The sequence below is a fragment of the Bacillus rossius genome (assembly GCF_032445375.1).
Source record: "Bacillus rossius redtenbacheri isolate Brsri chromosome 4 unlocalized genomic scaffold, Brsri_v3 Brsri_v3_scf4_2, whole genome shotgun sequence".
Taxonomy (NCBI): Eukaryota; Metazoa; Arthropoda; class Insecta; order Phasmatodea; family Bacillidae; genus Bacillus; species Bacillus rossius.
Genome location: NW_026962011.1, coordinates 9,980,288 through 10,245,636, shown reverse-complemented (window position 1 = coordinate 10,245,636; position 265,349 = coordinate 9,980,288). Strand labels below are relative to the sequence as shown.

The following is a 265,349-nucleotide window of genomic DNA, read 5'->3' as shown; positions in this document are numbered from 1 at the left end:
TGCAGCATTATCGAAAGGAAATCGCTGTATATACTGCAGTAAAGAGTTAACCTTGAGAAAAAATGCTAAATGTCATGAGAGAAGCGAGTGTATTTTGGGTCATTGCAGCCAGTGTCAGAAATGTCGAAGATATTTCTTGAATAAACATCGCAAGACCTGTACAACTAAGCTGATCAAAGATAACGAGGACGGATCTACGACACAAAGGAAGTGGAATGAAGGCAAAATATTAGTCGAATATAATGATCAAGAAAAATGTAAAAATAATAATGCTAAAACTATTATTCTAGATCTTGCTAATGATTTAAAATTTAAAACTAACGAAGAAAGTAGCATCTTCATGGAAAATATGATATTTACATCAAAGTCTTGTCGCCTTTATGAAATTGTGAACATAGACAACGACCTGAAGCTCACAAGATCGAAGACAGCCATGAAGCGCTGAGACCAAAATGTTGGAAACGACGCCTTAAAATAAATCATTCTGATCAAGCTTGTGAATATTACTGGGGCAATGAAGATAGTAACCTTGAGGCTGGTGTTAACACCGAAAATGTTCGCTTGGGCCAGACCTGTGAAATCGAAAAATGCGATCGATGTAACCAAGACCATGACAGATATTTTGCGTGATGGGCGCGTACCATCGCACCTGCAAACGAATCTAGAAAATAATTCTATAATGCAATCTCCAAGACTTTGATGAAGCAGTTTGGCATCAAACACTACTCTACATTTATGAATGTCAAAGCCTCTGTTGCTGAAAGGTTTAACAGAATGTTGCGCATCAAGATTTCGCGACAGTTCACGGCTAATGGTAATAACAAGTGGCTGGCTATCTTACCGAAACTAATAAGCGAATACAATTCCACGGTTCATTCTACCACGAAAATGAAACCTAAAGACGTAAAGGGCGATCCCCTCCTTCGAACAGTGTTTCCCAACACGAAGTAGAAAGATCCACGAAAGCGTAAAGGTAACGTCGGTGACATCGTGCTGATCTCCAAGCAGAAATGAATCTTCGAGAAATGTTTCATTGCGAATTGGAATCCCGAACTTTTCCGTGTGACACATGTTCGTGAGTCGGAGCCTAGGACCTACTACCTCGAAGATTTGGACCACAAGCTTATTCGTGGTGGCTTCTATGCCGAAGAGATTCAGCCTACGATGTATCCCGATACGTACTTGGCGGAGAAGATTCTCAAACGAAGAAATGGACGATTCTATGTCAAGTGGCGGGGCTTCCCACTTCGCTTTATTCGTGGATAGCAGATGCAGAAATCGAGAAACACTAGTAATTATTTTTGTTTTTGTCCTTGTAATAATATTTTTATTTGAAAAATTGTTTTTATTTCTTGAATGCCGTTTCAATTACATTAACTTGTTTGTATCCATCAAGACTCGAACCGAGTACAGGAAACGATCGAACCAACCATGGTTGTAATGAGTGATTTTTTTATTATGAATTTTGGAATTTTTCCTGAATTTCTAGCTAAATAATCACAGAGTTTCAAGATGGCTGTCAAGACGACCGACAAGATGGCGGATACAAGGTAATACATAATTACTGCACTCAAAGGGTAAAAATTAAACTAATATGGTGGCAGCGCACTCTTGCAGATGGCATGTGTATTACATGATTCTAGTCCTCCTTGAATTGATTACTGAAAAAAATATGGCGGCAGTGCTCTCTAGCAGGCGACGTGAGTTAACTATAGCTCCTGGTAACAAATATTGAGAATAAAAATGTCTTCTAGCAAAGAATGCTATTAGGTATTTCATAAATAATTAATATAAGTCCGAATATGTGTTATTTTTTTATATACCTTATTTAATTCTCGGTCTGGTATATGTTTTGATGGACGTGCGTATGTTTTCCAACCCAGAGCTCGAGCCGTCATGGTTCCAATAACCTCGATTCCAAAGTATTTTGTATAAAAAATTAAGTTTAATATGCCGATAAGGACTACAATAACATTGGCAGGTAATAGAACTTAGACCTTACGTGCATGAGACAGAGCGATGCTGGCGCTCTATAGTAACAAACAGCAGAAACAACGATTTCGGTATACAAAATGGTGGCCTCCAGTAGAACATAAAAAAAACTAGATGGCAGTCGTGATGTCATCCAAGATGGTGGCCTATAGCAGACGACGACAACAATATGGTGGAATTGCCGTCAGAATCGTAAAAAAAAGTGACTGTGATGTCAGATGCATGATGGTGAAAATGATATTAGAATTCGAGATGGCAGCCATAATAAAAAAATAAGTGGGTCGTTCGTTTTATGTTTCAAAATCGTGGAATTCAAGATGGCGGAATACAAGATGGCCTACGAGGTCAAGGTTATCCAAGATGGCTGTCGTGATGTCACAATCCAAGATGGTCGACCCAATCCTCAATCATCGCACCAGCACCAGTCCCAGCTCCTGCTATTATATACTACTACTGTCGCTTCTCCAGCAGCAAATTCTAGAGGCGGGTGCGGAAACTACGCGTTATCGCGTCCAGAAATTTAGTTTAAAACACAATTTGCCTATATGTATCACGCTCGGCATTATTTTAAAGAATTCTACATTAAATTTCGTATCATAGTTTCACATTATAAGTGTATTTGCAACACGATAACACGCGAATTTGCTTGTTACCACGATTACATGTTTACACATCACTGGCGAGTACTGATTTTTTTTAAATCTTGGGTTTGATAAGTTGTGAATTAGGTAATTGGGAGAAAAGGTCAGATGAAATTATTTTCTCCCGGGCCTCTGATTTATATCGACGGCCCTGGATATGACGTGGGCCCACTTGGGAGACCTTCGCAAGCTTTTAGCACGTGAAATAGGGTGCAGACTATACTCAAATTATTGTTTGAGATACTGATTTTTTTTAAAAGTCAAATGCACGATTTTATCAACTTGTTGAAAAGAAGTTACATCTAATTCCGTTAAAGTTATCGCCGTCACCTTGAAGGTGACGCCGTAGTTTTAATACAGGCTATGGTTATCTCATTAAGTAACGTCGCATAAAAAAAGTAAATTACACCTGATGAGAATCAAAACCCCATATTAATTTAGGTTTTAGTAAAGCAGTGAATAAGCAGAGTCTCACTGCTCATTAAAAACGACACGGCCATACAAAGATAAGATATAGCATGTTTCTTTTCCAGCAGAACAATAGAATTTTACAAGGTCCTCTACAATGGTATTTCCGACGATTACACAAAGCTGAAAATTTACGTTGTAAAAGTGTAATCACTGATATGAAAAAAAAAAAAAAATGTTGAGTTTAGACTTATTTCTGCCTCTTTTCAAAAGTATTTTTCAACAAAACTACCCTCCTCAATAAATTTATTATCGCAAGGCACAAACAAGAAGCCATCATATAATTGCAACATCTTAATTTAAAAATATTCCTGTAACATTATATCGCAGAATGCTACTAATGATTGACTAATATGCAATATTTAATCACTCAATATTGTTACGAACGCGAGAGAACAGACTAAGGTGCCAGGTTCGGAGCTGTCTGGCAGCACTGCACGGCCACTGGCGTCACGCGCCATGTCACGTGCCGTCCACTGACTTAAGGCATGTCACGCACGCCTGGCTGGATTACAAGGGTCGTCGCTACCCCCTTCCCCCTCAGCACCACACACATCATCATTCCTCGGCGCCGTAATATATCGCTGAGCGGCCTTGGAAATTCCACTGGCCGTTGCGTGAAGTAGCGTGAACAAGCGACGCTATTCTTGATGTTTCGGGCGTCGGGTCCACCCGGGATAACGCGACTCGTTTCAGCCGCTCTCGGCTGTTCTAGAAAGACGACCCACCAGTACTTAATCAGTGACGCCGGCCTCTACAGGTGTCCCGCAACGGGTTCAGCGACGGGTCCCGCGACGAATTTGGCGAGAGTTTCAAATGAGTTCCGAGAATTCGTAAAGTTCCGCGAGTGAAGGCAAGTGCGACGTCGGTGAAGAGGGTGAGAGAAACCCACCCCATCCCCTCCGAGAGTGGCGCGACCGGAGTTCTACTGGATCGTGAGAGTGCGGCGACTGAGTGGCGCGAGCCTGTGTGTGGACAGACGCGTGGTAAGGGGCGAACCACTGTTGAGCCTAGCTCCAGTGAGGAGTGCGAACTGCGGAACTTGACAGACATTGAGTGACTTGAGAATACACATTTTTAAGTGCTAGTGATTTGCAATTGGACATTTTTAAGTACAATTAGGCCTATTTATTATTAATATACATATAGGTAATTAATAAAATTGTAAAAAAAAAACCTAATTGGGCTATCCCTTTCGTACCAAGTCAAAAGTGAGTTTTTTTCCCAATCAACATGCTTCTGAAATGATATGACTATTATGTTTTTATAAATGTTTTATTAATAAATAATTATGCCTTGGTCAATAGCTGAATTTACAAACAGTGTTTCAAATATCATGCTCAACATAACTGTCAAAACAAAGGACGTAAAATTATACGTGATTGCTGGGTGCACATATGTATGTAATTGACTGTTAGGCATGAAGACATATCAGGTATGAAGGTACATAGTTTAATAGTTTATTCATATTTATTGGTTCGGAAATGTCAGACATTTTATGCCTGAAAATTGGTTGTTCGAAAGTTACAGAGTTTGGTGTTTAGTATGTTTTAGTGTGGTTGTCGATCCATTCATAAGATCAGTGCTTTGGGAATAAGATTTTCTTCGTGTCGTTTAGTGGGCTCTTATAAGTAAATGACGTCATTGCATGAAATATAGGGACGTTTGCAAGAATGGTAAAAGGAATAAGGTGAATTACATGCAAGCATTGTGTGTGGTAATTTATTGGGTTTTGTCTACTGGTCGTATTAGGGATGAGAGGGTGCGGTATAATTTCTTCTTTGTTCTCTCACCATGATTTTTTTATGCTCTAGTTAAGTTATTAACATTAGCAAGTAGCTCAATCAAATTATTTAAATAATAATGATACGAGTGGGGAAAAACAGGTCCGGAAGGATTGCCTGATTAATTAAATACATATTTTTTTATTAGCTAATATTTACACTAATAATTAAATTACAACATTTTGAATGTCTGTCCACAAATTAATCACATTTTCATTGTCCACAATTTACTCTCCCCACTAGAGCTCGACTCGACAGTGACTCTCTCTACTGCTCGTCTCTTACAGCTCACCTCTGTCCCAACACACTGCCTCGCACTACACACACGTCCGCCGCGCACACAACACCGACCCGGGTGCTTCGGTCCCGATCTGCGCACGCGAAGCCCACCTCTCATCTTCCGCGGTCGCTCACCAAGGGGACACTCACCCTCATCACCTCACTCTCTCATCGTTCCAAGCAAGCGCCAGTATCCACCAGCCACTCGCATACTTTCCGGTGTCGCCACCAGCCCCTGTAACTCTCAAACTACTCGCCGCAGGTCTTAAAGTACCGACCTGGAAAAGTCTCGTAGACTTGCGTCAGAAGGCGCGTCATAAGAATCCCCAACTCAAATCTCGAAGCTTCGAGAACAATGGCGTCCCAGTTACGCACTTCACGGAAGGTGGGACTCAGGGAACTTGTCGAACCCTCAAGAGGTGGGGAGAGAAGCGCCGCTCCTAATGGGACTACTGGGCGCTACCTGTCCGGGAGGTGGGGCCTGTAGTATCATCGTATGAATAATGTCCGAAATAGTAGGTAGTACATGATTCGTACATAAAAATTTTTCTTGCTACAGCTTGATTTTATTATGGTACGTAAAGATAAGAATCACACAAGCACCGCTCGTGAGATTCAGTAAAACAAATGAGGTTTTGTGATCTGAATTGAATAATCAATTCATTAGCAGATTTATTTTTACAAAAAGATACTTCCATGGCGTGGACTCTTACACGCAGAATACAGCACAAAAACCTGTGAGACATTTTTTAGATCTTATTTAATAGTATTATTAGCTATGCCTGTGAGTCAAGACACGTGTAGCTTAGCAGGTGTCCGACATTCCTTGTCAATCGTGCAGTTAGTGGCACTTGAATTATTTTCTTACTTGTTTTCTAAGGCCACGTCTCCACCACGTGACAAACGAGTATGGTTACGAAGTCAAGAAAAAAACTGAGAAAGGCGCAGTTCACGCCCGCGCAGCAGATTTTTTGTGAAAACGTCGGCATAAAATAATAATCAAGTGTTTCGTGTTAATATGTACTTCATAACTTTATACAAAGCTAATTTGTAACTATCGCGCGCATGCTCCTACACTGGTACGATGACGTCACAGGAAAAATAAACTGCGCGACAAACACGTACAGACATGATCTATCCGTTGTGGGCTCAACCATTTTTGACGCGTTGTTAGTCTCGTAGTTATTAGCGATTCAAATCTGGCGGTATTTTGTCACACAAAGTAGTATAGAAAAGGGGCCACAGCACCAGGCGCTCGCAGGAGGTGCCAGAGGTGCCGACCGCCATCTTGGATTGTGACGTCACGGCGGCCATCTTGGATGGATGTGACCTTGACCTTTGACCTTGACCTTGAATTTGATCCTCAAAACTTGTCAAAATCAGTCAAAATTGGGCAAAATATACCCAAAATTCCTCAAAATTCGCCAAAATTTAATTTTTTTTTGGAAAAAAAATTCCGTCATAAAAAATTTTTTTTTGATAAATTAAAAATTTCTCTTTTCGAGGGAAATATTCCCTTTTCGAGGGAAAATTTCCCGTTTTTAGTCCTTAAAAATCCCAGCGGCTAGAAATGTCCATATAGAGGCTTAAGCATCCATGTCTACAGCCTCCGATAAGCCTCTGACGTCATCATGGAATATGTCATCTTGGATTATGACGTCACCGTTGCAATTATCGTTACACCTTCCATCTTTAAAATCTTTATTTATTATCCGATTTTAATAGAAAAAAATTAAAACTTATAAAAAAAATTAAATAATAAAATTTTAATAAAAAATAATCAAAAAGCAAACATTTACGACACGGAGCTTGGAGACCTCGGTTCGAACCCGGCGAGGGCAAAAAAAATGGCGACCAATCCTTCCCTCACTGTGGCGCCTGGCGGACTGACCCCCGCCACTTATGTCAAAGTATATATCTTCACCTAGTATGACATCATGTCCGCCATCTTGAAAATCCGTAATTTTAGTGTTAGAAATGCGGGAAAAATTTCAAATTTCATTAAATAAATTGGCAATAAATATACCGATTGATTCGATCGATTCCCGTCCTTGGTTCGAACCCTAGACGATGCCAAACATTTAAATTTACGTAAAAAATAATAATTTTAATAAAACATGTTCATAATCCTAAAAGAAGCATAGTTTCCAAATCAACCATCATCCTATAAGCCAGTACGACCGTCATATTGGATATTTGTATTTATATCCGATTTTAATGAAGAAAAAAAATTTAAAATTCATTAAATAAATCACTCATTAATTAACATATTGATTCTATCGATTCCTGTCCTTGGTTCAATCTCTGAACGAAGCTAAAAATAATTTAATTTTAATATCAGAAAAGTGTCAGGTTCGAGAAATAAAACACCGCAAGTTCTTTTACAAACATAATATTTATTACATAATTTCTATTTTACTACACGAACACTTGCGAAAGCCAGCAATCTTATAATCATTTAGTTCCGCATCGGTATGAAAAGACTAATTCGTAGCTCCAATCGGTTTATACTAGACAGAGACCAACCAGAACCTTTACTGACATAGTCCTCCTCTTTTTGACAGAGTTTCTGGATACCGTGTTTAACAGTTTGCTTCACATCGTCAGAACTGTAAATTACTGCAGCCGAAGTCTTGAATGCACACTTCTTCTCTTTGTCATCTAACGGATATGGCTTTCCATGTATACAATCCAACCACAAGTTATATTTCAAAGGTCCGTTTGTTGCTACGTCATCAGTAAGATGATTGATTATGTTCTGTCTGATATCATCAAGAAAATTACAAATGTCTTTCGACTCACCTAACGTATTTAGATAATAGTAGTCTTTCAATGTTCCACGAAATGCAGACTGCGCCAAGTAGAAGCCATTATCATTCACCTGTAGAGCACCGATCACAGTCTTAGGTTTAGTTCCATGTCCAGATACCATAGCAATCGGTTGCTGCGCATCTGTTTTCTTGCTTGTACGCTTACGAGTCTCCAATCTAAAGCGAGGAGTCGAAATTTCTGCAGGTAGTTCAGCAGTAGGCGCACGGACTTCACCTTTACAGTTTTTCGCATGTCGACGCAAATTATCAATTCGAGTAAACCATTCATAACACTCATCACAGCGAAACTTCATGCGAGATGGATTCTTCTTGCATTTACTCCGTTCATGTCTTCGTGCATCATGAGCAAATGCAAACGTCATATCGCAGTAGCTGCAAGGATACAGCGGTGATGAAGACAAGCCTTTCAGAATCGATCCAGATACTGACGTTGCCGCCGTCGTACCATTTCCAGGCATACTCTTATGCACTTCAATCATTCGCTGTTGTATAGACACCTTTACTTTCTGCCGCGTAACAGGTCCTTTGCATGTCTCCAAGTGTTGCTGCAAATTAGCATTTCTTGTAAATTGCTTACGACATTTCTCACAGCCAAACATTTTTCGATAAAGGTTCTTAACACATTCTCTCTTCTCGTGTCGTCGAGCATTACTGTTGTTTGAGAAGATCTTGTCGCAGTAACGGCACCGATGTTCGTTGTTTGTTGTCGAATCACCATCCATTGAAGTCACCATCGAGGGCGAAACAGAGTTCGTCGAGGTTTCCTTTACAGCCAGCACTACCGGCATTAAAGTCTCTTCTGCTGGCGGTATCACGTCTGTTGAAGTCTCCTCCAGTGTTGACGTCGTCGTTGCCAACGGGATCTGCTTCTTCTCCGTCGTATCAGTCGTCAAGGTTCCCGTAGACGATGATACAACCTCCATCGAGTTCGTCGTTAAAGTCCGTAAAGATGCCAGCGAGTTCGCAAGAACAAGTAATTGCGTGACTAACGTACCAGAAGAAACAAACTAGGTGATCCGTACACCGTCGATGACAGTAACAACTGAGCGACCTGCTGTCTAGGACTCGCTTATATACATGCACCGGATGGAATAATACGCTAGTCAAATCAAGAACAATTTATTATAGTACTAGATTCAAAACAACATTAAAAATAGAAGCACCATCAACAAAAAGGAAGCACATTCTGGAAGCACAATAAAAAGGCAGCACATTTGGAAGCACCGTCAACGAAAAGGAAGCACATTTGGAAGCGCCGTCAACGAAAAGGCAGCACATTTGGAAGCACCGACAACGAAAAGGCAGCACCATCATCGAAAAGGCAGCACATTTGGAAGCGCCGACAACGAAAAGGCAGCACATTTGGAAGCACCGACAACGAAAAGGCACATTTGGAGCCAATGAATATTGGAGCCAATGACAAATGTGCTGCCTTTTCGATGCTGGTGCTGTCTTTTCGTTGTCGGTGCTTCCAAATGTGCTGCCTTTTCGTTGACGGTGCTTCCAAAAAATGTGCTTCCTTTTCGTTGACGGTGCTTCCAAATGTGCTGCCTTTTTATTGTGCTTCCAGAATGTGCTTCCTTTTTGTTGATGGTGCTTCTATTTTTAATGTTGTTTTGAATCTAGTACTATAATAAATTGTTCTTGATTTGACTAGCGTATTATTCCATCCGGTGCATGTATATAAGCGAGTCCTAGACAGCAGGTCGCTCAGTTGTTACTGTCATCGACGGTGTACGGATCACCTAGTTTGTTTCTTCTGGTACGTTAGTCACGCAATTACTTGTTCTTGCGAACTCGCTGGCATCTTTACGGACTTTAACGACGAACTCGATGGAGGTTGTATCATCGTCTACGGGAACCTTGACGACTGATACGACGGAGAAGAAGCAGATCCCGTTGGCAACGACGACGTCAACACTGGAGGAGACTTCAACAGACGTGATACCGCCAGCAGAAGAGACTTTAATGCCGGTAGTGCTGGCTGTAAAGGAAACCTCGACGAACTCTGTTTCGCCCTCGATGGTGACTTCAATGGATGGTGATTCGACAACAAACAACGAACATCGGTGCCGTTACTGCGACAAGATCTTCTCAAACAACAGTAATGCTCGACGACACGAGAAGAGAGAATGTGTTAAGAACCTTTATCGAAAAATGTTTGGCTGTGAGAAATGTCGTAAGCAATTTACAAGAAATGCTAATTTGCAGCAACACTTGGAGACATGCAAAGGACCTGTTACGCGGCAGAAAGTAAAGGTGTCTATACAACAGCGAATGATTGAAGTGCATAAGAGTATGCCTGGAAATGGTACGACGGCGGCAACGTCAGTATCTGGATCGATTCTGAAAGGCTTGTCTTCATCACCGCTGTATCCTTGCAGCTACTGCGATATGACGTTTGCATTTGCTCATGATGCACGAAGACATGAACGGAGTAAATGCAAGAAGAATCCATCTCGCATGAAGTTTCGCTGTGATGAGTGTTATGAATGGTTTACTCGAATTGATAATTTGCGTCGACATGCGAAAAACTGTAAAGGTGAAGTCCGTGCGCCTACTGCTGAACTACCTGCAGAAATTTCGACTCCTCGCTTTAGATTGGAGACTCGTAAGCGTACAAGCAAGAAAACAGATGCGCAGCAACCGATTGCTATGGTATCTGGACATGGAACTAAACCTAAGACTGTGATCGGTGCTCTACAGGTGAATGATAATGGCTTCTACTTGGCGCAGTCTGCATTTCGTGGAACATTGAAAGACTACTATTATCTAAATACGTTAGGTGAGTCGAAAGACATTTGTAATTTTCTTGATGATATCAGACAGAACATAATCAATCATCTTACTGATGACGTAGCAACAAACGGACCTTTGAAATATAACTTGTGGTTGGATTGTATACATGGAAAGCCATATCCGTTAGATGACAAAGAGAAGAAGTGTGCATTCAAGACTTCGGCTGCAGTAATTTACAGTTCTGACGATGTGAAGCAAACTGTTAAACACGGTATCCAGAAACTCTGTCAAAAAGAGGAGGACTATGTCAGTAAAGGTTCTGGTTGGTCTCTGTCTAGTATAAACCGATTGGAGCTACGAATTAGTCTTTTCATACCGATGCGGAACTAAATGATTATAAGATTGCTGGCTTTCGCAAGTGTTCGTGTAGTAAAATAGAAATTATGTAATAAATATTATGTTTGTAAAAGAACTTGCGGTGTTTTATTTCTCGAACCTGACACTTTTCTGATATTAAAATTAAATTATTTTTAGCTTCGTTCAGAGATTGAACCAAGGACAGGAATCGATAGAATCAATATGTTAATTAATGAGTGATTTATTTAATGAATTTTAAATTTTTTTTCTTCATTAAAATCGGATATAAATACAAATATCCAATATGACGGTCGTACTGGCTTATAGGATGATGGTTGATTTGGAAACTATGCTTCTTTTAGGATTATGAACATGTTTTATTAAAATTATTATTTTTTACGTAAATTTAAATGTTTGGCATCGTCTAGGGTTCGAACCAAGGACGGGAATCGATCGAATCAATCGGTATATTTATTGCCAATTTATTTAATGAAATTTGAAATTTTTCCCGCATTTCTAACACTAAAATTACGGATTTTCAAGATGGCGGACATGATGTCATACTAGGTGAAGATATATACTTTGACATAAGTGGCGGGGGTCAGTCCGCCAGGCGCCACAGTGAGGGAAGGATTGGTCGCCATTTTTTTTGCCCTCGCCGGGTTCGAACCGAGGTCTCCAAGCTCCGTGTCGTAAATGTTTGCTTTTTGATTATTTTTTATTAAAATTTTATTATTTAATTTTTTTTATAAGTTTTAATTTTTTTCTATTAAAATCGGATAATAAATAAAGATTTTAAAGATGGAAGGTGTAACGATAATTGCAACGGTGACGTCATAATCCAAGATGACATATTCCATGATGACGTCAGAGGCTTATCGGAGGCTGTAGACATGGATGCTTAAGCCTCTATATGGACATTTCTAGCCGCTGGGATTTTTAAGGACTAAAAACGGGAAATTTTCCCTCGAAAAGGGAATATTTCCCTCGAAAAGAGAAATTTTTAATTTATCAAAAAAAAATTTTTTATGACGGAATTTTTTTTCCAAAAAAAAATTAAATTTTGGCGAATTTTGAGGAATTTTGGGTATATTTTGCCCAATTTTGACTGATTTTGACAAGTTTTGAGGATCAAATTCAAGGTCAAGGTCAAAGGTCAAGGTCACATCCATCCAAGATGGCCGCCGTGACGTCACAATCCAAGATGGCGGTCGGCACCTCTGGCACCTCCTGCGAGCGCCTGGCGCAGAGGCCCCTTTTCTATAGTACTCACACAAGAAAGTCCTACCAACTATCACTTTAACGAACGAATAGACGTTTTCAAGTCAAAAAACTTTACAGCTCGGATGTGTCAGAAACAGAATGAGATCTTCTATTCCTATATATTTTGGATTTACGTCTCGTCGAAAACGAGGCCACTAGAGACGGACAAACGTTACACAAGTCAGGAAAATTGGTAAGGCATCGGCAATGGCCTATTGTATGGGTCAGCAGACCGCGGCTCTTTCCTTAGGACTGCAGTTGATAGATGTAAAAAGCAAGGAACTATTGAGCAGCAAGTTCACAGATCTCATCAGCTGCTTGGAAGAGTACGAAAGAGTTAAATCAGATTTGATATCTCACCCATAGGCGTGCGCAGGATTTCAGTAGTGGTGGTGCCAGATTACACAACAGCCCTGTCATTCACGGACCACGAAGCGGGGGGTCCGGGGGTCCTCCCCCGGAAAAATTTGGATTTGAAAGCGCAAAATGGTGCTATATAGGCCCGTTCCACAATGACACGGAAACGGAGACGGAACACGGAAACGAAGACGGATTTCACGGAACAGAGCCTCTACAATAGCACGCAAACGGAGACGGACCCGCACGGACCTGCTCAGCAGTGCTGAAGTCTTCCGTTTACGTTACTCCGTTAGACCAATAGGAGCACGTTATTTATTCACTGCAGTTGTCAAGCTACAGTTGCGCGTTCATGTTAATTAAGATATTAGTTTTGACTAATGTTGGTTCCCGTATTTTCGACTACTTTTTTATGCGTGAACAACAAAACAAGTTTTGTTTTGAAATTTGAATTGTGCACGTGGGTTTCATCATGACGAATTTTGATGAACATTTAATTTTCATGGTTAAAGATATACCTGATATATATGAGAATACGGAGAAGGACTACTTTACCACCGCCACAACGCAAAAAAAAATCGACTTACATTACCAAGTTAACAACCATACATTTCGATTTAACAGGTAGCTCACTTGATACTCGTAGTTTTCAGTTACGACACGCTCGCTCTTTCTTATTGGCCAAGATTTCTTACGGGTCCGTGTATTGTAGAACGAGAAAAATACGGACGGAACGGAACAATACTCCGTTTTCGTCTCCGTTTCCGTCTGTTCCGTTTCCGTGTCATTGTGGAACAGGCCTTAAGGTGTTTCCGAACAAAAACATTAAATACACAGATGTAAAAATTTTAACATTATTTACGACAAATTATGGCTTTGAACATTATAATCACCAGGAAAACTACTAAACTATTTACAGTTTTAAGCTTTGTTGAGTCATAAAGTAAATTGCACAATTTGTTTGCACGGAATTCATGCTGGTGGCTTTGAAAAACCGTACTTCCATGTTTTCTGAAGATCAGTGGCGTAGCGTGCCATCTCGGCGCCTGGGGCGGGAGACCCATTTTGCCGCCCCCATTCTATAGGTGCTTAGTTAAAATTAAATTTCATATGCAATGAGGTACCTTTTATTGAAGTTAAAATAGGATGAGCGGTTTTACAAGCGGATTCTACGGGCCTTATGAGCAGCGAAGTCAGAAATAACTTTGTCAAAATCAATATTGACAGCCAATTCTTGTTCAATCGACAATATAGCCAAGTTTGATAGTCTAGCGGAGCTCATAGTAGATCTGAGGTAATTTTTTATTAGCTTCAACTTTGAAAAACTTCTCTTACAACTTGCAACACTAATCGCCAAAGTCAAATATATACGAATCAAGATGACTATATTTGGAACCAAAATTCCGAGATTCAGTTATTAAATGAACTGGAGGAGCTCCAGTGGTCCTTTACCACTTATATCTTCCTCTGATTCAGAACAGGCAACAACAACAAACTGCTGAAGACGCTTCCGCTCCATCTGAAACTCGTCCTTGTCGATGTCTTCTAATACATGGGAAAGATCACACTCGAACTTGCTGTCCAAAAGTTTCGCTGGCATCAAAAATCCGAACTTGTCCGATATTTCTTGAATTTGCTGGAATCGAGTCGTCATTTCTTGAATGATCTTGTCGAATGATGCGATAATCTCTCGACGGATTTCCTGTTCGTGAGACAAAGCTGCATCTTCAGAAGATTCATCGCCATGCATGCGTTTTTTCTTGCGAATTCTTCTCGTTTTGAGTTCGATTCCGAGTTTTTCGCAGAGAGTCTTAGCAAAGTCAATTGCTTCTTGCACGAAACGGTCTCTACTTTCCACTAAGAGGGTTTTCAAAGCGCAGAGTTTCTGAGCACACTTATCCACACTTTAGTCCTCGTTGCTGCAGGTAAATCTGTGCGTCATCTACTTCAGGTAGCACTGCAGCCCAAAAGCCAAGAAAAGTTAGGAAGTTAAATGACTGCATGGCTGTCAGGAGAAGACTGGCTCCCGGTCTTGTTTCGGAAGTTTGAGATGAATCTGTTAATTGTTCTAGTACCTCAAGAACTACCTCAAACTTATTTTTAAGCATCTTGACAGCTACATGTTGGTTTTCGCTGCGCTAGACGGCGTGCGAGCAGAACAGCTGATTGTGTGACGTCAGGTGAGACGGGCGAGCGGAGTCGCCTGGTAGGCCCAGGCGGGCGCGCACGTGAAGTAAAACGCGGGTTGGCCATGGTGATGGTTCCACATCGAAGTAACTGTATACGAGTGTTCCTTTTTGAATATGAACGGGGTTCATATATATATAATTTAGAACGCTTTGGTACGATGAACGCGATTGGTTGGTGAGGCGTGTGTGAATATCGCGAGGATTTTCCAAGGATGAATTATGTGCGCCGAAATAAACTCCAAGACGGTATGGCGAAGGATTCGTCATATCCGTACAATTACCTCCAGCTACGGTAACGTATAATGGCAAGGGTTTGCCATTAAAAACACTCGTGAGCAAACGAGTGTATTTGGTGACCAGACATCACGACGTAAAAAGCCAGTAAGTGCCAGCCGTGCCACTGCCCCGTTGACCCCTTTGACCCCTGGTGCGAAACTAAAATTTGTGGATTTTTGGGATTTAAATTAACGGACTAATAAAACTGAAACTGGGATTTTACGTTCAGCGTGTTTCACCCAATCCCTGCCAGACCTAGAAGAAAAAAGGCGTCGACCGTTAGAATATGACTTAACTGAGAAGGGCTTGTAAACCCATAATTTGTAATTTGCTAAATTTTTGGTATATTTATTTGCATGTTAAGTTGTGTCAATTTTTTGCTAGATTTCGCCTATGTTAATTGGTATTTACAGCGGTGATACGCCCGGTGCGTATCTATTTTTGTATTTGTATTTGTATTAATATGTTCTTATATATTTTTAATGCCTTTTTGGAAATTATATTTAATTTTCGGAGCTCCGAAGTATATGATCAAATTATAATTTTTTGGGGGAATGGTTAAAGTATTTTTTTAGTATTATTATATAGCTGTTTTTTTATAAGTAGTAATAGGTTATGTATTTTATGATGGATGCACCGATTTGTGATGAAACGATTTTATGATAGATATATTTATTAAATGTTGTCATATAAATTTTGCGTCTTTTTAACTTGCTGCCTCCTCTCACTGTTCGCGACCTTATTAGTATTTTTAAGCCTGATATTAGTTTGGGTTTTAAAATTTTTTTGGATTTACCTGCGCTCGCGGTACGGGGCAATATAGGAGTTTTACTGTGTCCCGGTTTGCGGAAGTTGTTTGGTTTGCCCTGGGTTAAGGTAAAACTTTATAGTACAATGCGTAGTACTAAATTCAAAGAGAGGCATCGACACGGGCCGACGCGTGAAACAAAAGATTTTGTATGAGTAATGAACATAATAAGGAGTGCCGCTCAACTCGGCTCGCGCGCGCCGGGCGGCGCGGCGTGATGCGATGTTGCCGTTCGTATGTAAACAAACAAACGTTATAAAGAGCTCTGTCAGTGATTTCGCAGTTTTTCTTTTAAATAAATATTAAAAAATAGTTGGTGCGCAAAATTGTAGATAAAAATGGAACATTATAGTGTGTCTGACACATGTAATGAATGAATCATAGATCAGATCTCAACCCGCTTCACCGGCGACCCGCCCCCGCGGGCTGCCGCCCGGGGCGGGCCGCCCCCTCCGCCCCCTCCGCCCCCTCCGCCCCAACCAAGCTACGCCACTGCTGAAGATGCCAAATAAATGCTATAAAAAAACATTCTCAAATGTTAAGTTTTAAAATCAACAAATCAAGGGAGTTTTTGTAACATAAGTACGTTAAATATGTAAAATATTAAAATAATAAAAATACACAAATAAGAGTGGGCAAAAGTTTTAACTTTTGGAATACAACAACAATGTTTTGTCGGCGACTGCATATAAGTCATCGAGTAAGCCTATCCTTTTAACTAACTAAACTCTTTTTTTTTTTTAAATAAACCCTGGCGAACGGCGGCTATTATTCCGTGCGAATGCCGAGTGGAGTGAACAGTGGACACCGAGCGCGCATTCTATGTAATTCAAGGAGAACTATGACAAGTATTTACATTTCAGAAGTTTCGTAGCCGCGGCCCGCGTGTACAACACAAGTAATTGCAACTGGCTTGTTTCCGTTCGATTGATAATTGATATACTGATAGTGTTATGAGCACATATCTGTAACTCGACACGATTGGAAAACATATTTTTTTGGAAATAATACGGATTTTTGTAAGTATGTATTATTTCTGCTTGTAAAAAACAAAATAACGTTAACCCAAATGGTGGTGCCAAGGCACCTGTGGCACCTACCGTGCGCACGTCTATGTTCTCACCGTAAGTGGAAGGCTGCAAAACAAATGCTTGAAATAGAGCAAATCATATTTGATACGTGGAATTGTGTTCCTAAACCTATGGCACAACAAAAATAACTAGAATATGCTATTCTAACAATCTTTGGGTCTAACTACTCATGTCACCAAACATTCTCGTCAATAAATCAAATTAAAAAATGATTAAGAAGTAAATTAACCGACGACAATTTAAATCATACCTAAAATTGAAAATAAGTAGTTACTTGCTAGACATAACTAAGTTTTCTAAAGCGATGCTAGGTCACCGATTCAACTACATACCTAATATATTTTATTTTACAACGCCCAGACACTTTTTTATTTTAATGTTTAATAAATTTAAACAATTTAGGTTTTCTTGTTTTATCATTAGAACTCTACTAATAACTCTCACATATTTTACATTTAAGTGGTTTTTTTTCATAAGTAGCCGTTATTGTTAAGAATATATGTTGAATTTGTGAATAAAATATTTTGATTTTATCTCTTTTTTATCGTCTTAAAATTTCAAGTGCATACAGAGAAAATACATGTTGCGGCTCTCTAAAAAAATAGGATAATCTGTTTACCTCACTCGAAAGTCTGCCGACCCGTGGCCTATTGCAAGGAACCATCCAAGCATTCGCATGGAGTAATTTCGGTAAATGATAAATAGTCAGAATGAGGCTGGCTAGAACGAGGTTAGAACCCGCGTGCTCTTGGATTATTATCTACCGCTTTATCATTGCGCTACCTCGTTTGATTTTTCCAGACTTTAAGGGGGATTAGGTTTCTCCATCTTGCTATTTCAAATATTATGATACCGCTTGCAATAAAAAAACTGCCGAGCTATTTTTTCTTTGTTTGACATGGCATAGGAGCGTTGGCTAATTTTTGAACTGGTGTGATTATCAGTACTGCTGTAGTCACCCGCGTGAAAGAATAAGTTATTTTCTCGCGGCGCTTACAGACTAGACTGACTAGAGCCTGTTCGCCAATATGTGCTTACAGCAAGGTATAGAAGGTCTGGGAGATATGATTTATCCTTTGACTGACCAACATTATTAATAAATAGTTCAAAATTATAATTATAGCAAAAAGACGGAAACATCCCAAATCTAAGATGTTGAGCCTCCCTTTAACTTAGCAGAACTTGCCCTCAGTGAGGTAAAAACCCATCTGTTGGGTTTATCTAACTTTACTGCAGCTCCTAAACACGCCAAAGAGAATGTGTTTGCTATTGTTACACTGTTTCCACGGTTTCCCCATTCTCTCCTAGAAAAGGCAAACACCCTCCCCCCTTTTTTTTTCACGCACGCTACCACTTCTCACTTCACAATACGCATTGTAGGAACGAAATCTACAACGAATGCACTTCTCTTGTAGCTGTACTTTTTTTCTCCTGCGAACTTGTGTTTAATAAAAACGTAAGGATTTGAGGTGGTCACACGCAGTTTTGCCAGATTTAATTACAACTATATCTTGCGATTTCTTTTGAAAAAAATTGTAAAAGTGATTTAAATTTTTTTGTATATTTAACTTACGAAACGAGAATTACCTTTTTTTTTATACGTCCTAACATCTTTGCGTTTTTCATACTTTGGTTTAGATTAAATATATTCATATACTAGAAGTTTTAAGAACGAGTCTACAAGATTCAAGGGGTTTCTTACCAAATATTATCTTAACAGGTTTTTTTTAGGCTAATACGAAACACTTTTTGGGCTATCAGTTGATATTATCCTCATATATAATACCGTAGGTCATGATGGAGTGGAAATACGCAAAATATACGAAACCTTTATTGTTATCTCTTCATTAATTAAAAGTCGGTGTCTTGAAAGCATTGTGTAGATTAAAGTTTTCTTAGAAACTTTAAGGGTTCGGTGCTTTTCCTTGAAGAACATTGTTCTCACGGTGTTTTTTTGCACTTATATTTGTGCAATGAGATCATATGCTAACGTGATTTAAAATTCTTCTTTCCGACAACAGTACACATTTAATATTTGGTCCTACTACCTCTCCATTTCTCATATAAATACGAGATTTAACTCAAGGATGTTTCACATCCCGCAGTTAGTTATTTAATAAAATATAATTAAACAATGCTATGCTTTAAGACTTTAAGAGAGAAGTTATTTCAATGAAACTAAAAGAAATTTCGTACAAATACAATTTTTAACGTTTTGGCTGGATTACAAGATTGAAATATTCTAGTGTAAAATTCATGGTAGCCCTGCAGGCTGCCACAAGACGTAATTGTTGCTTATTTTAGATAAAGTTATCAAACTTTATTTATGTGTCAAACCCTCAAATATTTTAAGAACTTTGGCACCAAATTAAAACTACACAAATGCATTTCTCCTTATTGATGTAGTCATCTGCCAGAACGTTGAACATGGGTCTTTGACAATTAATTATGCGAAGGATTTGCGATAAATATGTGTATGTATATATATATATTTATTTATTTATGTGTGTGTTTAATGTCGAGAAATTTACGTTATTTAAAAAGTTTATAAGTAGAGCAATATTTGGAGGGGGGGGGGGGGGGAAATGTTTGAGTGGTTTTGCACAGGAGAGATTATTTACACTTTAAGAGCTGAACTTATTTATTACTATTCACGCAATCCGAATTAGTAAATAATGCTGACTGGCATAGTTAGTAAAAAAAGCTTTCTCACATAGAAAATCATTCTAAAACAAATTATCTATGCCGGTGTGAACAAAGCATACAATATAAATTTTAAGGGCATCTGCTAATGTTTTCGAGATGGTTAGTAGGTGCCAATTTAAGTACGTCCAATAGTTACAGGAAAAAACCAAATGGGCTTCCTGCATTCGCACCCATTCAAAGAGAGCTTTTATCACAACCACACTCGATTTCCTGGTATTTGTGTTTTTCAAACACGTCTGAGGGCCGTTAGGCATGTACAACCCTTACGCTAAAGACCAAACACAAAGCACAGATGATTCTGGCTCCTGGCGTGCCACATTTTACTATCAGGCATGTTTTCTTTCAGGGGTCAAACGTTGCATTTATAATATATACTACAGCGATATTTAAAATCAGTCGGGAATTTTCAATGCAATATCGCAATCCAATTTATTTACCTAAAAGCGTTTTGGACATAATGAAAAGATAAAAATAAAAATTGAGCACTTGTCGTCTGCAAATAGGCATTATACCTACTGTTTTCAACTCAGATTCATAGAATGACTTTGCACCAGAAGAAAAGGAATATTCTTCTTTTGATCGTTATTTGGCTGAAATTGCCAACCGTTTAGGATTTTCCATGTTTGGTAAATTGTTGCATTTTCGTTAAGTATAGGGAGGTCTCCTTGAAGAAACGCGGAGAATTAAGATGGAATTAACATTTCTAAATAAGCTTAGGCAGGGCCGTATTAGAAAAAAATTGGGACCCGGGGCAAAAAAAAATCAATACTTTCCTTGACGTCGTACCGACCATGGCCTTTAAGCCCGTGCTATGCACCGCCAGTACCGTATCCCGTTTTCGGAGCGCACCCCTAGCCCAGCCGGAATGAGTCAAGTGAGCGCCCTGGGCGTGACCTTGACGTCGTCCGGCCGACGACCACCCCAGAGCCCGACCTGCACCCGCCAGTATACGTTCCCGCTAACGGAACACACCCCTGGCCATGACCCACCCGAGTCAGGCGAGCCGAACAGCGATTAAAGGCAAACCCGCGAAAACCTGAGTAGACAAGAGAAGAACCGTACCCATTCCTCCTGGAACATTAAATTAGGATTTTAGCGACAATAAAGTCTCTTCCAGACACACCCATTTAGAGTCTAGCGTAATGAGGTCAAACCTGGCGCAAGAGAGGCCGAGCCTCCCTCGGACGCCATGCCAGTTCGGCAGTTCAGCACAGCTCACGGACCGGGGCGGACCTACGTCCCACGGAGGGGCAACAGCCTTTGTCTTCATCGAAAGTAACGTCCGGTAAATATAGTCACTAATTAACAGAACCCCTTTTTTTACGTAACCTCTCCGTGAGTACCCGGTCCCCCTTTTTCGGTCCAGGACCTAATCCGACCGCATCAGTTTAAAGACACCCCGCACCACACTTGGTCAGCGGGGTTGATCTTCAGTATACGGCACGGGCCGCCTCCCGCAACTCACAGAACTTTACTTAAGGTCATGCGCACGGCGCTGACCACAAACCCGCAAGGGAGCTTGGACAAACTTAATTGCGGTGCGTGTTTCACCACAGTGGGCACAACACCCGCGCAGAGACATTCGTATACGGGATTGGCCGTCTCCAACCGTCCGCCCCCTTAATTCAGTGTATTTTTGTGTCCCGTATTTTGTATTACTAACTTACGTTACCCGAGTAACGAGTGCCACGTAACTTGTGCGCGCCCCCTTAATTCAGTGTGCTTTTGTGTCCCGTATTTTGTATTACTAACTTACGTTACCCGACTAACGAGTGCCACGTAACTTGTGCGCACCCCCTTAATTCTGTGTACTTTTGTGTCCCGCCTTTGTGTTACGAAATTACGTTACCCGCGTAACCAGTGAGACGTATGAGACGTAACAGCGTCCGAGGCCCACGTAACGCGGAACACGAACAATACGGCGCCACGGAATAACGAGTAAACCCCCCCCGGGGACCTCTGTAGAGTGTTGTATTGTGTACGACTCGCTCCTATGAATAAAAGGTACGACACCGCCACCTCAACTCCACGTCTCTTATTTAAACATCATCTCACGCAACACCGCCGCCGGCCCTAGTGGGCCACGCAGGGGCACATACATCCACGACCCCAAATTCACGACTAGAGCCGAGCTAGTCTGGCGCCCACCCGGACAATACGTATCAAGAGCCGCCTTTTCCCACTAGGAGCCACACCGGGACTCGAGCCCGAGACCCCGGACGACGGCAACCTCAATTAACTGAATTAAACATCAGGACACGAAACCCCAGGGGCTCGACTACGGTAAACAATTCCCAAACAAGGCATTAAGACAAAATTAATTTATCACAGGCAGTGAGCAAGTGCGTCGTAGAGACTCCGTGTGTTCGCGGCACGCACGGAACAGAAAACAAACCTCGTTACTAGCCACAGTGGCTACTGGCCTTGATTAATTGGCCTGTGATAGTGGTCTAGCCAAACTAAGGGAATTTAAACCCAAACAGTGCACATTGAGACAATTTATAGTAAATTTACAGTCGCCAACTTGGTGCCATTTTTTAAATTATTAAATCATTGAAAACAACTGTTAAGCTTAAGGCAACTATTTACCAGGTGAAAAGTTTTAATCAAGCACCTGGAACATGTTTTTTACTCATAATATAACAAATTAGGTTATTATAAGTTTTTGGCGGCGACTCACAAAGGAGGTGAAAGTTGCCTCCCTTGCGATGCGACCATCTTTCGGCAGTCTCCAACCACTCCGCGCCGGGAACAGACGTGTGTCTGTGGGCAGCATTCAAGTTAGTTTCACTGATTATTTTTATTCTGCACTATACCTTTATAACTAAAATCCTTTTATTAATTCACCGCTGCCCACGTCGACTCGGCGCGTATTTTGCGGAACCGACCGTCTTCATTGTGATACCGCGCTGCGTATCGGATCACGGAACTTACAGTACTGGCCGACTCCAGCGAGAGTATTTTAATTAAGGACACCGTGCACATGCCTGCCGGCTGCACTCACGTAAGTGTTTCTCCGAACTTAGGAGCCCGCTCATCGAGCCCCCCCCCCCCCCATGCATCTGTTAACTTTCGGCGCTGGCCGTCTCCAGCGAGCATCGACCCACGTCCCGCGAGACTGCAGCGGTAATCATTTCAGTGTCGCGTAGTGTTGTGTTTTTTTGTTTTGTTTTTTGATCGTTTTTTAAGTGTAATTGTGTAACCGCTAGACGTTGCCAAGTGTTGGTGAGAGTTTTTGTTGCGGGACTGAAACGCGGAGCGAACGTGTAGAGCGTACCGTGTACCCACGCGGACCCCCGGTGAAGCTCTTAAATTAAACGTAATTCTCACCAACTTGTGTTACAAATCATGTCCGTAGTCTTCCGTCCTCCACACGGCCGAGCGGCCTTCACAGCCAAGGGAAAACCATTCAGGTTAGATTTCAAGCCGTGTACCTGGTGGGGCACGCGGGGGCAGAGTACCCACGACCCGACATCAACGGCCTAGCAGCCCACCAGCCTGGCTCCCCTCCGGACAACAACAGCATCGCGACGCCCTTAGCGCCCGTCAGGTACCCCCCCCCCCCCACCCGGGCCTTTCACTTAGGTCGGGTGACAGCACCCTGCTGCTGTCTAACAATTTAAATTTTATAACATTATTTATAGATAATCAATTTATATGTTCTTACGAGAACGTGACTATTTCGTTTATCGAAAAGTGGATATCATAAACACAAGCATTTTAAAAACTTTAGTTCTGTCGAAAATCTAAGACTTATTTACTACTCGTATTATTTATTTAATTGAGGTATACTCAATTGTTTAGTAAATATTCAAACAATTTAATTCATTTATATAAACTATCAAATAATGTTTTGAGAAATATATCCTTCTAAAGGCGGCTATCTAGATTAAATTAATAGACTGAGTCAGAATTTAACCGAAATTCTTTGGTTGTAAGGCAATCATAAAATTTAATAAGTTGAAAACATACATAAGACATTATGGTCTTAAGTGTTTCCCAAGGCTGTTATAGGCCTATGCCTTTGAAGTTAGAGCAGAACCATCTCTTTCAATGAAAATAACTGAGATATTATTTAAGATAAACACTAATGGCAGTATTCCAAGACATCCGGATAAGGTAGCGAATAAACACTACCTTGGGATACAACTGTAATCTAACTCGCAGACATTATTTCAGAACATGTTCAAACCCAATCCCTGTTAGATAACGTAAAAGCAACCGTTTTAATAAACTGTGCCCTGCATAAGGCTAGAAACTAATTTCAATGCATTCTAGCGGATGGTTGGCTACTGTCGATATTTTTGCTACACCAAAAATCCTACAGATAGCAGCACTATCAATGGTGTAATTTTAATTTTCTAAACTTTTAAAGTTTGCTATTACTTTTTCGAATTGAATTTGAAGTGATCATTATGCTTGCAATTGGGCTTTCACCCAGTGGAGGGATTCTTCCCATTTCACTCACTGCCCCCCTCCCCCTTTTTAGTTTTCTCCTGAGATCCCATGCATCTCTCACCCCTAGCATCTCTTCATCCAGCCCATTCCACTTCCATTATGTCCTCCCAAGTAAAGTGTTCCTACCCCTTTCCATTCACCTCCGTTCCCTCTGAAGCTTCCACCCGTGATATCATCGCCCTTTATACCCACATCTGTGTACTGTATGTAGTCCCCAGCTCCCCCAGACCCCCTCTTCTTTCATAACCTTATACATGCTGACTAATCTTTCCACCCTTCTACCCTTGTAATTATTCCCACCCAAACTCCATATCATCTCAGTCGAACTATGTATTTCCCCCTCTTACCCCCCCCCCCCCCCGCCCCCTTCTCTTCCACATATCCATCACTCACCTCGCTTATAAACGCTGCACCTTCTCCAGTTCCCTTTTCTCATCCACTAGGTTGGGATCTCAGATCACATCCGCATAGGTACTCCATCACTGGCCTGACCAATGTAGAGTATGCCTTCTCCCTTGCCGTCACCCAGCCTCTGTAAAAGGCCCGGGAAGTACCTACGGGCGCTACGGGTGTCGCGGTTTTGCTGTTGTCCGGGGGGGGGGGGGGGGCTAGTGGAACACTAGGCTGTTGGTGATGGGTCGTGGGTACTCTGCCCCCACGTGCCCCGCCAGGAACACGGCTTTAAGTCTAACCTGAAATCCCCTTAGGCCGCTCGGCCATGTGGAGGATGGGGTGGCGCGAAATAATCGTAAGCGACACCGGTTATGTTGATTTACGTTAAATTAACGGACTTCTCCGGTGGTACGCATGGGTACTCTGTACTCCCTATGCGTACTCTATGCGGTGGCAGAACCGCTACAAACACTATGCGAATGTGCTATGCGGCATCTGAGCCATTGTACAGTTACATGAACATACGCTGATTACAGAACAAAACATGACACTAATATAACACAATGAATTCTCCGCGGCAGTCTCGCAGGGCACGGTTACAAGTGTTCTGGAGATGGCCAGTACCAAAAGTTAACTGTCTTAGGGTGGCTCAGTGAGCGTGACCTTAAATTACACCTTACACTTACTTGTGGTTGCAGCCGGCAGGCGTATGCGCGGCAGTCTATTTAAAGCATGTTGGCTGGAGTCAGCCAGTGCTGTAAGTGGCGTGGTCCGCGACGCGATGCGGAACCACTAACGAAGGTGGTCGGGATAAGCCCAGGCCCACGAAATACACGCCAAGTCGACGTGAGCAGCTATGAAGTAAAAGAAAAGGTTGAGATATAAAAATGACTACAGAATGAACGATCGGTGAAACAAAGTGGAAGGCTGCTCACGGACACACGTCTTGACCCGGCGCGGAGTGGTTGGAGACTGTCGAATATGGCCGCCTCGCAAGGGAGGGAAAGTTTCGCCTCCTTTGTGAGTCGGCGCCAAAAACTTACATTAACTTAATTTGCTCTATTATAAGCTAAAAACACGTTCCAGGTGCCCAATTAAAAGGTAGCACCTGGTAATTGGGTGCTTAAGGCTTAACAATTGTTTTAGAGTATTTAATTATTTGAATTGTGGCATCAAGTTGGTGAGGCCAGTGGCCACGGTGAATGTTAATGAGGTTCGTTGTCTGATCCGTGTGTGTGGTGCTCGCACGGAGTGGCTACGACGCACTTGTTTAATGTCTGGGAATTAATAATTATGTCCTAATGTCTTTTCCCTTAATTGTTTTAGGGGTTCGAGCCCCTGGGGTTCTGTGCCCTTAAGTTTATTTACTTCTATTGGGGTCACGCCCGAGGCGCTCGCCTGACTCATTCCCGCTGGGTTGGGGGTGCGCTCCGAAAATGGGATTGGGTACTAGCGGTGCGGAGCACGGGCTTAGAGGCCATGGTCGGGACGACGTCACACTTACACTTATCCCTGCCCCTGCAGGGTCCTTCCAAGCAGCCCCAGTACCCTCCTACCCTTACTCACTTCCCGCCGAACCTGCTTTGCCCATCCCAGGTTATTTTACATGGTCACTAGGTACTTATACTCTTCGGCCTACTTTATCTCCTGCCCCTTCCGTGACAATTAAAGTCTGTAAAATGTAATCCAGGATAGTTTCGCTATCATAACATTTCATTTGGCGCACCAATGCGCTAGGTACACCCGATGATCACAATAATCACTATATATGTGTTAATAGTGCCAGATGCGGTTCAGCCATTTGGACGAAATAAATGAAAAAGTGAGCTCTGCGCATGCGCAGAATTTTGGCAACAGAATGGCAACGGATAGGACACCAAAATCCATTGTCTTAAAATAACGGACTGGCTGTGTGCTATTGTGCACTTGTAATATAGTTAGGGTACACAGGTGTAGCATATTCAACATCTAACTAAACCCTTACTTTTGAGTATTGGAATACCGGTTTGTATCTTGGGAGCGGTCTTGATTGTTCGGGAGAATGTGCTTACCATTTGAGGTGTCGAAGCTGTTGCCAGTACTAGTATCTGAGGCTGAATCCAACCGGATCACAGAAAGGGTGCATTAATGCGAATATATAGTCTCTCCGCACCAAGGTAACTCACTACCTCCTTGTGGTAAAGGTGTTTACCAAAGTGAGCTCTGTTAGGGAGTCGTAATGCCTCGACATTCTCAGATGTTGGAAAGAGGTATCCGAGTGATGGAAATATCTTCCATGCTGGCAATGGCAGTAGAAACGGAAACCTTTTGGGGAGTCAGCACTTCCAGGCCCTTATGCAGTGGGTCCCAAAGGCATTGGATTACTGTGAAGATCCTAATGGTGTAATGGCAAAGGCCGGTCTAGCTTCTACCTTGGAAAAGAGCACGACTGGGCTATTAAAACTATAAGTTCCGGGGAGCTGGAGCTGGTGGCATATCTGAGGGGCTGGTCCTGTGGGTCTCCAGTTTCCGAGGTGACAGTGTGGTCCAGATGAGTTTAAAGGTTGGACACACCCCTAGTGCCATTAAAAGTTTGGGCCATAGTGTGGGATGTCCAATCGATACCAGGGTTCCCACACTGAGTTTTTCTTATGGTGCCTAGTCATCTGTTGAGGATTCGCATTGACATCTGGTCACTCTGTGCTTATAGCAAGCCCACAGGAGTTCCTCACTCTAGAATGGGAGAATGGGTGAGCAGTGTTACTGCTCCGACACTAGTCTGGATGGTTAGTAGAGGTTGAATGTCATCAGTCGGATCAGGAACTTTCTGGGTGTTCTGAGGAGTTTCAGAGATGATAGGTTTTGCTAGGCACCCACCGTGCTTTCTGAAGGGGCTTGCCAGTGAGATACAGTTGGTTGCTGAATGGGTTAAACTGGTAGAGATGGTGTCGATGCTAGGATTGATTTCTTCAGCCTCTTGTCATAGCGTGTCCCCAAACCACGCTGAAGTGGCATATCCACTTCCTTCATCATATGGGACAATGCCAAACCAGTTATACCCATCTCAGGAAGTATATATTGGTCCCTCAAGGGACAACTGGCATGTAATAATCTAAGCACATGATAGACTGATGTGATTATTCTGGTGCACTATGTATTTCGCCAGATGTGAATGCTGCATGAGGCTCGATGCTGGATGCTGACATGGATGTTGGACTAGGTGAAGCACCAGTAAGGCCTAATTTTATATGTTAAAGCTGCCCTATAGCTAAATATTTGTCAGTATCTTGAATGGATGATATGATGGAATCAGACTGCTGGTTGTGAGATCAAACTAAGTCCAGCTAAATGCACGAAATTGAAGTCTGGCTATATGCACCTGCTGTGCTGGTGGAAATGATAGGTGGTGGTCTTGCTTGGGTGCACCAAAGAGAGTTAACTGAAGGGTGAAAGGTAGGAGAGTAGATAGGGGGTAGCTGTAGTGAATTATAAGGGGGAATGGGGTAAGGTGAGAGAGGGGAGAGACAATTGCGAGAGTAAAATAAAAATACTTTAGGTTTAGGGAGGGGAGAGGCATGTCCATATAACAGGGAAAGGGAGAAATGATACTCACAGCAAAAAAAAAAATATCAAGGGATAAATGAAATGGGGATAAGAAAGGGGGGGAAACAGTTGCAAGAATAAAATATTTTGTTTTTGGGATAGTTGGGGGGAGGCACATATGATATTTTTAGGAACAAATAATAAAGGAAAGAGGTGTTGAGAGTATTTTTTTGGGGGGGGGGGGGGGGCAGAATTATATTTGCAGGAAATCATTTTACTGAGTTGGACATGTGGGGGTGGCATGGGATAGTAGTGGATAGAGGGAGGCTGTAAAAGTTCATATATGAATGGGTGGCAGTGGTGGGGGGTCAGTCTGCCAGCAACCACCATGAAAGAACGACCTGTCACCATCAAATGGCTTCACCAGGTTCGAACTGATGACTCAAAGTTTTATAATGTAAGATTTTTTATATTTAAATATTACAATTTTTATTATCTTTTATTAAAAATTTACATCGCTGGGTTTGACCCAGAGATCACAATATATTTACGAATTAAATATTGGAGAAAAAAATATTTTTTATAAATTGTTTTTATTTTTTCTTAAAATTATATAACTTTGAAAGTTGATGGTCAAGGTGCTATATTATTTACCTACAAATAAATGTGCGAACACTCTTCTCTTTTGGTGTTTGGTGTCTTGCATGTATGATTATGTTTATGTACGAGTATGTTTATGTACTTTAAATTACATCTGCAATACACAGACCATTTACGTCGCAATAGCACTACGAGTAGTATTTTCCATCCTTATCAGTCTGTCTTCCTTATCTCCTTGACCTGTCCACATGTGTGCGAGACACATCAAAGGGAAATGTCTTAGAGGCCCAACCATTTGAATCAACTAGTTACAACTGTCAGCTTCTTTCTACCATAGTCTCTCCCGATGCTGTTTCATTTTCAGTGGTCACAGGGGCCGAAATTTCCACACTCAGCCTTCCTATGGAGGCTGGTACCAGGCAAGCAAAACATTGACGACCACTGAGAAATGTCCGCCACGTTTCCCGCACTACTGGGAAGTGGACCCGCAATAACCAGGTGAAGCTGTTTCATGGCCTGTACCATGTTGGTTAGATGCACAAAACATTTACTGAAGTGTATTTTTTTCATTGTGGAAAAAGTTTTAAATGACTGTAAAATATGTAAATTGCAAGTTTTAACAAGGGAGATTGTAATTTACTTACTAACCACTGATGTTGTACCTACCTACTGAGAGGCCTGGAAGCCCGGCTCCTAACATCAAAAATGCTGCTCCTCAGATGAAACACACCTACTCACTGTCCGGTCCAGTCAAATTGTGTCACAGTGTGTTGTTTAAGTGTTTTTGGCCATGTTCATACATATACATAATTTGTCATAAATTTTGCTAACGTGACGCCGTCCCCACTGCCTGTTTTAAATTGATTAATTTAAATTGTGAAAACTAAGATTTTGACTCGAGGGCGGGGTTCTTTGACTCGTGGCTGCAGGCAGGGACGCGTAGACAAGGACTCCCCGGGCTGTTTAGGCCACCCAGGATGCCGTAACGATTAAAAGCACACGTAAATGTAACTGGATTTATTAACACGTCACACGATACATTACTTCACCTGGTAGAGTACATCGTCATGTAACTGGCCGTATCATCGTCTACCTTCACAACTCCGCACATATGGCCCTTGAATGGCGGTATTGATTCACGGCTTGCGGAATTCCTGAGGACTACCCCACCGAGGGTCGCAGGCTACTCTGAGATTGATAGAGATGGCGATGAAGGCGCGTGGCGTATCTAGCTGTTACAGAGAGTGATAGTCTGGACGGTGAGACAAAAGAATAATTAACTGATCACTTATTAAATGGCCTAGACAAAACACTGAAATTATACACTACACATGGCTGATGGTGGAAACTAATTCTAGCATTTATACCTGGAAATAGAGTCTAACACGAAATGTCCCGTAGATCGGGACGAGTCTGATACGGAAACACCGCTCAGATGAATTAATATAATTACCGAGAGTCCATCCTCGTGGTGGCGTAGGGCCACGTAATGCTGGGTGCGGGCGCGGTGGTACCGGGACACGGAAACTCACTCGCGACCACGGGACGTCCCAGGAACTGATGTGTTAGAAAGTCAATGTTCGCGTTTGGCACACGCCGCCCCGTGTGGGCGAAAAGCAAGTCTCCTGACGGAGGAATTATGGTGTGAAGCGCGGGCACATCAGCGTGCTGCCCAAAACGATAGAAATTACATAATACGCTAAATGACCCATGGTTGAGTCACACACATTTAATAAAAAACCGCACGATTCGTTGTACGGTCGATTTAGGGCTGGCTGTGGAGCGGATGAAAACGGATTTAGATTTTTACCTATTGAAGCTACATGTTGATTTTGGCGCGAAGGTTGAAGGCTCCACGTGCGCGGAAATGCCGGTCCTGGTGAGTGCTAGATGGCGACTGACGACTGTCCCTGGCAACCCGGCCAGGGAGGGCTCGATTTCCCGCGGAAAGTGACGGAGCGCAGGAAGATGGTGACAGCCAGTTTTACTATACAAAAGCATTTAAATTAACATTAAATAATTATTTAAGACTATTCAATACATAAAAGGTTTTAGTTACTTCTTTTAATAATAATTGCATGTGCACATATGTCTTGGTGGCGCATTGCCACACCCTGCCGGGCGCTTCGTACAACACAGCCAGCCGTGACTAGCGTCACGCCATTCAATGCACTGCTCTTCCTACTCTACTCGGCACGCGCGAGGCATGTTCGTTATACATGCCCTAATTCAGGTGTTGAGGATACATAACGGCCTGTGCTCTCAGAGGGAGCACCGACAGGCGGCGTCAAACGTTTGCGGACATACAGCAGCAACTACACCACTAACTCTACACCATCGCACTGTAAAGTCTTAACTTACTGTACTGGCCGCCTCTACGCAAAGATCTTTACGATTGATCAACTGTGCACACATATGCTGGGAATACTTAATATAATTAATGTTATTTACATAGTCATGGATCTGGACATCCGAGCCCAGCCCTCTAGATATATTTTATCTTACAGTACCTACTGCCCGACTCTAGCGAATAATGAGTTTGCCGCTACCCTTGCGTGTTTTTAGTGTAATTTGCACCCTTCATATTAAGCATCTTACCTGTTTTGTGTACAGCTGCTGTACGAGTTTAGTTATGTAAATATAAGTAATGTGTTTTTTTTTCTCGTGCAAGAGCCACATAGGAATCAGTATACTATGCTGACTAGGGACAGTGCATCAATTTGTCAGCTTTGGAAAAAGAATAGTCTTCAGCCTACAAGTCTAGTGTACATTGCTGGAGCCGTCGACCCACGACAAATTTGGTTGGACATTTTAACTTGTCTAGCGCCCCCAGGACATTATCTATGATCCAATCTAGTAGAGCACTAGACCCACTCCGAGCATAGTGTTTTTCTGTTGTTGCCCGGCAATGGACAAACAATGGGTTCATTTTTGCTATAAAAAATAACACGTGTTACATTTAGTCATCCAATATTGTAGGATTTTTTTTTATCGCTCAGTACCAGAATTAGGAAATATGGCCATACACGTTAAAGCAGAACACGTCAGAAATATTCATCAGCAATACCAGGATATAACAGTTTAAAAAGGAAAGCTCTCTAGTACTCAGTATTTATATACAATGTAAATATTTTTATGGTTAGTGTTTACGTTTTTCATCAACGGATGTATTTGTTGCCAAACTTAGTTTTCAGTTATGCACATTAATTTATATGATAGATGAGTCCTAATTTAAAATATTGTGAGTATTAACAGTATTCTTAATGTTTGAATATATGTTCAATTTAATAGTTTTATTCACTTCTATAGTGCTATGGAGATGTATTTGCCGGCACGTTTAAATTGAATACATACCTTTTTGTTTATTGACGATGCAGTCCACTATTGATCCACAGTTTTTGATTTCCTGACAGTATTGAACAATAAAAAAGAAATGCTAATGTAGCTATGATTTTACTGGAAGACCTTTGTTAAAGTAAATTTATACAAAATTTAGTAACTTGGCCAGAATAAGTACACTGGTTATTATATTTAAAAAGTAACAGCTGTAAAACAAATTCATGTTACTAATTTTCATGGTTTTGCATACTTACTGTTCATATTTCAAAATCTCAAATTTAGCAAATAAACCTAACATAAAAAAAAAAAGAATAGGACTACAAAGGCCAGTCAGTACATTTCTAGAGTACTGGCTTTTACATAAATAAAATAATAAAATACTGAAACAATTTTTTGAACACTAAATACGTTCCTCTACGTAACCCTAAAACAGCATTTGAAAATTCCTACTGGATTCTCAGAAAAACACATTTATAAGTGAAGAGGTGTATCCTGGGCATTTGACAAGCCTGCCGCTATGTTGTACTTTAATAGCGTAGCCAAGACTGGATTGTTTTCAATGAGAAATTGGCCTGATTGTTGTTCCCGCCTTACTGTTTTCTTAATACTAGCTGCAACTTTATCCTGTGGTTCACCAGAGATCTTTAGGAATACATTGTAGAGGAAACTATTTTCTAAAATATTGGGATGTTTAATATCATTACGCTACGGCCGGGGCTTAATTTGAGTGGAAAACTGTCTTGGCCCCAGCTGTCATGTACTGACATTATAAACATCCCAGTCTTTAAGAAAACAGTCTCAGCTACGCTGTATTCCTAAGTATCTCTGGAGAATCACAGGATCAGGTTGCAGCTAGTATCAAGGGCCCACACTCTGTGGCAAGCATTGACATGGTGAATTTCACAATTCTACATTAATAACTGTTATTACAAATGTAAGTTGAAGCAAAATGTGTCATTCAACTTTGGTTGCGGATTGAAAAAATTCCACCAAACAGAAGGAAACTTTGAAGGGCTTTAAATTCCAAACTATAGACAATATTCCAAAAATGAAAAATACTGGTTCTTATATTTGTCTGGAGAGACCATGTACCAAATTTCATCCAAATCTGAGATGATAGGGTGGACAATGTGTATCTTGGCTGGAATGATCTGGCATGGAATTGGCCCTCCCCTGTATCATTCACCATGATGGTGAATAGGAGTGGGCCAAGCAAACACACTGCCCTGCGGCACCCCTGACGTAACACTTCCTTCTTCAGACATCTTATCCTCAACATGTACCCTCTGTCTCATGTTTATAAGGAAATCAGCAATCCACTCTACCATCTTCTTATCCCTTATGACCCCCTCCACCTTTATCAATTTTGGGCTATTTACCATGTCGAATACTTTCGAAGTTGTTAAAACGAACATCTGTCTGTTCTCCCATATTGACTTTCTGCACCAAATCATTCAGCAGGCTCGCCAGCGGCATTTCGTATGAGTAGCTTCTCCCAAACCTATTATCAGTACCACATACATACTTGTGCACTATAAACCTATTTCCCCTACCACATACGTATACCTGTGCACTGCACATTTTGTTAATTGCTGATATGAGACTAACTGGCCTATAACTTCGTGGGTCCATTTTATTCCTTTTCTTTTTTACTGGTACTACCACCTCCTTCCATTCCTGTGAGATTTTACTATCCTTGTGCAGTCTGCTGAACAGTGGCGTCTCGTCAGGGCAAGCAAGGCAAGCAGTGCTTGCCCAGGCAGTTTCCAGACATTGTATTTTTTAAATAAATATTTTATTCAGAATAGTATTTTACTTTGGCTCGTGCAGTTAGGTGTATGTATTTTTTACACTATCTTCTTGGGACCCAATACTGTGCGCTGTGCGCTATAAAAAAAGAACTCGTTGACACAAAAACATGCTGTTTTAGAAGCGTTGCTAGGTTTAGAAGCGCTGGCAGGACCGCTTTCAGCAGGAAGGCTGCCGCAGTAGTTTCCTTTCGGGAGGGGGGGGTGGCATGGTACAAAGGTTCAGGGAGGGGATTGGCTGGAAAAATACGCGGTAGAAGCTACGAAGGTAACGCTTTCTTGCCGAACTGGAGCGAACATGGCCGAAGCAGACTGTGGAATTTTTCCGCCGACTGCTTCGGCTATGTCCGCCACAGTTCGGCAGGGCAGGTGGCGATGTCGCGTTTCAGTCGGCGGTCGTCTCTCGGGGCGCGCGCATCTCTCCCGCGGGCTGTTGGCTGGCAGTGCGTGGGGGATTTGTGGGCGTACGATGATACTCCACTCCCACTTAGTATATAAGTAACGTAGAGTAGGTATTTTACTATCAGAATAATGTAAGTCAATCATTATTTTTCAAAAATAATGTATTTAAAAAAAATGTCAATTTTTCTACCTGTGGAATAGTCAATGTTCAGTTAAGAAAACTACTTAAATAGCACCATTTTGTACCTTGAAATCCATATTTTCCCGGCGGAGGGCCCACAAACCCCCCCCCCCCCCCCCCCACCTCATCATGTTTTGGTGTGAACGGAGTTATTGCTTCCCCTCATGTAAACCTCACGCCTCGCCACTGCTGCTGAATAACACCCTCAATTACTTTTCCAAAGCTTCATCCCCAAGTTTTAACATTTAATCCTTGCCATTTGCTTTCTTACTGCCTATTCCTTTCAATATTTTCTTGATTTTGCCCTTCTTTTCCTTCAACTGTTCCCCGTATTGCCCTGTGCCTTGCTTGTCATCTATCGATTCCCACCGTTTTCCCTTCTCAAACACTAACGGGTACTGCTGTTTTGCCAACATGTCCACCTTGCCGCCACTGCAACTTCCCCAGCCTTATTCCTCAGTAAAGGTACGCCTGCACCAGTGTATAGGAGGTACCTAATGTTAAAGTTTAGGTTAAGTTCGCTACATTTTACACCTGGCCAACCGTTTAAAAGTTTTTACAGTAGTCTAATTATCCACAGTATATTAAAATGTAGGTAACCCAACCCAACCGATCATTCACAGTACCTATTCGTAATGCAGCGACTCTAACCTAATCAATTGCGCACACTGTTTTAAAGTAGTTATTTTTAATGTAGCTAATCTAATTTTTAAGAGTTTTCACTGTGTCCTGTATAACGTAAAAAACCGTCCACACTACTAATTTTAAACATCCCAACCGACCATTTTCATGATTAAACAGTATTTCCTTTGAAATATAAACTTAACTATTCATTGAAACGGTAAGCTACTGGTTAACTACTTGAAGGATCACAACGCCTTCTTACTGAATGACCCGAAAACATGCTACGGTTAAAAAATAAATTGAAATTTATCTTTAGGAAGATATTGCTCGTTAGAACATAACCTACAAGTGAAAAGTGCGGAAATTTAGTTATCAGAGGGGAAAAAAATTACACTTTGATGTGCAAGTGTGAAAACCTGACGGCTAAAAATGTGTAATGGATAGAATGCTCTTCCATTATTCCGTGAGATGTGTAATGTATTTCTAGTATTTAACATGCATAATACACTTGATTTTTTAAAAGTAAACCTTAAAGAACGAAACAATTTTTTGCCTGTTTACTTTTTGTAGTAAGGGAGTTTCCCCTACCCGTTGTCCGCTTTTTACACTGCAGAATTGCAGTGCATGGAATGACTGTGATTCCCCCATGTCAGTTATATTTAAGCTGGTCGACTCCTGTGAGGTTAGAGCACTGAACAGTGTGGTTGTAGTGTGTGGTGTGGTAGCAAGGTATATAGCTAGAACTCAAGATTTAAGTTTGACTTGTCCATTCTTGGCATACATTGGGGTTTTACAGGTAAGATGCTAATCAATATTTTTCGTGTGTACAACGTAACTTTAGTTAATTTTTTTTTCATCTAGTGCTGCCTTTTTAATTTGTACTAGCTGAATCATGAATGCGTAGTGACTTCAAATTACCCGATAAACATGTGTAGCATTTGAGACATTAGGCCCGTTTTACAATGGCACGGAAATGGTGACGGATCGCGTAAACGCAGACCGATCTGACGGAACATTTCACAATCTCATCTGCTTCTTCCTCAATGCACGGAAACGTAATAAATGACAACCAATGAGATTCCATTTCAAGGTTACGAAATGATATAATTTTAAAAACTGTTTTGCATCGAAAACATAGCACGGACAGAAATTTATTTAAGTAATAAAAATAAACCACAAAGTATTAATAGAATACTAGATATTATTGTACTTGAAACAATTTTTAACGAATGTTGTACGTAAACTCGCATGGCTGCCACTGTGAACAAATATTCTGATTCTATTGGTCGCACGGATATATGGCACGGAGCAACGAAACGGAAGAGCCCAGCATTGCCGTAGTGATGGGCAGAACGGTTCTTTTGGATCAGTTCCGTGAAATGATTCGTTCAGAACGATTCGGTCATCTCGGTCAATTCGTTCTTTTCTGTGTATGGGATCTGGCTCTTTTATCAGGTGTCGTAACTCGTTCATCCTTTAGAGTATTATGTACGTGTTTTTGTATTTGAATTTGAACATTGCTTTCCGTAGCCAGTGAATCACAGTTGCGTATATGAAACAAGATTATTTATATTTTATTACTTTTTAAGTTACAAATATTAATATACAAGCTATTTACACTTTAGTGACAGTAAAGTGTTTACATGTAGACCAACAAATTTACAGAAAAAAAGACAAAAATTTAATACTACTACTGCGATTCAGTATGAAGAGAAACAAATGAAGTACATTAATTAACCCAAAAATGGTAAGTGTGAACATTTGTAGTTACTTTCCCTGTTATTTTTAATTCATATGTTTTTTTTTTTTAGTTTTTTTTATTCCTAATTTGTGTATGTGAATGTGAAAAAGCAATTTTAAACCACTACTTAACAGTTGACATTTTCAGGTATAGATACTTTTCATGTTACCCTATTTTATTTGATCAGTTATCGTTTGCTCATGTGAACATGCGCACGCTGTGATTACTAATTCTTCAGACTCCTGACGTCATGAATCATTTCACGAACGAATCAGACCGGTCGCGTGGCCGGTTCTCTCATCTCGTTCTCTCGTTCTCTCGTTCTCTCCGCGTTTTCGTTCTTCCGAATCTTTCAAGGTACCGGCTCTCGGATCTTTACATCGCGAACGAATCGCAAGATTTCGTTCTCTCAAAGATTCGTTCTTTTTGAACGAATCGTTAACGAACGACCCATCACTACATTGCTGAGCTAATCCGTACGAGTCCGTCTCTGCATGCTATTATAGAAACCCTGTTCCTTGATATCCGTCTCTGTGTCATTGTAGAACGGGCTTTAGGTGCCTACACTTTGTTCACTTAACATATTTTCAAGTTAATTTTACGATAACGGATTCCTATTGGTTGGAAAAGAAGTAGGGAAAATGTATGACGTCATGGAGTTGCAATGCCCTTCGATCATAATAATCAGAGGTAGCTCATTGGCTATAGCTGGCGTGTTATTTGTTGATACTGGGATTTAAATCAGCCGATGGATGGTTACTAGGTTGGGAATTGCCGTAAGAATCAATGTGGTGGCTGGCTATGTTTACGGCCGCAGCGAGGATTTTGTGAAAAGGGGATCCAGTACAACCATTATTAATTTTTCTCTATAACTGAATTTTAAAAGAAAATTTAAGGAAATAGCAAACTTTTAGAACTCTAACCTATAATGTACAATTTTAAGAAATTATTTTGCTTGAAGAAACTTAACATTTCATAGTTTGGTTTTTATTTGTTTTGAATAATTTGTTCTAATCAATTATTTGATGATTTATTTCAAACTAGTGATAAATATACACAAACTTATGTTGTTAAAGACATTAAACATGCATGTCAAGTTTGCATGAAAGCAGTGGCGAGGCGTGAGGTTTACATGAGGGGAAGCAATAACTCCGTTCACACCAAAACATGATGAGGTTGGGGGGGGGGGGGGGTCTGGGGGCCCTCCGCCGGGAAAATATGGATTTCAAGGTACAAAATGGTGCTATTTAAGTAGTTTTCTTAACTGAACATTGACTATTCCACAGGTAGAAAAATTGACATTTTTTTTAAATACATTATTTTTGAAAAATAATGATTGACTTACATTATTCTGATAGTAAAATACCTACTCTACATTACTTATATACTAAGTGGGAGTGGAGTATCATCGTACGCCCACAAATCCCCCACGCACTGCCAGCCAACAGCCCGCGGGAGAGATGCGCGCGCCCCGAGAGACGACCGCCGACTGAAACGCGACATCGCCACCTGCCCTGCCGAACTGTGGCGGACATAGCCGAAGCAGTCGGCGGAAAAATTCCACAGTCTGCTTCGGCCATGTTCGCTCCAGTTCGGCAAGAAAGCGTTACCTTCGTAGCTTCTACCGCGTATTTTTCCATATCACTGGCCATGAAAAATACTATGAATCAAAATCAAATTTAAAATTTGTAAAAAATGTACAGCACTAACCATAAATTTGTGGTAAAACTTGTACAGCAATAGCCATACAAGTGCATGGTAGAAAGAGAAAGCACTAGCTATTTAATTTTTTGTAGTAAAAAGTGTACAGCACTTTACATAAAAATGGTAGAAAGCATACAGCACTAGCCGTTAATTTGCAATTATGTAAAAATAAAAATGCTGTATACGTATATAGCTGATATGCCACTCTGTAGTGCAAAGTGTCTTCTACACACATAAATTTAAATATTCATGGTACGCACCATACAGCACTGGCTAAAGTCTCAGAACCATCAGCAAACACATGATTTTGAACTAGTGACATATACAATTTTTTTTAAAGGTATAGGCTAATTAAGCTGTGTACGTACATAGCTGATATTCCCTAGTGTTGTGCAATGTCACTGCTAAACACTGAAATTTTAATATTCGTGGTACGTGCTGTACAGCACTGGCTAAAGACTCCGAACTATCAGAAAATGTAAATTGTGTAAATGTGTAAATTATGTGTAAATTGTAAAATGAGCGGCTTCTTGTAAAAACATGGGAAAATAAACTCAATTCCTTTGGCAGTTAGTATTACAGTGTGAAAAAAATAAAATAGATCACTAATATAAGAAATGAATTTGATATATCTATTTACTCTTTCAAATACTAACTATCTTGAATGAACACTAAATAAAATATTTAGGCATACTGATAATTTTTATAAACTACAGTAATATATATCTATGTGTATTGATACTGTTGTTATGGTAATGGTAATTGTTATGGTGATAGTGATAGTGATGGTGATGATTATTACTGATGGGTGTGCCAGGAAGTTTGCAGCACAGCCTGTCCAATTTCCACTTTTCTGTTTGGATGGCTAGAGAAAGCATAGCCAGGCCTCTGTTCCCTCACACTGTCTAACCATGGCCTATACCTGCAGAGGGACAAGTTTGTACTGAAATTAGATGTTATAATATCAGCACTTAAAAAAAAAAAAAACTTTTCTTTAACAACATATTAATTCGTAATATACACACAATTTGTTGATGTGAGGGAAGCAGATCATAGGTCTGGATCCCCAGTGCAGCCGCACATTGGCTTTGGGCATGAGCGGAATACTTGACTATAGTTAATCCCAGAACTTTAGTGTGAGTTGCGGACACTTAACAGCAGAGTGAAGAATGATTTTTCTTGTAAATGCATTGTGTTTATAAATTAGCAATGAAACTGAAATAATGTACTTGGAAAAGAAATTCAGACTTCTAATTAAAAAAGCATTATATCCCTCCTGAAAGAAGGGGAACTGACAGTTCCAGTGGTTCAATGGAATGTTAGTCACTGTGTTTATTTGTTATCAATGCTGTAATTCAGGTTTAGTTTTTGATTTCTTTATGCAATTTTAAACAATTTACTGTAATTGAGGTTTGAGTTTTAACTTATTATATGAGTTTATAAAATCAGGCTTAGCCCGGGGGGGGGGGGGGGGGATCAGCATCAGCAGTTGGCCCTTCCACTCATTTGTTTTGTTTGGAAGGCAAAGTATGTATTTTGCTGAGACATGCAGACAATTATATTCAGGCTGTTGCTTGCAACTGTTCAATATACAAATCTAAATATCCAAGTTTTCTGGGTGTGACTGCTTGGTTTATTCACTATGGTAAAGATGAAATTGGTTATTCTGACATCTGTAATTGTTATGAATTATGCAATGAGAGAAAAGTTTGGTGTGTGCAGAAGATGGCAACGTACAACGTTGCCGCCCAGGAGAACGGGCTGGACTCTGAGGATGACTCCTTCTTGGCGAGGGACTATCAGGAGCAGCTCCTGGAAACGGCACGGAACCAGAACACAATCCTTTATTTGCCGACGGGATCTGGCAAGACCTACATAGCTGTCATGCTGATCAAAGCGAAATTGGATGAGCTGAAAGGGTAAGTGCTTTACTTTGTTGTAGTGGTAGCCATACTTTTTGATAAGTATACACACTATAAAGTTTATTCGTATAACATAAGTTAAATTGATTTGACCAATTGTTTGTTAAATGTGCTGTATGCCATGTATTAATATGTAAAAATGTAAAAGATTAAGGATGTCTATGGCCAAAAAATTAAGCATAACATTGTGCCCGTCCTATTTTATGTACATGTAGTCAAATTATGTAGTGGTGATACCTACACATTGGTCACCAAATTATGTACACCTTCTTTATGTGTATGTAGTACGTGTAGTGACAATATAACCTCTATTTTATCACCATTTATATATATATAATTACTAGTATGTGATATATGCTCCCCTTAGTAATGTATGTACACCTTTATCGGGTTTCTTAGAGGTTTCCTTGTAAATAATAAAGTAGTGCATCATCATATAAACAAATGAATTCATTTTGTTTAGCCTTTTGAAAAATACATGTAACATTTACCATATACCGTACTAGTATGTCTCTTGATAATAAATGGAAGTTAAGACGGGTATTGATCATTAAAAAATGTCTTTAGGAAAAAATTAAACACAAATTCATCAGTTGCACTCTGTTTACAACATACATTGTATTTACAGTGAAACCTTCAAAATATCACAAAATATATTCTTAAATTTGTTTGGGTTCATTTACGGCCGGCTAGTTAGTTCAGTCAAAGAACACAATCTCAGTTACTTAGGATCTTTTAGGTCATGAGTATTCTGACTTTCTGTATATTACATATAACTGTTAAGGAAATATTTCACTTCTGAAGTAATATTGCTGTACGATGCTGAAGTAATATTGCTGCACGATTACACCTGTAAACAGCTTTGCTTCACAACAATACTTGGAACGCCAATTCAGTTACGTTTACATAAATTTTTAAAGTGTTGGTGTCAGTTAACTTCACAACTATAAGCATACAACATGGTTGTAGTTTAAGACTTACTTCTTATTTTTATTGTCTGTATTTGAAAGGTCTTTGGCTAATTAATTAGAACTAGGCAATATATAGTTGCAGAACTCCACACTTAAGGGTGTGAAAAAGGAGTAAATATGGTTTTAAGATAATTAAATATATCTACAAAACTAATCAAGATAAAAAAAAAATATTTATTCGGTAGGCCTACCAGTAATTAACATACGAAAAAACCCAACCTAAATTTTACATTTTGCAAAAATCAATTCCTAATGGGTGAAAAAGGGGTAAGAATGTTTTAAGATGAATGATAATATCACCAAAATTAATTAAGTATAATTAATGATATTGGTTACCAATCAATAATAAACATACAAATACAATAAACACATTTTTTATTTTTTGTGAAATTTAATTCCTAAGGGGTGTCAAGGGGTAAGTTTGTTTTTAATAATAATAATAATAATAATAATATCTTAGAATTTAATTAAACATAATAAATGATATTGGGTACCAATAATAAACATATGTACATAAACTACTAAACACAATTTTTATATTTTGCGAAATTCAACCCCTTTGGATTGAAAAACGGGTAAGTATGTTTTTAAGATTAATAATTATTTTTCAGAATTTAATCATGGGTATTAAATAATTTTGGGTACCAATAATAACAATACAAAAACTACCTACCACAATTTTTTCATTTTGTGAAATTTAACCTCTAAGGTGTGAAAAAGGGGTAGTGTATTGTTTTTTAAGGTGTATAGTTATATCTGTATTTAATTAAGGGTTGTAAGTGATTTTTGGCACCAATAATAATAATACAAATATTACAACCATAATTTTTCTTTCTTTCAAATTTTAACCTGTTTAAGAGGTGAAAAATGGGTAAGTATGTTTTTAAAAATAATAATTATATCTCAGAATTTAATTAAGCCTAATAAATAATTTTAGATACCAATCTATAAACATACAAAAACTAAAAACCAAAATTTTTATATTTTGCGAAATTTAACCCCTAAGGGGGAAAAAAGGGTTAAGTATGGGTGCTGATGATGTGAACAGATGCCAGGTCCTGTTTTTTGTCATAGAAAACTATTGTGTGCGTCGGTGTTGCCCATAATATTTGTTTACCTTCATCATTGTGTTTGTTATATTTGCTGTGTTGTCCAGGTTTTGTTGTTTGCCTGCATTTACTGTTATTGTTGAAACTGTATCATCGTTGCTATCCCACTGTGTTCGTCTGTGCTGTTATTATTTTTGTGACTAAATTTCTTTTGTGGAATTCTTGTGGTGTCTGATATTTAAGTTTAAAAGTTTTGATCTGTGACGTCGTCATTATGTTGTCCATAATACCGGTTTAGTACATCCTGTGTTTATCAGTTTGACATAGCTGTATAAGCTTGTACTCTATATGTTTTTTATTTCTTAATTTGCATTCTTGAATTTTTTCCATGACAAGCAGTGCACAACTGCAGTGGAGTTTGTCCAAGAAATTGTATTAAATCAAATAAATCTGTGTTCTTATATTCCAAACCATATTTTTTTATAAAGTTTGAAGTGTGCTGGGTTTGATAACCAGAAACCTCCGTATCTGCTGACGAAGAGAGTATACCGGGTGTATGGGGGGGGGGGGGGGGTGTGTTGCTCTAAGCTTAATTAGAGATGTCTCATTTCAGTGTGTTGATGAAGTATGCCATCATAGTTTTCCTCAATGAGTACAACCATTTCAACATTTATAATTGACGCCAATATAATTACAGATACAAATATAAATACAGCTACAATCTGTATAACAGGTACAATAATTAAGAGAATTACCTTAATCATGAGAATTTATAATATTATAATATTTATAATACGCAGGCTAACAGTGCACATGAACTAACAACCGTTACACAAGAAGTATAAGCTCTACACAAAACATATTACAAATAAGTAAGCCTCACGCGACCTGAACAAGGTAAACGGGCGGTTGAATGTCTAGCTGCGAAATTTGATACGCGTGACTTGAAAGAAAGCGATTACCGCCACGAAGACATGTCCAACCATAAGGACATTAGGTAGCATCGGCCTGACAATCAATTACAAAATTATAATACAAGTTACATATAAAGTATAAAATAAATAAAAACCATCAAACACAAACACGAGCGGTGGGACCGGACAAAGCACAAGGCAAAAAATAACACGTCAAGACTTGAAATGCCACAAAACTACAAATGAAACGACTACATCGAAAGAGAATTTATATGGTGGTGGCCGAAACAAAAATTTGATAAACTGGGAAATTATATCTAAGTTAACTTACATAATGCTGAGCCACCTTCAGCACCAAGCAACAGCTGCTACAAATCAAATAACAGGGTGTCTACCAGTCACGGAATTCACAAAAAAGTCACGGAACTGAACACATGGTCACGGATGTCACGGATAAGTCACGAAAGTGGCCATATGGGTCACGCTTTTTTTCGTAATAGAAATAATAATTTCCAGTCTACAACTACAGGTGCTTGTTTTGTATTTTTTTCTTTTATCATACATTAAAGCTTAATTTCAAATTAAATTGTTCATTTTTTAAACTTTTCAGCGAAAACTAACCTACTTTATGCAAACAATACCGTAATCAAAGAATGTAAACATCAATTATGTTTCGTCATGCAAGTGTCTCACTTTACGCGGCACGATGGGTAGTGTATCGTTTTGTTGACAATATGGCGCCGCGAGCGTGTATTATACGTGATGGCTATGCAGTTAATCGGTAACTTTTATATGCTTGCAGTAAAAGGATATACGATGTAATGTATTGGTTAATTGAATTTTTCTGAGTAAAAGATTACCGTTAAAAAGTATCAAGTGTTTCTGTAAGATTTAGAAATATTTTCTGGACGTGTGTTTACAAAAACTGTGTTTTCAATGTTTTTATATTGTGTTTTTATTAGCATTGGGTGTTTGCATGTGAAGTTTTAATAGTTCAAAAAGCTTATATGTGGATGTTTCTCACTCTGGAGTTAACGCAATTAAATGCCATGAAAAAGGAAGGGAAAAAAAACGTGAGTTTCTTAATGTTCACAAGTCTGGCAGGCAGAAAATGCTCTCTTTTTGTACAATGGTATCTGCAACCCTGGTTAGGCCCACCACTAGTTAATCAGAGGCCGGGCCCAGCATGCCAAGTTATGATTCATCTCAGCCAGCACCTAGCACCAGTTCACAGCTTACATCTTGCAGTACTATCCCAGGAGAGAGATATCAAAAACAAAAGCTCTCCACTTTTCTTGTAAGTGATAGTTCAACAAAAGCAGAGATAGTGTGGGCTGTTCATTGCATCTGCACGCATGCTTCAATCTGCTCAGGAGCAGTTGCAGTGGAACTTTTTCCTTTTATGTTTCCCGATAGTACTATAGCTTCAAAAATGAAATTACAAATGGACAAAGTAGCACATAGTGTCACGTATGGCCTGGGGCCTTATTTTGCTTCATTATTGTCTGATAGTGTACAGAAAAGTCCTTTTTTTGCACTATCTATTGATGAAAGTCTGAATGATATTTGCCAAAAACAGAAAATGGACATTGTTGTTAAATATTGGGATTCAGAAAACAGTATATCATGTACTCGATACCTAACATCTGCTTTTCTTGAGCGCTGTACGGCTGTAGATTTGCTTGAAAAAGTGCTAGTGGGTTTTCAAGCAAAGTGTGATGGATAAAATTTCAAACACTTCTCAGTTGAAGAATATCAATATCAAGAATGAGAATATCTTACGAAATAATGATTCCATAGAGATAGGTTTTGGTGCCACCTTCAGTCTCAAAAAGGCAAACGAGCTTGACTCCCTGAAATTTAAGGCTGACTGCAAGAAATTTCTGTTCTCATTGTATGCCAAACTTGATGAAAAGAGTCCTCTGAGAAAGATGATTGTATTGGGCTCAACTTTCTTGTCTCCTTCAGTAATGGTTAGAGACTCGGTTAGAGCTCTTAGAGCTAAGGTTGCCATTCAGGAACTCATCTCACTCAATCAGTTGGCACCTGCTGATGGAGAGATTATTCTCAGAGAGTTCACAAGGTTTTGTGAACATCCTGAGGTTTTGAAAGCTGCAAAATGTTTCAACTGGAAAAAGGAAAGCCTTGACAAGTTCATTTTTAATTTGATCTATTCATTTATGCTAGATGCACATGTTCAATTAATCCTATTTTTCCAACGCTTCTTGATTGTTTCCATGGAAATGCAGCGGTAGAGAGAAGTTTCTCTTTTAACAAAGATTTTTTGGTTGAAAATCTTCAAGAGAAATCTCTTGTAGCGCAAAGACTGGTTCATGATCATATCTTTTCACTTACAGGTGAGTATTTTAACTTTGGACTAATTTGTTTTGGGCTAGGGTGGGAGTAGGCTACTTACAATTCAGATTGTGTTAATTGCAGTACAATTACCTTATATGTTTTACTTAACTATTTTGATTATTGATTCATTTGGTATTTCAGAGGGCATTTCTCCTCTTGCGCATCAGATTACAAAAAAAAAAAAATGATTTTGGAATTTCGCAATGCCTCAGCAAGACGGAAGGAAGACCTAAGAAGGAAACATAACAAACAGAATGAGGTGTTAAATGCAAGAAAAAGAGATGCACATGAAATCAAATTAATGGAAATGAAAAAGGACAAATTGCTTGAAGAGAAAAAAGGAGAATTATTAGAAATAGAGAATAAATTGAAAAAACTCAAGAAAAGTGTATAAACTATTTTTAGTGTCGGTAAATAGCCTAATATAGAATATTTAGGTTAAATGATAGTGCATAACATTGAAAAAAATTTGTGTACTCTATTTCAAAAGAGTCTAATGCATAATATATTGTTACGATTTACCTGCGGGGGTTCGTAAAGGATAGCCCAATTAATAGATTTTATTTCACACACAGTTTTATTTACTACTACTACTTGACACTTACAAATAATCTTCTAAATTAGCAAATAATTAATTACACTTAAAGAAATGTCAATTCCCCAGTCACTCGTTTCACACACCTCGCTGGGCCGCACTTCCGGCGCAACTCTCGTCGCAGCACCCCTCGTGGGTCACCGCCGCGGGACTCCGTCGCCGCACTCCGCCGCCGCCGTCACACCCTTCGCCGAGATCCCACTCGACGACTCGCTCGCCACTTCACTCGGGACTCCGCCGCGCCCGCGACTCTATCGCCCGGAAACTCCCGACTTCACTGAACTCACTCACTCCCTGCCCTGGAACCTTCGTCCAAGGACTTCGCCACTCTGCCGCACCTGCGGCACTATCGCCCGGAAACTCCGCCGCGGGAGAACTCCCCACTCAGTCACCGACTGACTGACTGACTCGAAGGTCGGCCCAACCTCCTTAAATAGCCCTTGGGTTCCCATCCAGAACAATCGGGCATGTCTCCGAGATATCTCGCGACCTTCGCCGTCGAAATGCCCAGAAACGCGTCGTGAGTCCTCGAAGGACGCGGTGGCTGCTCTAAGAACGCCGATAAAGGCGTCTGAGTCCTTTTATTCCGCAGTGCGGCCTCTTTTAAGTAACCCGATCTGAGGCAGGTGCGCGCTGCGACGGTCAGGATGTAGCGAGATAGTATGACACGAGATACCAGGGAGAGGATGCGGGTGGAAGGGGGCGCAGACAGGCCGAACGAGTGCGGCGACGCCAAGCACTGCAGCCAAGCGCGCTCGTAACATTGCCCCCTCCTTAAACCTGTTCGTCCCGAACAGGTAATGCATCTCCTCCTGGAGGTCCCCATGCTACTCGAAGTTTAGGTCTCCTGCCTTTCCTCCATCGCGGGCTGTACAGTCTCACCAGGTAACCCTCTCTCTCATTAGATGTAGCTTCTCTTGTCGCCCGGCGACACTTCTGGGTCGCAGATTCCCCATGTCGTTCAGTCAGCTGCCCGAGACGGACCGACCATTGCCTTGGAAGGACTCGATACTCTTGAGAGCATTGCTCGTTGCCTCCCAATGGTTCGCTTGTTTCTTCCCTTTTTCTCTCTGTTTGTTCTCTCGTAGCTACTTGTTCACAAAGCATTTCTTCCCAGCTCTTCTTCGTCTCTTCTTGGTTCCTCATTCCCTCTTTGTTCTTATGAATATCGTCTGGACTGCTTTCAGTTACTCCTTGCACCATCTTCTTCACTCTTTGTGTTCTCATTTTCTCTTCTCGGTCTTTATTCCCCTGTTCTTGGTTCTTCTTCACCTCTTCTTGGTCTTCCTGTGTTTCTTCTTGGTCTTCCTTCGTTTCTTCTTTGCACTTCTCTATCTCTTCTTGACTCATGTACATCTCTTCTCGGCTTTTCTTCAGCTCTTCTTTCATCTTCATGTCCTGACTGTTCTCCTCTCCTTGGCTAATGTCCTCTTCGCAGTGTTCTTCGCTGTTCTCTTCGCTGTTCTCTTCGCTGTTCTCTTCACTGTTCTCTTGACTGGTCTCCTCTCGGCAGGTCTCCTCTTCGCTGGTCTTCTCTTCGCTAATCTTCTCTTCGCTAGTCTTCTCTTCGCTAATCTTCTCTTCGCTAGTCTTCTCTTTGTAGTTCTTCTCTTCACTGTTATTCTCTTCACTGTTCTCTTCTTGGCTGGTCTCTTCTTGGCTGGTCTCCTCTTGGCTGGTCTCTTCTTGGCTGGTCTCCTCTTGGCTGGTATCCTTTTGGCTGGTCTTCATTTCTCTGTTCTTCTCTTCGCTGTGCTTCTCCTGACCGGTCTTCTGTTCGCCGTTCTTCTCTTCGCTGTTTTTCTCTTGGCTGTTCTTCCCTTCTATGCTTATCTTCACTTCGGTCTTCATTTCATTCCTCATTTCTTCTTGGCCATGCTTCAGTTCTTCCTGACCCTTCTTCATTTCCTCTAGGCTATAATTTGACCCGCTCTTCTTTTCTTCATGGTGGTTCTTACTCTCCTTCCTTCCACTCTTCATTTCTTCCGTAAATTTCTTTATACTAGTTACCATTTCTTCCTTAAAGTTCTTTGTACTAGATACCATTTCTTCCTTAAAGTTCTTCATACTAGCTAACATTTCTTCCTGACCCTTATTTATACTGGCTAACATTTCTTCCTGACCCTTCTTCATACTGGCTAACATTTCTTCCTGACCCTTCTTCATCTCGTCCAGCCTATTCTCCATTTTCTCCTGGCTACTCTTCATCTCCTCCAGCCTATTCTCCATTTTCTCCTGGCCATTCTTTATTTCTTCCCTGTTACTCTTCATTTCATTCTTCATTTCTTCCCTGTTACTCTTCATTACATTCTTCATTTCTTCCTGGCCACTCTTCAGTTCGGCCAAGAATGCCAGGACATTCTTAAGCTCATCGGCAGCCATCTTTCTTGTCCACATATACTACAAGCCTAAATAAATTTTTTTCTAATACTGTTCTTAATTTTAAATGACCTAGCCGAACCTTCTAATTTAACTAACAATAACTCTATTACATTCAAAACTAACACTGACTACAGTATACTCAAACTAACTCTAGAAAATTTAAAATTCACTAAAGTTCTAAACACTAACTATATTCTCGTAAACTAAATTCCTTAACTTTTATTCTAATACTCTAACTGAATCCTAAATCTATTAATTGGGGCTATCCCACTTCTGACACCAAAATGTTACGATTTACCTGCGGGGGTTCGTAAAGGATAGCCCAATTAATAGATTTTATTTCACACACAGTTTTATTTACTACCACTACTTGACACTTACAAATAATCTTCTAAATTAGCAAATAATTAATTACACTTAAAGAAATGTCAATTCCCCAGTCACTCGTTTCACACACCTCGCTGGGCCGCACTTCCGGCGCAACTCTCGTCGCAGCACCCCTCGTGGGTCACCGCCGCGGGACTCCGTCGCCGCACTCCGCCGCCGCCGTCACACCCTTCGCCGAGATCCCACTCGACGACTCGCTCGCCACTTCACTCGGGACTCCGCCGCGCCCGCGACTCTATCGCCCGGAAACTCCCGACTTCACTGAACTCACTCACTCCCTGCCCTGGAACCTTCGTCCAAGGACTTCGCCACTCTGCCGCACCTGCGGCACTATCGCCCGGAAACTCCGCCGCGGGAGAACTCCCCACTCAGTCACCGACTGACTGACTGACTCGAAGGTCGGCCCAACCTCCTTAAATAGCCCTTGGGTTCCCATCCAGAACAATCGGGCATGTCTCCGAGATATCTCGCGACCTTCGCCGTCGAAATGCCCAGAAACGCGTCGTGAGTCCTCGAAGGACGCGGTGGCTGCTCTAAGAACGCCGATAAAGGCGTCTGAGTCCTTTTATTCCGCAGTGCGGCCTCTTTTAAGTAACCCGATCTGAGGCAGGTGCGCGCTGCGACGGTCAGGATGTAGCGAGATAGTATGACACGAGATACCAGGGAGAGGATGCGGGTGGAAGGGGGCGCAGACAGGCCGAACGAGTGCGGCGACGCCAAGCACTGCAGCCAAGCGCGCTCGTAACAATATATTAAAATTTTCGGTCATAAAATTTTTTAAAAGGTACCAAAAATTCCCCAAAAAGTCACTGATTTTTGCTTTTGGGACTATGTAGACACCCTGAAGAAACATTTTCCTTACACATTCGCTCGTCGTCCGTAATTCGCGCAAAGAATAACTAAACTGTACCAAAAACTAACTAAATTTTGGCATAATGAAGGAAGAGACAAGGATTGCCAGAGCTTAAAAACTAGTCGCGGGGGTGTGCCGCGCATGCGCCGAAACGCAGGAAGGGGACTAGAGCAAGTGAAGGGAAGGGATGAATGCACAATATAATTTCAAAAATATGTTATTAATGTTTTAAATCTGGTTTAAGATTTTTTCAATATAAAAAAATGTTAATGTAATGACAAATTACACTTTTTTTACAAGTTTTATTTTTACATCTTCTTAAACAAAAGCCCAACTTTCATACTTTTTGATAAGAAAAGTGGCTGGAAGACCAGTGATAATGGCATTGGGATGGTGATATTAGGCATTTGAAACTGTAATATTTTTATGACATTGACATTGTTTCTACATAAATATTGTTAATCACAATACCTTCCTTTTATTATGATAAATAGCAGTTTCATGCATATTGTCATGAATTACCTGATTTTGTATTTTGTTTTCATAGGGATCTTTGGAATGGAGGCAAATGTACTGTATTCATGGTGAACACTGTTCCTTTGGTGGTGCAGCAAGGGAAATACATTGCTCGTTTTGTGCCCGTCAATGTGGGCATGTACAGCGGGGATATGAATGTAGACGTGTGGAATAAATCCAAGTGGAATGAAGAACTGAGGAAGAACAAGGTCTGTGTAATAATTCTTGATGCTAATCCCATCGTGCTTTGATCCATAACATACCGGATAAAAAGAGCTTTTACTGTAATATTACATTGTTCTGTGTTTTTGTAAATTTTTAGTTTAGTAGGAGCTGTATTTTTAAAGCCGGATCCACACCTATAAAAACTCAGCAGAACAGGTTTGGCTCAAATATTTTTGCTGAATAATAAAATTATTTTCAGATAAATTATTATTTCATGTGGTGCATGTGTTAGTGCTCAAGTTATATAACCACAAATTTGAAGGCTATGCTACTAAAACAACAGGTAGTTTTGGGTCAGTTTTCAGTTGTTTATTAAGCTTTGATATTTGTGCTTAGAAATAAGGATGGAATAAAACAAAGAATCTGTTACTTTTCTTGTACAAAAATATGAAGTATATTGTTAACTCACTGGTAACTTGATAGGTCTAAGGGTATTTGTGTGGCAAAAAAACCAACAAAATGAAGCTTCCACATAGAAAACTCTATGGAATGCCAATCCTTTTATGTTAATCAGAAATCGACTTAGACTGTAGCGTGTGTGTTGAATATGGAATAAATTGTTGTTATAGCCACATTTACGAAAATTATGCAGTGTATTATATTCTGCGCATATTTTTATATGTGTACATCCGGCTTAATAATTTACAACTAAATTTGACTCACATTAAAAAAATTTAAGAACACTCTTTGTTATACTATTACCCAATTAAAACATATTCTGTATGTTAAGCTACACAAATGCAAACTTGTCTTTACGTCTTAAGTTTAAGTAAAGAAAATAGAATTGAAGAGTCACATTGTTTTCTCAAGTTCGTGGTGTTTTGGTTGTGTGCAGGTGTTGGTAATGACATGCCAAATATTCTTGGACATGCTGCTTCATGGATACATCACTCTGGCTGATGTCAATCTATTGATATTTGATGAGTGTCACCATGCAGTGGAAGATCAACCTATGAGACAGGTGGGATAACTTGCGTGCAGTTTATTTATGTACTTTTAGAACAAATTTGCATGAGCAACTGTCATTTGTTAGGTGCTGTAACATGTTTGTGTAAAGTATTAGAATAAATATGGTAATTTGGATATTTGTTACTGCATCGTGCCAAAATAGCTGAAACAACTTAAATAATATTTCATACAAAGATATATCTGTTACTGTAGTAAAGTACGGTTTTCCTGTTATTTTTTTTAGTTTAAGCTTTAAGTGCCGGCTAACAACTTGATGTCAATGACTGGTTAGCACTGTGAAGGGTTGGGAATAGGAAAGGTATCGTAATGTGACCCAGGTACACCTCCTTGTGATTTTTATTATTATTATTATTATTATTATTGCTTTTGTTATTGTTGCTGTCATTATTACTACTATTATTTATTGAAAGCTTGGGATATTTTTTTATGGAAAATTGATATGTTGTAGACATTATTTTATTTGTTTGTAATTTTTTTGTAAACATGCCTTTTTTTTTATCTGTACAAGGGCTTGTAAATTTTAAATTAAGTACTGTTGAAGCATGGTAGTTTGACACCCTGTTGCTTTTTAAAAGCCAACCCATTGTATGCTCAATAGTGTTAAGACTATGTGAATGATTTTTGTCACAGTATTGTGAAAATTAGCCTTATTTTTATTTTACTTGGTTCTAACCAAAGAACTGCTTGTTTTCATTTATAAGTCTTGAAGAGAACAAGCGGTTGAGGCAACATGGGTGGCGGTGCAATCAATTACAGTATATGGCGAGGATTTACCTGGAGGGGGGGTGGGAAATTACTTTGGAAAATTTAAATAGCCCTAGTTCGTGGGAAATAATGAGGTGTACTGGGTCCCATCACATAGCAAGTCCCCATCTGACTTGATGTAGGCTTTTGGACATACGCCATTGCTTAGCACATGTATGTCTGCAGAAGAAAACTACAAAAAAACACAAATGACAAAAAACACAAATTAAGCAAAAATTGCTGTTGTCAGGATTTAACGCCACACAATATTCCACAACAGGAATATTGTCAACAAACAAGGAAAAAACAAAGAAAAATGGACTAACAGAACAAAAAAAAACCCCACAAATGATGACAGCACAAAAATTCCGAACCCAAAAAAATTCAACACAACAGTTGAAACGAGACAAAAAACACAGCAAAACGAAAAGACGAAACAAACACAATAGTTTTCCAAAAAAAAACAAAAAACAAAAAGAGAAACGAAAAAACCCCCACAAATGTGTAATGTTGCAGAACCCTGCCCTCCTAATTAAATAATTTTTCTTTTAAACTATTTTCATGAATGTAAATATTTCTTAAAAAAGTATGTCTAATGATATTTTACCGTTTGTTATATATTTTAGGGTTGATATTTTTTGCTTGCTATGTGTTTTAAGAAAGTATTTTGTATTTTATTAGACATTTTTAATCACTACTATTTTTTATGTAATTATTCACAAAGAAGCCGCTGTTCTAGATTTTTGCCTGTTTAGGCCTAATTTTTCAGGTTATTTCGAAATGATTTTAATTTGGTAAAGTAATTTGTATTATAATTGCTGATTATAATGTGCATTAACATGTTGGATGATTCTAGAACACGGTACTGTGTCTGGGCTGGTGTTAATGGTTAGAAAGAGAGGCATGAGAGGCCTGTAAGTGTAAGTGATAAAGGAACAGTGCTTCCCTGCCAACCGAGATAAAGACGGTAATTTCCCCCCTGCGTGGGAACTGAGTGAAACTGCTGTCTCACGGTGTGGGAGAGAGATAGAGAATGGGAGTCCCCGATTTTGATGTAAAATTGAAAAGAGACTGATCAGGGGAAGCCCAGAGTTCTGTATGTACAAGGTTTTTTCATGTATTGTAACTTGTTCTGTGATTGGTTTGTATCTGTAAGTGTGAAAGAAGCGTGCGTGTGATTGGTAGGTGAGGTCATGTGACGTCTACTCCCTGCGTGGAGGAGACGAGTTCATGAGTTCACCAGTCGTCTGTCGAACGCTGGACGAGTAGGTCGCGTTCGGTGGCTTCTCGCTTAATTATGCAGTAATTTGCTAATGGATAATTTAACGTTGGTGGTCAGAGCCAGGCCGAGTATTAAGTCAACCTAATTTGTTTTATTTTCTTTCGGACAATAATTAGAAATTGCGGCCATCTTCGTCAGCATTTGGCTCGGGGCGAAATTCGGTTTCGCTGGGTGCGGCCATGTTTGAGGCCGCACTGACTTCATGTGTTTGCAGCAAAACATTACTGAAGGACTTAATCTACGCTATTACTTTTCGTTAATTCACATCACGCGAATTACGAGCATCTGTTCGACGGGCATATGTATGTGGAATGAGTGAGCAGCCTCTTTTTTTTGGAAGTGTTTGGAATTGTCGGTGCATTCTATTTGAAAAAATAAAAAACAACAAAAATTACAATCGACGTTTATTTTGTATATAACGAACCGTTATAAGTGGTGTGGAGTCTTCCCAGAGAATTTTTTGGCTATTCTCTGGGAAGACTCCACACCACTCATACAGGAACCCGATAAAATAAAAAGGAAAATCAAAGAATCAGCTTTCATTATTAGCAATAAAAATATTTTCAGCCAGCAGAGCATTGAATTAAAAAATATGTGGATCCCTTTGATTAAGAGAGAAACATCCCTGCAGCACAAAACAATAGCCAATATTCAACCTACAATGGCTCAGAATCAGTGCTTAATGAAGCACCCCCCTAGCAGACTCTCGTCTGACTGATAAGGGGATATCATCATCGCCAGTGAGGGCCGCAGGGCACGAATGCCGCAACTTGGCATCGAACCCCGCGACCCTTTAGGAGTACCAGGTCGCTTACTGCCACCCCTAACCTCCTGTTTTGTCTTAAGTGAGTTCAGTTTTGACTTTTCTGTTACTGATTTTTACTAAGCTGCGAAGCTGTGTTATATTGTAAATGGCCTGTAATAATCTACTTTAATTTCGTGTGTTGATTCTACTTTTAACTCGTGTGTTGTCCAGCCCTCCCTTTTAGTTTGAAAATTTAAATTCGAAGGGGGGGGGGGGGGGGTATTAATTTAAGCTGAGCAGTTGGCCTTGGCTGCTCAGTTTGTTTTGATTATTATTTTGTTATTTAAAAAGTGTTGAATTATTTATTGCGTGTGGGCAAAGGCTGGACTAATTTACTGTGTTAGCTAAGTGTGTTGTCTGTGTGGCGAGATTCCTAGACCGTGGGCTGCTGACCCTCTCCCTTTAACGGGAGAAAGGGCTAGGCCGGCGGAGGGGACGAGTCCCCTCTGCCCACGGCTGGCTCGTGGTGTACCTGTGACGGCTCAGCACCGCAGTTAGCATTTCTGCCAACTGCAGCACTGCGCCGCGAGGGATTGGTTGCAGCTCGTCTTGGCCCCAGGCCCTGGGGAGCTGCGGCTTGGTATGTGCAGCCTCTGCTGCGTAGTGGGCGCCTCTGATGGTGAGGCCGGCCTCTAGCAGGCGAGTGGCCTCCTGAACAATGGCGAAGGCCACTCTGTAGAGGCCGGTGAGGCGCCCTGTTGCTCTGCTGCAGATTCTCCAGCACCTGGTCGGCCGAGCGCAAGGCTGCTTCTATTTCTGCTGCAGGCACCCCAGCCCCTCTGCCGCCCCTGAGGACGAAAAAGTGCCAGGGCGCGCGGTGTTCTTGTGGCGGCTGTCTGGGCTGCTCCTTTGCAGGCTGCCGCGCCGATTTCCCCGCAGCTGAGGCCGCCTTGGGGGCGGTCTGTGTAGCCACAGAAGCTACCGGCGGCGGCAGCAGCGGAGAGAACTCTGGTGCCACGTGAAGAGCTGCAGTGGTGCTCTTCTGAGCTGTTGCAACAGCTACTTGAGTGCCAGTTTCCTGGCATTTTTCTGGGGCGGGCGTCTGGCACCACTGGTGCCGACTCCGCGCAGCTGGGTCCGTCTGGCAGCTGATGTTTCGCTGTTCTGGGGCAGGCGGGGCTAGCGAGCACTGCGTCCCGCAGTCCTTCTTCATTCGTGGTATTATGCGCAGGGGGGAGAAATGGTCGCGTGGTGCCGTGTCCAGCTCGACCACCAGCATCGCCTGGTAGGTGTCCCACGAGACATACTTAGTGGTTGTTGAGCGAATGCGCACAGCTTGCTCCTCGATTTGTAGTGGTGGGTTCACTTGCAGCACAAAACTCTGCAGCAAATACATGTGATTCGAGCGCCACATGTAGATTTTCGCCCTAGTGCTGTCCTCCAGGTAGGGCGAGAAGTGGGCCTTGCACAGTTGTGAATGCTGCGCGAGCTGCGTGCCTAGGTCTGCCGGGAGTCCACTTGGTGCGTACAATTCCGCGGCGAAAACTGGGCCCTTGAAGTCGGTGCTGATTCCGCTCTCGTAGCGATCCTGGAAACTTGTTCGTCGAGGCATGGTAACAGAGGGACAGGTCCGCTCGCTCCAAATGCTAGGGCAGGAATCGCCCCTCAACCTACAATAACCAATCCGCTTTAACTCCATGGTGCACAGCCAATGAGGAGTCAGCTTGTCTGCCATTGGCTGAGCAAGATGTAGTCCATTTTCTGATAAATACTCTCATTTTTCCAGAAAACTGTTGTGTTTGTTTCGTCTTTTCGTTTGATCGTGTTTTTGTCTCGTTTTGACTGTTGTGCTGAATTTTTTGGGTTCAATATTTTTTGTGCTGTCATCAGTTGTGGGGGTTTTTTCAGTTCTCTTTTTGTTTTTTTGTTTTTTTTGGAAAACTATTGTGTTTGTTTCGTCTTTTCGTTTTGCTGTGTTTTTTGTCTCGTTTCAACTGTTGTGTTGAATTTTTTTGGGTTCGGAATTTTTGTGCTGTCATCATTTGTGGGGGTTTTTTCGTTCTGTTAGTCCATTTTTCTTTGTTTTTTCCTTGTTTGTTGACAATATTCCTGTTGTGGAATATTGTGTGGCATTAAATCCTGACAACAGCAATTTTTGCTTAATTTGTGTTTTTTGTCATTTGTGTTTTTTTGTAGTTTTCTTCTGCAGACATACATGTGCTAAGCAATGGCATATGTCCAAAAGCCTACATCAAGTCATGCACTCCCATTGCACAAATCTTTCAAAGATAATAAGTCCCCATCTGTTCTCCAACAGCGTGCAGGGCAAGTTTAATCACCAACCAAAAGCTGAAAAATAAATCAAAACCCTTGTGAGAGCAAAACTTATTTACTAATAATTCAACAAGCACATCAGGGCTTTGTTATGTATGCTCCCAGAAAAATATACTGGTAAATTATTAAGAACAATGTGACAGTATTAACAGGCTTCCTGATGTATACATTTATTTTACAACCATTGACTTGAGTTTTTGCGCATAAACACATAAATGAATCCACGAAAGTTAATAAATTTTGATTTACAAATGAGCAAATAAAAAAAAATGTGAGCAAGTCTTTCAGTACTGTCAGTGATAAACATCTAACCTTGGTGGTAACGAGGAAATTCATGTGTTCTGTTCATGTTGCAAATGAATGTATATTATGAAACACTGACACAATATTTAACATAGAATTTTTAAAATATTGCTGACGGTGATAAATAAAATATTTGCTTTTAAAATTCCTATCACACATACTTTCTGTGCCCGCTGCCAGAATTATCTGCCTGCCATAGCAGTACAAAATTATTAGAAACTGCTCCGAAATAACTCTGGTATTGGACCTGATTTTCGACAAGGAATTTTTTTAAAACACTACTTATCTTAAAATTTACTGAACAGTTAATACTTTAAATTTTAAGCACTCATTAGGAATTATACTTCTTTGGCTTTACTAAAATATTAAACTGAAACATTTTAAAACATACAACACTAAGTATATGTTTGTAAATTTGTTTTTGTTTAGACGACTTCAAATAAATCTGTAAATACTTCCTACAACAAGTGTAAAAATTTTTTTCCAGTGATGAACAACATTTAAACCATGTCCCTTGAGGTAAACAAGTGCACACTACTGCTGTGCTACTAAGCCGAGAAATAATTTAGAAAGAGAATATGTATTGAATTCATTTTAATGTCAGTTTTCTTTGGTATTTTTAAACCTAAGGTTACTTTTTACTATGACTATTTTATTTTACCAAATATATTCCAGGGAAGTCTCAACATTATAAATTTTCATTTGACATCACAATACAATTGGTATCTAATCTAATGTTTACTAAAGTGACTACAGTAAAACTCGCTTAAGACGTTCCCGCGTAACACGTTTTCCCATTTATTAAGTTCAAAAAATTATTCCCTTGATCACTTCCATATATCCCTATGTTAATATTTCCCTTTCATAACGTTTGTCTTTATATATGCTTCCCGCATATAACGTTCAGTTATTGTGGGGAAAAAATAAAATAATATTGTTTATCTTTAAACTTTTGAACAATTTTTAAGGTTAATTTTAAAAATTTACATATTTCCAAACGTTTAATACCGTATTGGTCCAAATATAAGGTGGCCATTTTTACTTAAACGAGATGCGAAAATTGGAAGATGCCTTATTTTCGCACCCAAGACGTCAGCACCACTAACATTAGTTCCAGGCTGAAAGCTACAGTAGAAACATTGTCAAAAAAAATGTTCAAGATTTTTTATATTAACTAAAACATCGTTACCTCACACGGTGAAAACGATAAATCCACCCAATATTGCAGTAATTCACAATTGTTTAAAGTTGAAAATTAAAATATTGGTTCTTGAGTAAAAATGTGAATGTTGAAGCATCTCAAAATGGCAACCTTTTATTACACAATTCATATTTGTACTTTGTGTACAATCGCGTGTTAACATTTACGGTAATTTAATTTCAGATTTTTAACTGAAATATTGGAACTAAAATATCACAGCTATTTTCAGAACAATTGTTTACGTTTACTAACAGAAAATGTTAAGAACATTTCGGATGTAATGTTTGGAAATTCAGGGCTGCCAACTGTCTTTCCACAATATTTCTTTGTTGTAAAACGAACATTACCGAACACGCACGAAGACGCCATATTTACAGGAATTTGGTACGTTGCTTCAAAAGCTACTTTAATAATTACACAGTAATCCACTCTTTATTTATGTAAAAACCTTTCAAAAAACATAATTATCATAGATTATTCTTTAAAATTCATTGGACAGAGACTCTCTGTCAGAGAGTAATATGGACAAATATTCGTGGTCACGTCACCGAAGTTGTTCATGGCCGTATGCTTCACCATGGCAGCTAGCCACTTGTTTTGTTCCGGCAAGCTGCATTCTGTTTGCTTTGTTACGTTTAACACACTACTAAATAGTAATACGTAGCTTAAGTGAAACGGAAAGTTAAATGCGGTATACATAAATGCAAAAAGGATTTATCAACACAAACGTATGTCTAATGAATTTTCACATTAATTTCTACCAAAATTATTTTTACATTTGTTTGGACTCCCGAAACTGCAGGTCGCCTTATATTCGGGCCAATACGGTAGTTAATTTGAACCGAACAAGACCGTCGAAAAACCTGCGCCGCACGTCACACGCTGTTCTATCTGTGCGCTGTTTCGAGTGACGAATGAGAAACGTGCACAATCGTAGAAACCTGCGCCACATGCCACACGCTGTTACTTCTGTGTATTTCGACGAATCATATGCCTGCTTTTGTGGACTGAGAGGCTGTTCCACCTGCAGAACATTTTCCCCATTCGTGGCTTAACTGACGAATGAGAAACGCCAACTATCTTGGAAACCTGTGCCGCACGCCGCACGACCAATCACCTGCTTGCATTCTCAGGGACTAGAGGCTGTTCCATCAGTACACCAATTTTCCAATTCAAGTCACGTAACGAAAACAAAGTAAACCATATACCGCCAACTATTACTGTCTTTGAATTATTTGCGTATATTTTTTAAAACAATAAATGTTAGTTATTGCTTTTTTTGCTAGTGTTTTGATAATACTAATTTTAATGTGCTTATTAAATTAAATACAGTTTTAATAATTCAATTTACTGATAAAAATATGGCATTAGTTATTCCCTTATTCCAGCATGCCAATGACAGTAAGTGTATCTTTTGTGTGAATACAGTACATGTCATTTGAGTAAAATCGATTTTTACGTTGGAAATTACTTTTCCCTTTTAAGATGTTTTCCCTGTTAAGAAGTTTTAAGCATCCAGTCCCTTGAAAAACTTCTTAACAGGGTTTTACTGTATATGGGTTTATGTTGCTACATGTGGGTCCACCATCTTTGTGTCATATTTCCGGTGTTTATACATAAAAAAATTCTAGTAATAAATATGCGCTGCTAGCAGATGTTACCAAAGTCAGCCAGTAAACTACAAGTCAACGAAGCAAGTCATGTATGTCTTAGGCCATAGGTATGCGCAGCTCGAAGCACTGTCATTAGTAGAAGTTTTCAAATTATTTAGGGTGTTAATAAAATGCACACAGTTCCCAAAAATGCTACAACCACAGCTAAAATATTTTAAAATGACTGGGAGTTCTGTGCATGGTAGAGCCACCTCCAGGATAATTGTGTTGCAGACTCCAAATGACTGGTTAAAGCTTGCAACACACAAGGAATGGAATGGCAATAGCAAGCAAGTAGTCGCTAAAACAATTTTAAGTGCACAAAACATTTCATCGGTAACTATAGCCCGTCCACTACAAGTTCGTGCCAACCTAAGTCGAGGAGCATTATTGCTAACTCAAAATCAAAGTATTGCTCAGCAGGTGTACATGTCACAGTCCCAAGGAGAGATGCACTGTACAAAGTTGCTCATGATACAAGACTATTTCGATACAGTTCATCTAAAAATTACTGCTTATTCAATTTGGTAAAGTTCAGGACTGCCACAGGAGACCCTTGGGACAGTAAACACAATGAAGTTGGACACTCGTTACCGTCCAAAAAGTTAAATAATGAAGACACCATTGATTCTGTCATTGAGAAAAATACTGTGCATAAGATGAGGCATAGTTCAGCACAGCTACAAGTGAGTTAATGACACTAAATGTGACGATGTTAAAAGACATTTGTTAATAGTCAAAGGAGTTTACTGCTGATAGGCTAAGTGAATCAGTCATTGAACAGTTTGCACCCAAAATTACATAATCGTTAAGGGGAGACGGTCACTGTTTCGGCAAACTTATCTCGCCAGGTTACAGACGGAAATGTTTAGAGTGACATCACCTTACTTGCTCACTCGCTGGCCACACAGGCTGAAAAGGGCGGGCTGCCAGCACAGGCAAGTCAAGGCAAGGCTCGTTGATGGTCACAAACACATGCAACAGCGAGGCCAGCTCAGCTGCTCAGTAGTTATGTCCTGTTGTCACAGCCCTCGCTCCTTGTCTGCCGAGAGGCAGGCTGATTTGAAGCAGCGTTCGTGTACTCCACAGCTCAGTGCACGATTCCAGCACCATGCCGTGGCCATTCGACAAAACACAAGTTCCGCCGTAATTTCGGTACACACCAGGAAACACCGCTAACTCCAAAGCACACTATTTGGGAGAGGCATCATAATTTCGAAACAGTTTAAAGCTTGCTAAAAAAATATAGTTTGTAACAGTTAAAGTAGTTAATAAATGAACGAAAATATTTAAGCAAAAAAAAATATTAAGTAAAAAGTAATACAAATTTTGCTTAATGAAATGCTAGTTAAAATACAAAATCAGTAAATACTAACATTAAGAGACTAATGGAGGGAAGAAAAACACCTCAATAATAATTTTAAAATTTTGTGTGTTCAGGTGATGAGCACATTCCAGGACTGTGAGAACCCTCCAAGAGTGTTGGGTCTCACTGCCACTCTGTTGAACAGCAGTGTTCGGCTTGATCAAGTGCAGGAATCAATCTCCAGTTTGGAGCGTACTTTCCACGGCACCATTGCCACTGTAGACGACCTCTCTGTGGTCGAGAGGTAAGCTTCACTGCTTGTCCCTTGTCAAGAACCAGTAAATATCTCTTGAGTAGCCAGGGAAATTAATTAAAAAGAAAACCATAGTTTTATTAAATGTGACTTTAAAAGACAGGTGTGCAATGACTAATTGTCACGTTTGAAGGCTATGACTAAGAATTCTATTGTTTTATGGAAGACAGCTGTACAAACAGTAGTCGTACTGCATTGACAGATGACAGAGAAACTCTAAAAAAGTATAATTAAATATGTATACTGTTTCATTATACCTAAAACTAGATATTAAATTAGGAGTTGTAAAATAGTACATGTTGACTGCATTATTAAATTGTGAGTTTGGGTCCCAGAAGTGTTTTTACTGATTTTAGTTTCATATATACAGGATAATTATAAAGTCCGTGAAATATTTCAAAAAATCGGTACAGTGAAATGGCTAAGAATTATGTAACAAATTATATACCACGTGAAAGAAAAACTCTTAAAGTTTTTTTTTTCACTAGTTATAAATGCTCTATGTGTCCACCTTGCAGGTTCATACTTGGTCCCTAAAGTCCCTTAAAGTCCCTAAACCAAAATAAAGTCCCTAAAAGTTCCTTTATTTAGAATATCAGTCCCTAAAATCCCTAAAATCATTTTTTAAATTTTTTTTTCCCCAACAGTTTTAGCAATTCTCAAATAATCAACCAATGGAAATGGCAAGTTTCAACTGTTTGTCCTGGGCATGACATTAAACTACCTATCCAGGGCTTTTTTTCTTCTTGTTGCATTTAGTTTTGGACCTGGAGTCTTTCCTTTTTGAATTGTATAGTGTATTTTTTTTTTGTTTTGCGGTTTCTTGTTTCTCTCTGAAGCTGTCAATTGGCTAAGGTACCTTGTCTGTGTTAAAAATATTTTATGAGGTGACAAATTTTCTTTGTGTTTCGGGTGCAGTTACTAGATGAAAAATTATGGTGATTGGTTCAACTTTCTAAATTAAAATGGGGAAGTGCCGTGCGAATAAATATTGTTTGTCACAGAAAGATTCATTTGGACATAAAATCGAGACATGAGCCAAAACTATTAGTGATACTGAAGTGTTGTGTGTTGTTTGTGACTGTAAAATAAATGTTTCCAAAGGTTTTGAAAAGATCAGCCAACATGTAGCCTCAATAAATAGGGACAGGTACTTTTCACGATCGCGAATCACCGTCGTTATTTCGCGAATTTGGCCCTTTTTTTACGAAAATGTGAATTTTGCGATTTTCCACTGTTTCGTCGCGAATTTGGTCAAAATTTCGTTATTTTAAGCTTAAATTGCCACAAACACATATAATTTAGATATAATTCATCTTCTGTTCATAACACCAGCACACCAATAAAAAAGAAAACAATAAAACACTACATAAATATTTATTTCACCGTGCCGACATTACTAGGCAAAACAAGGTAAATAATTTATTTTCTCCAGCCATGACCACAAAAACCACATTCTGTGCCAATAATATCACGGCGAGGTTAACGACCACAGATGACGGTAATTCAGGACCGTTTATATTTTGCATTTTAATATTACAAGCTTCAACATTTGTTTCTCGTGCCATTATCAAAACAAAACGCGTTACTCAATTTACGTGTTACCAACGTAGCAGTACGAGAATGCGAGAAAGAACACGAACGTTTACGAACAATCGATTGTTGTTCAATCATACGATCAATCGTGTTCGGTGGATAAAAACGATACCGCGTTTTGATAACAACGAAAATTACAAGTGTGTTTTTTATTCATAATTTACTTAACCATAAAATACTTCAGGCAATTTTAAACTGCAACAAACAAATTTATGGATGTATGTAATTTTTTTTCTTCGGCTGTGTTAGGTTATGCACATGCGTGCATTTATTATTGTTCCGGTAGCTTACAACTCACGTTGTTTCGGTTCCCTACCACGTTTGTGCAACTTTGGCTTTCTCTCAAAAATTGAAATTAAAAAAAAATCGAAGGGTTAGGTTAGGTCAGTCACATCATGCTTGAACTTCTGATTTAGCGGCTGAAGTGGCGTTAGTACCGAAACGCAAAACTTCCGAAATCTTCGGAAATTCTTTCAGGGAACCGAAACTATGTGAGTTGTAGGCTTCCCTTATTGTTCGGTGGCTATTCGTTGCGGTAACTGAACAAATATCGTGTTGACAGTTTTCTCGCTGCTTCGCGATGCCGAAGTATGACATAAACGCACTAGATAGGGCCAAAGAATTTTCTTCTGATGGTCTATTCGACAGATAAAGCAGTTTTGAGGTGTTCCTCAAAGCGAATATCCCACTTCATAAATTTCAGGACCCCACTATTTTAAACTGAATGAATAAATACGTTGAAGGTTTGTATTTATGCCTACATCAATATCAGTAATCATGGAGCGGCTTAAATTTAGAAGCTCTCAAAACCAAACCCAACTTAAGCGAGTTGGAAATGGGCATTTTAAAACTAACCTATGCTAAACTGACCAAATATAAAATAAGACTTACCTAAACCAACCAAACCTAAAACTAAACAAACCTAACTTTTTTGGCCTAGCATACCACCTGAGTTAGGAATGTATTTTATTGACAAACCTTCCCTCAAAACCCCAAAAGTTTTGACTTTCTGGAAGAGTAGCTAATCTCCTTGTCTTTAAAGCTTTTAAGTTTGAAGGGTTTTTCACTTCTAAATGTTGGTTTTAAACATTTTGATTAATCTTAATTGAGTTCATTTAACTTTTTCTTAAAAAAGGTATGCTTAGATACATTTCGCCGCTTTTTTTTCTCACCGCTTTTGGCATTTTTCCTCACCGCTTTTGGTATTTTTGCTCACCGCTTTTCACTAATTTTATTCACCGAAAAGTTCCTGTCCCTATCAATAAAACATTCAAAAAATTGTGAAATGAAACTTGGACCCTTTCAGTTAAAACTAACATTGCAAGGTCATAAAGAGTGTTAAAGTACTTCTACATTAGGACAAGGTCACGGAGTGTGTTCAAGTGCTTCAACATCACGACAAGGTCACAGTGTGTGTTCAAGTGCTTTAACATCAGGACTTAGTTCATCAGAGAAGGCAGCACGAAGCAGTGAAGAATATCATGATATGGGCAAGTCTACAGTTAGAACGCTGAAGATAAGTGAGAAGGATGCTACAGACTGCCTGATTGATGAGTGGAACATGATTAAAACAGAAATGTTTGCAGGAATCGGCCAAGACTTTGAAACATTTTGGAAAGAAGTTTTCGAGGTAAAGAATATAATAAATGACTCAAAATACACAGAAGTTACAAAGGTTGTAAAATGTAAAAGCCTATCTCTCATTACCACATGGTAATAGTGATGTTGAAAGAGGCTTCTCAACATCTGGAAATGTGATTACAGAACAGACAGCTGCTATGAAAGAAAGATCTTTGAATGTACAGTTGAATGTTATAGATGCCTTGAAATTTTATGGTAATAAGCCAGCTTGGGTTCCAATCACAAAAGAGCTAATAACCTATGGCAGATGTGCAAGAAGCAAATACCATCAGTACTTAGAGGAAACCAAACTAAACTCCTTGAAGAAAGAGAGAAGGAGAGAAAAATTTTTGAAGAAACCTCCAGGATAGAAAATCAACAACAGAAGAATACGGTTGATGATATGCAAAAAAAAAAAAGTGGTTGTGAAAAGAAAAGATGAAATTGAAAAAAAGAATGCTGCTGACAAACTCCTTCAGCAAACTGCATCGTGTATAGAATCTGCACTCAAAAGAAAAAGCCTTGAAGAGTTACATGTAGCTCAAGGATTATTAGAAGGGTATAAAGTTTTAAAACTTGAAGAGGACAAAGCTAACAAAGAAACATATGTACTTGCATGCGAAGACATTGGGGAATGAAGTTTCATCTGTTATAACTTCATTTATTTTTAGAGATCCACCAAAAAAAAGGAATAAAACTGTAAATGAACTGTTTTATCAATTTGAATTTATTGTTATCTATGTCACTTAACAATACACTGTGTTCTTGATTGGTCTTATTTCAATAATCTGTGTATTAGATTTTTAAAAGTTATATGTTTTGACTGCTGTAAGTACTTTTCGTACATGAATTTTTCACTGTGTATAAAATTTTATACTTTTCCACTAAAAATTAAATTTAGCCATACCTCATCCAGGGACAAATCAAAAACACTAGTCAACAAATTTGAATAAAATTAAAATGATACTAACATGTAACGCAAATTAAAATAAGTCAACATTTTGATTTGATTTCAACCAGCTTAGTGGTAGACGTTTGATTTAAAACAAACGTAAATCTTTTGAATGACTTTTTTTAACTTACACTGTGGGTAACATGTATGTATGTAAAATCCCTAACTAATTAATAGCTCTGTATAGATGAAACGTTGTTTAAAAAAGCTTTTGAATAACATTTTGGTGTAACTAAGCAGCATAAAAACTTTTTATTTTCATTGGTAGCACACATTTTTCTCGTTCCTAGTTCAGTCTTTTTTTTTTTCAGGGTTAAAGGTCTCTTTTTTTTTTAGTGTGAAAGGTCCCTAAAGTCCCTAAAGTTGACTCAGAAGCAGTATGAGGCCTGACCTTGCGTTACATGACACACATTTAATCGATAGTCCAATTCTGCCCATACCCGACCCAAAATATCAGGAGTGATGGTAAGAGCAGCTGCTACGATGCGGTGTCTCAAATCATCAAGGTTATGTGGTAGAGGTGGAACATAAACACTATCCTTGATGTATCCCCACAAGAAAAAATTGCAAGGTGTCAAGTCCGGTGATCGTGGTGGCCACGGGAGAAGCACTTGGTTAGCGGCCGCCCCACGGCCCATCCAGCAATGTGGCAACGTCTCATTCAGATAATCTTGTACCACATTGTGGTAATGAGGTGGAGCACCATCTTGTTGGAAGATGAAGTCCCTGCTATCAGCTTCAAGTTGTGGCATAAGCCACAATTGCAGCATGTCGAGGTAGGTGATACCAGTGACAGTTCTCTCAGCGAAGAAGAAGGGGCCATAAACTGTCTTGTTTGACATGGCACAGAACACGTTAACTTTTGGCGAATCTCGGACGTGTTCGAGAGTTGCATGTGGATTCTCTGTCCCTCATATGCGTGTGTTGTGTATGTTGACTCTTCCTGAGAAATGGAAGTGGCTTCGTCACTGAAGATTAATTTGCTTGCAAAGTCATCATTTTCAAGACGGTTCTGCATGGCAATGCAGAACTGCAGTTGGAGCAATTTGTCATCGTGGCTGATGGCTTGCAGAAGTTGCAATTTGTACGGCTTCACTCTTAATCGCTTACGAAGAATTTTCTACACTGTTGGCTGAGGGATGTTCAATTCTGCACTAGCCAAATAAGTTAACTTCTTGGGACTCTGCACCATCACGTACCGTACACAATCCACTGTCTGTTTTCACATGCCCGGCTGACCCGACCGTTTTGCGTCGCACAAACAGCCGTCTTCCTTGAATTTCTTGTACCACTTCATTATGCTATTGTAAACTGGTGGTGTTTTGTTAAACTTGCCACAGAAAGCTCTTTAGACACTCACTACCGATTCGCTTCGGGCGTATTCAAGCACACAAAAGGCTTTCTCTGCCTGGTTCACAGCCATTTTCAGCAACTACATGTACTAGCACCCCTGTCAGTTTTTTAAAATAGCTTTTTGGCTCTACATTCAAAAAAGCTTTGAGAGTTGTTCTTTCACATGGTATATAATTTGTTACGTTATTCTTTTCCATTTCACTGTACCGATTTTATGAAATGTTTCACGGTCTTTATAATTATCCTGTATATGTATCCTGTATATGTGCGTATACATATATATATGTGTATATGTATATATATGTATGTGTATATGTGTGTGTATATATACACACACATGTATGTGTATGTATGTATGTATGTTACGACCAATCTTTAAGGCTAAGGCATCTTGTGTAAATAAATTTTGGGGCAAATTCCTGTTGAACAAATGCTTTTGAAAAAAAATTCTGCTTTGCTTGGAAAATACTAAGTGCTAGCCCCTAAATAGCATATGTCTATATGCATGATAGTAAAAATATAATTATTTATTTGTATTTATACATATATCATCTGCATATATATTTGGCTAATTTTCAATGTGTTATTAAATTTTAATTTTCCTTCACTCTTACAGATTTGAAGTCAAGAATAATATTTATTCATAGATGTTTACCGTTTCCTGATTATTTATAGATGGTGTAAGCCCTTTCACTGTGTGTGTGTGTATGTGTGTGTTTGTTTGCAGGTTTTCTACGAACCCAGATGAGTTTGTAAGCATATATAAGTCACCTACCTTGTCTCTGGACGAAACACCAATGGCCTGCCATTTCTCTTACATGAAGGACTTACTGCGAAATCTGAGATTGTGCACAGACGAGGACATGGAGCTATCAACGCCACCTGGGAGTAATCCAATGAAAACCAGCAAAAAGACTTCAACATCAAAGTTAATAAATGAGCTTGAAGACATTATCATTCATCTGAAAGATATTGGACTCTACGGCAGTTACAAAGCCACAATAATCCATACTATCAACGTCATCCGATTGCAGCGAAGAGCCAAGTCAGAGGAGACAAGACTTATTTATGACAGTCTACTAACATTCTTGAAGCATATGATGTAAGTACGAGTTTCTTTCAACATTTTACTGGTAGTATTTCTTGCAATGTCTTGTTTATGAATTCTGTATTTAACAAATGCAAGGAATTTACAGTTCATTCCCAGGAACCATCAAAGAATTAAATAATAAAAAAAGGCAAGTAAAACTGAAGCTTTCATTTAATACTGGGCTAATCACTTATCATGCTGATCATGAAACAACAATTTTTTGCTACCAACCTTGCCAATGTTAGTACATACATAATTTTTTTTTTTATAATTCTCAGTAAGATTCTTTATAATAGGTAATACATGTGGCCTTTGTAAAACTGCAGTTAATTTTGTATTCTTTCTAGGTTGGCATGACGTTTGCATGACTGAGTGAATAATTGCACAAGATGTAATACCTCTCAGACAGTCGCATGCAGAGATAGAATTAGGGTTAAGTTTCCAAGCTTGATTACGTGTACCAGGAAATAATTTACTTAACCTACTGTATTTTTACACAAGTGGCATATTATGTACGAATTCACGAGACATGTGCCGCCATCTTGCGACCACAACATTTACAAGTTGAAACAGTATTTTCCTTACTCACAACAAATAAGTTTCATTAATTTGAATCACACACTGACTGGCCGAAAATTGAATATTAAAAACAGTTCAAAATTAAGTCTCGCAGTTGCATTAAACTTTTTGACACAATGCCGAAGGACAATCAATGTCCTCGGAAACAATGACGAATTTTACTAAGTCATGTTGTGGGCGATTACAGATGACTGTAGTCACTAAATTCTAATTTATGTCCAAAAAAACGAAAATAAAGTTGATTATAAACCGGTGACCCCCGGACCACAGCCGCAAAATTGTAGAGGTGTAAAAGTAACGAAAAAATGTGTACCCGTATGTATTCGTTACTATAACAATTAGTACTCGTTACTTTCGTATCGTTACTCGTTACTTCTGATACCGCATGACATGGCACATGCTATGTTATGTAACAGCATTGAATCGAGTCGTATTTCGTATGCGTACAGTATGACGTCGCGTAAATAAAAATAAATCGAATATAAACAATTAAAAATATTTGATAATGAACAGCTTTTGTTAACCAAGAAACAATTAACTCCCATTAGAGCGGCTTTATTATAATATATCTTTTAAGATAAGAACATAAAACGTGAAAATACGCGATTATAAAAAACAAAAACATACATATTTATAATTTGTAAAAAATACTTTCTTACGTTGTTTCTGTTCGAATCTAAAACTTTGTCTACACACACAATACCTTTAATAAACAGTAAAAAACTTGGACGACGAATTTCCAAATTATACTTTTATTAATAAACAAACATAGTTCTTTGTAACGAATAAGCGTGCGCATGCGTGAAACATACGAAAGATGCGAGTAACGAAATGCATTCGTGTGTAACGTTTAGTTACTTGTTACTAGATGCCGCACCCGTTACTCAGTAACGAATACATACGGTTTGCTACAGCTCTACAAAATTGACTCTTTAAATCTTCATAATAATGTTTTGAGCCACCTACTCAACTAGCCACCTCCTCAGTCGCTGTTCAGTAGATGACTAAAAAACCAAAATGACACACTGGTCTCAGGAGAGACCAAGGATTGCACCATGACGTAACTTTCGGCCAATCACAGCACAGTATCAAACACTCCCTCCAACACCAGCTAATCACAGAACAAATTACAATACATGAAAAAACCCTGTACACACATAACCCGGGGCTTTCCTTGATCTGTCTCTTTTCAAATCCACAGCAAAATCGGGGACTCCCGAAATATTTACTCACGCTAGTTGCTCTGTCTCTGCCTTACACCGGAGGCATCATTATCGTTTTATCACCTTGGTGTCACTGTCGACGCACACCTTTCTTTCTCACTCAAACTGCCATGCAACTGGCTCTCATGATTGTATACTGAGGATAAGTTAGATTCAAATCTGAAAAATTACCGGATCGTACCATAATTATCGTACATACCTTAAAAACACAGAAATTCCTTTGTGCAACAACAGCCTAAGTCAATTCCTTAAATTAATTAATATAAAACAGGAATATATATTATATATATATATATATATATAATATATATATATATATATATATATATATATATATATAAAACTTAAACGTTTGCACCAAGCCGAATGTTGCACCATTGTCTAGTTTATTTTTTATTGATTTTTTTATTGACAAGTCTGATCAAAATACACACATTTACCATAAAGGGGGGCTCGTGGTAAAAAGTGGTGCCATATCCCCCAATTCTGAAGGTTGGATGGTGTAACCAAGGGTCTCCTTAAACGTTTGCACCAAGCCAAATGTTGCACCATAGCCTAGTTTATTTTTTATGTATCAAAATTATGCTTGTTTTCAAATTTGAATCTCTTTTTCTAATCTTACTTATCCTAATTAAACATTTATGTTTTTATTTAATTTTGAAGAACGGTCTTGCAAACCATTTTATTAACACGTATAAGTTCATGAACATGCGTGTGTGTATATATATATATGTGTGTGTGTGTGTGTGTGTATATATATATTTATATATATCCTGTTTTATACACATTATTTAAGGAATTGACTTAGGCTGTTGTTGCACAAAGGAATTTCTGTGTTTTTAAGGTGTGTACGATAATTAAGTTACGATCCGGTAATTTTTCAGTTTCTTATCTCAGATTTGAATCTAACTTATCCTCAGTTGATTGCATCATCCCACAGACTAAATTACAAAAGAAAAATACGTTACAGTGCATTTGCGCATATAAACAAAATATTTAAAGCTTAAAAATCATTTTAAAACACACAAAAACAAAATATTTTAGGTAGAATTCGGTAAATTTACAGTTACATGGCTGTTTCATAATAAAGCAAATAGGCTTAAACAATACACAAATATTAGAAACTGTAATTAATTGAGAGAGTACATTCATAAAACATAAGCAAACATAAATATTTACCTGGAAAACAATTATAAACTGTAAAATATTATCATCAAAGTTATTTGAAAAGATCAATTGTAAGTTTCGATGATTTACCACATGTACCACAGTTAGGTTATGATGCCTGAAAATTATTTAAACAACTTACATATTGTATTACTGTTAAAACATATTATTCATAAATACTTAAAGAAAAATTGGGGAAGGCACTGTCCTGCAATGCTACAATATAACAATATCTATAAAACTCCTCTGTACTGGCCAAGTTGAAATAATTTCAAATTTCTGTTCTATAATGGCTAATCACTTGTTCTGTCTCTTCTTATATCAGTGCGTTTTTTTTTTAAATACCTTCTTAATGATATTTACTTCTTACAGCTTTAGTTATGGTATAGGCAACTTTTAATGCTAACTCTATAATGAAAAATTTCCTTTCTGAGTATAATGGGCTTTTATGGGTTTTTGCTCATGAGTTATCACAAGTGTTTTAAGGGTTTCTATGCCAGCAATTTGATGGTTGCTCAAAATGCATTGACGCTACCATGTGGAAGGACACATGGACCCAGCGGGGACACTCGCTCAGGGTGCGATGTCGCCTGTGTAGGGAATGTAGCACCTTTCCATCAGAGCAGTGGCGTAGCGTGCCATCTTGGCGCCTGGGGCGGGAGACCCATTTTGCCGCCCCCATTCTATAGGTGCTTAATTAAAATTAAATTTCACATGCAATGAGGTACCTTTTATTGAAGTTAAAATAGGATGAGCGGTTTTACAAGCGGATTCTACGGGCCTTATGAGCAGCGAAGTCAAAAATAACTTTGTCAAAATCAATATTAGCAGCCAATTCTTGTTCAATCGACAATATAGCCAAGTTTGATAGTCTAGCGGAGCTCATAGTAGATCTGAGGTGATTTTTTATTAGCTTCAACTTCGAAAATCTTCTCTCACAACTTGCAACACTAATCGCCAAAGTCAAATATATACGAATCAAGATGACTATATTTGGAACCGAAATTCCGAGATTCAATTTTTGAATGAACTGGAGGAGCTCCAGTGGTCCTTTACCACTTATATTTTCCTCTGATTCAGAACAGGCATCAACAACAAACTACTGAAGACGCTTCCGCTCCATCTGAAACTCGTCCTTGTCAATGTCTTCTAATACATGGGAAAGATCACACTCGAACTTGTTGTCCAAAAGTTTCGCTGGCATCAAAAATCCGAACTGTCCGATATTTCTTGAATTTGCTGGAATCGAGTCGTCATTTCTTGAATGATCTTGTCGAATGATGCGATAATCTCTCGACGGATTTCCTGTTAGTGAGACAAAGCTGCATCTTCAGAAGATTCATCGCCATGCATGCGTTTTTTCCTGCGAATTCTTCTCGTTTTGAGTTCGATTCCGAGTTTTTCGCAGAGAGCCTTAGCAAAGTCAATTGCTTCTTGCACGAAACGGTCTCTACTTTGCACTAAGAGGGTTTTCAAGCGCAGAGTTTCTGAGCACACTTATCCGCACTTAGTCCTCGTTGCTGCAGGTAAATCTGTGCGTCATCTACTTCAGGTAGCACTGCAGCCCAAAAGCCAAGAAAAGTTAGGAAGTTAAATGACTGCATGGCTGTCAGGAGAAGACTGGCTCCCGATCTTGTTTCGGAAGTTTGAGATGAATCTGTTAATTGTTCCAGTACCTCAAGAACTACCTCAAACTTATTTTTAAGCATCTTGACAGCTACATGTCTAGCGCTCCAGCGCGTTTCAGTGACTCGTTTTACTGCTTGACCTGTGACGGCAACCAAAGCGTTCCATCGAACAGTTGATGCGGAAAAGAAGGCAAACAGCTTCTCCAGAGTTCCAAAAAACGTCACGGAATCCACTGATTCAGAAGCAGCGTGTACCCCAGCCAAGTTTAGTGAGTGGTTTGTGCATGCAACGAATATAGCTTTCGGATTCAGTGCTTTAATCCGGGCTTGAACTCCATTGTGGATCCCTGACATTGTGGCAGCATTGTCATAAGCCTGTCCTCTCAGATTCTGTATGTCCAGTCCGTCTGATGTTATCTTCGCGATTATATCGTTGCTGAGATCTTCTGCATTTTTTCCTTTTGGTTCGAAGAATTCAATGAAAGATTCTACCACGGCGACTTTTTCTCCTTCGATATGTACGTATCGCAGAACTTGGCTCATTTGGTCATTGTGGGAGATGTCTGGTGTACTGTCGAAGATTACGCAATAATATTTAGCTTCTTGAATACGACGGATGATGGTGGATCGAACTTGCTGTCCCAGTAAGTTTATAAATTCATTCTGGGTTTCTGGAGATAGATACGAAACTGAGACTCTTGCTCCCAGCTTTATCTTTGTCAGATGTTCCATTAGAAGAGGGTCGTATTTAGCTAGGAGGTGCACTAACTCCAGAAAGTTCCCGCGATTGACACTATCATCTCCTCGAATGTCTTCTCGATGTCCTCTGAAGGCCAGATTCTGTTTGGCTAAGAACTGGATAATATTCAGCAACCTGTACAGTACATCCCTCCACTTCTTCTCCTCACTTTCGAAAACTTCTTGTTGTTTCTGATCGATGGTTGCTTTACAGTTCAGGCGAACTTCCAACTCCTTCCATTTCAAGAAGCTCTGTTCATGGCCCAGGCTATTTTCATGGTCTCCTATTCTTGGATTTAGCTTCCACCATTTGTTGAATCCTTCTTCAGATGCGAAGTTAGAGCCGGAATTGCCAAACAGCTTGCAAGAAAAACAATACAAGGATTGCTTCAAAGGTGAGTACACCATCCATGTTCGGAGAACCTTTTCGCCGTTAGATAATGGTTTGTAGAACCACTCTTTGGTTAGTTTTCGGGTACCGCCTTTCGTTGAAGTCCCTGAGCGAACAACTAATAAAACTGAAACTGGGATTTTACGTTCAGCGTGTTTCACCCAATCCCTGCCAGACCTAGAAGAAAAAAGGCGTCAACCGTTAGAAAATGACTTAACTGAGAAGGCTTGTAAACCCATAATTTGTAATTTGCTAAATTTTTGGTATGTTTATTTGCATGTTAAGGTGTGTCAATTTTTTGCTAGGTTTCGCCTATGTTAATTGATATTTACAGCGGTGATACGCCCGGTGCATATCTATATTTGTATTTGTATTTGTATTAATATGTTCTTATATATTTTTAATGCCTTTTTGGTAATTATATTTAATTTTCGGAGCTCCGAAATATATGATCAAATTATAATTTTTTGGGGGAATTGTTAAAGTATTTCTTTAGTATTATTATATAGCTATATTTTTATAAGTAGTAATAGGGTATGTATTTTATGATAAATGCGTCGATTTGAAATGAAACGATTTTATGCTATATATATTTATTAAATGTTGTCATATAAATTTTGCGTCTTTTTAACTTGCTGCCTCCTCTCACTGTTCGCAACCTTATTAGTATTTTTTAAGCCTGCTATTAGTTTGGGTTTTAATATTTTTTTGGGTTTACCTGCGCTCGCGGTACGGGGCAATATAGGAGTTTTACTGTGTCCCGGTTTGCGGAAGTTGTTTGGTTTGCCCTGGGTTAAGGTCAAACTTTACAGTACAATGCGTAGTACTAAATTCAATGAGTGCGAAAGAGAGGCATCGACACAGGCCGACGCGTGAAACAAAAGATTTTGTATGAGTAATTAACATAATGAGTGCCGCTCAACTCGGCTCGCGCGTGCCGGGCGGCGCGGCGTGATGCGATGTTGCCGTTCGTATGTAAACAAACAAATGTTATAAAGAGCTCTGTCAGTGATTTCGCAGTTTTTCTTTTAAATAAATATCAAAAAATAGTTGGTGCGCAAAATTTTAGATAAAAATTGAACATTATAGTGTGTCTGACACATGTAATGAATGAATCATAGATGAGATCTCAACCCGCTTCACCGGCGACCCGCCCCTGCGGGTTGCCGTCCGGGGCGGGCCGCCCCCTCCGTCCCACCCACGCTACGCCACTGCATCAGAGACCTGGTCTCCTCTCTCAGCATTGCACATTCTTTTTGATTTTGCAGATTTACTTCAAGTTGGTTCTTGAGGTATTAAGGAGGTTCAGGTCACCCATGAGTCTGGACCAAGTATTCATGGGTAATTCCAAAGTTTCTGCCTGTTACAGTTAATTAACAAAATTTTTACCTCCAGAAGTAGACTCTGAGGATATGAAAAAATGTTGACAAAGTGAATTAAGGAATCTGAATCAATGAGTCGGGTGGGGTGTGCATCTGCCTCTGTCTGTGGTCATTGCGGTTATTTTAAAACCTACTTCATGGGGAAGTAAGTTTATAATACATAATTTTACTGAAAAAATTAAAACATTTAGCCTCGTAGAACACTATCCCTTAATAAAAAAATTTATATCACATTACATAAATTAAAATACATATACATACCACCTTTGGGTACCTCAACTGCTGATCAGAAGAGTTTGGGTCATTACAGTAGCTTTTAAGGTGATTAGAGGTGAATGGACTAACTATTTCAACCACCTTGAGGGACCTTGTACGTTATTCACACACTACTTAAGTATACATGCATACATAAGAGTATGTTGTGAAAAAGAGAAGTAGTTAAATAAAGGGGGGGAGAAGGGTGTGATAAAGGTTGATGGTGGGTAACATCAGGCGGGTGTAATCCTTGGTTGAAGTCAAGTTGAATGTTGACGTTTAGTTTTCTCTTTAACCACCTTTACTGTTTTGTTTGTATGGGAGATTGTGAGAATTAAAATATAATACTTAATAAGTTTTATTTAAACATTAAAACTCCTTGGGTATAATCCATTCACATTAATTCCTTAGTATACAATATGTCAGTTGACAGTTATGTTTTTTGAATTAATGTAAAGAAAATGAAAGGAAACTAATTTTGTCACATTATATTGTACTGTTAAAAATATGTAAATGTTAACTTAAAACTTGATAATAGAGACCTGCGAGTACTCAAATTTCGAGTTGAGTTGAGTTTTTAGTTAATGCTCGGACTCGGCACAGCCGTTCACGACTAAAGAGTTGAGTTTGAGATTAATGATGTCTTTTCAGACTTTTTTGGTTAGACCTAAGTATAAAAATATTTTAAATTACGTGTTAACTAACCTTGTTTGCGCATGTAAATAAAAAAAACCATTGTATCTTTCAGTTCAACGTATGATTTTAAATTCCCGCTCAAAACGCTAATGTAAACAATGTAAAAATATTTCACTTTAACATTAAAAATGTATCCTACCTTTCAATACAACGACCATTCTTTTGCAGTTATCAGAAAAATTTTACATAATAGTTACTGTGTTTGCGCAGGGGTTCTTTAATATAAATGTACATTATGATTAATTTTTATCACTTTCAAAAATCGTTAACAAGTATAAAACATAAACAATTACAGTATAACGCGTCATCACTGTCTAAGAAGGAGAGGTCTGGACACTCCCCAACCAGGCCAGCATGCAGAAGTGGCACACCTAATGTCTCCGTAGTTCCGCTCCGCTCCACCAGCTGACCTGTAGCGCTGCTTGTTCTGCGGTGGTATTTTAATCTTTGTTGTTATGAACAACTCAACATAATAATCATTTAAATGTTAAAAATGCATTAATCTCCAGATATCGATACAGTATTAAATTGGATGTGTTTTTGTTTTATAAGTTTGGGAATTATTTCATAATTAGGTAAATTAGGTTACTTAGTATTGTTTCCACATTGGCATTCGCGGGAAGCCAGGAACTTCATTGTGAGCAAGGAGCATTGATTGTTAGTAAAGAGAATAAGCGTATATTATTGTAATTGTGAAAATGCCTATCCATTGTGTTGCACCTGTGTGCATAACAAATTATCAGGCAAAATCGGACGAGAAAGTTGCGATAATCCGAGTTCCCAATGATGACAATGTTAGGCAATTTTGGCAGAAAGCAATTCCACGAGACAAGTTTGTCCTTAAAAGATCCCATTATGTATACGAAAAACATTTTGTGGAAGACGACATTCTCACAAAAAAGGAACACAAAGATCAGTTCAGAAACGTTATTGGAATAGTAAGTTAAATTTTATTATTTGTATGAATGTAGTCTAAAGATTACTTATTTTTGTATAGGCCCGACTTTTTTTAAAAATGGAATGTATGATGTCGAATTTTATTAATGACCAGCACAACCCTGATAATACCTGTTTGTAAGTAGGACAATACACAATTATTTATTAAAATACAAAATGTGCAAAATGATTGCAGTCTCTTTTTTAAAAAAAATATAATAAAAATCCCAAAAATACTTTTATTCAGTGCTCTAAACTTTCCTTTGTTATTTCAAAAGACGGAGATACGAAATTCCAACTCGTTTAGGAGTAATCGCCGTTTGTAATTTACATTACAATACCTGTGCATTCATGTGGTCGTCGCAATTATTTTTGCTTGCTGTGTATGTGCGTGTTGTTTGTTTTCGATAACTTACAAAAACGTATATATTTTTTATTTGGATATTGTAATGCAATGTAAATAAAAATTAAAAAAAAAAATTACGTCCCTAGTATGCACCCAAGCTGAAGCGTCAACCCTTGAAAGGTTTTTCTTTTTCTTTTTCCAGTATGTAGGCACATAGTGCCGAAAAGTTACGTGCAATAACACGTAACTTGACATTAAAAGGTATTATTATGTTGGATACACAGAACAATATTTTCTTTTATATGTTTTTTTGTTTTATACGTCAAGTTATATGCTATTGCACGTAACACGTCGGTGCTACGTGCCTCTATATTGATAAAAAAAATTGGTTGTCTGTAAAGTCGGTTTACGGATGATAGTTTAACGTGACGTCATAACAAAACATTGATGAAATGATTGCATTCTTTTATGAATAAAATTGAATAATTTTTATTGAATTATCACTATTTTGTATGCATACAAAGGAGTGAAATGAAATCTACAATTTAATTGATAAATTTACTTTATTTGCACTCATTAATTCAAATATGTTTATTACTTTAATGAAGAGATTATTTTAACTATAACTTTTATACATGTTTGCAATTTAACTTCTTCCAATCTGTGTTATTCTGTTAAGGATAGGACGATGACAGGAAAAGTAGGAAAAGAATGGGAGTGTTTCAAGTTTAATGTGCCTCGAAAAAGTAAAATCGATGGTGGTTGCAATCAAGTGGAAGAGAGATAGATGCAGCGCAAGCATACAATGAGCGTAACGGGACACAGCGCAACAGGACAATGTACAGTACGGGACACTTTTTCGTGCGTGCAGCCAGCGTTCATTGATTTATTAGACGTTGTCACGTCAAAAACATCAAAATTCATTGCAGTGCATCAAATACTGTCGTAACTCTCTACTTTTGTAATTATGGAGTAGAGGGCCACCATGGAAATAAAAAAAGTTAAAAAAAATATTTTTACTTCCTTACATGATTCCTGATCATTCTGCAATACGGCATTGCAATATTTCCAGTAATTTGCATAAACAAGTGTATATTTTAAGTTTTATAGATACAGTAGAACCCCGATTATCCGCGACTCGATCATCCGATTCGCGGATTAACCGCGATTTATGTCCATCAAGTCTAATTTTTTAGTTACATATACTTAACCAATGATTCAAAATGTATGTAAATGTTAAAATACTTTGCAAAATGTATGTTGATCAAAGTACTTTGACTCAGTTATGTTTATATACACAAAGTTTTTTAAAAAAATACTAGTACATACATGCGTATGTACATAATATTTTTGTGTTCCGTGTTACGTGAATAGATTATACACTGGTGCGCGATTCCACGTCCGCATGACCGGACTGTACACTCCCGCGCGCAGTACGGCGCCGTGCCACAGAGATTACCCGGCGCATGGAGACAGTCAATTCCATTAGTGTACGTTGTTGAAGCGTGAAGGTGGTGATAATTTTATGTATTGTAACAGTGATCTACATTCCTACGGATTATACCGTTGTGTTGTGCGGAAGTGTTGAGCGTAACATTTCATCATGTCATCAAATGAACAGAAAAGAAAGCGAGTGGTACTGTCCATCGACAGCAAAACAAAAATTATAGAAAGATTTCAGAGTGGAGAAACGATTGCAAACTTGCGACTGAGTTTAATGTCGGTAACACAACAGTGCGCGACATCATAAAACATCGCGAAAAAATCCTTCAGTTTGCTTCACAGGCTGACACTTCAAGTGGATTAAATAAACGCAAGACGATGAAAGAATCCACATTTAGCAGCGTGGACACTTGTTTGTTTGAATGGTTTCAACAGAAAAGGTCGGAGGGTGTACCATTAAGTGGCGTAATTTTATCACAGCAGACGTAAATTAAAAAAAAAAAAAAACTAGGCTTGACAGAAGAACCATTTTCCTGTTATATTACTTCTCCGTTATTTTATGAGCACAAACTGTACGGAAGTGTGTGTGTTGCAACTAGTGCTTGGCACGCAAGATAAATTCAGCCTATCACTTGCTGACGCGGCGCAGTGATACGACGGTGTTTGTTTATTTCAAAACTCAGCTAAGAGTGAACGGAGAATAGATATAACGACCCCTCACGGTTCCCGAGATTAGGGTCGTTATAAGATTTCCAACCCATCTGCAACACTAAGTCATAATAGGCCGTTTTTGCACTAATTCCACGTTCAGCAAGCTAAAAATAAAAAATCTAACATTTAAAATTCATATAAATAAAGGGGGATAAAAACACCGTGAATTATACGAGACAGAGACACCGTTTCAAAACCATCAAATCAAGTCTCAATGCACTGGTATGAAAAATCTTATCTCGAAAATAATTTTGAAGGCAGTCGTTCTGTAAAACAATAACCAGTCCGATGGTGTTACTGACAACAGAGCAATGAGCTAAGTGTGGCAGCGTCGCTTACGGGTGATGAAAAGAATGCGTGACCTTGGCAGCTATCAGCTGTCTTGGGCCCTCGGACTGGCGGGCGGCTAGCCACACACCTCGGTGCAACAACGACTCGCGTGCCCACGTCTCTGCACACGAAAGACTTAAAAACCACTGCTGCCCAGCACTAAGCAGTCCGCTTCTATGTCAACAACGCACACGCACACAAAGCATGTGTATATATGTAATCTCCGAATGTCCACAGATGGCTGTCTGTGGGCTAATGACCTTTGAGGCAAGCATGACTCGGCTAACCGCGATTTTCGATTATCCGACTCACTCGTCCCCTTCATTAACACGGATAATCGGGGTTCTACTGTATTAACATATTAGGTTGCGGAAACGTGGCCCTATGCCCTATTATCGCGTTACCTTGCGTCCTCTGGAAATGTTTTTAAACTATCGTTGTATCGTATAATTTTTACCTTTTGTTTGTTTTTCACGAGAATTGAAAAATTCATAACGCCTAGTGATATATTTCCACCGCAAGACACCTAGCGCTAGAGTTGAATAGCGGACGTCGAACGAACTATGGAGACAGTAAGTTGTCACTTTTATCTGGCGAGTGTCCAGACCTCCCCTTCCTAGACCGTGTGCGCCAATCTTCCTCCTCTATGGATCACACACTTTAGTGCACGAGACAATCTAAACAATGATTGCTCTCTCACCCCTCTTCAAGACAATTGTTTTTAGCTGCGCCATCTTTTGGTTATTTATAGAGCACGTTTTAAAAGTTTCAATTACCGCAGATACAAACGTTAAATAAAAACTATATTTTAACATATTTATATGCAAAATAGAAAATCCAATAATGTTAATTTATGCAGGTTAATTTTTGAACTGTTTGGTGTCGCAACATGGCCGACACGCTTTGTTTTGCCATGAAGGTCGGAATGGTGCCTGGCACAGCCATGCTCGCGACAAGCGCTACTAGTACGGAGCTATGGTTATCTATGAATGAGAGGTTTGTTTACGTTTGACGTGGCACGAGGCAAACAATATTGTTGATTGAATATTTTAATCAGGATGGATGGCCAAAAAGATAAAAAGAAACGCAAGCAGTTTACTTTGTAGGAAAAAGTGTAAATTTTAGAAGAAGTTGACAATGGCAGGAAAAATGCAGATGTGGCACGGTCGTTTGGTTTGGTGCCCACTACACTGTCAACAATAATAAAAGATTGCGAAAAAATTATTAAACTGTATGAACAGTCATCTTTATCTGCTGGTCGCAAGAGACTTCGCCTAGAAGATGACGAGGGAATTCTATCCCAATAAATGTACATATCTGCAAAATAGTTTAACCCATTTGTCATTTTGTGTTCGAAAGATATAAATTTTGTATATGTAGGCCTAGAATTTAGGCTACTGTATTAAGTTCAGTAAAATTTTTTTAAATTCTTGTTGTTTTACAAATATTTGCTTCCAAGCTAATGTACCATTTATTCCCTAGTACTTTATTTTTAAAAATTCAAAAATACTACATTTTAAAGGTAACTTTCAGAATAAAGTACTTTCATTACTAAGTATAAAAGTTGAGGCTTTATTGATGTACTTTATAACGAGATTCTACTGTATCCACACGCCGAGAAAACCTTGCTTCAGAGCACATTGAACAGCTGGTGTTTCTCCATGAAAGACTTTTACAAAAAGGTTGATTATGATCATTCCCATAGTAAAATGTTGCTGTCATTTTTTTATTTTTAAATATTGAGTTATGTTCAGGCTTATGCATGTATATTAAAATATATACAGTATAACTATTCTAAAAAAAAGTTGATAATATTTATTGTATGGCTACAAAAATTTCCTGGAACAGTGGAAATTCTTAATATACCCTGCAGCTAGGTGACAGGTAAGAATGTTGACAAATACTTTTGCACTTATGCTATGGTTTTGAATAAAATTTTGCTCTGTGTTGGTGATTAAAACATGCCTTTATACTTTTTTTTTTGTTAACAAGTAAATTTTAATATTACTCTGCATTTTCAAAAGAAACAAAATTATTAAAGACCATGAAAATATTTGCAGCAATGAGAATCCTCACATCCGAGATTTGTATAGGACCTTGATATTTGCTGGTCTTTAAACATGACAGTTATATATAAATAATGGATATTTATGGATTTTACTATTTAACTCGAACTCGAAACATTTCTTGAATACTCGCTCAAACTCAACTCGACCTAAAAAGCCTATACTCGCATGACTCTACTTGGTAAACTAATATTTCTCTTCAGGTATTGAGAATTCCTGATTTATTATGTTTTGGTTACATTGCAAAGTTCATTTCTTTTTTGAACCTGTCAGCTAGGCATGGTCGGGCAGAGAAATTTGACTTCGGGCGGGCTCGGGCGGGTAATTGTCCAAAATTTTCGGGCTCGGGCAATCTCGGTCGGGCATCAAAATCAGTTAATGAAATAAATTTTGAACATAAAATAGTCGTACTTAAGTTTGCATTGACAAACCTGAACTGTTTTTATTTATTTACTATACCGCACTGATATGATAGTTAAACATTAAACTAAAAAAATAGAGTGCATATTAATCTTGGAAATAAAGTGCTTATTAACTAAATTGTGTTTGGGTAGCTGCTTGAAGGTTCATTGTCACTGTTGATTGTTTGACCTACACTTCCACTGGTATCCATTTTGGTAAAATAATGACATGAATTAAATAGAAACAATTCACAACCACTTTCTGTAAATGCCACGCAACTACAATGTGTGTAATTAAAGTCAGCTTATAATCCTTCTCGCACACAGCAAGCAGATCCACCGGCCTTGAACACTACTTTGTGACTATTGAGCAGTGAGCATCCGCCGTGCGTACGCGCGCGCGCGTGTGTGTGTGTGTGTGAGAGAGAGAGAGGCGGGCGACCAGCTGCATCGTTAGTCAGCCAGCGAGAGTAACGGTAAATGTTGACCTTGACCACTTCCGCTTGCTGCAGGTCTCGCTCTCTTATATCTAGAGCTGTAGCAAACCGTATGTATTCGTTACTGAGTAACGGGTGCGGCATCTAGTAACGAGTAACGAAACGTTACACACGAATGCATTTCGTTACTCGCATCTTTCGTATGTTTCACGCATGCGCGCGCTTATTCGTTACAAAGAACGATGTTTGTTTATTAATAAAAGTATAATTTGGAAATTCGTCGTCCAAGTTTTTTACTGTTTATTAAAGGTATTGTGTGTGTAGACAAAGTTTTAGATTCGAACAGAAACAACGTAAGAAAGTATTTTTTACAAATTATAAATATGTATGTTTTTGTTTTTTATAATCGCGTATTTTCACGTTTTATGTTCTTATCTTAAAAGATATATTATAATAAAGCCGCTCTAATGAGAGTTAATTGTTTCTTGGTTAACAAAAGCTGTTCATTATCAAATATTTTTAATTGTTTATATTCGATTTATTTTTATTTACGCGACGTCATACTGTACGCGTACGAAATACGACTCGATTCGATGCTGTTACATAAGATAGCATGTGCCATGACATGCGGTATCAGAAGTAACGAGTAACGATACGAAAGTAACGAGTACTAATTGTTATAGTAACGAATACATACGGGTACACATTTTTTCGTTACTTTTACACCTCTACTTATATCTGTCTCCCCCTCCCACAAACACACTTGCTGACCGGGCACCTTCTTTATCTTATCTCTCACGCACTCGCACACTCACTTCACCGGCTGGTGCCGGGACGGCGGCGGCGTGGCATGTTCCTGCAGCTGCCGCGCGTTCCAAAAAAAAGAAGCTTTGTTTACTTGCGCCGTGCGGTATTGCCGTTTTTCAAGGTGCCCGATATTTTCGGGCACTGAAATACCCGCCCGGAATTTCGGGTATACTTGATACCCGAAACACTGCCCGAAATTTCGGGTACCCGACCATCCCTACTGTCAGCCAACATTTGAATTTGATTCACAGTACATGATATCCAAAGGTTAGTTAATCAATGCATAGGTGTTCATAAAATTTTGTAATTTTAATTTTCCCCAATTGCATTTTCATCAGCCTCAAAATCACCTGTCTGTTCATGAAAGATAAAAATGTCAATGTGATTGTGTTTTCCCAACAGGAAATGCATGTACAATGAAATGATGAAGAAATGTCCAGAAGAGGGTGACCTCACAGCTAATCACATTTTTAGGTTCTCATCTCCTAAGTTGCTGAAGTTGATAGACATTCTGAGAACTTTCAACAACATGGTTAAGGTACAAGAGGAGAAAAATAAGGAGAATGATAATAATTTTGTGGATTTGTTGCCTCAGTCCAAATCAAAGGAGAAACCTTTTTGTGCACTCATATTTGTAAAGAGGAGGGCCACTTCACAGATTCTTTACAACATTATAAAGGTATGATTTTTTTCAAATTGAATTATTTTGGCATTGTTAAAGTTGTCTGAATATAAATAAAAAAGGAAACTATACCAAGATACTTCAAATTAATAAAATTAATTAATTTGCAAGTAAACAAACATTTGTTCCATGTATATAAGATTGGTACTAATCATTCAGGGGCGGTATTATTTATTTAATTTAAAATTGGTTGTAAACTTTATTGGGTGATACTTGGATATCATGGCTTTTTAGAACGGAAAGAAAAAAAATTATGAAAACATGGTTTTCGCACACTACACACATCCGTAAATTTACTCCGAAGGGATGGTTTTGTAATTCCTACCAATTTGTGAAAAAATTAAATTATTTTATCCTATATTTCAATACCTGTGCTATTACGCAGCCATAGCCATTCATTGTTTACCCGGGAAAAATAGGAATATATTTTTTCCATACACTTGACGTTCCTGCATTAACATTGAAAGGATACTAGTTTGTTAAAAATAACAATATACAGCTTACATTACAATATCAGCGTATTTTTTTAAAAAATTTTTTTAGGTAATAGGTCAATGTAGATGTGGTGTAATAATGAAATTTGTTTAAATAACAACTGTATTGCAATTGTAAGGAATTTTTAATGCTTATATTTCATGTGTGTGTTTTTATTAGAATGAGTAATTGTATTATGAAATGTTTGTTTTGTTACATTGCATTAAAGTACATACTATTTTGAGTCACGTTTTAATGGACAATTCTAATAGGAGGCAAAAATATGAATAAAATTGTTAACATCGTTCATTTTCTGTGAGGAATACTTGCTGTGCACTGAAGTTGCTGACACATTGAATTTTGCAGTATTTTCAAGGAATTCTTTGATTACAGCTGTCATATATTAATATTCTGTGTTTGATATGGCTGGGGTTTCATGTATCCCAATTTATCCCTGGATCCTGAAGACTTGATCCTAATGGCATGATCCTTTTGGCTTGATTATGTGGTACATGACTTGCTGTTTTAATTCAGTGCATTGGAAGATCCTGATGGCATGATCCTGTGGTACATGATGCTTGCTGTTTTACTGTTTTATGTTTTTTAGTTCAGTACATCGGAAGGTCCAGCACATGAAAGAAATTGTGAAATAAGAAAGAATTATGATATTAGGTTGAAAAAAAATTTTTTATTTGACTTATGATCATAAATCATTATTATATAACAATATTATTTTTTTTTAAGTACAGGATCTTCCGACTTTAAAACAGCATGCATCATGTACCACAGGATCAAGCCAACAGGATCGTGCCATCAGGATCAAGCCTTCAGGATCCAGGGATAAACTTCAATATATAAAAAAGAAAAATTAGCATATTTTTAATTCTCCATAGTTGTGCTAAACAAAGAGATACACAATCACAGGTAAACAATGAATGGCGGCGGCAGTGTGAAAACACAGGAATTGTTATGTAAGCTTAAACTGTTATTTTTCACGAACCAGTAGGAATTAAGAAACCATCCCTTAGGGTTAAATTTAGGGACGTGTGTAGTGTGTGAAACCCATGTTTTCCGATTCGTTTTTTTCCGTTCTAAAAAGCCCCTATATCCAAGTAATATTACCCTTTACATTGCACAAATAAACAAATCACTGAAAGTTAACTTCTATACAAAGTTACTTTCAGAAATGTTTATGTGGTTGAGTTGGGAAGTATAAGAATTAATCATCCTTAAAATAGTTTTGTAATTGCAAGTAATTCAGATACTTAGCAAAAGGGACATTGAACTTGACACCTTACTTCAGGTTACCCAAATAGGAGTGTAATGCCAGTTTCAACGGTAACATTCAAATTTTACATGTACCCATCAATACTAGCATCCAAATTTGCTTACTAATATGATTTTTGATCAGAAACAAAGTACACATATCCCTCACTTAGCACGACCAATTCGTTCCTAAAAATGGTCGTGTTATTCAAAATCGCGTATTCTGAAGCATTAGTTTCCATAAATAGTAAGGCTAATTTATTTAATATGTTCCAAAATTGTGTTATAAAATATACTTTACGTAATATACATGCGTAGAATAACACTCAACTATAAATATGTCACACCATTTATTTTTATATGCCTCTCATCGCACTTTTTATGACAAATACGACACCGCGTAACGGGAGATATGTGTTTATGTACTTTATCGCCAGTCGGCTGGCTGACTTGCCCGCCCGGGCGTGATCTTCAACTCACGTCGCGTACCTTTCCAAACCATCCTTTACTGCCCGTGAAACCGATATTAGGTACTGTCGGGATAATTATAATTTTAATTTTCAAAAATTAAAGTGCTTATTAGCGTATCACCACCTGGTTCACACCAATCCTGTCAAGCCAATTTGTTTTCATTGCAACATTCATTTAACAACCTTTTCCCTGTGAATCATCTGTTCATTTCTGTTCCGGTATCTAATGTCAAATATATTCCCGCTGGTACAACCAACCAGAGGCGCACCCAGGAATTTTTTCGGGGGGAGGGGGGTTAAGTTTGTTTTTTTATGAAGGAACACCGGTTTACAAAAATAAAGAGGGGGGTCCGGGGGTCATCTACCGGGAAAATTTGGATTTCTAGGTGAAAATTGGTGCTATTTAAGAAGTTTTGGTATCTAATTATTGAATACACCTACTGCTGGTAGAAGAAAGAATAATTTTTAGTACGGTACTAAATTTTGTTTTAGACAAGAATCAAAAAAAGATACCTTTATCAAACCCAGGAATACCATTAGAATCATAGCATGCATTAAAGTCCACATTCTGTGCAACTTAAATCACTGACAATGATGGTTTGCTTTTAACTGCATTCACACACGAGCAAAAACAAAGGGTATAAAATTCACACATATAATGTCTAGTTAAAACTGCAGAAATACAGTCCAAAATTATGCAAAAATTGAGATAAACGTATCGCACAAACAATTCTTAGTTTTTATATAACACAAACGAATTTGTAAAAAAATTAAAGTAATTCACGGTAGCAGACTACAAATGTAATACTAACACCATAATGTATACATTGACGTGAAAACATCTCACAAAGTTTGGTAGATTGAGCGCTGCCCATAGACCATCGTACCTATTTTGCTGGGACTGGGAATGTTTTTACTTTTTCCATTCTAGATTTTTTCTTCACATTTTCGGAGGGGGTTTAACCCCCCCCCCCCCCCGCCCCCCTCTGGGTGTGCCACTGAACCAACAGCATCAGACTTATATAAACTTTTGGTAAGAGTCCTTATTTCGTACGATTGTGCATACAGTTGACTTGCTTAAAACTAAAGTGCGACCAACATAAGCGTAGCCTTCATGACAATCTGCGTGCCGTAATACTTCTAGTTTTGTCTCAAATACTTGAACACGATGCATTATGAGTGATCAAGCACATACTGTTACCGGCAGCTGAATGGGCAGACGATGCTTTTGTTTGAGTGAATTCCCTGCCACTGGCTAGACAGTTCATGGCCCGGTCTGTGGCCTGGCGACAACGGTACGGCAAGGCGGCATACGCGTGGACATAATTATTTGGTCCTTTACACTCCATAGCCGCAATTAAACTTGCCATAGCTGATGTTTGTACAACAGCCGATAGCGTAGACAGACCTGCGCGCGCATCTCTTCCCCCCTTGTTTGCCACGACACATTTGTTGTTTACAGGTGAAACAGACTTCGTGGCGCCATACCCGACTTTTTTTTGCCTGCAGAGATTTCGTGCTAACTGAAGTTTACAGACGTGCTATTTGAGACTGGGGCAGTAAAATTTAAATCGCGCTAAATGAATTCGCACAATCTGAAGCCGTGCTAAGTGAAGGATAGGTTTATACTGCTTATGGCAGTTTGTTTTGTGCAATATTACAATCATAGAAATTACCTTTGAACTAATAAAGTAAATGTTTATCTCAGCTAGATTAAGTTGGGGGAACATTAATAAGAACTCGTATCTTTGAGGTATACCCTGAGTTTAAAAATTAAAATACTATGTTTTTAAGGTGTTAAATCAAAATTATATTAAAATAAACGAGGAAAAAAGCACACTAGTTGCTGGAAATCACAAAATTAATATGCTTAATATGTCTGAACAAGAACAATTGCTATTTGGATAGTACTACTATGTTAAATGTTCAAATACACACTTTAACACACACATTCCCTTAAACAGTTACATACCATTGTTATCAGTGTGTAGTAATTCTCATAATCTGATTTTGTTGTCCAATTTATAACATAATACGATCGGCTCGTGCCACAATTGTCGATATGTTGTATTTGCCGGAAACTGTTTGAAGTAAACAGCAACCGGAGAAGATTGTCTTCTTTCCTTCTCTTCGATAATATGATGTACAGGTTGCTGATGATGCAATGATGTCTCGCAGTATCATCAGGTTATCAATCGTTGTACACAATTATTTTTAGTGGTTCTTAATTAACTTTTCCACTTATATCGAAGGTTTACTAATTCACAGTGTCTTTCAAAGATGTAACAGTCCATTGTATTCACCAGAAAGTTAGCTCATAATCCTCTATAATGTAGATTCAGCTTGCACACGACTAATTCCAATAAATCTTCTTACAATACCTATACATCCTTGTTTGAAAAATATAAAGCAAGTTTTGCGAACAATTATGAAGTTTCTGTTGTCAGTCTGATTTTATTTAGCTTGAATGAGTAATACGACACAATTTATAGTTTTTAACTTCAGTATTAACTGTGAACACATCTGCTCTATATGATCATTGAAAGCTTACTACTAATGTTCTAAATTAGAGCAAACTTAGGTTTTTGTCAATATAAATTTATTTTTTGTAAATAAAATTTTGTTTCCTCTTAAAAACAAAATATTCCAAATGAAACTAGTGTCATGAAGTTACAAACATGAGAGTTTAGAGTATACATATAGTCATGGACTAATACAAATTTGTGGATGAAAATATTCAATATTATTACTCTATGAAAAAAATTAATTCATCTTGAATATCTTTAAAACATTACTGTACAGTTTTTCTTGCGAATGTTTACTGGTGCTAGAAAGAGCCGTTCTTAACCACATTAAATGAAAGTCTGTTTGGCTCATTAGCATGTGGTGACGTTACAGAAAAGAAAGAATGCAATTACACTGTCACAGGTAATGTGGTATCTGGGTATTTCATAATGCCATACTCCTTAGGAAGCCTGCACTAGTATCGCTAAACAAATCCAGAGCGCTTTAGCATAATATACACAATGAAAAACTACTCAAGACACCAGATGGTTATCGTTTATGAAAACCATTAGGGTAAATGTTCTAGTTCTGTTCTCTCTCCAATAACATCAGAACACCCCTAGCTTTTGGGCCACTATTTATGATTGTAAAATTCATTGTTGGATGATGGGGAAGTTACCCAAAGGTGAGGGTAAGATACAAATTTTAGACCAGATTTATAAACTACGCAACAACGGTGACAGCGAGCGAACTCAGGTCATCCCTGAATGAGTGCTGAAGGCGAGTGAGAGTTAGGATTCCACTCACTGATCTGCATCTTCACGAGACTGGAATCACCAGTGCGGGTCGGCAGCTGAGACAATGACTGATGAAGGCGCCATGTCCTAGGGGTGTAAGCCGACATATCTAGCAGTGCCATGACTGATAGAAGTTTGAAAGAACAATTATCATTGTAGTCGAAGAACCCATTGGACGAACCAGTCATTTGATTTTCCCTTTAATTTTAATAATTTTTGTTATGTTACTTACAGGGAATTAATTGGTCTTGAAAAATAATTTTGGTAAATTAGACAGATATTATTAAAGAGAAAGATTGTTTAAGTTAAGTAAACTACAAGATTTATGTAGAAAATGTTTGTTGGAATTATTTTTTTTTAATTATGCATCTAACCTAACCTAACCTAACCCAACATAACCCAATCCTTTTTGCGAACCACAACATAGGTGAAATACTTTGCAATCTATTTTACGAAAAACATATATATATATATATTTTTTTTTTGAATCCTGTATTCCCAATTTAGTGATTGAAAGAGCTCATATTTACATATTTAAACCCTAGTTTTCTTTGTTAACGGCAACCAGGTAAATTGTATTTCAGTTCAGCAATATTATAAACACAATTTTTTGCTAATTTCATCATTTTTTAATATAATTTTGTGTCATGTTGGTTTTGTCATAAATGTACATGGCAAGTAACCTGCTACTATAGCACATTGTGTTAGATCAGTTGTGACATTTAATTTATACACCGTTGAAAATATGACAATTACTTCTTTTAAGGCCCGTTACAAAGGAGTGTCCGTATTTTGTGATGTAGTCCGTGGTTGTTGATGTTTGTTTATATTTTCCCACTTCTGGTGCATATGACGAAAAGAAAACAAATAATATTTATTTCCAAGTTTGAAATGACAAATTTGCTGTGTTTTGAATTGTTTACATGATTTTACCCATTACTGTTTAGTGAGACAATGGCAGAAAAAGAAAACTTTTGTCTACTTGTTGCATGTTTAAAACAAAGCATATTTTAATGTTTTTGATTATGGCATCCCATTAAACATCAAAAAACATATGACTTAATCACAGCAGCGAATGATATGACTAACTCACGAGTTATGCCATGTCAAGCATTCGTAACCAAACGAATACTCATTATTTTAAAGTATGTATTGGAGGTTGAATCAAATACAAATAGTTTATTGTTTGTATTCAAAAATTCAATTTTTGTGCAGGCCTAGTAGTTTATAAACCCAGCCTTAGTATTGTCGTACTAGGGATGTAAGGGAACGAACAAATTAAATGTCGGAGTGGGCGCCACTACGTGATGTGGGCACGTGGACCCTGCGAAGACTCCCTTCAGGGCGTGACGTGACCCGTGTAGGGCTAGGCCCGGTTCCCTTAGCACGTGATATCGTTACAGTGGGCTCTTAAGGTGTCCCACACGCCTCGAGGTTCAGGAGCAGGGACACGTGGTCACTCGACTAAAAATCACAAGTTCGACGTACTCCTTTTATTTCAGCAACGTTACAACACCTCCAATTGTGCAACACCCACATACACTCAATGAAACTGTTAATAACGCCAACGGCGGGAGAGAATCGGTTTACAGGCTGACCAGGTCACCTCGTGGCCTGGCCTCGTGAGTTTAGGACGCGGTTAGTGATTAAATGTTCGAAGTGAACATAATATTTATTAAAACGAGTCGGCCACCCGAAGTAGGCCTCGCAGATACAAAAAGGTTTTAAGAATTATAAAAAGTCCGGCGGATGTTAAAAGATCAGTTGATTAAGAAAAATATGAAGTTGCGCGGTGCTCACTGAGCATCCAACCTCGGGTGACGAATGGAAGCGACTGAAGAGGCCAGGGCAGCATGGCGGCCGGAAAGCGCTGGATTTACCGTTAGCCTGTCCTGTTATTTACTACCACTTATTTAACTAAAACAAATACACTAAAATTCTATAATAAAATTATAACAAGGTTTCCTTAATTATTTATGTTGAGTATTAATTATTTTAATTAATATTATGGTTCAAACTGGTTGCGGGTAGTTCCGTTGCCTGCCGCGTGGGGCGCTGCGCCGTCCTTACCAACTAGCACTGCAAACGTAATCCTTAGGGAATATTAATTAAAGAAAAGACAAGTAGCAATTACGTAAACATTAAATTTGGATGATAAAATAAAAGGGGTCATGGCACAGACTCTAATCTCGCCTCTTGTTGGCAGCCTCACACGCGACGCACGCGCGCGCACACACACACACACACACACACACACACACACACACACACCTACACCTACACCTACACCTGCACACGGGGCGGGAGGTTTGAAATAGAGGGTGGTGGTGGGAGGAGAGGGGTGGTGACGGCGTGAGGCATATCGGGCTTAGGGAGGGCGTAGCCCCGGTCGACGTCAGTATGATAACTAAAACATAGGCACACTCCTTATTGATGAAGTTGGATACTAAAAGTACTATTACCTGATTACCATATTCCAAACTAAAGTTCTATTTAAATTTCTGATACTCAATGGCACTAAACAATAACATTTTTATGATTAAAAAAAACTAAATAAATTCCATTATTAATACTGTATCATTTATTTAGTTTTCTGGTGAAGTGGATATTCCTGATTGCCAGGTTAGTTGAAAATTAAATCATTTTTGCAGGATTTAGCAAATCAGGACAAGAACTTTGAGCATATCCGGTGTGATTTCATTGTCGGCTACAATGCTGTTAACACCAACAACCCTTTCTGCACCCAAGAAGCTGGCTACTTGAAGAGATTGAATGACAGAATTATAAAGCGGTCAGTACAGTATGTGATTCATCAGTCTGATAATTGACATTCCTCATGTTTCAAGATTTCCCAGTGTCTATATTACTGTTTGTTTTATATGTTAGTTAAGATTTAACTTTTTTTTGTTGCTTCTGGGTTGAGCCCAAATCTTTAAAAAAATGTATGTTGTGCCTGATGAACGGTTTCACAAATGTGGTCTCTACACAGAGACCTAGAAATTAATCAATCTCACCACGGAAGCCTACGATCAAGACTGAATAAATAGTGTTTTCATTGTGTGTAAGTGGCTGTGTGTCGAAAGAAAAAGAAGTAAGGTGTGTAGTATAACACATTGTTTTTGCATTATCTGTCCAATAGGAATGGGCTGGTTGAATCCTTGAATCCCACCGAATCTCCAGTATTCAAAAGATTCGGAATTTGAGGAAAAATATTCTTAGAAAAATATTGGAGTAAAATAGTAAATAACAAAGTATTTACAGTTATCTCAAATGTTATATTTTACTACAGAGCCCATTGATTTTATTTATGAACACCACAAATGCATTAAGTTATTCTTTGTGCTGTGTTTGTACATCTGCTCTTGCAGTTGTGAAGAGGTGGTAAATATGTAACTTAAAGGGGAAAATGTGCTTACGTACATTCTTAATTTATTTGATAACCAAGTATCATTGTTTGTAAAATCCAAGCCAACTAGTTATAATGCAGTATTTACTTTGTTAAGTTTTATGTGTTGTCTTCAGCAGATATCTCTGTCGTAGAATTGTGTAACATTGCCTTTGAGAAGTTGTTGTATGTTAAAAACAGTGAGATTTACTTTGTTTGCTTGCTGCTGTAATAATTAGGGGAACAAACACTTGAGCTAAATGTAACTAATAGAGATACACAAGTAACACAGTCCAAACGGCTCAGTGCCTCTGGCGGCATTAATACCGGTTTTTCTTATAATTGCAAATCGTAGGGAGTTTGGTAAGGCAGGGGTTCAATACTAGTAATGTTGGTAAGGTGCATCACCCCACCCCATACAGTTTCAATTATTTAGCTATTCTAAACCCATTATTTTGTGCCGTGTATTAAGTATCTAGGCACGTTTTATTTAAAAAATTTTGTAATCTGAAATATTTTGGAAATATTATTATTTTTTTTTTCCCTCATCTTATTTTCTTTATGGCCAGGCCCTCAGCCTCTGTTCTCAGAGGCGAGCTGATTTTCTTTCCCAGCCTCATGCTAGGCTAGCATTCTGGCTAATATTTCCCCCGCCTTCAGTCACGCCTCAAGCCTGTAATATCATTTCCCTTCGTGATCCTAACTGCAAGGCAAGCCTGTAGCTTGCAGGCGACCAGTTTGCAGAGACGAGCTGAGATTCGCCTTTTTCATCACGTCGTAGTGTTATATTCGCCCCTCTGTAGCCACGACGGGGCGTAGTTTCCCATCAGCGTTGCATTTTACCCCCACCTCCCCCCCTTCTCAGTTCCAAGTAAGACCAATGACCGGTCGTAACCCCCTGGACACCGGTGACCGTTTCCAAGGTCTCTTCGCAAAACGAGTGCGCCAAAACTGATCACAAGCGCTTCCTAGCGGCCAATTCGCGAACTTCTCCGCTTGCCTACCCTCTAGGGCGCCAGAGAGCAGCACCTGCTTTGCCTTGAGTTATATGGACGCCGTGGTCGAGTCGATTGTTTTCAACTCAGACCTGCTTCGACAGAGTTCGCTACGGTCGCCCAGTGTGGCCAACTTCAAAACTCCTGCTAGAGTTTTTTTTCCGCCTGCGTTCGGGCAAGTTCGGTATTTTTCGGCGGGCCAGACACCCCCCCCTTCCACCTGTTAGATCCGGGGGGCACTTTTTAATTACGAGACGCCGTTTACCGCGAGACAGATCAACTCGCGTCGCGGCTGCAGACAGTCCTCCATCGAGTATTGGCGAATCGGGTAGATTTCATCCGACCGTTAACGAATATGTAGTCGCCTTGTATAAGGGATGCTATCCCTCAAGTCCATTTTAGTAGATTAGTCTGTCTGCATAGTTTAGTTATTTGCCTTAGAAATTTTTCTCTTTGAAATTTATTATTATGAAGAAATCATCCGCGTCCTGCCGCGCAATTCGTGAGCTCCCGAGCCTGGCTGACTCCACGACTGCAGCGTGCTGGGCAACTCCCCTGTTTTGACAGGGTTCGATGACCGGGAGAGATTGATACTCTCATCTCGTGGCCTCCCCCCCTTCCCTGTTCCGTGGGAAGAAACATTAGAAGAAACTTTCTACCGCCCGACGTGATTGTTTGAAGACCCCGGGTGGTAATGTAATTTCAACATTTCCCCTTTACCTAGCGACGTACTATCTCAGCCGGATGACCAACCCACCAGCGACCAGTGTTTTTCTCAAGAAAATGTAAAACTAATAGAACTAATTATCAATGTAATAATCAAATCCATCAAACTTTGGGTGTGAAAGTCATAATGCAAATGTTTATATGTCAAACTACGAATGTAAATTGTTCTCAGTAAGCACAGGCCGGCCTATTTTCGTTTTCCTTTTGTTAATCTTTGAAAATTGTTAAAACCTTTTGTGTGTATGTTAAAATAATGGAAACATGATAATGAATCAGGGCAAATAAAACAGGGAAACTATAGATCAAGTTAATCGTGTAGTTTTTATTTTATTGATTATAACGATCCTCCAACTTCCCCTTTGCTTGTTACAGGAAGTTCCTAAATTGTGTTTGTTCCCACCTCGTGTCGCCTCTGGTAAATCATTTCATTTAACATATTTTTTTTTCCAGCTTGTTTCCAAGGCTTTTTAATTAATTCCAAATAATTCTATTTTGAGGCACGAGGGGTGTTACAACTTGGTAGCAGAGCATGGTTACCTTGGTCTATAGGCATACCTGAAAAATATAAGCATACCTAAACTAAAATTAAAAGTACAAAATTTTTTTTAATTAATTTTTGATGATAATAATTTTGTAATAATATTGTAAACTGATCGCTGGTACACCCTCTAGTTATAATGAGTTAAATTTTTAAAATTTATATTGAGTTTTAAATTCCCGTGCGGACTTAGGTAGCGCGTAGCGTGCAAGACGTCTTTCAGCCAGCCAGCTGACCTTCCCCCCCCCATCGCGCGTCCCCGGACGTGACAGGCACAAGGTCACAGACACCCCTCCCCCCCTTTTCTCCTCGCCCGACGGCCGAGGGCAGTGGCGTCTGTTGACAGCTGTAATCTTGCCACGCGTGCGTGATAGCACGTCGGCTACCTCCCCCCCCCCCCCCTTTCTTGTTCACGCAGGTCCCAGAGGTCGCTTACCTCTGAGAGCGACGCCGACAGGCGTACCAACTCATTCGTCTGCCGGCAAAAATAGTTAACTTTCTGTATTCTGGGCACATACTTCCGACTCGTCGGAGCAACTACGATATTATTAAGCTAAGCTAAGTTAAATTAAGAGTGTCTTGTGTAGAATTTAATGTACTGTTTCAACCATAGTTTGTTTCAACCATAGTTTGTTGGTTGGCCAATCAACGTAAATTTTTGTATATGTTTTGCTGTCCTCGTAAGACTGGACCAAGCTCCACCTACGAAAGGGACACAATGCTCACGCCGGATTATCTCCTCCGTGACTTGCTGGAGTATGAACTCCGATTTCGAGGGTTGTCAAGCCTCGGTGACGTGGCCACGCTCCGGAAAAGATTCCGAGCTGCGTGTGCCGAGGAAATTCAACCACAAGTCACTAATCTCGCTGACTTGGACTTTTTGGAGGAATTTAACTGTGTTTGTAGTAAATTTCAGGAACTCCACAGTTATACTAATTCTGTACGAAACGAGACAAATAGAAACAACATCTTACGTGCGCTAACTCGCTTGAGTCATATTGGCACGAGATTTACCAACCTCACAATACTAGCCACCAAAAAAATTAAATGGGATCTACCAAAAGGAGATCGAGAAATGTAGGCAACAGATTCCTGGTCTAAATTTCCAATTGCGGAGCAAACTAGCCGCAATCGACCAAAGAACACTTGAACCCGTAGAGGCAGTGGCAGGAGGAGTAACTGACAGTCAAGTACAGGAACCCCTAAAACAAATGCACACTGGAGGCAGCCCAGTCCCTACCCCACCTCTTTCACCCTCCCCACCACCCTCACCCCCCTTGACATCACGTCGCCGGGCATTGACTTCGACATTCACACCATCTCATTTTCCATCTGCGACTGTCATGGCGACGGGTACTCACCCGAGCACCAATGTCACCTTCGCCTATCCTACGCATTCGCTCTCAGCTCATCCTGTTTACATGCCCCAACCCATATACCTACCCTCCACCTCACCCGCCATTTTCAACCCCTATCATGAATTCCGGTCAGCCTTCACATCCCTCCATACCTCCCAGGAAGCCCTTCCCACCTCCTCGACCAGTGGAAGGTCAGTTTCGCCACTGACAGCCTTTCCTTCCACCCTGGCAGCTACGCTACCACAACCAGCCCCTGTGCACCCTGGTGGCAGGATTGAATCACAACTTCCTTACCCCAGCCCCGCCACCACATACCTGCCATTGGGCCCGCAGGTATACCAACTTCAAAACCAAACTCAACCTCCGCCAGTCACACCTCACGCCGCTAATCTAGCACCGAACCCAGTACCTGTGGTTCCTACCTTCAATCAAACAACTGGAGGTAGTTTTTACGCCAAGATACCTAATCCCGTCGAAAGACTGCTGGCTAATTTTCAGGAAACCACAGGGTTGGAGCCCAAGAGTCTAATCAAATTCCTAAAGAACTTGTTCAAAATTAAACAAAAGGCAAACCTTCCAGACAGGGAACTCCTAGAAGTTATTTTCCCCTTCACACAACCACCCTTGAGCGAGCGAGTGACGCTCGCCATTGAGCAAAATTATTCTTTTGACAAATTTCATGAGGACATTCTAAATTATTTTATTCCAGCCCGTTTGATGACCAACATCAGGTTGGAATGGTACAACAGGCTACAACAAAGAAATGAAGCCTTGCCTAATTACATAGCAGACATCAAACTAGCCGCTCAAATTCTTCGGTTGCGAGTATCTGAGAGTGAGATAGTCTCAAACATCCTAGATGGAATTAACCCGCAGGAACGATCGCGAGCAGTTTTTCAGGCCCGACCGCAAAATTTTGCCGAGCTTGATCGCTTGTGCATCTCCAACACGAATGTAGAATACGCAGACCACCAGCGAAATAGAGAAGCTAATGTCTACGCCCACAACAATACCAGAGTAACAGAAAATAAACAGCAGTATTATAACAAAAATTCGCAACACAAAAACAGCAATGAACAAGTCGATAAGCCTCAAAATAAAGAGGAACGGATACCTGTCTGCAGGTACTGCAAAAGACCCGGGCACTACATTGAACAGTGTCGCGCAAAAAACTATCGCCCAAACTATCAAAATTCGCGTGATTCAAAAAACGTGTAAATCGCTGGCCAGAAAGAATTCTTTCTGAGCCAGCCGCCCAAACAACAGTTAGAAATTTTTCCCTTCACACCGAACCTAATGCCAAACACGACCAAAAATTTCAACAGAACACCACTTCCCCACACAGAGGAAAAAATAAAAGAAGAAAACAGAAACAAAGGCGAGCTAAGAAAGACAAAGCTCGTCAAGACAAGCAAACGGAAAACTGTAACACGTTTAGGCCTATGTGCAGACAATGTAATTGTCCGCGAACCACGGACAAAAGAACATGTCATAATATTCTAGCTAATATACCCACAGTTTTGCCCTACGCCAACACAATAATTGGAAAACAAGAAGTTCCAGGCCTAATAGATACTGGATCCGTGCGATCATTCGTGTCAGGTCAGCTATTCAGGAAATTACAACAAGACCGTTTGATTCAAAAGGTAGAGCCAATAAAAATAAAATGTTTTACAGCTGCTGAACAGCCTTTGAAGGTAAATCGTGTTGTTTTTGTTAAAGTAAAAATCGATTTGTTTTCTTGGTCTTTCCCATTCTTAGTAGCAGATGATTTGGCCACAGATTTAATTTTTGGGTCCGATTTTATTGCAAAAACAGGCATGATAATTGATTTGAAAGCACGAAGAATTCACTTTAAATTTAACAACCAAGTTTTTGTTTCTTTTGTGTCACCGGACGCAAAATGTCAGAGCAAAGTAAATGCCATTCACACAGAGGCTAAAGGTGATAATAACATTTCACTAACCCATCTTAACTTTGAACAGAAACGAGAAATAGAGAAGTTATGCAGTAACTTTCCCGACGTTTTGAGTGAAAAATTAGGGCGTACCCATCTCACCCAATATGAAATTAAGCTTTTGGACAAAACCCCAGTTAGGTGTCACCCTTACCAATTATTAGGACCTAAAATGCAGATAATGCGGGATCACATACAAAATTTATTAGACAAAGATGTTATCGAACCTTCCACTTCCAGTTTCGCCTCCCCGGCATTTTTAGTACCCAAGGACCAAGGCCAAGGTCACCGCATGGTGGTCGATTTCCGCCGCGTAAATCGGCAAATTGAAGTAGAGATGACGCCATTACCAGACCTAAATTCGGCATGTCACTGGTTCAGTAAAGCCAAATTTTTCAGCGTCTTTGACCTAAATTCGGCCTATCATCAAATACCACTAACACCAGAGTCAAAACACGTCACAAGTTTCTGCGTTCCGTGGAATCTGTATCAATACAAGGTAGTACCCTTTGGCCTAGCCACAGGCGCCCAAGTGTTAACACGCCTTCTAGACCAAATTTTCGGCGATCTGAAATTCAAATTTGTGTTTAATTATCTTGATGACGTTGTTGTTTATTCAGAATCCTTTGAAGAGCATATGGCTCATTTGCAAGAAGTCCTTAAGCGCCTACGTAAATCCGGACTCACTGTTAATACAAAGAAGGTGAAATTTGCAGTGCAGGAAATTTCTTTCCTCGGACACCTGATTTCAAGTCGAGGAGTAACCATTGACCCTAATCGCACACAAGCGATAAAGGATTTCCAACCCCCTAAAGATGCTAAGGGCATTTCCAGGTTTATTGGCATGGCAAATTTTTACGCCAAATTCATACCCAATTTTGCTGAGCATGCAGCACCACTGAATGCTCTACGTAAAAAAAATTCCGTTTTCAATTGGGGTCCAGAACAGGACAAAGCTTTTGATTTTCTAAAACATGCAATAGCTAGCCCTCCAGTACTTAGAATGGCTGATTTCAGTAAACCGTTTATTTTGCAAACCGATGCATCCAGTGTGGCCATTGGGGCCGTGTTGTCACAAGAATTCGATGGCTGCAGGCAACCAATAGCTTTCGCCTCCCGCACCCTAACACACCAGGAGAGGAAAGCCTCCTCGGTATACGAACTTGAGTGCCTTGCCGTAGTTTTCGGCATAGATAAGTTCCGGCCCTATTTGGAACACAAAGAATTTCTGCTGGAAACCGATAATCAGGCCCTTGCTTGGCTTTTGGCTCACCCCAAGCAATTAGGTAAATTAGGACGCTGGATTGTCAAGATTGCTTCTCTGAAATTTCAAATCCAGCATATTCGTGGTTCACAGAACATCGTGGCGGATACTCTTTCTCGAATGTTCGAGAATCCTTCCAACTCCGAGATTCAGGAAAACAATCCTATGTCCTGCCACGCATTGTTAACAGATTTTCCTCTAGCATTTTCCGACATACAATCAAATCAAAATTCTGACCCACAATTGTCCGACATAATTAACCAAATAAAATCAGGCTCACCTCCAAAATATTACAAACTTTCAAAAGGCATACTTTACAGAAGGACACAACTAGCAAAAAATTTCAGAATAGCCCTACCTCAGAATCTCAGGGACATGGTTTTTCAATATTACCACTCGTCACCTTTGGGCGCACACTTAGGAATTTTCAAAACAATTGAAAACATTCGCAGGAATTTTATCTGGGACGGAATGCACAAGGATATAACGCAAAGGGTGAAATTGTGCAAATTATGTGCATTGAGTAAGCCTGCGCAGCAGACCCAGTTCGGCTATTTAAGTTCTGACGTGGCCGAAAGGCCCATGCAAAAGCTTTTCATAGATTTTGTGGGACCCTTCCCAAGGTCAAAAGACGGAAATTCGATGCTTCTAGTATGCGTAGATGCATTCTCAAAATTTGTGTGGCTAATCCCTGTTAGAAGAGCCACGGCCGAAATCACCATTCGAGCCCTCCAAAATTATATTTTCAAAATATCCGGGGTACCTTCCATTATTGTTTCCGATAATGCCACAAACTTTAAATCGACTCAGTTCAAAAACATGTGTTTTTCACACGGCATTCAGCACGTGACCACGACTCCCTACTACCCCCAGCCTTCGCATGCGGAGCGTTTCAACCGAAACCTCCGGTCTGCCTTGATAGCATTCCATGCGAACTCGCAGGATAGGTGGGATTCCAATCTCGTGTGGTTGCAAATGGCTTTCAATTCCGCCAGACATGAGAGTCACAAAACAACTCCGTTTGAACTCATGTTTACGTACCAGCCCAACACCCCACTCTCTAAACAATGGACGTTAAAAGAGTTACTACCAGACGACCCCAGGAACATTAAGGAAGTCTGGAGTAGAGCTCGTAAAAACCTGAACTTGGCCCACGAGGCAAGCAGGCAAAAATATAACAAAAAACGCTATCCCAATCCCTACAGAGTAGGAGATTTAGTGTTGTGCAGAGCACACACACTCAGCAAGGCGATCGACAAGAGGTCAGCCAAGCTTTCATATCGTTGGAATGGCCCCTGGCAGATCCAGCGATACCTCACGCCAGTCACGGTCGCGTTAGCCGACCCCAGTTCCGGCGAATATCGCGCGCGCGCGCACATTTCTCAGTTGAAGAAAGTACACCCCAACCTAAAATGAGGGCACTCTTCACTGTGTTTCTTTCTACAAGGAACAGCGTTCCTACTACGGCATGCCATACTCAACTAACGTGTTGATATAACAAAAAAACCTAGGTAATAATCATAGGTAATATAAAAAATCCATGGTACTAGTTTATAAGAAATTTAGGTTAAGAAGTGTTACATTACGTTGTCTAGTTTATAGGGGCGCCCCTAATTCAATAAGTTATCTGTAAGTTTTAGCCGTTATTTAGACACGTAAGAATTGTTAGCCATTGTAAGTAGTTTACTACAGTAGATCCTGGTACAGGGTAAGTTTCTGGAACCCAGGTTTTTGGTGGCAAGTGGGCCACCCTGACTCCGTCTTTCAGGGGGGAAGTATGTGCCGTGTATTAAGTATCTAGGCACGTTTTATTTAAAAAATTTTGTAATCTGAAATATTTTGGAAATATTATTATTTTTTTTTTCCCTCATCTTATTTTCTTTATGGCCAGGCCCTCAGCCTCTGTTCTCAGAGGCGAGCTGATTTTCTTTCCCAACCTCATGCTAGGCTAGCATTCTGGCTAATATTTCCCCCGCCTTCAGTCACGCCTCAAGCCTGTAATATCATTTCCCTTCGTGATCCTAACTGCAAGGCAAGCCTGTAGCTTGCAGGCGACCAGTTTGCAGAGACGAGCTGAGATTCGCCTTTTTCATCACGTCGTAGTGTTATATTCGCCCCTCTGTAGCCACTACGGGGCGTAGTTTCCCATCAGCGTTGCATTTTACCCCCACCTCCCCCCCTTCTCAGTTCCAAGTAAGACCAATGACCGGTCGTAACCCCCTGGACACCGGTGACCGTTTCCAAGGTCTCTTCGCAAAACGAGTGCGCCAAAACTGATCACAAGCGCTTCCTAGCGGCCAATTCGCGAACTTCTCCGCTTGCCTACCCTCTAGGGCGCCAGAGAGCAGCACCTGCTTTGCCTTGAGTTATATGGACGCCGTGGTCGAGTCGATTGTTTTCAACTCAGACCTGCTTCGACAGAGTTCGCTACGGTCGCCCAGTGTGGCCAACTTCAAAACTCCTGCTAGAGTTTTTTTTCCGCCTGCGTTCGGGCAAGTTCGGTATTTTTCGGCGGGCCAGACACCCCCCCCCTTCCACCTGTTAGATCCGGGGGGCACTTTTTAATTACGAGACGCCGTTTACCGCGAGACAGATCAACTCGCGTCGCGGCTGCAGACAGTCCTCCATCGAGTATTGGCGAATCGGGTAGATTTCATCCGACCGTTAACGAATATGTAGTCGCCTTGTATAAGGGATGCTATCCCTCAAGTCCATTTTAGTAGATTAGTCTGTCTGCATAGTTTAGTTATTTGCCTTAGAAATTTTTCTCTTTGAAATTTATTATTATGAAGAAATCATCCGCGTCCTGCCGCGCAATTCGCGAGCTCCCGAGCCTGGCTGACTCCACGACTGCAGCGTGCTGGGCAACTCCCCTGTTTTGACAGGGTTCGATGACCGGGAGAGATTGATACTCTCATCTCGTGGCCTCCCCCCCTTCCCTGTTCCGTGGGAAGAAACATTAGAAGAAACTTTCTACCGCCCGACGTGATTGTTTGAAGACCCCGGGTGGTAATGTAATTTCAACATTTCCCCTTTACCTAGCAACGTACTATCTCAGCCGGATGACCAACCCACCAGCGACCAGTGTTTTTCTCAAGAAAATGTAAAACTAATAGAACTAATTATCAATGTAATAATCGAATCCATCCAACTTTGGGTGTGAAAGTCATAATGCAAATGTTTATATGTCAAACTACGAATGTAAATTGTTCTCAGTAAGCACAGGCCGGCCTATTTTCGTTTTCCTTTTGTTAATCTTTGAAAATTGTTAAAACCTTTTGTGTGTATGTTAAAATAATGGAAACATGATAATGAATCAGGGCAAATAAAACAGGGAAACTATAGATCAAGTTAATCGTGTAGTTTTTATTTTATTGATTATAACGATCCTCCAACTTCCCCTTTGCTTGTTACAGGAAGTTCCTAAATTGTGTTTGTTCCCACCTCGTGTCGCCTCTGGTAAATCATTTCATTTAACGTATTTTTTTTTCCAGCTTGTTTCCAAGGCTCTTTTAATTAATTTCAAATAATTCTATTTTGAGGCACGAGGGGAGTTACAATTTCATTCTCAGATTCCATTGAAGTCATGGGCACTATTAAATAGTTCTATTTGCAACACATAATTTAGATGTTTCAATTATGTGTATTATAATTAGTTATGGGCAAATCTCTATTTTTTTTTATCCGAATCTGAAATTCGTATCCCAGAGTATACCCCTTGATTCGAAATATAGGTTTCAAGAGTCCAAAATAAAATAATATGCAAGTAATTAAAAATGTTAACAATGGTGTTGAATCATTTAACCCTTTAACACATTCGGGTCCATGTTCGAGCTCAGCTCGAGCATAGTATTTTAATACAATGAACGGCGCTCGAGCCTCACTCGAGCGCACGTTTTCATGGACTAATATGTGCTTGCTCGAGCGATAAACGGGCTTGGATTGCTGGGCGTTCTTTCCACAGTCGTCGTAGTACTATCGGTTGCCGCTAGATGGCATCTGCTGTACTGTTTTACGTTTGAAGCTGCTTCGGGCGTGTTTCATAGTGCCAGGGGAATTACCGCGGTTTTGTTGCAGTAGAAATGGCAAAGAGATCGCGCGAGAGTGACGAATTTTTCGAACATGAAGAATTTTATGCTTCTTCTGGTTCAGAAGCTGATAACTGCAGTTCTGATTCTTTGTATGAACCATCGTCTGAATATTCTGACACATCAGGTTTGTATGCAATTATTCAAAACCTGCCGAATGAGCTTGAAACTTGTTTTACCTATGTATAAAAATTATTATTTTTGTACATATCTTACCCAGGATGTTTTTTTATTACAGATGAAGATTTTGCAAAAATAAGGAAACAGAAGAGCAGTTTTACACAGAAAACGGGACTTTCACAAGCTCGTCCATCACAGACACCTGATACAGGTACTGATAGTGGTTCGTATTTTTTTCCCTTGTGTATTGTAGATATTTTACATTAGCTCTTGGAGCCTTACATGTAAATGTAAATGTCACATTATTATTTTTTAGATGAAGACGATGTGACGCTAGTCCACATTGCGCAGCTGAGCAATGCGAATAGACAAGACCACTCGGATAAACCTAGCACAAGTAACGTTTCTGGTAAGTTACCCAGCTTTCATAAATATTACATTTGTAAAATCCAAGCCAACTAGTTATAATGCAGTATTTACTTTGTTAAGTTTTATGTGTTGTCTTCAGCAGATATCTCTGTCGTAGAATTGTGTAACATTGCCTTTGAGAAGTTGTTGTATGTTAAAAACAGTGAGATTTACTTTGTTTGCTTGCTGCTGTAATAATTAGGGGAACAAACACTTGAGCTAAATGTAACTAATAGAGATACACAAGTAACACAGTCCAAACGGCTCAGTGCCTCTGGCGGCATTAATACCGGTTTTTCTTATAATTGCAAATCGTAGGGAGTTTGGTAAGGCAGGGGTTCAATACTAGTAATGTTGGTAAGGTGCATCACCCCACCCCATACAGTTTCAATTATTTAGCTATTCTAAACCCATTATTTTGTGCCGTGTATTAAGTATCTAGGCACGTTTTATTTAAAAAATTTTGTAATCTGAAATATTTTGGAAATATTATTATTTTTTTTTTCCCTCATCTTATTTTCTTTATGGCCAGGCCCTCAGCCTCTGTTCTCAGAGGCGAGCTGATTTTCTTTCCCAGCCTCATGCTAGGCTAGCATTCTGGCTAATATTTCCCCCGCCTTCAGTCACGCCTCAAGCCTGTAATATCATTTCCCTTCGTGATCCTAACTGCAAGGCAAGCCTGTAGCTTGCAGGCGACCAGTTTGCAGAGACGAGCTGAGATTCGCCTTTTTCATCACGTCGTAGTGTTATATTCGCCCCTCTGTAGCCACGACGGGGCGTAGTTTCCCATCAGCGTTGCATTTTACCCCCACCTCCCCCCCTTCTCAGTTCCAAGTAAGACCAATGACCGGTCGTAACCCCCTGGACACCGGTGACCGTTTCCAAGGTCTCTTCGCAAAACGAGTGCGCCAAAACTGATCACAAGCGCTTCCTAGCGGCCAATTCGCGAACTTCTCCGCTTGCCTACCCTCTAGGGCGCCAGAGAGCAGCACCTGCTTTGCCTTGAGTTATATGGACGCCGTGGTCGAGTCGATTGTTTTCAACTCAGACCTGCTTCGACAGAGTTCGCTACGGTCGCCCAGTGTGGCCAACTTCAAAACTCCTGCTAGAGTTTTTTTTCCGCCTGCGTTCGGGCAAGTTCGGTATTTTTCGGCGGGCCAGACACCCCCCCCTTCCACCTGTTAGATCCGGGGGGCACTTTTTAATTACGAGACGCCGTTTACCGCGAGACAGATCAACTCGCGTCGCGGCTGCAGACAGTCCTCCATCGAGTATTGGCGAATCGGGTAGATTTCATCCGACCGTTAACGAATATGTAGTCGCCTTGTATAAGGGATGCTATCCCTCAAGTCCATTTTAGTAGATTAGTCTGTCTGCATAGTTTAGTTATTTGCCTTAGAAATTTTTCTCTTTGAAATTTATTATTATGAAGAAATCATCCGCGTCCTGCCGCGCAATTCGTGAGCTCCCGAGCCTGGCTGACTCCACGACTGCAGCGTGCTGGGCAACTCCCCTGTTTTGACAGGGTTCGATGACCGGGAGAGATTGATACTCTCATCTCGTGGCCTCCCCCCCTTCCCTGTTCCGTGGGAAGAAACATTAGAAGAAACTTTCTACCGCCCGACGTGATTGTTTGAAGACCCCGGGTGGTAATGTAATTTCAACATTTCCCCTTTACCTAGCGACGTACTATCTCAGCCGGATGACCAACCCACCAGCGACCAGTGTTTTTCTCAAGAAAATGTAAAACTAATAGAACTAATTATCAATGTAATAATCAAATCCATCAAACTTTGGGTGTGAAAGTCATAATGCAAATGTTTATATGTCAAACTACGAATGTAAATTGTTCTCAGTAAGCACAGGCCGGCCTATTTTCGTTTTCCTTTTGTTAATCTTTGAAAATTGTTAAAACCTTTTGTGTGTATGTTAAAATAATGGAAACATGATAATGAATCAGGGCAAATAAAACAGGGAAACTATAGATCAAGTTAATCGTGTAGTTTTTATTTTATTGATTATAACGATCCTCCAACTTCCCCTTTGCTTGTTACAGGAAGTTCCTAAATTGTGTTTGTTCCCACCTCGTGTCGCCTCTGGTAAATCATTTCATTTAACGTATTTTTTTTTCCAGCTTGTTTCCAAGGCTTTTTAATTAATTCCAAATAATTCTATTTTGAGGCACGAGGGGTGTTACAACTTGGTAGCAGAGCATGGTTACCTTGGTCTATAGGCATACCTGAAAAATATAAGCATACCTAAACTAAAATTAAAAGTACAAAATTTTTTTTAATTAATTTTTGATGATAATAATTTTGTAATAATATTGTAAACTGATCGCTGGTACACCCTCTAGTTATAATGAGTTAAATTTTTAAAATTTATATTGAGTTTTAAATTCCCGTGCGGACTTAGGTAGCGCGTAGCGTGCAAGACGTCTTTCAGCCAGCCAGCTGACCTTCCCCCCCCCATCGCGCGTCCCCGGACGTGACAGGCACAAGGTCACAGACACCCCTCCCCCCCTTTTCTCCTCGCCCGACGGCCGAGGGCAGTGGCGTCTGTTGACAGCTGTAATCTTGCCACGCGTGCGTGATAGCACGTCGGCTACCTCCCCCCCCCCCCCCTTTCTTGTTCACGCAGGTCCCAGAGGTCGCTTACCTCTGAGAGCGACGCCGACAGGCGTACCAACTCATTCGTCTGCCGGCAAAAATAGTTAACTTTCTGTATTCTGGGCACATACTTCCGACTCGTCGGAGCAACTACGATATTATTAAGCTAAGCTAAGTTAAATTAAGAGTGTCTTGTGTAGAATTTAATGTACTGTTTCAACCATAGTTTGTTTCAACCATAGTTTGTTGGTTGGCCAATCAACGTAAATTTTTGTATATGTTTTGCTGTCCTCGTAAGACTGGACCAAGCTCCACCTACGAAAGGGACACAATGCTCACGCCGGATTATCTCCTCCGTGACTTGCTGGAGTATGAACTCCGATTTCGAGGGTTGTCAAGCCTCGGTGACGTGGCCACGCTCCGGAAAAGATTCCGAGCTGCGTGTGCCGAGGAAATTCAACCACAAGTCACTAATCTCGCTGACTTGGACTTTTTGGAGGAATTTAACTGTGTTTGTAGTAAATTTCAGGAACTCCACAGTTATACTAATTCTGTACGAAACGAGACAAATAGAAACAACATCTTACGTGCGCTAACTCGCTTGAGTCATATTGGCACGAGATTTACCAACCTCACAATACTAGCCACCAAAAAAATTAAATGGGATCTACCAAAAGGAGATCGAGAAATGTAGGCAACAGATTCCTGGTCTAAATTTCCAATTGCGGAGCAAACTAGCCGCAATCGACCAAAGAACACTTGAACCCGTAGAGGCAGTGGCAGGAGGAGTAACTGACAGTCAAGTACAGGAACCCCTAAAACAAATGCACACTGGAGGCAGCCCAGTCCCTACCCCACCTCTTTCACCCTCCCCACCACCCTCACCCCCCTTGACATCACGTCGCCGGGCATTGACTTCGACATTCACACCATCTCATTTTCCATCTGCGACTGTCATGGCGACGGGTACTCACCCGAGCACCAATGTCACCTTCGCCTATCCTACGCATTCGCTCTCAGCTCATCCTGTTTACATGCCCCAACCCATATACCTACCCTCCACCTCACCCGCCATTTTCAACCCCTATCATGAATTCCGGTCAGCCTTCACATCCCTCCATACCTCCCAGGAAGCCCTTCCCACCTCCTCGACCAGTGGAAGGTCAGTTTCGCCACTGACAGCCTTTCCTTCCACCCTGGCAGCTACGCTACCACAACCAGCCCCTGTGCACCCTGGTGGCAGGATTGAATCACAACTTCCTTACCCCAGCCCCGCCACCACATACCTGCCATTGGGCCCGCAGGTATACCAACTTCAAAACCAAACTCAACCTCCGCCAGTCACACCTCACGCCGCTAATCTAGCACCGAACCCAGTACCTGTGGTTCCTACCTTCAATCAAACAACTGGAGGTAGTTTTTACGCCAAGATACCTAATCCCGTCGAAAGACTGCTGGCTAATTTTCAGGAAACCACAGGGTTGGAGCCCAAGAGTCTAATCAAATTCCTAAAGAACTTGTTCAAAATTAAACAAAAGGCAAACCTTCCAGACAGGGAACTCCTAGAAGTTATTTTCCCCTTCACACAACCACCCTTGAGCGAGCGAGTGACGCTCGCCATTGAGCAAAATTATTCTTTTGACAAATTTCATGAGGACATTCTAAATTATTTTATTCCAGCCCGTTTGATGACCAACATCAGGTTGGAATGGTACAACAGGCTACAACAAAGAAATGAAGCCTTGCCTAATTACATAGCAGACATCAAACTAGCCGCTCAAATTCTTCGGTTGCGAGTATCTGAGAGTGAGATAGTCTCAAACATCCTAGATGGAATTAACCCGCAGGAACGATCGCGAGCAGTTTTTCAGGCCCGACCGCAAAATTTTGCCGAGCTTGATCGCTTGTGCATCTCCAACACGAATGTAGAATACGCAGACCACCAGCGAAATAGAGAAGCTAATGTCTACGCCCACAACAATACCAGAGTAACAGAAAATAAACAGCAGTATTATAACAAAAATTCGCAACACAAAAACAGCAATGAACAAGTCGATAAGCCTCAAAATAAAGAGGAACGGATACCTGTCTGCAGGTACTGCAAAAGACCCGGGCACTACATTGAACAGTGTCGCGCAAAAAACTATCGCCCAAACTATCAAAATTCGCGTGATTCAAAAAACGTGTAAATCGCTGGCCAGAAAGAATTCTTTCTGAGCCAGCCGCCCAAACAACAGTTAGAAATTTTTCCCTTCACACCGAACCTAATGCCAAACACGACCAAAAATTTCAACAGAACACCACTTCCCCACACAGAGGAAAAAATAAAAGAAGAAAACAGAAACAAAGGCGAGCTAAGAAAGACAAAGCTCGTCAAGACAAGCAAACGGAAAACTGTAACACGTTTAGGCCTATGTGCAGACAATGTAATTGTCCGCGAACCACGGACAAAAGAACATGTCATAATATTCTAGCTAATATACCCACAGTTTTGCCCTACGCCAACACAATAATTGGAAAACAAGAAGTTCCAGGCCTAATAGATACTGGATCCGTGCGATCATTCGTGTCAGGTCAGCTATTCAGGAAATTACAACAAGACCGTTTGATTCAAAAGGTAGAGCCAATAAAAATAAAATGTTTTACAGCTGCTGAACAGCCTTTGAAGGTAAATCGTGTTGTTTTTGTTAAAGTAAAAATCGATTTGTTTTCTTGGTCTTTCCCATTCTTAGTAGCAGATGATTTGGCCACAGATTTAATTTTTGGGTCCGATTTTATTGCAAAAACAGGCATGATAATTGATTTGAAAGCACGAAGAATTCACTTTAAATTTAACAACCAAGTTTTTGTTTCTTTTGTGTCACCGGACGCAAAATGTCAGAGCAAAGTAAATGCCATTCACACAGAGGCTAAAGGTGATAATAACATTTCACTAACCCATCTTAACTTTGAACAGAAACGAGAAATAGAGAAGTTATGCAGTAACTTTCCCGACGTTTTGAGTGAAAAATTAGGGCGTACCCATCTCACCCAATATGAAATTAAGCTTTTGGACAAAACCCCAGTTAGGTGTCACCCTTACCAATTATTAGGACCTAAAATGCAGATAATGCGGGATCACATACAAAATTTATTAGACAAAGATGTTATCGAACCTTCCACTTCCAGTTTCGCCTCCCCGGCATTTTTAGTACCCAAGGACCAAGGCCAAGGTCACCGCATGGTGGTCGATTTCCGCCGCGTAAATCGGCAAATTGAAGTAGAGATGACGCCATTACCAGACCTAAATTCGGCATGTCACTGGTTCAGTAAAGCCAAATTTTTCAGCGTCTTTGACCTAAATTCGGCCTATCATCAAATACCACTAACACCAGAGTCAAAACACGTCACAAGTTTCTGCGTTCCGTGGAATCTGTATCAATACAAGGTAGTACCCTTTGGCCTAGCCACAGGCGCCCAAGTGTTAACACGCCTTCTAGACCAAATTTTCGGCGATCTGAAATTCAAATTTGTGTTTAATTATCTTGATGACGTTGTTGTTTATTCAGAATCCTTTGAAGAGCATATGGCTCATTTGCAAGAAGTCCTTAAGCGCCTACGTAAATCCGGACTCACTGTTAATACAAAGAAGGTGAAATTTGCAGTGCAGGAAATTTCTTTCCTCGGACACCTGATTTCAAGTCGAGGAGTAACCATTGACCCTAATCGCACACAAGCGATAAAGGATTTCCAACCCCCTAAAGATGCTAAGGGCATTTCCAGGTTTATTGGCATGGCAAATTTTTACGCCAAATTCATACCCAATTTTGCTGAGCATGCAGCACCACTGAATGCTCTACGTAAAAAAAATTCCGTTTTCAATTGGGGTCCAGAACAGGACAAAGCTTTTGATTTTCTAAAACATGCAATAGCTAGCCCTCCAGTACTTAGAATGGCTGATTTCAGTAAACCGTTTATTTTGCAAACCGATGCATCCAGTGTGGCCATTGGGGCCGTGTTGTCACAAGAATTCGATGGCTGCAGGCAACCAATAGCTTTCGCCTCCCGCACCCTAACACACCAGGAGAGGAAAGCCTCCTCGGTATACGAACTTGAGTGCCTTGCCGTAGTTTTCGGCATAGATAAGTTCCGGCCCTATTTGGAACACAAAGAATTTCTGCTGGAAACCGATAATCAGGCCCTTGCTTGGCTTTTGGCTCACCCCAAGCAATTAGGTAAATTAGGACGCTGGATTGTCAAGATTGCTTCTCTGAAATTTCAAATCCAGCATATTCGTGGTTCACAGAACATCGTGGCGGATACTCTTTCTCGAATGTTCGAGAATCCTTCCAACTCCGAGATTCAGGAAAACAATCCTATGTCCTGCCACGCATTGTTAACAGATTTTCCTCTAGCATTTTCCGACATACAATCAAATCAAAATTCTGACCCACAATTGTCCGACATAATTAACCAAATAAAATCAGGCTCACCTCCAAAATATTACAAACTTTCAAAAGGCATACTTTACAGAAGGACACAACTAGCAAAAAATTTCAGAATAGCCCTACCTCAGAATCTCAGGGACATGGTTTTTCAATATTACCACTCGTCACCTTTGGGCGCACACTTAGGAATTTTCAAAACAATTGAAAACATTCGCAGGAATTTTATCTGGGACGGAATGCACAAGGATATAACGCAAAGGGTGAAATTGTGCAAATTATGTGCATTGAGTAAGCCTGCGCAGCAGACCCAGTTCGGCTATTTAAGTTCTGACGTGGCCGAAAGGCCCATGCAAAAGCTTTTCATAGATTTTGTGGGACCCTTCCCAAGGTCAAAAGACGGAAATTCGATGCTTCTAGTATGCGTAGATGCATTCTCAAAATTTGTGTGGCTAATCCCTGTTAGAAGAGCCACGGCCGAAATCACCATTCGAGCCCTCCAAAATTATATTTTCAAAATATCCGGGGTACCTTCCATTATTGTTTCCGATAATGCCACAAACTTTAAATCGACTCAGTTCAAAAACATGTGTTTTTCACACGGCATTCAGCACGTGACCACGACTCCCTACTACCCCCAGCCTTCGCATGCGGAGCGTTTCAACCGAAACCTCCGGTCTGCCTTGATAGCATTCCATGCGAACTCGCAGGATAGGTGGGATTCCAATCTCGTGTGGTTGCAAATGGCTTTCAATTCCGCCAGACATGAGAGTCACAAAACAACTCCGTTTGAACTCATGTTTACGTACCAGCCCAACACCCCACTCTCTAAACAATGGACGTTAAAAGAGTTACTACCAGACGACCCCAGGAACATTAAGGAAGTCTGGAGTAGAGCTCGTAAAAACCTGAACTTGGCCCACGAGGCAAGCAGGCAAAAATATAACAAAAAACGCTATCCCAATCCCTACAGAGTAGGAGATTTAGTGTTGTGCAGAGCACACACACTCAGCAAGGCGATCGACAAGAGGTCAGCCAAGCTTTCATATCGTTGGAATGGCCCCTGGCAGATCCAGCGATACCTCACGCCAGTCACGGTCGCGTTAGCCGACCCCAGTTCCGGCGAATATCGCGCGCGCGCGCACATTTCTCAGTTGAAGAAAGTACACCCCAACCTAAAATGAGGGCACTCTTCACTGTGTTTCTTTCTACAAGGAACAGCGTTCCTACTACGGCATGCCATACTCAACTAACGTGTTGATATAACAAAAAAACCTAGGTAATAATCATAGGTAATATAAAAAATCCATGGTACTAGTTTATAAGAAATTTAGGTTAAGAAGTGTTACATTACGTTGTCTAGTTTATAGGGGCGCCCCTAATTCAATAAGTTATCTGTAAGTTTTAGCCGTTATTTAGACACGTAAGAATTGTTAGCCATTGTAAGTAGTTTACTACAGTAGATCCTGGTACAGGGTAAGTTTCTGGAACCCAGGTTTTTGGTGGCAAGTGGGCCACCCTGACTCCGTCTTTCAGGGGGGAAGTATGTGCCGTGTATTAAGTATCTAGGCACGTTTTATTTAAAAAATTTTGTAATCTGAAATATTTTGGAAATATTATTATTTTTTTTTTCCCTCATCTTATTTTCTTTATGGCCAGGCCCTCAGCCTCTGTTCTCAGAGGCGAGCTGATTTTCTTTCCCAGCCTCATGCTAGGCTAGCATTCTGGCTAATATTTCCCCCGCCTTCAGTCACGCCTCAAGCCTGTAATATCATTTCCCTTCGTGATCCTAACTGCAAGGCAAGCCTGTAGCTTGCAGGCGACCAGTTTGCAGAGACGAGCTGAGATTCGCCTTTTTCATCACGTCGTAGTGTTATATTCGCCCCTCTGTAGCCACGACGGGGCGTAGTTTCCCATCAGCGTTGCATTTTACCCCCACCTCCCCCCCTTCTCAGTTCCAAGTAAGACCAATGACCGGTCGTAACCCCCTGGACACCGGTGACCGTTTCCAAGGTCTCTTCGCAAAACGAGTGCGCCAAAACTGATCACAAGCGCTTCCTAGCGGCCAATTCGCGAACTTCTCCGCTTGCCTACCCTCTAGGGCGCCAGAGAGCAGCACCTGCTTTGCCTTGAGTTATATGGACGCCGTGGTCGAGTCGATTGTTTTCAACTCAGACCTGCTTCGACAGAGTTCGCTACGGTCGCCCAGTGTGGCCAACTTCAAAACTCCTGCTAGAGTTTTTTTTCCGCCTGCGTTCGGGCAAGTTCGGTATTTTTCGGCGGGCCAGACACCCCCCCCCTTCCACCTGTTAGATCCGGGGGGCACTTTTTAATTACGAGACGCCGTTTACCGCGAGACAGATCAACTCGCGTCGCGGCTGCAGACAGTCCTCCATCGAGTATTGGCGAATCGGGTAGATTTCATCCGACCGTTAACGAATATGTAGTCGCCTTGTATAAGGGATGCTATCCCTCAAGTCCATTTTAGTAGATTAGTCTGTCTGCATAGTTTAGTTATTTGCCTTAGAAATTTTTCTCTTTGAAATTTATTATTATGAAGAAATCATCCGCGTCCTGCCGCGCAATTCGCGAGCTCCCGAGCCTGGCTGACTCCACGACTGCAGCGTGCTGGGCAACTCCCCTGTTTTGACAGGGTTCGATGACCGGGAGAGATTGATACTCTCATCTCGTGGCCTCCCCCCCTTCCCTGTTCCGTGGGAAGAAACATTAGAAGAAACTTTCTACCGCCCGACGTGATTGTTTGAAGACCCCGGGTGGTAATGTAATTTCAACATTTCCCCTTTACCTAGCAACGTACTATCTCAGCCGGATGACCAACCCACCAGCGACCAGTGTTTTTCTCAAGAAAATGTAAAACTAATAGAACTAATTATCAATGTAATAATCGAATCCATCCAACTTTGGGTGTGAAAGTCATAATGCAAATGTTTATATGTCAAACTACGAATGTAAATTGTTCTCAGTAAGCACAGGCCGGCCTATTTTCGTTTTCCTTTTGTTAATCTTTGAAAATTGTTAAAACCTTTTGTGTGTATGTTAAAATAATGGAAACATGATAATGAATCAGGGCAAATAAAACAGGGAAACTATAGATCAAGTTAATCGTGTAGTTTTTATTTTATTGATTATAACGATCCTCCAACTTCCCCTTTGCTTGTTACAGGAAGTTCCTAAATTGTGTTTGTTCCCACCTCGTGTCGCCTCTGGTAAATCATTTCATTTAACGTATTTTTTTTTCCAGCTTGTTTCCAAGGCTCTTTTAATTAATTTCAAATAATTCTATTTTGAGGCACGAGGGGAGTTACAATTTCATTCTCAGATTCCATTGAAGTCATGGGCACTATTAAATAGTTCTATTTGCAACACATAATTTAGATGTTTCAATTATGTGTATTATAATTAGTTATGGGCAAATCTCTATTTTTTTTTATCCGAATCTGAAATTCGTATCCCAGAGTATACCCCTTGATTCGAAATATAGGTTTCAAGAGTCCAAAATAAAATAATATGCAAGTAATTAAAAATGTTAACAATGGTGTTGAATCATTTAACCCTTTAACACATTCGGGTCCATGTTCGAGCTCAGCTCGAGCATAGTATTTTAATACAATGAACGGCGCTCGAGCCTCACTCGAGCGCACGTTTTCATGGACTAATATGTGCTTGCTCGAGCGATAAACGGGCTTGGATTGCTGGGCGTTCTTTCCACAGTCGTCGTAGTACTATCGGTTGCCGCTAGATGGCATCTGCTGTACTGTTTTACGTTTGAAGCTGCTTCGGGCGTGTTTCATAGTGCCAGGGGAATTACCGCGGTTTTGTTGCAGTAGAAATGGCAAAGAGATCGCGCGAGAGTGACGAATTTTTCGAACATGAAGAATTTTATGCTTCTTCTGGTTCAGAAGCTGATAACTGCAGTTCTGATTCTTTGTATGAACCATCGTCTGAATATTCTGACACATCAGGTTTGTATGCAATTATTCAAAACCTGCCGAATGAGCTTGAAACTTGTTTTACCTATGTATAAAAATTATTATTTTTGTACATATCTTACCCAGGATGTTTTTTTATTACAGATGAAGATTTTGCAAAAATAAGGAAACAGAAGAGCAGTTTTACACAGAAAACGGGACTTTCACAAGCTCGTCCATCACAGACACCTGATACAGGTACTGATAGTGGTTCGTATTTTTTTCCCTTGTGTATTGTAGATATTTTACATTAGCTCTTGGAGCCTTACATGTAAATGTAAATGTCACATTATTATTTTTTAGATGAAGACGATGTGACGCTAGTCCACATTGCGCAGCTGAGCAATGCGAATAGACAAGACCACTCGGATAAACCTAGCACAAGTAACGTTTCTGGTAAGTTACCCAGCTTTCATAAATATTACATTTGTAAAATCCAAGCCAACTAGTTATAATGCAGTATTTACTTTGTTAAGTTTTATGTGTTGTCTTCAGCAGATATCTCTGTCGTAGAATTGTGTAACATTGCCTTTGAGAAGTTGTTGTATGTTAAAAACAGTGAGATTTACTTTGTTTGCTTGCTGCTGTAATAATTAGGGGAACAAACACTTGAGCTAAATGTAACTAATAGAGATACACAAGTAACACAGTCCAAACGGCTCAGTGCCTCTGGCGGCATTAATACCGGTTTTTCTTATAATTGCAAATCGTAGGGAGTTTGGTAAGGCAGGGGTTCAATACTAGTAATGTTGGTAAGGTGCATCACCCCACCCCATACAGTTTCAATTATTTAGCTATTCTAAACCCATTATTTTGTGCCGTGTATTAAGTATCTAGGCACGTTTTATTTAAAAAATTTTGTAATCTGAAATATTTTGGAAATATTATTATTTTTTTTTTCCCTCATCTTATTTTCTTTATGGCCAGGCCCTCAGCCTCTGTTCTCAGAGGCGAGCTGATTTTCTTTCCCAGCCTCATGCTAGGCTAGCATTCTGGCTAATATTTCCCCCGCCTTCAGTCACGCCTCAAGCCTGTAATATCATTTCCCTTCGTGATCCTAACTGCAAGGCAAGCCTGTAGCTTGCAGGCGACCAGTTTGCAGAGACGAGCTGAGATTCGCCTTTTTCATCACGTCGTAGTGTTATATTCGCCCCTCTGTAGCCACGACGGGGCGTAGTTTCCCATCAGCGTTGCATTTTACCCCCACCTCCCCCCCTTCTCAGTTCCAAGTAAGACCAATGACCGGTCGTAACCCCCTGGACACCGGTGACCGTTTCCAAGGTCTCTTCGCAAAACGAGTGCGCCAAAACTGATCACAAGCGCTTCCTAGCGGCCAATTCGCGAACTTCTCCGCTTGCCTACCCTCTAGGGCGCCAGAGAGCAGCACCTGCTTTGCCTTGAGTTATATGGACGCCGTGGTCGAGTCGATTGTTTTCAACTCAGACCTGCTTCGACAGAGTTCGCTACGGTCGCCCAGTGTGGCCAACTTCAAAACTCCTGCTAGAGTTTTTTTTCCGCCTGCGTTCGGGCAAGTTCGGTATTTTTCGGCGGGCCAGACACCCCCCCCTTCCACCTGTTAGATCCGGGGGGCACTTTTTAATTACGAGACGCCGTTTACCGCGAGACAGATCAACTCGCGTCGCGGCTGCAGACAGTCCTCCATCGAGTATTGGCGAATCGGGTAGATTTCATCCGACCGTTAACGAATATGTAGTCGCCTTGTATAAGGGATGCTATCCCTCAAGTCCATTTTAGTAGATTAGTCTGTCTGCATAGTTTAGTTATTTGCCTTAGAAATTTTTCTCTTTGAAATTTATTATTATGAAGAAATCATCCCGTCCTGCCGCGCAATTCGTGAGCTCCCGAGCCTGGCTGACTCCACGACTGCAGCGTGCTGGGCAACTCCCCTGTTTTGACAGGGTTCGATGACCGGGAGAGATTGATACTCTCATCTCGTGGCCTCCCCCCCTTCCCTGTTCCGTGGGAAGAAACATTAGAAGAAACTTTCTACCGCCCGACGTGATTGTTTGAAGACCCCGGGTGGTAATGTAATTTCAACATTTCCCCTTTACCTAGCGACGTACTATCTCAGCCGGATGACCAACCCACCAGCGACCAGTGTTTTTCTCAAGAAAATGTAAAACTAATAGAACTAATTATCAATGTAATAATCGAATCCATCAAACTTTGGGTGTGAAAGTCATAATGCAAATGTTTATATGTCAAACTACGAATGTAAATTGTTCTCAGTAAGCACAGGCCGGCCTATTTTCGTTTTCCTTTTGTTAATCTTTGAAAATTGTTAAAACCTTTTGTGTGTATGTTAAAATAATGGAAACATGATAATGAATCAGGGCAAATAAAACAGGGAAACTATAGATCAAGTTAATCGTGTAGTTTTTATTTTATTGATTATAACGATCCTCCAACTTCCCCTTTGCTTGTTACAGGAAGTTCCTAAATTGTGTTTGTTCCCACCTCGTGTCGCCTCTGGTAAATCATTTCATTTAACGTATTTTTTTTTCCAGCTTGTTTCCAAGGCTTTTTAATTAATTCCAAATAATTCTATTTTGAGGCACGAGGGGTGTTACAACTTGGTAGCAGAGCATGGTTACCTTGGTCTATAGGCATACCTGAAAAATATAAGCATACCTAAACTAAAATTAAAAGTACAAAATTTTTTTTAATTAATTTTTGATGATAATAATTTTGTAATAATATTGTAAACTGATCGCTGGTACACCCTCTAGTTATAATGAGTTAAATTTTTAAAATTTATATTGAGTTTTAAATTCCCGTGCGGACTTAGGTAGCGCGTAGCGTGCAAGACGTCTTTCAGCCAGCCAGCTGACCTTCCCCCCCCCATCGCGCGTCCCCGGACGTGACAGGCACAAGGTCACAGACACCCCTCCCCCCCTTTTCTCCTCGCCCGACGGCCGAGGGCAGTGGCGTCTGTTGACAGCTGTAATCTTGCCACGCGTGCGTGATAGCACGTCGGCTACCTCCCCCCCCCCCCCTTTCTTGTTCACGCAGGTCCCAGAGGTCGCTTACCTCTGAGAGCGACGCCGACAGGCGTACCAACTCATTCGTCTGCCGGCAAAAATAGTTAACTTTCTGTATTCTGGGCACATACTTCCGACTCGTCGGAGCAACTACGATATTATTAAGCTAAGCTAAGTTAAATTAAGAGTGTCTTGTGTAGAATTTAATGTACTGTTTCAACCATAGTTTGTTTCAACCATAGTTTGTTGGTTGGCCAATCAACGTAAATTTTTGTATATGTTTTGCTGTCCTCGTAAGACTGGACCAAGCTCCACCTACGAAAGGGACACAATGCTCACGCCGGATTATCTCCTCCGTGACTTGCTGGAGTATGAACTCCGATTTCGAGGGTTGTCAAGCCTCGGTGACGTGGCCACGCTCCGGAAAAGATTCCGAGCTGCGTGTGCCGAGGAAATTCAACCACAAGTCACTAATCTCGCTGACTTGGACTTTTTGGAGGAATTTAACTGTGTTTGTAGTAAATTTCAGGAACTCCACAGTTATACTAATTCTGTACGAAACGAGACAAATAGAAACAACATCTTACGTGCGCTAACTCGCTTGAGTCATATTGGCACGAGATTTACCAACCTCACAATACTAGCCACCAAAAAAATTAAATGGGATCTACCAAAAGGAGATCGAGAAATGTAGGCAACAGATTCCTGGTCTAAATTTCCAATTGCGGAGCAAACTAGCCGCAATCGACCAAAGAACACTTGAACCCGTAGAGGCAGTGGCAGGAGGAGTAACTGACAGTCAAGTACAGGAACCCCTAAAACAAATGCACACTGGAGGCAGCCCAGTCCCTACCCCACCTCTTTCACCCTCCCCACCACCCTCACCCCCCTTGACATCACGTCGCCGGGCATTGACTTCGACATTCACACCATCTCATTTTCCATCTGCGACTGTCATGGCGACGGGTACTCACCCGAGCACCAATGTCACCTTCGCCTATCCTACGCATTCGCTCTCAGCTCATCCTGTTTACATGCCCCAACCCATATACCTACCCTCCACCTCACCCGCCATTTTCAACCCCTATCATGAATTCCGGTCAGCCTTCACATCCCTCCATACCTCCCAGGAAGCCCTTCCCACCTCCTCGACCAGTGGAAGGTCAGTTTCGCCACTGACAGCCTTTCCTTCCACCCTGGCAGCTACGCTACCACAACCAGCCCCTGTGCACCCTGGTGGCAGGATTGAATCACAACTTCCTTACCCCAGCCCCGCCACCACATACCTGCCATTGGGCCCGCAGGTATACCAACTTCAAAACCAAACTCAACCTCCGCCAGTCACACCTCACGCCGCTAATCTAGCACCGAACCCAGTACCTGTGGTTCCTACCTTCAATCAAACAACTGGAGGTAGTTTTTACGCCAAGATACCTAATCCCGTCGAAAGACTGCTGGCTAATTTTCAGGAAACCACAGGGTTGGAGCCCAAGAGTCTAATCAAATTCCTAAAGAACTTGTTCAAAATTAAACAAAAGGCAAACCTTCCAGACAGGGAACTCCTAGAAGTTATTTTCCCCTTCACACAACCACCCTTGAGCGAGCGAGTGACGCTCGCCATTGAGCAAAATTATTCTTTTGACAAATTTCATGAGGACATTCTAAATTATTTTATTCCAGCCCGTTTGATGACCAACATCAGGTTGGAATGGTACAACAGGCTACAACAAAGAAATGAAGCCTTGCCTAATTACATAGCAGACATCAAACTAGCCGCTCAAATTCTTCGGTTGCGAGTATCTGAGAGTGAGATAGTCTCAAACATCCTAGATGGAATTAACCCGCAGGAACGATCGCGAGCAGTTTTTCAGGCCCGACCGCAAAATTTTGCCGAGCTTGATCGCTTGTGCATCTCCAACACGAATGTAGAATACGCAGACCACCAGCGAAATAGAGAAGCTAATGTCTACGCCCACAACAATACCAGAGTAACAGAAAATAAACAGCAGTATTATAACAAAAATTCGCAACACAAAAACAGCAATGAACAAGTCGATAAGCCTCAAAATAAAGAGGAACGGATACCTGTCTGCAGGTACTGCAAAAGACCCGGGCACTACATTGAACAGTGTCGCGCAAAAAACTATCGCCCAAACTATCAAAATTCGCGTGATTCAAAAAACGTGTAAATCGCTGGCCAGAAAGAATTCTTTCTGAGCCAGCCGCCCAAACAACAGTTAGAAATTTTTCCCTTCACACCGAACCTAATGCCAAACACGACCAAAAATTTCAACAGAACACCACTTCCCCACACAGAGGAAAAAATAAAAGAAGAAAACAGAAACAAAGGCGAGCTAAGAAAGACAAAGCTCGTCAAGACAAGCAAACGGAAAACTGTAACACGTTTAGGCCTATGTGCAGACAATGTAATTGTCCGCGAACCACGGACAAAAGAACATGTCATAATATTCTAGCTAATATACCCACAGTTTTGCCCTACGCCAACACAATAATTGGAAAACAAGAAGTTCCAGGCCTAATAGATACTGGATCCGTGCGATCATTCGTGTCAGGTCAGCTATTCAGGAAATTACAACAAGACCGTTTGATTCAAAAGGTAGAGCCAATAAAAATAAAATGTTTTACAGCTGCTGAACAGCCTTTGAAGGTAAATCGTGTTGTTTTTGTTAAAGTAAAAATCGATTTGTTTTCTTGGTCTTTCCCATTCTTAGTAGCAGATGATTTGGCCACAGATTTAATTTTTGGGTCCGATTTTATTGCAAAAACAGGCATGATAATTGATTTGAAAGCACGAAGAATTCACTTTAAATTTAACAACCAAGTTTTTGTTTCTTTTGTGTCACCGGACGCAAAATGTCAGAGCAAAGTAAATGCCATTCACACAGAGGCTAAAGGTGATAATAACATTTCACTAACCCATCTTAACTTTGAACAGAAACGAGAAATAGAGAAGTTATGCAGTAACTTTCCCGACGTTTTGAGTGAAAAATTAGGGCGTACCCATCTCACCCAATATGAAATTAAGCTTTTGGACAAAACCCCAGTTAGGTGTCACCCTTACCAATTATTAGGACCTAAAATGCAGATAATGCGGGATCACATACAAAATTTATTAGACAAAGATGTTATCGAACCTTCCACTTCCAGTTTCGCCTCCCCGGCATTTTTAGTACCCAAGGACCAAGGCCAAGGTCACCGCATGGTGGTCGATTTCCGCCGCGTAAATCGGCAAATTGAAGTAGAGATGACGCCATTACCAGACCTAAATTCGGCATGTCACTGGTTCAGTAAAGCCAAATTTTTCAGCGTCTTTGACCTAAATTCGGCCTATCATCAAATACCACTAACACCAGAGTCAAAACACGTCACAAGTTTCTGCGTTCCGTGGAATCTGTATCAATACAAGGTAGTACCCTTTGGCCTAGCCACAGGCGCCCAAGTGTTAACACGCCTTCTAGACCAAATTTTCGGCGATCTGAAATTCAAATTTGTGTTTAATTATCTTGATGACGTTGTTGTTTATTCAGAATCCTTTGAAGAGCATATGGCTCATTTGCAAGAAGTCCTTAAGCGCCTACGTAAATCCGGACTCACTGTTAATACAAAGAAGGTGAAATTTGCAGTGCAGGAAATTTCTTTCCTCGGACACCTGATTTCAAGTCGAGGAGTAACCATTGACCCTAATCGCACACAAGCGATAAAGGATTTCCAACCCCCTAAAGATGCTAAGGGCATTTCCAGGTTTATTGGCATGGCAAATTTTTACGCCAAATTCATACCCAATTTTGCTGAGCATGCAGCACCACTGAATGCTCTACGTAAAAAAAATTCCGTTTTCAGTTGGGGTCCAGAACAGGACAAAGCTTTTGATTTTCTAAAACATGCAATAGCTAGCCCTCCAGTACTTAGAATGGCTGATTTCAGTAAACCGTTTATTTTGCAAACCGATGCATCCAGTGTGGCCATTGGGGCCGTGTTGTCACAAGAATTCGATGGCTGCAGGCAACCAATAGCTTTCGCCTCCCGCACCCTAACACACCAGGAGAGGAAAGCCTCCTCGGTATACGAACTTGAGTGCCTTGCCGTAGTTTTCGGCATAGATAAGTTCCGGCCCTATTTGGAACACAAAGAATTTCTGCTGGAAACCGATAATCAGGCCCTTGCTTGGCTTTTGGCTCACCCCAAGCAATTAGGTAAATTAGGACGCTGGATTGTCAAGATTGCTTCTCTGAAATTTCAAATCCAGCATATTCGTGGTTCACAGAACATCGTGGCGGATACTCTTTCTCGAATGTTCGAGAATCCTTCCAACTCCGAGATTCAGGAAAACAATCCTATGTCCTGCCACGCATTGTTAACAGATTTTCCTCTAGCATTTTCCGACATACAATCAAATCAAAATTCTGACCCACAATTGTCCGACATAATTAACCAAATAAAATCAGGCTCACCTCCAAAATATTACAAACTTTCAAAAGGCATACTTTACAGAAGGACACAACTAGCAAAAAATTTCAGAATAGCCCTACCTCAGAATCTCAGGGACATGGTTTTTCAATATTACCACTCGTCACCTTTGGGCGCACACTTAGGAATTTTCAAAACAATTGAAAACATTCGCAGGAATTTTATCTGGGACGGAATGCACAAGGATATAACGCAAAGGGTGAAATTGTGCAAATTATGTGCATTGAGTAAGCCTGCGCAGCAGACCCAGTTCGGCTATTTAAGTTCTGACGTGGCCGAAAGGCCCATGCAAAAGCTTTTCATAGATTTTGTGGGACCCTTCCCAAGGTCAAAAGACGGAAATTCGATGCTTCTAGTATGCGTAGATGCATTCTCAAAATTTGTGTGGCTAATCCCTGTTAGAAGAGCCACGGCCGAAATCACCATTCGAGCCCTCCAAAATTATATTTTCAAAATATCCGGGGTACCTTCCATTATTGTTTCCGATAATGCCACAAACTTTAAATCGACTCAGTTCAAAAACATGTGTTTTTCACACGGCATTCAGCACGTGACCACGACTCCCTACTACCCCCAGCCTTCGCATGCGGAGCGTTTCAACCGAAACCTCCGGTCTGCCTTGATAGCATTCCATGCGAACTCGCAGGATAGGTGGGATTCCAATCTCGTGTGGTTGCAAATGGCTTTCAATTCCGCCAGACATGAGAGTCACAAAACAACTCCGTTTGAACTCATGTTTACGTACCAGCCCAACACCCCACTCTCTAAACAATGGACGTTAAAAGAGTTACTACCAGACGACCCCAGGAACATTAAGGAAGTCTGGAGTAGAGCTCGTAAAAACCTGAACTTGGCCCACGAGGCAAGCAGGCAAAAATATAACAAAAAACGCTATCCCAATCCCTACAGAGTAGGAGATTTAGTGTTGTGCAGAGCACACACACTCAGCAAGGCGATCGACAAGAGGTCAGCCAAGCTTTCATATCGTTGGAATGGCCCCTGGCAGATCCAGCGATACCTCACGCCAGTCACGGTCGCGTTAGCCGACCCCAGTTCCGGCGAATATCGCGCGCGCGCGCACATTTCTCAGTTGAAGAAAGTACACCCCAACCTAAAATGAGGGCACTCTTCACTGTGTTTCTTTCTACAAGGAACAGCGTTCCTACTACGGCATGCCATACTCAACTAACGTGTTGATATAACAAAAAAACCTAGGTAATAATCATAGGTAATATAAAAAATCCATGGTACTAGTTTATAAGAAATTTAGGTTAAGAAGTGTTACATTACGTTGTCTAGTTTATAGGGGCGCCCCTAATTCAATAAGTTATCTGTAAGTTTTAGCCGTTATTTAGACACGTAAGAATTGTTAGCCATTGTAAGTAGTTTACTACAGTAGATCCTGGTACAGGGTAAGTTTCTGGAACCCAGGTTTTTGGTGGCAAGTGGGCCACCCTGACTCCGTCTTTCAGGGGGGAAGTATGTGCCGTGTATTAAGTATCTAGGCACGTTTTATTTAAAAAATTTTGTAATCTGAAATATTTTGGAAATATTATTATTTTTTTTTCCCCTCATATTATTTTCTTTACGGCCAGGCCCTCAGCCTCTGTTCTCAGAGGCGAGCTGATTTTCTTTCCCAGCCTCATGCTAGGCTAGCATTCTGGCTAATATTTCCCCCGCCTTCAGTCACGCCTCAAGCCTGTAATATCATTTCCCTTCGTGATCCTAACTGCATAGACAAGCCTGTAAATGTAAAAAACATATGATTTTCGTTTCAGATTCCAATACAAGAACACGATTACTAGCAAATGAAAAACCTGGAGTCAATCGCTGGGTATCAATGGACAACCAACCACAGCTGCCTGTTTTTGAGGAAGCATCTGGCATTCTTATCGACATTGATGAAACTTCCGATGAACTTACCTGTTTCTCTAAATTTTTTGGCACAGACGTCATAAAAAATATAAAGACTGAAACAAATCGATATGCAGGTACCATGATTGACAAAATGAAACGGGCAAAAAAATTGAAACCAAATTCAATGTGGCAGCGTTGGACTACGGTCAAGCTTCAAGAAATATATTACTTCTTTGCAGTGATCATTCACATGTGCTTGGTCAGGAAACCCAAGATAACAGATTATTGGTCAAATGACAACATAATGCACACTCCATTTCCTGGGCGTCTCCTTAGCAGAGACAGATTCCGGTCAATATTATTCATGTTACACATAAATGACAATGCTACTTACGTACCAAGAGGACAAGAAAATCACGACCCTCTACATAAAGTCAGGCCGTTTTTCAATCATTTTGTCCGTCAATGTAAGGCCTGTCTTTATCCATCAGAAAACCTGACAATTGATGAAGGAATGTGTCCTTTTCGAGGACGTTTACACTTCCGCGTTTATATAAAAAATAAACCTCATAAGTATGGTATAAAGTTATATATTCTTTGTGACACCAATACAGGATATGTCCTAAACTGTGAGGTTTATACTGGTGGTGCTGGAAGTGTGGAAAACTCTATTGAGAGTCTTGTCCGGAGATTGTGTCATGATTATTTTCATAAGGCGCACACAATTTACATGGACAGATTTTATTCAAGTCCTACATTATTCTATAAGTTATGGGATGAAAAAACCCTGGCTGTGGGTACGGTACAAAAAAACCGCAAAGGCTTGCCACCTGAACTGAAATGCAAAGAACTTGCAAGAGGTGAAGCAATTTTTCGCAGGTGCGGTCCTTTGTTGGCTGTAAAGTGGAAGGACACACGTGATGTGTACTGCCTCTCCACAAAGCACAAAGCCACATGCAGTGAAGTCACTGTAAGAGGTAGAGGTGGCTTAGTTGCTAAAACCAAACCCGATGTTGTACTTGACTACAATATAAACAAAACTGGTGTTGATCATGTTGATCAATTACTCAGTTACTACCCCTTTCAAAGAAAATCTATGAAATGGTGGAAAATAATTTTTTTCCACCTTTTTTTGATGTCAATCATAAATTCATTCATTTTGTTCAAAAAATCCAGGGCTGATGGCAACAAAACAAGTTTGGAAAACTTCATGAGAGCTCTCGGGAACCAGCTGGCTTCATATGGTGCTACCGATACAGACATTCAATCATCATCATCCTCATCCACAGATCGATTGTCTGCTCGACATTTTCCGAAGAAAATTCCACCAACCGAAAAAAAACTCAACCCTACCAGATACTGTAAAGTATGTTCCGATGTAGGCAAAGCCAACAGTGGAAAACGGCTGAGGAAGGAAACTCGTTGGTGGTGCAAAGACTGTGGCTTTGCTCTGTGCGTGCCAGGGTGCTTCCAAAAGTTCCATACTAAATCAAAATTTTCATAAACATAACCAAATAAAAATTATTTACGTATTCATATATTGTTATTAATTTGGAAATGTGAAAGAAATGTTAACTTAACTGGATTTAAATAAAAATCATAGCAATGAATAGTATGAAGTGTGTATGAGAAATTTTTTTATTTATGTAAAACATAGTTTATTATAAAAAATAAATTATCAGTAACTAAAAGAGATAAAATCATGTTTTAAATTGTATTAAAAATTGTAAAATCTAAAGTTTTTTATCATGTAAAAAGTATTTTAAGTACCATATATGTTATTTAAATAAAAAAAAATGGAAAACCATGAAAACCCCTAGTATTCAGTGATTTAAACCAGTCATAAGCAACAGACTCGAATGTGTTAAATGTTTTATTCATGAACTAAGTTTTCAGAATCAATATATATTTTAATTATATTTATATAATTACATTGAAAGTACAATATCTTCGGGAGTGGTAACATTCAAGGTACGAAGAGAAAAATTGATCCAGTAACCATCAGATGTTATCAGTGTTGAATTTTTAATTTACTGTATTTCCTCTAATATTATTCTTTAATTTTTTTTTCTTGAATATTGAATCCTTTGAATACTAAGGATTTGATGGTATTTGAAGATTTGACTGGCCCATCCCTAGTTAATCTCTGTTAAATTTCACTATAACTACACATGGTGGCCATAATTTTTTTACTTGAAAACCATTTGTAAAGCTCCTATTCTAAGTTCTAAAAATTGAATGTACTCTGATTTTCATGTTAAGAGTATTGTAATATGCTTATCTAGTGTAATTTATTTGCAGTTTTTATGTGATCTGGGTTTACAGGTACAACCAGAATGAAATAAATGTTCTGTTCTCAACATCTGTCCTGGAGGAGGGAATTGACATCCCTCAGTGCAACATGGTAGTGAAGTTTGACTACCCGGAAAACTACAGATCGTACGTACAGTCAAAGGGAAGGGCAAGGCACAAGACTAGCCAATATTACATGATGGTGTGTGAAACTGACCAACGAAACTTTACTACCAAGCTTTCGAAATACAGAGCCATCGAACAAGCCCTGCAAAAGGTTAGTTCATTTCCTTTCTTTTTAAGTTCTTTAAATGATACACTTAACAAACAAACTACTTAATCAGAAATGATTATAATGCTGTAAAGTCAGTTGAAAATTATTTTGCAATTGGGGCAGTTACCTTATGCCTTTTGTGTGTGTGTGGGGGGGGGGGGGATTTGGGTGTGGTGTGTAATGTGTGTGGGGTAGATGTGTGGGGGTTGGGGGTGGGTGTGGTGTGTATGGGTGTGAGGGGGTTGGTGTATGTGTGTGGTGGTATGTGTGTGTGGGGGGGGTATAAGTGTGTGTGGGGGGAGTAGTGTGTATGTGTGGAGGTGGGAGTAGTGTGTATATGTGTGTGTGGGAATGGGTGTGTGTGTATGTATGTTTGGGGGTGGTGTATATGTGTGTTTGGGTGGGGGTGGTGTGTTAATGCATTTTGGGGTGGGGGGTGGGTTTGGTGTATATGTGTGAGGTGTTTGTAGGTGTGTGTGTGTGTAACCAAGGAAATAGGGATTTTTCGGGAATGTTTAGTTCATTTAAGCTTTATAGTATACTTAAAGCATGATAGACAGAGCAAAATTCTTCATACTATATTTTAAGACTGTTTATTTAATGCTGTATACTTACACATTTAACAGAGAAAAAGAAAATCCATGTCATAGGGTTTCAGGGTTTTCACAACATCAATTTTCTGTATAGACAATAATTATAATGTGTTCATCTTTCAAATGTAGTTACTTCAGTTGTAGCATTGCAGGCCCGTACCCTCTTAATGTATAAAATATTGACATTAATAATTTTATTATGTTTTTGTAACATTTTCAGTACTTCGTTAGGTTCAGTTGTTATTTGATTCACCTAAACACACAGCATACATAAACTATTAAATTTTGGGACAGATAATTTTAATTTTTTATACTTATTGTGAAAACTATATAGATTGTGGTTTTTTTAAACTAAAATTTGTAGAAAGCTGGAAAATTTGTTATAACTTAATATATGTTTCATTGCAGTAGTGATAATCTTTTAAAACTTATTTAATTTAGGAAAAACACCAAGAAAACTCAGCGGTTTATGAAAACATCTGTATTTCCCAATTATAATAAAAAATTCGGGTTTGACCCCACCGGAAATAGCCCAAATATCTTCATATAAAGGCTAGGGATCTGATCACAACACCACTTGGGCCCATGTAATGTTTGGAGTGGGGTGCATTGATGAAAAATATATATTCTTCTCTATTTATAATAAAACATTTTGTCACCAACCTACGGATTTGTAGTTAACCAAATTGGGTGAATCATGCATTATGATGGTACATTTTCAATCACAAAGGGCCACATCACGACCCAGGGACAGAGTCACTAGCCAGGTCCACGTGTCCATTCAGGTGGTGGTGCCCAAGCACATACACATCCAATCATCAATGTAGACGTAAATCCCCATGACATCAATGTTAAGAGTTGTATTGTTTTGCTGTGAAGCTTTTAGTTGGCCGCACCAAAGCCCGCCAAGAACCAAAGGAAGCAGATATTGAAAGCGAGTTGTACGAGCAGGAGTTGGACCCGTACTACGTGGATGGCCCAGGCAGTGCGAAGGTGACCCAGACATCGGCAATATCGCTGGTCAACAGGTGTGTCCAACCCTCAGAAGCTCTTTTTATTCAGGCTCCTGTACTCTTGTTTAGTGTGAAGTTTGTCCACAAATTTCAGGGCATAAATTTAATGGGTGGCAGGAATGCCAAATCAAGGAAGGGTAAAAGCTAGGTAACCGGATAGCCTTAAAATTGAATGTCCTGGCATCTGACGAACGTTTGTGTAAGTAATTTGCCCAGTTGGTACAAATAGTTCACACTGTTGGGTCTTGCAGACAGACACAAGCTCTCGAGTGACAACCTGAGAACACGCCAGCTCAGGCTGTGGTTAGAGACGGGCAGCTTCACTTTTGTTACTGGCAGCGGCGCGCACATTATATTAAGTCACCAATGCAGGCCGCAGAGCTGCGTTCGAGCTTGCTACATAGCCCGCTTACCTTTCACACTATTCAAAGGTTATATTTGAATATAAAGTACACATTGCAAAACTGTTCAACCTGTTTAAAACTGTGAAACAATTTTTAATATTTTATTTGTTTATGTAATTTATTTTTGTCACCCGGACCTAAAGACCATGCAGCACTCCAGACCTCCGGCTAGCTCACAATGGTCTAGATTGCACATACATTAAAAATTAAACAGTTTGATTGAATGTGGAAAAAAATAATTTAAGTCCTTAAAATAAATGTTACTGTCAGTGAATGATTACTGAATTAAAGTCTCTCTGACAGACTGATTTTTACTGTTTTTATTTATCATTTATGAAAATTCACAAGTCTCATTGGCCGCCATCTTCCGACCACGAAAACAAATATACGTTGAAAATACAAATGATCACAAAGGATCTGCACAGACTCCAAAACATAAATCTATTGTTCAAAGGTACTGAAAGTTGAAAATTATATACAGTAAAACCCCTGTCATACACTTTTCAACGGAGGGCACAAAAATGGTGTATGATGCGGGAAAGTGTATGAAAAGGGAATGGCAATAATAAAATTTGTTTTCAATCTAGCATATCAGCACAATGTCAGATTAAACTTAAATACATAATGTGTAAATAATTGTATTATATTAATGAAATATATGAATTCATCATTATATATACATATAATAAAACCACCAGAAATGTAAAATACAGTCCATAATCGAGTAAAGCTGACATGAGAAACAGTGGCCTTACAACATGTTATGAAGTCCTTTCTTGGAGGGGGGGGAAAGTCACCAAGCCTAAAATAGAAATAAAAAAATTAGGCTATTGTAAAAAGAAAATCAGAAATTTTAACTTGTTTGTTTCATTTTACAAACAACTTTATGCAACAGAACAATTTTCAATAAAATTTTAGCTTGAGAAACATAAAATACAAAACAATCCAATCGTAAGAAAACAATAACAAACGGGTATATTCAGTTCAAAGATTAATGAATGCACAAAACATGAGATCCGTGCCTTGGTAAAGCGCGTGCACCATTTAAATAATCATTGCTAGTTTGCGCCACTAGTCTCGCTTGGTGCTGGCCATAGATGCTACTAGTGAAGTGAACAGTCTTCCTGATACTATCCACATCTATGGTAGGATAAAGTTATTTTCTTACGTTTGCAAAGGTAAACAATGAACGTTTTTCAAAATAAAAGCGTTAAAACGTAGTTTATCAGGAGGAATATAACAAAAAAAATTGTGAATTTTAGGACTTTTCCGCTTTGTAAAAACGTATGAAACGGGAAATTAATGATTTTATAAGTGTATGTTCCGGGAAAGTAAACCATTGTAAATATAGTACTTTCGGCGGGACCAAAATTAATATGCGTATGACACGGGAAAATGTATGAAACGGGAACGTATGATTGAGGTTCTACTGTACTGTTTGCAAGTAAATCCAGTAGTTGCTTTTAACTTGAGGCACATCCGAAGGATTTCGACCTCGGAACAATTACAAAACTACTCTTATCATTGTTGTGGGTTGTTAATTATGATTGTGGTGATATTTTCAATTAAGAAAAGTTCCCAAAAATCAAAAAGATGTTGAATGTAAATGGTAGAGCCCTAACCACAGCCAAGAAATTCTCTGCCTCTGCAGTCTTCATTTAATCTGAGCCACCGCCTGACATGCGACCTCTCAGTACCTCATACAGACGCTGACTGACTCCGTGGCTGCACTTCTCTTTCAACCAATCACAAAAATGCACAGTAAACTATTAGTCTGTTTTATATAAATATGTACAAACAATGTGACAGACTCACGCATCTTTCCTATGCACAGGCATTATCTGTCTCTTTCTCTGACACTTGTAGTACTGATAAAACCTTTGTATAAGCCCAGTTCTAGAACCGTAGAACAATCCCTTCATAACGTATTTACGATTTAAAGAAATACCTACAGCAAACAATATGTAAAAAATATATGGATGTGCATAAAAACTTAACTCCAAAATAAACAACGAGGCAAAAATAACTTTGAAAGGGTGCAGTCAGGCATTTAAAATTTTTACTCATTTCGATAGTTAGTCAATGAATTTACATTACTGGACAGTGCGGTGGGACAAACAAACAGGATAAGTTAAAAAAACAAGCCAAGTAAAGAATACACGGGGCTAGCCGCACGAAAGTCAATCAAGAATTTACGAGTTACAAAACAAATTAAATGGTTGAACAAGCCTGGTTCCGGTGCCGGAGAAGACCGCTGCTGCCCCTAACCAAAACTTAACAGAAGAGACCCGAGGGCCCACGAACACATTAATTTATACCCTCGCATAGATGGCGTGGCGATCGCCAATCGTGGGGGGGGGGGGGGGGTTTACCTAAGATAAAAGGGAGGGGGGAACAATACACTCAGCTGAAGAGAGGGTAAGGAGGGAGAGGGGAAGGAAGGCTATGACGTGGCGATGACGTGATAGAAGCGGCGCTCGCTTCACACTAAAAATAAAGGACCTAGCCAAAACAGCTGTCAGTCAGTATCGTTAATTAAAAGAAATTTTTTTCTTTTATGCATGATAATAAAAAATGCTAAATGTATTATTTTTATGAAGTATTTTCTCTAAAGGCTCCAATAGATAAAATTGGTTCAGAGTATTGCGTTATAGAAAAAATAATTATTTTCTTTATTATAGTGAATTCATGTGATGACAAACTCGACAGATTTGAATGAAAAGAAGTAGAAATACTTCCAATATTGTAGGCTAAAGGTAAAAAAAAAATGTTTTACAGATTGCTTTGTGTGTTTTGATATTATGGTTATTTTCTTGGTCGAGTTATAAAACTCTGTTCCAGGTTAAACAACATTTCTGTTTTCGCTTACTAGAATGTATGGGAACTGTTGTTGACAGAAGGGTGACATGGCAGGTAGCAGACGACCCCGCATTGTTGCCGCTACATTCTTTTGCCCGTTCTGTTCACAGCTGAGGAGAACCGAAAAATGAATGAGTATCAAGCAGGGATTTAACAGAAAACTTACTTAAGTGCTAAAAGTACATAATATAATATTTAATTTAAGTACTGAATAAATACGGCATTATGTTGTGAGATTTGACTAATTCAGTGATTTTTATTTATTTATTAGAAAACATGTTGTTTGTTATTCACATAGGAATTTGTGAAGTGTAATTAGCCTCAAATAATATCTTAAGTTCAAAATTGTACTACAGTGGGGCCAAAAAATAACCGGTCAACCCCTAAAGACTACCAAAAATGCTCGCGTAAGGCAACTTTACTGATATAATTACTACTATTATAAAGTACAAAGTGAACTGAATATTACAGGACGAAATGTTTGTTATTTTGTTGTTATGTCAGACTCAAATGAAGCCTTTCGCATAGAAAAAATTAAAAAGGTTACAACATTTTGGGAAAAAGACATGGTTCCAAACTTCAGACATTTTATATCAATTGAATTGTTTAGTACTATAGAGCATCCCACTCTTAGATTGCAGTGTGGAAGTAAATGGGCGCATTCTCTCTCTCTCTAACACACACCGATTGCCGTTAGCACTGTCCTTGTTTCTTCGTGCGTTGTTGCCAAATATCAAACGAAATTTAAAATTTTAATTTTTGGACCAAGCTTTTTTTCATATTGTATAGAATCAAAATACGCATCAGGCAATGCTTATTTTGAATTAAGTGTCCGAAAAAATTAAAAAACATAACTTATTCGCTGCGAACTGTTTTGAAGTATTCCGATATGTTTCACATCAAAAAAAGAAAACCTACATGTGTATTTCATTCAGATTTTTTTTATTAGTACATTAATGCCTTAGGATGCCACCGAACAAATGTTAAGACAAAAACTGTACAGGTTTCACTTAAATAATTTTTTAAATATATTGAAATGCATTTTCTCACAAACTGAAACATCAAAAAGTTGACCCGCGGAAAAATTTTTTTCTATTAAAGATAGATGGGGGACGAAAGCGAGAAAAATGTTCACAATGAATTGAATTAGTTTTTAAAAGCAGCCCCATCTCAATTGCTTCTACAGTTTCCGTGGAAATAGCTGTTAAAGATGTGTCTTATCAGTACAAGAGCGCGCGCTGCCGTCGTAAGAGGAAACAGGGTCGTGTGTTTAGATAAGTGGGGTTCTGTCCTACAAGCAATTTCAAATACATGGCTTCCTTAGTCAACAAAAAATATTATAATCGATTCTTGAACATAATATGTAAAATGTATGAAATAAATACGAAGGAATTCAATAGCGATCATGGTACAAAATTTTGAATTACTTTTCTATCCTTCTCAACACCAAGCATCTTATCAAACATTGTTTTAGACAAAGTTTTGGAAAATAACTATGATATTATTACAAACAATTTAAACAGATTTGATAAGGTGTCTACTAAGGCAGTTACGTTTTTTTGTCCGGTGAAAATTTTTTTCGAACCCATGCAGTTATGGCTGGTCGTATCAAAAATGTATTTAGAAAACATTTTTCGGCATTAGGTAATCCGAGTTATCATACGTTAAAACGGATTCGATATTATTCATATTATGGGAGTTGTTGCGATTTTTCTGTTTTTCAAAAAATCTTCCCCATTTCGAACCAATTGTTCGGATTTTTCCCATAACTTACTCGACCGAGAATTTCCATTACTGTTTTTTATTTATCATTTTGGACATGACTTGTCCAAACATACGGCATTTATCGGGCCCATGAAAATGTGATATATATATATATATATATATATATATGGGATTTTTAGAACAGAAAAGAAAACTATAAGAAATTTTCGTCTACAATAGGTAGTTTTTATTTGAAATTTACATAAAAGTGGTATTATTACAATTTTATATGTGTAATAGTATAAAATATTATAAATTACGATATGATTTCTTAAAATGCTTCTTGTTCGATCCAAATTACAAATACACGCATCTCCTGAAATTCGTAATGGGTTAGAGATTTGGCAACAGCGCGCGCCATAAGCCGTGTACTGCAATCTAAGAGTGGGACGGGCTATAGAGTTAGCCTATCCAAATGTAACGAAAGGAAAATCTATTAGGGAACCACAATACATAAATGTTAGAATTTAGTCCACCTTGTTCTTGTGGAGGTTGTAAGAAAAATAACGCCTTCTAAAACATTGTCTGCTGACTGGAGTGTGTCACAAGTGCCACAAGTGGACCATGGGCCATGTGTTGAAAACCACTTCTACAGCCAAGTGGAAGTAGTGCCTTCACATGCCTGTGCCTGGCTCATTGCCTGCTTCCCGTGGAGCATTTGAACGTCTCTGCACTATGATCGTGTGGTGCACTCGAGTGGTGCCCTGAAGATTGCCAAATTAAGATTTGCACGTTACTGTTCGTACATGTAACTTAGCAAGGTTTCGTTTCCGGACATGTGTTTCTTAAAAAAAATAAAAAATAAAAAATAAAAAAATTACCTAGTTTTGTCACCCATTAAATTTATGCCACACAATTTGTTAACAACCTGTATTAATTTATTTCATTTGCCTTTTTTTTCTCAATGAGGTTGTTAAAACAGTAGTATGTACTTTACAACAGAATTCACGAATTTTAGGACATATTGCAAGGAACCTTTTTTATATTTGCCTGCAGTGATGTCAGAAATGCATGGGAAACCCAAATCAATATGACTGGGCTTGGATTCGAACCCAGGGTCTTTCAAATCGAAACCGATTTTCGTAGTTGCACCATCTCAATTGGACAAATTAGTAAAATCGCCCTATGGTCACAATATATTTGGTTGTTTCTTATGTAGCTAATATCTAAAAAAGTGTTTTGTTTCATAGATATTGCTCGAGCTTGCCACAAGACAAGTTCACAGTGCTTGCTCCGTACTGGTACCTTAGCAAAGATAGACGGACTTGCATCCTGCAGCTACCCATCAATTGCCCTGTCAGGCAGACAGTTGAAGTAAGTACTGTAGTGTCTGACCACAGTAGTACAAGCCTGCAATTTTATGTTTAATGGTTTTTGTTCAGCACCGTGGAATTTAGTATAATGATTTATATATGGTAAAATATTACAGTGTGTGGTAACAAACTGCACATCACTCAAAATTCTATGGCAATTACTGGGCTGTCATAAAATCATAACATTGCCATTAAATAATATGTAAATTTTCTCAACAGAAAAAAAAAATGTGTAACAGTCTTATATGCCTTACCTTCTAATATTAAATTTTTTTGTAATTTAAAAAAAAGAAATAAAATTATAAAAAATTACCAGACCTTATAAGAAAATTAACACAGCTCAGTGTGATAAAATACCATTAAACAATAATACATGTTCATAAATGTCCGGCTGGGGCGACCCACACTTTACGTTCGTAGTCGCCCTGTTCACAATGAGAAGACTGCGTGCCAGTTTAGAGCCATACATTGAGAGGTGTTACTCTAGAAGCACCAGCGAGCACTTCACTAACAAATACACCCCTGACTAGGCGGGCCCCTTAAAGACTCTATCTGTACCGAGATGTGAACTGTTTTTTCCTTGAAGGGCAAGCCAATGAACTCGAGGAAGATGGCCAAGCGCTCGGTGGCGCTGAAGATGTGCGAGCTGCTGCACCGGGTCGGGGAGCTGAACGACCACTTGCTGCCGGTGACCGGCATCGACTGGTCGGAGGGACTGTACGAAGAGCTGCTGCCCCTGTGGGACGACAAGAAGGACAAGCCCGACACCCACCTCCCGGGCACCAAGAAGATGAAGCGCCAATACCTGCAAAAGGCAAGTGCTGTCTGTGCAAGGAAGCCAACCTGCCAAATAATTATTACGTGTGAAAAATTTTTGCTGCAGGCCTGGAAAACATGGAAAAAAACCTGAAAATGACAGGAAATACTGAAATATCATGGGGGAACACATTGCTTATGTTGTGATTTATATGTCGAATTTGTTGCTAGTAAAAGGAATTTTCCTTGGCCGATTTCAATAAAATGATTTGGATTATGAGAGAAATTGGTATTTTAATTGTGCTATATGAGAGTTAACAGTTCAATCACTTTGGATCAAAGCAACTGAACATTTTGTAAGTGTAAGTTCATTTGGTTATGAAAACAACTAAAGTTATTTGGTTTCTCTCCCCCCCCCCCTTCCCCTCTCCTCACTCGAAAAACCCTAGTTAAGTCAAAGAAGGTTGATTCAGGAACTAGCAATTTGCACACTCTGTGTGTGTGTTTTTTTTGTGTGTGTATGTGTACACACTTGTATGCAGTAAACTCTCAATTATCCGGGCCCAGATTATCCTGTTTTCGGATTATTTGTGCCTAGGTTTAGTTTAATTATTAGTTTGTTATTTTCCAAAGCTGTTAAAATAAAGCAAGGCATTGTTCCGGCACATTTCTTCGCTTGGCTGTTATATATTTCTAACTAGGGTTCTGCGAATATTCGAAATTTCCGAATTCGAGTTCGAATTTTTTGATATTCGATTCGTCAATTCGAATCGAATTCATTTTACAATAATTCGACTTGCAAAATCTGGCCCGGATACACTAATATAAGACATCCCCCCCCCGCCCCCAATGTTTTAAAGTAATGTAAATGGACGATTATATCTTTCACTTACAAAAATTATACAGCGAAACCCCTTATTTACGTTACCGTTATTTACGTTTTCCTCTTATTTGAACCATTTTATTTCTGTACCGTTTTAACCTCATTTGATGTAATGCAATAAATTCCCGTTGTTTACAACGCGCCTATTGCTTTACGCAGTTTACGCCGTTTGTTCTGATAAAACTGCATACCAACTTAATTAATCCTATTACAAAGTAATCTGATGTGTAAATCGTGTTTTAAAAACGTTTTTAAAAGTTATAAACTTCATCTTTAACGTCTCGGGAGTCGCTTTATACCGCTTATAAAACGTAAGCAGCGCCAGTTTGGTTGTGTTGATTCCTATATTCCTGTATAGAGTGCGCGCACGTAGTTGAAGATCGATATCGATAGCTCGCAGACTGCATGCACGCGCCTATTGCTTTACGCAGTTTACGCCGTTCGTTCTGATAAAACTGCATACTAACTTAATTAATCCTATTACAAAGTAATCTGATGTGTAAATCGTGTTTTAAAAACGTTTTTAAAAGTTATAAACTTCATCTTTAACGTTTCGGGAGTCGCTTTATACCGCTTATAAAACGTAAGCAGCGCCAGTTTGGTTATGTTGATTCCTGTATTCCCGTATAGAGTGCGCGCACGTAGTCGAAGATCGATATCGATAGCTCGCAGACTGCATGCACGCGCGCGCTCTGTCAGGAACGATCGTTATGCGTATAGTTACAAATCACGTTTCTTTTTTTTTACGTTGAATAAAATGGTTTTATTGAATCACTCATTAATTTAAATTATTTGGCGTGCTCTCGCAAAGTCTACTTTTTATTTTTTAAATAAACGTACTTTCCATGAATAGGTTTTGTTTTTATGGATTACTTTCCATGTTTTTTTTTTTTTTTTTTTTTTTGTTTTTTTTTTGCATAATAGTAGCACCAACGGTCTCACCCCTAATTTTCAAACTTGATTTTAGAATAAAATGTGCGATGCTTAAGTGATAAAAACGGTAAATTAGTTATTTTTTTTGTACAACTTCTTTATGCTGTGATATTTTTGTTAATATTTTTATCCTGGAAAGTCAAACATGCTAAATATGGTAAACTGTGATACTTTTTATGGTCTTCCCTTTATTTTCACTTTCCCACTTTTTTAATTATTTTTTTTTTTCAATTTTCTTTTTATATTCTCAAATTCAATTCGAAAAAAATTCGAAACTCGTGAATTTTTTTTTAATTCGATTCGAATTCGATTCGAAAGGAAAAATCACAATTCACAGATGTCTATTTCTAACCAGCCTGTTACTTGTCAGAGAGCTGTTTGTCCGATCCTTCATGTCGTCCACTCTGTAATTTGTCACATTTGTCACATTCGTCACACTGCTTCTTCATGTTTCAAGTCTCCAGTCTCTGTCTTGGTTGTTTTACGGGCTATTAGGCTATTTTCTGCCAGTCCATCGGTGGCCCAGCAGTTACCCGGTGAGTCATAGGACTGGCTGGCTTGTGGCTGGAGGGACACTGAAAAAATCTAAAAAAAAAAAAAAAAAAGTAATAATATACTAGATAGAATTTGTGTGTGCACTTATTATGCGATTTTATCTTGAGCAGTGTTGAGTTCACTTTCCCTCTTCAGCCGTTGTAAATGACCGTGAACTAGCAACGTACGTGAAGGCAATCTTCACGTATCTATCATAACAGGTTTTTATGATGCCAACGTATGGTTTCTCACATTTGTAACTGCTGCATTCATCTTTGATTTATGGAAAACTTTCCTGGCTTTTGGGTCAGTGACAAAAACACTTTGGAGAATTGGTGTATTAAAATATGTTCCTACAGCCAGGCACAAGTTTCTCTGTGTGCTAGTCTATGAAAGGACAAGGAACTGTGAAGAAAAAAAAACTTGTTGAGGGGTTAAAAATTTAAATTCAAGGAAGAAAGAGGGGAGTGGGTAACTGCTGTGCCTCCAGCAGACAGAGAAAGACTGCATGGGGACACAGTGCCGTATTGTTAATGTTCCAGTAAGCTGAGAGACAGTGCACAAAGACTTCACTTGTGCTCAGCGTTCTACTGAAGACAAATATACGGTATCACCCAAATTTGAGGGTGAAATGGATTATTTGGTTTTTTTTTTTAACGAGATTTCAATTATCCAGGCATGGATAATTAGTGGTGCACCGATGCGGATACCGATGAATCGTAATCGGCGATTATGGGTACTTTCCGATTAATCGTAATCGGCGATTATCTTAACGATTACTTTGCCGATTATTTACGTCCCGGGCGTAATTAAGTAGGTTTTTACCGTGTAATATTTTGTTACACATTTTAGGACGAAATACTGTAATATTTGTATATATTACAAAATTCATCTAACTCCGTCATACATGATTACAGATATTTCGTTAAGTTTAATAAATCTCATTGCCTCGAACAATAAAAAACACATTTTTCCTACACGTTTGTTTACGTTTCGTCTTTTGTTCTGTCTTTTGTCTAGTGGCCTTGTACATCACCTATTAGCCAGAGACGTAAAATAGATGGCACACAATCAAAATACTACAAGCAGTTGCAGTCGATTCTATGACAATCGATCTTTTCGAGTCGTAGCTGTTCAAAATCGTGGTCCCAATACCTTCTAGAGTTTTATCACTGCATTTTACCAACTCGTTATGGGTGTCTTTGGTAACATTATCCGTTGCTGTGTTATTTGTATGTGACGTGAAAAGTGAAAAAGTATTTATTATTTTATATATTTAGTCAACATAAATAAAATCACATGTGCTAGAATTGGTTTTTAGTTTTATATATATAATTATAGTGAGATGGCGAGTAGGGAGAAGAAAAGTGAAGTGTGGAAACATTTTTCTATAAACTCAAGTGAACAAAATAAAGCAACATGTTTACATTGCTAAACGGTAATTTCTCGATGCAACCTTATGTGATAGTCGATAATAATGCTAGTTTTCCGCAACAAAAACTTACCCATTGTAAATTACAATTATTAGACTGTAGTTCAAGTTCTTTACAATAACAATTATAAATAGAAGTTAATTAAATTTACACTTTGCAATGAATAAATAGTGTATTTTATATATTTTTATACTGTTATTATAACTGTATTCTCAATTTTGCCTAATCTTTTTAAATTCACGGGGGAATAAAAATTTTTGTGTGCATTATTACACTTAAAAAAATTTATTTATTATAATCGGTAACTGAATCGGTATCGCCGATTATTGCTCTCATAATCGGTAATCGAATCGGTAATCGGTAAAATCATATCGGTGCACCACTATGGATAATACAAACTTTACTGTATTTTTTTATAGTATCGTTCCATATAATGTGTGCACTGTAATGAAGCTTGTGATCAATACTTTGTTAATGCCTATCACTAAATAAAGTTAAAGTTTGGAAAAGATAAAGGAATCTGCTCTAAAAATAATTCTGAGTATATATTTTATAGACTGAAGGTATGATAAGTTTAGGGGCCCTTAAAAATGTTAAAGCAAAAAATTCACATAAAATAATGAAATCATGCAATTTTTTAAAGTTTTTTGCAAATGTAAACATTTTTGTGAAAATATGAAGTTTGGCATGAATTATAGCTGTTTCCTTGAGTTGATCGACTGCATTTCTGGAAAGTCACACAGCAGGTCATAGATTTGTAACACAGGAATAAAATTTTAATAACAAAGTGTTTCGTTATCTTGAATGTAGATTTTTTTCTAAACAGTGCCAATTAGATTCACCGTGTTTTATCGCATAATGGTCGCACACGCGTATATTTTAGGCTGTCAAAATTGGGATAAGAAAACCTCGTGTAAACGTCGCATGATGTTTTTGATCCCGCTAGTAGATGCCGAGCGCTTTGTGTAGGTATCTTTTCCCTATAAAACAATGTATTTTAAAGTAGAAATGCAATATTTATTCGGTGATTACCACTTACTTAATAAATTAATGGAAAAATACGAAGTTGTTTGACGTGTAAATTTTCTTATAAAGACGTTTTTAAACGTTATTTCCTTTATCTGATTGTCTGCGTTGCCGTGGTGTAGGTATAATCTAAAATTTAATTTAGGTCATTACCACTTATTTATTTAATTAACGGAAATACGAAGTTGTTAGACATGTAAATTTTCTTATAAAGACGTTTTTAAACGTTATTTCCTTTATCTGATTATCTGCGTTGCCACGGCGTACCACTTATAAAATTGTAGCCAGTGCATCATTCATGTATGGTTATGTTGCTTCCCGTATAGAGTGTGCGCACGTAGTCGAATATTGATATCTCGCCGATTGCATGCAACGCGCACTCTCTGTCGAGAGCCGAGTTAACTACATTTGATGGCCCACAATCTTTCGTGGTAAATGTGTACTACGGCAACAGTTACGCGTTAGTTCACGTCACAGATTCAAGTGGCTTGCGTTCACGTTACAGTTTGGTTTTTCTATTTAAAGTTGAAGAAAGGTTTTTGCTTGATGAATTATATTAATAAATTGTTTGGCGTGCCCTTGTTTACTCAACCTTTTTTTAAATAAACTTACTTTCCATGAACGGGTTTTGTTTTTATGAATAACTTTACCTAACAAAAAAAATTTTTTCCGCATAATCGTCGCACCCCTATTTTTCAAACTTGATTTTAGAATAAAATGTGCGACGATCATACGAGAAAACACAGCATTTATGAATGCTTCAAACGTGCTACCTTGGTCTTTGACCATGCTATTTGTGCTGTGTATACACAACAGTTATATATATGTGTTGTACCTTTATATCTTGGTTATTTAGTTTACAAACGGGATTGCATTGTTTACTAGAGAAGCTACTGCACATTTTATATTGTACTTGATTTGAAGTAACTTTTCTTTAATTACTTGACTTTATGGACTTTTCCCGGAAAACTTCCAATCAGATGTGAGAAATTACTGTGAAATAACCTATCTTCTCATTTGTTTACACATTACATTTTTGTAGTTTTATAGTTATAGTTTAGGCCAAGAAATAATTGTTAATGGTGTGAGAGAACATGTTACAATGCATTTTGTACATACCCTGATATTTACAAAAGTGACTATATACAGGTTTATGTTGATGCTTGTATGTCCACCAACTGTGTGTCACAATATCGTTCATCGATTTCCATTCCATTTCCACAAAATTTCTCCTACCAAATGCTGTATACGAGAGCTAAGATATTTACACATCAAAAACAAATGGTACAGTTAAACGGATGTGTGCAATCTTGTTCGCAGTTCCCGGATGTGCTGTCGGAATGCCGACCTCAACCCGGCGATCCTGCGTACCTGCATGTGCTCCGCGCTCGACCTGTGTACCCACGCCCGCCCTCGAGCGACCACAGAAAGGCAGTGGTTTACGACCTCCTTTACCAGACCAGGGACTTTGCCATTCTGTCCAGCAAGCCACTGTACGAGGTAGGCCAGTTAGCCTGTGGGCCTTCAAGTACCGAAATAATACAATCCTAAGATATTGCTTCACACGAAGATCAAAAGTTTTTATCGTTGGTGTAGTTTGATGCATTAGTGATGTCTAGGGACCCTCGAAAATGGTTAAGCGCGAAATTCACGAAAAACGACGAAATTGTCCACTTTTGACAGGGTTCCGCCAAATTTCACTATTTGTTCTCAAACACCGCTGGTTTCCGCGAAAAAATGCCATATTCCCGTTCAACACAAACGACGCCTATTACTTCGAAACTAAATTCAAGCTTATTTGTTTAACTCGTTTACTTTTAACGAGTTATCGCAGCACAACGTCTACTGTTTTTACTACTCAAAATAATGCTACTTCCGTTGTTAATTGTTGTGGGGAAATACAGTACATATTTGTTTACTTTCGTACCCGTGATAATCTGTCCGCTTCGCTTTGTTTTACTGCGAAAAATTTGGTGTGCATTTCTGGTACTACGTATTATAAACATTCGTACAAATGCCAAAGATCTCGTACCATATACCAGTATAGCGCGTGTGCGAGAAATATGAAACAAACACCAAAAACTGCCGTGATCAAGTTAGTGCACGAAAAATGTGGCAGGATGCAATCACGTACCTACTTTTAACTACCGTTTAGGTAGTTACCGTTAATTTATGAGCCAATTTTGTTTATGTAACAGTTATTTATTGAAAAGATTTAGTTTATGATATAATAATGCGTTTAAAATAGCTCTCACAGTAACTTTTACGGGACGTCACTGACTAGTATAGTCACTTTAACAACGTATTTTTTTTTAATCACGTAGTATTCAGTTCCTATCAATACAACAAGGTGATTCTCGGAGCGAATGGCTAACTAATGTGCGTTGCTTGAAGCCAGAAAATGCCGAAGTTTATTTCTATAAAGGATCGTGAAAGGGAGTTTAAAAGTGACTGATTTTACATTTTTGATTTAAAAGATGAAATAATGATGTGTGTGTTTTGTAACGTGTGCGTGGACTGGGTGCGCAAAGATACATGCACAAAACACATGTCTAATGAAAAACACAAAAAAAAATAAAAGTCGTGAATCTGCATCGTCTTCCAAACAAGTTTCTATCAGCAAATCACTTCAAAACGTAACCAGTTTGCAGAAACACAAACACGAATTTGTGTATGATTTTGTCGAAATGATGGTAGCATCAAACATTCCCTTGCAAAAAGCTGACAATCCTTGCATGAGGAAATGGTTAGAAAAATATGTTCAAGGTGAGTTTAGCATAAAATAACACTACTTACATATTTTCTGCTGAGAGAAATATTTTGTTTTTCATTGTGTAAGCTGTTGAATCTAGGCCTAACCTCAAATAGGAGGCACTAATCTAGCAGATTTTTTGATCACATTTCTAGACTTAAAATTCATAGTCTTTCTTATCTTGTGCTACTATTGATTGCAGGCTCTGGCGATCTTCCAGTTGCTTCATTATTTTGATTAAAGTTTTGTCAACTGGCTCCCAGCAGAATGTGTTTGTGGGTGCAGTTAAGGAACTTCCAAGTGCAACAGGTGCAGAATGTTCAAGGGCCATTTTATCTACTGTTGCTGAGTTTGGTATAAATTACGAAGATGTGGTAGGTGTTGTTACTGACTCAGCACGGTACATGACTAAATGTGTCTCTTCTTTGAAGGACATATTTTCAGAGAAGATGGTCCACATTCAGTGCTGGGCACATAGGCTGAATCTTGTGGCCAGCTTATGGAGTGCTGAGTTATGTGAGCTCAATCAGTGCATTCAGAACACAAAAAATTGTTTTCTGAATGCACGTAAATGTAAACATAGGTACCTCTCATTTTTAAAAGAAAAGTATTCAGAAGAAGAAAAGAAGGCAGTCTTGTTCCCAATTCCGGTCATGACCAGGTGGAATTCTTGGTTTGGGTCTGCAAAATATGTTGCAGAGTATGTGGAAGATTTAATTGAATTCTTTCAACAAGAAGAAGAAGGAAGTAGCGCCATCGCTTACTTCAAAAATCTGTCTGCAGACAATGTTGCAGTTATTCAGTGTTCCTCTTCTTTCCTTGTTGAACACGGTACTTCCACTGTGGAAGCTATACAATAATTTGAAGGCTCTACTTATGCACTGGTCCACAAAGTACACACAACACTGACCAACATTATGGAGAAGTATTTACTTGTAAGTAAAGGATGTCTAGGAGATAGAACAAACTCAGATATAGCCAAGCTTTCTACAGCGTTAAAGCAGCATTCTTTTCGTAGTACTCTTACTCGTGTAGGTTTGAATTGCCACAAGAAACTTCAGACTTTGATGGAGCAAGACACAGCTAGAGAGTTTGTTTTGCATGTGGGAATGTTATTCAATCCAAGACATGTGACCAGTAATGTTGTTGATGACAGTTTGTATCCTGCTGTGAGGAAAATCCCTGTCCTCTCAACACTTGCGAAGCAAGAATTCTTGGAAGGATACTTGACCTTCCAGACTCATGTTTCAGAACTTTTGAGGGACATGAAGCCTGTAGATGTTGGAGCTGTTTTATTGGCTTTACAAGATGGCCACAAAAACTTTAACTGTTCTCTCTCAGTGCTTTCCATACCGCCATCAAATGCAGACAGTGAACGGACATTCTCTGCATATGGACACATATTCTCAGACTTAAGAGTGAATTTAAAACCCAGCAACATAGAAATCCTCCTGACTCAGTATTTTGGCAGAAAGCTCGTCTGTTGAGAGCATGTGTTCAAAGACATATCTTTTTGTAGAAAATTGTTTTAAGAACTGACTATATTTTTATGTGATTTTCACTTAATTTGTAAATTTGTTACTGCAGTGTTAGTTTTCTTTGCCATTGATTGCCTATGTGACAAATATTCACAAAGTAGGCATGTGCTTTCATTCCAGGGTAAATGTATTTAAAAATAATATTCTGTGGACTGCGTAATATTGATTCAGTTTTTAGTGTTTGCCAACTGAGTGCATTTTATGTTTGGTATTAAAATTTAAAAAAAATTGAAGCTAAACCAATCTCATTTGCCAATTTCAATTTTAATTTAATGTATCTCACCAAAATTTTACACGATTTTTTGCACCGCTTGCTTATTTTTACACCGATTTTTTGCACCGCTATTGTCATTTTTTTACACCGAAATGAGCCAGTTTTATTTACCATTTTCTGGGGTCCCTAGTGATGTCCTTTAAAGTTACTTACAATGAAAACAATTTTGGTGACTAATTTTTCACTTAAGTTAGGTGTTCTGTAATTTTATGGATATGTTACATGAAAATTGGACTTGGTAGGTATATTTTTCCAAAAATAATATTTCTATTTTTCTTTCTGGAATTTTGTTAATGGATAAAAAAATTTACAATGAATTGTATGTTTTTTTCTCTTTTCTTTTTCTTTCCAAAATGTGTATTGACTGTAATAATGCAATATATTATTTGAACTAAAAAGGCTTTTATCTGCTTACATAATTATATGACTAAATTTCACTTTTCAATTTCAGGTTTGCAAGTTCCCCATCTTCATGAATGTTGGTGAACTGCAAGTAGAAGTCATCAGCTGTGCCAGAAAGCTGACACTGTCACCAAAGCAGGTTGAGGCAGCAAAGAACTTTAACTGTATGATCTTCATGGATCTTGTGAAAGTTTGCAAGCCGTTCATGATCGTGGATAATGAGGACAAGGAGCAGTGTTACTACGTTGTGCCTTCCATAATTGGTGAGCTCTTGGATTGGTGCATTAGACTATACAAGAAGGGATTTTATAAGTGACGCTTGAGGGTTGATATCTCAGAAATATACTCGTGACTAGTGAAGTATGAGTCAAGCTGTTTAGAAATAAACTTATGTTTAAAGTGAGTTGTTTATTAATACCTAGATGCAGGAAATTTGAGAGAAACACTGAATATTGCAAAATCAATATTGCCATTGTCATAAACTTTTTTATTTTAATGGCTATCACAGAATTGTTGTGAATTAATCTCATATTTACACTTCATAGTTTACACCCAAGTTATATGCTTAATTTTATTATTTATGGTTTGCTCCGTGAACTTTATTTTAACTTACCGTAATCACTCACGTAATGTCCGCAGTAATTTGACCACATTTTTGGCCAAAAAAATGGGGTGCGGACATTATGCGAGGAAAAATACAAAAATACAAAATTTTGTGTCTTAATTATTACTAAAATGGCACAAAACGTATCTAAAATCAATTTGGATTTCACTAGCTATTTTAAAAGAATATTGCTGCGGGATAGCTTGCAAACAACCCGGCTTAGACCATGTTTACTTTGCTGTAATTGCCACCGGTAACTGTCTCGCACCCGCCGGATCATTAAAAAAAATTATGCGCTACACTGAAATAAGTGTGGTTACGTGTGCCTTATTAATGTGATTAATATGTGATGGATTAAAACGGCTATTAACGGCAGGGCTGCAATATTTTAGCCGTACCATATCCTTACATGCGGCGCGTAGGGAACCAGCGAGCTGGCAACAGCGCAGTGACTCACCAGTTCCACATCTGCTGCGCACTGTACTCCCCCCCTTCCCGGCAATCTGATGGCCTTCGTGACGTAGAGAAGGAGGAAGGGGAAGGAAACATTTAGAGCGTGAGAATGGCCAAGAGAGGGATTCCAACCAAATGTAAACAAAGAGGGGTTCTGTTCTGTCCTGACACGTAAAACAGGGTACATACTAATTAAAGTTGACGTTTCCAGACCTGCCAACCCTCACGCTTTAGGCGGGAGACTCCCGATTTTATACCCTTTCTCCCGCCCTCCCGATTTGTCATTCAAATCTCCCGATTTTTGGTTCTGTTTATCTTGAAGTTTTTAATGCAATAAATTTATAGAATTAATATGTTTGTACCATTATTCCGTACAATCGTATAGTAACTAGGGTTCGTACCATAACGTGTAGTTATTTTAATAACCTAAATGCCCATAATTGTCGGCTAAAACGCTTGGTTAAGCGTACATCTAAGAAAGAAACGTAGTTATTTACGATAATTATGGGAGCTGTTTTGGTACACGTTCGTCATTGGTGTTTATTAGCCAACCAGAAAAAGGTTTCATTTGTTTTCCAAGATGGCGTGTGTTGTCAACATTGTAAACTGTATTTTCGGTGGTGTTGGTTTGAAATAAAACGGAGTGGATTAATAATGAGTTTATGATACCACTGTTTACATTCGTGCGCAAATTCGCTTCGGTTTGTCAGCCGGCTATGTGTGAATTGTAGAGATGGGTCGAGTCTTGGTTTATCGAGTCGAGCTGAGCCGAGTTGGGTCAGATTGACTCGACTCGAAAACCGAGTCACATATTTTATCAAGTTCGAGACTCGAAACACGTTTCGAGTTAAGTACCAGCATCGTGACATTATAGCACTTTATTATAGGTTGTCTTAACGTTTTCGCCAAGTCATTAATACAGCAAGAATTGATAATGACCTTCAAACAAAACAAATCCCGTGCAAACTTAACCTTGCCCGCTAACGTGCTACGGCGCTATAATAGGTACAAGTGGAACCAAACCTAGGCCTACCTTCATTTATGAACGTGACGTCGTAACGTGATTTTGTCGATAGTGGCGACAGTTTATAGGACAAAATTATGTCACATGACCATTATATATTTAAAAAAAAACTTGGTAAACAGCGTGCACTGTTTTCATTTTCTTTTACTTCAAATACGGCACCGCATTTGTTTACAAGATACGTCAATGGATTTTCACATAAGAAAAATTTGTACCAAAACGCACATGTATCAATAATCATCATGTTTATCGTGCCCCGTTTATAATAACTCGTATAAACATGAGATTTCCGTAACCTAAAAATAAAAACACTAAATAATTATAATATTTAGTAAATAACATCCAAGCCGTGAAGCGTGAAAATGGCTTCGTGTTAGGCCAGCCAACTGCCAGCCTTGCATTTTGGAATTAAATTTAGCTGTGCTCCGCTACGCAGCGCTGCGTGACAATAACGTTTAAGATAAAATTACTTTTTGTTTGAATAAAATATAATAATAACGCTCATGCATTTTATTTGGCAATCAGTTACTGATCGCCAAATCAAATGTATGAAATATTTATTTATTAAACATATTGATATTCTTGTAGTTGTAACAGTTCCGGGCGAATATCTTGCCGCGGAAAGTGTATTTACATTGAGAAGTTACGTAACTCGACGTTTGCAACACTGACTAGTGAGAAGCCAAAAACGGGAAGCCTTCTTTTAACAGACGAAAGAGCCAAAATCCGAAGTTCCCCGAAGTTCATGCTTTTTTCCCCTTTCTTTAATGTGGCTATCCTAACCAAATAAACCGTCCACAATGTTTTTAAGAATTTTTAATGTAGCTAACCTAACCTAATTGACCATTAGTATCCTTTTATCAACACCGCCATATTTATTTACAATTAACAAAAAAAAACCGAATATGCACGATTGGGCGTTTGGCTCTCTCGTCTGTGAAAAGAAGGCTTCCCGCCAAAAACGGCATACGAATTTCGGCAAAAGTAAATACTGATACAAATATTAAGTGGATTTTACATGGAGAAAAAATCGGAACACGGTAGAAACAAGGTATCTAATTACTTTGTTCCAAATTCGAAATGTTTAAGAGAAGAGAGAAGTTGTACAAATATTTTAGATGAAGGAGCTGCAGGTTCTAGCAACCAAAGTGACAAACCTTTTGGTGGACCAAAACCTAAAACAAGGGCTGCAATTTGGAATTTTTTCGAGAAGTTGGATGAAATGCAAGCAAAATGTAACACGTGTACAAAAATTTACAAGACACCATCATGCTCAACTTCTTCACTCATACGGCACTTGGACATCCACAGATCACAAAAACGAAAGTATGACGAAATTGTTGATCTTGCCAATCAGGCCAAGCCGAAGTTGGAAAAGAAGACTACTATTGCGAGTGCTTTTACTAATCAACTCCCACTACCAGCAAACAGTGTTCGTGCAAAACTCATCACTTCAAAAATTTGTAAAATGATTGTAGAAGACTATCAACCATTATCTATTGTTAATGACAATGGTTTTCAAGAACTGATGAACACACTTGAGCCACGGTACGAAATCCCTTCGAGAAAACAATTCTCAAGAGTTTTAATACCTGAACTGTTCCATGAAACAAAAACAAAAGTTTCAGATATTTTGTGCACAGACATACAACTTGCAGAGAGTTTATCTTTCACAATTGATCTTTGGACTTCAAGGTCACGTGATCCATATTTATCCTTGACAGCCCACTATCTGACAACTGATTTCATCATGAAAAACACGACACTACAGTGCTCACATTTTCCAGGTGAACACACTGGATCAGCTATCCATGGAAAAGTCGTTGAACTATTGGAAGACTGGAAAATCAGTGATGTTGCGGTTCCTCTCTATGTTGTCAGTGACAATGCTAGAAATTTAAGTGCTGCATTCACATTTGCGTCTCCAAAAATAACACACACATTATGCATGGCTCACACACTGCAACTCGGTATAAATGATGCAGTAACAGAGGCTTAAATGGGTAGCTTGCTCAAAAAATGTCGATCCATTGTTGGGCACTACAAATCCAGTACAAAATCGAGGGAGCGTTTGGAGTCACTGCAGTTGAGACTAGGTCTGCCGCAGCATTCCCTCCATCAAATGGTCGAAACAAGATGGAACAGCATATATATGATGCTCAGCCGACTTTTAGAACAAAGAGAAGCAGTATCTGCAGATATTGCAAAGAGTGGAAAAGACAATTTAACTGCAACAGAATGGCAGCTTATTGAGAGTTATGTGTTACTTCTGAAACCAATGTTTCAGGCTACTCAGGAGCTCTGCAAGGAAAACATACCAACATTATCAATGGTGCTCCCATTAATTTACAGTTTGGAGGAAGGACTGAAACATTATATAAATGGCCACATTGGAGACCTGGGAAGTGGAATGAAGTTGGCCAGGTGTCTTTCAAAGTCATTTCATGCTCGTTTTTATGAAACAAAACAATCAATGATTCATAAACTTGCTACCTGTCTTGATCCTCGATACAAGATGATCATATTTGAGCAGCATGAAGAATTGGCTATCAAGCAGCAACTTCTTAATCTCACAGCAGCAAAGTCTTCTGACCAAGAGAACAATGCTACAGGAAGCAGCAGTCACAACATAGAGAATGCTGTTTCGTCAAGTTCTTCAACATCAACGAACAACCTTTGGGTGTTTCTCGACAAAAAAGTTCAAGAATTGAACCAAAAGAGAGAAAATAGCAGCAACATTGTCGAAAGAGAGGTACGTATTACAAGATTCAAATGGCCTTCAATCCTGATAAATAAAATTGTTGACTTAAATGAAAACTGTAAATTAACTGAAACAGTATAACTGATAGATAACCGATGTCTTTTTTCACAGGTGGATGATTTTTTGCAGTTACCAACTATTGGACTTCATGAAAACCCACTGAACTGGTGGAATGACCATAAAAACAGTCACCCACGTCTTTCTAAGCTGGCAAAACATTACTTGGGCATACCAGCAACATCAGTTGCTAGTGAAAGACTCTTCTCCAAAGCAGGTTTAACAGTCACACAAAGAAGGGAAAACTTAAGCCCAAAACTTGTCGAGAAACTAGTGTTCTTGCACGATAATGTTAGTTTTTAAACAAAAGACAACTGTTTTTGGAAATTAATTAAAGGTATCATCTTACCTGTAATAATGATAAAAGTAACATTAGTAGACACTAGTCTCTGTAAAAAAAAAAGTGTGTGTTCTGTAAATTATATATTTTAATTTTTGGAAGTTAAAAACTAAATGTGTATTTTCAAGAATGAATATTGTCTCAAGGTTCTAGGAAAAGTGAGTACCACATAAGCTTAGTTTTTTATATTTAAAAAACAACATGATTTGCTAATAAATCATTTAAAATATTTAAATAATGCAGATGCATCTTGGATACACAATTCTTACATCAATGGATGTGTAGTAATATTTTATTTATCATATTTGATGCAAAAAAATATAAAATTATGAAACTCGAACTGACTCGACCTCTTAAAAAAATTTTTGGCTCGAACTCGACTCGACTCGAAATATGAACTGCTAAACTCGGCTCGACTCGACTCGAAGCTAAAAAACCTCAACTCGTCCATCTCTAGTGAATTGTTTGTTTGTCCCCGAACAAATTCGCCTTTGTTCGCGTCTGTGCTCACAGACGAAGTGTAGAGGTAGCATTATAGTACAGTCTTCGAATTTATTCAACGGTGTATTCATAAAAATATTATTTTGTGGAAGCAGTTGCGTGATGAGTATTTTGTATGCGTTGTTTAGTTGTAGGCCTACTCCGCAATATGGATTTAATAGAAATGGCGCTAAGTAAGCCTACAGTGAAGTATCTTGCTGTGTACAAGAAGACATTTAGTGACGAATTTCCGTGTATTTTGCAATCGAGGTAAGGTGAACATGCTGCATTTTGTTCTTTGTGTCGTGATTTTTTCGTCTCGCATGCCGGAAAGGGCGACATTGTGAAGCATATAAATACGAAGAAACATGCCGTCAATGCTATGGCATCAAATCAGAAATTAGACTTTTTTCGTGACAAGTCGGAAAGAAGATAGTGTGACAAAAGCAGAGTGTTTGTTAAAGTATTTTATTTTAGAACACAATTTTCCCATTGCTTGTGCTAATCATGCTGGTTTACTCTTAAAAAAAATTCAAAATTTACAAAATAAACAAAATTCCCCCCCCCCCCCCTCCCGCCAATAAAAAACCTCCCGCTTTTGGACTGGCCAAAGTTGGCAGGTATGCGTTTCTTTTACACTGCGCTGCGTGTCTTACCTCAACAGAAAACAAGACTGATCCATGTCAGCAAATGTGATGTTAATTTTTTTTTTATAAATATAACATAACATTCAAACAGTTCAAATAATGAACTTACTTACCCAAAAAAACTGATACTGCAACAGCACTCAAAATATTAATTTAGTCTGCATTTTAGTAACTGCAATTTCAAATAGATAAATGTCACGAAAACCTAATTTAAAAGAAAATTATACACTTAAGAATTAAAAAAAAATGTAAGTCTTTCTCAACACATCACTTTCTAATCTGCTACCGACGCGTCGCTATCATCTTCCTCGGCGTTACTGCTTTCTGCGTCAGCATCGCTCCTGTCGTCATCTGTATCTTCCCAGATTACATCGTCTTCAGTTCCATCGAGAGCGACGGTGATGCCAGTCTTTTTGAAGCTTTTTACCACCATAGCTTCGGTGATGAGTGCCCAGCTTTGTCTCACCCAGTCGCATATCTGGGTTAGCGATGGTCTTTTTAGTTTTCCCCCTGGAGTGAGTTTGTAATTATCGTCTGCCATCCATTCAGAGTAGAGTCTGCGAAGGTGAGTTTGTGATTATCGTCTGCCATCCATTCAGAGTAGAGTCTGCGAAGGTGTCCCTTAAAATGTTTGTTGAGGAAGACATCTAGGGGCTGCAGGACAGATGTCAGGCCTCCCGGAATTACAGCTATGTCGGTCTTGCCTTCAGACAGGTCACGCTTGACATCTTCCACAAGATGTGCTCTGAAAATATCCCACACAAGTAACGATTGTTTCTTCAGAAGAGCACCGGGTCGACGATTCCATACAGTTTTTAGCCAGTCTTTCACAAGCCTTTCTCTTGGACCCGCACATGCACACCACGCGGAAAGCTAGTGCCTTTTGGCATTGTTTTCCTCTTGAAAATGATGTATGGTGGCAGTTTCCGCCCGTCAGCCGTTACAGCTAGCATAACTGTACAGCGTAACTTTTCGTTTCCGGTTGTACGAATGGTAAAACTTGATGCTCCCCTCGGACTAATCGTTTTACTTTGCGGCATGTCAAAGTATATCGGAGTTTGGTCAGCATTACCTATTTTTGAGAGTAGGTAATGAGTTTTTCTCTGCTTAACCCTTTGGTTGGTGAGGTAAAAATTAATTTTTGTGTATCCTCTAGAGGGAAGTTTTCAAAAAAAAAATTTTTTTACTGAATTTTTATTTCTTACAGAAATCTTAAGATTCTTTAGAAAACTACAAAATCTTATTTTTTTTTTGCAAAAACAATTATTGACATTAGTTGTAAGAACCTTCAAAACATTTTAAAACTGACATTTTTAATTACTTTTTTTTTTAAATACATATAATAATAACATATACACATTGTACACACCGATCAGATATTTAAAAAAAATCTATATTTCGGTGATTAAATGTACTTTTAATATTTGAATAAATATTTTAATATTTTAATAAAAATTTAAAATATTTACATACACAGTTTCTTACAGTGCAATCCATTTTGTCTCGAAAAAAGAATGTCTATGAAAGATTTTTGTTTCAAGTTTCAGGATGAAATTATTTCGGTACTTACAATATTATACAAATATAATAAACAAAATCTGTTAACAAATTTAAAAGTTTTTTATTGTGTGGAATGTGGTGAAGCATGGATGTACGCAGAGTCCTACATCACATTCTGCACACATCCACCTTGTTTCTTTTCGCCTTGGTTTTGTCTTTGTGCTATGCTTGCACACGTAACACTGCCTTTGTGGTTTGGCCTTCGCTGCTGTTGATGGCACTGGAGTTGGGAAGTGTCGAGCAGTTAGCTGCAATGGTGTTGGGGTGATGACAGCTGAGCGCCGCCCACCTTTTGAAGGCTTGCGCATAGGACAAAACTCCTGCAGTAGTTGTCGAACCAAATTGAGTCTGAACTGCACCAGCCTAATTTTCTTGTTATGTCTGATATTGTACATAATACAGGCATTCAAAATTATTATGTCCAATATATGGAAAAACAATTTTTTGTACCATTTTATTGTCTTCCTAGTACTATCAACAAAACTTATCTGCATGTCAGCCTTATCCACTAACCCCATGTTTCGATTGTAGTCAACCACGGACCGAGGCTTCATTATGCTTTCACCCGATGTTCGGTCTTTTTTGTCGGTTTCGACAAACACGTGGTTATGAACAGTAGTAAGCATGCAAACCTCCCTTTTGTCATGCCACTTTTCAGCTAGAATGTTTTCTGTGTGTGAGACTGCACACTGACCTTTTTTTACTTTTTGTGGAAATCTCGGCATTTCTTTCCTGTTTGGGCGCACTGTTCCGCATGCACCTGTCTGATGTTCAAAAAGAAATCCGAACAGTTTTGGGCTTGTGTACCAATTATCTGTAAACAAAATGTGACCTTTGTCTAGGTAGGGCTCCAAAAGTGTAATGACGATAGAACCTGAAATGCCGAGATCGCTGATTTTGACAATGTTGGTTTCACTGCCAGTGTAAACAATAAAATCAACAATATATCCTGTCTCACAGTCACACAAGATGAACAACTTAACACCAAATCTGTGCCGCTTGGATGGAATGTATTGCTTGAAGACCAAACGACCCTTCCACACCATAATGCTCTCGTCAATACATAAATTTTGATGCGGCTTGAACAATGTCTTGAATTTCATTTTGGTAGTTTCCAAAATAGTACTTATTTTGTACAGACGATCTCCGTGTGGCTGACTGTTGCTATCAGAAAAATGTAATAGACGAAGTAAGAGCAAAAAACGATCCTGTGAAAATATTTTTCCAAAAATAGGAGTAGACAGGATTGGGTCAGTGGACCAATAATCATTTATACGGTTTTTAGCTGTGTGGGGCATGAGTATAACTACAGCTAAAAATGTATAAAATTCTGAAACATTAGATTTCACCCATTGTTTGAGTTTTGATTTTTCTTTGACTTCAAATCTTTCTGTTATGTATGAAAGGTACTTATCCGATTCATCAACTATGTGCTGGACCAAATCTTGATCAAACAATATTTTGAATACATCCAATTCACTGAAATTTTCCGGCAAATTGAATTCATCTGTGAGCCCCGAAAAAGAATTGTCAAAATTAAATGTCCTTGGTTGGAAATTTTCATTGTTTTCCCAATGGAAAGAGTTTTCTGTATTAGTTGGAACATCTATGCTCACCTCTGTTCCTGTAGTTGCATTCATGGCACCTAGACTGGAAACTGCATCACTGTCAGTGTCTATGTCACTTACACTTTCATCACTTCCTGATTCCCAGTTAGCGATAATTTCTTGTAATTCGTTTTCAGAAAGTATTTTTCTTTTGCGAGATGTGGTCATTATTACAAAATTTTTTAAAAAAGTCACATACGAATAACAGTCATAAAAACATTCGGTAAAACAGTAGCACTATATTTCTACTTCTACGAATTTATGGCCAATAGATAAACCCCGGGACTGAACATCGTTTGCACGAACAAGCCACTTGTATATCTTAGTAATTCAAATTCAGTGACACAAGCATAGCGATGGAGTACATATCAGACTGAAAAATAATTGCAATAGAAAAGTGGTCTATACCTCCGCGAAAATATTGTGTTGTAAAGTTCTGAAAATGATAGCTATAGGCTATCCATCTTAGTAAGCTCCCAGTGGAAAAATTTTTGTACTTGCTGCTAAAACAATTCCTTCATCAATACGATTACTAGAATAGTATATTGTATAGAAAACATACATGTGATTCATAATATTTACAAACTTTATTTTAAATCCCTTTCTTTTTTTGCACAGATTTCTGGCTATTATGAAGAGCCTATAGTTCAGTATCTGTGACCGCGAAAATAAAAGCACTCTCAAATAAATACACCCCTGTTCACGTTACCGGGAGATAAGAGCAGATAAAAGATTGACTCTGCAATTCTATAGGTGTGCGACTGTTGCTATCGTTCAAAAACCCCACATATAAGGACTTGACTACGCCGCTATCTGACGCATTGTGTTTCACCACCTTGTAAAATACGCAAGAACTTTAAAAATCACTGGGAATCATTTTGTAAACTGTACAAGAGAATGTAGGACATTACAAAACATTATACTGCTGCCAAAACGTAAAATTATGGTCATACTATTAAATTAAAGTTAAAAACGTACATTTACGTTCATACTCTCTAATACCATTAAAAATATGCCCGTACATGTACGTTTATACTAGCCAAAGGGTTAATGATGAATCGCTGAAACTGCAGTAACTTTTCGTTATATTCTTTCGGCAATTTTTGACTTAGTGATGTTCTTCGTCGCAGAGAAAGGTTGTTCCGCCTCATAAATCTTGTGATCCATCCACGACTAGCCTTGAATTCGTTATGCGGTGTATTCATGGAACGCGCAATTTCCCGCGCCTTTACTATAAATAAAGGGTGCGGACATTATGCGAGGGCGGACATTGCGCGAGTGAATACGGTATTTTCTGCTGTCTGCTGGAGGGGTTGGAGTGTCTGCAGAAATTAAATAGAAAAATAGTTTAGGTTTATACTGGTAAATTGTTGTGTGTGTGTGTGTGTGTGTGTATAGAGTTAGAGAGAGTTAGAGAGTTAGTTTTAAGCGGAGTTATTTCAAAAATGGCTTTGGAGTATGGGAGTCACTGTAAGAAAGATCACGTAGACCCAGCTGATGCTTTCACTCAGGGACGTGATGTTGCTTTGAGAAGAACAAGATTTGAACCCCTTGCAAAGACCTTATTTGCACTTAGCGTCTGTCACGCTGGTAGATATTACACAAACCATACACATGGGCTGTTTTTGCATTCCACTTGCCTCAATCACTACTGGCAGTTACCACGTGGTCCTTTAGAAACAAACTTGTGGATACGATTGAATGTGTGTTTATTGATGCAGACCCAGTTACAGTATTAAAATTATAATGAGATATATAATCTGCTAATGTAAGCAATTAAACAGGACTATTGGTCCATGCCACTTGGTTGGTTACCAGCCAAAAACAGCATTGCTGAGAGCAGCGCCACAACTGCTCTTGATGGCCGGGTGATGAGCCGAATGGCGCCAAATGTTCGCTGTATGTGATAAGGCAGCATACATATTGAGAGAAGAGAAAAACCTGAAGCTAATTTTTGGAGGTTTTTTTTCCCCAATAAAATTGAGTAATTTTAATTACCTGTTTAGCACAGATGTTTAGGTAATGTATGCTCTTATTATTTAGACTGATGTCTTACCATTTGTAATTCTGAGATTTAATTGTTTGTCTATGGCTTATTTGATTTAAATAACATCAGTTTGTGAATTGGGACTCAAATCCATGACCCCAACTGTAGAGCCTAAAGTCTGGTATGTTGGCTCATAAACCACTAGGGCCGGCAGGTTGTGGATTAGCTTGTGTTAGGGAATATGAATTGAAATTAATATGTGGCTAAATAACAGTTTTGATGTACAGATGGTGATGGCTTATATGATGTGGATTGGGATGTTGTATTTTGCTGCATGGAGATCCCACCAATAGAACGTCCTTCTGAGGAATCCCAGAAAACAATGGACATCAGCAAGGAGAGTTTGGAGCTGAAAGTAATTGTGCCATGGTACCGTGGCAGTTACACTGAACAGGTAAATAAAAGTTAGTGTTGGTAATTTTCATAAAGTTTTAACCTAGGGGTTAAAATAAGGAAATATGTTTGACCCATGTAATTATTTTTCTGACTCTTTAGACATTAAATTGATTTTTACAGTTAACCACTTTTTAATAAGTTTTGGTGCATTTTTATATTGTTTTTTCAGTCTATGAGAAATTTTAATAATAAATTGTCTTTTCTTTTCCATGTAGTTTTACATTGTTACCAAAGTTGATGAAAATTTGACTACACTCAGTAAATTTCCAACTGCGGACTATTCTACATACCAAAGCTATTTCAAGAAAAAATATGACCTCACGATCTTCAGGCCTGAGCAGCCAATGTTAGAAGTCAAGTCAATATCTAACAAAATACAATTTCTTAAGCCACGGTAAGTATATTGTTAATAATTTCTTAAGTGGCTTTTCAAAAGCATATTAAGTAACTAAATTGGTTAAATTCCACACTAAAAGTTTTTTTTTATGTGCTTGTACTTTTAGGGCTATTATGTTGTATATCAAGACAAATGTGGTTGCTTACAAGCTCATACTTGGTAGAAAACCTTTTTGTATGGTGGTTAAATTATTTTAATGGTACTGGATTTTTTTTTAAGTATTGTATCTGTATAGTATCAGGTAGCCTTCAAGGCTTTTAAAATATTTATTTTAAGACAAAAACATGGTTATTTGTTGTTGATGGCAATGCTGCGTTGCGTGTGTGGGAGAAGGAAGTACTGAACTGCATGGGCGCAGGAAATTGGGCGTGCAGGGCCTGAGCAAGCGCAAGCGACAAGAGCTGCAGGACGACTTCGAGGAGAACCTGGTGCCGGAGCTGTGCCAGCGGTATGAGTTCCCGTCCGTGCTGTGGCTCAAGGCCACCTGCTTGCCGACCATTCTCCACCGGCTTACCTACCTGCTGCTGGCGGAGGAGCTGCGACGATCCGTCAACCTGGCCACCGGCGTCGGCTGCGTCTCCCTCCCCAGAGGTGGGCTCGCCACTCTCACTTCCCGGTCCACTCCAGACCGAGGGCCCGTTGCCGAGCCTCGAGTGTTTGCGCCGGTGTCGAACCCATCTCTCTTTCTGGCAGTCGGGCAGCAGGCGACCTGTAGAGGCAAAACGGAGTGCTGCCAGGGAAGACGGTAGCTTTTATTGAGCAATGTAGGCAGTTACCTTAATACAAAAAAAAACGCAGTGAAAGAAATTGCAGCTTAGTCTAGCTGTGAAGTAGCAGAAATTAAATACTGTAAGACCTTTTTGTTGCGACCCCATTTATTGCGACCACCTCTCTATTACGACCCGATTTCGAGGAACCGTGAAAAAATTGCTGAAAATCCGAAGAAAATCGGACAGAAATTAAGTTTATTGTGGTGAGTAGCCTGTTACTGCGTTTCTCTTGCCGAGTGCCGACTTGTTTTAACTGCCGCAGCGATGTTTATTTTGACAGCTCAAGCAATTATCTTTTCCCGTGGGTTGATAGAAAAAGGTCGCTTCACCCAGCATAAAAAAAAGGCTACGCCACTTATTCCCCACGCTCACGCAGGAAACACACTGGCTGCCGTCTGTCTCCCCCGCATTTATCTTTCTTCTAACATTCCACGTCTCACCTCTCGCGCGAGCAATAACGAAGCGACCACGCATTTGGCCGCTGCCGCCAGCCAGCCGGCGAGCTTCGTGTGCGCCCACTCGCGTTGCAGAACCTACAGCTGTCATATTTTGAAAGGAAATGTCCCATTATTAGGGCTACGATTATATGGTGAATCGCGAAATCGCGAAATTTTCTGCGAATTTATATGGAAAATGCGACCAAAGCGATTTTTAATAAAAACCGCTACATAACACCGAAATTACACAGTACAAGTCTCTTATATTTTAATGTGAAAAGCTTGATAGTCAAGACTTGCCCGGGTCCTGGTTGATAAGCTGGAAGAATTTCCTGCTTTGCATTTCTATGTGCTTCCTCTAATCAGCTTTAGGGCGCCGTCTCGTCAGCGTGTGTTAGTGAAGCGGGATGATAAGAGCGATGCTAAATGGTAGTTCTAGCGCGGTAAAATATCTATGTGCAAGGCTCTGAACTGGCGCGCAGTCATCTCGTTCCCGTCAGATAACTGTGAAATTTGAGCGGAGACCGTAACATTATATGGCGGAAAAATAAAGATAAAGATGTAATGCATTTCCCTCTGATACTTTCAAGAAATTTGTAACTGATTTTTTACACCTAAAACTTCGAAAACATGCCTTTTAGCCATTTTATCTCCTCTAAATCCTCTTGATCCGATATCAAAAGAACCAATTTGGCATTAACAAATTCTTAAATGCTTTTTGTCAACAGACTCCAGTCAGAAATCTAGTGTAGTTTGGAAATCGCGTAGGTATTTCGTGGCTGTGTGCGGCACACGACTGTAGTTGCTATGCGTCACGCGCCCAGAATGTTGTCCGGCAGGAAGGGCGAGTATAGTTCATTTGCAGTAAAAATGAAACCTTTTACGGCCCTGCTAAATTTTTCCATTAAGGACGGTGAAGGAGGAGGGGGAGATGAGATGAACCTTGAAATCTGGACAAGGGAAGGAGAGGTAAGTCGTATGACGTCATGCATCCGCCGCCTGTGCTGCCGCCAGCCTGTCTAGACGAGATTCCAGCGCTCCCACTTACGTTGCACAAGCTACTGCTGCCGTATTTTTAAGCAGAATGTGTGATTTTTTTTTCTCATCTTATACGAACATTAGTACGATTATTATAAGCCCACACAAAATATATGTTGTGTGTTAAATAATGACTTTTTATAACCTTTTATTGTGAGTTTTACCATTTTTTCCCCAATTATTTTTGTTTTGGTGCCAAAAAAAAGATTTTTTGACGGTTCCTGAGAATGTATTCGTAAAATCACTGCTTCGTTAAATCCGGGGTTCGTGACATCGGGGTTCTAGTGTATTTAACTACGGCAAGCAGAAAATGTACATGTAAACTAACCAGTAAAAATAAACTGTCTTTTGACATATTTTCTTTAGAGGTGGCCTGTAGGGTGAGGGACTTGTCAGAAGGTTGAAGTGGGTTTAAAGCAAAGCCGTCTAGCATTGTGAGTGACAGCATCCTGCCATTGTACGGCTGGTTTCTTAGCGAGTAGCAGTTTTGCCGGGGGGGGGGGGGGGGGTGTTGAAATAAACTGAAAATTTCGGAAAACATCTATTACGACCCTATTCCTGGGAACCGTGAGGGGTCGTTTCAGAGAGGTTTGACTGTATGCGAGAAAACACGGTAGTCTTAATAGAAATGATTACAGTGAAAACTGAACATTGTGCAGAAAAAATTTAATAGTCATTGCATGTTATATATATTTGTCGAAATGTGTTTTAGTAGTAGTTTGTATTTTAGTATATCTATTATTTTGCCAGATAGACTGATCAGATAAGAAATAAATGTTAGATGAGACAGGGAAAACAAAAAAAACTCGGCAGGCTTCCCACACTCTTATGTCAGCTCATTTCCCTGATGTATGTTACTTGTGTGTCTAATGACTGTTGGTGACAAAGTATAAACTCCAAAAAGAAAATATAGTGCCATGAAAAATTGCTTTAGAGTTTAGAGGAATTATGGTCTTATTGGCATACCTGTTTGTATTTGTGTATGGGAAATAAATATTATACTGGCAACTGCAGATGCTGGGAAAATATCTGCACAAAGAATGTATTGCTGTTTGAAATATACCTGTGATCTATAATATAGTTGATCATAATTCATGCTTCTCATGGTGCAGTGCATATGTACCACACATGTATGTTGTACCTAACATCATATTATGATTACTGTGTATACATGACTTTGTTAATAAAGCTTTTTTTTTAGGGGTGGGTGGAACTCGGGAACTCGGAAAGAAGTTAGGGAATAAACACTTTCTTGAACTTCGAGAAAACAACTCTTTAGTACCGTCGGGAAAATGATATAGGTAACAATTAACAACTGAAACTTACATTTCACGGTGTTTATCTTTCTCTTTGAGGTTAATGCAAATAAAACAATGAAACGAAATCCACTTCATTAAAGTGACTCCAGAACTAATTATTTTGTTGGATAAGTCTAACCTAAACACCAAATAAAATGTTTTAGTATAGCACCAATGCACATTCTTCATCAGTTTTGTGGCCTTACAAAAATATTTTGACACGTAGGTTTAAATAATATACACAATTGCTAATTACGTTGTGGACCCCATAATTTACTTGTCTTAGGTTTTGTTTGTATTCAGAATACTTTTACATTTCGGAAACAGAAAATAATAAAATATGATTCCAGTTTTTGTGGCTAGGTTAGGCCTACAACTTCTGATTATCCTGTGCAAATGATTACGGTCTTATTTATCAGTGACAACAGGTGAAAGTAATTTTATTTACTGCTTAGTCTCTTCATAGTTAAGCGAATTGCATCACATATTGAATTGGAACAATAATAACTGTTTAATGAACAAACAAGCCGTTTCGTTGTTATTTTTAATCAAGCAGCCATCTTTGCTAACCTGCTGGTCGTGTGTACAAAACAAATAATAAGAAATTGAATTTGCGTCAGATGCCGTTAAAAGTAAGGTTTTCATTTCAAACGGAGTTTTTTTATCACATTAATACTTTGTTATTACACAGAAGTAAACGTACAGCGCAAAAAGAATTAAAATACCCATTATCGATCTAAATACACATTTATCTATCAGACCGTATGCAGATGTTCAATTGTTGCCATAACCTACAAAATAATTATGCAGCGGGTTCCGCCATAACCTCACCTTGCACTACAAAATAAATATGCAGTGTGTTCCCAGAACAAGTGATGGTGAAGTAGGGCTATCTTCAGCGCCAGTTTGGAATTACTTTAAGAAACTACCACCAAGCAATAAGGTACAATGCTTTTTATGCCCGTCTGTCATAAAAACAGAATATGGTTCAACCACAGGCATGCACAGACATTTATTTCAGCACCCTAAGGCCAAATCTGAGCTAACAATTTTGCAGGAAAAGTATTCAGCCCTGAAAGAATCAACCAGCAAAATCTCTAAATCTAAAAAACTAGATGCTCAAGTAAACCAGCCTAAGCTTGCAGATTTTGCCAAATGGAGTAATGACCATCATAAACAAAAGCCCTTGACCACAGAAATTGGTAAGTGGTTGGCAACTGGATTTCATCCATACAGCCTTGTGGAAGAGAATGGTCTGAAAATGTTTTGAAACTGGCTCAACCACTGTACAGTTTGCCATCAAGTAAGACATTCAGCAGGAGGGTGATTCCAGAATTGTATGAGAACACAGTCAAGAATCTGAGTACTGTAATCAGTACTTCTGTGTCTAGTTGTGCATCTCTTGCTTTCACAGCAGATATGTGGTCATCTAGAAGTAATCATGCTTTTCTTTCTTTGACTATGCATTACATGCATCAAGATTCAGTCTCAAAACACATTGTTTAGGCTCATACTATTTTGAATGGGATCACACTGGTTATGCAATTTCTGAAAAACTGGCAGACTGCATTAAGAAATGGAACCTGACTGATGCATGCAACACCATTCCTGTATTTCTTGTTACAGACAATGCTAAGAACATGAAGTGTGCTGGATCACTGCTTGTGTTTAAAGAAGTCAGCCACCTTTCATGTTTTGCCCACACTTTACAGTTAGTACTATCTGATGCCAAAAGAAGCTCTACTGAAATGCAAACGTTAGTAAAAAAATATGTAGATCTGTTGGATACTACAAACACAGCACAACAGCAACAGAAAGACTACACAAGGTTCAAAAACAATTGGGGATGGCAGAACTACAGGTGATTCAGGACTGTGAAACTCGCTGGAATTCAGAATATTTGTTGATGGAACGATTGCTGACTATTAAAGAAGCACTTTCAATAGATTTAGCATCTGAAGGCAAACATGACAACCTCAGCATTTCACAGTGGAAATTGGTAAATGCTTATGTTAAAATTTTGAAACCTTTGTATCGGGCCACAATTGAGGTATGTAGTGAAAGAACGCCCACAAGTTCAGTTGTGATTCCTGTAATTTATTTAATTACAAGCAAATTGGAGAAACATTGCTCGTTCACTTAACATGGAATTGTGGAAAGACTTTTGGAAATAATCTACATCTAGCATTGAAAGCAAGATTTCCTGCCTACAAACAGAAGCAACCATACCTGTCGGCAATGATTCTGGATCCTCGTTTCAAGCATATTCTGCTTGAGAAACACGAGAGGAATGCTGCAGTCCATTTCCTTGCACAAGAGTGTCATACACTCTCTTCGACTGATTGCATGAATCCTAAGTGTAAGTCAACACTGTAATTCAATGTTACTATAGGCCATAGGAAGAAGTAGGCCCTATTATTATTACTAGGTGTATTCATTAGTTTGATTTGTACTGTTTCAGCTCCCAAAGAATCTCCATCAGAAGCTCCTGATTCTATTTGGGAAGAATTCAGTTTGCTGGCTTCACAAACACAAAACACATCTGAAACTTCTGCAAATCTATTCAATCAACATTTAAATTTCTACTTAAATGAACCTGTGGTGCACATATCTCAAGATCCATGTTTGTGGTGGAGAAACAATGTGACACTATATGCGACACTTAAAACTGTTGTTTCGAAGTACCTTGGCATACCAGCAACTGAATTTGCTAGTGAACGTGTTTTTTTCGAGTGCTGGTAATGTTACCAGCAAACGTGAAAGACTTGACTAGTGAACATGTAGAAGAACTAGTGTTCCTCCATGAAAATTTAAAATAGCCCTGTAATTCATAATTTAAATATGTATTTTAATTTTTTGTTTTCAGCTTCAGAGAATTTGTTGTGTCCCCATTTTATACACTAATACTAACTTATATTTTAGTGCTGGTAAATGTTTGAATTTAGCTGCATTAAAATAAAAATTAAACAAAGATCCATACACTAAGAATTCAGAATGTGAATTTATGTAAATTTACAAAAGATTTTTTTACTAAGTTTTAATTCCCGATCTCGAACCCGATCCCGACTTTTATAGCTCTATCCCGCTCGGATCCCGTCCCGATGTTAAAATGTCTTTCCCGTTCATCCCTACTTTTTTTTATTCCCAATCTTGCCCACAATCATTCCCTGAAGTTTGTTAGCCATATTATTTTTCTCTGTTTACTATTAAATATCTATTCATAATAAAACACCTTAGTTTGAATAACAGTTGTGAAATTTGCTATATTCATTAAAAACAACTACCCAACAAAACTTTCTGAAATTTTTTTATAAGATGTGCTAAAAAGAAGTCATAATTAGAACATAATATAATGACTTAATAAGGTTTAGTGATGATTTTAAGTACTTTAAAGTAACTGGTAACTGTATAAGCTTTGTGATCACAGCGATGTGAGTTTTGTGTGCTCTGAAGGTCACCAGTGGGAGATGTTGAAGGAAGACTGCACCGTTGCCTCTAATAACTCCGCCCAGACGCCTGCACAGCCATTGAAGGTCCAAGCCTTGTCTGCGGTCGGAAGCATGGTCAAGGCCTTGCCGCTCGGTGGCATCGCAGCTGGAGGAGAGCCCATTGACATCTATAGAGAGGACGAGATATCCCTCGTTGATGTGAGTTCTGAACCGATGTTTGCATTAGTGTTGTCAGGATTTTATTCTGATAGCACTTTAATGTGTGCTGAATCATGCATCTAGATGTGAAGTAAAAAATGGTCAGCTGCAAAAGGACAGTGATGTTGGAGACCACTGACATGCCAGATTAGCAACTTTTCCGGATTATTGAATGTCGTCGTAGCTAACGGAAATCCAAAAAAAAATTAGTATACAATACAGTGGTGTATAAAATAAGTTGCACCGTATTGGTCTGAAAATAGGCCGATCTTTATTGCCAGTTTTGTCAACCTTGAAATCTATAGTTGGCCTATAATGGGGCACTAGCCAAAATAGTATAATTAAACACATACATTTCAAGGAGAATTACTTACGGCATAAAAATGTTATCAGATATGCAATTCTTTGACCTAAAATTACGCCGTAAATACACCTGAATTCTCATTTCTAGAAATTGATGAAATGATAACCTTTTATTGCTTATGAATTAATTAGCATAATACATGGCACCAGTGTTGGCAACTTGTAGTTGCGACACGAATAAATAAATACCGGTACATACCAACAGTAACAAGAACAATAAAACCTATTTGCAATATTGGCTGTTTTATGGTTGATTCATACACGTTTTACATGAAACCATTTTGGGTTTTTTACGTCAAAATTAAACGTACCGGTAAATGTTTTTACGTCACAATTTCTATGAACTTAGAAAATGTAGCCATTGCCGTATAAAATGTTGGCACAACTACAAAAGAATGTGAAGATAAACGGAAACACAGGCCTATGCCTATGTAAATATGAACTCAAATATTTTGGTAAATAAGAATAGCACATTTTGTCAGTTCAATAAATACTAACTTAGTTGAAGTGTTACTGTTGTAATATGCTGCTGATAATCATTTTAGTTAGTTAAAATTTATTTTTCCCTGATTTTGAGTGTGCTGTAGAAGGGGTCGGCCTATTTTCAGACCAATACGGTAATAAGCTGTTCTATTGAAAGAAAATAAAATACAGTTGAATGTTGGTCATCTTCAAATAAATCATTACAGAAGTATGTATGTGAAATGTAATCTGCTACAAAACAGAAAACCCTGTACTTAAATGAAAACCAACATCAACAATAAACTCTATGAAACTTTTGAGCATACTAAAAATGCTAGCAGCACAGCAGTGCGATCTGGTGTCCAAGGGTGTGTTTCTTCATTTTCTAAGATACCAAAGATTTTTCTTAGAGCAGAATACATTAAAATTTGGATTCAACACCCATGAATAACATCCCAGGTGTTGGCTAACTGCAGCTGCAATTTTTACCAAAAAGAAAACCACTCAAGTATTTAAAAATGGTTTAGAACTGTCTGCACTTCTCAGGTAGATACGATTTGGGGGGGGGGGGGGGGATGCTCGCCCCCTGTTCTTAGACAGCCAACTGTATGCCGTGGCCATGTTTATCTTTTGACAGCTCAGGCAAGTATTTCTTTCCGCTAGCTAACAAAAATGTCCCATGTAGGTAAAGAAAAGGCACCATTCACACAAGCACACATGCATTGGGGGGCAAAAACTTTTCCTACATAAGCTCTGTTCAGCATGAGGTGAGACATTTTTGGCAGGTGTCTTTGGTATGTGAATATTCTTATAAAATTATGTAATTTTAAAATTTTTTTCACAATCTCTTTTCCTTTCACCTCCCCCTCCTTAAAAAGTGTTAATAATAGGTTTTCAATAAGTGTTAGTGTACGTGGAGTCCTCGTGTTTGTGTAAACATGTTCTTCTATCTTAGGTGCTGGAATACGATGAATATATGTGCAAATCATTGAACATAAATCCACCCCATAGAAGAAGTGTTCTTGTAAAGTCACCTGGTGGAAGTGAATCATTCTCTCCACATCGGGTCTCAGACACCATGGCCCGGACAGAGCAACATTTCAGTAGAAATATTGCAGTGCCGGTGCTTAAGATGTTGGAAGTCGACGATGACTTTGTCGGCCCACAGCTGTGCCATGTGTTCCAGGTGAGCCGAATGTGTAGGTGGTGAATTTCAAGGATGGTCAAAGCTTTGGAAAACAACCAGACACACTGCTATTTGTCTATCTCTGTGTATCATCACTTTATATATTAGAGCTGGGCGGGATAAAAACTTTTGGGTGTGAAAATAACAATTTCTTGCTGGTAACTTGAAGGGATTAGGAATTATTTGAGACCTATAAATTTCTAAACTTTCATAACTCTTTCAAAGGTAAAATGTCCTTTTTATTTTGCATGTTCAAATATATTAATTATGCATTGATAGAGAAGATAATTTTCATGTACCGCAAAATTACCACGGAATAAGGCTAAACATAATTAATTTTAACAGGGTTCGTACCCACCTTAATATTTGTAAAATGTCCTTAATTTGTTTTTAATTGAATAAGGGCCCTTAAAAGTCCTTAAATTTCACCAAGAATCCTTAAAAACTCCTTCATAAAAATAAAAACTGATAGCATGCAAGTAATGGATAAATGTGGGAATTTTATGTTCGTTTGTTTACAACGTGGCAGAAAATGCTTTGTGCATGCGCAATACAATTGGCAAATTTTTGACCAAATTATTAGGTTTTATATATATAAAAAAAACATTTTGAATTCATGTTTTGTATTTTATATCTCACCGTTAAAGTGAAAACGTGTGTTTTACTGTCTTACTTTGAACTTATAAAGTAAATGTAAATGTGATCAAATTAATGTTTGGGCTTCAAATTTCAGATAGTTACTATGCTTGTGTTAGATATGTGTTCCAGGCATAGTTATGGACAATTGGGGCATATCTGTATGAAGTGAACTAACCAAGGAAATAATTTTTTGTGTATTAACTTTTCAACATTATTTTCTTGAGGAATTTGGTGATGTTACAAATATTTTTCTACCTCATGATAGTGGTGAAGGCGATGAAATAAAGAAGTCCTTAAAAAGTTCGTAATTTTTGATTGAATGAAGGGTGCACACCATGATTAAGATACTCGTTAAATTTAACCAAAAATCCTAATTGGTAATATAGTGGTGAAAGTTTCTCATATTTACACTTTTAAATAAAATGATTTACTCATTTTAGTTATTTATGGCAGTCACCCATGAGACAAAATTATCATTTACAGCAAATTTGCCACTTTTATTTCAGTTTATTATAGTTTATTTTGCTTTCAAGGGGCATTTCGCTATGTCTATAGTGTAAACCATAAATGCAGCCATTAGTCTATTTCTGTGGAAACATGGTGTTAGATTGATAGTTAATTTTAATTTCAACATAGTTTCAAATACTGTCATCACATTTTGCATGTTGTTCATAGTACAACAGTTCCAGAGATTTTGTTGAAGACAATGGACAAAGCCAATTTTCTTTAAAAATTATACTTTTTTAGGCGTGTTATGAAAAAATGATGAGAGTAAATTTTTACAATGTGTGCACAGTATGAAAAAAAAAAATAAGACGGTGAAAAAAGGCTACGTACAAATAAAAAAATCCATTAGTGATTTTATTTTCGGTTTGAAGACTCGTGGTGATGTCATGGTGATTGATGAGTGATTGGCCAGGGATTAGCTCTTGTTAAATTTCTATCCACAGTGGATTCCACATGAACGTAATAAACAAATCTGGTGTTCCGTAATGGTGAACATATGACATGGCATCTTGAGCATATTCATGCGTATGTCGCGGATTGCCAACGTACGTTCCTGGGAGAATCGTCATTGGTCCGACATTCTGTGCCTTTCCGTCAGCATTAATGGCATCTCGAAGGTGGATATACTCTTCGGAACTGAGTTTGATCTGGTTCAATCTGATGAATGTCAATCGCTCAATTTCAACTTTGACGTAAATATTGACAGCATATTGGTGAAATAGACGCCGACATTTCAGGATGAGATTGTTCTCATTTTCACAAACTATCTGTCGATATGAATAATAGTTCAGTGAACTAGCATTTATGTTTGTTCCAGTACTAGTAAATAAATTTTTGTGTTAGTAAAATAAAATAATTGTATTGTATTTATTGTATTAAGAAAAAAATTTAGATATGCTTCTCACCTGTAACAAGGGATTTATCATCTTGAGCGAGAAATGATAACAGTCTTCACCTTGCCAAAATATTTTGGGATATTGTAACATATCATATGATGTGTGCGTTTCGCACAAACAGTATTTCATATTTTCACCAACAACAACTATGGCAATGACATAAATTTTACATCAATAGTTCATGCTTCAGCATTCAATAGGGAAAATCTTTTACAGTTTTATAAGTTTCTGGGAGAACTTTACGACAGCTACAGCTTCACACCAGACAGAATTTATAATTGTGATGAGACTGGAATTACAGCCATCCTCAAATCAACTTCTAAAATTATTGCTACTAGAGGAAAAAAGCAGGTTGGAAAGTTGACTTCAGCTGACAGAGGGAAAATAATTTCCATTGAACTATGCATAAATGCTGCTGGCACACACATGTCTTCCATGCTGGTATACCCTAGACAAAGGATGAAGCCTGAACGGTTAAACGGTTGCTCTCCTAAAATGTGGTTACAGTGCCACATTTTTTATTTGCTGCAGAAAGATATTTTTGAGATCTGGTTTGAGAAATTTCTATAGTTTTCAGGTGCATCAAAAGAACCCCTAGTTCTCCTGTTGAATGGACATTCTACTCATGATCAAAATTAAAATATTCTTATATACCCCGTAGAGATGGGTCGAGTCTTGGTTTATCGAGTCGAGTCGAGTTGAGCCGAGCCGAGCCGAGCCGAGTTGGGTCTGATTGACTCGACTCGAAAACCGAGTCACATATTTTATCAAGTTCGAGACTCGAAACAAGTTTCGAGTTAAGTACCAGCATCGTGACATTTAGCACTTTATTATAGGTTGTCTTAACGTTTTCGCCAAGTCAAGGTTGTCTTAACATTTTCGCCAAGTTATTAATACAGCAAGAATTGATAATGACCTTCAAACAAAACAAATCCCATGCAAACCTAACCTTACCTGCTACCGTGCTACGGCACTATAATAGGTACAAGTGCAACCAAACCTAGGCCTACCTTCATTTATGAACGTGACGTCGTAGCGTGATTTTGTCGATAGTGGCGACAGTTTATAGGACAAAATTATGTCACATGACCATTTTATTTATAAAAACTTATAAAAACCTTGTAAAACAGCGTGCACTGTTTTCATTTTGTTTTACATCCTGTGTTTACTTCAAATACGGTACCGCATTTGTTTACAAGATACGTCAATGGATTTTCACTGAAGAAAACTTTGTACCAAAACGCACATGTATTAATAGTCATCACGTTTATCGTGCCCCGTTTATAATAACTCGTATAAACAAGAGATTTCCGTAACATAAAAATAAAAACGCTAAATAATTATATTATAATATTTAGTAAATAACACCAAGCCGTGAAGCGTGAAAATGGCTGCGTGTGAGGCCAGCCAGCCTTGCATTTTGGAACTAAATTTAGCTGTGCTCTGCTACGCAGCGCTGCGTGTCAATAACGTTTAAGATAAAATTACTTTCTTTTTGTTTGAATAAAATATAATAATAACAACGCTCATGCATTTTACTTGGCAATCAGTTACAGATCGCCAAATCAAATGCATGAAATATTTATTTATTAAACATATTGATATTCTTGAAGTTGTAACAGTTCCGGGCGAATAATCTTGCCGCGGAAAGTGTATTTACATTGAGAAGTTACGTAACTTGACGTTTGCAACACTGACTAGTGAGAAGCCAAAAACGGCATACGAATTTCGGCATAAGTAAATACTGATACAAATATTAAGTGGATTTTACATGGAGAAAAAATTGAAACACGGTAGACCACATAAGCTTAGTTTTTTATATTTAAATAACATAATGATTTGCTAATTAATCATTTAAAATATTTAAATAATGCAGATGCATCTTGGATACACAATTCTTATATCAATGGATGTGTAGTAATATTTTATTTATCATATTTGATGCAAAAAAATATAAAATTATGAAACTCGAACTGACTCGACCTCTTCAAAAATTTTGTCGCTCGAACTCGACTTGACTCGAAATATGAATTGATAAACTCGGCTCGACTCGACTCGAAGCCAAAAAACTTCAACTCGTCCATCTCTAATATCCCGAAAATGTGGGGTAGTTATAGTGAGCTTTTCGCCTCACTTCACTCGCAGACTACGAGCCCTTTGATGTTGGAGTTACAAAACCTCTTAGCACATATTATGACCAAGAGACAGCAGATTGGTTAGAATCACTCCCAGGAAGGGTGGTCACCATGTTTCAGATTGCTGAGATTCTAGAAAAATCCTTCATTATAGCTGCGACAATGAGCAATGCCATAAACAACTTCAAGGTGACGGGAATTCATTTCTTTCATTCAAATATTTTTCCTGGTTCATCTTTCATGCATCAAATACTACTGACCAAGTTCAAAATAAAGAAAAAGAAGTTGCAGATACTGTCAGTAACGAACATTCACTCTGCGTGCCAACACTAGCTGATCCTGTTACCTCTCAAGTCTACAGTGAACCCAGATGTCCACATCATTATGTTCCTTTGAGCCAACAAGATGATTCCAGCCTCAGTGAACTCAATAAACATGAGTGCTTTCACAACATCTCTGGATCAGATATTGCCCATCCCTCGTGTAGTAAAAATAAACATAAGACAGATAAGATAACATGGTGAAAAAGCAAAACTGCGATAATTACAAGTTTTCCTTATAAAAAAGAGCTTGAAAATAAACTTTCAGGGAAGACAAAGGAGAGAATAACATAATACTGGAAATTAATTGAAGAAAAAATTGACACCAAAGTGTAAGAGAATTAAAGGCCACGAAAAGAGCGGGAAAAAGTAAAATAGAAGAAAACTATATTGGAATAGGGTGTGGATAGCTCAGATAGTGAAGAAAATTGCGATACTGATTTTTTGTATTGCGGGTACTTTTATACACAATCTAATGCAGGATGGGTGTCGTGTATAAGTTGTTACAGATGGGCCCACTACTCCTGTGCTGGAGAGGAAAATGAAGATGAAGTAAATTTCATTTGTGAACATTGTAAGCAAGACTAATTGGTTCACTCCTGTAAAAACTAAACTTCACTAACTTGAAAATGAGCTTTTTTTACTATAAGTAGTTATTTTAGAATGTTTATTTAAGTTTATTTATTGTTTTAAAATTAATAATTTTAAATTTAATGAAAATGATAATACTTCATCTTTGTATTCATTATAATACTTTATTATAATTACATATAACTTATCATGTTTTGAGTTAAATTATTACATGAAAACCTTAGAAATTATAAATTTTTACTCATCCCGTTTTACCTATGGGGTCGGGGTAAGATGGGGCATTTGCCTCTTTCTGAAAAAACTTAATTATATCTGAGGGTAAATAAATTTCTGCTATTGTTCCACACATTTAGCTACCCTCGCCCCACTTTCTGACAAGGCCATTTCTCAATAAATAAAAAGTGTCTCCGACCAAATGCTGGAAGTGGGCATAAGTAAATGGCAGACAAACTGACATTAAGTCTATGCTATTAGCAGTGACATATGAAAGAATATTACAAGGCAACAAAATGTTTAAATTCATGAAATTTATTTTTTAAGTCCATTCAGTTTGTAATAAGAGTTCTGGGGTACATATATGCAAAAATTCAATGTTCGAATCCAGTAAACTTAAGTGATATTTACTTCTTATTAAGCTGGCCAGAAAAAGGAAATTAATAACAGTTTCTTGCAAAAAGTTGTGTAATTCATACACCATCCTGCATTATGCTGTTAAGTTCTATGATTCAAGTATAAAAAGTTAAAAGGGCAAACACACACGAGCTGCGGCGCGAAGGGAGTGGCAGGTTTTATACAATGATCCACTTCTTGTAGTCCACTGTTGTCAGTATGGCGTAGAGCAGGGGTGCCCACAAGGGGGGGGGTAACGACGCAGACTGCGTCATTAAAATTTCAGGGGGGGGGGGGGTGGTTAAAAGACAAGAAAAATGTATATATTATTTACATAATTATAGCTTCTAATGTGAAAATACGTTTCTGGTGCTTTGATAATTGAAAGGGATCTTGTAAATCAAATTGGCAGCCCCGCACTTTCCTCAACAAAAGCAGTTTGGCATCTGTCGGTTCAGGATGGAAATATTACCTGATATGACCAAAATTATTAATATAAAATCAGTTTTAATTAATGCAAAATGTGATAAAATATAATACTAAAAAAGTATAATATTATAAAATAATTGAGTAAATCATTGAGAAAATGGCATAAAAAAAATTCGTGGGGGGGGGGGGGGGGGTTTGGGCGCATCATTAGGTTAGGGGGGGTGAGTCATAGTGTTGGGGGGGAGGGGTGGGCACCTCTGCGTAGAGCATACTTACGAACCGTAGCATGGCTTTTTTTTCTTACTCCCTCACACTTTACGATCCTTGATTTGCATGCGTGCGAGTAGACCCATGGCGATGTCAGCATGGGTTAGGAACTACCAATATAAAAAGAAGCTAACTAAACCAACATTAGACAACATTAAACATCCTTATAATCCTTATAATTTTATAGTCTTCTTAATGACGCTAACCAACCGTTCACAATTTAAAAGTATACATAACAAGATGACCCAGTGAACTTCGTACCACCTCAAATTTATTGGATAGTAACTCTTCATAAACGATTATATCAATCCTTATCAACCTTCCAACTCTGATTCATTGAGATCAAGAATTTTAGACGCATCGTGTACAGTTTGGGTTTTGTTTGGTTATTAAATAAAACTTAGTATTAACCTCAGACTTATTCCTCGAGTTTTGCTAAAATACATTTGAATTAATTTGTGGTTATGTCTAAGCCTGCAAAGTCAATTGGCCTTAATAGAATGGCTGATCAAAAAGAATGTTCGTAAAATGTAATTAAATTCACTTTAACCAAATCTATTTTCAAAATCCACTTCCTTTTTTTTTTTTTTTTACGAAAAAACGATTTTAAATGTAAAAGATTTCACAAAAACGCACAGAATGATGAATAACAGTCATGCATGGCACAGCTCTAATTTATCGAGTCTTGCTGAAACACATTTAATGAATTTGTGGTTATGTTTAAGCCTGTAAAATCAATTTCCCTTAATAGAATGGTAGATCAAAATGAATATTCACAGAATTTAATAAAATTCGCTTTAACCACATAATTTCTCAAAATCCACTACCTTTCTTTAACGAAAAAAACAACTATAAATGTAATAGATTTCACACAACTGCACGAAATGAAAAACAGTTATGCATGGCGCAGCTGTCAAACGAAAGGTCCACCACGTACACCATCTATTGAATTTAATTCCCATACCAAATTTTGAATTTAGATTTTTTTCACTATTTTGGCTATTCTAAACCACCCCAGAATTGAGGTGAACAGCAAAAAAAAATTATTATTCAAACCGGTCTGAACAACAAAAAAAAAATTATTCCAACCGGTCAAGACATTTTCAAGTTTTTGTGTGACTAACGCACTGCAATTGATTTTTATATAAAAGAGACTAACTAATGCTCGGCATGTGTTGCAATGTCTCTTTAATTTTTTTTCTACATTTTTAAAAGTACACTAGAGTCCCGTTATAGTGAGGTGTCACGGTTCCGGGTTTGATCCTCGCTATAACCGTGTCCTCGCTATAACCGAATTGGACAAATTTTGGCCCCCAAAAAATAAAAATTAACCGAAAATAGCATAAAAATTGTGTTTAAACCTGTATAGTTGGAAAATAACAGGTTATATTAACGAAATCTTAATTTCTGTGAGCAGATGTGTGAATTCTCTTTAAAACGATACCCCATAAGTACGGATGCGATCACCGATTGCGTCAAAATAACCAGAATACCCTACCACGCCACGTAAGTATAGCATCTCAGCCCGCGGCCGACGCAGCATTGTCCTGCTATCTATTGTCGACGCGGGCTGTCTGCTGGCGGCCATGTTGGTTCGGGATGTAGCTAACAGGTGGTGCTAGTGTAGCGCGACGATTTAATTCCTTACAAAATAGCAGGAGTGCGGGTGCGGCAACGCACGTACGCCTCAAACGAAATAGTCGCTGGAAAACTATACTTTTTCATTTAAATAAACCTGTCAACTTTTTTAGAAAATAAATCTGGGATTAAACTCAAACCATCACCACCCCTTTCCCGGACAAATACCCCAACAACTGACCGAAACAAAAGTTACAAGAAAACCGTCCTAGCGATTCGGAAATAAATACGGTAGTGCCTACTAGAGGTGTAAAAGTAACGAAAAAATGCGTACCCGTATGTATTCGTTACTATAACAATTAGTACTCGTTACTATCGTTACGTTACTCGTTACTTCTGATACCGCTAAATTTGCTATGTTATGTTGCAGCAACGAATCCAGTCGTATTGCGTACGCGTACAGTATGACGTCGCGTAAATAATAATAAATAGAATATAAACAATTAATAGTTTTTGTTAACCAAGAAACAATTAAATCTCATTAGAGCGGCTTTTTAATATTATCTCTTTTAAGATAACTACAAAAAAAACGTGAAAATATACGCGATTATAAAAACAAAAACATACATATTTCTAATTTGTAAAAAATACTTTCTTACGTTGTTTCTGTTCCAATACACACGGTACAGATAACTAACGGACGTTTGATAAAATAAAGAAAGGACGGGATTCTATTTTTAAAGCCACGCACTTAGGTGGCGACTGCACGGCTGAAGAATGTGACAGGCGTCAACGGCAAGATGTCTAGTGGCGAGCGAGAGGGGTGGAGATAAAGCAGACAAATAACAAAAGCGCGCTTCAAGCTCTCACGCCGTAAATTCCTCAAAAATACCTCGTTATAGCCGTGTTCTCGCTATTACCGTGCTCGCTATAACGAGATTCTACTGTAGGTATACATAAACAGTGTGTGTGAGTATGTCTCTATCTCACCCTATCTTTATATCTATCTCTATCTGTTTAGTTCTCTCTATACCTAACTCTATCTCTATATATCCCTTTTCCTTCCTCTCCCCCTCTCCCTCCCTCTTCCCCTTTCTCACACTCTCCCACCCTCTATTTTCCTGTGTTCTACCCTCTCACCCACCATTATTATTTGGACTATAGCAAAGAGGAAATACTATAAAGCCCCTACAGGAAACTATCCACACGACTCCCGCGCCACCTTAAATTCTGCTTTAAGGGTTGGTGTTATCGTAATCTCACCTAGGCAGGACCTTCCTCGTGTTTTGAAGGTCAAGTGTGTAAAATTTCATCGAGATCAGTTCAGTGGTTTAGGAACGCATAAAGGACAAACGCAGAAACATTCAAAAGTAATTTGAAGTGGCAATGCCCATACTAAATGACCGAATTTGATTTTTTTGATTTTTCGGCTGTTACTTAGGGTTTTTTCCTAAACCATCCCTGTAATTAGGCAAACAAAACAAAAAAATCATTCAAATCGGTCAAGCAGTTTTCTAGTTTTAGCGAGACAAACGCACTGTAATTGTGCAATTGAAGTTTATATATAGATATGTAGGTAACCTAACATAAACAACCATCCTAACTATTATTAAGTATTTTTAATGCAGCTAACCTAACCTAACAATTATTCTTTAAAATGGTCAATTACTGGTAGACTACTTGTAGTATCACAATGCCCTCTTAGATAATTTTGTAAAATGTGTCGAGAAGTAAAAAAAAAAAAAAATGCAGTTTGGAATTTCCATTATAATTGGCTTTCCTTTAGAATCACCCTGGTTTATTTTGACATCTTAATTGTCTGCTACAATTCAATTGGATTACATACATAATCTCGTAATGTTTTTATTCTCAGTGAGTTTTGTATATATATATGTATACTATACAGCTACAGATACATTTTATCACATTTATTTGCTTTACCTTGAATAAAATTAAGTTCAATCTTTTACTCATTTGTATGTTGAGTACTTGCAGTTTAAAAAAATAATGCTGATTAATTTTTAAATGTGAAGTAGCATAACACTAAAAATTAGGGTCAGAGAAATTTATAATTGATTCAGGGTAAACTTGTCAGGGAATTTTATTTGGGATTTCATGTTTTTGTATCTATCTCTCACAGATGCACATACACAGATGCCTCTTCTGAGAAGATGGTGCTAATAACAACTCAACTTTTTTGGTTATTTTATGGAGGATGGAAGATGCAGTTGCACAAAATAGAAGAGTAACATTCTTCCAAGTACAAAGAACTGTTATAATTGTTTTGTTCAATGTACATAAATCAAGAGACCGACAGCGAGATTCTTCACACTAAATTTCACTGTTTTTATGTTTTTGGGTGCTGTATGCTTATAAATTTTCCTCAAATTCTTGCGTAGTGTTTCAGAATTAGTAAAACTGCCTGTTCTTAAGAGTTTAAGAGTTTTAAAAAGATGCTGAGTTATAAGCAATAATTAATTTGGTTTGTTCAATTTCATGTGAAGCTACATAAATTAATCTTGTTCTTTAATATAGTAATTTTACTAATTTTTGTTTTTACGATTTTGGATTTTTATTTACAAGCAGAGGCATTTTGTTCATATTAAGTTTCATACAATGTTCGTATTCAGGATGTGCTCATTAAAAACTTACTCAAGCATTGAAAGTTATATCTATCAACTTTTCTTAATGTATCATGTTGGACTTATCTTCAATGATGCTTTAGATCTATTTTTTTTCCATTTTGATTCAAATTGAAAAAAAATTGTGTTCATAAACCCCTTGACTGAATTATTTATATTTACAGTTTGTATTAGTTTTACTTTTTATAGACTTTATCTACCTTAGTAGAACATGGCAATTATTCTTTCAGATGAATTATAACTTTGTGAGAAGACTTTTTTTTAGGGTTGTGCGAGAATAAGATTTAGGCCTCGAGAAATTTTCGAGAAAGAAAATATTTTTCTCGCGAGAAACGAGACGAGAATGAGAAATTTTTAAATAATCAAGATTTACTGTAGATATCACTTTCAAAATATATTGTTCTGTACATAAAACTGTTGTTTATCATATAGAATGTCAATTTAGTTGCCTGTGCACAACTGACATGCACCACACGTTATGTAAGCCTACACTAAATTATAAATAAACATTCACTCACTTAGGTAAAAGTCTAGTAGCTAACATGTTAATTGTGGTTCCCGTTGACTTATCTCCACTTTTTGTGTAATACTGCCACAGTGATATCTCCACATCTTCCATTTTACCGTTAAATCAAAGTTTAATTTGACAACAAAGTTTAACTGTTAAACTGTTATATTCCCGCAACGGTTTTTTTCCCCACTTGGTTACGCCGCAGTTAGAGATAAAGCAGTATTAGGAAATTATTCTCATATTCCTAATAACATTTTACAGACGTCACATTATTTATTCATACCCGCAGAGTAGCTCGCGTAAACGGGAAACTCTGGTACTGTAATGAAAACAAAGAAATTGATACTAGGGAGGCTTTGGCTGGATTCATTACTCGTGACGTCTTACGACTGAGTGAAAAAAAGGTGGAAAAGGAAATGGGATGAACATACTATTTATTCTGCCTTTTCAACGGGTTTGAACACACATTCACGTAATTTTACGTAATACAAGGGCGTGAATTGTTCTGCGTGTTCAATCCATTCCTTTACATTCCAGTCCATTTAATAATCACATGACTTGCGCAGTCTTTTATTGGAAATGAAATAAGAAACGGAACAGCGAAGCAGACTCGGTCTGGCAGCATGACCACCATTTCCTTTTGTTCGTTAAAAAGTAAATTTTGTATTTTGCCGTAATAATCAACATTTCAGTATGCTATTAAACATCACCGAACAAAATATTATGACTAAATTAAAGGTAATGCTTTTAATAACTTTACCGTAATAACGTGTATGTAAACAAAACCGATTTTGTAGGTTATGTTCGAACGTATTTTATTATGTATTACGCTTACGTAATTTAAAAATTAAATACTGCAGTTTTTCTTTCAGGATAAATTGGAATTTCATATGACAGTTTTTATTCACAGTTTCGGTTATTGATAAAGGTTTTGGATGGTTGACTATCAGCTAGTCTAATATCTCTTAATGGTTGCATCATGTTTGCTTTGTGTTCCGCCAAATAATTTTTCGTCCAAACAGGCAGACACGTTTGGTATTTTTAAAACATTTAAACTAAAATAATGGCAGTGTGTATGTAATGATCAACATATAAAAATACAACTATCAATATCAAATTTAGTTTCCATACCAAATTGAGTTGTTACCGGTACCGAAAAAAATTCTGGTTTTTTTTTTTTCGAAATTATTTTTCTCGCTCGCTGTTCGAGTGTGCAATATTTCTCAAAATTTTTCTCGAGGTTCGAGATCTCGCACAACACTACTTTTTTTTGCAATTTTGTACTTTTCTTGTTATGACTGTAACTGGAAAATACAGTTATGAAATTTATCCAAAACAGAAATTTGTTGTGTTAAAACAACTCAATGTTGCAGCAAGGTGGCACAACCGTTAAATATTTTACTGGTATTAAGGAGGGCTTAGTTTCAAATCCAAGTTTGTTTGCGGTTTCCTGAAAGTACTCCGCCAAATGGTTGAATTGTTTTTTCTGTAGACTGGCTAGTTTTTCCAATATCCCCTACCTTTGGTCTTGTGTGTCCATCTCTATAATGACAATAAATATAAATAAATAAACAAATAATAAATGTCATTCTGTCTGCTAGGCAATATGTACATCATCAGCCAATGACATAGTCAACCTGGAGCGACTAGAAACACTCGGCGACAGTTTCCTGAAGCTGTCAGTGAGCCTTTACCTGTTCGCAGTATTTCCCAAGTTGAACGAAGGCAAGCTCACACAGCTGAAAGGCAAGATTGTGGGCAATCGCTACCTCTTCTACTGCGGCAGGCACATAGGCCTCCCAAGAATTATGAAGGTATGTAGACAGATCTGCAAAACCTTTGGGATAAAATATCAAATTCATTGTGAATATTTTTTTAAGAAGTGCAATTCTGTGGTTTCTGAGCATATAATTGATAAGGATATTTGGTTCTTATTGAACATTGTGTTTCCAACAATAATAAAATTGTAGTGTATCTATAAGTTCAGTTATGATTTATGAGCAAACTTGAGCAGTGTTTTTTTTTTCTTCTGAATCTGACTAAAATTCACACTTAACATTTAACTATTAATGGTGTTATTGTGACTTGGGTAGCTGGGTTTGAAAGGATATCACAATTAATTATTTCTGGGTCTTTTTATTTACTACACTAAAATTTACACTTTATATCTTTGATTGTAAACAAAATAATAAACACATTTTTCTATTACTAGAGACAAGATTTTGTTGATTTATTTTAAGGCTTATTTATTTAATAAAAATGGATATTTCGGTGTTGTTTTTATGTTTTATTAATTCTGTTTAATTCTTAATGTCATCACATTATTCAACAAATATTACATTTAAATGTTTCACAATATGTACTTATTTCACCAAAACAGTGTCAGTTTGACATATGTGATTCACTTTTGCAATATAATAATTTCTAATTAAGCATCTAACTCAAGTATATAAATAAAAATAAATCGCAAGAATTTATGTGGTATCAAAATGTACCAAGGTCGTAATGTAAAAAATGATTTGGCTTTAAATAGCCACTGATGAACCAACCGCAATCCCCAGGATGTAGTTTTTTTACACTACAAGGATCAGTTGGATTAAGCAATATAGATTTGACACTGCATATACTAAAGCCTCCTTTAAACAATAATTTTTTAGGCTTGCCAATAATTTCAGTAGGTTTGGGTTGTAGAGGCCGTTTAATTCTGTGTAGAACATCAAACTTCTGTCGACTTTGGTGTTCTTAATCTTTGATAGAAGGCATAAAATAGCGAAAAAATTAATATGACATGCATCTCAGAAGCATTAGTTGAGCAAAAATTTATAAGGATAAATTGAGCTATCTTATCAAATGTTTGAGACATGGATTTGACTTACGTGACTTAATTCCTGTTGTCCTTCGTGGGACATTGGATATCAACAAAGCATCTCCATCTGGTCCTGTTTTCAACCAACCTCTTTACTTCTCTCCACGACTTACCTTCTTCCATTGCTTCCATGTTTTACAGATCATCACCCTCTTCTTTTTTTTTTTTTTTATCCTGTGGGTTCAAATCCAGGTCCTGTCTCTCAATGATTCCACTTCCCTTCTGTGTTTGTGACATGGAGAATCTGTTAAAACGCAGGAAGTAAAAACTATCAATTATGTCAATGCTGATTTGTGTTGGCTCTGCTGCGTCCTTTTCTATTCATAGAGTGCAACAATTCTCTGTCACAACCTCACTTTCTTACTCAAATAATCGCACTATAAACCTCGGCAGTCATGAGTTTGGACCACTTTTACTTAGGCATTAAAATAACCTTCATTTTGATACTTATTTCAATTAAATAACATGTGAGGGTGAATTACTAACTTAGTACTGATGCCAATCAAAAGATGGGCAACCAATTTTTTTTTATTTGTACTTACATCTTGTGCTACTGATTGGTAGAGACAAGATTATGTGGTGAATTGCAATAAAACTGAAATAACTCCGAAAAGCATGTCAAACCACAGCATAAAACCAAAATGCAAGTTAATTCACCATATAAGACCGAAATGCAAGTTAATTCATAGAGTTAAGTATCAATTAAGCAAACCTTGATTCAAATTGTCACCTCTCACCACCTCCAGCTAGCTCAATTTAGGTGATGAGTGGAACATACAGGTTGCAGGTCACGAAGAAAGAAGAAATTTATAAACAATGTTCGATGTATTACCTGGTTTTAATTATTCATTAAAAAATCATAAAATATTTAGCACAACAGAGCACACAACAAAAATTTAACCAGTACCTCCCTAAAGGGGAAAAACACGTAGACTTATTACAAATTACATTATATTGCCCGGATAAGTTCCGAGCAGCAACGGCTGGACAAAACTCTTTGTCGCCTCGCTGTGGGCTTCGCCTACGACTACTGTCAAAAAAATTCAAATTAATTTAAATGTCCAAAAGAAAGATCTTAGGCGTTGCCCAGACCGTAGCCGCAAAGTTGTACTTCAAAATAACATTGCAAAAATGATGCGAGCCATCGCCCGACCACGACCTCTCGGCACGGTGCTCAGACAATGACTAACTTTATAGCCTTCCTTTCCTTCGTGCAGGCAGTGTCCTGGGCTCGCTGATGTAATTATCAGCCAATCACGGCGCATGGCAACAGAGGCTCTACGAAATTCTTACTTCTGTTCCCACGATGCAGCGATTTTGTCTCTTTCTCACACTCCCGTGACTGTGACTCACACGCCTAGCGTGTGAAACAAAGCCTCGGTCGTGGAAATAACGAAGGAAAATCACGTCAGCACGCGCCTTCCCACACAAAGAAGCCAGCAAAAAAAAAAAAATTACTTCAAAAATAAACGTATGAATTTTAAAATTATAAACAATAAACCCGGTGAAATACTTTACGTCTAACTTCGAAAAAGAAAAAAAAACTTTACATCATTTCAAAAACCTAACCAGAAATTTAACAAAAAAATTTATAACAAAACATTATTACTGGATTGCATGAGGAAGGCTGTAATCTGGGTGTTACAAAATCTTAAAAAAGTAAACTTTTATGTTAGAAAATAGAAAATGTCATTATTTTGGGATAAAAAATTGTACGAAAGTGCATGAATCAGAATAATTAATATAATTTCTCTTATTGAATCACTTTTAAACCACATATGCTTTCTAATGTATTTTTATTGTTCTGAATGTATCTGTTTTTAGAACAATTTTATTTTTTGTAAAAATGCAGCATATAAATTTTATCGTTATTTTGGTGGAATTTGTGTTACCAAACAGATTTTATAAAAATAAAAACAATAATACTGAAATTGTCTGTTTTAAAAATGAATTTGTACTAAAATAAAACCATAAAATCTTATCTCTACTGATTGGTATAAAAATTTCTGTAATAATAAATGAGGGGATTGATGGAATAAAAAAAATAATGAAATTATTTTTAGTTAAGGCAAACCATGTGTGATTTGTTATTTGATGTGTTATATTGTATAAAAGTTACCTCTCTTTTAAATAACACATTAGAGTATGTCACTTAATCTTAATTGTACAAGGCATCCACTCTAGTGAGTAACAGAAGTATTTCTCGACCGATATTCATTGCCAGTTCTGCCTGTGCATATCCGGCATATGTATATGTACTCTAGTTTTGACATGCATATTAGGTACATGCTGTTTACCAGTAAATCATATTCTTGCATCAGTAGAATGTTATTTACATGTGTACAGTTCAGAATTATCTTACCAGAGTCCAAATAAATGTTTCAACTAGGGGTGTGCGGGAATAGGTTTTTGTACTGCGGGAAATTTTCGGGAAAAATAAATTATTCCCGCGGGAAACGGGACGGGATCGGGAAAATAAAAAAAAAGCAAAATTTTAATTCTAATATGAAAAGATGGCCATTTAAATGTTTCTTGCAAAGTTAGTTGTTTTTTTGCTGCTATTTCTTTTGTCTGCTTCACTTGCCCTTTTTTCAGCGGCAACTTCATATTTTTTAGCATCCTCAAATTCTTTTTTATAGAAGGGCGTTTATTGAGATGTCTTAGTAATCCAGACGTGCTACCATGCTCGCATCTCAAAAAATTTTCACACGAGACACACTTTGCCAGGGATTTACTGTCAGACGTTCAAAATACTTCCAAACACTTTTAGGTTTACAAGTAACAAACTGATCGGTTGCGACCTCCATTATTTGTAGGCTGCTAGTTTGTTTTAATACGGCATCGAAAATAGGAACAGATACTTTAAACAAACAAGCCTTAATAACGTAACGTCAGCCGACAAAGGCCGCCAAACTAAACAGTAAACAACTATTTTTTTTCTCCCAAAGCAAAATCATAGATGTTTAGATACTCGTGAGCAGTGGTGTAAAACTACATTATTTCATATTTTTCAAAGTGCCAATACAGTTCTCTACATCACCACTGCTATCAAGTAATGAGAACGGTTACGCTTCGTTATGAAACGCAAGTCTAGTATTTCTTATATCTTTGGCGATAAGGTTGGATTGCGCATGTGTTTTGTTTGTGTTTAAGGACACACAGTGGTTTTAGGTTAAGTATTCGATGGTGATGGCAATAACGTTATATAACTGACTATTCACGTATCTTGTAAATTTGTACCCTTGAAGAAATATATTTATGAACGCATACAATATTGAAGGTACTCCATGTACGTTGTTTATATTTCAATTAGATATGTGTAAACGATTATCATAATTGACTGCACACCACAGCTGTCGCTACGATCAACATACGTTTAAAAGATGTTTTGCGTTTAAATAGTACGGAAACTTCAAAAATGTACGAATCCATAAAAAATATTGTTGTAAAAACAGTTTGAATTGATAGAAAACATTTTCACATGATTAGTAAACATTTGTAAATTTTTAAACAATTTCCCAAAAAATTCGGGAGTAATAAAATTCCCGCCCGGCATTTCGGGAAGCCTATGTTCCCGACTTTTTTCCCGAAGCGTCGGGATCCCGCACACCCCTAGTTTCAACACTTAAAATTTCAATATGACAGCCATTTGGGTGAATGTAAGAAGCAAGCTTTCAGTCCGTGCCCAATTTTTTTTCTTCTTCTTCTTGTAATCTGGAACAGCTCTTCTTTGTCATCACAAAGTGGTGGAAGGATGAAATTTTGTTGGCGAATTGGAAATATTTATAGGTATGTGGGATATGCAAAGCTTTCAAGCTTTAAAACAAAAGAAATAAAATCATACACACTTCTTTGGCATTGGCACAGACTGCCTTAGATATGAAAGTGATTTATTTTAAATTCATTATATTTTTGAAGCTAGAAAGTAATGTTAAAAAAAAATTTCTTCAGTATTTAAATTCCTTAAAATCACTTTTATGTAAATCATTTGAAGCTCAAAATATACACAGAATTTTTTTAATATATTTTTTTTTAATATTTGGCTAGTGGCATTTTGGCATGTTCTTACAATGCTATGACTATGACTGATGTGGAGGATTTTGTTTGTAGCTTTATTACATTGTTAGTAATGCCATTCATAGTTATTGTGTTGAGATATAAATTCTTATATAAAATGGTGACAGGTGCATATTTTAAGTTTTTATTAATGGACTACATTCCCCAAAAAAGTTCCATATTTTAATGTTTTATCCTAATTACTATTCAAAAATTATAATTGAATGATAATTTGTTAATTACCTGAGAAGCCAAGCATAAGAGACTGTGCATTGTGGCCTACCAGGTGCACGACTTTGCCCCGATGTCGGACTGGGTCCCCCCTGGGTTCTGCGTGCTGCGGTCGCTGCAAGAGGTGCTCCGCCTGATCGGGGTGTCTCCCAACATCCTGTACGACCTGTCCGTCCCCCGCGTCGAGCAGCGGGCGGGCTTCGTGAGCGACGAGATCCAGGACGAGATGGAGCAGAAGCTGTTGGCCTGGGACGGGGAGCCGGGCACCCACAGCTCCATGGAGGCATTCCTGAGCCAACGGAGCATCGTCGACAAAGCTGTGGCGGACAGCGTCGAGGCGCTCATCGGCACCTACCTGCAGGTCGCTATTAACTGTCACAAAACCGTTGTGTTAAGGAAGATTATGTATACCTCTCTGATAGTGATGGGATTTTCGATACTTCGATACCTTGATACTTTCGATACTTGACGGTATCGCAAAGTATCGAGTATCGAAATTGTAAGTTCGATACATTTTTTCGATACCGGAGTGCTTGTTCATTTGTATTGAATTAAGTTTTGAGTCACCATCGTACAAAATACAACTGCAGTATAACCTCGATGATACGTTCCCGTTTCACACGTTTTTACAAAGCGGAAAAGTCATAAAATTAAAAAAAAAAAAATTATATTCCTCCTGATAAACTACGTTTTAATGCTTTTATTTGAAAAATGTTCATTGTTTATGTTTACCTTCGCAAACGTAAGAGTATAACTTTATCGCACCATAGATATGTATAGTATCAGGAAGACTGTGCACTTCACTAGTAGCATCTATGGTCAGCACCAAGCGAGACTAGTGGCGCAAACTAGCAATGATTATTGAGGCCACTTGTGGCGGCCTCAGTCTTGGATATTATTATTATTTTTTATTTTGCGTAAAGTTTATTCTAAGATGATTAAATTTTTTATAACACTATTTATGTCCTTATATTATTTAATGGTGTATTTTAATATTTATTTATTGTAACTTTTTAATAGTATACTTGGTTTATTTTACATTAAGTACTCTTACTCTGTAGTGGGACGTACGAGAAGTAACGAGAACGATCTAGCGGAGTGAGGGGTGGTAGCAGAGGAGGGGGGTGATGTCAGCTGACGTGACGAGTGGGAGGCGGCTGCCAGCTGTTTGTGAAGAGAGTGTGTTTTTAACCGCCGGCCGCGGAACTGCTCGTGAATGTAGGAATCGCATCCCAGCCATGGGGAAGTTGTGTTACGTTACATGAACAAGAATTAACGGCAATATGACGGTAATGCCATGGCACGTTTGGCGAAGCGAAAAACGTGGTGGTACACGAGCGCGCGATGGTGTGGGGCTAGTGCACGGGCCACAGAAGCATTGCGCTGCTAGAAGCGCAAATAGTGAGTGGGGTTTACGCCTGACCCCGGGAGTCTCCAGCTTCAGAGGTATGCTTCAGTACCAAATAAGTATGAGAACTGGATTTTAGTACTTTATTTTCCCGGCTGGTACGATTTACAGAAGATGTGTATTGAAAACAGAGTGCGGCGACGAGATTTAGTGGTTGGATTATATAGGCTGAAGAACGTCATAATTTCGGTTCCTCCCCCCTCCTCCGTAATAGACTTTTTTGGGACTTTGGATTAGAATTAAGGGTGTATGTCTCGTTCCAGGTCATGATTTTAGATTTATATTAATCACTAATCAACTTTTAGACATTTTCAATCGTTTAACTTTCATGAAATGAAAAATATATATAGTTGCATACTTTTTGCATAATTAGCTGCCAAAGTTACATTTTTAACCTTTTTGGGTTGTACAAATAAGGAGAATTTAATTTATTGCAGAACTGAAACTTTTTAGGTTTAACTGCAATGCCACTGGCTACTTCAAGAAATGGTTTGCATTTCTTTCAGAAAATATTAATTAATTTTACCTGACATTTCAAAATTCTCAAAATTTGTATGATCTTGACAGCCAAGAAACATGAAATGAGTTTTTGTGATGGAAATGCAAACCATTTCTTGAAGTAGCCAGTGGCATTGCAGTTAATCCTAAAAAGTTTCAGTTCTGCAATAAATTAAATTCTCGTTATTTGTACAACCCAAAAAGGTTAAAAATGTAACTTTGGCAGCTAATTATGCAAAAAGTATGCAACTATATATATTTTTCATTTCGTGAAAGTTAAACGATTGAAAATGTCTAAAAGTTGATCAGTGATTAATATAAATCTAAAATCATGACCTGGAACGGGTCATACACCCTTAATTATACTGCAAGAGTGTCTGTAAACCAATGTCGTTACACTGGGAATGAAATTATACCAATTTAAATGATACCTAGAATTCACCTTTTAAGTCCCTTTGCCTTTTTACGGTATTTAAGTTTGAGCATCTTTGGTTTGGTAATTCATTATTATACCTATCACGATAGAGTTTCCAGGACTGTCGGTAAATTTAGTATGCTAATATATTTTTTTGCGCACTTGCCAAATGTTAGACCAGTCGATGCGCGTCTGTTAAACTTAATTTCTTTACACTCTCAGTATCAGTATGTCAGTGGTGACGCGTACACGGGACTGGCGTAGTGAGTGCGGACGTGTGCAGCTACCCCGGTATAAGGGGAGTTGGCCACATTATGAAAATGGTGCACGCTCTTTACCAAGGAACGGATCTCATATTTTGTGCATTCATTAATCTTTGAACTGAATATACCTGTTTGTTATTGTTTTCTTACGATCGGATTGTTTTGTATTTTACATTTCTCACATTAAAATTGTATTGAAAATTGTTCTGTTGCATAAAGTTGTTTGTAAAATGAAACAAACAAGCAACAATTTCTGATTTACTTTTTATTTACATTTCTTCGCGGTAAAAAAAAGTGTACTGGAAAATAAAGGGCTAACTCTCTTGAAGATAGTTTGTATTTTGCTTCTATTTTTTATATTGATTTTTATACTCAAGTATTTAAAGTTGTTTGCAGTTTGTATTTTTGTAATAAAGAGGGAATGTATATAGTTAAAAACTAATTTATGTTATTTGTAATAATTGTTACTTAATGGGAAAATATTTTTCCCTGGAGTATCGAAATTATCGAAAGTATCGAGCTGAAAAAACAATACAGAATCGAGTATCGAAAGTGTGGTATCGCCCCACCTCTACTCTCTGACAATACTATCAATATTATCTGGCATGTGAGACAAGGTCAACTTTTCAATTAATTTAAATTTTCACCTTCGTATAAGATGTATCCACATGAGACCACTGGAATTTGTCGACAAACAGTTTTATAAATGCAAAAGAGTATATGGGGGGGACGACTAGTTTTAACTATCTTGCTTTTCAATTCTAGCATAACGTATAACATGATCGTTACATCACACCAATACTTGGAGGCTGTAAATATGTATGCAAGGATAAAAAATGAACTCAAGCTAATCAATTCATTCTAAAAATTTCAGTAACCTATGAAAAATGTAAAAAGAAAATTTGAATGGCTTACCAAAATTTACAAAATAATTCAACAAAACTGAAATTAAAAGTACTTGTATATTTACTATTTATGTACATGATAAGTAACAAACATCTACATACTGTTGCGACTTATAATGTGGGGAGAACTGGGTTCGTAAGGGATAGCCCAATTAATTTTTATTACAGTTTTATTGAATACTAATATTTACATTAATAATAAATAATTATACAGTAGAATCTCGTTATAGCGAGAACACGGCTATAACGAGGTATTTTTGAGGAATTTACGGCATGATCGCTTGAAGCGCGCTTTTGTTATTTGTCTGCTTTATCTCCACCCCTCTCGCTCGCCACTAGACATCTTGCCGTTGACGCCTGTCATATTCTTCAGCCTTGCAGTCGCCACCAAGTGCGTAGCTTTAAAAATAGAATCCCGTCCTTTCTTTTTTTTTATCAAACTTCCGTTAGTTATCTGTGCCGTGTGTAGACAATGTTTGAGATTGGAACAGAAACAACGTAAGAAAGTATTTTTTACAAATTAGAAATATGTATGTTTTTGTTTTTATAATCGCCTATATTTTCACGTTTTTTTTGTTGTTATCTTAAAAGAGATAATATTAAAAAGCCGCTCTAATGAGATTTAATTGTTTATTGGTTAACATAAACTATTATTGTTTATATTCTATTTATTATTATTTACGCGACGTCATACTGCACGCGTACGCAATACGACTGGATTCGTTGCTGCAACATAACTTAGCAAATTATGCGGTATCAGAAGTAACGAGTAACGTAACGATAGTAACGAGTACTAATTGTTATAGTAACGAATACATACGGGTCCACATTTTTTCGTTACTTTTACACCTCTATTAGGCACTACCGTATTTATTTCCGAATCGCTAGGACAGTTTTCTTGTAACTTTTGTTTCGGTCATTTGTTGGGGTATTTGTCCGGGAAAGGGCTGGTGATGGTTTGAGTTTAATCCCAAATTTATTTTCTAAAAAAGTTGACAGGTTTCTTTAAATGAAAAAAGTATAGTTTTCCAGCGAATATTTTGTTTGAGGCGTACGTGCGTTGCCGCAGCTGCACTCCTGCTTTTTTGTAAGGAATTAAATTGTCGCGCTACACTAGCACCACCTGTTAGCTACATCCCGAACCAACATGGCCGCCAGCAGACAGCCCGCGTCGGCAATAGATAACAGGACAATGCTGCGTCGGCCGCGGGCTGAGATGCTATAATTACGTGGCGTGGTAGGGTATTCTGGTTATTTTGACGCAATCGGTGATCGCATCCGTACTTATGGGGTATCGTTTTAAAGAGAATTCACACATCTGCTCACAGAAATTAAGATTTCGTTAATATAACCTGTTATTTTCCAATTATACAGGTTTAAACACAATTTTTATGCTATTTTCGGTTAATTTTTATTTTTTGGAGGCCAAAATTTGTCCAATTCGGTTATAGCGAGGAACAAACCCGGAACCGTGACACCTCGCTATAACGGGACTCTAGTGTAGTTGAAAATGTCCAATCTCAAATCACTGGCAATTAAAAATGTGTATTCTCAAGTCACTCAATGTCTTGTCAAGTTCTGCAGTTCTCACTCCTCACAGGAGCTAGGCTCAACACTGGTTCGCCCCTTACCTCATGCCTGTCCACACACACAGTCTCACACTACTCAGTCGCCACACTATCACAATTCAGTCAAAGTCCGTGTTGCGCCACTCTCAGGAGGGGTCTCTCACCCTCTTCGCCTTGTCGCACATCCTTTCGCTCGGAATCCGCTCGGAACTGTTGCTGAACTCGCCGCAGAACTCTCGCCACATTCCTCGCAGAACTCTCCGTCGCAAAAAAAAATCAGTCTACAAACTCTCACGTGGACTCGTAACTCACAGCACTTACAGCACTCACAGCACTCACAGCACTCACAGCACTCACCATCCCCCGCAGAGGCCAGTGTTGCTGCTTAAGTACTGTGGCACCTTTCTCAAACTGACGAGAGTGGCTGTGACGAGTCTCGTCATCCCGGGATGACCCGACGCCCCAACAGTCCAGAAGAGCAGCGTCAATGCACGTTGCTCCACGCGGCGGCCCGTGGAAATCCCAAGGCCGCTCAGCAGTAGATAACAGCGCGAGGCAGGATGATGTGCGGGGAGCGGAAAGGGGGGAAGAGGTAGTGACAACCCTTGTAATCCGGCCAGGCGCGCATGGCATGCCTTACGTCAATGGATTGCGCATGACGTCAGTGGCTGTGCGGGGCCACCAGCCAGCCACAAACCTGGCATCATGGTCTGGTCTCTCGCGTTTGTAACAATATGTATAGAATATATCAATTTTTAGTGCAATGATCTAATTTTGTAAGGGGAAAATGGATTTCGATAGTTTCATATCTAAACCCTCCAGCAATGCAGGAGAACATCTTTTCTAGAAAAAATATCTAAAATTCTCTTTTGAAACTTCCTAACATATTGTTTGAGAGAGCACTGTGATATATGAGTTAGGTACTACAAATGGTAAGAACGGTTGGCTGGGTTAGCTACATTAAAAATAACTTCAAAATTGTTTGAATGGTAAGCTACACATATTAATATTATATAAAATAGTAATTTGTAGGTGAGGTTAAAATAGCTGCCTTAGAAATTTGTATGTCACAGTATTTTTAGTGTAGCTATCCCAACCTGATTGTTCTCACAATTTCATTAACGTAATCACTCATTAATACAGTGAACTACTGATTAACTAGATGAAAGTATCGCAGCACCCTCTTAGAGGAGGACTCCAAAAGTCATGAAGTATAAAATTGGTTTTTCTTCAAGATTATCTCCCTAAACTTCATAGCCTTACTAACTATTTAGTATTTTTTTCTCCCAAGAAACCAGTTGATATTTAAAATATTGCTATTCATAATCTAGCAACATTTGTAATCAAATATACATGTTTTTGGAATATTCTTATATTTTTCTCCAATGTAAACATTGGACATGTTAACATGTTATTTTTATTATTAGTTTATCATAAATCTGTGTTTATTTAAATCTTATGTGTGTTAACATGCCAGATTATATTGTCATAGAATTGAGTTTGCATAATTTGAGTGATCCGGTACTTAGCCAGATATGTTTTATCTAGAGTTTCCATTTTGACTCTTAATCTTTGGTTTTCATTTCTGTACATATTTTTCCTGTTTGATTAAATATTCCATTTTTAGATATGATAGGCATCAATCCACATTTCATTATATTCACCTACACCTTTACTAAGCTCGCCAAATAAGACTTTCTGAGTCCTCCATAGTTTCTCTTAGGAAGGTTGTACCTTGACCAGAAAATGAACTTGAATAGTAGTTTTTCTTCAATAATCAGAAAGAGAAATATAATGTTGAGTCTAGTCTTCAGACGTTGCAAGATGTCTCCCGTGTGTGGGATCAGGCATTGCACGGACTTTATGCAGAATGAAAAAGCTTCATTTAGGGGTATTGGGGTAGTTTTTTCTAAATCTCTGGAGACTGTGATTTTTGTCTTAGTTTGATCCAAGGCAAATTGTGCAAAATTTCACATATTCAAACAAAAATCAATTTTATTAAAGTAAAAAATATATAATTTTTATATAGTACATATTTAGAACCTCTGAGGTTACACAATGTTCTTTTTATGTTTGTCCAGATATGTAAACAAATTTTCCTCTTGTTTTGAACGTTAATTGTGCAAGATTTTATCAAGCTGAAGGTAAAATCAAAAAACCGTATAAAAAAAATGAACCCGCACTCTGTTCTTTATATGTTTATTTTGTTGAAGGACATAATGAAATCATGCAAAGTAATACGGGTCTTGTTGGTGTGCAGTCCAACGGGCTAAGGTGCGCGCTGGAGGTTGTGCGCTGGCTGAGGGTGCTGCCTTACGACAAGGCCAGCCCGGAGTTCCTGTTCGACTCCCCGCCCGCCCCCGCCAAGCTCGGGGAGGGCACGGTGGAGTTCCACCTGAAGACTGCTCACCTCTTGGAGCAGCAGCTGCAGTACAGCTTCAGGGACAGAGCATATCTGCTGCAAGCCCTGACGCACCCGTCCTACATCACCAACACTGTCACCGAGTGCTACCAGAGACTGGAGTTCATTGGTGATGCCATCCTGGGTACGTTCTGGCACATTCCCCAAGAACATTGTTGAGTCGTTCTTCCCGAACTGAGACCTTGCCATGTGCTGTTAAGTATTGACCAAAGTTAGTACAGTAAGTCCTCTATTTACGTCGTACCGATTTACGTCGTTTCGGATTAACGTCGCTAAAGTTTGAGTACTCATGTTTGAATTTAAGTTGTGGCCGATTGACAATAACGTCGTTTACAATGACCGTAAATCTTTATTTTAACCAAAACACCGTATATAATTCGTTTATAATTATTTGTTTCCTTCGGTAGTTAATTTATGCTACGTAGCGTAAGCTACACGTTCACCGCCTTATCTTATCATACATCATGAGGGACGCTTCCTGCTCTCCGCGCTGTGATGCAATACTACCAGCCCGCCCGCTCGGCCACCCACGTATCTCGCACGTATCCCGCAACGACACAGCATTTTCTCCTACCCCAGTAGGGGGAGCACGCCGGTTCTGGGACAGTGTCAACAAAGGACAGGTGCTTGTCTGAGCACGTGGGGGGGCGTGGCACCACGTGGTCGGGTGGGCGTGGCACCACGTGGTCGGGTGGGCGTTGCCGTGCGCCACGTGGAGGGTCCGCAGGGGTTTGTTGACGTCACGTGGAGGGGGTGGGGCGTATCGATCGTGAGCCAACTTCGGTAGGATCGATATATCTCGTCGGGTAACTTCGGGCGTGTTCGTTGCGGAGGGGGAGTTGGATGGTGAGGGGGTGTGTGTATGTTTCTAAATGAGGGAGGCAGGTAGCGCTAGTGTCGCGCGCCGGAATTATTTTTACAAGTATAAAAATGTGAGGGGTGGCGACGGTTGGATTCGAACCTTCGTTTCTGGATCGTTAGTCCGTCACCCTAACCACAGGACCACGAGACCTTATTGGAGAAAATAATTTCAGATGTTGTATATATATGCTTATAAAATATTTTTTTAAAGAGAAGGTATATACAATAGAATCTCGTTATAGCGAGCACGGTAATAGCGAGAACACGGCTATAACGAGGTATTTTTGAGGAATTTACGGCGTGAGAGCTTGTAGCGCGCTTTTGTTATTTGTCTGCTTTTTCTCCACCCCTCTCGCTCGCCACTAGACATCTTGCCGTTGACGCGTCACATTCTTCAGCCGTGCAGTCGGCACCTAAGTGCGTGGCTTAAAAATAGAATCCCATCCTTTCTTTCTTTTATCAAACTTCCGTTAGTTATCTGTGCCGTGTGTAGACAAAGTTTGAGATTGGAACAGAAACAACGTAAGAAAGTATTTTTTTTTACAAATTAGAAATATGTATGTTTTTGTTTTTATAATCGCATATTTTCACGTTTTTTTTTTTTTTGGTTATCTTAAAAGAGATAATATTAAAAAGCCGCTCTAATGAGATTTAATTGTTTCTTGGTTAACAAAAACTATTAATTATCAAATATTGTTAATTGTTTATATTCTATTTATTATTATTTACGCAACGTCATACTGTACGCGTACGCAATACGACTGGATTCGTTGCTGCAACATAGCATGTTATGCGGTATCAGAAGTAACGAGTAACGTAACGATAGTAACGAGTATTAATTGTTATAGTAACGAATACATACGGTTACGCATTTTTTCGTTACTTTTACACCTCTAGTCGGCACTACCGTATTTATTTCCGAATCGCTAGGGCAGTTTTCTTGTAACTTTTGTTTCGGTCAGTTGTTGGGGTATCTGTCCGAGAAAGGGGTGATGATGGTTTGAGTTTAATCCCAAATTTATTTTCTAAAAAAGTTGACAGGTTTCTTTAAATGAGAAAAGTATAGTTTTCCAGCAACTATTACGTTTGAGGCGTACGTGCGTTGCCGCAGCTGCACTCCTGCTTTTTTGTAAGGAATTAAATCGTCGCGCTACACTAGCACCACCTGTTTGCAACATCCCGAACCAACATGGCCGCCAGCAGACAGCCCGCATCGACGATAGATAGCAGGACAATGCTGCGTCGGCCGCGGGCTGAGATGCTATACTTACGTGGCTTGGTAGGGTATTCTGGTTATTTTGACGTAATTGGTGATCGCATCCGTACTTATAGGGTATCGTTTTAAAGAGAATTCACACATCTGCTCACAGAAATTAAGATTTAGTTAATATAACCTGTTATTTTTCAATTATACAGGTTTAAACACAATTTTTATGCTATTTTCGGTTAATTTTTATTTTTTGGGGGCCAAAATTTGTCCAATTCGGTTATAGCGAGGACACGGTTATAGCGAGGATCAAACCCGGAACCGTGACACCTCGCTATAACGGGACTCTAGTGTATTTTATTTATAGTGCTAAACGTGAAATTTAAAAACGGGCAGCCGCCATGTTTATTTTTTTTATAGTGCTAGTCAGCAAATTTAAACGGCGGGAAATTTAAAAAAACGGTCGGCCGCCATGTTTATATTTTTATAGTGTTAAGCGGTAAATTTAAACGAGGCGCATCGGCTGCTATGCGGCCGCCATGTTTATTTTTTTATAGTGCTAGTCGGCCAATTTAAACGGCGGGAAATTTAAAAAAAAAATATGTATAGTGTCGGCTGCTAGTCGGCCGCCATGTTTTATTTTTTTTTTATATTGCTAAGCGGGAAATTTAAAAAAACCGGCCGGCCGCCATGTTTATTTCAACAGTTGAAAAAAAAAATAATTTTGACTGCTAGGAAGTAACAAGAACAGCCAACTTTGAAAAAAAAATTAAATAATATTATATGTATGACAATCGATTGCTGAAAGTCGCCATCTTGTAGTACAGCATACCAGGCCGCCGTCTTGAAGCATAGCATACCAGGCCGCCATCTTGTAGCACAGCATACCAGGCCGCCATCTTTTTTTTCTTCCCCATTTATAGTCATTGGTTTTTTTCATTTCTCTCAAGTTTGAATATAAAAGAAAGTATTATTTCGTCAGCCACTACTCTATGACTATAGTAGTAGTAGTAGTAGTAGTAGTAGTAGATGCCAATTTTTGAAGAAAAAAAAAACACACACACTGAAGTGTAGCCATGTTTTCTTATAGTACTAGACCAGTATAGTCATAGTATGCTGAATTTGGTGTGTAGCATGTCTGTCTATAATAATAAATAAAAAAAGCTATAGGCATTACTTATGGTTATAGCGTGTTATGATAAAAAAATTATTATACTTTACGTATTTCAGCGAATTCAAACACATTTGTTGTGTTAAAGACATAATGTTCTCTCGGAGTGTGTGTATATTGTGGAAATGAAACATATATACAGTAGTATTAATTACTTAAAAAAATAATATTATTTATAATATATATATATCACCAAATTTTATTTTAAAAAAAAAAGTATGCTTATTACGTTACTTGTCATATAAAAGAAAAGGTATGGTGCATTTATAGGCATTATATAATTTAAAAAAAAAAAATATTAAAATATATGTTTTCCCAAGGGGTGTTGGAGCCGCGCAGACGATGATGGCGCGTACACCCAACGGCCCTTTTCCTTCATCCACCCCCCAGTGTAATTTTTTTTAATTAAATAATGACTCATACACTGGCGCCCCGCATAGGGGAAGCCGCTCGCAGAGGGGTGGCGGCTGCAACCGTTACTTCTTCGAACCCTTCGTCGCCCATTGTCAATTTTTTTATTTAAATAATGACTCATACACTGGCGCCCGCATAGGGGGAACGCGCCGTTGCGACACGTGTGCGGCGAGTCTTCACCCCAACCCTTGCAAGGGTCTCCAGACAGTTGCGATTAGAGTCTGTTAAGGTCGGTTCACTCCATCAGTCTTCCAGATCGCTTCTAGAAATCCATGTTTTTACTGATTCTGGGAATCCCTTCCAGCTGACTAGAAGACGTGTAGGTAGTCGCTTGTGGATTTTATTAATTAAATAAGTGTCTATATACTTCGTCACTTGAATTTCTTGATAGTAAAAACCGCCCTTGATTTCATTTCCATCTAGATCAGACAAGTAGTATGTTCTAGGATAACTGTTGCGTATTTTTATCACCTTAAAAATCTCGTGGGACCAATTTACGGAATAACCTTTTGCAAATAAATCCTTATTTCTTGAGATACGTACATGATCTCCGACACTAGCTTTAAGTCGCCTGTGATCTATTTTTTTCACAACATTGTAAACCGTTTTAAGAAGAGAATTATCTTTCACCTCGTTGGGGCTCATACCGATAGTCCTATGAAATCTGCCGTTGTATATTTCCATAACTTTTGGTAAGAGCGGTAGCCATTTATAGTTTCCCTGAGCGCTCATTTCCGTAAACAAAAGCGATTTTAAACTTCTAATGAAGCGTTCAACTACCGAGGCCTTCAGCTCGCTGTTGGTTGAATAATGGTTGATTCCGTGTTCTTTCATCAATGTCTGAAATCTTCTGTTATAAAATTCCGTACCGCGGTCTGAGTGCACGTGAGTGAAACATCCAGAATCCTTTAGAATACGTTTCATAGCTAAAGCCACAAGCTCCGCAGTTTTTTTCAGTACCGGAACCGCGTAAGCCCGCTTGGAGTAAACATCAATCGCAACCAATATATATCTGAATCCTTTATTCGCACGGTGATAAGGTTGCATTTCCACCAAATCGATCTGTAAAAGATCGCCGAGACCATGAGTGATTACACGTCTCCGAGGAAAGACTTTGCGTGCGCTTTTGTGAAGTTCAAACGCAATACCGCGTCTGGCAGTCATTTTTTTTTTACTTAATTTTTTTTAATGTAGCCTGATTCAATGAGTTCTTCTAGTATGGCCAACACTTCATTGGAATGGCTCGTGTTCCCGGATTGTTGCGATGCAAGTAATAATCTAAGCCGATCACATAATTCATTTACCGAGTTCCAGTAAACATATTCCTTTCGACGATTTAAATCTAGTTTTTCAACTAAACCACTGCCTTCATGGGAAGCAATGACAGGACAAAGATCCTTAATGAGCCCGAAATTTTCATGATCGGTGTTTTTATATCGTTTAGATGACGCATCATTCCTCTTATAACACGCGCTAGTAGACCGCAGCAAGCGTGTGTATTGACGCAATGCTGCTTCTGAATACACCTTAGGTTCTTTCGAAAACAATAGCTCATATAATCCCGGCGAAGGTTGTATTAGTTCATCATCTATGCGAAGTAAATTATTAGGTAGGAAAAAAACTTCAGTATTTCCCAAGAACCAGCGATTCTTGCGTTTGTAAATTCCGTAGGTCGTATCGTTTATTTTAGAATTGAATGCGGTTAGGTAGGACCGGGCTTCCTCACCCAACGGCTCACGTGACGCAGCCGAGCGTTTACCGGAATGAACAATCAGTGGTAAATCATCATCATCTTCTTCTTCTTCACCTTCGCTGGAGAAAGTCTTAATCTCAGGTTTAGCGATAGGTGTAGCGGATTCTTTTTTCACCTCCGCCGATAAATTATCCGCGGCAGCAGAAGAACTCTCGAGACGCGATGTGATCGGTTTGAATACCTGTTCATTAACTTCATCCCGCACCAGGCGCGCGCGTTTGGCCAGCAAATATTTTTCACGAACGTTTTGTATGACGTGATGGAGCTTTCTTGCTTCTGAAGCCATGACTGACTCATGTCAGCGTAAATAGAGGCTTTTATACATTAATTATGCCTTTGAAGCTCAGTAGCTGTAGTGGGTATAATGGGAAGCTCAACCGGTAGGGTAATATGCGGAAGCGGATTTGAAGATGGTCTTACACCAGACAAATTCACCGACGAACCTCTTAAAACCGGAAGCGATACAGATGGTACACCAGACAAATTCACCGACTGACCTCTTAAAACCGGAAGCGATACAGATGGTGACTGTGCCGGCTGGTTTTCAGGTCTGTCCGCTAGCTTCCTTCCCAATAGTTTATACAATAGGTCTAGACGATTTCTCATTGCATTCAAGCTTTGATTAACGATATGTGGAAACTGAGAACATGAATTAGCTCCACTAACGAGACTATCAATTTTAGCCTCAAAACTCGATAGAGACTCCTTAATAAATTTAGCAGTATCTTCGCGTAGAGAACTCATCAAAGTATTAATTTGAAATTCCATACCGGACACTATTTCCTTACTTACAAGCTTCGGTTGCTCGCCCACGAGTGTTAAAAGCTCTGTAAACGTCGCGCGATCCGTGGCATCAACCTGCCTTAGGTACGCAGTCGTATCAGATTGTTTTTCGTTTGTAGACACCAAAGCATTTTTGATTGCTTCAAAGTGTTGTTTGTGTATATATAAATCCTCGTTGTGTTTAGTCAGAAAAAGATTCTTTAGCTCGCTAAAGTTCCTATTGCAACCACCACTTGACAGAGCCTTCAACAGCTCTAGAATCTTGGCAAATGACTCGCGCGTATCGCTATCTGCCTGACGCAAGTAACTTCCCATTCCCCTCTGCAAGTCACGTGACGAGCTAACGAGATCCTTCACATCCGTAAAAATAACTTTCAGCTCATCACTACTTACAGATACCAGATTTTTCAACTCATTTAAAACTTCCTTCTCGGGTAAATTTCCTCAAATTTTATCTAAAACATCTGTACTCTTCTTTTCAAACTGATGTAGATACGTTAGCAAATTGTTATTAAGATCCTGTGCGTATGAGAGACTGTTTTTTAGTAGACCAAAGTCTTTTTCTAAATTATTCGCCATCGTACTAATTGCATGTGCGGTGGCACCGGAAGCTACATCTACGTAATTCTTTGTGGCAGCATCTGCCGCGTCACGTGGATCGCCTACACCGCGCAAACGTTTCCCGCCAACCTGACAGTGCCCATCTTCCGTAAGAGTCAGACATGACTGTCGCCGACGTTTATTCCCGCCGCTCCCAAATTTGGAGATGCCCAAGTTCATTCTTCACGAAGGTAACAATATGAAGTGATCGAAGCCACAGCGATAACGACCTTTTTGTAGAGGAAAATCCTTACCTATTACTAGGAAACCATAACCATCATTGCTATTCCAACAGCGAGCACAAACATCTTTACATTTATCGAATGACATGTCGGTTGTGACGTGCTCGTGGTAAACATGTTGAAGATTTAGAAGATCCATTTTAAATAAAATTATCAAATTAGCATTATCCCGAACCAACTGTTTTCGGGTTTGGCTATACGTTTGAATTAAATAAAAACAATCGCACAATAAATGTCGCCCCATGGAAAAATACTGTTGAACTATTGCCTGTTTTTCGCACCCGATGTCATCGAAAATTATAATCGAATTGGGTAGCACTTTGCTTGGCGGCACTACCTCTTCATTTTCACGAAATAGAAAAAATTTAATACCTTGAACATGAGACAATACCTGCGCCAAACGTTTATATTTTGGTTGTTCTATGCTCTTGCTATACAAATAAATATTCTCGAAACGCACTCCGTTAGGATATTGTATAAGCGAAAGTAAAATACATGTTTTCCCGCTGTTTGAAGGTCCGGCAATTATACATCTTATGGTATTTGGCAACAGCGGTCCGTGGCGTTGTTCCCGTTTGCTTATAAAATCATCGTGAATAATTTCGATCGGAAGACTGTCATGTTGAGGGATTACTTCCATTGTTACAACTGAAGCGTAAAAAGTATAAAACCGTCTTATTTATACCCCCCAAAGTCATTAAGCTGATATGCGTCGTGCTGGAAGGAGGGTGAAGGGTAAAGGTCTTATTAACTCTGCCATAAATAAATTACCTTTCGAGCTACATTTGCCAACTTATCAGTACTGTGGGCCCGGTACAAAACTTGAAAAACGTTTAGCACGCGGAGACCCAGGCAAAAATCAATTAGATAGAGCGTGCAAAGAACACGATATTTCATACGCAAATAGTAACGATTTGGAGAACAGACATCAAGCGGACCGTATTTTAGCACTTGAAGCTAAACAAATTGCACAGAACCCTCAAACTAAGCTAGGTGAAAAGATCGCGGCTTGGAGCGTAAGTAAAATAATGAGTGTTAAGCGTAAACTAGGAGCCGGCATAAGAATCACAAAGAAAAAAAATAAGAAAAATAAACGTGATAAAAAGGGCGGTGTTATACCATTTCTATTTCCAGCTCTGGCAGCGCTCGGTTCTTTGATCGGAGGCGCAGCCGGAATCGCAAAGAGCGTGACAACCGCTAATAATCAGACTAAATTGTTGCAACAAAATGCACAACATCACAGACGTATTCAGGCCTTAACAAATCGAAGCAAAAATGGTGCGGGGCTTTTTTTACGACCATTCAAAGCCGTTGGAGGAGGCGTGGAAGGACGCAGCTGCCGCAACCGCCGCAGCCGCCGGAAGCGAAAAGGGGGAAAGGGAAGGGTGGGATGCTATTAACCCTCCTGCCACACGACCCCACGCGGGGAAGGGTCGCTCTCGCCGCAGCGACTAAGAAAGCAGTAAAAAAAAATGAGGAAAGGGTGATTTTAGCCTTGCCTCACAGACCGCTAACTACGACGGATTTAGAAAATGCGGTATTCAAGTTGAAAATCAAAAATTTCCGAGGTGTTTTCATGAGAGATAACTTACCTTTAAAACCGAAACAGTACGAGTGCGGGATAATTAATCTAGATGTATCGACAGGAAAAGGAACTCACTGGGTTGCATATAAAAAGTCTGGCAGCACTGCGCTGTATAACGACAGCTATGGCGACCTAGACCGCCTCCGGAAGTAAGAAAGTATCTGAAAGGCACGATGTTAAGTTACAATTACGATAGACAACAGACGATCAAATCGTGGAATTGCGGTCATTTATGTTTAAGATTTCTCGTGTCCGCGTATAAGAAGCAAAATAAATAATTTCAAACAGCACAGATACACCAGCCATTGACGCGTACAGTCTATACCAGAGTGCAACCTATCCTGGTGATCCATACTGTAGTGCAAGCTAACCTGAAATGTCAATTTCACTTATATTAACGGGAAAAAATTCTGAATTACGGTCCGTATATTTTCCACCCCTTGACCTTACGAATGGAGAGTGGCAGATTGGGCTAATCGACTTTCAAACATACCATTCCATTCCGAACGTTGACGAAAAAAACAACAAATTCCGTTTTTCGAAAAACAATGGTCCTGTGTCTCAAATTATTCTTCCCGTCGGAAGTTATGAAATTTCCGATTTGGAAAGTTACATCGGAGATCTGTTACCACACGATGCGACATTTATTTTGAGAGGCAACCCTAATACATTGCAATGTAATATGCATAGTAATTACGATATCAATTTTACAGGAAGCGATACGATCGGAAAAATGCTCGGTTTTGAACCTAAAATTTACGTGGCAGGTCGAATGCATGAGTCAACACAACCGGTCAATATTTTCCCTGTATCGGTCATACGTATAGATACAAATATCGTGGGCTCCAGCTATTTAAACGGACAACCTAGCTTGAGCATACACGAGTTTTACCCCAGCGTCCCGCCTGGTTATAAGGTCATCGAAGTACCTAAATCTGTCATATACGTTCCGGTGATCGTTAAACGAATACACGAGTTGTCTGTGAGGATAGTTGACCAAAACGGGAAGCTCATCGATTTTAGAGGCGAAGAAATAACGTTACGTCTGCATTTAAAAAAAATATGGGAGTGAATTACTTTGGCATTCATAAAGGCTCCGGCGGTTTCGAAGGCAGACCCAGTAGTCAGCGAGACGCCAAGCGGTTAACACGTAAAAATATACGCTTTCTCAAGAAACTAGGATTCAAAGTATTCCAAAATGGATTCCAGCATTCTCCAAGTCGACCAGCCAATTCAATTTGAAAATGATATCACGAAAACGGAAATACATAGCTACCGGCCATTCATTTCGGGTCCTTATGATTTAAATTCCGAGATACGTATCGCAATCCAGAATTCTGATATTTATTGTCTGCCTTGCAAAAGCCTGTTAAGAATCCGCAGAAAATTCGTCAAACCGGATGGCCAGGCCGCTACATACGCAATAATTGTCAGAAATGGAATTTTACACATGTTTAACAGAATTGCGTACGAGGTAAATAATTTACAGATAGATGAATGTCGCGACGTTGGATTAGTCACTACGATTAAAAACTATCTTTCGCTAACGCCCAGTGAAAAAGCCGTTTCCAAGATGGCCGGCTGGGGCTTGACTGAAGACTATAGTGTACCCATTAATGCAAACGGCGATTTTGAAATATGCGTGCCTTTAAGTCGTCTCATGGGATTTTTCGAAGATTATAAACACGTTTTAGTTAACGTTCGACAAGAATTAGTGTTACTTGTTTCAAACTCTCAGAACAACGCGGTGTTAGACACGGCAGCGCAACCGTTGCCTGTGAAACTAACACTCACGAGCATCGATTGGCTAATGCCTCATGTAACCGTTTCTACCGCACAGAGGATTCGTTTGCTTAAAATGGTTGAAAAAGGAAAAAACATAGACATTGCTTTCCGATCCTGGAGCCTCGAAACATATCCGGCCCTGCCGCAATCTCAATTGGTACATTGGTCCGTGAAAACATCATTTAATACGGAAAAGCCTAGATATATAATAGTCGCATTTCAAACGGGAAGGCAAAACAACGTCGCCGGTGATAAATCAAAGTTTGATCATGTTGACATTAAGAATGTGAAAGTTTTTTTGAATTCGGAATCGTATCCGTACACAAACCTGGATAGTAATTTTCCTAATGATAGCTATCTGCTGGTGTATAACATGTACGCGGAATTTCAAGACTCATATTACGGTCGTCAATCATCACCACTTCTCGATCCGGAGAAATTTAAAGATATGGCTCCTCTCTTTGTGTTTGATGTGTCTAAACAGAACGATAAGATGATTGGAGGAGTCGTGGATTGTAGAATAGAAATTACCACAACGAGAAATATTCCCGTCGGCACTCAAGCATTCGCATTAATTCTGCACGATCGATTTGTTTCGTATAACCCGAGAGACAAATCTATTAAAATTCTAATGTAATGTAAGTGATAACGCAGTCTTCCCTGGGACGTCATGCTGTATGCCAACCTCCAGGGATGCTACTCTCAGCACGGTTTCGTCTTAAAAGAGATAAGCCTGGCTAATGACGAAGGGGAGATAATTACAAGAACATTTCAGCCGCCATACTCGTGGAAGTACCTCCACAGAAATTACCAGAGAACAAATTCTTGGTTAACTAGACATTTCCACGGCATCCATTGGGATGACGGTCTGTTTCCGTATACTTCGTTGCAAAACATCCTGTCAGGACACATCAGCGGAACCGTAATGGTGGCAGGCGTAGAGCAAAAAAGGTGGCTTGCAAAGTTGTGTAAAAAACATGTTAATATTCAGGATGCTCAGACCGAGCTCGGATGTCCGTCACTGAAAGAACTGAATAAAATGTATACGCAAGATAATAGCCGTGCACGGCCCGTTACGTCACGACATAAAGCCGCGCTGCTTAGGGCTTGGGCGTTGGAGCATTGCCAAGCGACGCCAGACCCTGCTTGCTTCCCCCCCGATACAATAAATAGAAAGCGTCGCTCGTGGGGAGGGGGAGCCCGGTGGGGTGGGCACCCTCGGTGTTATAGCGTCGCTCGTAGGGATGGGGGAGCCCGGTGGGGTGGCCACCCTCGGTGCTATAAATGTAACGCGTCGTTCGTAGGGGAGCCTAGTCACCCTCCAAGCCACTCTTCGTACAAATGCAGTTTAATCCGGAAACGCTGTATCGGGATGTGTTGCTCGGCTGCGGTCGCGTGAGTTTCGAGACGGCGGACGGTCTGCAGTGGTTGCACGTGTGCACAGCGTTGGGACACCTGGTTCGCGACGACGCAGACGAGGAAGTGATAGAGGTGCCTTGCACTCGGCAAAACTGCAGCGTAAGACTCCTACGGCCGGACACACACCTCCCATGCTCTCCGGAAGCTCTGCTCGTCGAGGCCGCAGATGAGGTGGTGCAGGTGTGGCCCGGCCAGGAGCAAGGTTTTGTTGAGATCGAGGTGCATCGTCCCAACGGCACGGTGGTTGCCTGGAGTGAATCGTGTGATTCATTCACACACGCAACATTCCTCGACGGGGGCAACCACTCGTGAAGTGTGCCGTGCAACCCGGAAGTGTGCAACCTCCCAACACCGGTCGGCTCCGACGACGACGAGGAGGAGGACGACCGCCGTCGCGGCTAGACATCAGCCCCCAGCCTCCAGCCGCCAACCGCCCGCCCGCCCGCCCGCCCGCCAGCCAGCTGCCACCCGCCCGTCTTCGCCAGTAACAGCTCCGGTGAGTGACGTCCGCCATGTTCCCACCCATCTGGGGCCGAGACCCCATCAAGACCAAGAGGGAAAAGTCTAGACACATCCGCGGGCCGTATCCCGCAGGCTTAAGACTAGCTTCCGGTGAACATCTAGACGTTCCCATGCCGCTGTTCGAGGATGTTCGTTATTTAGATACGAACCCAGAACAATTGTCAGATGATGGTTTTAGTGATAATCAAAGTGACCGAAACTTCTATGACATTCCTATTTCTTTGGCTTCGCGCCGATGGCGAGAAAAAGCGAAGAAACATAGAATAGCGGATCCTAGTTTAACTCACACTTTACCGCAGCTAATGTACGACTGTCAAGAAACTAGATATCTTTACGTGCATTCTAGCCTGCACTGTGTCGAATACCGTGTTAGATATTACGACATTGAGAAGGATTGTGAACGTCTGCCTGTATACTTTGAATCGTGTCGCGATAATATCCATTATCGCATGTGTTGGGATAAATCATTCCCATATACTACCATGAGACTGTTAACATCGTTTCACTGTGAAGATAAGAACTGTTACGTGCACTTATGCCATCCGCTGGCTAAACATCCAACAACCGTTGATGAACTCAGGACATCTAGAGTTAAAAATGATGAAACTTTCATAGAGCGCTGTACCGGAACCGATCATTGTCGGAAGAAAACGTACGATGTTTTGTTGGGAGACGATGACGACCTGAACACACCGTGTGTAGGACACCTATGTCCTATTTACCGTGCAAAAGTAATAAAAGAGTCAAACTTTTCAGTGTCTAAATCATTACCTCTTGCGCCATATGTCGGATTCAAGCTATCGACGAAACGTAAACTTTTCTAAAAAATAAAATAAATAAACCATGAACTGTTGTGAGTCAGCGTGTTGTAACACCCTCTGTGAATACATTGCAAGTTTATTTATGGAAGCCATACGTATAATTGCTAAAAGACAAAAAGAGTCTCAGCTCAGTGTGGAGTGAGCCTCGGTCGAGTAAACATGTCGTTTAATCCGGGTAACCATTATGAAAACCTGTCTCGTGGTTTATCAATGGTGGAGTACTCAATCTGGAATAATGGCATTCTGAAGAACTATGTGGAGAGTTGTGACGGTCACTTTCACACTGTTCAGATTATAAACCCGGACACTAACGATTTACCCCTGGAAGTTAATCAGTGCAATTCGTACGGACATTGTGCAGTTAATTACATGCGAAAAGACACGCCATTGCCTTGCAGTGTCGACGAAGTCTACAATCACGCCTTGCAAATGCCAGAACTGCATTCACCCGACTGTGCATCAGCTATCCTCGAGCCTGCGAAACCAGCGCGCAAGAAATGTCAGCGGAGAGCGCCCGCAACGTATGCACCGCGCAAGACTCGAACCCGAGACCTCAGCCATCTGGGACCCGTCAGTCAAGATGGTGATCACAACGTTCAGCAGAACCAGCACGAAAGAGACCTAAGCAATGCCAAAATAGCCCTACGTAGTGTACTCATAGAAATGTATAACAAACTGTAAGTTTTATGACTTGTGCTTTATTAATTTAATACGTGGTTTTTGTGGAAAAAACCTCTTCATATCAATTATTTGTTGTAATTTAAAACACACATAAGTGTGGTCTATTATGAACAGTTTTATAAGTTATTTTGGACTCTGATTAAAGAGTCATAATATATTTTTTTTAAATTTAATACGTCGTTTTGTGAAAAAAAAAACGTTTTAATGTAATTTTATTGTTGTAATTTAAAACACACATAAGTGTGGTCTATTATAAACAGTTTTATAAGTAATATTGGACTCTGATTAAAGAGTCATAATATATTTTTTAAAATTTAATACGTCGTTTTGTGAAAAAACGTTTCAATGTAATTTTATTGTTGTAATTTAAAACACACATGTGTGGTCTATTATGAACAGTTTTATAAGTAATTTTGGACTCTGATTAAAGAGTCATAATATATTTTTTTTAATTTAATACGTCGTTTTGTGAAAAAACGTTTCAATGTAATTTTATTGTTGTAATTTAAAACACACATAAGTGTGGTCTATTATGAACAGTTTTATAAGTAATTTTGGACTCTGATTAAAGAGTCATAAATTATTTTTTTAAATTTAATACGTCATTTTGTGAAAAAACTCTTCATGTAATTTGTTATGTGTATAATTTATTTATTGTATGAGGAGTGGTTTGAAGAGTGACTTTTGAATAAAAACCTGTAAATGTTATTACTTGTTAGATTATTTGAATACTAGCCCGTTCATTGTGTTACTGGGGTGAGATCCGTCTGGAGGGAGGGGTGGTAAGTTGTAAAAAAAAATTACCAGACGCAACGCGCTGCGGCGTGAGGGGTTCCCAGAGTAAAAAAAAAAAAAAAACGCTGGCAGCCATCTTGCCACATTAGTAAAATATATAAACGCCACAGACTGTGAGGGGACACAGTCTCTGATCAGTCGCCGCACTGCTGCTGCCGCACTGCTGCTACCTCGACGAGCAGAGCTGCGCCTCCTGTTTTTTCCAGCAAAGGTAAGATAGATAGATACAATTTACTAAGCTGTTTGAAATGTTAGGATGATATTATTATCATCTTGAATGGAAATATTCTTTTTTTTCATTTAACGTGAAAATAATATCTTACTAAGCTGTTTGAAATGTTAAGATGTTATTGTTATCATTTTGAATGGAAATATTCTTTTTTCATTTAACATGAAAATAATATATTACTAAGCTGTTTGTAATGTTAGGATGATATTATTATCATTTTGAATGGAAATATTCTTTTTTTCATTTAACATGAAAATAATATTAAACTTCAACTTTCTTCACCTTTTACTACCACACAATGTTTTCGCATTTACCATCTATAATTTATTAACGTTTCCTACTTCATTAATACGTAAATGTTTTTTTTTATTTTTTTTTTTTTTAGAAAATATTTCCATCTAGAGATATTCTCTAAAAAAATTTATTTTAAAATCTTGCAAACGGATGGGAGATTTCGTGTACAATCTATCATAGTTTTCTGAAGAAATAAAATTAATTTAAAATTATTATGTCAAACCCATACTCCATAACTACGTCTACTAAATTTTATTCTTTTCTTTTTGTTTTAGCTTTGTGCTCACTGTTGAACGTAATTTCCCTCTCTCTCTCTCTCTTTCTTTATTTTCTATCTCTTTTCTCTTAATATGTCTTCCCGTTCTTCTTCCCCCGAGGCAAAGCGACTCCGTCTTAATGAAGCTGGGCCTTCTATCCCTGACTCTCGCGATGGTGGGCGGGGGTCAGGGGTGGAGTTGGCGCAGGGGCCCGACGTCTTGCCTCGCCTGGAGGGTGTTACCTTGAACACTGCATTTGCTAACAAGATAGTGGACTTTCGAATTGGAAATGATATTGAAAATGTCGATCCGGACTTGGACCGGTTTCTACAGAGATGTAGGGTTCCCTTTCTGGACTTAACTAACGAATTAATTCGCCCCTTTAAAGTTTACGTTTCACTCTCGGCTTCATTTGTTAAGGAATCTGCGGAGGGAAACGAGAGTGAAACTTTTCATTTCACAACTCACTCAACCGCGATACTGCACTCTGATGAGTTAAGGGAAATCTACGATTCAACATTCATTCCGGAAATCAATAAACACGTTAGTGATTTCGGTGCGCGTGGCAGTGGCTGGGCTCTAAAAAGATTGATTAACATGGATGTACATGTTTCAAGCTATAGAGTTTTCACGGTTGGCGCAGCGCACACGAAATTGCCGGCGTTTTTGTACAATAGGAAAGCTTGTGTTAACATTGAGTGTCCCGAGCAGCACTGTTTCCTGTATGCCGTCATGGCAGGTGTGTCGGCGGTGGAAGGCAATGTTTCTCGAGCCACTTCGTATCCAAATCCACTCGTGTATTTTAATACGAATGCCTTGACGTTTCCCTCCACTCTGCATCAGATTAAAACATTTGAGAGGAACAATGATATTTCCATTAATGTTTACGCTTGCGTAGATTCTAAGGGGAATATCGTTGACGAATGTTTTAGTGGCAAATCTGAATCCTCGATCCAGCCTCTTCGCGTATTCTCTGAGCGAAGAGAGAGACATGTAAATATCTTGGCGATTCGTTCGAGTGGCGCGACAGAGCACCTACATTTTGTTTACATAAAATCAATGTCCAGATTATTGCATACACAATTGTCCAAGACGCAACATAAGAAATGGATTTGCGAGCGCTGTCTTCAGTATTTTACAAGCGAAGACAGATTAAATTCACACAATGTTCTCTGCAGCCAGCATCAAGCAGTGCGGACCTGTTTCCCTACAGAAGAGAACAAGTATTTGCAATTTACAAACTTTGCAAAACAGGACCGCCTAGGCTTTATTGCGTACTGTGACACCGAGTGTTACCTGAAGCCTTTCTCCACCTGTTTGCCCGGTGACGAGTCTTCTAGCACTACGCGGGTAAACGAACACGTGCCTTATGCATGTAGCATTTTGTTAGTATGTGGGTACGATAGCTCTTTGACCAAGTATGTGCAATTCGAGGGTGATAATTGTATTGCTGAAATGATCGCAGAATTAGTTTCAATGACACAGTGGGTTTGCGATATTTATTCAAAGACCATTACTATTAAGACACCGACCCCGGCCGTCTCTGCAAGGCTTGCGAGTCAAACACATTGCCATATCTGTCAGAAGGTATTGGCTGGGCAGACGGTGCTCGATCACTGCCATTTTACTGGTGAAATACGTGGTTATGCCCATTCTAAATGCAACCTGGCTTTCAGGATGCAAAAGAATCAACTCGTCGCGGTTTTTCATAATTTGCAAAATTACGATGCCCACTTTTTAATGCAACATTTAGTTTCGCGGCGGATTGCACAGCCGGACGGTTCCTTCGTTGTGGAGAACCCCGGCAGTGTCAAAGTCCTTGGAGTTACAATGGAGAGCTACAAGTGCATTACAAAATACATACCCATTTCAGATAATGCGCAAGGAGGCATGCGCACTGTGCGTCTTAGATTCATAGATTCACTTAACTTTTTAAATTCATCTCTGGAAACTCTCGCTGGCAATCTCACGCCAGATAAATTGAAAGTCACCCGTTCAATGTTTCCAGATGACGCACAGTTTCAGTTAGCTACTCGTAAAGGTGTGTTTCCCTATGATTTTGTTAAATCTAGTGAACAATTGCAGACTGCCTCGCTACCCCCTAAGGAAGCGTTCCATAACGTAATGAGTGGCACGGACGTGAGTGATCTGGACTATACTCACGCTCAAAAGGCTTGGGACGTCTTCCATTGTGCCACATTGAAAGAGTACGCACTTAGTTATCTTAAGGTGGATACTTGTTTGCTGGCCGACATATTCGAATCGTTTCGTTTCGTTTGCTTACAATATTATTCATTAGATCCTGCCCATTACATTACCGCTCCCTCGCTCGCATGGGATGCACTTTTATTTAAAACCGGTGCGCGTCTTGAGCTGATAACCGACCCGGATATATACCTCTTCCTAGAGTCAGCCGTTTGTGGAGGTATAACAAACGTTAGTCGACGTCACGCGAAAGCCAATAATGTTCACATGTCCACTCACGACCCGAGCCTTCCGTCTTCGTACATCTGCTATTTCGATGTAAACGCTTTGTATGTTCACACAATGTTAGATAAACTTCCCGTGGGCAAATTTGAGTGGGTTCCCAGGGATGAATATGCGAGTTGGGATTTCAACGCCATTGACATAGATGGCGATACGTCATATTTCGCGGAAGTGGATTTGACCTTTCCCGATGATTGTCACGACCGCCTATCAGATCTGCCTCTGGCCCCTGTGAATGGCGTACCGCCAAACGGGCGAATGAGTAAATTATTGTTAACTCTCGCGCCGCGTAATAATTATGTTGTTCATGCTAAAACACTGCGGCACTACGTTCGGTATGGGGCGGTCATCGGCCAGGTTCACCGCGTGCTGCGGTTTGAACAGGCGGCCTGGATGAAAGATTACATAACCTTTAATGCTGAGCGTCGTGCCCAGGCTGCGAATCCCTTCGAAAAATCGTTTTTTAAGTTACTATCGAATGCTGTTTACGGTAAAAGTTTAGAAGATTCTAGAAGACACAGAGACATTCGCATCGCTTCGTGTTACGAAAGTATTTATGGGGCAGCCGAGCTGATTGGTCGTCCGACATTCAAGGGTCGGCAAATCGTCGATGAAAATCTAGTTCTCATAGAGTTGCAGAAAGGTTCGATAACCTTCGATAAACCTTTGTACACGGGTGTCGCCATTTTAGATTTGTCAAAATTGATTTTATACGACTTTCATTATAACTACATGCAAAAAAAATTCCCTTCACAGTCTCTGCATCTCTTGTACTCGGACACTGATTCGTTAATTTACCACGTTCAGTGTGATAACGTTTACGATTCCATTCGACCCGACTTAGCTTCACGTTTCGACACGTCAAATTATGCGCCAGGTAATGATCAACGCTTCCCCTTAGTCAACAAGGGTGTAACAGGGGTGATGAAAGATGAAGCCGCTGGCGAGATCATTACGGAATACGTGGGTCTTCGCCCGAAACTCTACGCATACAAGATGGAGGATGGTTCTTGTATGCGTAAAGCGAAAGGAGTTAAGGCCAACGTAATCCGATCACTTCTGTTCCCTCATTACCTGGATTGCTTGCTTAAAAATTCCCGGATTCTAGGCAGTCAATACCATTTCCGTTCGCGAGGCCACGCCGTGTTTACGGAGCGAGTGAACAAGGTAGCACTGTCTTCAGGAGACGATAAGCGTTGGCTTTCTGAAGACGGTGTCAGCACATTACCTTGGGGGCATAAAGATCTGTGTCCTTTTAAAACTCGTGCCTCGCCCGATCCCTCCTAATCATTGTACATATTTCCATTTTTTTTTTTTCTTCCTCTGATTACGTTCACCAGTGAGACGAACACTGCTGACGTAACCTCCGAGCAGTGGTTGCAGGAACACAACAGCGCTCACCACTCCTCCCCTGCTCGGAGGGTTTTCAAGCGTGTATATATATGTGTGTGTGTGTGTGGGGGTTGAAGGCAAACAACAGCGCTTATTCCGCCTCCCCCCACACACAAAAGAAAAAAAACTTATCCCGAGAGGGGTGTGTTCACCTCCCCCCACCGCGCCGCGCCATGATCCTTTCCATTATGCGTGTGGAGAGAAAAACCGTCGGTATGTTAATGAAATGTAGAGATGTTTTTGAAAAAAAAATATATTCCCTATTACCATGTTAGCTTGCATATTATTCAATCTATCATGATTTAACGTAAAAATAAAAGTTTGTTTCAAGTTGCCTCTCAAAGTATATGCAATCTATCCTGATTTAACCTAAAAATAAAAGTTTGTTTCAAGTTGCCTCTCAAAGTATATTCAATCTATCCTGATTTAACGTAAAAATAAAAGTTTGTTTCAAGTTGCCTCTCAAAGTATATTCAATCTATCCTGATTTAACGTAAAAATAAAATATTCCCCTGTTTTTTTTTTAAATTTATATAAATCGTCCTCTTGATAGGATGCCTGAAATTTGTGTGACGTTCTACAGATCTCCCCAACCCCAAGACAAATGGAAAGGATACCATCAGCGTTGGCGGCCTCTTTCTTCGAGGAAGAGGTGGAGGAGGGTGTGGGGACCAGTATACCAGCAGACATTGCGGCGGCCTTCTTCGCAGAAGACCTGCTGGAAGGGCCGTCGTCTCCCCCTCCTCCTCCAACACCGCCGGCCAAGACTTCGCCGCTGCTGTTGGTGGCGGTCCCCTCTGGGACATGTCCCTGGGGTCGGCCGCTAACAGCCGACGAACAAAGAGGGGTCCGGCTACCTGCTACGAAGCAGAAGGTGCCGGCTCTGCCTAGCGGCGAAGTCGTGGCCAAACTGATGGCAATGGACGCCCGGCGGGGTAGGGGAGGGGGTAAAAAATAAAATTTTTTTAAACTAAGTAATATCGTTGTGTTGACTACATTTTTTTCAATACCCATTATGTGTTACTTGTAGCTGGTAACTTAGTATGCAGAAAGTAAAGAACTATGCGGTCATGGTAGACTGCTGTTAAGGTTTAAAACTCGTTTTTGTTTGGAAAAATAAACGTACTATTTATTATGATTTTGTAGCAATGCGCTACTCGTAAAAACAACTGCTGTGAGAAAAAAAAATATATATATATATACATACATGCATTATAGTTTAACAGAAACATTTACGTAAACGTGGCTATGGCAAAATATTATTATTATTACAAGTTACTTTTACCTGGTATTAATCAAATGGCAGGTACAGGTAACTAACACACCAGATAGACGTAATATTTTCCGAGACTATGGCAAAATATTATCATTATTACAAGTTACTTTTACCTGGTATTAATCAAATAGCAGGTACAGGTAACTAACACACCAGATAGACGTAATATTTTCCGAGACTATGGCAAAATATTATTATTATTACAAGTTACTTTTACCTGGTATTAATCAAATGGCAGGTACAGGTAACTAACACACCAGATAGACGTAATATTTTTTTAAGTGTTGGGGAAATATATATTTTAACTTTGGAAGAAATTACATTTGTATACAGTTCTCTTCGGTTGCAACCGCCACCCCTCTGCGAGCGGCTTCCCCTATGCGAGGCGCCAGTGTATGAGTCATTATTTAATTTAAAAAAATTACACTGGGGGGTGGGTGAAGGAAAAGGGCCGTTGGGAGTACGCGCCATCATCGTCTGCGCGGCTCCAACACCCCTTGGGAAAACATATATTTTAATTTTTTTTTTTTTTTAAATTATATAATGCCTATAAATGCACAATACCTTTTCTTTTATATGACAAGTGACGTAATAAGCATACTTTTTTTTTAAATAAAATTTGGTGATATATATATATTATAAATAAATTTATTTTTTTAAGTAATTAATACTACTGTATATATGTTTCATTTCCACAATATACACACACTCCGAGAGAACATTATGTCTTTAACACAACAAATGTGTTTGAATTCGCTGAAATACGTAAAGTATAATTATTTTTTTATCATAACACGCTATAACCATAAGTAATGCCTATAGCTTTTTTTATTTATTATTATAGACAGACATGCTACACACCAAATTAAGTATACTATGACTATACTGGTCTAGTACTATAAGAAAACATGGCTACACTTCAGTGTGTGTGTTTTTTTTTTCTTCAAAATTTGGCATCTACTACTACTACTCCTACTACTACTACTACTACTATAGTCATAGAGTAGTGGCTGACGAAATAATACTTTCTTTTATATTCAAACTTGAGAGAAATGAAAAAAACCAATGACTATAAATGGGGAAGAAAAAAAAGATGGCAGCCTGGTATGCTGTGCTACAAGATGGCGGCCTGGTATGCTATGCTTCAATACGGCGGCCTGGTATGCTGTACTACAAGATGGCGACTTTCAGCAATCGATTGTCATACATATAATATTATTTAATTTTTTTTTCAAAGTTGGCTGTTCTTGTTACTTCCTAGCAGTCGAAATTATTTTTTTTTTCAACTGTTGAAATAAACATGGCGGTCGGCCCGTTTTTTTAAATTTCCCGCTTAGCAATATAAAAAAAAAAAACATGGCGGCCGACTAGCAGCCGACACTATACATATTTTTTTTTTAAATTTCCCGCCGTTTAAATTGGCCGACTAGCACTATAAAAAAATAAACATGGCGGCCGCATAGCAGCCGATGCGCCTCGTTTAAATTTACCGCTTAACACTATAAAAATATAAACATGGCGGCCGACTGTTTTTTTAAATTTCCCGCCGTTTAAATTTGCCGACTAGCACTATAAAAAAAATAAACATGGCGGCCGCCCGTTTTTAAATTTCACGCTTAGCACTATAAATAAAATATATACCTTCTCTTTAAAAAAATATTTTATAAGCATATATATACAACATCTGAAATTATTTTCTCCAATATGGTCTCGTGGTCCTGTGGTTAGGGTGACGGACTAACGATCCAGAAACGAAGGTTCGAATCCAACCGTCGCCAACCCTCACATTTTTATACTTGTAAAAATAATTCCGGCGCGCGACACTAGCGCTACCTGCCTCCCTCATTTAGAAACATACACACACCCCCTCACCATCCAACTCCCCCTCCGCAACGAACACGCCCGAAGTTACCCGACGAGATATATCGATCCTACCGAAGTTGGCTCACGATCGATACGCCCCACCCCCTCCACGTGACGTCAACAAACCCCTGCGGACCCTCCATGTGGCGCCCGGCAACGCCCACCCGACCACGTGGTGCCACGCCCACCCGACCACGTGGTGCCACACCCCCCCACGTGCTCAGACAAGCACCTGTCCTTTGTTGACACTGTCCCAGAACCGGCGTGCTCCCCCTACTTACCCCTTTTCGTCCAACTCCTTGGCACTTCAGTAGAGGTGTAAAAGTAACTAAAAAAAGTGTACCCGTATGTATTCGTTACTATAACAATTAGTACTCGTTACTTTCGTATCGTTACTCGTTACTTCTGATACCGCATAACATGCTATGTTATGTAACAGCAACGAATCGAGTCGTATTTTGTACGCGTACAGTATGACGTCGCGTAAATAATAATAAATCGAATATAAACAATTAAAAGTATTTGATAATTAACAGCTTTTGTTAACCAAGAAACAATAAAATCTCATTAGAGCAGCTTTATTATAATATCTCTTTTAAGATAAGAACAAAAAACGTGAAAATACGCGATAGTAAAAAACAAAAACATACATATTTATAATTTGTAAAAAATACTTTCTTACGTTGTTTCTGTTCCAATCTCAAACTTTGTCTACACACACAATACCTTTAATAAACAGTAAAAAACTTGGACGACGAATTTCCAAATTATACTTTTCTTAATAAACAAACATCGTTCTTTGTAACGAATAAGCGCGCGCATGCGTAAAACATACGAAAAATGCGAGTAACGAATTGCATTCGTGTGTAACGTTTCGTTACTCGTTACTAGATGCCGCACCCGTTACTCAGTAACGAATACATACGGTTTGCTACAGCTCTACACTTCAGTCGCTATGATATCATTGAGTTGGCCGGAGTTTTAAACGTGCCGTTGTTAACTTTATCGTGATTAAATGCGTTTGTAGTAGGCCTACAGTATCAGCTCACTGCAATTTATGATTTTTTCTTCATAAGATGTCTTCCAAACGACTATATATCTGTTTTTATATTTCAATCAATAAAGGTAATAAAGCAGCTGGTTAAATAATGATTCTTTAAAGCTGAGAAGTACTAGTTGGACTTGTTTCCCACGCTGTCGGTTGTAATTTGCTGATAAAATTACCCGTTGTCACGTCTGTATGCCAGCGCTTCCGGCCGACCTTGGGCCGTGGTCGGCCGGTGGCATGAAACATGGCTCATTTTGCGTCGTTTCTATTTACGTCGCGGTTTTCTGGAACGTAACCCTGACGTAAACCGAGGACTTACTGTACCTACTTATTACCAGAACAAACAAAGGAAACTGTTTGAATTAAAAAAAACTACCAACCTAATAACTAATATTTGCAAGTAAATCAGGAAACAATTCTGAGAAAAACTGCAAATGTTGAAACATTGACATTCGTCCTTGCAGTTGCATATAGATTTTAAAAGAAAAATATTAACAAACTAAGGAAATAGTTTTAATTAAAATAATACAATTTTAATTTATACTATTATATTATATTTTATTTAAATACCGTATTTACCCATGTACCACCCGCCCCCATGTATGACCCGCACCCCAAATTTTCAACATATTCTCTGGAAAAAAAAATTTTTCACTGTAATGTCTATTTACATGTGCCTGCATAAATAGGGAAAAAGAGTATGACATTGTAACAACAAAGAAAACTCTTTATAACTGCAGCACAGAATTTTACTAACACAAATGCATGAAATATTAAGAAAAAAAACCCCAGTAATATTCATTGTCAAAATAGTAGATCAATTTTGCTAAACAACAGACGTAAATTTGGTGAAATAAATTTTAAAATGTTTGTATGCAATAACCACAATCGTCAACTGTTCAGTCTGTTGCAACATCCTGCAAATAAAAATAAAGCTCGTAGTGCCAAATAATTAAAAATAATGAGTGATGCCATAAAACCATTTTATTCAACGTAAAAAAAACCCGTAGCAAAAACGTGAGTTGTATTGATACGCATAAAATGGCCCGGGTTGCCAGTTATAGTTAACTCGGTTGTAAACAGAGCGCGCGCGTAGCAAGAAGTTTGCGAGCTATCGCTATCGATCTTCGACTACGTGCGCGCGCTCTATACCGAATGATGCCAACTGGCGCTGTTTACGTTTTATAGGTGGATTACAGCGACTCCCGACACGTCGTATTACGATTATTTAAATTAGAAAGCGTTAATCTCAGAATAAACAGCGTAAATTGCGGGAAGCAGTTTATACGCGCGTTGTAAACAACGGAAATTTATTGCATTGCATCATATGAGGTTAAAACGGGACCGAAATAAAATGGTGCAAATATCGGGAAAAAGTAAATAACGGTAACATAAATAAGGGGTTTCGCTGTATTTTCATTGTAATAAATGCGTCCAGCATTCGGTAATGTACTATAAATCCAATTTTTTCAGTCTTCATTGTTGTCCAAAACCTCAAATTTCGTGTATGACCCGCACCCCGACTTTTGAATGTTGTTTTTCAGAAAAAATGTGCGGGTGGTACATGGGTAAATACGGTATATATTTTATATATTATATTTATTATGAAGAGGTAAATTTTGTTTAGATGTAGGGGGTAATCTCTGAAACTACTGATCTTATTCTGACAATGCTTTCACTAATAGGAAAATACTGAGTGCTAAAGGCTATTTTTTATTCTGTTAAAGATGTGTTTCAGTAAGATTTTACAATAACTGTTATTATTGAAGTCAGATGAAAGCTAGCCATCTTGTTGATTTATCAGTGTGCGCTGCTTAACATTTTGAAATAAAGCAATAAACGGTATAACAAAAATATTCTAACTTTATTTTCTTTACAAAAATGTCCACGATACTATACATCTAAGTTTAATATTCCAGCCACAGCGACTGTTTATGTAAAAGTCAAAGAAATTTTACAAGATGAGGTTTTCAAGTATTCTCTATGAATGTCTCTACGAATAGTTTATTCAGTATGGTTTGCTTGTAAGTTATAAGGTATGATCTACAGATATGAAAAATCTACCAACTCGTTTTTACAACTTTCTGAAGTTATACTTTTCAAAAGGTGAATTATTGTTAATATTGTTTTAACATTTAAAAAAAATAATATTTTCTGATCAAATCAAACGTAATTTATGATATAGGAAATGATAAACATACCCAAAGCTACTTTCACTTATTCAAAATTCTCCAAAATATCACCTCTTAAGTTTTAACAGAGGTTAATATTATTTAAAAAAATAAAAACAATATGGAATATATTCTGTATTGGCAAGATAAATTCAACTCAATATAAACAAGAGTATGATTAAAATTATTTTGGTTTTCACATATGTGGTTAAAAGAAAAATAAATTGATAAGTTTGGTTTTTGTCTGGTTAACAAATATTGCCATACAGTACACTCCCGATTATCTGCGAAATTAAGTGGCAGGGCCACCACGGATAGTGAAAATCGCGGATAATCCGCAAAAGAGCCAAAAATGGGAAACAAAAAAGGAAACATTAATTTCAACTTCAAAATCTACAAATTTATGTACAGTAAAAGTTACAATTAACAGTAAAAATTATTAAATGATGCTAAAATTTTAGTATTTTACTGAATAATTAACATACAATACATTTCAGTGATGTAAACATAAAAGTGCTCGGTGCTTACTTCGTAACAAGGATACAGTGTGTACTGTATGTACTCAGAGACTTCATTAGACACTAAAAAAGTACAACTCTTTAAATTTACAACTTTTTGAAAAAATCAGTCACTTGCTGTTGTTTCCTACTTTGGAAACATCTTTTCTTAATTCTTGATTGAATTTCCATAACGTAAGTTTTTCAGCCAACTGCGCATTGTCGTCTTGTTCTTCTAAATAGTGAAGCAGTCCGACGATGTGTTGCATCTGCGTGAGTGAGTCATCTGCGCCTTCGCACTGAGCTCGCCTGTGGCTTTTTACTGTATACTGCACACAATACACTCGTCAGTATATTTCAAATTTGCTCACTTGTAATAAATTACAGATTTACATTATGTGCTGTATTTTTTCATAGCATGCGCTGAAAATACTCACCGTGGATCATCCGCCCGCGGATAATAGGGAGTTTACTGTACTTATTAATCGTTAGGTTGGCATCCCTGTGGGAAAATAGATGAGAGGTTAAAAAATTAGGGTTTTTGTTTAAGTAACACTAAGCAAAGTAAAAATCAACTAATGGGATATGAAATAGGATATGAAATTTGGATAGGAAATGTAATATCTGTAGTCTACATATCAAATAAGAATGTGATTGTATCAAATATTTTCAAATAATGGTAAATATTATTAATGATGTGAAATTATTTAATTATTCTAAGAATATCTCTAACCATAGTAAATGAAAGTGTCAGTGCAAACGATTGCACAAACCATTTATAAAATATTTTTGGTGCAAGTTTTATGATTTTTTTTATTTATCCACCTTGTGAAATTAAAAAAAAAATGTGTCAAGTGAGATTTCATCAAGGTAAATATATCTTCGAACACTGAAACTGAATTATAAAATCAAATAATAATTTGTACTAAAAATTAAAAAGGTCTACACATTACTTTAAAAAATATTCTTTAACAATTATGTTGTCAAATAAATAATTTATGCACCTGACAATTTATTGAGTTTATTATTTAGTAAAAAAAATTGTAATTAGTCACATAAATTTTTTTTCATTGGTAAGATATTAGCAATACTCAGACATTTCGCGAGCAAATCCGTGAGAGTTTAGCTAGTAACTAATATTTGCAATTAAATAATAATAAACAGATAATTTTGCTAATTTTCCAAAAAATTATTGTGACTAAAGCATTGTTACAGTAGTAGTAGATATAATTCAAATTCATTAAATTGCTTGTTATCTTTATTTCAGGTATGCAGCATCATGATTTCTGTGGACACTATCCTCTGGATTCAAAGCCAGTAATTAAAGAAATTTGTTTCATTTTGAAAGCTGCATGTGTATTTATTAAATACTATATCACAAAACTCTCAACCTTTTTGCTCATACACAAACTTAAAAATTCCATATGCCATACCTGCCTACCTTCCAGATTTAACTGCAGGCAGTGGTCACGAAAGCCTATGATCTTTATAAACTGTTTGAAAGTTATCGTCAGACATGAAAGTGAAAGGTATTTCTTATGCTGGGAAAATTGGTAGATGTTCACTCCCGTGGGAGAAGGTAAAATCATCAGGGTTTTGTCACAGCCAATAAGTTCAGATTTAGTGTTTTTTATTTTTTGATATTCTGCAGAAAAGCCTCATTGTAAGGGTAAGGAAATTTGTGTACTGCTCTGTCCTTGCACAGTGTTGTGCTGTGATTGTAGTTGAGGTCATGTGACTGCTTATTCCGTGTGTGGTTGTGGGCAGTCATGTATCTGTTATTCGAGTGCTGTGCTGACAGGTTATGCCGTTTTTGGCTTGCAAAAACCATTTTATGTGATCAGTTATGTAATAAATAGTATTACTTAATTGGTGTGGTACCTCAATTTTCATGGATAACATAAAATTATGTTTATTCTTATGATTTGCGAGTGTATCGAGATTGATCTGCACAAGTTACTTAGTCTTCCCTGGGACTTGATCAACACACCTTGAATGTACACATAATCTTGGATTTATTTACCATCTCAACTTTTAATTTCAAGTTTTGCCCCTCACTTTCAACCCTTCTTGCCTCGACTCGTTTGTTGAGATTTTACTTATCACTATAACTTGCAGGCACTTATTAGCAAGGTTTGTGCTATATGCCAACTAATGAAGACCATTGTTTATTGCATCTTTAGTACTTTAATATGGTAATACCGTATTTACTCGCAAATAGGTCGCCATCGCAGATAGGTCGCACCCATAATTTGAGGTCTTGAATTTGGTATTTAAGATTCCCCCCATATAGGTCGCACCTGTAATTCATTACACATACACATTGCACCACAGTAAAAAAAATTTTAAAAAGGGCCGCAAATTGATGGAAATTTACCGTCAATAGCGCACCGTGCGCGGAGAAAGGTCATTCTACTCGATCAGCTGCTGTTACGGCGCGCCGGCTGGCTCTCTTTGTTCACTGAGCTGCGCATGCACAGTATAACTCACTCAACGGTCCGCCCAGACTCGTGACCTTCAATCAGCAGCTAGCCAATAGATGCGAGCTTGTGTACCAGTTTTGTCCAGTTCTAATATCAGTTTATTGGTATACGCACCAGTTTTCTCACTGCCATGACATGTTCAAGTTTACATTCATCTTGATGTCTTGATACCAATAATTAATTAATTACGATCCCCAGAAATAAATTGTTAGTTTAAAAAATATGCGTCAACTGTACAATACTTCCGAAATTATAAAATACGTATAAAACAGTTACCAAGACTCCGCTCATTTTATCTTGTGAAGTTCGTCTCATACCAGTATTTCGGCTAAGTTGTGACATAAATACAGTATTAGAACTTAACAATCAGCTACGTTTATACATTCTTGAGTTTATGTTTTTCCCTTGTGCATTTTAGATTGTCTCCTGCTATAATTACTCGGACTTTTACATGCCTAGGCTTAAATTATTATATGTTTAGAAATAAAAGAAACTTTTCATGTTATAAAATATGTATATTTTGCGATTTAAAATGTTCATTGCCGACTATAAACATTACGTTTTTCACAATGTTTTTAGGCCTACTAGCTAATCTTATCTACTCTTAAAGTACCCACGGTATTTTCTGGTTGTTTATGGTTGTTACGTGACGTAAATAGCGGGATGGATTCGATTTTTGAGACGTAATTTGCGTGAATGTATTGTATTGGACTAAATGGGAACTAAACGGGACCTGAAGAATATAGTGCAAATAACGGTAAAACGTAAATAACGGTAACGTAAATAAGGGGTTTCGCTGTATGTGTACATTGTAAATAAATTTGCCTATACCTATATAAACTTCTTTTTCTCATTTTAAAGCAAAATCTTGCAAAAAAAATTCCTCAAAATTTTTTTAAATTTTTTCTTCACATATATGTTGCACTTCATTTTTCCCCCATCAAATCTGGTAAAGTTGCTGCGACCTATATGCGAGTAAATACGGTACAAAGTAGAAATTTTATAGATTATGTCTTTTGAAAACAGTAAATTCTGAAAATTGTATTTTTTATTTCCTTTCATTCTATTTGATGATTCTGTTACACAGGTTTTCAATATTTCAATTGGTTAACCATTTTGAACATTTTGTTGGGTTAGCTTAGCCACATTAAAAATACTTAGTGGTGTTTTTGGTGAATAGTAGTGCTCAAAAATTCCATTTTTTGGAACTTAATGTTTTTAAATGAGGACTTACTCTAGGAAATTATTCAAAGTCTTCTTACTGTAGTCACCCAAATAAGCCATTCTCACAAACAAGCCACACACCCCTAATGTTTTTGATCATGACCAAAAAAAAATTTTTTTTTTTTGTTTGGAATAAAACTCGCACCAAACTTTTAAAACAGAACTTTTAACCATATTACATGTTTCTGTTAAATGTCTATTCAGGACATCAATAATTATTTGAAGCTATAATATAATTGTTTTAAGGTTTTCTGTAAACATTATATTATTCTTGGTATGGGTGTTGACTTCTGCTGATTATTGTTTTAAGCACTTTTGTTTTTATTCATAATACAAGAGTTCTATAAAATGCATGAATATATGTCATAAAAATCTTTTTGAAAATACATTTCCTTACAGATATCAGGCAGTAAATATTTTATTTAGGGATTAACTTTAGATGGTATTGGTAACATGTATATTGGATGCGCTGAAAATGTTTTATGAATGTAAATTGGCTACTGACCGCAGCTGTTTTGTTTATGCAGTAAAGTGCTATTAACATCCCAGCCATGAATTACTGAATTTAATGCTATGTTACGAAGATAGTCACTAAATAAATTGGGAAATTGCTGAACGAGGACATGCAATAAATTCTTACATTTCAAATAAAAAAAATTTTTTTTGCAATACACCATCACTTGCTAAAAAAAATTTTCTCCAGTCACTTATACCACTTTACACAACAGTGTACCATACTTTCTTCGCACAACATAATAACCAGTTTCCTGAACTTTTTTAATAATTTAGGTTCTTTCAGTAACTTTAAATGGTCGCAACTGCAATCTGTCGGTAACTATTGCGATTTCTTTCTCACAGAAACACACACATACCATGTGCAAGATGTCACCCGTCCATTAAGCAATACTAGCAGCTAACCAACCTTGGAGCTTGATGGAACTTGTGCTGTGAAGTGTTGTCATGCTGCATTTTCAAGTTTCGAATAATCAGCGCACCATACTTTTCCAACACATTTTACAAATGATTATGCGCTGTTTATTTGAGTAGATAAGGTATTCCCCATTCCCACTTTTCTCAAGTTCAATTTTTTTATATTTTCTCAATTTTGTAAGCCAATTTTAATGACAACTTTCAATTTTATAATGTTTATAAAATAAATATATCTGACATTTGCATAGTGCTATATATATTTATTCCTTTTGTTTTAGATTTCTTGATTACATCATATATCTACGAATATTGTGGCAATCTATCACCAGGTGAGGTGACAGATTTACGCTCTGCACTAGTCAACAATGTGACATTTGCTTCGCTTGCTGCTCGCAATGGATTCCAGAAATACATGTTGTTCAGCTCTGTTCATCTGATGGATGCCATCGACGTGTTTGTCACCTTCCAAGAGGAACGCAATCATGTTATCAATGATGAAGTACGAGAACAAATTTGGGTGTTAAATATTTTTCACTTCAAAAGAATTTCATTTGTGATTTCGTTTTATTGTAATAATGTCTTTGAGAGACTTCTAACCTTTAGTTTTGTATAAAAGAAATTGAAATTAATAAAGTTTTAAAAATTAATTTTTATCATTATACAACAATTGTAAATGTGATAAAGACATAATTAAGATAGATGACCAAAAAAATTAAATAGAAAATTATAAAATTTAGATTTTAAAATACGTTCTATAATGGAGAATTTTTTTGTGTACATGATTCAAATCTAATTTGTGACTAAATAATTGTGTTACTTGTTCTGTGCTCAGAAATTAGTCGTGCTAGAAGATCATCCAAGGCCATTCAGACGCCTGTCCATGCCGTGGAATGCCTTAGTGCTTTGCTGCCAATGACCTAACTTCCCTAAAATAAAATTTGGGTGTTGATACTTGATAGCTTCTATTCTCCGTTCGCTCTTAGCTGAGTTTTGAAATAAACAAACACTGTCGTATCACTGCGCTGCATCAGCAAGTGATAGGCTGAATTGATCTTGCATGCCAAGCACTAGTTGCAACACACACACTTCAGTACAGTCGGTGCTAATAAAATAACGGAGAAGTAATATAACCGGAAAATGGTGCCGTTACCGTTCAGGACACAATAGCAAACAATGTTTATTTTTTGAATAATCGATAAAATAGCACCGTAACGTAAGACAACAATATGATAGTGTTACAATTTGGTACTCACCTAATCACTATCTGGCAGTGGTGCTATCCCTTCCAGACTTGAATCAGACCTACCACCACTATCTTCGTCACTACTGTCGTCACTATCACCGAGAGGAACTATAACACTGTCAATGACAATATCACTGATACCATTCAATTCCCACATTCTTTCCTCTTTCATTACGTGCCGAATACAGTCATTCCACTTCTCTGGAGTAATCTGAGACAAAGCTGTGGCTACCAAATCACGTACCTCGCTTAGCTTAAATGTTCTGTTATTACGTACCACGTAACCTTTAATCTGACTCCACATTAGTTCGATTGGATTCAAGTTGCAATGATACCGGCGGTAGCCTAAGTACAGTGTGCCCCGCTTTCTCGGCGATGTTGTCAATCACATATGCAGTAAAAAATGAACGTACTGTATGAACTAAATTCTGCAACTACACTTTCACAGACGTTGCACTGAAGGATATATTTTTTGACTGTAACCACTTGATAATATTTTGTTTTCTCCACTAATGATTTGGCACATGATCACACTTTACACTGTGATAGGATGCATTATCCATAACAACAACACTGTTCTGTTCTAATTTTGGCATGTTTTTTCAAACCAATCCCGGTAAACGTCACCATTCATCTCTTCATGATAATCGCCGGATTTCTTTGACTGAAAAATTAACTCACCGTTTTCCACAAAACCACTGTCTCTACCAATATGAAGCAATATAAGGTGCTGCCCCTTACCTGTTGGATTTTTTAGTCCTGTAGACAGTCCTGAGAGAAATGCTTCTCTCTTCTTAACTGTAGAATCTTTCCAAGACTTGTTTGTAGCATGCCCTTCATTCACCCACATTTCATCTAAATAACTAGTATATTTTGCGTCCTTGTCGGTAACCACGGATTTTGCTTAAATAATTTCTTTGCCATAGTGAAATGTCGTCCCTATCAATTATGACATTTGTTTTGCTTCTCTTTACGTACTGAAAACAGATAAGTTTTAACAGTTTATAAAATGTCGTTAATATGAAATTAGGAAGTTCAGGGCTGTCTTTAACACACCGTAGCACTTGGTTCAGCGTAGGTGGTTCGTTTGCGAAAAAAAACTATGCACTTTACGCCTAATAGCCGTCTTCACAAAATCATCACAAGTTTTGATAACAGGATACTCACGTTTCCTTTTCTTCCCGGGAGTTATTAATGTCCCAGTGTCCTGTAATTCTTTCCTTGCACGAAGAACACTGCTTTTTGAAACACCCGTAATTTCCGCAGTTAAACTCGCAATATCGTTCACACGACAATCCGGATATTTGTCTGAAAATGTTTTAAAAATATTCAACACAATAGTTTTCTGTGCAATTTTCAAAGGCTTTCCCGTTCTGTGCTTTACAAAACTCGGTCCGGCGTCAGCCATAACAAATTGTGCGCGCGCGAATCCGAAATACAACTTTTGCGTCGGGCATCAACTGTACACTGACGGCGTCTGCTAAAATAATTGTAAGTAAATACTTGCTGACACATTAAACTGTATTGGATATTAATGGTGAAACACTATAATGCTATATAACAACAATTGTTATAAAAAAGGCAGTGTAAAAATACTTACAAGTGGTACGTAACCAAGGGACTATTTCTTGCGCACGAATAATGTGCGTGGCAGCCGGCAGCCAATGAAAATGTTTGTTTACAAGAGGCTTTGTTTATTCTAAAACTCAGTTCAGTTAAGAGAGAACAGAGAATAGACAACTTATTCCACCTTTTATCGTGAAAATGTGTGCTGCCAAACCTTTGTTTGGATGGCAGAGGTAGCACTGTGTGCCCTTTAAGAGCTGTGAATGTGCTGGGAGTGACTGAAAGGCGTATGCATAGCGGAACATGTCACTGTTTCCCCAGGTGTTCTTGCTGCTCTCGGAGAAAGACATCATGATGGCAGAGGCTGTGGAGGTTCCCAAAGCTCTTGGGGACGTGTTTGAGTCCATTGCCGGGGCCATTTACCTGGACAGTGGCAAGTCCATGAAGGAAGTGTGGCGTGTCTACTACGGGCTCATGCAGGGTGAGATTGGTAAGTGCTGGCTCGGTGCCATTCATTGTTACACTACTGAAGTAATTACATTATCAGAGCTGCCAACCATTACGGATTTTCCGTAATTATTACGGATTTTAACCCTGAATTACGGAATTACGGAACATCGCTGGTTTATTACGGAAACGAGGCTTTGTGCTGCATGGTAACGGAGAATATTCCGTTTCTGCTGTGCGTGTTTCGTGAACGCAGTTTGAATACATCGCTTGGTTGCTCAAATAACGGAACTAGTAAGTGTGCGCATGTACGTTGTACTGTCGAAATAAGTAAATTAATTCTCGTGTTTTCAAACAATAATGGGATGGTATTACGTCCGTTGTACGATACAACTAGTACATATTCTCGGACTTATCGTTTGAAGGCTACTTACATCACGATAATTTTTGTACGGTACTTTGGCTAACCTGTGTTGTGTTAATTTATTTCTTGAAAGCCATTTTTTTCATCATAGTGTTTTTGTCGTGTCTACAGACGTGAAATTTTTTTATGTTTTTTGATAGTGTTGTGTTCTTCAGTGCCGGTTGTAGAAATGAAGCGTGTGACAGAATAATGTGTATCTGGGGGAGAAAAAAAAACACGCAAGTCTTCAGAACTTTCGACTTAAATATTCAAAAGAATGGCCATGCTTGTCGTTTTCAAATGTTTGGAACGCCACTGTTTTGTAATGTATGCACGTGTGACTTTTCGATTGCACATGGTGGAAGGGATGACTGTAGACGGCATATTGAATCAAAGAAACATGCAGAACATTTTAAAGCCGTGACGAGCAATAAATCTATATCTTCGTTTTTTCGCTACATCTGAAGAAACGAAAGTAACGAACGCAGTTATTGTTTACAAGTCCTTTTGTTTGTCTTGTTGTTTGTTTACCTGACATTTCTTATCCAACCAGGATAAAATAAGCAAATAAAAAGACAGTTGTTTTAATGTTGAACTTTGAATACTTTGAATTGAAGATTCAAAATATCCAGTAAAATTATTATTTCTTACATATTCAGATGATTGTATTGTTCAAATAGATTTTTTTATTCATTAATTTGCATTGTATTCATATTTTTTTCTTTTGCATATTATTGTCCTTGTTTTATCTTGTGAGTGTGTTATAATGCCCCAGGAAAAATTTATCGTGCATGATTTACGCGTACTTTTTTCATATACCTAATTGCCATTACTGATGGGTGTGATTTGAGGTTGGCAGCTCTGCATTATTTACTTTTGTGTTGCAGAGGGAGCAAGTAACCCATAAGTAACTATTAAGTATTAGTAGGGACCCCAGAAAATGGTAAATAAAACTGGCTCATTTCGGTGTAAAAAAATGACAAAAGCGGTGCAAAAAATCAGTGTAATAATAAGCAAGCGGTGCTAAAAATCTGTGTAAAAATTTGGTGAGATACATTAAATTAAAATTGAAATTGGCAAACTAGGATTGTTTTGCTTCAAATTTTTTAAAATTTTAATATTAAACATAGCATATTAAGTATATGTTTATACAATGAAACCCTGATTGTAAGATCCCATTTATAACATTTTTCTGGTTACTAAGTTACATTCTCTAGTCCCAAAAACTGATTTTTGTAACAAAGCTATAGGAGGCCTACATTCACATTACTCATCCTAACTAACGTTTTATGCGGGCATGATGAACTGTAGAATTATTTCATTGGCCAAATGGTTTTTAACTACTGCGCACACACAAAATAATAAAAAAAATTTTAAAATGCAATAAAAATACTGAACCACAGTACAGTAAGTCCTCGGTTTACGTCGGGGTTACGTTCCTGAAAACCGCGACGTAAATAGAAACGACGCAAAATGAGCCATGTTTCATGCCACCGGCCGACCACGGCCCAAGGTCGGGCGGAAGCGCTGGCATACAGACGTGACAACGGGCAATTTTATCAGCAAATGACAACCGACAGCGTGGGAAACAAGTCCAACTAGTATTTCTCAGCTTTATAGAATGGTTATTTAACCAGCTGCTTTATTACCTTTATTGATTGAAATATAAAAACAGATATATAGTACATACTGTACGTAATATAAACGCATAATGCATTCAAAGTGTAAGGATACAAAGTGGTTTAGCGCTACACAGATTTTACTTTGAGTCATTCGCGGGAGAAAACAACTGTTTTCTTTTGGAGGCTGGTAAGAACAAAGTCAAAAGAAATGCATACATACAATAAAAGTACTATAAGTATGACAAACATTGAGAGCCCTTGATTTAAAATAATCACATGAAGTAATAAACACCTAAAAGAGGTTATACAATAGCGCGGCGCAATTCTTACAATTTACGTACGGGAATAATTCTAATAAAAATCATAAATTGCAGTGAGCTGATACTGTAGGCCCACTACAAATGCATTTAATCACGATAAAGTTAACAACGGCACGTTTAAAACTCCGGCCAACTCAATGATATCATAGCGACTGAAGTGCCAAGGAGTTGGACGAAAAGGGGTAGGAGAAAATGCTGTGTCGTTGCGGGAAGTAGATAACACTTCTACGTGCGAGATACGTGGGTGGCCGAGCGGGCGGGCTGGTAGTATTGCATCACCGCGCGGAGAGCAGGAAGCGTCCCTCATGATGTATGATAAGATAAGGCGGTGAACGTGTAGCTTACGCTACATAGCATAAATTAACTACCGAAGGAAACAAAGAATTATAAACGAATTATATACGGTGTTTTGGTTAAAATAAATATTTACGGTCATTGTAAACGACGTTATTGTGAATCGGCGACAACTTAAATTGAAACATGAGTACTCAAACATTAGCGACGTTAATCCGAAACGACGTAAATCGGTACGACGTAAATAGAGGACTTACTGTACCTTGAACATATTTATTTAACCAGGTCCTCATGTTTGGGTCATCTTTTTTTTCCAAAGGTATGTTGTTTGCCCCCACCATAATTTCAACAAAGTCAATTATAAATTGTTGTTTGTTTACATCTATGTTTTTAGAAGTTTGCAAAGCAGCTCCTATAGACGTCTGTTTTGCAGTACTGGTAGTCGACGTTGATGCCGCACATAATTTTTTTTTTATGAGTTGCGTTAGAAACGTGTTTTAGGCATGTGTCTCGACGCATCCAGTCCACACGAACGTTGCAAAACTTACACATTATTATCTTATCCTTAACATCAAATATATAAAATCCTTCCTGCTTCATCACTCGTTCTCGATCGAAAACCGCAACTATTTTCGGCATCTTAACACAAAAATAAGCACTACTAACTAGATGCTTGGAAATTAATACCGAGTAACCGAGACGTCATAAAAAAAAAACACTACTGCAAGCTGCACCGTAAAAACATTTATGCCGTAGTGGCACGCACACGAAAAAATATTGTGTTCGGCCAGAATGAAACTATTATGTAAGCGTAAATATTGTGTTCGCTTCTGTGCACTAGAATTTTTGAGAACTAATACCAACTACACAAAAATTGTGTTCGTAACGCTGTTACATAGCAGCAACGTAAATATACACGTTTGCCGCCATGTTGGAACTACAATCGATTTCGTTACGCGATATCAACACGATCGATAGTAAGGTTATTTACAGTATCCGACCAATGTAAACATTCTTGGTAACGGAAATTACGTGGATTTCGCTCAAAGTTTTGTGTTTTGTGAAAAAATAGCAGATTTCGTGAAAACGGTGAAATAGTGCCCAATTTCGCGGTATTTCGTGTATTTGGCGGTTCACTATTTTCTGGGGTCCCTAAGTATTAGCCATCACAGGAATTTTTTGTACATTTTCTTTGACAGTTACATGCTCAGTACTCGAATCTGTCGTCAACTTTTTATGACTTTTTTCTCCATAAAATATACTTTTTTTTTTATGGAATTTTTTATTTTATTAGTTTTGTCTGTTGCACAAGGTATCTGTTTAGAAGAGAGACTTTTTTTTTACTTGGTATTGAAGAAACCTAATTTTGAATTTAAATTGACTGAGCAGGTGAATTGATTGTTATTTTTATTTATGTATCATTTGTAGGGGTGTGCAAAGCCCATATTTTCTAATCAGTCATAGACAAAAATTGGAGTCTTTGCTGAAAGATGAAGTCTATCTATAAATACAACTTTGAGTCCTTGAGTAAGGTGTTTAATAGCACATCCTACATGCCACACACTAATAAGAAAAACATAGGAAACATTTAGCAAGTTAACCAACATATTCTGCTTGTAAATAAAAAGCAAAAATTTCAAAACCAATAATTACTTATGTGATAAAGTAAAACCCTGTTATTACGGCTCTTTTTTCGAGGAACCACTGAAAAATTTGTTTTGAAAAGTCAACATTTTGAAGTAAATTAGCTGGAAAGTATATTTGTATGAGATTTAATACTCTCAATTATGTTCCGATAAGAAGGACAAAAAATAAAGGACATTCTCTTAAAAAATGTGGTGGCAGTAGCTTCTGCAAGTTAAGTGGGCAGGGGGTATCATGACGTCATATGGCTTACCTCTCCCTCCCTGAGACAAACCATCTTGTACAACCTTCTGCGTGAGAGTACTGTCAACATCCTCTCCTACCTCCTGCTCCACTTCTTCCCCCACAGTGCAAGAGATGAAAGCCAAAACACCACACAGTGTTGCATACTCTAATGCTGCCAATGGTTTCTAACTTAAATCCTGGACTCAACACTAAAAATCCTGGAAACTTATAATAGAAATCATGTAAAAAAATTCTTGATTGAGGTATTCTTTTACTTGCATCATCAATTTACCTGTAGTAATAATGACTTACTTTCCCATTTATGCGAAAGCATTTCCCGCAGTTTACCTTGCAACAGCGCAGCATTTAATAGCAAATCCATTATAAAAGTTTATATGGAACAAACGTAGTTAAAAGTAAATACTCTGATGTTTTATTTATATTACCGTGTTTTATCGCATAATCGTCGCACATTTTATACTACAATCAAGTTTGAAAAGTAGGGGTGTGACGTTTATGGGAGGAAAAAAAATTTTGTTAGGTAAAGTTATTCACAAAAACCAATTCCATTCATGGAACTTACGTTTATTTAAAAAGTGAAGTATAAAAGAGCATGCCAAACAATTTAAATTAATAACCTTTCTTCAACTTTAAATATAAAAACAAAAAATCTGTGACCCAAACGCAAGCATTAGTTGCGCGATTGTACAGCCAGCAGAAAAGAGTAGGACTTGTATACCAATTATCGCAAAATAATGTGTGCCCATTCTGTAAGTAGGGCTCTACCAGTGTTGCAATAACATCTCCAGAGACACCAAGATTGTGTTTTGTAAGATCAGTGTCAGTTCCACAATAAATGATAAAGTCCAAAATATAATTTGTTTTAACATCAAAAATCACAAAAAATTTAATTCCGAAACGACTTGGCTTTGCTGGGATATACTGTTTTATTTTTAGACTTCCTTTAAACAGAAGGAGTGATTCATCAACACAAAGATTTTCAAATGGGTACAAATGTGCTCTGAAAACCCTGCGAAAATGCTCCAAAATGAGACGAAGTTTGAATAAATAATCCGTGTTTTCCACAGTATTGTCATTGAAGTGTAGGAACCTAAGGATTTACAAGTATCTGCCCTGTGAAAGAAGTTGAGAAAAAATCAGAGTTTCCTGAACCGGATTTTTTGACCATTACTCCGATAAGGCCAACTTTTTTACCCTGGTCATAATGAGAGACATAGCAACAAAAATAAAAAATTAATTTGGGGTAGGTTCTGTCCACTCTTTCTTTTTACTGTCCGTCATATCGTCAGCCCTTTGTGTGAAATATTTGTTTGTTTCCTGGCAAATATGAGCCACAATTTGTTCAGTTATAAACAAGGAAAACAAACTGAAAAAACTGTTTGTATGAACATCGCTTTTTAGTCCAGAGTCTGCGGAGGAAAACATGTTTTTGTGGGGTGAGATTTCTACAAGACCACACAAGTTTCCGTTTTGCTTCTGGAGATGTAATTGTTTCTTCATCCCCTTCCTCCCCCTCTGAAGAATCATCAGACAATTCAGGGTCAGGTGGTGTTGAGGTTGAGGGGCGGGAAGATGCCAATGGGCCTGAAGATGTCGATGGACCTGACCACGATTGTTGAGTAGAATTTTTTCGTGGTAATGATTCATTTTCCGATTCATCACTACTGACCTCAAAGTCACTGTCTAACAGAAGCTGCAAGGCTTCTTTGGTTGTGTAAAAACGTTGGCTCATTTTAAAGTCTAACCCACAAAAGTAATGCAATAAAACAGTCAGGGAAAATTCGTAAAAACAACGAATAAATTTCCTTTACAAATAATAATTGACAGCTCACAACGTACTCAACATCACGTTTCAACACAGTGATAACACAAAATAAATTTTCATTATAAATTAATGTAAAACAATTAATTTAGCACCTTATTCCCGTGTTTATACGTCTAAAACCACAACAGAAGGAAGCCAGACACGTGAATTAGGCGCGAAAAAGATTCAGCAGTGCCGCAGGTCGCCGAGTGAATGGTGATGACATCTAGCGGCAGAAAAATGTACTACTAGTCTCCCGACAGCCCGCTAGTTATCGCCAAGGTCGGACTTCCGCGGCAGTTCACCGTAGCGAAACGGGAAAGAGGTAGAGTCATCAGGACTTCTAGAGCAGTCCACCGGCGGGAAGGCACTGCATCCAGTTGACTTCTGCAGCAGTCCACCGTCTGTATGGCCCGACTTTGGCCGACTTCTACAGAAGTCAACAGGGGCTAAAGGGTTAATCGATGCGAAAATACTTAATGCTGTTTTGTAATAAACCGTCATGTAATAAATAAAGGAGTAGGAGGTGCAAAAACTCATTGTATTACACACCACAAAATTAGTGGCTACCTAAATACATAGAGTGAATTTTCACTGGTTTGTTTGCCTGATAATAGCTTATCCATTACTTCTCCTAATAAATTAATGTAGTTATGTCAGTAATATACTATTATGAAAACTACTGTCTAGCAGACGGGCCCCTAACTACTTCAAAAAACTAGGTCTCAGTCTCTGTAATTAGAGTTTCTCTCCCATGCTTATAATGCAGTCAGTGCTAGTTGGCATCATTCATGTTTAGTTATGTTGATTCCCGTATAGAGCGCGCGCGCGTAGTCGAAGATCAATATCGATAGCTCACCGAATGCATGCAACGCGCGTGCTCTGTTGAGTGCCGAGTTAACTACATTCTACACTCTTGGTCTATGCGTACTACGACAAAAGTTTAGCATTTGTTGCTGCTCATGGTTTTCGTTTTTCTATTTAAAGTTAAACAAAATGTTTTTGTTGCACAACTTATTAATTTAAATTGTTTAGCATGAGTTTGTATACTCTCATTTTTAAATTAACGTAATTTACGTGAATAAGTTTTATGAATAACTTTACCCAACAATTTTTATTTTTTTTTTTTTTTTTTCACAAAAAAGTCACACCTCTACTTTTTAAACTTGATTTTAGTATAAAATGTGCAACAATTATGCGTAAAACACTGTATTAATGTTTTTTTTTTAATGTGGATGTATTTTGACAGTTTTTAAGAAAATAACAACATGGTATACAAGTTACTACAACACTTAGTTATTATTAAGTCTTAAGAAGAAGACAAACAACGGTTTACTCCTGAACACGTTTATTTTACCGCCGTACATGTGTTTTGAAGGTTAACCACATGGCGTGGTTTATAAAAAAAAAATCCACTACATACAAAACTGGACGTACGAATTGATAAATACAGCAGCACAGCACGACATAAATCTGTACACAATATTGCGTCACATACTTAGGACACGACCTGAGTACATTGACGCATTATTAAACACCAATGTACGCTGGCCTAACGAACCTGTCAGCATCTTTAACAGTTTGTTGCAGTTCGAGCATATTGCTTCGCCGTCACCTTGCTCAAAATATAACCACAAACCACTTATTTTACGTTTTGCTTTGTCTGCCATTTTAGTTCACTAAAAATATGCCAAATTTGGAGGATTCCCAAAGAAAAAACAATATTTACACACTGTTTTTAAAGATTTTGTGAAGCATGCGTGACGTCATACTAAGTCGATTCGTGTGTGACAATCGCGCGTTCGATAATCATTTTCGACCATTGGCAGAATCGACTTATGAATGAAGTAAACAAACAATACGTAATTTTCTACTTATTTTCGTTTTGGCTGCATGTGTCGAAAGTTAAAAACGCTGCTCATAATAGATGTAACCAAATTCTTATTGTTAGATTAACGGGATTTTAATATTTACGTCCTACGAATATCGTCCAATCAAACATGTGCAAGATAAAAAGTAACAAGTATTTCGATTTTTTTCAGAAACTGTTCGATTCGAGATCTCTAATTGAATAATAAATTTTTCGCGAATATTTTTTCGATTTCGAATATTCGCAGACACTTAGCAATTATAAGAATGCAATCCGTGGAATAATGAGGGGTCATTCCATGTCAAATCACCCAGACCATGTCACCCACCAACACGGATTTCCACAAAATTTTGTTTTCTTGTTGCCTCGATGAAGTTATTAAGCCATATGAATTTTTTCTTTATTGGTCCTTATAGTTTTTTTTTTAACAGAAGGTCAAAGTTATATGCATTTGCTTGAATGTGTCACTCTTTATACTCCTTTTCAGCAGTGCAGCACATTGCTAAAAAATAATATTTCAGCATGTATACTTGTTTAATGTATGAAATTATTTGTGTAAGTGAAACAAGGTTTACAGATTCCAAGAAAAATTGCCTGAAAGCATTTTTATGTTTTCTTATTGTTTAAAAAAATTATTTAAAATGAAAAGAGCATGTTTTTACAGCATAACACATGAAATTGCAGATGAGAAAATTTAGCAAGAGGCAATAAAGAAAACTCATTTGTATTGGTTTTACATTAATCCTGTTACTACATTTTATGATATAACGAAAGTAAAACACTGGTGTTTTGAAGGCTTTGATATAAAATTTATACAGATTTATATAAGACATTAATTGGAAACCGACCACAACACTCATTACAAATATTTTCTTAATTTGTTGTAGCTGCTACTAAAGAATAACACTGCATATATTTATGAACTGGTGATAGTGTCAGTGATTATTATTAATTATCAGTGTATTCATACCTTTTTAAGATATTTTAACTCAAACATATGTACTATCACAATTCATTGCAAGTTGCTATTAATAATTTTGCAGTATTTGGGTTGATTTTCCATTTGCTACGCATGTATGTGTACCCACACACATACATAATCTGAAACCTGGTTATGCTTTAAACCAACGGCCTTATCCTTCAAGTAAGTGATGGAGCATAATTACCTTGTGCAGTATTTCTGGTGGTTGATGTTCCTAAAGTCAGGATGCAGGATGAAAACTTCTATCTCACATTAACTAATTTCCCTTGTTGCAGGTATATAAATACAAATATTTTCCCCTTCCATATCAATTCATAATAAATGAATATTAGTCCAAAACTACCAATATACTGTATACAGTTAGTGTTATGAGCCAAAATGTTTGTTGAACAGAATATCAGCAAACTCTACCTCTTTTTCTGGGAAGTACCACATCCTACCACTTCCTTTTGTGACTGGTACGCTAACAACACTTAGGATATTATACAGTGGAACATCACACCTGTCTTCTCTGTCAACGGAAGGCCAGTGGAATGACCTGGCTGGTCCATGCGGATGTAAGAATTTAACTACCACATCTTCTTCTTCTTCTTCATGATTTAGCTTTTCAATTGTTCCAAAGAACTAGTGAGAGTCATATACACATGAAATAAATGAGTTTACAGAAAGCTGTGACATGGTGACAAGCGTAAGGTTGCTTTCTCTGAAATGGAACACAGAGGTGTAGTTTTCGTCAAAACTTATGCGTTTCGTTGCTACAACATCTTGCGACAGTGGTATAAACTAGGGATGGGACGAATCCACATTTTGGTCGAATCCGAATCCTTGTTCGAATCCTCAGTGTTTGTCATCGAATCTCGAATCCCAGTCCCACACTAAACTTCACCACATGTTATTAAAAAAAATCAAACATTTATTTTAAAAAATTACATGTGTATTTATAAAATTATAAAATAAGTGCATACACCTGATATAAAATAGAGAGAAATAACCTCAAAAATCACACACGTAAGTTTGCATGTCTAATTCTCTGTTAAATTAATCCTTCCTATGTTTTCAATAAAATACGTTTGTATAACAGACTCCATTTAAAAAAAGTTACGTTTTTTTCTGCAATGTTATATTATTGAAAGTTGGAAATGATAGAGTAGTTATGCTAATTGACAAAATGCAGCGTAGTTTATCTTATGTTTGTGCCATTTCTGTTACCTTTATAATATAGTTTAGGTATACCTACAATTTTCTAGAGCTGGACGAACCTCAGTTCTCTGGTTTCGAACCGAGCCGAACTGAACCTCATACAGAAATAATTGTTTTCAATTAAAATGAACAGATGACCAGCATTTTGGTCTTTAACTGAGTGGTGAGAAAGAAAGATTCTCCAGCCATATGTAAAATTAAAACATTATATAGCTTAGCTTATATATATATACCAACTTTTAATTCGTGAAGAAGTTACATCTAAATTTCAAAAAGACTATATTCCTTTTTAAGTGTACACTAACCTTCATTTAAAAAAAATATTAAAAAGATGACGAACATTCAGCATAAGGCCACATAACATATTTTTGTGGTAGACATAACCTAACATTTTTAATAAGTAAAACTTTTTAATAGGACATAAAAAAAAGACGAATGTGAATTAAGTTACCTATCTACATATTTTTGTGGTAGACATAACCTAACATTTTTAATAAGTAAAACTTTTTAATAGGACATCAAAAAAAGGCGAATGTGAATTAAGTTACCTATCTACATTACAAAACCCGCTGTCTGCAGTTGCTGTTTTCTTGGAAGAATGCTGCTCGTTAGAAGAAACTTTAGACGGTTTTTTTGGGGTGGTTCTGGGTCATCCGGGTCGTCATTATCTTTTCTCCATTTGGAAAACTTAAACGACGTTAGCCTGCTCATCGCAAATCACCTCAAGAACAATAATATTGTAAACGTAACGTAAAAAGTGTGGTTATAGAAATTTGCGTCGGAAAAAAGAAAACACGAGAAATAATGATGGCTGCCGCGACTACGCTAGTCAACTTAGTACCGTACTGTAACATTTACTGGACCAGTACTTTTAATACACAAGATTAAATTAATATTTTCATTACCTGACTGTTATAACCAAAAAGGCCAAAGAAAATAAATACATCCCAGTAATTTAAAATACGTAATTTACGTAATCATTTCCTACCGCATTTGTCTTGTGTTAACTTGATCACGTTAGTTTTGCAGAAATACGAGAGTTCTCGTACATGCGCTTTAGTTTAACGTATGGGGTACGCAATGTTTGGTGATTTTACAACACTTCTCGTATACGCACTATAGTTAAAGGTATAATATACAATACCTTTGGCATTTGTACGATAGTTTATATTACGTAGTACGACAAATGCATACAAAATTCTCTAAAGTAATCAAAAAACAAAGCGCGCCCATATGAAAAAATGCTATGCGAGTTATGCGACGATTAATAATTTTATTTTTATTTTGTCTGCGCTTGAAACTGTTGAGGCGACGATTATGCGATAAAAGTCGGAATATTACAAGTAATAGAATTTTGTTGAGCTGTTTTGAGAATGGTCTCAAATGGGGGTTAGAAAATTAGAAAAACGTATTTTTTTTTTTTAAACGATCGTTCGGTTTTTCGAATATATTTTAAGAGGTTTCGAACCGAACCGAACGTAAGGGTTTTCAAACTTCGCCCAGCACTACAATCATCAATTACTACCTAAAACTCTTAAAAACCCACCTCGAATCCCACCTCGGATCCTACGAATCCTCGAATCCATAGGATTCGGTATATTCGACGAATCCAAGATTCGAAAATCCCATCCCTAGTATAAACTGATGAAATCCGCGTGTTCCAGGGATTGTCTTTTCTTTCGTAAATCGTCCTGACAACTCATGTCGCTCCTGTTGAATCAGCTCCTTTTTGACAAGTCTGAAATGAATATGTTCAATGCGCGATGTACAGAATTTGAATACTTCATCTACTGTTGTTATCTGGTTATCAAGACATCTTCCAAGGCTCTCTTTAGTAACTAAGTGTTTCACTGTGCCACCAATGCCATCACATGGGGACTTCCCATAGCTGGTAGCAAAAAATGACCAAGATGCTTCGAGGGAAAAATCTTTAGCATAATAGCACAAATTTTTAAAGTTTTTGCAGTTTTTATATTGGCCAGCACAGCCGTCACTGAAGTAACACACCTTTCGCACAAAGGAAAATTTTTCACAAATTAGCTTGGCAATTTCTTTTTGTGTTGCATGTACGAAGGCCACATCGTGATCCAGATCATCTGACAACACACAAAGATTACAAACAGACAAATCCACTGAGCCAGGCAAGCGGACATGAATGACTACAGTATGTAGAGTACAAGCACCACTTGTCCAGTGATAACCTTGTGCTTCATCTTGGATAACATATGAGAAATTCTCACTGAAATCTAGAAGAACAACTGCTGTGTCTGACTTAAAATTAACTTTAGTTTCTTTCAAGTACTAGTTGGATTGGGCTTGTGCAATATATGAGTGTGGAATAAGTTTTTCTAGCTTTTCAATCAATTTGTTAAAATAGTCTTCAAAACTTGCAGTACACCGTATGAGTTCTGTTCGATCAGTACTTACCCACTGACTATATTCTATCTCATCTGAAGGATCGTAATTCAGTTTTTCTTGAAGAATTCTCCTTAAATTCTCACTTGGTGGGCAATGAGAGCAGTGACGCACCATGCAATCTCTGTTTTCCTTGGAACAAACTAGGTAAGTTATAAGGTCCAATCTCTGTTTTCCTTGGAACAAACTAGGTAAGTTATAAGGTCATGATAGGATTCATTGATTTCACCAACTGCATGAAGGAGAAGTTTCACATTCTGGTGTATGCTACATACACATACAGAATGGGTTCCTGATGATCCTGGCAAAACACACCACTTAGGTCTTAGCATACAGAACTTAGAGAACTGAACAGCAGATTCTGGAAATTGGAATATGAAAGCAGCATGCAATTCTCGTAAATTAGAAAGAATAAGACGTTTTTGCTTGTGGGCATTCATAGCAACACTAACTACATCCTTCTTTCCAGGCATTATTCTAGAACAGTCCTCATTTTCATAAAAATTGTGCACCCGTTCAACAGTTTCTAAGTTTAAGGATTTCCCTCTCTTAGATTGTGGAGTAGATAAAATTCCTTTTTCCATAAGAAGATGTCTTGACTGCCTAACAGCATACTCACTGACTTCAAATGCTTCCATGATCCTTTGTCTGCTCCAAGAAATTGGAACTAAAGTTAAAAGTCTAATCTTTTCTGGTGTATTCTGTGTCATTCTTACTTTTTCCTTAATTAAAGATAAGAGTGTATCTAGATCTTCTGCTTTCTGTTTGATGTCCTTTGAAATCTGTTCATTGTCATTTTTCTCAGTGGGAAAGCCCTGGCCAAGTACTTTGCACACTTTACTTCTTAAGCTGTCACATGCCGATTTCAATTTCCTTTTCCCATAAACTAGCTTGCTGTGTGCTGGTACAGCATGTAACTTTAAAGGGGATATTCCTAGTTCATCAAATGTAGTACTGATGGTCTTCGAAGCAGCTTCCTTGCTTAATGATGCATCAAGATCACCTATACTGCTATACTGCATACACTGGCTGTATCAGATATTTCTGATGATTCCTGGTCTGTTGTATTAATAGGAAGTGCTTGTATGCATTTTCTGCAAGATGAACAAATCTTCTGCCCTTGTGGTATTTTCAAATTTAATTTGTCATATATTTCCCTTGAAATGTCTTTATTTACACATCGTAGTGATTTGTAAATGGTTTTCTTATGTTTTTTAAGTGGATCACAACATGTAGTTTGATACAGTTCATATTTTTTTGTATAAAAAATCCTATGGTGCTCACAGACATTCGCTAACCTATCACTTTTTATGCCACTCCTACAGGATAAAAGTTCTTTGTCAGTATCACTTAGTGTTTCAATGTTGTTCAACCTCTTCAAATGGGTATAACTTGTTTTATGACACTCTGTTCCAGTCTCCTTACCAACACTACATGGTTCACTAATTCCTGACTGCTGAAGTTCCATTACTGCTTCATCAACTTCACAACACTTTCACATAATTTCACTGGTTCAAAAGCCAAATCATAAAGTTGTTGTGCGATCCCAATAACAACACAATGAAAAAATTAAAAGAATAACTAAACAAAAGTTTGTAGTTCGTTCCACATGCTTGTTTATTAACCTTATACCAGAAAGCACTGAAGAACCTTCCAACTCTGCTTCACCGACTGGCTATCCTGCTACATCAGCGGAGGTTACTGCAGCTGCCTCTGCAGATAAGCCCAGTGATGACTACACACTTGTGTAATGCTGACATGACTGGACCTTCAGTGCAAGAAGATGATATAGGTAGCCATGTGGTTACCAAAGTGAAAACAAAAGATGGGGTTATTATACATGCACTTACATACATAAACCTTCAAAACCCCACTGTTTTTCTTTCGTTATATCATAAAATGTAGTTACAGGATTAATGTAAAATCAATACAGATGAGTTTTCTTTATTGCCTCTTGCTAGATTTTCTCATCTGCAATTTCATGTGTTATGCTGTAAAAACATGCTCTTTTCATTTTAAATAATTTTTTTAAGCAATAAGAAAACATAAAAATGCTTTCAGGCAATTTTTCTTGGAATCTGTAAACCTTGTTTCACTTACACAAATAATTTCATACATTAAACAAGTATACATGCTGAAATATTATTTTTTAGCAATGTGCTGCACTGCTGAAAAGGAGTATAAAGAGTGACACATTCAAGCAAATGCATATAACTTTGACCTTCTGTTAAAAAAAACTATAAGGACCAATAAAGAAAAAATTCATATGGCTTAATAACTTCATCGAGGCAACAAGTACACAAAATTTTGTGGAAATCCGTGTTGGTGGGTGACATTTCAAAAAAAAAATTGGGTGATTTGACATGGAATGACCCTGAGAATACGTAAAATCTGGGTGTTTGCTTAGTAAAGAAAAAAACACTAATGTCAAAAGCAAAAAAAAACTCAAGTAAACTCATACATTTAAAACTCTAGTAAACTCATAAATCTACTTAATTTATGATATTATTATAAATTGTTACTTTTTTATTTTTGCATTGTCTTCCGTATTTGTATATTTTTTTTATTAGTTTAGTATTATATACTTTATGTTCATATGTAGTTCAGTGAATTAGTGGGGTGTTTGTTGTATGACTATATGTGTTGTTTCAATCTATAACTGTATAACTGTTGATAAACATTTTACAAAAAAAAATAAACATATTTTTGCAATGACAGAAAATGAAATGATTTTAATTGCAACATGCAACACTTTTTTGTTCTCAGAAATGTTCTCCAAGAAAATTCCAAAGCAGCCAACAAGAATGCTTTACGAGTCTGTGCCCAATCCTCCAGTTTACTTGTAAGTATTATTTGTAGTAATAATTTTTATGTGGATTACTAGTTTATGTGGTAAGTATAAATTTGTGTGCTATTCCAAGTAATTAATACATAAAGGCTTTATGGTTTATATTAATTAAAAATTATATACATTTTTTTATAATTGTTGGTACTTAATATTTTTGAAAAAATAAAACGGTTCGTTGTTAACCTTTTTTTATCACATAATCGTCGCACCCATATTTTAGGGCGTCAAAATTTGGATAAAATACTTCTCGCGTAAACGTCGCATGATGTTTTTGGTCCCGCTATTCGATTCCAAGCACTTTGTGTAAGTATCTTTTCTGTATAAAACGGTGTATTTTAAAGTAGAAATCTAATATATATTTGGAAATTAACTATTTTACTTATAACAGAAATACGAAGCTATCTGAAGTGTAAATTTTCTTTTAAAGACGTTTTTAAACGTTATAACCTTTATCTGTTCGTCTGCATCGCCGCGATGTAACGCTTATAAAAATGTAGCCAACGCTAGTTGGCATCATTCATGTTTGGTTATGTTGCTTCCCGTATAGAGCGCGCACACGTAGTCGAATATCGATGTCTCACCGATTGGATGCAACGCACGCTCTCTGCCAAGTTAACTACCTTTGATAGCCCGCACTCTTTCGTGGTAAATGTGTACTATGACGACAGTTATGCGTTAGTTCACGTCACATATTCAAGTGGCTTGCGTTCGGGTCACAGATTTTGTTTTTCTATTTAAAGTTGAAGAAAGGTTTTTGTTGTATGAATTATTGATATAAATTGTTTGGCATGCTATTGTATACTCTATCCTTTTTTAAATAAAAGTACTTTCCATGAACAGGTTTTGTTTTTATGAATAACTTTACCAAACAAAAAAATATTGGTTGTCTGTAATGTCGGTTTACGGACGATAGTTTAACGTGACGTCATAACAAAACATTGATGAAATGATTGATTCAGAAGAAAAGGAAATATCATATTCGGCCTGAGACTGAGCCGTAATAGGCTTTTGCAACCAAACCATTTAGGCATTTAAAATATTATATTCTTTGAGGAAGAAAATTTTTTTTTAATTTGAACCATTTTTATTGAATTATCACTATTTTGTAGGGATACAAAGGAGTGAAATGAAATGTACAATTTAATTAATAAATTTACTTTTATTTGCATTAATTAGTTAAAATATATTTATTACTATTGAAATGTTGCGTGCGCCGTATTTATTTTTACAAGCACAAAAAATTTTTTGCATCTTCCAGGATTCAAACCGACATCCTTTTGATTGGAAGTTTGCGACGCTGACCATTCGACCACGAGGCCATACATGAAAAATAGTAGTTTTAAATGATATCTAAACATGTTTTCAGGGTAGGGGAATAATATTATTTCATTTTTATAACACGATTTGATAACAAATACGCATCCCAAATACACCAAACTTATATATTATGTGTTACAATATTTTTTAAAACATTGTGCAAAAGATCCCGGGTGTAATTTGAATTATTATGTGTAACTGTAAAACACCATTGTTGGTTCAAAACGTATTTGAATATTCAACATTACTTTTAAATATCCGTACCGATTGTGCTGAAAATCGGTGGACGATCGTTAAATTACATAATAATAATAATTTAAACGACGAAAATATGATTGAAAAGTAAAATCAATGGTTGTTCCAATCGAGTGGAAGAAAGATGCCACGCATGCATACAATGAGCATGAAGAGAGAGGCCATGCATGCGTACAATGAACAAACAGGACACATCCGTAGTGGGACATCCGTAGTGGGACACTTTTTCGTGCGTGCAGCCAGCGTTCATCGATTTATTAGACGTCACGTCAAAATATTTTTCCGCATAATCATCGCACCCCTATTTTTAAACTTGATTTTGGTATAAAAGGTGCGACGATTAGTACTTTTAATATGAGCTGTGCATTTACAGTAGAAGGTCGTCAATCCGGCACCTTCGAGACTACGGCCGTGAGCGATTTTTAACAGGAATACCGAAGTAAAATTAATAGATAATCCACATAGCATTCTAAACTCACTTTTTTTTATGATTGGATGATTTGTTAGTGAAACATAAATTTATTTGAAAACAATTCTTCTTTAGGAGGACACGGTCAATATCTCTCATTGCCGTAGTTGTGTCAAACTTTGTTACACTTCAGACCTCTGGCTAGCTCAAAACTGGTGTGGAGTGTACATACATGAACACTTGAAGAAATTCGTTGGATGCTGAAAAATAGCATGTCACTGTTGATGTTTGATAAAGTCTCTCAGACACAAACTAAAAACAATATGTACACCGTTGGCTTTCCTCTCCTCCCCTCCTCCTTCTCACCCTGGGCACATCACCACTAGTGATGGGCAGAACGATTCAATTGACCGAATCAATTCATTTTAATCAGTTCTGTTTAGTAATTCATTTAAAGGATTTGTTCATTTTGTTCTTTAGTTCTGACCACTGAAAATGATACCCTGCACATCTCAATAATCATAACTCGTTCACTCATTCAAATATTTGATACGTCTAGGTGTCCGGTCTTGTGTCTGGCTGGTTACTGTAATCTGGTTGGCTGGGATAGCTGAAATTCCAGACATCCGACCATTACAAAAAATGTGCATGAACACTTTTTAAAAATCTCTCAGATAAATTTAGTAAACAAAAAACCTAGACAATACATGAATAATAATTGTAATGCTATATGTATTCATTCGCTTACGCCCACACCCATTCCATTTCATGTTACCATTTTTTTTTTTAATAATTATCATTTGCTCTTGGGAACACTCGCACACTGAGAGAACTGATTACTGTGACTCCCAACTTCATGAGTCATTTTACAAATAAATCATTTCTTTCATTCTCTGCATTTTATATTCTCCCGAATTGATTTTAGTTTTTGAGTAATTAACTCTCAAAGAGCAGATTCTTTATGTAGCGAACGAATCATGTTCTAAAGATTTGTTAATTTTGAACAAATTGTTCACGAATGACACATCACTAATCATCACAGATGCACTTCATGTATGTTAGATAATCATGGTGTCCGCATTCTGGAAAGTTAAAGAAGTTGTAATTGGTCAGGACATGTCAGGAAATTTATTTGCAAACCTGGAAAAGCCATGGAAATTCTCCAGTGGTAGTACCTAGTTTGAGGGGGAGAATTTCATGCTCCAGTTTGGCATCACCTAGACAGTGAAAGAATTTTTTAAAAATACTTACAAGTAATGCTGAATATGATAAATGTACGCAAATTGTGTTCTCAACTACATTTCTGGATGTGAATTACACGTTTCCGCACCCGCCGCTTGAATTCGCTGCTGGAGTAGCTACGTCGACTATTGAATCATTTGATTTGCAAACCAAAATATTAACCTATATAATGAAACTGACCCAATAAAAGTGAAAAAGACTTTAAAAAGTACCTAACCTTAGCTTTGGCCTTGATTTTCGACAATTAATTTTATTAAAATACTGCCAGTATGGTTAAAATTCATTAAACAGTTAATACTATAACATTTCCATTTGTCTTTGTGAACTTTGGTTCACACCATTTGCCACAGATGGCAGCACTGTGGTTGTTACACATTTTCGTTTCTTGACGTTTGTCGCGTTCATGAAATTTCTCCCACCAAATGCCGTAACCCAAGAGCTAAGATGTAGCACATTAGAATATGTAATGTTTCCTCAAATGTTTTCATTGATTTTTGCATGTTACGAGATCTGCAATTTCATAATTAGAATAGTATTATAGGATGATTTTGAAAGTTTTTAAATCGGACCATATTTTAGTAGGCAAAATGAAAAGTTCACTTGTATAAAATTTGTGAATGAGTTTGCAGACTCGGTACTAAAATATGTCAGATTCAAATGTTTTTGTTGTTGTTGTGTGATAGAAAGCCACGGATCATGGAGAACCAGCGTGCGGTGTGCGTTCCAATGGAGTTGTTTATCAACAACAAGAAGGAGATATTCTTTGGCTTCGGGGAGAACAAGATCGAAGGGAAACGAGCTGCTGCCAAGCTTGCTCTGCGACATTTGTTTGCAGAGAACAGAGCTTAGGGGTGCAACATTCTCCAAAGCAAGGAGTTGTCGTCAATTGTCTGATTTGCTAAGACTGAAATGTTTATTTTTAATACTGATTTAATGAACATTCAGGTATGCACAGACTTATGAAAGACTGCAGTTAACAAAAGTTTTTACAGGTGCCCCTATGCCAGCTTAGAAACATTGCTATTTGTTTGTGTTTACTTCTGCTGTAGTTAAGGCTTGATGCTGTTGAAAGTTGAGTTCATCAGAATTGACGGAACGAGACTGTATCCTGGGAGGGAAAGGGTGGGGGTTGGAACATTTGTAACTAATCCTCAAAATATTTTGGTCAAAAACATTTTTTTAACAATTTTGTTTTTTATTATGGTAAGGTCCAATGGACCTTCCTCTTCAGTGAAAGAGATTGAATTCCAGGAAATGCCCCTCTTTTGTCAGAATCCGAAAACATTTTATCTTTTGAATATCTAGGTATTATGCAGGATGGCCTTTTGAGTTTATAAGAGATGCTAGTGTGTATTTTGTGTGTATATATATATATTTTTAATAAAAAGAAATAAATAGTGATGTGGTATTTAAAAAAGGCCAAACAAAAAGGAAAATTACTGTGTTTTACCTTTCTCCTGGTGATTTACACTTTTCATTGCAGTAATCTTACTGGTTTTTTTTTTTTTTTTACATGTCCTTGAATAATCAAACAAATTTCCAATATATGTAAATTACACAATGAAAGCATTATAAACATTAAAAATTATCAAGTTGTGGCCTTGAAATTCTTGATATTTTAGAGAGACAAAGAAAACTTCTTTCTGCGACTACTTGTGTTTGACTCAAATTTAATAGACTCAAACAAATATGATCAAGTCTGGACTTGATGATTCAAACCAAAATGCAAACTCACCCATCTCTTAAGTTTAACTTTATTTTCTTATGACCTTCATCAGATTTTGAATTAAAAAGTACACAAATACTTTTTCTCAAGTTTCATGAAGAATAGTAACACTCTTTGAAAAATTGTACAGGCTCTTTTTTAGCAGAGATGTTTTTGTTCAAGTTAATTTTTAACCAAAATCCATTCTCACTGAAGCATTTAATAATTTTGTAAAATATTAACTATGTGCAAAAATAATACAGACATGTTGACTGAATAACAACATAGATCTTACAGTGTATGTTTACATACAGATAAGGAGAAATATTTCATTTTGTTAATAATATAATGTCTACTTAAACACTTTGATTCATTATTTAATTATGATTAACACTGAAAACTAAGAGAGTCCCAATCTTAGATACAATCTTCATAGTTGGACTATGTAGAGCCTTCATGAAGCCATTCACCAACTGATCCCTAGTGTTGACTCTCCTTGGCACAATCTCACCATCTTGTTCCTTTTTCCTTACAAAAAATGACGATTCAATATGTGCTTCGTACGTTTGTGCCATACCGGATTCTCTGCCAGTCTTATTGCGGCATTGTTAGCCACAAATAAAGTACTTGTTACAAATTCAGATATCTCTGCCAAAAGTCTTTTCAACCACACCATCTCTCGAGCACCTTCGCTCGCAGCTACCACCTCAGCCTCAGTTGTGGCTATAACGGAGACCTGATTCTTGCTGAATAACGAAATAGCTCCTCCAGAATAAATGCATACAGCTCTTGAAGTTGATCTGCCTGTCAGTGCATCTCTTCCAAGATCTGCATCTGAGTAACCCCTAAGAAATCCGCTGTGATGATTACTCTTGTAGAATATCCCAAGTTCAGGTTGCGGAAAATTCTTTTAACCTTGCATACCTCACCCTCCGAAAGACTCTCAAGTGTCCAAGACACCACTCACCGTACATGAAATATCAGGCTTTGTTCCCGTCACTCGATACATCAAGGAATCCATTGGCTCACAATAGGGGAAGTTGGTATTCTTACTTCCTGAGATTTCCTTTAAAATAGGAGTGCTCACGGGTCTACACTTATTCATTAGAAATTTTTCAGAAATCCTTTTGATGTAAGAATTTTGGAAAATTTTAATACATTCTGTGCTTTTATTTCAAGACCGACATAATATTCACCAGGTTTAGCAGTCCTTTCAATTCAGTTTTAAGTTATTCAATAATTTCCATTGCGTCATCTTTGCTTGATGCAGCGATCAATCTGTCCATTCTGTCATCAACATACTAGGTTAATAAAATTTTACTTCCAATATTACAGTGAAACCCCTTATTTACGTTACCGTTATTTACGTTTTCCTGTTATTTGCACTATATTCTTCAGGTCCCGTTTGGTTCCCATTTAATCCAATACAATACTTTCACGCAAATTACGTCTCAAAAATCTAATCCATCCCGCTATTTACGTCACGTAACAACGATAGTAGGCCTAAAAACATTGTGAAAAACGTAACTTTTATAGTCGGCAGTGAACATTTTAAATCGCAAAATAAACACATTTTATAACATGAAAAGTTGCTTTTATTTCTAAACATATAATAATTTATGCCTAGGCGTCTAAAAGTCCGAGTAATTATAGCAGGAGACAATCTAAAATGTACTCGGGAAAAACGTAAACTCACGAATGTATAAACGTTCTGTTACTATATTTATGTCACAACTTAGCCGAAATACTGGTACGAGACATAAACTTCACTAGATAAAATGAGCGGAGTCTTGGTAACTGTTTTAAACGTATTTTATAATTTCGGAAGTATTGTACAGTTGACACATATTTTTTAAACTAACCATTTATATCTGGGTATCGTAAATAATTAATTATTTGTATCAAGACATCAAGATGAACGTAAACTTGAACACGGCACGGCAGCGAGAAAACTGGTGCATATACCAATAAACTGGTATTAGAACTGGACAAAACTGGTACACGGGAGGTGGAGCTTATATTTTTTTCCGCTAATCTCGCATCTATTGGCTGGCTGTTGATGGAACTTCACGAGTCTGGGCGGAGTGTTGAGTGAGTTATAATGCGCATGCGCAGCTCAGACAACAGAGAGAGCCAGCCGGCGGCTACGCCGCGCCATAACAGCTGATTGAGTAGGATGACCTTTCTCCGCGCACGGCGCGCTATTGACGGTAAATTTCCAATTTGCGGCCCCTTTTTTTTTTTAATTTTTTTACTGTGGTGCAATGCGTATGTATGTGTAATGTAGCCCGTATTTGTTATGAACGCTGCAGGATGCGACTGTATTTTAATTAACTTTAACGTATTTCTTACTTTTCCCATTATTTACACTTTCCCGCTTTTTACATTTTTTTTTACTTTGTCCCCATGGAAAGTGCAAATAAGGGGTTTTGCTGTATTTATAAACAGGCATGGATCAGCAGAACTTCTAAACCCGCATCTTTTAGAGACTTCTCAATTCTCTCATTCCAACATCTGGAGCTTGTTTTGGACCACATAGGCCCTTATTTAATTTGCAGACATTTTTGCTCTTATTTTTTAAGCGTTCAATGCGACTAATGTAAATTTCTTCTATTAACTCACCATTAAGGAAGGCTGTAGATACATCAAATTGGTAGATATGCATATGCATGTACTGTAGATACATCAAATTGGTAGAGATGCATTGGCAGCCACACTAAGCACTGTTCTAATAGTAGTCTCTCTGGCTACTGGACTACCCATTACTTCATCATATCCAATTATACGTAAATGCTTCATATATGTTTTTTGTTGAGTCCATAATTCATGAGAAGATTTCCCTTGAACAGAAGAGATGTGTGTTTTTATTACGAATGTGTGCTGCAGTATTAAACATTTCAGCCCATAATTATTTTGGTAATGATTCCTTCCCAGAATGCATAACAATAGATCAAGTGTTCTATCTTCCCTCTCTGCACAACCATTGTGTTGTGGAGTATGTGGCATTGTGTATCTCATTTCAATACCATGAGACCTTAAAATATTATGTTCTTAGCATAAATTTGATAACATGACCAGTTACCTTTGTTTCAGATATAAAATCTTTCAGATTTTTTAAAAACTTCATCTTTATTTCTAAGGAAATAAACCCTCCTAAATCTGGGCCAGTCATCCTTTAATACTAAGAAATATTTGAATCCGCCTTTTGACTGAACCATAGGACCACACACATGTAAATGTATTAGCTGTCCTATACACACTGCTCTTTTTCGATGCCCACACATCCATGAGCCTTTCTGTTGATGCGCCCTTCACAAAGTTCACCACCATTCAATGGCACATCTATGCTTAACTTTTCCTTGATGACTTCTTTTATCAATAAGCACATTGATTTGAATTTTATTTAAAATAAGTTTATACTGCTTACCTCTAATAGTTTTTTATAATTTCTGTTACTACTCCTTTAACATGTAAAATCTCTTCAGAGGCATTCCCAAGCAAGTTTTTTTTCTAATGTACATAGTTTTTGCATTAAATCATCTAAATTCTTACGTTCATTGTTAATCAGTCGCCAAAGATATCAATTATTTTGCAAATTTATAAAACATATTTATTACCTAAAGCTGCTTTTCAGTTTTTTGTTTCAATTGATTCCGAACATTAGACAATCCTGACATAAATCCCACAGCATCGTTTTCGGATGACCACTTAGCTTCAAAAAAATTATTTTATAAATCAAAAATTCTGTCTTCAGAAAAAATATTGAAATGTTTACTCAGTCCTAACCTAGCTTAAAAAATATTTGTTACATGACATTAAATATACATGAGCTGATTTTTTTTTTTTTAGTTTGAAATATAAAAGCGATTTGTTAAGCTCATCGATACGTGCCACTTTTATATTTTATCTGTTTATTTCAAAATGCTAGTCATGTAAAATGCAATTTGCTAAATTTTTCCAGCAAATTATGGAATACTTAAAGGAATACCGACATAAATCAGGTGCTCAAAAGCAGAAAGAAAAGCATCGAAAAGAAGGGCTAATAAAGGTTAGACAAATTTATTTAATATTGGGTTTGAGTCATCTATCATAGGTGAAAAACAAAGTGAGGAGGCAAATAATTTGTTAAAAATTCTTCATTGTTAGCAAGATTTAAAAAACGAGCATTCCTACATTTACTCTGCAGCCTGTAAAATAGCTCAACAAATCAACAGAACTCAATATTGCTAATTTATTTCCGAATGTATGTGTTACACTGTGAATATTCTATGTTTTTGTTTCTGTTGCTCAAGCAGAAAGATCTTTAAGTTGCTTAGTAGAATAAATCAGCAATGGGTCAACAATGAGTATGAAAAACTAATTATAATTATTATTGATTTTTATTTTTAAGTTTTTTTTGTTATGTTATATTTTATGTTCAGTTTTACATAAGTTGTTAAATTTTAAAAAGAAAAATTTTGTCATTTTTTGAAAAGGTGTAAAGGGGTGAAAGTTATGTTTTATTTGTTTTATGCGAGAACCTTTTAAAAACTTTTCTTAAAATGCTATTTAAAAGCACTTGGTGTTGTCCTGTTTATACAACATTAAAATCTCTAATGATTTGCAGTCTTTATTTTATTTTTTTATATAGTGACGGAATTGAAGAGTTGTCCATTAAGTATGAGGGAAGGGAACCGTTAAAATTTATTGTCCCTGGGCCTTTGGTTTCATTCAACGGCTCTGGTCGCTAGCACATTTCTGATATAGGTCTTTCAGTTCATCAAGTCCATTAATTGATGTTTAGAATACATTCCTCTTTGTGGAATTTTCAGTGGGAGGTATACATTTTTTTTTAATGAATCTGAAGACATATTATATTCAGATTTAACTGATTAATTTTTTATAGAATTAATGTATAAATAATTTTGGTGGAAATGTTTGGTTTTGAAAGTTTGCTTCTCAAATATATTTAGTGGGATTTGATCATGAATGTTAAAGCTAAATAAAGTTTTATTTTATTTTGTTTCTTGATCTTTGGTGATTGAAGTGTTGCTTAATATTTATGACATCCCACCAAGTTCCTTGCACATGACATAAGAAAAAATAAAATATCAGTAAACATAAGTACCTATTGATAATAAATGTAATTAAAAACTGAGAATGTTTGTATGATGTTGTTTGTTTTACAAATATGTTTTTTTAAGAAAGTTATTAAAGTTAATATTATAGAATTGATTTTATGTTTTATTTTAGATATTAGGAGGAGTAGCACAAGGTGGTGAATTTACATTGGTGTAAAGTATGGTCCTGTTAATTAATTTACGAGAGGCATGGGCCAGCCAAGCCATGTAACTATTGTACATAAAACAAATAGCTCTCAAAGGCACCTTGTCTGCAGTACCAGAGCAGGCTGTCCTGCATCTTCCCTGTAACTGCGGAATCTTGTGGTCTGCCCAGTACTGGAAACATAGTTATAGAAAGAATATTTGGTAAGCTAAAAAGAGGTTCCTTGTATTACAACTCTCTAAGAGTTCCCTTGCAAGAAGTGCCCAAAGAGATATATAGCAAGCAAAGCATGATTCACAGTGTGGCCAAACATCTGAATGACCAGACCGATGACTAAGAGCCTAAAGTAGATGAAAGTGGAGGAGCAGAAGATGAATTTGGATAGGCATTGAATAAGTGTCCTTAAAGCTACAAAGGGAAAGGAAATGTCAGGAATGTTAAATTTTATTTAGTAGAAAGTGTAGTTTGTGACTTCATTACTAAAATAAACATTAAACCGTAGACATTCCTAAAATAAAAACAATTGTTAAACTCTAGAAAACTTCAGACTGCAACCAATTGCCATACAACAGAAACCAACAATACAATTGGAAAACTACAAAACAACACACTGCTTTACAGCAGAAACACGAGTTAATACACAGTTTCCACAATTGGAAACACTAGAACAGAGGTGTTCCGTGGAACCCTGGGGTTCCACGAGTCAAAGCGAATGCCATATAAAGCAGGCACAATTAATGTTAAATAACTTTCTTTGAAGGAGTTGGGGTTCCGCCAGGAAAAAAAAAATGGGAACCACTTTACTAGAAAACAACAGAAACCAATATAATTCCTTACTAAAGAAACCAACAAAATCCAACAGATACAATGGAAAACACTAAAACCCAATAGAAACTAGCATACTGTTTCACAACAGAAAACAACAAAACCCAACAAATTCTGTTTGAAATTAGTTCACAGCGGAATCCAATCAAAACCGATGAATTCAGTGTTCCTTAACAGAATGCACATTTTTTTTTTTCGGCGGCAGGTGGATGACCAGGACGGGAGCACACGTACTGACGTGGTTCCTCTTATTTTAAAACCTTGAGGAGAGTGCGCCGTCGGAAGTGTCTTGCAGTTCCACGGCGCGCATTTCTGTTTGTCTCCGGCTGCTCATGCGACAGTCTAATGCGTTGCACTTATTGTTGCGATGCTTCTAGTCTTGAAGTTTGTGGCATAAGCCCCTCATAACACTGTGGAGTACAAACAGTATCGATAAGTTAACGAGGTCATAAGTAGCTTCCTTTGGTGGAATAATTTGTTTTGTATTCAGATTATTTTTACAGTGCGACAGCGTAACGCCTGAGAGTAGACCACCCGCTATAAACGTGAGGCAGGCGGGTTGCATCGGCGAAGGTGTTGCCTGTCAGCCCGTGAAAGCAATCCTTTAGCACCCGTTTCGTTTTGTCTAATTTCCAATTTTTTTGTTTAGGTCAAATGCCATGGATTCTTTTTGGTAGCGTTATTTAATGTTTCATCACACTTTTTTTTCGGATAACTGTTAATAGTCGCACACATGTTCGAAGTTAAATTTAGAAGTATATTAGTTGGTTTGTACAGCTGGACAGTGAAAACAACTGCTGCTTGTTTATAAACTCAGATACAAACTGTTTCTTCTGAAAATTTTGAAGTTATCATAAATACCAACATCGATGAACAAATTATCACCACCTGTTTTCAGAAGTTTGCGTACTAGAAAAAATAATAAGAAACTAGAAACCAAATGGTTTTAATTGTGGAAAGGGGAGGCGTACGCAAAGAGGAGATGGAGGGAAAGATCCTCGAAATCCTACAATTATACCATTCTCACCCACAAAGGGAAAGAAATTGAAAGAAAAATGCAGACAAAGAGTTTTTATCCCCCCCCCCCCCCCCAGGGGGAGTGGGCCGACATGAAATTCTGAGTATGCTCCTGGATGGAAGTGTGCGGCTGAGCTTTGCCGCAGTAAACCGTAAACATAATTAAGTGCCACGTGATCACCAGGGCATGAATGCCAGCAAACAATGCGCACTGCACTTCGGGCAGAACGAGCCTCCGCAGGCTTCTTACTTTCCCGTCGTTCCAGAGAACAGTTCAATTACCACTCGCGAGTGCGTTCCACTCCGACGCGGAGAGTCAACATAAAGACGTCGAACTAAACATTTTGGGAGGGCGTCTCTTAGCCTAAAACATGTGCCCATTTTTTTTCCTTTAGTCACTTTGAATAAAATTATTGGCCTATAGTCACCTTCGCATATGAGAGTAGAGTAGAGTAGGACGCTATTTCGGTGGGACTCGAGAACTGTTTAATATAAACAGTTATATTGTGTGCAAGAAGTCGAGATATTACAATAGTTAAAATTAACAGTACGATTTCAATTGTGATCCCATTTCGCACAGGTAGTGTGCATGTCTTGCAATGCACTCGCTAATGTGTTTTTTTTTTTTTAAATTATGAACCCAGCCTAAGTTTTCATAATCTTCTTGCGTCGGCTCTGCGGCTGGCCACAATCGGCCTGGCTGTAACCAAGCGGTGACATGACTAATTAATCTTGCTCTATACGAGATACACTTTATTTAATATGTAATTGATTTACCGCCTGACCAGAAGGTGTGGTACAGGCATCACGTATGAACTCAGCAGCAAGGCACTCTAGCTTAGCTCGCTCAGGGTCACCTACATGCATCCTGACATTTTTACGTTTCATTCACTCGGGATTTCTTCAGCGGGCCGTGTACCGCTTGCGACGTGTGATACACCCCCCTTCCCCCCTCCCCCGCATTGTACCAGCTATGGTATTGGATGTCATACCTTCAAGCGTCGGACGTTCAGCGCACAGAGTTTTTGTATTAGTTGTTTAATGTAATCTAACAGCTTCCCCCGCCAAGACGTTGCCGACAATTAACACTGAGTAATGTGAGTATTGGTTTATGTATGCCGCATTCATACCGCGACAGCCTTTGCGGTTCATTATTTAGCGCTTCTTTGCGTTCGGCAGGCGCAAGGCCAGGGGGCAGTTCGTGGGTCCGGACCTCTCTCTACCAGGTTTTAAATAAATAAAAAATAAAAAATAGTGAAGACAAACTAAGAAAATTACAGCAACTTAGCTGCATTATGTTACAAAGAGCTTTATTTGGAAGGATTATTGTAATCCTTACAGTGGGCTACAATAAATGCATTACCTCCCGCATACAGTCCAACATGCCTCATACACAGAGGCGCTAGGAATTTTTTGCAAGAAGTCTATATTTAATGCCGGTTTGCACACGTGTTAGTTGTAAGCATGTCTTTCATACAAACTTGACATGTTTTTTTCATATATTAAATAACATTACTATATATGTATTTATGACTTGTTTTAACGAAAACATCAAACTGTTGCCTGAATGAAAAAGTATTAAAAATAATTAAATAAAATGTTCAGTTTTCTTTTCTCAGTCAACATTAAAATTTATAGGTGTAAACGTTGAACTTCTGAATGTATATTTTTTTCCTGGGATTTTTGTGTGACAATTTTCTTTTAAAACTCAATTAAAAAGAAAACTTACTCATAAAAAAATGTTTTAATGGTTATATCGTACCGCCTCCTACACAAGATCCCAGCTATGACCCTGCGGGCGGGATGACGACAAATGGTTCAATTTCGACCTGTATTCAATGCTCGGGTTTACCTTGATAGGAAGAAGATTACAAGTCTAGCGTTAAAATAATTCATAGGAAACCTTACACGTAATGAGTTGCGGCCAGATAATGTTTACTGCAACGGTAACAGGAACGTTAAAGTGTTAAGATTTTTTTTATTACTGCGGGGTTTGAAAAGTTGTATATTAAGTAATATGGAGGTGGGCCGACAGAATCATGTCCCCCCGGGCCACGGTTTCTCTGGAAGGCCCTGGGCTGCGCAGGAAGACATTCACGCCGAAGTGGATGGGCGGGTGCTGCGCTCAGCCACACGTGAAGGATTGATGGATGACTGTTCTTAGCACCGCTACTAGAAATCTCCTGAAATATATTTTCCAGCAAAAGATTTTTCCTCGGCCAACGCCTTTCACTCGTAGCTACAAGTTTGTCGCTGCGGACCTTTCGGTAAACGTTACAAGAGAGCGAGCGCTAGTATGGAAATGTGTGAAGTACCAGGAGAATCCGTGCACTAACGATAGTTTTAGTTAAGTGGAAGGCACTAGAATATAAAATTTACGGTAAATTTAATATTGAAATACAGTATATTTCTTATGAATCTTACCTTTTTTCCCCCAACATGGATTCGTGGGAAATATCTTACCATTCGCAATTTATCATTACATCCATGAAGCATGGGCGTCGCAACCGGGGGGGACGGGGGGGGACACGTCCCCCCCAATAAACAAAGTCTTCAATTTCGTCCCCTCCAATAATATATTTAGTTTCGTAGTTTCTCCTGATGTTTAAATTAATGATTTTGTGTGGATATAGCACCAGCAGATATGTTAACTGTGTTTTTACAAATTTGTTCTCTGAAAATATTTTTTATAAAAAATAAATTATATAGTGCAACCAACTATAATTAGAATATTTAGGAAAGAAAAATGCCTAAAAACCACCTTTTTGCACCTTCAAACCCCAAATTTTCCCGGGGGAGGACCCCCGGACCTCCCGCTTTTTTTTTTCCAGGGGATGGATATTCCTCAAACAACTAAATCAATTGAAGTCCCCCCCCCCCCCCCCCAAAAAAAAATATCCTTGCGACGCCCATGCATGAAGTATAGTATTTACAACACACATTCAGTGCAGCCATGGCCCTATAAATAAATACAAGATATAGTTTCCCCGCAGAATGCTCTATTGTTCGCGGGGCTGGTCGTCGGACGTGGGACGTGGGACGTGTCCGGGGATGACCCGGGAAGCGGCCGCCTCGTTGGTCGGTGAGTGGCCGGCTAGTGGGGAGCGGGAGGGGTCCTCTCGTGCCGTAACAACGGCCGGTCGGGAGGAAAAGAGAAGCGGTCCGGAAGAAAGCTGACAGGAGAGAGTGGCTGCCATCGGCGAGCGCATTAGCGCTCGTCGGCCGCCGTGAATCAGCGGTATGCCGACTTTTCGCGCTCACCCGCGGCTTGCCCGTCTCACGGGAAGAGGATTCGGCAAATTGCACTTGGCTCTGAACATTTCAGCAAGACAGCAGAGAATGTCTTCTCTGCTCTCTTTCTCCTCTCTCTCTCCTCTTTCTACTCTTTTCCCTCCCTCTCTTCTCTCCCTTTTCTTACTTCTATCTCCTATCTATCCTCTCACATCTCTCCTCTTTCTCCCCTCTCTACGCTCTCTTTTATCTCCTCTCACTCTCTCGTCCTTTAATTCGATGCCACAGATTTTGTGTTTTTGCTTTTAATAACCAACCCTACAGACAAACCTCAATTATTTCACTCTGAACTATAGCAAATACAATGGCGGAAAATAAAAACCCAACACCAAGAAGCATTAGTTTAGAGCAGACATGGGCACATTTTTTAAGGGGAGAACCAGATTTTAAAAAAATTATCTAGGTGGGCCGAAAAAAATGAACAAAACACATTTTTATAAGTGATAAACTTTTTTTTTTTATTTTTACATCAAACATAGCTTATATGCTACAACATAACTGACATGTGTAGCTAGCTTTTGAGAACAGCTTTGTTTTTTAAAAATATTTTGGTGACCTAGTAGTTTTTACGTAGAGCTCCTGCTTTTTGCTTCCGTTCTTCTTCTGTCATAGTTTCATAAGTGGCGTTGTTATGTTTTGTCATGAAATGTCGTGAGAGGTTTAATTCCTTGAATACGGCTACAACTTCATTGCGAATGAGGCACACAGGTTTATTCTTAATAGGCGTAGAAAAATATTTCAAAGTCCACTCATCTTTAAAAACCCGACATTCTGAATCAACTTTGTGGTTTTTTCTTGCATTGTAGCGATCAAAAAATGACAACAAAAAAACACTACCTACACAGGAATTATGAGCATCGAATCGGTAATTTAGTTGTTCTGAGCCCACCACAAGCTAGGTAGTCTCTGCGTAATCTTCGATCTTAAGTGAAGCCTTCCATTTAACTGATTTTTTCGAATTCCTTAAACTTCTTAACAGCCGATAGGGTAAGTAGAGGCGATGACCTCATAGAGCGTAACGAAATTATAACGCTCAGATGTAAACGAAAGTTCAAGGTCGGAGAGAAGGAGTGGGACGCTGATGGAATGTTTACATTACAACACCAAACTTGCATATTTTCGCACTTGCATACCTGCTCACTCACATACTTGCATACATGCTTAAAATAATTAAACTTCCGAAATCCTTTAAATAAATATATATATATATATATATATATATATAATTCTCAAAAGAAAATAATTTGAAAGCAAACAGCGAGTAAAGTTGTTCTATCCCCCCTCCCCCTTTTTTTCCTCTCAAATTAAATTCTGCGTACGCTCCTGCTAAAGCGCGTGTAGTCCATGGACTCGTGTGATTCTATTTCCAAGAGCACCATCCCTGCTCAATAACTGATCATTATTGGCGCTCTAGCTTCTCGCTGCATGGCCTGTTGGAGGACATGACTCATCATGCGGGTTACATTGTAAATCAAGCGCACAATGCTATCACTCTCGGACAAATAAATGGCAAATTACCTTGCGCTAACGTAGTTGCGCAACGCGCTGTGGGAACCGTGGGTCTGCTCGGCTGCGTCGCGGGAGTTTCTCTCGCCGTCTTGTGTGCGAACAGCTGTCCATTGTCCTCTGCGGGTCCCTCCTGGAGTCCCGGCCTCGCCTCTTGTCAGCTGCTGCCCGTGGCGGTCGTTACCGCGACGTTCCGTGGTCATCGTCAACTCAGGAGTCCGTGCGCGCGAGTCGTTTTCTTATGGCACGCTAACCACCGTAATCTTGCACAAATTACTTCCGCACTGGGACACAAAATGCCGAGATGGGAAATATGGGAAATTTTGGTCGAGTTCGTTATGGGCAACTCAGACTGAGGGGGTATACATGGAAAAGGTTTTTTTTCTTTCTTTCTAAAAACTTTAAAACCACCATCTCCATTTGCATGAAAAATATTGCATCCGTTTAGTTATTTATTATACATCCTAAGAGAAGTACCAAAACAGTTTTGTTGAAAGGTGTTTTCATAACAGTAGTATAGTTTGGGGGCTACTGGGACAGGCTTCAGGCTGTGGTGGCGGTGTCGGCGTCCGCCATCTTGGATTCTGACGTCACGGCGGCCATCTTGGATTGTTGTGACCTTGACCTTTGACCTTGAATTTGATCCTCAAAAATCGCCAAAATCCGCCAAAATTGGGCAAAATTTGCCCAAAATTCCTCAAAAATCGCCAAAATTTCCATTTCTGTGGAAAAAAGTTCCGCCAAAAAATCTCAAAAAATTCCACAAATTAAAAATTTCTCTCTTCGAGGGAAAAAATTCCCGTTTCGAGGGAAAAATTCCCGTTTTTAGTCCTTAAAAATCCCAGCGGCTGAAAATTCCTAAAACTGGCTTAAGCATCCTTAACTCAAGCCTCAGTTAAGCCATTTCTAGGAATAAGGATACCATGACTGCCATCTTGGATTATGTCGTCACCTTGCAATTTTCGTTACGGTCGCCATATTTAACTTTTTTATTATCCGATTTTAATAAAAAAAATTAAAATTTATTAAAAAAAATTCAAATAATAAAAATTTAAATAAAAATATTTAAAAAGCATACTTTTTCGACACGGAGCTCGGAGTCCTCGGTTCGAACCCGACGAATGCAAAAAAATAAAAATGACGACCGATCCTTCCCTCGTGGTGGGTGCTGGCAGACTGACTCCCACCACTTTTTATCATCATCTAGTATGACGTCATGGCCGCCATATTGTCTTCGATGCTGGAAGCCATCATCATTGTATCGTCGGCTAGAGTGCGCCGATGACATGTTAGTTTAATTCGTATCCGCCAGAGTGCAGTAATCATTTATTACTGTGACACCCGCCATCTTGTCATTTGGCCACCATCTTGAAAATCCGTAATTATTTGGCTAGACATTCGGGAAAAGTTCCAAAATTCATTAAATAAATCACTCATTAATTTACATATTGATTCGATCGATTCCCGTCCTCGGTTCGATACCCGATCGTTGCAATAATGTTTAATCTTATGTAAAAATAATAATTTAAATAAACCATGTTCAACATTCGTAAAGAGACTCTAAATCCTCTACGACCACCATCCTATCAGACATCAAGACCACCATATTGAAAATGTGTAATTTTAATGCTAGAGATCCGGGAAAAAGTTCAGAAATCATTAAATAAATTTGTAATCCATATAATGATTGAATGGATCGACTAAGGTCCTTGGTTCGATCCCTGGCCGATACAAAACAACTTTAATTTTAAAAAATACTAAAAAAGTGTTATGTTTGAGAAAATAAAAACACCACAAGTTATTTTAAAAAAATTTATTACATAAATTCAATACACTACTACAAGTACAAAAAAACACTGACAAATTACTAAAGCCTTTTGGATTCCTCGATTCAAACAGTCTTCTTATTGTACGGACTAAGCCTTTTACATGACTTTAAATGTCTATCCGATCCGTTCATCACCACAGCCAGAGACGGACTGAAGTTCATAGCACTTATATAGTCTCATTAGCCGGTACAACACATGAGTCAAATCAATAACCATGTTCACTATACGTCTCGGAGCATTTTTTATAATGTCGATGTAAGCTATCGAGACGTGAAATTAGTTTATTGCACTTATTGCACTGAAATTGTATTCTTTGAACATTATTAGAACAACCGCTTCTTTCATGTCTGCGAGCATTTGAGGTGATAGTAAATGATGCACCGCAGTATTTGCACTGACGCAATGTACGCTCTTCATTAGTTGAAGAATCCATTGCTGACGATGAAACTTCGGATGATGGTGGTATCACATCTGTTGAAATCTCCTCCAATGTTGACGCCGTCGTTGCCAACGGGATCTGCACCTTCTCCATCGTAGCTGTCGTCAAGGTTCCCGTAGACGATGGTACAACCTCCGAGTTCGACGTTAAAGACGGTAAAGATGCCATCGAGGTCTCAAGAACAGCTAATTGACACGACTTATGCACCAGAAGAAGCAAACTAGGTGATCCTTACACAGCCGACTGCAGTAACAAACTGAGCGTCCTGCTGTCTAGGACTCGTTTATATACATTAACCGGTTTGAATAATACGCTAGTCAAATCAAGAACAATTTACTAAAATACTAGAGTCAAAACAACATTAAAAAAATAGAAGCACCGACAACGAAAAGGCAGCACATTTGGAAGCAACGACTACGAAAAGGCAGCACATTTGACAGCACCGACAACGAAAAGGCAGCACATTTGGAAGCACCGACTACGAAAAGGCAGCACATTTGGCAGCACCGACAACGAAAGGGCAGCACATTTGGAAGCACCGACTACGAAAAGGCAGCACATTTGGAAGCACCGACAACGAAAAGGCAGCACATTTGGAAGCACCGACTACGAAAAGGCAGCACATTTGGCAGCACCGACAACGAAAAGGCAGCACATTTGGAAGCACCGACTACGAAAAGGCAGCACATTTGACAGCACCGACAACGAAAAGGCAGCACATTTGGAAGCACCGACTACGAAAAGGCAGCACATTTGGCAGCACCGACAACGAAAGGGCAGCACATTTGGAAGCACCGACTACGAAAAGTCAGCACATTTGGAAGCACCGACTACGAAAAGGCAGCACATTTGGAAGCACCGACTACGAAAAGGCAGCACATTTGGCAGCACCGACAACGAAAGGGCAGCACATTTGGAAGCACCGACTACGAAAAGGCAGCACATTTGGCATCACCGACAACGAAAAGGCAGCACATTTGGAAGCACCGACAACGAAAAGGCAGCACATTTGGAAGCACCGACTACGAAAAGGCAGCACATTTGACAGCACCGACAACGAAAAGGCAGCACATTTGGAAGCACCGACTACGAAAAGGCAGCACATTTGAAAGCACCGACAACGAAAAGGTAGCACATTTGGAAGCACCATCATCGAAAAGGCAGCACATTTGGAAGCTCCATCAACAAAAAAAAAAGGCAAAAAGGAAGCACAAGTTACGAGATCTAAGTCTTAGTTAGAAATCAGAATACAAGAAATAAAAACATCTAATTCTTATAATTTAAATTATTTATTTTATTGCTTTACATTATACAAATGCAAGTAAAACAAGCCATTATTGTATGTAGCCAGCATTCCTCAGTTCCTTGAGTATGAAGAATATTTCTTTGATGCACGAATAGTTTCCTGCACAAAGCTAACCATGTAGAAGTCTTAGCCGGTCAACCAATATGTTTGAATCTTTCCATGATGTGTAATCATTCTCTTCTACCACCATCTTCCTTGCACCTTTATAATAAATATTATGATCTCTGGTGTCTTCCGTTTTACCACCAACCTCAGGGTAACTTTCATGTTTGAGACGGTGATCATCACAAGCTTGATCAGATTTATTTAATATATCACGTCGTTTCCACCGTTTCGGTCTCAGGACACCGCCAAATTCTTCGGTCTTGGCAGCTTTAGGTGCTTCATCATAGTCTATGTCTTTGTCAACAGCCTCAGAGTCACTGTAACAATCACCGTAGAAGGAATCGTCTTCACCCAATTTACCGTAATAATTCGATGTTGATGATGTTGAAGTGTCTTCATCGTCTTCATGCTTCCTTTTTAGGAGTCCATCATTTTTACAAAGTAGGAAAGATCTACTTGAATTCGGCTGGAATATATTCTCACTTTTCACGTTAAGGATTCTTCCATTGTCTTCATTCTTCCGTAAATCATCAACCTTCTTCAATTTAAGTTCTTTGTCGAGATCGGAAGAGCCAAGAAAATTATTGTCGTAATGCAGATCACTCTTCCTTAGGCTAGTAGATTCATCGTTGTCCTCTAGCTTGTACGCAGGCTTGGCGCTACAAGTTCTGCCATGTCTTTTTAGGCTCTCTCTCCGCGTAAACGACTTGCTACATCGAACACAACTTATCATATTGCGCAGTGGATTTTTAACACAGTCATTCTTCTCGTGTTGTCTTTTATTCTTTCTCAAGATAAACTCTTTACTGCAAAACTTACACCTATGTTCTTTCGATACAGCGTCAGATCCCAAATCGGAATTCATATTAGTTACTGATACTAATGCCAGATACCAATTGAGTGTTTTAAATTAGATTCAATACTTAAATAGAAATTTTTTCATATTTCATCAGCGAGAATTAATATATCTCATGCAAAAGTACTTTATGCATGTAGTTCTGCTTTTCAACAACAGATGTCGCCACATGTTGCTTGCAGATAAATAATATTTAGTTCTTTTATGCGGGATGCGGGATGCTCACTAACGATCGCAAAAGAAGGATGGCTTCGCTAGACTCCAAGGAAAAGGAAGTTCGTCTTGCATGTTGATGCTCCACAGATGTCTCATGGCATAATATTAATTTGACTGAGTAATGATATTTGTTAATTCCACCTGATAAAAATATTGCAAGTTTTGATTTAGTAGCAGAAATTATCGAATTAAATGTAACTCCAAATAAAATGACATGTCTCATTAGACCAAAAAAAATCCATGCAGAGAGCGGTTTCTCAGAATAGTCAGAAACACTTGAAGAAACCACAGGAATGATTGCAAGAACACGGGAAAAACCATCAAAATATTGTCAAGAATAATCAGGAGCACACGGAGAAAACCACCATAATATTAACAATAATAATCGGAAGCACACGGAGAAAACCATCATAATATTGACCAGATTAATCGGAAGCACACAGAGAAAACCACCACATGTTTTCTTTGATATCATAAAATTACAGGAAAAAATATTTAAAAATAAAAATAAACTAATAAAAAAATTAAAAAAAATAAAAAAATGTATAAATTTCTGGCTTGTACAAGAACTCTATC

At 38.5% G+C, this 265,349-nt stretch overlaps 1 protein-coding gene across 5 annotated transcripts; it reads left to right on the top strand.

Annotated features, from left to right (window-relative positions):
- Positions 1-29,065: 29,065 nt before the first annotated feature.
- Positions 29,066-253,328, top strand: LOC134541907 (endoribonuclease Dicer-like). Of its 5 annotated transcripts, none has more exons than XM_063385650.1 (26): positions 29,066-29,252; positions 40,276-40,472; positions 50,532-50,709; positions 51,561-51,686; positions 61,396-61,565; positions 67,823-68,197; positions 84,124-84,400; positions 92,567-92,706; positions 127,449-127,692; positions 129,162-129,310; positions 135,513-135,636; positions 136,222-136,449; positions 142,521-142,700; positions 146,216-146,429; positions 157,974-158,140; positions 158,358-158,536; positions 158,898-159,130; positions 165,536-165,729; positions 167,510-167,740; positions 180,466-180,678; positions 186,073-186,378; positions 193,335-193,620; positions 224,565-224,785; positions 227,417-227,585; positions 243,109-243,184; positions 247,097-253,328. In XM_063385650.1, the coding sequence occupies exons 2-26, from the start codon at positions 40,279-40,281 to the stop codon at positions 247,260-247,262; spliced, it is 5,040 nt and encodes a 1,679-aa protein (XP_063241720.1). In that variant the 5' UTR covers positions 29,066-29,252; positions 40,276-40,278; the 3' UTR covers positions 247,263-253,328. The 5 variants fall into 5 exon arrangements, with proteins under 5 accessions (XP_063241720.1, XP_063241719.1, XP_063241716.1 ...); XM_063385649.1 differs by lacking the exon at positions 29,066-29,252 and adding an exon at positions 31,671-31,995; XM_063385646.1 differs by lacking the exon at positions 29,066-29,252 and adding an exon at positions 35,726-35,904 and having other exon boundaries at positions 84,196-84,400.
- The last annotated feature ends 12,021 nt before the right edge of the window (positions 253,329-265,349 follow it).

What these genes read in the sequence shown, in the direction of transcription:
- LOC134541907 (XM_063385645.1), top strand. Translation starts at nt 35,755, where the DNA reads ATGTCAGTTATATTTAAGCTGGTCGACTCCTGTGAGGTTAGAGCACTG. An exon ending in AAGATCAACCTATGAGACAG is followed by an intron (nt 51,687 to 61,395) that starts GTGGGATAACTT and finishes TTGTGTGTTCAG; the next exon opens with GTGATGAGCACATTCCAGGA. An exon ending in GTGGCAGTTACACTGAACAG is followed by an intron (nt 158,141 to 158,357) that starts GTAAATAAAAGT and finishes TTTTCCATGTAG; the next exon opens with TTTTACATTGTTACCAAAGT.